Source organism: Eublepharis macularius, chromosome 6 (genome assembly GCF_028583425.1).
Source record: "Eublepharis macularius isolate TG4126 chromosome 6, MPM_Emac_v1.0, whole genome shotgun sequence".
NCBI classification, from domain to species: Eukaryota; Metazoa; Chordata; class Lepidosauria; order Squamata; family Eublepharidae; genus Eublepharis; species Eublepharis macularius.
In genome coordinates, this window is record NC_072795.1 from 50,803,816 (window position 1) to 51,092,173 (window position 288,358).

Consider the following 288,358-nt stretch of genomic DNA (forward strand, 5'->3'; position numbering starts at 1 on the left):
AGTGTATGTCTGGACAAATAGTAGCTCCCTTGGATCATTTTGTACTGGAAAAAAAACACAGAAAACACACCTCTCCATGCCATGCCACAGTCCTGGGCCGTTTCCACACAGAGAACAGAATCGTGGCACGATGACATCAGAAATTATATCAGGAAGACGCTCTCATTCCATAAGTTTAGCGCTATGCCAGGATGTGTGGAAACAGCCCTGATCAAAATTGTAGCCCCTGCACATGATTTTTCATGGGGAAAAGTGCTGGGAGCTCAGTTCATGGAATTCCCAGCCATCATATCTAGATCTGTTCTGAGAACCAGTCCAGTGTCATTTATAATACAAAGAGGGAGTGATGATCCCTAAGATTCTGTTCCCTACTGTTTACATTGCTAGGTTTTCCGCACCATTTCCTCCTTAGCAAGGAGGTAAGCTCATTCGTGCATCTTATTTCCACCAGTTCCATACTTAAACCCTCTAATTTCCAGATTAATATATTTATATCTGTGTACTCTAAATATAGTTCACGGATTTAAAAAATTGCTTTTCTCAATTTGATTGGTAGGTAAATCAAATATTTAGAGGCATATTTGAAAGGATTTAAATGAACCACAATCTAATCAGTAATGGATTTACAGAGGGAAAGAGGGAAGATGAAAGAAAAGTTTGATCTTTTTTTTCACTTTTTTCAGATGACTAATCTAAAGAATGCCTTGGGTATTGTGGAAAATTGACATTGCCTGTAGATGTTATACTTCTACAAAAGCACTATTGACACTATATATAAAAAAACTGAAGCATTATTCTGTGTGTGGTGAAAGAAAGGGAGGCTGAAAGACATGTATTTGTTTCAGCTTTTAGTTTCTTCTTTAACCATTTGCTCCCTGTAAGAATGTTAAACTGGAACAGAAAGCATTTTTTGAAACCGAGTAATCTTGCAGAAAGAAAAATATTTTAAAGAATCAGGCAAATGAAAAAGATGGAAGAATTATTTATGAAACAGTCTGCTCTAGGACAAACCAAAAGGAACTAACAACAGAACACCACTGGTTGTCACCTATAGTTCCCAGCTCAAATCCATCTGACATATCATCAGTGATCTACAGCCCATCCTGGAAAACGATGCCTCTCTCTCATATCTGCCTACTTTTTAAAATAAGTTCTCCAGGGGCAAGCAATCCTCATATACATTGGTTAAAAGATCCCTAGTAACCACTGTTTTACTAATTTCTCCAAATCATAGAGAGACTCATTCTGGTAACAAACTGAGAAGGCCCTCAGATTATGGGGGCACCCAAAGCAGGACCTCTGAAGATGATAGGAATGACTGGGTAGGTTCATATGGGAGAAGGCAATCCTTAAGTTGTTGGTTGTAAGCCATATAGGGCTTTAAAGTTCAATCCCAGCACCATGAATTGGGCCCAGAAGCATATTGGGAGCCAGAGCAGATGAAACAAGACTGCAGTGATCTGGTTCCTCTGATGCATTCCAGTTGGCATTCTTGCTGCAGCAGGCTATGCCAACTAAAGGCAGCCCCAAATAGAGTGCATTGCAGTAGTCTAATCTAGATAATACCTGGCCACGCACTAGAGTGGCAAGATATTTTCTGCCCAGAAGGGCTGCCGCTGGCTCACCAGCTAAAGATGGTGAAAGGTACCCCTGGCAATTGCTGCAACTTGTTTATCCAATAAGACCAGGTCCAGGAACATACCAAAGCTAAGAACCTACTCCTTTAGGCAAGTACAGTCTCATCTAGACAGGAGAGAACCCATTTGCTAGTTCATAATCATAACTTGCCTCCACTAGTAGTACCTCAGTCTTGTTGGGATTAAGTTTTAGCTTGTTCGCCTTTGTATGTGAAGTTAGGTGTATGTAAACTCATGGGTTTAAACAACATGCCTAACAGGTATGGGAGCAACTGGTTTCAGAACAAGGAAGCTCATGCAATCTATACTTCTGGCTAATAAACAGAATTAACTAAGCAGGGACTCCACCCATGAGACTAACTCAATTCACAAAAATATTAGGGAGGAAGCAGATTGTTCTGTTATAATGTATACAATAAATATACCACTCTGTCCTCTTCCTCTTAACTTGCTGTGTTGCATTACTTAAAGCACTTTTCTTCCAGTCTAGCTTTAGTATAGGTGGTGCGCCAATCTGGAAGAAAAATGCTGAGGAAAATGCAGTGCAGTAAGATGCAGGTTTTAACTTCTCTTCCAAAACACACCCTTTTTGATTAAAGATTGAATCCTGCTCCATACATGAACAGGAGGTCAAGCATCCTTAGTGTAAGACATTTAAAAAGAGCGTTTATGAATTTTTCCCCAGTTGAAACAGCAAGCAGTTGGATTTTGAGTTGTCTGGATTTCAATTCAACAAAGTCAGAGGAGAAAATGACTCAGTGCAACTCAAACAATGCATTCCTGTGCACAGCAGGTGCAGCACCAGAGAAAACTGAACAGCATCACTGTACTTGAATGAAACCAGAACCTGCTTCACATTTTCCTCTAAGCTCTAGCCAGATAGTAGTCCATTTTCAAAAGCTGGCAAAAAGTAGCCTGTCAGCCACATATGATAACCCATCAGAAGTTCAACAGAACTTTTTCTTTCTTTCTTTCTTTCTTTCTTTCTTTCTTTCTTTCTTTCTTTCTTTCTTTCTTTCTTTCTTTCTTTCTTTCTTTCTTTCTTTCTTTCTTAATGCCCAGGAAAACTATAGAAAGTAAAGCCTAATCACACAGTGTATGATAGATGTGATTAATTGTGCTATGGTAGTCAGTGGGACTTCAAGTAGGCACAGCTGGATGATATAAATTTTGAACACACTAAGCATTTCTGTTCTTTAATCTATAGCCACAACCCACAGAATAGAAGAACTGCTCTTGCCAAGGAAAGACAAGCAGTATTTGGGCAATGTGTGGGCTACTTTCTCCAAGCCCAGGCCCCTTTTATGAAAAGGTCTTCAATTCTTCTTCAGAAAGCAAAGCAGCGTGGCCAGGGAGCAATCCTAAGCAGATCTTCTCAGAATTAAGTCCAAAGTTATTCTATGGGGTTAATCTATTTAGGACTGCAACCTCACCCTTGTCTGGAAGCCGTAGCTTGGGTTTTTGACCAAAGTAGATTACAGTACAATAACATTTCACCAAGTGAAATGTTATAGGATGCCATTTAAGGGAGCAATCCTAAGTAACTCCTATTTTATTCAATGGAGCTTATTCCCAGGAAAGTGCTCTTAGGATTGCACTGTCACCTTCCTACACCTATGCATCATCAGGACTAGAGATGGGCACAGAACAGGAAAAAAACAAACCACTTGGTTTGAGGTTTGCTCATTTTGCCGAAACACGAACCACGAACTTCCAACCCTCACCCTATTCCTGAACCAGTTCAGGGTTCTGTCGCCTGGCAGCACCCCCTGTACCCACCTGCACGGCCCTATGGGAGACCACACACCTGCAAGTGGGTGTTGGGAGGCAGCCGGCCACCTCCCAACTTGGGGGGGGGGGTCTGGCTGCTGTGTGACATCATCCCCTGTGCCTGCCCTCACAGCCATACGGGTGCGTGCATGCAAAGGCGGGCTTAAGAACTGTGCAAGTGGGGAGACTGCAGACAGGAAAGCTACCTGTGCAGTTGTGAGTCAGCAGGCAGCCCCCAAAACCAACTCCACCCAGACACTGTCCCCAGCTGGAAAGGGGCTCAAAATAAAATGAAAGAGTGTGTGCACTGATGGTGTGCACAGCAGAGACATTTGAGCAACCCTGTGCAGATGTTAATCTGCACACCACAGGCATGAGCTCCATGGCACTGGCTGGAGAGGCGCTCCAAATAAAAGTGAAGGGCACTGGAGGAGTGTGCAGAAAAGAGGGCAGACTTCACTGCACCACACAAGTCCACACAGAGAGCAAACAGCCCCGTGCAGGTGTGAGTTAGCTCACCAGAGGCGCAAGCCCCCCCAAACACCACCCAGTCAGTGGCACAGGCTGTAGAGGCACTCCAAATTAAAATAAAGGGCACTGGAGGAGTGTGGAGAAAAGAAGAAAACTGCACTACACTACACAAGTGCACACACACACAGAGCCAGCCTACAGAAAAGTTAGGCTCTTTGGAGGGGGGGCACACAAAACAGAAGACAGACCCTCCAAAAAGCAGAGGAAGAAAGGAAAGCAAATAAAAGAAGGGCTCCTTGGGGAAGGGGGGGCCACAAACCCCCAGAAACCAAACCAGTAGATTGGAGCTCAAAAAAGCAGAGTGGGAGAAACAGAGAAAAAACAAATAAAACTCCCTTAGAATAGCAAGAACCCAGTCCACTCAAAGGCCTAGGACTAGGCTGGGAGGGGTGTGTGTGAAAAGCTAATATTGGAATGGGGTGGGGGAAGAAAGGGGGGAAAGCACCCTTTTCCAAGAACCTCCCCCAGTAAGAAAAGGAAGAGAAAGAAAAGAGGGTTTTTAGTGCCTTCCCAAGAAGCAAGAAGTGGCCACAGATCCTCTCCTAGCAAAACAGCCAGCCAAGCAACCAGCCAGCTCTCTACAACCCACTCAGAAAAATGAAACCAGGTCACATGGCTTTCCAGAAAAAGCCAAGATTAGAACAACACAGGAGCACTCTGGTTGGGAGAAAAAGGTGCCTAATATGGTTTTGGAGGAAGAGATTGGTGTTACCATGGCTGCTGAAGACCCATCTCCTCAGTTGCCTTAGAGCCCAAACAAACGAGACGAAATACCTAGATTCAACTCGTGTTCTCTTACCTCAAGGTTTGTCTGGAAGTGTAGGCATCCTTGCAGCTTAAAGTTTAGCATTTACAGAGCAGCAGGGAGGGAAGTGCAGGTGTCCTTGCAGCTTAAAGTTTAGCATTTACAGAGCAGCAGGGAGGGAAGTGTGGGCGTCCTTGCAGCTTACAGTCTCCCGGTGCAGCCAGGCGTCGCTCTGCAGGGCCAGGCCAGATGAGGGGAAGGGAAAATGCCGTGATGCACCTTTAGAGCGGGAGGAAAGGTGCCCCACACCTGCACTTCCCTCCCTGCTGCTCTGTAAATGCTAAACTTTAAGCTGCAAGGATGCCTACACTTCCTGACAAACCTTGAGGTAAGAGAACACGAGCTGAACCTAGATATTTCATCACATCTGTTTTGAGTCTTAGAGATACTTCCTAACCCTCCCCCCATTTCCCTGATTGGATTGGCCAGACATGGGAGCTCTCTACTTGCCAAGGACAGCTGTCAATCAAATGTGGAGGCCTCAGATTGGGGGCAACCTGAAGACTGCCACCATTGCCTGGGTGATGGAATGAATGTGTGTTGCTGCTAAAACCAGGAAAACGGAACGATAGGAAAGTTCATTTGTTCCTTTAAAATGTGGCTGCTTGGAACGCGTTTCTTTAAAAATGAGCCAGCTATTCCGAACAGAATTATGATCTGTGGTTCATTTTCTGCCCATCTCTAATCAGGACACACTGGGGCAAGAAACTTAGACCAAAGTATAATGTTGTAAAGTATAAAGCAGACACTAATCCAGAGTTGATTTCAACAGAAGTGCAAATTTTTCACTGGACTGAGACTCAAAGCTGGAGAGAGGTTTGTTTGTTTGTGTTTGTTTGTTTTTAAGAAATGACTAGAGAGTAAACAATCTTTCACTAAATAACTGTATTATGGAACAAGTTGCATTTGCAATAACTAGTATTTACCATAGCTTTCTCTTTGAGGTGAAATAAATGTCCTCCTGTATTCTTCTGCAAACTTCAGACTTTTTCCTTTGTCATGAATTTGCTCATTTATTCTTGCCTAAACATGCTTTTGTTTCAGCATTTAGAGCCCAGAAGGTATATAAATATTCAAAGACAGTGACATTTAAACATTCTACAATTTAGAGTTCTATATAAAATTAAAGGCGCTTAATAAAAAAAGCATTTATGAGGTATTCCAAACTGCCAGCATGTACTATCATTTCGATACTTTGCAAGCAAGTTTATTTATAGCTTCATAAACTGGGGTGTACATGGATGTTTTAGAAATGGCTGAAAGTATAGCTTTCAGGTACAATAAATTCGAAACGAGTTACCTGAACCACAGTTCAGTGTGACAGGAGGCATTTGACTGCAGGCGGGAAACAGGACACAAACACTAGGGTTTTAAAAGGCAACAACTTCATTTAAAAGGGCTATAACAAAGTATTTGATTAGTGGAGTCTCCACATTTGTTAGTAAGCTGGAGAACTCATTCCCTCTGTTTGCATTCCCTCCATGGAAATTATAAAGCCTCTGGGGACTGAACAGATTAAATACCTAGTAAGATGACTTAAGTAAAATTGTATAAAATTTGTAATTGCCATTGACATGTCAATTTAGACAACCAGTTTGAATTAGAACAATAAATAAACCTGAACCCAGGTAAGAAGTGATCAAAACCTGCTTCAAGCAGTTTTAATCAGGCACCCTTAAATTCTCAAAATCAGATCAGATCAGGATCAAAATCAGATCAAAATCAGGTCAAGCCAATCAGATCAGATCTGTCATGGCCCAGTCTGGGCTCAGTGAGAGCGAGGCCTCCACAGGAGGAGAGGGGCTTCGTGTAGCCAGCCAGGACTCCTCAGGAGAAGAGGAGTTCCATGTAGCTGGCCCTGACTCAGCAGAGACTGTAACCAGGAGCCGCAGCTGCTGGCTAATTGGAGCTTACAGCCAGCAGCTGAGACAGAGCCACCAGTACTCTCCAACCCCAGCACCGCAGGGGAAGCTCAGCCAGGGACTTCCACAGGGGAAGCCCAGCCAGGGCTTCCACCCCCCAGGCTCACCCATGCCTAAAGGACACCCCACAAACAAAGGCAGAAGCTGGAGCTGCAGGAGAGGTGGCACAATGCTCGTCTCCTGAACCGACGCCAGCTGCTGAAGAGCAATAATGAGTAGCAGTAGGATGGAAGCCCAGCAGCTGGCTGCAATCCACACCTTGCTATAAAAGCTGAGCTGAGGGAACTGCCAGGTGTGGAAGCAAAGTGTCAAACCACCTGCAACCATGCTGTGTACCGTGCTTGTGCCTTCCTCTGGATCTGATGCTGACCTTGGACTGGACCTGACCTGGCTCTTGGACTCTGGACTCACTCCTAGTGGTTACCTCGAGCTCTGACCACAGACTGGACTTGGCTTTTGTACCTTGGATGCCCCCTGGGCTTTTGTGTGAGGGCTTAGACTTGGGACTACCAGCTTGGGCAAACCCGGCCCATGACAATATCCCATATTCTATTTCTCTCCTTAACAAAGCCAGACTTGTAGTTATAACAAGCAAACAACTATGCCAGACATGCAGACCAAATCCAGTACACCCCTTTGAAATTTGGAAAAAGATCAGTCAATTAAACTGAAACATGATGCCTTTATCCTCCCCAGTCTCTTTCCCTTCCTCTGCAGCCCTGCGCCTCCCTCCAAAAACTGGCCCTGTATGCCTAGCAGATATGTACCACCACAGAGAAAAAAACAGCCCGCATAATAAGGACTCGTGCTTACCTAGAATCAAAAATATCTCCAAAGCCGGAGAGGATGCAAAGGTTGGAAGAGGAATGAGAAAATGGGAACACTCTGCAGTTGAGATGGTCCTGTCCAGAGGGAACTTTAGCAAGCTCTTCTGGTTGTAGGATGTGGCTGTCAAGCGTGCATCTGCTGGGTCACTTTCTCGTCTTTCTTGCCCTCCCCTTTCCTTCTCACATCTTGTTGAAATGCAACAGAAGCAGTTTTGGGGAGGTGCCAGAGGATATACAGAGCACTAACTTTCTCTCATTATTTCTAAATATCATAAATTCATTTTGTTCTTGTTTCTTGAGACTGTAATTATTATTTGTTTTGGTTTACTGCTGCTTTTTATTACTGCTGCTGCTTTTGTCACCACGTGATATGTTATTATATTATTTAACGTTAGTCCTTTAATATACTGCAATCCTTCTTGAAGCCCCCCCCCCTCCATTGTGAAAGAGTTCAGTTCAGTTCAGTTTATTCAAGGAAAATGTCCAGAAAGCCCATTGGCTGTTGGACTCACAAAATGTAGCTATTAGATCTCTGTTTTGCAAGGATACTATAAAACTACATTAACATATAAAATACTGAGCATTGTGAAAGAGAGGTGTCAAGTAATTATTAAAGTATTTACAGTGTTTTAGGCTTAAACCAGCTAAGACCATATTCCCTTTCAACTCTAATTGGATAAGCTGGGTAGATGAAACCTAGCCAAACCAGACACAAATCCATGATTTGAGGGCTATACCAAAAAAATCTGCTCTGACCCTGCCCTCCAATATGAGCCTACCTGTAACAAAGGAACCACCAGACTGCTAGCAAGCTTTTCAATAAATGATCATTGTGGAATTTAAAACATGTTGCAGATTTGATTGCACTGTTCAGAACCCAAATCTTCACTTAAAATTATTAGCAGACATTGCTTATAATAAAGTTGTATTATAGGCATAGAAATTTTATTCAGTTTCTGCATATTATGATAGTTAATATTTTTGCTTGGATTCATTAATATCTTTATGGGAAATGTTTGGAATTTTTGTATTTAGATAACTTTTACAATATTTACAAACACATTCCCTTGCATAACTTTGGGCTCTCCCTTCCAGCTTTCAGGCAGTTTGGAGAAAGCTTTCTTTATTCTGGAAGAAATTAAAAGGAAGCCTCTAGACAAAGGGAATGCTGTATTTTAAAATATGTATGGAACCTAAGAATTTCCCCATAGCGTTTCTCTTGTGCCATAGCTCCCATTAGGATTGGAGTAATTACAGCTAGGAAAAAAACATTAGTAGAAGAGCTGCAAATGTTCTCTGCTACCTTGAACTTGGCCTTCAAGCTTGGCTGTTCAGCTTCTTTTTCCATGGTACAGGCAAATTATAAGATTAATACCTTGGCTGTTGAGCTGAAAGAGAGCTTTGCACAGGCCAGGAGTATGAGAGCTATCCCAGGTTCTGAAACTCTTTCAAAGCATTTGCGTAGTTGGACACTTGAAATATAGCAAAAGAAGGTAGAGCTCTCTTTTCAGATGCCAAAGTGCTCTCTCTCTCTCCAATACGCTTGCCTTTAGAGATCAGTTTTCAGTTCTTCCTAGAAACAATATTATCTTGTGATAGGAGTGCCAGTATATAACTCCAACATTCAGAAATAACCTTATCAGTTGGGGATGTACTCTCAAAAGTCATCCTTCATATCAGTGATTCTGTCAAGATGTGGAAAGAACCAGGAAGACATCAATACAAAAATGAGAAACTTTTGCAATTTCATGAAATAGGCAGAAAAGGCCAATGAAATGTCTAATTTTCAGTAATGGTTCCAGTGATCTTATTTGTAGATTTGGCAATGGATTCAAACCAGTGTCTTAGCAATTCTAAAAATCTTATAGCTTAACATCTAGAATATGACTTACCTAGAGCCGGATGACCCAGTTACTAGACCAAAAGATTTACTAAAGTTAGAGGATTGCTAGAGTGTGTAATTGCTTACCCATTGGGAATTTAAGTGCATACGTCTAGCTCTAACTATCACTATAAATCCTCATAATTTTAGAAAATTACAATAATGAATTAAAACTTGTAAAATGGAACATTTCTCACCCTCTTCCTTGTAGTAACCTGTTATAATAAAGAATTCTGTTATAACTGCTGTTTATCAGCATGTTCTATAAAACTGTTTGCATTAGCAAGAAATTGTAGATGAGTCTTGTACAATACTGGGGCTGAAAGGAGGGATATGTTTTGGAATGATATTCACATGAACAGATGAAGCTGCCTTATAATGAGTCAGACCACTTGTCAATTGAGATCAGTATCATCTATTTTAACTGGGAGCATCTTTCAAGGGGTTGAACCAGATGCTTTTCCAATGAGGCTGGGCACTGCCCCAAGTATACTGAACAATATGGTGGGTGGTACCAAGAACAAGCCCAGAAGTGTTGCAGAAGTACTGTAATCCTGCAGAGAATGCTCTGTCCTTTTAGAGTGCCATGAATTTCCACAGTATGAATGAATGGGATAAATCAAAAGAGGAACGTCCACGAAAATTCACATCCAAGCAGAAGACGAGATACTATGTGAATTGAGAGAAGGTAAGCAGAGGATAAAATATAATGAACACAAATGTTCACTCAATCAATTGTATGACAAAAGCAACAGTATGACAAATTTCTCTTATAATTGAATGTGAAAGTTTCCAAGTAAATAAAGAATAGTACTTGAAAGACCTTCCTTCAGATATCAGATTACAACATGATTTCCATTTTTTCTGACCTTCTTGAAAATTCATAGGGTCATGCTGGTGTCCAAAACTGCAACACTGAATCTTGTCTGGACTGTATAACAACAACTTTTATTCTGTTATTTCAGTTTTATTTTAATTATTTTCTCCTCCCCTTGAAAACTGGTGTGGGGATGAGCAGGTATTTAAATAAATGGTGGGTAAACCTTTCTTTGAAACACAATTTGATGGCAAATTGTGAGCAGCATCCTCAAAGACTGGGGGGAAATGCTTGCTTTTTACTAAACATCTGAAATCGTTTTAATCTGTATTTTTGGAAGTTTTATGCATGTGTTCTCTTGCACTGCTTTCCCAACTGAAGAATACCACTGACTGCACAAGCACAGAAGCATTATAGACATTTGCAATGTAGCTGATATTAAATGATGTGCAATCTACCTGTGATGTGCCTGTGTAAAGCCAGTAAATTTTGGAAATGTGCAAGTAATGCATACCCTATTTAAGAATGGTTTTATGATTATTTTATGGCATGGCATGTTATTACAATTTTTAAAATTTCATTATGAGCTTATCTCATTTTTTGTAATGTTAGAAGTTATGAACAAGGAGGATTAAGAACATGAGAAGACAGATGTCTGTCTGCAGAGAGAGTTTCAGAGTTGAGGTGCCATCACTGAGAAGACCCTCTCCAAGGTTGCCACCCATCTAATCTCGGAAGGACATTAAGTAACTGTTAAATAAAAAAAATGGTATGAATGTGGCCTGAGTCTATAGTCTCTGTGGATTATGGAAGAATCAAAGTCCACAACAAAGCGTTCCCTCATGTCAGAAGAACACACATCCAGTGCTTTTAAACTTTGATATACAACACTGACAAATGTGAATCTTCACAGTGACATTTCCTCCTAATGCCTTATCTTTGCTATGCACGTGACACCCCAGCCTTCTTTCTATCAGTCCATTCACTTTGGGTAATGCTTTCCTATTTCTAGACAGCACATTAGTTAGTGATATACAGAGTTTTATATTTGTGTTTGGGAAATTTTAAAGCAACTGAACAGTAAATATTAGCTGCTAACTTTTAATAGACAACTGATAATTAGCTTCCTACATGTATTTTAACAGTGTACCGATCACATAAAATGGTATTTCTAAACAATTCAGTCAACAGTGTCAAAATTAAGAACTAAAAGCCAATGACTTTGAGATCAGCCATCCATGTGACTCAGTTTATGGCATTTCTGAAATGAACTGTGTCCAAAGATGGGCTCATCCCAGAAGCCCCACCGGGCAGAGGCCATGGGAGTTCTATCCCCATACTCACCATGGCAAGCCAAGGCACAGCAGAACCCCCAAAGGCCGGGCCATCAGAGGATAGGACACCAACAGCCACAAAGCCAGAAGGACCAGGCAGCCAGAAGGAGGAAGAGAGAACTGGCAGCATCAGTAGTGTCAAGGAAAGGAGGGGCCCACGGGAAGCAGAACCAGGACAGCTGTGGGAGGAGGCTTTATCCTCCATCCTGGGGTAACCAATCAAAGGCTAAAAGCAAAGCAGAAGGAGGGCCTACCTCTGAAAAGCCATGCCATGGGGAAGGGCAGGAAGTGGGAGAAGTCTGGGAAGAGGCAGAGTCAAAACCAGCACATAAAAGGCAGGTCTCACAACAGTCTGGGGAGGAAGAGTTGCACTCCAGGGCTGGGAGAACAGAAGTCCAGAGGGGAAAGGTGGTGCAACTCACTCCTCCTCCTATTCTGAGGCCCTGGGATGTCAGGACAAACCTCACATAATGGCGGATGCATGTGCAGTTCACCTGGTCAGGTAGGAGCATCACAAACTGAATGTACATTCAGATCAATAGTACCTGAAGTCCCATCTTACTTGGGGGTTTGCTGATAAATAATGCCACTGAGTCCAATGATGTTTACTACCAGGTAAATACACATGGGACTTAGGGTTGCCAGCCTCCAGGTGGTGGCTGGAGATCCCCCGGAATTATAATTGATCTCCAGATGACAGGGATCAGTTCCCCCGGAGAAAACGGCTGCCTTGGAAGGTGGACTTTATGGCAGTATAGCCAGCTGAAGTCCCTCCCTTCCCCAAACCGCACCGTCTCCAGGCTCCACCCTCTAAATCTCCAGGAATTTCCCAACCAGGAGCTGGCAACCCTTATAGGAGTGCAGACTTAGGGTATCAAGGAGGTAACCGGATGAGATTTGGATTTAAAGGGTACTGCTTCCAATAATATTAACTTATCAAGAAACTGATCACCAAAGCCAAAATTGTTTTGTATTAATTAAATAACTTCATTTATACCCTAACTTTGTCCCCAATGGGTACCCATAGTGACTTATATTGTTATCCTTTCCACCTCTACCACACAGAGTTGTTATGATTATAAACTGGATAAAGCTGCTTTGGGTCCCGGTTGGGAAGAAAGGTAGGGTGTAAATGAAGCAAATAAATAAATAAATGTCCAAACACTAACCAACTTTTCCTCTAAGAAGCATCACCTCAGTGTTGTATCACTGACAATGCAATCCTATGCAGAGTTACTCAATTCTAAGTTCATTAAACTCATTAGACTTAGACTGGAAAAACTCTGCATAGGATTGCATTATAAAGTTGCAGTCTTGTTTGAGTGTAAGCTTGATTGCTTCAATGGAATTTACTTCCAAGTAAACATCCATAAGACTGGGCTATAAATGTCAGGCTTCTGTGTGTATTTCAGTGATTTACTGTACTGGACAAAGAATACTTTCCTGGAGTAAGTCCATTGAGGAGACTTCAAAAGAATTCTGAGTAGACCCACTTTACAATATTAATCATTACACCTGAATCATCTCTAACAAACATGAAAGCAGGTAAAATATTTAAAACAAGGAATAAAATGGAACCAGAACACACACACAAAACTCAATTCAGTCAGGGTTTTTTTAGTAAACCAAATCTAAACTGAAAACTAAAATCTCAACGTTTTCTTGAATGCAAACTCAAAAGAAACAGTTACAAATAAATGCATATTCCTATAAACTAGGCTCTGTAATAACAGGGCAGGATTTGGAAACTGAAAACTACTTGTTTGCATTAGAATCAACTACCAGAAAAAAATGAGGCTTAATAAAGCAGGTTCCTTATTTTTCTGGCTTCTGTGAAGTTGAAAGCACTATTTTTTGTGAGTTAACAGTTACATCTGATGCTTCGTGCTGCTGTAGAGTTTATATGCAGATTCAGAACACTTACAGTCCCTACAGATGACTTTTACTGAAATATATATTGCCCATTCAATTAAACTATATTATTTTAAGTCTCTTTATTGCTCATCCCTGGCTCTAGTTCTAAAAAGCACACCTCTTATGCACAGCTGACATTTTCTCACAATTGTGCCATTTGCAGTAACAACACATTTGCCACGCATACATATTTTATTTCAAACAACCCTCTACATTGGTTCTAAAACAATCAAAACTATTTTAGGTTCATTTAGATTTTGAACTTCTCTAAATGTTTACAGTAAGAGCAGCAATACTTAAAGAACCCATAAAAAATAGAGAAAATATATACATGTAAGATAACAGTTATTGAAATGTCACAATACTACTGGCTTATGTTATGGAAAATCTAATCTACATAAACTGATGTCGTGATTAAGGTCAGAGCAACACTTAGGAGATGTGGATTCATGCCATCACTTGAAGCTTATTAGGAAAACCTTGGCCCAGTCACTCCTCAGTCTAACCTACCTTGCAAGGTTGTTGTGAGGATAAAATTCGGCAAGACTAAACCATGTTCTGGAAGTTAACTGTGTTACCTGAATGTCTACTGTAGTTTGTCCCCTGGCCTCTAGAGGTGTCCTTACAGCAGATAATAAATTCAACGTAAATAGAGAATGCTGTCAATGAGAGAAAGGGAAGCAAAGTTTACTTGGAAGGGAAAGCTGAAGTTAGGAACATACAGGATGCTGAAGGAGAAGCTGGGGAGGGGGGACACTCAGCTTGAAGAAGGGAAAAGCAGGAAGTTACCCAATGGAACTTGGAAACATGCAAAGAAACATGAGAAAAACCATGATTTTCAGAGAAAAGACAAATGTTTAAGAGGAAAGTCAAAAGGAAAGAAAGAAGAAAAACAAAACTCTTCTCAAAGAAAAACTTTTAATGGAAAAGCTTCCAGCTGGACAAACTTCCAATGGAAAAACTTCCAACAACAATTTCTTTGGTGTTACCTATATACCTTTTCAAATGTTGCTCCATGTAAATGTGGCTACTTAATATGGACACCTTGTACATGGCTCAATATGAGTTGAATCTCTTTACTTAATTCAGGTTATTATTCGTTTGAACCCAGTATAGTATGCAGAAGGAAAGTTGGGAAGACTTGGGAGGTCTTTTGATTTAAAACCACCCCCAAATTTTTATATTTTATTTTTACTTGCATTATTTATAGTCTGCCTTTCTAACTGAGACTTAAGGCAGATTGCACAATGTGAGTCAGTACAATCAATTTCAAATAAACAATGTAATTTCAATAAACAATGTAATAGGGTATATAAATGCAAATTTTCAAAAGATTTAAAACCAGCAGAAACTCAATACAGAGTTGAAGAAATGCTGTAACAGAGCATAAGCAATTTGAAGACTGATGTACAAAAAACATAGAAACTACCCTGTAGGATCATAATCAAAGTAACAGACAAACATAGCAGCAAATAGGGGTGTGCATTATGGAAAAAATGAGCCAAAAATACACAGAAAATGCTAGTTTGGATCATTAAAGAAGCTTCTAGAATGCTAAACCGAATCAAACTAAATTATAATGAGTTCCTCACACTAAAAAAATTGTGTGTTTTATTTCATATCTTCCAGCAGCACACAGGCACTGGGCTCTCCTGGCAAGACAGCAGCTTGTTTTCCTGAACAGCATCCATCAATCAGATCCCAAGGGGAGAGATTAATTAATTCTGTTGGCAGGAGAGGGAATGTGAGCAAACCATGTGAGTGCATCTCCCCACCCCATTGCTACCTGGGAAATGGCATTGTCTCCCTCCCTGCCAATCAGGTCCTCGCAAGGGGAGACCCCTCTCCTATAAACTTTGGAAATGTTTGGAAAGGGAACTTCAAGCATAGGATGCAATTTGAAAGACAATTCCCTGGGAGTAAGCACTATTGAATAACATGGGACTTACATCTGAGTACACGTTCATTATTGCTTCCATGGCCTTTTTCTTTTTCTCAATTAAATAATATGTGTACCTAATAGAAAAGAACAAGAGTCTAGTAGCACCTATAAAACTAACAAAATTTGTGATAGAGTATGAGCTTTCGTGAGCTACATCTCACTTCTTCAGATACAATTAGAATGTGAATCTATCTGTCCTCTTGGAGAGTGGAGTGATTACAGAAGCCAAATGACAGGACGCCTACGTCTTGATTCAGTCCAGGCGGATCCAATTCTGCAGTCTCTCTAATCTCCCTTTGAAATTCCTCTGTAGGATGACTGCTACTTTTAGGTCAGCAACTATGTATTTACTCTGCTCTTTGAAAAAATCTTGCCTGTTCCTACAGCAAAAGGAAAACTTATGGGAAAAACATAGGTCTGTTCGGGGGATTGGGGGGGGGGGTGGAATTCAGCCAACCATTCTACCTGCCTGCCTTCCTGCACTTGGGCAATGAAGAAGATTGGTAGCAAGAACACCCTGTTTTACAGCAGAAAGCTGAACATCAGAAAGAAGGATTTGGATTTGCCCTTCATTGTGGGAACAAAACTACAAAGCACAAGAAAAAATCTGTGGAAAGGAAACAGCAGAATACAAAGGTAGGAAGTTATTGCCACTATAGAAAAAGAAAACAATGAACATGAAGCAGGATTGTTTTTAGTGTTGCTTCACTGCACTGGTTGGAGCAATCTCATGCTTGGGAGCCCCACCGTCTGACATTCACCTTCTACGGATCTGGGGTGTGTGTGTGTTATTGTGCTTGACGAAAAACTCAGTGGATCAATGGTTTAGACTAGGGACTAATGGTTGATGCTGTTTTTGCTTAAGCACAAAAACAGCTACCCCAGAGCTTAGTTTTTCTCACCTCCCTTGAAAAGAATGGCATGTATTTGCACATGTGCAGCCAAAGTTCATGCATAGAACTGAAACTAATGAAGATGGAGGGGAGGGGAATGGATCAGTTCTGAGCCAGCACCAGTCCACCCTGGAACAAACTAGTAATGAAACATAATTATTTTGGAACTTCCAGAACTGAAACTGAAATGGGAACTTTCTTGGTCCACACCCCTAGTAGTAAAGTCTATAGTGCCTGCCTATCCCTTTACTGATACATCTCTTTGAGCCAAAACACACGTTAAGAAAAACCTAGGTTCAGCACGTGTTCTCTTACCTCAAGGTTTGCCGGGATCTGTAGGAGTCCTGGAAGCTTAAAGATCTGTAGGGGTCCTGGAAGCTTAAAGTCCTGGAAGCTTAAAGGATCTGTAAGCGTCCTGGAAGCTTAAAGGCGTCCTGGAAGCTTAAAGCTTAAAATACAGGCGCCTGTATTTCCCTTTCCCTTTTTGCTGCTCTGTAAATGCTAAACTTTAAGCTTCCAGGACGCCTACAGATCCCAGCAAACCTTGAGGTAAGAGAACACGTGCTGAACCTAGGTTTTTCTTAATGTGTGTTTTGGCTCTTTGAGACTCCTTCCTTACAGTACAGCTCTCCTATCTGACCAAAGAGCCCTCTTGAATAATTCAGTTTTGCTGTTTGGGGAAAGCCTGGAGAGTGGGAGTTTTCCTGACCTCTTTCAGGTAGGCCCTTCTATGAGGTGGGGGCCAGCACAGAATGCATGTGTGTGGGCAGCTGTTGATTTTGCCCTCGTGCAAGGTGGCACCTGCCAAAGGACAGATGAGTGGTGGAAGATAGAGAAGTGGTCCTGTAGATGTGATGGACCAAGGCCATGAAGAACTTTGTTTGTGATATCCAATCCTCTGAACTGAACTCGTAACTGATAGGTAGCCAATGGATTGACTGCAGAATGAGAGTAATATTCATGCTTCTCATAGCTCCCCAAAATATCCAAGCTGCAGCACTCTGCACCAACTGGAGTCTTTGAGTTAACTTAGAGGGGAAACCTATGTACCAAGTCTCAGTGTTATGACATGGATCCAGGTGGCCAGATTGACCATGTCAAGGTAGGGGGCCATCTTCCAGGCTAGAATGAGTTTGTGGAAAGCCGTTTTTACAGCTGCCTTAACTTGCTCTTCTAGCAGTAGCTCTGGATCCCATATAACTGCTAGGCTCTTAACTGCGTCTGCAAGTGTCAAACTCCATTAAAAGTGGGGAGTACAATATTCTGAAAGGTCTCTGCCTTGTCTCTGTTCAGTTTCAATCTGTTTGCTTTCAGCCATTTAACCAAAGCTGTCAGGCAGTGATCTAAGATCTCTACTGTATCCCAGTAGAGATCTAGATAGTGACATACAGAACTGGGTGTCATCTGCATATTGATGGTTTCCAGTTCCATAACTATGAAATGAGTTCTCCTAAGGACTTTACATAGAGATTGAATAACATAGGGGATAAGACTGCCCTGTGGGACCCTGCAAGATAATTCCCACTCTGGAAATAGCTAGTCTCCAGCAGGAACCGTCTGAGTCTGTTCTGTGAGAATTGATTTTAACTGGTCCAGAGCACATCTTTTGACTTTCAGATTTGAATGTATTAATGTTCATTCTGCCCTACAGGAAATTCACTAAATCACTTCTAGAAGTGATTTCCATTGTATAAACAATCATTCTTACGTGATACAGCAAACTGACTATGTTACATTCATGGAAACGGTGAAATTGAGTGTGGAATCAAGTAATAACTTTCTTAGAATCAGGAAAAACTCAGAATTTTTGGTCTTTCAAGAATTAGATTTCTAAAGTTCTGTAAAGAAAGAAGAAATGTTCTTTCAAACTGCATAGGTTCTCAAAATAATTCTGAGAGTTTCAAAATGCATCTCAAGAAGGTTGTTTCAGTAATTATTTCAGAAGGCAGGATATAGACTTTAATCCTTCTCCACTGGTCTAATTTGTATCACTTTTTATTAAATTAGATGACACTATTGAAAGCAGTCATGATGATATTTGAAAACGCCTCATGGGAGTTGGTTCCAGGAAAGTTCATTTTTAAAGAAAATGCAGAAGAAAAGCAAAAGAATTGATGTCACATCCAGGTTGTTCCAAAAGTGACATCGTTGCTGATGGCAATTTTTAAAATTTTTATTTCTTCCTGCTGGCTGCAGCACCAGTGGTGGACAACCGAAGCAGGGAATGGGAGATTCTCTGCTCCTGGCAGGAGGCTGACTACTAAGTTCTCTTAGCCATTTGACTTCTGACCCTTTGTCATTTAAGTTCTGCAACTGGTCTTCTTAGCATGCAGACTGGATTTTATGTTGGCGTATGGAATCCTAATTCTCTTCATGCCTTGACTTGGTTCACAGTTCTGAAACAGGCCTTTGAACCAATTTATAAGATGCAAGTATTCAGTGAAAAGCAGTCAAGGATTCTTCATACAGTCCCTGGTCACATGTTCATTTTGATAATGTCTTCAACATGGATTTTTGGAAGTTAATCAACCAAAACAATGCCAGACTTTCAGGAGCATGCATGTTTTATTGAGTTGTTCCAATAAACTAGTGGACTCCTCACCAGTTAAAAAAGGATGGATTGCATTTGGTTCAGGTTTTGATTATGATTTGGTTTCAGGGTCACTGCAGGATCCAGATTAGAATGAGTCAGGAGAAAAATCTAATATATGGATTTCTTTCAGAAATCAAAAATTGCTTGGTAAAGGGGTTAGAGTGGCTAGCAGTTGGCTGACTAGATGCAGGTTCCCCGGTGGCATCACAACCAATGGGGATCATAATCAGGAAGCAATTTTTGTATGATGTTCAACTGGTGACTCCAGATAGAACCTACATATGATGCAACTGCAATTATCTGTGAGCCTTTTTGTGGCTCAGAAAGTGAACTGCCCATTCTCACAGTGGATCTTGCAGGAATTGCTGCCTAGCATCTGGTTCAGGCCGTTAGCATTCTTTTTAAATAAGCTTTGCTGAGCCTGGGTGGAGGCTTTGTCCCTTTCCTGCCATATACTAAAATGGGATTGGACAGTGAGGACCCCATGCAAGAGAAATGGACATACTAACATTTTGGGTCAGAGCTCCATTGGCTATTTCTTTTCTTTTTCTTTTTACCATGAAAGATATATGCTGTTTGGGGGATTTTTGGCGTGAGTGCATTTGAACCTCTGCATTAAACTGGGATTTTCCACATTTCTACAGCAAGGGTATATTTTTCTTTCCACGCAGCAGATCTCAATAAAGTTGTGTCCGCAAATTAATTCTTTCACTTGTATCCTATATTCTTTCTTTGGTCTGGCAAAAGAAGTCTGATACATTCACTAAAAATGCAGTCAGTTGCTGCAGCTAATGAAATAAGCTGTCTTCCATGGGTGGGGGGGAATGACAGGTTTGGCACACTGCTGTGTCTTCTTTAATAAGAAAAAATATGACAGGTATGACTCAACCATCCACAGATCTTCACTGTTCACTTCTTCTCAGATATAAAAATCCTGCTGTATATGTAAAATGCTGACGATCAAAATAGCTCAGCATTTCTGTGTCAACGGGGAGTCCCAGGATTCCATGTACAGTGAGGCTTCCCCTTGTCAAGGCGCTGTTGTGCCTACAGAGATGAACAGATTTCTGTTTATTAGTTGCTGATTTGAGGCCCTTTAGAAAAAGAACATCTGGAGTCTGGGGAATTGAATCATCTTTTCTGATCAGCATTCTTGAACAACAGAAACTTCAGAAGAAGAGAGTGATCTGTTATCTGTTTCATGGCCCACTAATACAGAAACCAATGGTAACCAGAACTGCTTGCAGTAAATTGCCTGCTCTCTGTGCAGTGCTAAGAAGCAGGTTTCCTGATCTGAGTCCAGTGGCACTTTAGAGACCAACAAGATTTTCAGGTTATAAGCTTTTGAGAGTCAAAGAGCTCCCTTCTTCAGATAAAAAGCTGTCAAGTTCCCTGATCGCTTCTACTTACAAGGCTCCCTCTGCTGGTAAAAACAGCACTTTCTCAAGATTCAAGCCAATGTTTTTTGCACCTGACTTTTTCTTTTTTGGTCAAACTCTTTCAGTTTCTTTTAACAAGCCTACTATTTATCAGATGACTAAATATATTTAAACAGCCAGAAATATGTAATAGGATCAGGTTTTCTCTGGGTACTGGACAAATTAACAGAAAAAATAATGGACACAGCTGATCCAGGGCTCTGGGTCCACGGAAATGTACTTAAAAGAGAAGTGGACATTCTGCTGACATTGGGAAAATCTTGGAGTAATGAAAACTCCACATGTCATTTATGAATGATCAGCATCAATTGGGAATTTTAGTTAGCATTACCAAGGTTTAGGAATGGAATTTCCATTTCTGTAACAGTCCTAAGTAAGTAAGACAAGTCTTATCCTCGTATGGAGACCATAATTCAAGACAAGTTCCACAGTATGATCCTGGTCAAAAGTAAAACATGAATTGTGCATGTGATGAGCAGTGTACTGTCTAAGACACTGATCAGGAAACTCCTGACTTAAACCTTGCCTCAGATGTAAATTTGTTTGTGCCAATATCTCAGTAGCTGATATTTATGCAAAGGCCTATCTGTCAGTTTTAACCTCTCCCCATAACCTTAGGCTTCCCAACTGCCCAAGCCTAGAAGTGAATTCCCTACCCCAAACCCCAATCTCCTGCCCTTGAGAAATTGAGGAGTAGGAGAAAAAATGGCCTCCATGATGACACTCTAGGAATTAACCCTAGTATCTATGATGTTATCACTTGAGAACACCTGAGGAGTTGGATTATACCTTGGAAACATTTAATGGCATCAGTGCCATCACATATTAGTTCTTTGTGCATAAACCAGAAGTTATCCTTCACCAGGGATTGAGATAAACTGGAGTGCAGCTATGTAGACCACTTGATTCTCCTTACACCAGGTTGAGAGCCATTTGAAGGACAAAGGGTACAACTAAGAAGGATGTTGTCCTCCAAACACAGCAAAACCCTTAATGGTCAGTGGTCACTCTCAGCTCTGGTTCCAACCTTGAAACAAAATGTGGGGAATGTGGCAAATCAGGGACTTTTCTCCCACTGGTAGACCCCACTCTGCCTATCCCTCCCTTTTCGCCTAGCCAGGCACCTGAAGGGGCTGTCTCACTTTTCTGTCTCCAGGTAGTTGCTGCCACCACTGTCCCTGTATGGGTTTCCAGTTAGGCGGGACAGCCTCCTAACCTCCCTCTAGTTACATCCCTTTGTAAACTCTCTCTCTCTCCCCTCCTAGTGTACCCAAGCAGTTGGGGATCTATGTGGAACAGAGGGTCTTCATTCCTTCATTAATCAACAAAATTTATTTAAGATCATAACTCCACCCAGACAAGTATGCAGTGAACAGAAGACAATATATAACATAAGGGGGAGGGAAACAAAACTCCTAATATCTCTCCCTCCTTCTCTATACTCATGCCCTAGCTGGATGTTGTATAGGGCAGGCATGTTACTTTGTTACTGGGGTTTAACTGAGGGGTTTAACCCCTCAGAGCCATCCCTCTCTCTCCTTAGCCACCCACTGTCAATTTCTCAATTCCCCTCTACCAACTGACTCGCTCTCTCTCCAATCAAATTCCATTCCAGAACTGGCCCCTCCCTCCTGTAGCACCTAGAAAGTTAAATTTACCGACAGAATGGTGTTTCTTCACACCTCCCCCTCCTTAGATTCTGAGCCGGAGGGGTATCCTTATTCAGAAAGAACCCTGTAGCAGAATCCAAGTAGCCTGGAAGAAACCCAGCAATACATAACATTTGTAATGATCAGGAAGTTTCCTCAACTTGCAAAGTCTAACACCCCAAGTGTCCACGTTCTTTCTGGACAGAAAGTCTTCAATCACATTATGACATACAGCAATGTGTTCAGTTTTGAAGTTATATTCCTGGATCCTCCAGGACCACCTCTGCAACTTCAAATTGGTGTTCTTCATGGTCTGTAACCATTGCAAGGAGGAATGGTCAGTTAGGAGGGTGAACTCTTGTCCCCACAAATAAGGCCGAAGTTTGTCCAGAGCCCATACAATTGCCAGACATTCCTTCTGCACTGCGGACAGGTTCTTCTCTTGGGGAATAAGTTTCCTACTCAGGTAGGCCAAAGGATGTTTGGTTCCGTCCCAGTCCTGCATGAGAACAGCCCCAATCTCGTGGTCTGAAGCATCTGTGGCAACAATGAACCTTTTATCAAAATCAGGGGTTATGAGTACCGGCATAGAGACCAGAGCTGCCTTCAGCCGCTCAAAAGCCACCTGACAGCTAGGAGTCCAAGCCACCTTGTCTGGTGCTGGTTTCCTGGTGAGAGAGGTGAGTGGGTCTGCAATCGCTCTAAAATTTGGGACAAACCATCTGTAGTAGTTAACCAGTCCTAAGAAGGTTCCGACCTGCCTTTTAGTCTTTGGGGCCTCCCACTTTTGAATAGCCTCCACCTTGTCCTACATTGGGGTGATTCTCCCACTCCCCACCTTATGCCCAAGGTACACCACCTCTGGCATTCCAAATTGGTATTTGTTCAGCTTGATGGTGAGGCCTGCTCGTTGTATGGCCTCCAACACTCTAAATGTTCCAGGTGCAAGTCCATATCCTTCTAAAAATGGCAATGTCATCAATGTGAGCCACCGCCCAGTCTGCCATGCCCCTTAGCAAGTTGTCCTTTGGAGGGATGCTGGGGCATTTCTAAGGCCAAAGGGCATCACAACGAATTCGTACAGTTCATCTGGAGTAATGAAGACCGTTTTAGCCCTTGCCTCAGGCTCTAGTTCCATCTGCCAATAACCCTTGCACAAGTCCACCATATATATCACCCTGGAGGAACCTAGCATATTTAGCAGAGCATCTATCCTGGGCACAGGATAAGCATCTTGTTTTGTGATACTGTTTAACTTTCGATAGTCCACACAAACCTAATTGAGCCATCCAGTTTGGCTACTAGCACAACAGGAGCTGCCCATGGACTTACTAAGGGTTTTATAACTCCCATCGTCAGCATTTCTTGTACGTCCTTCCGAATATCTGCCAACACCTTACTGTTGACTCTGTAAGGGGGGCACCTGTCAGGTTCATGAGAGCCAGTGTCAATTCCATGCTTTGCCAGGTCTGTTCTCCCTGGTTCTTTCTTGAAAATGTCCTCAAATTTATGTAACACCGAAAGGATATTTTCCTTGTCATGCCTGGACATTCCCATAGACCACACTAGTTCTTCCCATTGTGCAGGCTCTGAGAAGTGTGCCAGAATGTCTAAGAGGTCATTGTCCAGCATCTAATTTTCTCCTTCCTTTCTAGTTACATGCAGCACCATGGGCCTCTCGAGGAATGGTTTCAGCATATTCACATGCACCACTTTAGTTTTGTTTCCAGACCTCTCCATAGCTACTGCATATGTAATATCGCCTAGTTTGTCCACAATTACATGGGGTTCCTCTCATGCAGCTTTCAACTTATTTGTATGAAGGGGCAGAAAAATCATCACCCTGTCCCCTATCTCAAAAGTTTGAGACCTCGCTGTTTTGTCATACCAACTGCTCTGCTTACTTTGAGCTTTGGTCAAGTTCTCTTTAACAACATGCACCATCCTCTTCAAATGTTCTCTGAAAGACAGAACATAGTCCACCACCGATTGCTTTGCCTTTGGGATTTTCTCCTCCCATCTTTCCTTGACCAGATCTTGAGGTCCCCTGACCTTTCTGCCAAACATAAGTTCAAAAGGGGGAAACCCTGTAGCTTCCTGCAGTACCTCCCTATATGCAAATAGCAATTGCAGTAGTTTTTCATCCCAGTCTTGGGCGTGAGTGTCCACAAAAGCTCTTAGCATCCCCTTCAATGTTCCATTAAACCTCTCAGTCAGTCCATTGGATTCACAATGGTAAGCTGTAGTTTTCAGGTGTTTCACTCCACAGCATTTCCACAAACACTCCATCAGTTCAGACAAAAAGTTGCACCCCATATCTGTCAGAATTTCTGCGGGAAATCCCAGTTGACAAAATCTCTTGATCAGGGTTTCGGCTACCACTGGAGCCTCAATGGAGGCTAGAGGCACTGCTTCTGGGTACCTCATTGCATGGCCCACTAAAGTCAGAATAAACCATTTGCCCCTCTGAGTAGACTTTGGGAACGGGCCCACTATGTCGATCCCTACCCGTTAGAATGCTTCTCCCATGATAGGAAGGGACTGTAAAGGAGCCCAGACTTTACACCTACTCTTGCCCACCTTTTGACGTGTTGGACATGACTTGCAGTAGTCCTCTCACATCTTGAGCCAGCTTTGGCCAGTAAAAGTTTAGCAAGAGTCTTCGCCTGGTGTTGTTAACTCCTAAGTGCCCTGCACAGGGTATGTCATGAGCCAACTCTAAGAGCTTGGGCCTGTATTTCTCTGGAACCACAAGCTGTCGAACTGCTTCCCAAGACCCTTTTCTATTAGGTGGTAACCAGAGCCTATATAATCGACCCTGCTTCCATACCACTTGCTCAGAAAGAACGTCTGAGCACTTCCTGGTTCCTTGCCCCATTGTGCAGTGGTTCCAGACTAGGGTCTCCTTGAACCTCTGACAGAAACATTTCTGGATACCCCGGACTTTCTACCATCTGTTCCTCTAGACCACCCCTAGTCCCACTGTTTCCAGGACCCTTGGCAAAAATTTGTCTGGTGTCCTCAGTTCTCTCAGTTGGGTTTTTAACTTTATTCAAAGGACCCCCTTCCAGTCTGGAAGACTCCACAGTTTCCAGCTGCTCTTGTGTGGAATGGCAGCCTTCTTCCCCTTTGAAACACTCTCTCTCAGGGCTGGAGACTGGCTGGTTCTCCCCCTCCTGGGAGACTACCCTCTCCTCAACCTCCTTAACCTGGGTCATTCCCTCCTCCCAGGTTGGTGGAAATGTGGTTTCTTTGAAGCTGCCTTCCTCCTCCCACCTCCCTCAGGTGGTTTGGCTGTGTGTTACTGCATTAATGGTATGCTGGCCAGTCAACAAATCTCGGCCCAATAACACTGGAACCACCTATTCCTTCATTACTCCCACCTCCATGAGACCTACTGACCATCACCATTTCACTGGTATCCGGGCCACAGGAATCATGGCACGCTGTCCCAGAACCCCCTGGATTCTGTATGCCATATCAGGGACAATATCAGTTTTCAACACCAGATCTGCCCTCACCAAAGTTACTGAGGAGCCAGTGTCAGCATGTCCCAAAACCAACCGGTCTTTCAATCTTACCGGTTCCACAAAATCCCTCCTATTTTCTGCTGGCTTCATTCAGGTAAAAAGGCACTCATGGCTTACCACTGCAACCTTCTCCTCTTTCCCCTTTTACGTAACTGGTATGTTTGAATGGTGTTCGGAGTTCTCGGCTTGCAACTGTGGGCAGGCTGACTTCAGGTGTCCAGCCTTCCCACAATTGTAACACCTGTGAACCTGGGGATGTTTCCAATTGGTCAAATCAGGGGACTTCCTACCCTCTGCCTTGGCAGGTGCCCCTTCCCTTTTTGGAGAAGGTTGTACTTTCCCACCCCTCTGGGAACCCCTCTCTTCCCGTCTCAAATGGGAAGTCCTCCAATCCAACCCCTCCCTGTTCAGCACCAGCTCGTCTGAGGCTTCTGCAATGGTTTTTGGCTTATTATCTTTTACTAGGCATTTTAACTCCTTGAGGAGTTTAAAGTAAAATTGATCTAAAACCAACAACTGAAACAAAACCTCACAATCTGGGCTTTTACCTCCTCTGCCCATCTCCTCTCCAACTCACTAAGCTCTACCCCAAATTCATAATACAATTTACATTGTTGTGGGGCCAAGCCCCAAAACTGCTTCCAAAAGTGGTCTGCCCCTAGTGGCTTTATATGCTGCAAAAGTTATCCCGCCATCCTCCATAGGCATACTGTGATAAATAGTTGCGAGTTCCCCAGTCAGGATACTACAGAGGTAAGACATATATTGAACTGACTGCAAAAAATATAGATCTATTCAAGAATAATTATGAGAAATTATGGACTCAAATAGAGCAGGATTTGATTAAATGGAATAGACTGAACTTGTCATGGTTGGGAAGAATTGCAGTAGTTAAGATGAATGTGTTGCCAAGAGTGATGTTTCTGTTACAGACAATACCAATCATTAGGGACTCTAAGCACTTTGACAAATGGCAGAGGAAAATATCGGAGTTTGTGTGGGCAGGCAGGAAGCCTCGAGTGAAAATGAAAGTATTACAGGATGCAAAGGAAAGAGGTGGAATGCAATTGCCCAATTTGAGACTTTATTACGATGCAATTTGTTTGGTATGGTTGAAAGATTGGATGAAGCTGAAAAATCGCAAACTGCTGGCCTTAGAGGGATATAAAAAACTATTTGGATGGCATGCATACTTATGGTATGACAAAGTAAAAGCAGATTCTATGTTTTTGCACCATTATATTCGGAGAAGCCTCTTCTTAACTTGGAAGAAGTACAAAGACTACCTGCAAGAAGGAATCCCCTCCTGGGTGGTTCCATATGAAGTAATAGATCCGAGAACGGTTGATAATGAACAACAGTGCTTAACGTACAAGGAGATAACGCGAATAGAACTTGCTAAAATAAGAATAAGGACGCAACAAGAGTTGTCTCCAAATTATGACTGGTTTCAATATAGACAAGTTAGAGATCTTTACTATTCGGATTGTGCGAAGGGAGGGATAAGAATGGAGAACTCAGATTTAGAGAAAGCAGTTCTACAAGATGAAAAAAAGGAAATCTCTAAGATATATAAAGTACTGTTAAAATGGTATACGGAAGATGAAGTAGTTAAAGTGCAAATGGTGAAGTGGGCTATAAATTTTAATAAAGAAATAACAATGGAGGCGTGGGAATATTTGTGGAAAAATACATTGAAGATTACGACATGTACCAGTATTAAAGAGAATCTCTACAAAATGATTTATCGTTGGTATTTGACACCAAAGAAAATTGCGCTAGGGAACTCGAATACATCTAATAAATGCTGGAAATGTAAAAAGCATGAGGGATCTCTGTATCACATGTGGTGGACTTGTGAGGTAGCTAGGCAGTACTGGGGGGCAATAATAAGAGTAATGAGTGAGATTTTACAATTTCAAGTTAATAAGAACCCAGAACTCCTGCTACTGAACTTGGGAATGGAAGATATTCCAGCACAACACAGGACATTGCTATTTTACATGACAGCAGCAGCTAGACTCTTATATGCGCAGAAATGGAAAGTACAAGAAGTGCCAACTATTGAGGACTGGATTTACAAATTGCTGTACATGGCGGAGATGGATAAAATGACAAGAAAATTGAGAGACCTTGACCCGGGACAGTTTAACACGGACTGGGAGAGGCTGAAACGATATCTGGTGAAAAAATGGGAGGTGGGAGGACTGTGGCAGTTTGATAATTACTGAAATATAACAAAAGGAGAGGGGAGTGACTATACCGGGGGGAGAGAGTAAAGTGGAAAAAATTCTAAGCAATTATTTTATTTGATTAGTATGAATAGTTGGGTATCAATAGTGTTACTATTATAAGGATTATAAGGATAGAATTTAATTAATTTTTTTAAGTAAGCAGATAACTGTACAATGGAGAATTAATATACATTAGCATACATAATATAGGTCTAATTGATAGACCTTTGTTGAATGTGTACATGAATTGTTTGTTGTGTAGTTTTACAATGGAGAAATTAGTTAATCAAAAAGGACAAGACATGTAAAAGAAAGTAAAGAGTAACACATAGAGTACAAGTCAAGTTGATTGATTTATAATAAATGTATGCAATGTTTATAGAAGTATGTGAAGTTATGCATAAAGAGGGACAAATTGTTTGTCCCATTTTGAAGTACTTAGAAAGAGTAAGATAGAGTACAGAATACCAAAATGATTATTATTACTATTATTGAAAAAGATAAGTTAAATTGTTATACTTTTACCCGTTTGGGAAGGAAATTAGAGATAGCACTATGTTACTATAGAAAAGCTTAGAAGAGTTTGAAAGTATATTATAATAAGTACAATAAGTTTGAAATGAGTAGAGGGAGAATAGACAAGGGGTTGGAAAACTGTTGGAAGTCTACAAAAGGGGGGGAAAGGGAGGGGGTTAGAATTGGAAAATTTAAGGGAATGTGATTGTAATAAATTTTATATGTGTCTAATCCAATAAAAAATTTTATATAAAAAAAAAAGAGGTAAGACATATAGTCTTCCTCTGCAACTCCCCACTGCTTGGCCGCCTTCTCAAAGTTGGAAAGGTATACAGAGGGGTCTTCTCCCTCCTTGTATGCCACGAAGTCCTTGGGGGTGACTTGTACTTTCTTGCTCTGGCCTGCTTTCAGTTGCAGAATTTCGAGCTCATGTTTCCGTTGCTCCTCCCGCTCCTGCCTGTGGGTCTCTGCCTCTCTTTCTTGCTCTTGCCTGTAAATCTTTGCTTGCCTCTGCTGGAGTTCCAGTTCATGTTCTCTCCGCTCCCTCTCGGCCTGAATACGCATCTGTTCCAGTTCCAGTTGCAGCTAGAAGTTCGCCTCTGGCTGGTTTAGGTGCACATCTGCAGATGCCTCTGCCTGCTGGTTCTGGTCTATCAGGAGGGCTTGCAAATCTGCCACGGTCATAATGTGACACTCCGGACTCCACTTTGTACATTCTTCCTGGAGCTGGGGTTTGTCATCTTTAGAATGTCTCATATTGTGGCAGGCTCCATTCTAACTAACGTAACCTTTCCTTCTTTTGGCGAACCTGAGAAAATAAAATAAAGCTTCTATCACTGTCTAGTGGGTACACCAAATGCCTGCACCATCAGACTTTCGGCTCAGTTTTCTTTTTTCCCCCTCTGTCTGTCCTTATCCCACCTCTGCCACCAAGATGTGGCAAATTGGGACCTTTCCTCCCACTGATAGACCTCGGTCTGCCTACTCCTCCCTTTTTGCCTAGCCAGGCACCTGAAGGGGCTGTCTCACTTTCCTGTCTCCGGGTAGTTGCTGCCACCACTGTCCCTGTATCCAGGTCAATGACCAGCAACAGCTTCCCAGGGTCTTAGACTGATATCTTGTAGATAACTTGGAACTTGATCCCTTTAACTGGCGATGCTGGGGACTGCTTGTTTGTTTGCTAAAAACCTTTCTGTGTTGCCTTTCTACCCAAATAGAAAGGTGGCAAGCATCAAAACATTAAAATATTTAAAGCATTAAAGCAACCTTTAAACAATTCAACAATTAAACAATTCAACAAGAATGTATAGATATGCAAACAATCATTGAACCTACATAACTTCCTATAATTTTCAGGAACTAGGTTTGTTTTGAAACATAAACCTTCCTCTCAGTTGTATGTTCTTATGGTAGTGAGAGTAGAGGCTTCAGGTTCTCTGCCCAAGAATTCGAAGATCATTGAAACAGGAGGTTTATGAAAATCACAAAAAAATTATGTATGTACAAGTTGATTTAAAGAACAGATCAGCACCCCAGGTCTCCCAACATTCAAATGAGTGAGGGCCAAGCTACAAGTGACGAATGACACTTGAACGGCAAGTGGATTGAGTGGAGGGCAAGTGAACAGGGAGAAGTATTTCTCCCTGTTCACTTGCCCTCCACTCAATCCACTTGCCGTTCAAGTGTCATTCGTCACTTGTAGCTTGGCCCTGAGAGACATAAATTAAAGCTGGTTATGGCTTCAGACTGTGATTTTAATTTCCTTTAATAATAAACAGGCTTTCATTAACCAGCTCCCAGGTTAGAGCTTTCACACACGAACAGGATTCCACCAGTACCAGCCTGCCCTTTCCCAAGAATCAATCTAAAGAGTATGAGGGTTGCTCATCTCATGAGACAGTCCTCACAACTCTGCCCTCTCCCAAAGATAGAGCTAAACCACTCTGCTGCAATATGAGGCAGAGCTGTACATGATACTGTCCACTCTCTCACTGATGCAGACACCAAAACTGACTGTTCTCTTCAGGCTGAGACAGCCTTGAACTAAAGGCCTCTCTACATATGACATCTTACCTAGGGACACTCAAGTGAATCTTATTTCATGTGTCCCCTCCTCCAACTTTCCATGCACTCACTCTGACAGTCACACTTCAATTTGCATTCCATATCAATTCCTCCTCAACTACTAGAAGTATCCCAGTTTCCCCCACTCATTCATTGAAAAGCAGATCTTGATACTTTCTCACACCTTAAAGAAATGCAGATTGGCAAGTCAGCCTACAGCACTTGTTCTCATAGCAAAAACAGAGCTGAATTTGCACTTTGCCCTCTGGAATTGCTTGCAGATGCAATCACACAAAGGGAGCTCCCATGAAAGCAGCATTCACATGCACCGAGCAAGAACAGCCTGAATTGAGGACTACACATACAATCCTGCACTTGAGCATCCCTAGGTACTTAGTAACGTATTTCTACCCTAACTGCTTCTGTGTTTCTGATGATTGGATGCTGGAGCAGCACTCCCATAAACTCTGGGATGAAACAGCTGAGTGGCTGTTTTACCTCTCAGGGGCAGGACAGCCTTCTGTCTGTGACAGGTGAAGTGTAAACAAATTTTTAAAAATGACTGTAGAGGTGACAAGTGAAATGAGGGATGAGGCAATGGCAGGACAGTAGAGGTAGGAGGTTGAAAGATTTATACAAGAGTTGGGCTTTGAATAGAGATTTGAAGGCAGAGAAGAAGAGAGAGATGGCACCACACAAGTGAGGAGCCAAATCATTATGTAACGAAAGAGGCTATTTCTCTTGCAATGAAGCAAGGCTGCATTCACAATATTTTTTCTGGAAATATCTTAAGTTACTACAGAGAATCTAGAAATGCCGTGTTAAATCTTTGCATTCCACTGGTTCCCAGTTTCCCTCCCATCCATTTTAAGCCCAAGTTTGACTTTTATATGTATGTATGTATGTATGTATGTATGTATGTATGTATGTATGTATGTATGTATGTATGTATGTATGTATGTATGTATGTATGTATGTATTAAAGTGGCATCCTGTCCAGTGTAGACCAGCAGAATATTTCTGATATCCTTGGTGAGAGGGGTGGTCCATGAGGCAATTGGTGACATTGTTGATGATGCGGGACTCTAATCTGGAGAACCGGGTTTGATTCCTCACTCCTCCACTTGAAGCCAGCTGGGTGACCTTGGGTCAGTCACAGCTCTCTCAGCCCCACACACCTCACAGGGTGTTTTGTTGTGGGGATAATAATGGCATAGTTTGTAAACCACTCTGAGTGGGTGTTAAGTCATCCTGAAGGGCGGTATATAAATCGACTGTTATTATTATTATTATTGTTTGGCCTGCATATCCTGGTTACACTGCTCTGCTGTTATATATTGTGTTATATATTGTGCTACATATTCTCTTCCCTCATAGCAGAACTTTTAACCTCCTTCTTAACCTCATTTTACTGACGTGCAAGGACGCTAATAAGAATAATATGTTTTTTATTTGGGAAGTTGCTGAAGTGTAATTGTGCTAATAAAAAACACAATTAAAAAGTGAAAAAATGATGGGATTGCTCACACTGCACAGAGAAAAAAATAAGTAATTAAGAGGGCTGATATGCCTGGAGGCAAGAGGACTAATTAAATGTACGGTTTCAGTAATCGTAATGGTTGGCAGGGAACATGAATTTAGGACCAGTTCAATAACATCTGCAGAAACCCTTGCAAACTATACCGGATGGGAACATGTTTAATGATAGAATCCTAAGTACACTTTCTAGAGCCAAATGGACAAATTTCTTTTTTTTTTTTGAAAAATTTTTATTGGGTTAGAATCCATTATTTCCACATTTACATTCAATTTTCCCCAATTTTTTCATCTCTAACCCCCTCCCTTTCCCCCCCCTTTTTGTTGACTTCCAACAGCTTTCCAACCCTTTGTCCCCTTTCCCTTACTTTTATTAGCTTCCTCTATCTAAAACAAATATATATTTTCCATTATTCTAAGCAGTACATCCTTAACTATTTTTAACATTATATGCCCAAACTGTAAGCCTTTGTTTCCATCTTAGATAAACAATTTATCCCAATTTTTCAATTTCAGGTATTTCTATATATCATAAACCATATAGATCATACATTCGTTTATATCAAACAATTTGACTTATTCTCTATATATATTACTCATTCTATCTTTTTATAATAGTTCTATATATCTCTCCTCACGTAGTCAATCAATTTGACCCATCTATATCTTCAGACATTCAGTTTGGTACAAAACTTGTCAGAAAAAAAAGAAAATATTGTTAGTTAATCGCTCCTTATATTTAGTCCTTATAATTAATTATTTTCTCTATGTTCTGTTTGTTAACCTATATATATCTATATATATGTCAATCTATTAATCTGACTGCTTATTAATTCACATTTATCTCTTCTCCCCCCGGTAAAGTCTCCCCCCTCTACTTCAATACTTCAGTAGTTCTCAAACTGCCACAGTTTTCCTCCCACCTCCCATTTCTTCTCCAGGTATTGTTTCAGCTTCTCCCAGTCTGTGTTGAACTGCCCTGAGTCCAGATCTCTCAATTTTCTTGTCATCTTGTCCATTTCAGCCATATACAGCAATTTGTAAGTCCAATCTTCAATAGTTGGCACTTCTTGTACTTTCCATTTTTGCGCATACAAAAGTCTAGCTGCTGCTGTCATATAAAATATCAACGTCCTGTGTTGGGCTGGAATTCCCTCCATTCCCAAGTTCAGTAGCAGGAGTTCTGGGTTCTTATTAATTTGAAATTGGCCGAATCCACATTACCTTCGCGCGTCCCGGTGTTGCGCTAAATGTCCGCGAAACACCCGGAAGTATAGAGTCTTTCAAGCGCGATTTCAGAAATCGCGCTTGAAAGACGCTATACTTCCGGGTGTTTCGCGGACATTTAGCGCCGCGCGGAGGTAATGTGGATTCGGCCATTGTAAAATTTCACTCATTTCTCTTATTATTTCACCCCAGTACTGCCTGGCTACCTCACACGACCACCACATATGATAGAGGGAGCCCTCATGCTTCTTACATTTCCAGCATTTATTAGAAGTATTCAAATTCCCTAGCGCAATCTTCTTTGGTGTCATGTACCAACGATAGATCATTTTATAAATGTTCTCTTTGATATTAATACATGTCGTTGTCTTCATTGTAGTTTTCCACAAGTATTCCCATGCCTCCATTGTTATTTCTTTATTAAAGTTTATAGCCCATTTCACCATTTGTGTTTTAACTATCTCATCCTCGGTATACCACTTCAACAGTACTTGGTATACCTTGGATATTCTTTTCTTATCTTCTTTAAGAAGGGTCTGCTCTAGTTCCGAATTCTCTATTCGTATACCTCCCTTTACAGAGTCCGAATTATATAAGTCTCTGATCTGTCTATACTGGAACCAATCGTAGTTAGGTGATAGTTCCTCTTGTGTCTTTATTCTAAGTTTGGATGCTTCAGTTTTAGTTATTTCTTTATACGTTAAACATTGTTGTTCATTATCAACAGCTCTCGGGTCTATCACCTCATATGGAACCACCCACAAAGGGGTTCCTTCTTGTAGATAAATTCTGTACTTCTTCCAGATTATGTATAAACTTCTCCGAACAAAGTGATGCAGGAACATCGAGTTGACCTTTACTTTGTCATGCCATAAATATGCATGCCATCCAAATATTTTTTTATATCCCTCTAGGGCTAATAGTTTCTTGTTCTTTAATGTCATCCATTCTTTCAACCAAACTAGGCAGATTGCATCATGATAAAGTCTCAGATTGGGCAGTTGCATTCCGCCTCTTTCCTTTGCATCTTGTAAAACTTTCACTTTCACTCGAGGCTTCTTGCCTGCCCAAACAAAATCTGATATTTTCCTCTGCCATTTTTCAAATTGTTTGGAGTCTCTGATGATTGGTATTGTCTGTAGCAAAAACATTACTCTTGGTAACACATTCATCTTAACTGCTGCAATCCTGCCCAACCATGACAAATTCAATCTATTCCATTTAATCAAGTCTCTCTCTATCTGAGTCCATAGTTTTTCATAATTGTTTTTGAATAGATCTATGTTCTTTGCAGTTAATTCGACTCCCAAATATTTCACTTTGCTTGTTACTTCACAATCCGTTGTTTCCATTAACAATTGTTGTTTCTGCTTAGTCATATTTTTGCATAATATCTTTGACTTCTTTTTGTTGATGAAGAAACCTGCCAAGTCTCCAAACTCCTTGATCTTATCTATCACTCTTGGCATGTTCTCCAATGGGTCCTCTACAATTAACATTATGTCATCCGCAAATGCTCTGACCTTGTATGAATAGTCCTTTATTTTTATTCCACGAATTTCATCATCTTGACGTATTTGTATCATCAGAATCTCCAATACTAAAATGAACAACAATGGAGATAACGGGCAACCTTGTCTTGTTCCTTTACTTATCGTCAATTTCTTGGTCAATTCATCATTCACCACAATTGCTGCAGTCTGGTCTCTATAAATTTCCTTAATTGCTCTGATGAACCTTTCTCCCAATTGTAGCTTTTCCATAGTGGCAAACATAAAGTCCCAGTTTAAATTGTCAAACGCTTTTTCAGCGTCAACAAAGAAGAAACCAACCTCTTTGTCACAACGCTTGTCATAATATTCAATAGCATTGATCACTGTCCTTAAGTTGTCTCTTATTTGTCTGTCTGGCAAAAAGCCTGCTTGTTCCTCCTCTATGACTTCCGAGAGCCACCCCTTCAATCTCTCCGCCAATATCTTCGCAAAAATTTTATAGTCATTGTTGAGTAGCGATATAGGTCTATAATTTTTCACATTAGTCAGGTCTTGGCCCTCTTTTGGGATCAATGATATATTCGCTTCACTCCAAGTTTCTGGAATCCTTTGATCCCTTAAAACCCCATTCATCACCTCTTTTAGGAATGGTGCCAGTTCATTAGCCATTGTCTTATAGAATTTAGCCGTAAGTCCATCTGGCCCTGGCGCCTTTCCTAGATTTGCAGATTGTATTGCCTTACTTATTTCCTCGTCAGTTACTTCACTATTCAACTTATTTCTCCAAGCTTCCGAGATTTCTGGAAGTTTGGTTTTCTCCAAATATGACGCTATTGATTCTTTGTTTACTTCTTTTTTATTATACAGCTTAGCGTAAAATTTATAAAAGGCTCTACTAATGGTAGCCTGCTCCAAATACGTTTTGTTATCTTCGCAAATTTTATTTATTATCTTCTTTTCCCTTTTCTTCTTCAATTGCCATGCCAGGTGCTTCCCAGGTTTATTAGCACCCTCAAACGCTTTTTGATTCAGTCTTTTGAGATTCCACTCCAAATCTTTATTGCTCATTGCTGTTAGCTGTTCTTGAAGTATTTTAATTTCCTGGTATACCTTCTTTTTCCCTGGTCTCTTTTTTAGCTGTATTTCTTTGGCTTTTATTTTCTCCTCAATCTCTTGTCTTTTCTCCTCTTTCTTCTTTCTTGCTCTACCATTTAAGTCCATTAGTATGCCCCTTACAACCGCCTTGTAAGCATCCCAAACTTTATTGGTTGGTACTTCTTTATTCACGTTGTATTGTATAAAAAACTTTGTCTCTCTTCTCAGTATTTCCATATTCTCTCTTTCCTGTAACAAGTCCTCATTTATTCTCCATGCTTTCCTTTTTCTCTTTTTTCCAAATTTCCACATAATTGGGTTGTGATCTGAGCCTACCATAGGCATTATTTCTACCTCCTTAGTCCATAATGCTAAGTCTTTTGAGGCCCAGATCATATCAATTCTTGATAATGTAGAATGCCTTGCAGAATAAAAAGTAAACTGTCTGCTTTTAGGATATTCTCTCCTCCATACATCTTCAAGAGTCTCTTGTTGAATCAACTCAAAAAAAAGCTTTAGTAATAGTCCTCTTTTCTTTTGTGCCGTTGTAGTCTTTTTGTCTAGTTCCAAGTCTGTCACTCCATTGAAGTCTCCAGCAAGAATTATCTGGTCGTATACAAGATCGTCTAAATGCTTCCTTAAATCCTCAAAGAAGCTTTCTTTTGCACCGTTAGGTGCATAAAGTCCGACTACCAACACTCTCTTTAAATTCCAAATACATTCCACTGCTACAAATCTAGCTTCCACATCTCTCATAACAAATTTTGGCTGTAGCTCCTCTTTTATGTACAACACCACTCCTCTTTTTTTCTTGTTGGAGGCCGCTACATATTCTTTGCCCAATTTTCCAGATTTTAAATATTTTACATCCTGCTTTCTGATATGGGTCTCTTGCAAACAAACAATGTCACATTTTTGTTTTAGTAGCCAGTGAAAAGTATTTTTCCTCTTATTCGGTGAGTTTAGTCCATTTACATTCCAAGATAATACTTTACACTCCATACTCATGATCTTGTTGGTAAGTCTTTTTCATTGTCCTTAATAAATCGCTCCATCTCTCGCTCAGATCTGATGCGTTTTTTGGCCCCTCCAAACTCAAAGGACAGTCCTTCCGGTAACTCCCATCTGTACCTGATTTTCATGTCCTTCAAAATCTGAATTAGCACTTTATATTTTTTCCGGTCCAGTAACACTGATCTGGGCAGTTCCTTCATTATAATAATCGTCTTGCCATCAATCTCCAATGGATCTTGAAACTGTTTTGTCACAATCCTCTCTTTCATATTTCGTGTTGTAAACTGCACAATCACATCTCTTGGTAGTTTCCTCTGGGTTGCTATTCTCGAATTCACACGGTATGCCACATCTAGGATAGCCACAACTTCCTCCTCCTCCTTCCCCAGGTACTCAGCCAACACCTCAGTCATCTGTTCTTGCGCTGACTTTCCTTCCACTTCTGGCAAGCCACGAAAACGTAGCTGCTTCTCCATATGTTTAGTTTCTGCAACTGACATTCTCCCCTTCACCAATCTCATCTCTGTTTGTTGCGTGTCTGCTAAATTCTCCATCGCGTCTTCTACTGTTTTAACTCTCTGCTGCGTTCCTTGTAATTCACTTCGTATTGTTTCCATACCTTTTTTCACTTCTGACAGCTCCGATTTTACTGTCTGTGTAACCTCTTTAACCTCTTTTATCAGCTCCAATTTCGTGTCCTTAAGTTCTTTAATCATATCTAAAAGTTTTTTGTCCAGGTTTTTATCCAGGTTTTCTATTGCCGATTGCCACTCTTTTTTTGACATCGTGGGGCTTGCTTTAGCTCGCTCCCACGAATCCGCTCTCTTCCTTAACTCCGTGGCGTAAAATTTAACGTTTTTCTATTTTAAATGTCCCGGTCTTCTTATAGAAATTAAATTTTAAAGAGTCCAAAATGTCGGGCGTCTTTTCTCTATGGTTTCTCTATGATTTTGTAATCCAAGATGGCCTACTTCCTCTTCCGCTGAAGCCGCGACCCTTCCCCTTTCAAAAATGGCGATTCCCTACTTCCTGCCCTCCAGCAAGGGCCGCTTCTCTCCAGCCACTCTATTGTTATTACGCACTTCCTGTCTCCCGTCTTCCCACAGCAGATCTCGCGATGGTGTCTTTTTCTCACAGCTCCAAAGCCACAGGTATTCAAAACAATAGTCCCATTTCTTTAATAACTTCTTTAAACTTAGTCTCTTTTTAAATTCGATTCCTGCCGAGTCTTCCCCTCCTTTTCACTAGTCTGTTGCAGTTTAAAAATCTACTTTTTTTCCTCTCTGTTTTTATCAATCTGTCCCGTCTCAGAAGATAATGATCTTTACCTTCTCTTCACTTTTCTCGGGTTGTAATCGCTGTTTCGATTTTAAGTTCTCCTCTCAGCTTCTTCCCCCAATCGATGCTTGGGTATGTAGGTCTTATGCCAGCCGAATTGGCCCCAAAACTGCCGCAGAGATTATAGCCGACCCGTCGCAAGGTGGGACCTCAAGGATCGGGGGGAGACTCGTTGTGTAGAGCCCCCCCTCGTCCGAGATCTAGCTCACCCTAGGGTCTTGAGCGTTCTTTGCCTGCTCCCCGCCTGAGAGCAGTCGGCCGCGGGCTATTTTCACCCTGCCGGCCGGTTAAAACGGCAGTCCGGTCAGCTCCGCAAGTGGAGCTGCGTTAGACCTCCATGGATCCCAAACAGGAAGTCCCCAAATGGACAAATTTCTGAAAAAAACTTGCTTAGAATCTTGCTCATGGCAACATATATTGTATGCTTGTTAGAGGGGAACAGAGCACTGTAGGTGCTATGTAGAACTATGATTTTAATTCTGCTTTTTACTGAATGTGGAAAACCACCTTAGTGTAATTTTTTTTCTCCATTACTAGCTGATATTCTTCACATTTTTATTCTTTATCAGTTATCTAACCAGCTTATTACCCCTCTTGTTGGGGATTGGGCACTTCTATATTTTTGTGCAAAACCCTGCACACTGTTTCCACTAAATAAATATAATGTAGTAATAATGGTGGAAAACAGAACATAAAATTGCCTTCTGAATTATATGCAGAAAGAATGGACATGGAAGCAATTTAATGGAAAAATAATAGAAAGGTAGAATTATATCTCACAAATATCCTAACTGGTATTCAGTTCATTTAATGTTAGAGTTGCCAGCCCACAGCTGGCAACCTCCAGGAGTATTTTGAAGCTGGGACTGGTGTGCCAACATCATGCCAGTATTCTGATGTCACTTCTGGCAAAAACTGGAAGTAACTTCATGGTATGTTCTAGGATTTGCAAAAATTCTATGATAAAACCAAAGAGTTCTTGCAAATCCTAGTCCCATGACATCATTTCTGGTTTTTTGCCAGAAGTGACAAGATGCTGGTGCAATGCTGGCATATACTTCCCCACTTGCCACCATTTTCTCCAGCTTGCCTTTCAGGTGCCAGAGGGCAATGTGGAAGTTTGCTGGAAAGTCTCCCAAAACCCATTTCTAAGTAAGTTTCCTAAACATAAAAAGAGATCTTTTTTCAAGAAGATTATGCAGAAAAGCCATATATTTTGCATTCACTCTCTCTCTCATACACACACACACAAACATAATAGTAATAATAATAATGTTTGATTTAAATTCAGGACAACTTAATGCCCACTCAGAGTGGTTTACAGTGTGTTATTATTATCCTCAAGACAGGTGGGTGGGGCTGAGAGAGCTCTGAGAGAGCTGTGACTGCTCCAAGGTCACCCAGCTGGCTTCAAGTGGAGGAGTGAGGAATCAAACCCCATTCTCCAGATCAGAGTCCCGCACTCTTAGCCACTACACACATGTGCAAGGTAGGATATCCCAAGTAAGGATCATCACAAATTTCAAAAACTGTCTGGTTTGATTTGAATATTTCACTTTCACTTTTTATTTCTTCAAAAGCAGTTGTATCTGCTTCAAAAGCAAACATGTGAGTCTTTATTTATGCACCAGTTCTCTTTCTTCACATTGATTTTTCCTACTAATATTAATAATTTTGTCATTTTGCATCAATTACATGTAAGTGGCACATAATGCATACACAGTATAAAACTGGTAATCAATGGCATGAAAATGGTGTGTGATTGGTATGATAGAAAAGATAGTGTCACCAACAACAGCAATGAAAATGAGAAGGGCCCATACTCTGACAGCTAATACAGTGTAAAAAAAAACTATGGAAAAAACAAACATTTATCAGGAAAAACACCTACCATGTGAGTCCTGACTGATTAAGCTATTTAAAAATAAATGGGTGGACTCCTGTTTTGCTACAGCTCCAGACAGTACTTTGAACTTCCATTGTTCTTGCTAACTGCAGAATTACATCACTGAAATGCACCAAGCCTAATTTTTGGATATCCAGGACTTTTATATATAAAAATAGGCCTTAAGAATTTTATTGGATTTTTTTGCGTTCTTGTGCAGGCAACATCCCCGCCACCCGCCCCACTCAAAGCAAGAAATTTATCTTGAGCTCAGAGCTGGAGTTGTATGGAAGACTGTTATATTGCTGGTATTTGGGGGAGTTTAGAACCATGTGGAATTCCAAAACACAGTTATAGTTTTGTACAAACTTACAACTGTTGAGGTTTTCTTTTCAACAGCATGTTAGGGAATACTTCCATATTACATCATGCATTGATGTATTTTAGAGGGGAATAATATGAAAATATATATTAAGATAGAATAATCTTTCTTATATATAAAAGGCAGGAAAAGTGTCTTATCAAAGTGAATGAATTGTATCAGCTGTACATCTATTTTGGCTGTTACGAATTTTCCATACTTAGGTGTTTTCTGTGCAAGAAACATCTTCCCTCTTCATAAAGTTAAACCTTTGATAAAAGCTTCTCAATGAGAGTAGGCAGGAACACAGTCGTACAATGGTCTGTCTTTACTTGTTACTACACCCTACTATTTCATCAGTTATCATCAGTTTTAGACTCATCTTAAAGATCACCATCCTCAGTGTGGTTTTCCCACCTCCATCAGGATATCATTTACAACTAGAAGTGGGCATGAACCAGGAAAAAAAAAGAACCCTGTCGTTCGTGGTTTGTCCTATTTCACGAACCAGGAACCAGGAGCTTACACGAACTTGCCCCAGTTCGCAAACCAGTTTGTGGTTTGTGGTGTTTAAATACCCTTTTCCATGCTGCTGCTAAGCGGCACTGAAAGGGGCATTTCACCCCCCACCGGCTTGGATGAGCTGCTTCTCGGGGAGATCTCCGAGAAGCAGCTGATCATGGGGTTCTAAATGCCCCTTTCTGTGCTGCTTCATAGCTGCAGGGAAAGGGGCATTCCAGCCAGCTTGGATCAGCTGCTTGGTGGGGAGAGCCCTGACAAGCAGCTGATCCGCTCTCACAGCAGTGAAGTGAATGGTAGGGCTGCTTGCACAGCCCCACCACCACTGGGTGCTCCATTCACCTGCTGTGAGAGCTGCCAGGGGATCCCCTGGCCGCTCTTGCAGTGGGTGAAGGGAACAGCGGGGCTGTGGGCTTAAGCCAGCAGCCCAGCCTCCAGGTGCTCCATTCACCTGCTGCATGAACAGCCAGGGGATCCCCTGGTCGCTCTCACAGTGGTTGAAGGGAACGGTGGGGCTTAAGCCCATAGCCCCACCACCACCGGTGCGCCATTTGGCCACTGCAGGAGCAGCCTGGGTTGCTCTCGCAGCAGTCTGGTTGCTCTCACAGCAGTCACAGGGAACGGTGGAGCTGCTAGCATAAGCCTGCTGCCCCACCGCTACCGGCGCTCCATTCGGCCACTGCAGTAGCAACCAGGAGTTCCCCTGGTCTCTCTCTCAGCGGTCGAAGGGAATGGTGGGGCTGCCGGCTTAAGCCCGCAGTTCCGCCACTGCTGGTGCTCCATTTGGCCACTGCAGGAGAAGCCAAAGGATCCCCTGGTTGCTCTTTCAGTGGTCGAAGGGAATGGTGGGGCTGCCAGCTTAAGTCCACAGCTCTGCCACTGCTGGTGCTCCATTCAGCTGCTGCAGTAGCAGCCAGGGGATCCCCTGGTCTTTCTCGCAGTGGTAAAAGGGAATGGCAGCACTACTGGCTTAAGCCCACAGCTCCGCTGTCGCCAGTGCTCAATTTGGCCACTGTCGCAGCAGTCAAAGGGAACAGCGCAGCTGCCAGCTTAAGCCTGCAGTCTTGTCATTGGAACATGGAATGGGCCCGGGGTTTAAGCCACTCCATTCGGCCACTGCAGTAGCAGCCAGGTGTTCTCCTAGTCTCTCTCACAGCAGTCGAAGGGAATTGTGGGGCTGTTGGCTTAAGCCCGCAGCTCTGCCGCCACTGGTGCTCCATTTGGTCACTCTCACAGTGGTCGAAGGGAACGGTGCGGCTGCCAGCTTAAGCCTGCAGCCCTGCCATTGAAGTGTGGAAAGGGCCCGGGTTTAATTGCCCCTTTCCATGCCACTGCACAGCGGCACAGAAGGAGCATTTAAACCCCGCCAGCATTGATCAACTGGCTGGCGTGGAAGTCCCCACCAAGCAGCTGATCTAGGGGTTTAAATGCCCCTTTCCATGCCGCTGCGCAGCAGCATGGAAAGAGGCATTTCACCCCTGCACAAACCAAACAAACTGGCAGAGCATTTCATGGAAGTTCGTGCAAACGGGGCTTCCACAAACTGCATGTTAGCAAAACCTGAACTGGCCTGATTCGTGACAAATTTTAGTTTGTTTTGTGGTTTGTGCACATCTCTATTTACAACTAGACACAAGAGTCAGGGCCATCAAGTTTTGAATGTTTTAAATCCATATTATTGTTCTCATTCAAGCACAATGATTCCAACTCATAGTTATAGATGCCCCTCCGAGTTCCAAATTCCACTCTCCTCCCATCTCCTCTTCCACCAACCCCAATTTACCTGCTCTGCTGTTGGGTAATGATGCAATGGCATTGATAGAGGAAGCAAATTTCTTGCAGCTGTCCTTCCACTTCTCTTTCTCACTCTTCCCCCACCCCACTTCCTTTCTCTCAAAAACATTCTGAGACTTGTAATGCCAGATCTCCTGAGAGTCATTCTTTGAACTACAATTTCTAAAATATACTTTAAAAAAAAAAGAGGCATCAGATGTATTCTAGAAATGTAGTTCTGAGAAAGCCTGTTAATGTCAAGAGTTTTGGAAATGCATTGGAATGCATTGGAAAGGAAGGAAATAGAGAAATAAAGAATGGGTGTCACTGAAGGATTTTTTGTCTTACTTGGTTGCCTACCACTGCCACTACATTGCTTCCTATGAACAGGAAGTTTCAGCTAGAGTGGATGGAGAATTCTTTTCTAGATCCAGTTTACCATGACAGCCATAGAAATTTCCTAGCTGGGAAGTTTTTCTCCCTGTGAAGATGGGCTTTCTGAGCTGCAGGCACTCATATTCCATGTCAAAGGAATATGAATTTCATCAGTATCTTTAGATTACTCAGCTATGAAGAGCAGCCAAGGAGAAGGAAGGGGCCTTGACTCTATAAGCAACCGTCACTAAAAGTTAAATATGAGAGCTGTAGGCAGCGGTGGGTCTACTTTCCTTGGTGCTACATTGCAGCTGTATACAAACTTCTAGTGGCTTACATTCTTCTTCCAAGACAATGGTTCTGGTGTGTGAGTGAAGTTTTCAAGAAAAGTTGACAGATAATAGTATAGAACTTATATGAGATCACAAACTAATTTTAATTTGTCATCCAGATCAACTTCCTGCACTGCTATTATATTATGAGAAATACTCAGTAGCCCCAATTTTGACATTCACTATAATAGAACTTCTTGCGTGAGTCAGACTTGGAAGAACTGATGGCAAATCAGTAACTGAACCCATCTCATTACAGGTTGGAGGCTAAAATCTTCCCATTAACTTGGCAACATCAGCAAGATTTATTGCACCACTTAGTACAACTGGGTTTCCCCCTCTATTCTGATAGAAAAGCTCAAATAAACTATGTCCACAGAGAAAGCTATTACTAAGGCCCAGTTCTCACAAACAGTAGATAGGGCGGTAAACTGGACTGTACCACTTCACACAGCAGGTGAGGCTGAAATAATGGTCTTTCATACAAAAGTAATCCATCCATGTACAGAAAAATTAATATGCTTTGGCAAAGGCTAAGCTTTGACTGGACCTTGAGTTTCCTATATGCAGAGCTTAATAAAAAAGACGGAGGTGCATACAAGCTCATAAACTCCCACCTGCACTCTGCAATCCAGATAGAGGTTTATTGTTCCATCTACAGTTAGTTCTAGGCCTCAGATAGACTTTTTAAAGGATTTTCACATTGTAGAGAATTTGCATGAGAGAAATTTCTGGATATTCCAGATATGTATTAAATGTTTAGTGTAATCTACTTTAAGAGCAATTCTATCAGATGATAGATCTTGCTTAATTATATTAATTTACCATATGGGTTCATCAACGCATCATATGTTATCATAGACTAGCATTAGGGTTTAATTAATTTGTTCCCTTTACTCCAACAAGAAAACCCAAACAGATTAGATCCAGGATAGCACCAAAACACCCAGAACAAAACAATAATGGAATGGAATTCGTTTGGAAACCCTGGATCCAAAACTGAAACAGAATTTTTTTCAGTACCCGCCTCTAATGACTGGTTCAATTCAAGAAATGTGTGAACAAAATTCAAGCCAAGAGATAAATAGGACTGGTCCCAAAGTCCTGGTTCCTTACTTCACCAGTTCCCAATCCTATGTGATGAATAAGATAAAAATTTCAAGAATAGGATAATCCCTTGGTTATCACATTGTTACCCCAGAACTCTAATCCTCTAGGCTGGACTAAACTCTAAATCTATAAGTATAAATATGTATTTTGATATATGTATGGAAGAATACAAATCAAGAACGGCAGTCAGGGGCAGGTAACACCCCATCTGGAAAGGAACAATTGTGCGATTCCATGTTTGGATAAGGTGCAAAAGCAGCATGTGTGAAGTTCTTAAACCTTTGTTGCATGTTTACCCTTTCCAAATCCCACTCCCTAGCTTCTGTTTGCTTTACATAGGGAAACAGCTGGTGCAAAGAACAGCTTGGGAAAGAGAATATGTAGACTGAGAAAAATGGTGCAGGAGAAAAGATTCTCAGCCTTAGTGCTGTTTTCCCCGCTGCATCTATTTTTTTAAACAGCACCATGGAAGAGCTTATCCTGAAAATATGTTTTGACCACAAGATATTCCTAAAAATATATGCAAGAATGTAGTTCTGCTTTTGGAGGCCCTGGATGAGTAGATCTTCTAATCTAATCAAGGTATTTATTCTGTTTGTTTAGTATAATATTATAAAGTGCCAGGGTGGGACATAAACAAGGACCCCTTTCAAGTTAGGCTTGCCACCCTCCCGGTCTGTGGAAGAGGAAATGCTGCTGCCCCTGGCTCCTCTCACCTTGTTGGTGGAGGTGAGGAAAGGCATGGGGGAAGAGCGTGTACACACTCCCTCATCATGCCAGCAATGAAGGAGCTGGGGGGCACGCAGAAGTCCAATTGAGTAAAAATCACCTTTAAAAAGATTTTTACTGAACTGGACTTCAGCATAGGGTTGCCAACCTCCAGGTAATGGCTGGAGATCTCCCGGAATTACAACTGATCTCCAGGCCACAGAGATCAGTTCACTTGGAGGAAATGGCTACTTTTGGGGGTGGACTCTATGGAATTATGCCATGCCAAGGTTCTTTCCCTCCCCAAACCCTACTTTCTCCATGTTTCACCCCCAGATCTCCAGGAATTTCCCAACTTGGAATTGGAACCCTACTTCAGCGAGACCCATAGGTCCCCCATCACACCAAAAAAAATTAGCACAACAGAGGAGACGCAAAATTGCCTCACTGTGGAAAATGAGTGTGACAGAGGATTCATGTGGCATACTGATGCTGAGTTGGTAAAAATTACCTCAAAATGATTTCTAGAGCAACCCGCTGTAATTTTTGGGTTGTACCTGGAAGTGACAAAGTGATGTTGCTAACATCACGTCTCTACCCAGCAGCCAGGCTTGGCCTGGCAGCCCTACCCACCAGCCATTGTATGGATTAGACTGATTACCTGCTCCCTGAGGTTGACGATTCAAGACATATTTATCCACTCTAACACCATGACAATCCTATATTACATTGCCACAAAGTCTTGCAACAAATTAAATGAATCAGATATGAGAGAAGAGGAGAAGAAAGAGCCAGTGTCAGAAAGGAGAGAGAGGAGAGATACAGAGGACAAAAAATTGAGGGATGAAGAACACAGGGTGGGCTACAATTTTGAGGTGAAAAGTGAGATCTTGGGTAGAAGAGAGGAAAAACAATTGGGCTGGAAGTTATGATTAGACATGGGCACAAACCAAAAAACCCCCGAACCATAGGGTTCGTGGTTCGTGGGTTTTCACGAACCATGAACTCCCACAAACTGGTGCAAGTTCACGAACCAGTTCGTGGGGTTTAAATGACCCTTTCCGGCTTGTCTTGTCACAAAATATCATTTCCTCAGGGTCAGGAAGTTTGTGTCTTCTAACCCTTGGATCACAAATAAAGTAGCTAGATTTTGTGCAGCTGTTAGAGCGTGCTGTAGTTCTGTATTAATCTAATGGATTGATTATATTTTTTATTTTAATATAATTTATGTAACACTAAATGCTGGTATTGCATTTATTTATGAGCTGGTCTTTGATTGTAATTATTCATTCTTTCATAAACATAAATAAAAGTAAACACATGGTATTTTTGGTCTATATAGAATTTATACTATTCACAACAGATTTATTCTAAACCTTTACCTAACAAACTTATTACATTTTGGTAAGTCTAAATATGTGAATTTGGGCATTTCTGCAATATCCCAGATACTGAGTTGAAAATGTTTCTGCTGTCAGAAGAATTTCCATCAGCATAGCATGACTTCCTTGCCTCCCACTTCTGCTGCAATCCCAAATACTCCATAACCAAATGATGATCTTGGGGAGGGGGTCTCATGATCATCATGATAGCATTTTGTGAGGCATTTTGAGGTACAGGAGGGGGATGATAAGAAAATTACACCCAACTGATAATTTCAGATAGGTAGCCATGTTAGTCTCTGTAGTAGAAGAGCAAGATTCAGGTCCAATAGCATCTTAAAGACCAACTAGATTTCCGGGGTATGAGTTTCAAGAGTCAGAACTCCCTTGTGACAAGGGAGTTCTGACTCTCGAAAGTTCATACCCTGGAAATCTGTTTGGTTTTTAAGGTGCTACCAGTTCTGAATCTTACTTCACTTGTAGAGGTCCTTTGCTTTACTTTGTGTGACCTACACAGCTCACTCACTTTGGCACAATCTTTGTCGAAGTTCTTCGTTGTCTCAAGTATCCATATTTTGCATTTGGATTTTCTTTTCACCTTGCTGAAACTGAAAAGTGGCCTTAGGAAAATCTCAGTGTTGGTCCGAGCAAAGTTAATTCAAGACAGAAAATTGGTGACTGAGACAAATGACACCTCCCACCCCTGTAAAATAAGAAATTCAATAGCCAGAAATTTACTGCCCTTAATGTCAGTTGATGAGCCAGTCTTGGGGCCAAAGTTTCTATGTAGTCATCAAGGTTCTGTTTAGATTTCACAATCTCATTTACTGATATCATCACTCATTTTTGTCTCTTATATCACTGTGTAATAATTCACTATTGGATAAGCCCATAGAATCTATCCCAGCCACGCTATTAGGTGACTTAGATGCAATCTCCATCAGTAAAAGATTAGTAGATCCCACGCAGAAGGAAAATTTGTACTAGGCACTACTTCTTTTGTTTTAAATTACGTCATCATGTTTGCTAATTTTATCAAAAACATCCTTTCAGTCATCTCTCCAATACTGAAAGTCCCTTCTGCCTGCTCCATTTGATCTGTCCATAGCCCATGATTTTCTCTACTTTAAAGGCCAATTAAAGGCCATGCACTAAATTCAAGCCATGAGGGCGGCGTTTTTCTCTCTTTTCCTCATGTTTGCCCAGGAGACACATGGGACGGGCAGTTAGAGAAAGATCCTACCTCCCTACAGCTCTTTTCTAGCTGCGAAAGTGTGCTGGGTGGAAAGTAGAGACAGACAAAATCCTTGCCTGCCTCCATGCACACACATAGGAGCTCTTTTCCCTTTCCCCAACCCATTTTAAAGATGAGTGCAGTCACGCATTAAGCTTGAGTTGACATGGAGACACTAAAGTGTGCTGCAGGCTTCTGTAAGCATTTATCCACATGTCCACCCATTCAGATATAAGGAATGAGAGTGGGAAGTCAGTGTTTTTTTAATATACAAAAAATGGACCTCACAAATGGGATGAAGAAATGCTTTCCTTTCCCTTGAAGTATCTCACTGTACTGATTGTTCGAATCATTGTTGCTACTGGAGTTGGGGTAGAGGAGGAAAGCATTCATAGATTGGAGCATGGGAAGGCAGCTATGGAGACAATTTAATTCCCCTCAGTCACAGATTCCAAATAAAATAAATCCTATCCTGTTTTACATGTGAATAAATATATGTGTATATCTCATGAAGCCTGGCCCTATGGTTTTATATTTTGTATGAATACATTAAAATAGTTATACATATTTAATCAACAGAACAATTGTTAAGAAATTTGAAATGTTTTAGTACATAAATAACGCACATGTTTCTCAGAAACATCTCTTCTGCTTAGAAGGGAATTTGTGAGGTGAACAGAACTTAATTGGCTGAAACTCTGGCCAGAAGCCTAAAACATTTGTCTCCTCAGTTTGTAGCTGTTTCTGACAAGAAAAGATCTTCTGAATGGTCCAGCCTAATTCAGGAAGGAAAAGGAAATGGTGAACAAGACAGCAATAATAGAGAAAGCAATGTGCCCCTTGACATGTTGCATTCCAAGCCTGACTTGCAATGAGGGAAATTGAATACCATCATATTTAGAATGAGCCTATTTTGTTACGATTTGCAAGAAAAGGCTGAACAAGTGAAGGAGAAATTAACAGTATTCATAGAATCACAGTAAATTAATCTATTTATAATAGAGGAGTAAAATAGGAGAAAGGAATGTGAACTTTTAAAAAAGAACGAGAGGAATACGGCCAAGGATTTTGGCTGATAAATACTAATTCACCTCAATCAACACTATGAGCAATGTCCTGTTTCTGTCACCCATCTTTGTATCTTTCTTGCTCTTTTTCTCTCTCTCTGGGAGGTCTTGATACTCTCATATGCATGATCATAACTAGAGATGGGCACGAACCTAAATACGGACCAAAAAAAATGCACAAACCAGGCCGGTTCGTGGAAGCTCATTTGCAAGAACTTCCACGAACTGGTCTACTGGTTCATTTGGTTCATATTAAAGGAGTCAGTTTAAATGGCCATTTCCCCGGGGAAATGGCCATTTAAACTTTTCCTGCCCTTTGCAAGTGGCAGCTTGCCAGCTGATAGTTGAAAGGGACCTGCTGCTTGCAAGCGGCAGGGCGCTTTAAACAGCCCAAAACCCAGCGCCTAGCCTCTATGCCCAGCCCTACACTTACCTTGCTGCTGAGGTGGTTGAGGCCACAGCCCAGCCGCCTTGCAGGCCCACAGCCTCCTCCTGCAAGGGGCGGAAGGCCATTTTCAGCCTCCTCCACTGCCCTGAGGGCCAACGCAGCGGCAGAGGAGGCCAGAAAAGGCCTTCCCACCCCTCAAATGGCCACTACAGCAGCCATTTGAGAGGCGGGGAGCCTCCTCCGTTGCAGCATGGGCCCGCAGGGCAGTGGAGGAGGCGAAAGCAGCCCTCCTGCCCCTCAAATGGCAGGGCCATTTGAGGGGTGCGAAGGCCATTTTCTGCCTCCTTCGCTGCCCTGTGGGCCCACGGCTGTCCTGATTCAGGTAGCAGCCAGGTCTGCAGAGTACTGCTGACAGATAATGAGAACCAGCTGGCAAGGCTAGGAATGAACAAAGTCTGTAAATCAAGGGAGTAGTCAAAGACAGGCCGGGTCGGAGGTCAGAAAAACTGTTTCAAGGAGCAAATGCAGGCAACACAGTAGCAGTTCAGAGAATTCATTGAAGCCACACTGAAAGGGCCCCTCCCTCCTTCAAGTCTCCTCCTCTGAAGCCCCTCCTTCCTCTGAGAAGGCAGGCCTGTTCAGAGCTTGGAGGCGTGCTGATTGACATCGAGTCTGTAAGTCTCTTCTGTGACTGATTCATCGACGTTGCTCTCAAGGGTCTGGAGATGTTGGAGTGGATAAGGAAGCTGGCTGCATCTGAGCTGATGGCTCTGGGTGGGAAGGGGAGCTTCTGGCTGGGATTCAGTGTCTTGACAGTTCAGCTGTGTTTGGCTGATGGGAGACAGGCTGCTCCTCAGGAGAAGCAAGGCTGTCAGAAAGCCTTGGCTGTTTCAGCTGCTCCTCTGAGGAATCATCAAGCTCTGGCTGTACTATGACAGCGGCGTCCGTTTGAGGGCTGGGGAGGCCATTTTCGGCTTCATCTGCTATTCTGCGGACCCGCGCAGCGGTGGAAGAGGCCAAAAACTGCCTTCCCGCCCCTCGCAGGAGGAGGCCATGGGCCCGCAGAGCGGCTCCACCACCTCAGCAGCAACGTATGTGTGGGGCTGGGGCTGGAGTTTGGGCCGTTTAAAGGGCCCTGCCGCTTGCAAGCAGCAGGTCCCTTTAAACTATCAGCTGGCAGACGGCGAGGGGGGAATCCCCCTGCCGCCTGCCAGTTGATAAAGGGCCCTGCCACTTGCAAAGGGCAGGAAAAGTTTAAATGGCCATTTCCCTGAGGAAATGTCCATTTAAACTGACCCCTTTAATATGAACCAAACAAACCAGTAGACCAGTTCGTGGAAGTACTTGCAAATGAGCTTCCACGAACCACTGGTTCACGAACCGGCCTGGTTTGTGCATTTTTTTGGTTCGTATTTAGGTTTGTGCCCATCTCTAGTTATGATGATGCATATGAGAGTATCAAGACCTCCCAGAGAGAGAAAAAGAGCAAGAAAGAGACAAAGATGGGTGACAGAAACAGGGCATTGCTTATAGTGTTGATTGAGGTGAATTTGTATTTATCAGCCAAAATCCTTGGCCGCATTCCTCTATTTTTTTTTTAAAGTTCACATTCCTTTCTCTTATTTTACTCCTCTATTATAAATAGATTAATTTATTGTCATTCTATGAATACTGTTAATTTTTCCTTCACTTGTTCAGCCTTTTCTTGCAAATCGTAACAAAATAGGCTCATTCTAAATATGATGGTATTCAATTTCCCTCATTGCAAGTCAGGCTTGGAATGCAACATATCAAGGGGCACATTGCTTTCTCCATTATTGCTGTCTTGTTCACCAGTCCATAGATTTTCCCACTGGCTCATACATATATTTTCTCTAAAGTTTTGCATCCATTTTATCATACATTTTTACTTGCTCTGATTCTGTATCATATTGCAATAATATTTTATATATTTTTCCTAATAGGTGTCTTGAATCTCCAATGATTAATTGTTTAAAAACCATTTTCTTTCTTAACCAGCCCCTTCTTTGACTATTTGTTGTTTGAATTTAGACACCATTTGATAACACAAAAACCATGCTTCATTATTGATTTGCCTTTTGAGTATCCAAGGACTATTGTATGCTTATGCAATATATACATGATATTGTATGTCATTACGATAATAATAAATTTCAAAAGGCTGCAGCATGCTGTCAGTGAGTCTAGTTCCTGCTTGTTCAGAGACATGTTCAGAGACATGTTCAGTTGAAATATATTGGCATTTTCCATCTATTTCCTTAACACAAATATACAGCATCCTTAACCATATATGCTGGGAAGCTTGACAAAGTTCTATTTTCACAGTGAATGTCTGAACCCATACTGTCAGTTTAGTAGTAGAAGCAACACAAATGATTTCTTTAAAAAATAACCACTATAATATTCTTTTAGAGCAATTGAGAATGGCTCCTTTTTGTGCCTCTGTGCGCCAAGTACCAACTTTGAAATGCACAGAGAGAAGGATTTTTCAGTTCTGGAAATAGGTTTGCCAAAGCCTCAGCAGGGGCCCCATTTTTTGACACCTCTTTATTTGGACCTGAGTTGGATGGTGTCAAGCCGGGCAAGTTATAACATTAATAAATAAAGGCAGACTGCTGGGTATTAACAGGAGACCTATTAAGCAAAAGCCCTGCATGGTGCCACAATGGTGATCATCATTTACAGAAATTCATTGTGGTTTTCAAGGTCTGTAGTACAGAGACACTGCAGCCGTACTTTACAGCAGAATCCCCTGATGAAATGAATCAACCATTTTCTGCAGTGCTTTCAGGTACATTATTCAGAATATATACCATGTACTGAATTGAATCGTTCTGACTGTATTCGTTCTTGGCAGGTTGTTTCATCTTTGTTCAAACAGGATAACCTGAATTAACTGCAGTTTTCCTTTATAATACATCATACAAGATCATGACATTTTGCCACATATTTCCAGTGTTCTCAAGGAAGTAACTTTGTTAGATCTCATATAATTGATGATGTCATAAGGGAAATTAGCAGCCAGCCCTGTTGAGTATCCTTTTTTCTAATCTACTGTGCAACAGAAAAAGTCTTCAAACCTCAAAGTCATAGATTTCTGCAAGAGTCAAAACCCATTTGTAAACATAACCCATAACAACATAGTCTAAATGGCTTCTTGCTAACAAGTTAAACTCACTGCTGGGAAAAAGAAACTGCTACTTAACACAAACATTTTTTATTATCCTAGAATTACACACCTGCCCTCAAGGTTCTTTTCATCCATCTTATCTCAAAGATACAAGCTGAAGAACTGAAGTATACACACATAACCTCTGCCACTGGTTAGTCCTTTACTGGCTGCTCAAAGGACACCAGTAACTGACATGGATGTAAATTTCAACCTAAGATCTAGAAAGTGAGTATTTTCTTTTTGGCAGGGAGTGGTGGTAGGACATCTGCAGGCATCCTTGGAAGAGATGCATTTTCTAGGCACATTTCAACCTGTTTTAGGCCTAGTTTTGGCAATGAAACTGCCTCGATTGTTCTGATTGACAAATTTCTCATGAAGAGCAACAGCCCTGTTGATTCTCTAGGACCTCTTGGCAATCTTAAATACCATTGACAATGGTACCCTAAAGTTCCAAAATGGGGGGGGGGTGGCGTTTAATATTGGTAATGGGCTGGAAAAAATAAATAAACTGAAGTTTAATCAAAATATGAAAGAGGAGCTGTTGGTCAAAAATGTTGTCAGTCAGGAGGACTTGAGGAGTCAGCATGTCCTTGATGGGGTGCATTTCCTCTGAAAAGGCAGTTTGAGGATGCTGCTAGTTCTGGATGAGCAGATGGAGGCACAGAACTTCTCTGCAGTATGTTGAATTTTCTACCAACTTTGGTTGATGTGACAGCTCAGTTTTGTAATGCACGCTACATAGGGCTGCCTCCAAAGATGACTTGGAAGTTTCAATTGGTGCAAAAAGTGGCATAAAGATTTCTGAATAGCACTACTGTTACAAACATGTCTCTTTAGAAACTGCACTGGCAACCTCCAGGGCCAATTCAAGTTGTTGTTCAACTTAAAAACCTCAAGCAGTTTGGGACCAGGTGCCTAAAAGAGCTCGAATGTTCCTGCCTATCATCTTCAGAGACCTTCACTTTCTTCTTCTGCTACCAGAGCTAAGGCAGACTGATGCAAGAAGTAGGACCTTCTGAATAGCAGCACCCATCTTGGCTCCTGGAATGCCTGGGAGGAAAGTGGGTATATAAATATAATTAAAGTAAGATAATAAATAAATAAAATTACTGTGCAATGTCCTCCACTCCGCTATCAGCTAGTCTTCCAGTACCAAGTCTTTTTTTTTCAGTGCCAGGTGATGATGTATTTATTCTCCTGGGTCTTTTGTTGATGACCCCCACCCACCCACCCAGTTAATTGTGGGATTGGATTTTACCACTGTCAAATATTTTCAGATATGAAACTAGGAATGGGGAGATTTGGGTCCTCTGTCATAAAGCTCACTACATGCTATACCAATTGCAGTACCAACAGAAGATGCTGGGGATTGAACCTGGGAACACCTCCATGCAAAACCAATGTGCTAACACTGAGCCATGGCTCCATCCCTTTCACTCTTTTGTAGCCTTCACGGGGTTGCCATGAAGATAAATTGGAGAAGTAAACCGTGTATACTGTCCTGAGCTCCTCAAAGGCAGGAATGGGGGAGAGATGTTGCAAAGAGAGGTTAGTTTAAAACAAGATTCATAGCACAATCCTAAGGAGGGGAAAAAAGCGCTTAGGGAACCAACTAGCCATAATGCTGACATATATTCCACTTATGTCAGCATAGGCCAGAGTTATACTGGCACAGTGCCTTGTCAGTCCGGGAGCTGGTTCTGCCCTGCTGTGACCATCCGCTAGTGGGCCACAGGTGGAAACCACCACACCAATGTGGGGGGAGCAGGGGTGTGCCAGGAGTTAGTTAGCTCCCCAAGCCACTCCAGCCTGAGAACACTCCCCAGCAGTGATGGAAAGGTATGCCATACAAAAAGAAGCATAGCTGTCTGTTCAAGCTGAATTCAGAAAAGGAAGAGGAACTAGAGATCATAACCGCAAATTTATGGTGGTTAATGGAGCAAACCAGAGAATTTCAGAAGAAAATCAGCCTGTGTTTTATAGATTACAGTAAAGCTTTCAACTGTGTGGATCATGAAAAGCTATGACAGTATTAAAAGAAATGGGTGTGCCACAAAATCTGATTGTTTTGATGGGTAATCTGTATTCCGGACAAGAGGCTACTGTTAGGACATAATATGTGGGGAAAGGATAGTTTCCAATTGGCAAAGGGGTCAAACAAGGATATATATTATTTCACTATCTATTCAAGCTATAGGCAGAACATATCATAAGGATAGTGGGATTAGATTTATACAAAGGTGGAGTGAAAATTGGTGGAAGGAACATTAACGATTTGAGATATGCAGAAAATGCATTACTGGCAGAAAACAGCGAAGACTTGAAATGACTACTGATGAAGGTTAAGGGAGAAAGTCCCCAAACAGGATTACAGTTGAACATCAAGAAAGCCAAAGTAATAACTATTAAAGAATTAAATAATTTTAAGAATGACAAGGAAGAAATTGAAATTGTTAAAAGATTTTCTGTTCCTTGGCTCAATCATCAACCAAAAGGGAGATTGCAACCAAGAAATCAGGAGATTGAAGCTTGGAATGGCAGCCATGAAGGAACTAGAAGAGATCCTTTGTAAGGAAGTGTTGCTGAGGACAAAGACCAAGATAATTCATATTATGGTATTCCCCATTACTGCGTATGGATGTGAAAGTTGGATAATGAAGAAAGCTGATGGGAAGAAATATGTTGCTGAAGGAGAGCTTTTCAGATGCCAAGGATGGCTGAAAAGGCAAACAAGTGGGTTCTAGATCAAGTCAAGCCTGAATTCTCCCTAGAAGCTAAAATGACAAAACTGAGGCTATTGCACTTTGGTCACATCATGAGAAGACCAGACTCACAGGAAAAGACAATAATTCTAGGAAAGGTGGAAGGCAGTAGGAAAAGAGGAAGACCCAAAATGGGATGGTTTGACTCATTAAAGGAAGCCACGACTTCCAGTTTGTAAGATCTGAGCAAGGCCATTAATGGTAGAACATTTCAGAGGTTGTTAATTCATAGGGTCACTGTAAGTTGGAAGCAACCTGACAGCACATAACACACACACAGCTCATAGGTGCCCGTGCAAAGGGAAAAGTCAACCACCACCCCATCTACACAACTCTGCCCAAATGGTCTGGAAGAGTACAGGATACCAACTGCAGCAACAACCAATCCCCTCCTGATGCTGCAGCAACCACACCCTTCCCCAGCACCCAATCACACACCCTCCCCTATATAACCTGCTAGAATGCCCTGGAAGCCACTAGGTTGGGCAAGCAGCACAAGGCTACCAGCACACTTTCTTGGCAGGACCCCCTTCATAGGTGGAAGACAAAGCTCAACTGTGGGTTGGGGTGGCTGTGAGCTGCCACACTATTCTCCCTTGAAAGGTGGCCAAGCAACCCTAGGATTCATTCCCTTGCAAGATCAGAGCCCAGTGCATCTGCAGCAGGAGCCATTCGATCTTTCACACTCACAGAGCACTTCCAGACTGAATGGATGGCAGCAGCATGTGCTTCAGAAAGGTCTCCTGGCACACACTCCCTCCACCTGACTATGGGGCTGTGGTCCCTCCCAGGGCACTACAGGCAAGGCCATGGCTGGTGCTGAAGCTGTGCTCTTTGCCATCACTGCCTATTTCTCTGTTCTGCTTCATGCAGGTGGCAATTCAACAGAGAAACATAGGTGCATGTTCATTACAGTTCCCATCACTCTGCTCAGACTGCGGTTCCAACTTGGCTCCTGGAGCATGCCACTCCTGGCAACTGTTTGGCCTGGAAGTCTGCCTCACTCACAAGCATGCAGCAATCAGGATGGCTCATCCTGTCTCCCCACGGCCCCTTAGAGCTGCTCTCATAGTCACAGGCGCCATGCCAGACAGGAAAAGTTGGCAAAAAGTCATCTCCAGGGCTTTTGTCCCCCTCTCTCTTCTCCCCATGTGGGATTGAACCAGGAAACCCAGCTGTGCTATCCCAGTGATTTTCCACTATGGAGCCATGTCTGTCTGTGGGAAAGGGGGGTGCCTGGCTCAGAGCAGAGTTTGTCTTTCGGCATATGTGCCACATTTTTGCTGCTGATCTCCCAAGGAAAGGGTGGGCATCCCTGGTGGACTGAGAAGGAGGCTTCTTGGGCCATGTGCTTCTGTTGGGGTGATGCTGTTGAGGGGCAGCGGCTGCATTGGCAGGGAATGATTGGTTGGATCTGTAGTGCCACTCACAGGGTTGTCATGAGCTACCTTTGTATGAATGGTAGATGTTGCTGGTGTGCTTGCTCTGGTGTGCTGGTGTGCTTGCTCTGCTGCCTGTGCATGGAGGTGGGCTGAGGTGTTATTTCTCCCTGCAGAATGCCCATAGGGAACAGACTAGCAGTGCCACAATTACACAGGTGCCCAGACACCTCTGCCCTGTTCTCTGGCAGCTCTCAGGATTTTATTGGATCTTGTTTTAAACTAGCCTCTCTTTGTAATATCTCCTCTCCTACCCTTGCTTCTCAGTTGTATATATAAATGGAGTGACCTAATCTATGTATTCTTCAAAACATCTGATGAAGAGAACTTAACTCATGAAAATTTATTCTAGAACAAATTTGTTAGTCTTTAAGGTGCCACTGGACTCCTATTTTATTTTGCTGCTACAGACTAATACAGCTGTCCATCTGGAATTAGGACCCAACCATTATTTTCCTTTCATATGACATTTCCCGACAGTATTCATGAATTGGTCTGAGGATATATGTTTTGCAAGCCACCCAGGAAAAAATATCCTTCTATGTTGTCAAATAAGTTATCCATAGCCTTCACTCATCAGTTAGCATATAATTTGCTATTCAGTAAACTGATCTGTAAAATTCCCACAATTATGTGTTCAGTGAACATGTAATTTTTCACTATTCAGTTTTATTCAACAGCTTGCTCTTTCCATATATGACATATCAATGCAAGAATAGTTGTCTCCAATATCTATTCCAAGTTTATGCATGTAATAAATGTCTAGCTTATTGACTATAGCATAAGAAACACAGAGTAAAATCCAGGGTAAGGGCAAAAAGAAGACCCAATGAATACTTTTGAATCTGTAGTAAATCTGCTATTCACTGCCTGCCTTTCTAATATGGCCCAATACAATTCCTTTTCAGAAACAAATTTTGCAGACTGTGTGCATCTTCACCATGCCCTGCTAACCACGGATTCCATTATGTGTTTAATAATTGACTATTCAATAGAGCATTGAAGCATTTGTGTCTGGAACTAATTCGCCTTTGTCTATGCATCAGCATGTTCAGGCAATGAATTATGGGCATGATCTTCTAAGGGCTGCAAGACTGTGAGCTGTATTCAATCCGAGTTTGTATAAACTGCATTTAGGCCAATGTGTGGCTTGGAGAGTAAGACATTAAAAGCAGTACATGTAAAATAATGGTATATTAATGCATGTGATTCATGTGGATCTTCAGCTAGTGAGTTAGTATATTATGAGCCCCTAAACAGCAACAGAATATCTACCAATGTGTTGCAGCAATTACGTGCCTTGGTATTATCAACCAAAAGCAAAGTCTGCAAGAGAATGCTGGCCGTACATATAAATCTCCATGCAAGTCCCTGTTGCCTCCTATAGATCTGTCTCAAGTTTATAGATTACAATTTATTAATATCTGGAGATGCTGCAGAATCAGCAAATGCAGTGATCATTATTACAGCTATACAATATTTGGCTTAAAATGATGCTGTATGCTAATTTCTTAACACTGGGTGCTGGTTCCAATCCAAACCACACTTTACTTCATCAAAGAGCCAAAGTAACTTCAGTGTTGCTTCATTCTCCATTTATGATAGGGAATCACGTCCATCAGTGAGCAGGCAATTTTTTGAATCTGGGTTGGGTGGGACAACTAACTGTACATAAATGTCCATTCTTTAACTCATTTGCAACGCACCCCGAGCAGGGTTACATCCTTCTAAGTTCATTGACTTAATGGACTGAGGATTAATACTGCTTAGAATTGAACTTTTGGGCCACATTTCTCCTCTAGCTATTCTTATAGCTATGGCAAGAATCAAGCTCTCCTTGAGCAAAGCATCCAGAGATCCATTGCCTCCCATCACTGATACCCCTGCAATGTCCAAGGAGGGAGCAAACAAGTATGCTGGTTTTAGAGATGCCATGTGGTGGTGGTAGATGAAAGTGCCTAGCTGGCTTATATGACCCCAGCTGGGGTTTTCAAAGCAAGAGACTAACAGAGGTGGTTTGCCATTGCCTGCCTCTGCAGTGGGACCTTGGTCTCTCTTGGTGGGCTCCCATCTAATTGCTAACCAAGGCTGACCCTGTTTAGCTTCTGAGATCTGATGAAACTGGGCTTGCCTGGGTTATCCAGTTCAGAGCTTAGAGATGCCATACTGCCCACTTTTTGATGCAGCATTTTCCTCTTCTTCCAAATTCCAAAGAACGGCTTTCTTTGACTTCTAGGGGACTGTGTACAAGGCTGCAATCAGGCTATGAAGGTAGGGGAAATGCAAAACACATTCCCCTCTATCAATAGTTGGATCACCAGAGTGTGCAGTAGGGGCAGGTTCATCTGCATCCTGATTGCAACCCCTGACTTCCTTCCTAGATGCTCATGGGAACCATTCTTTCTCACAGGAGAAAGTAGACATCTATGATGGAGATCTAATGGAGCCTGCAGGAGCAAAATCGAAGCAAAGAAACTGGAAAAAACAAACCCTACCAGGTCTCCCACTGCAGCCCCTTTACTCCTTTTCATAGTTCCAAATGACTCCACTGAATTTTGGCAGAAGGAAATAAATTACAACCCATCTCACCGGTGAGTGCTTAGATAAAGATAAAGGATACCTTTAGTGAGCTTCTTATGTACATTAATCTTCCCAAACTTGAAACCATAATCCTGTACTACCTAGACCTTTATCAGAATTATTTACTTTGTACCTTATAAATGGACAACCTTTGGATACTGAACCTGCTCATGTAAATTCTGGTCTCAATGGAGTGGATGTCACATATAAGACAAATTATCACCTTAAACCCAGCAGATGTGAAGGGCTGGTTTAAGCAGGGCGAAGACCAAATTCTTTCGCTTTTATTGAGTCCTTCCAAAAAAAGCTGAGACGTTTTAGAAAGGTGTCTATAATTTGCATATCGATTGGATATGGGGCAAGGGGATGAGCAGGATTTTTCACTGGCACTTCATTTTTGTTAGAACTAGAAAGCTGATTTCAAGGTTATTAAAAGATATCAGACATGGCACCATATTACATTCACCTGTGGCCAGTAATGGATGCTTCTGAGGAAAGCAATTACTCAATATATGTTCAGGTTCATTGTGGAATGCCAAATTTTGCATTTGGGGAAGAAAACGACTCTTGCATATATGCTCTGAAGCATGAGATGTGATTACCTTTATCATCACTTGCAAGGCCATAAATGTGGCAATAAAAGAACATAAAAGCATTCAGCCCCTTTAAACAATCCGCGCAGGGTATTTTTTTGCTTGCTTAATTACCTCTTCAAATTTTGAATGCAGAGATTAAGAATAAGCAGTTGATAATGCCTTTCATTACTAATCCTCCTTTTGATAGCTGGGATGCACTCTGAGACCTGCTGTCTTATTCTCCATTGAATCCAGCAATAAAGAGGCCCGTGGAATAGAAGCCATCCCTCATCCCACCCACACCTGCTTCTCATACATTCTTTACCTTTAGCAAGGAAGAGGGAAATGACTCAGTGCACTGTGAGTATGAAAAGGCACTGCAGATATGTCTGTCCTTTATGTCCAGCAATTCAGGCATCATTAGCGAGATTCAAGCGATCGGTATATATTGGAACTTATGAAAACCGGTGAGATCTCGATGCTTGTGTGATCTACTGCTGCTTCTTCTGAGCTGGAACAGAAGAATAATTTTGGTCCACTTTGCATGTTCATTTTAAGGAGAGCTGTGCATCAAAGGTTGTGGTTCATTAGAGAAGGAAGCACAATGCTTGTAAAACTAGTGAAGCAGGGAAAATCTCATGGGGTAGAGACCTGAGTGAGGTAATATAACAATATCCTTCCACTTTTAACAATAACTTTCTTTTTGCTCTTTTGGGTGAACAGCTACAAAGGAATTTAGGGCCCCTCCATCTTTAACACTTCTAAATAGAAGATGTTGTCACAGATACACCTTGTCCTGAAAGGCTGAGAAAATCTGTACTTCTTGAAATTTTTAAATGAAAAAAAAATCAATTAACCTCACTCTCTACCCGAGTCCAAATCTTTACTTTTATTTATTTGAACTCCACCTTATCCTTTGTTCAAGGCAGTTTACATAGCATATCAAATAAAGACAACATAATGAAGCAACAACTGCAATAAAACCAATCAAATACTCATCGTTACATATAATCAGCCCCCCCCCCCCAATAAAATGGCTCACCACTCTGTTTATATCAAAGGTTGTTTTAAAAAGATGATTAGACAGCCTATCTTATAGGGCTTCTATTTATCATATGTCTGGTGAGTGGGAGTCATCACTCACCTCTCTAGATTGGTTCATAATAGGTGAGTAGGTTCATAGAGGAAAGGGGTGTCTCTTCAGGAATGGTGGAGTAACCAATCTTAGGCCAGGAGTGACTAATTGGTTTGGCAGACCAATGTTCTATTTATTTATTTCAATATTTATATCCTGCTTTACTCCCGAGTGCTGACCCAAACCATATTATAATATTGTTCTCAACTCATCCTCTTTCTCCTCATAACAATTGTGTGAAATAGGTTAGGCTGAGAGAGAATGTCTGGCCCAAGAGCATGCAATGAGCTTTCATGGCAGACAGAGGTTTTGAACCTGGGTGTCCTACATCCGATTCGAACATTCTAGCCTCTACACCATGCTGTCTAGTGAAACCAGCATGTATTAACCTTTTGAGTTTATGACAATCTGTGTTAGTGAATCTTGACAACCCACCCCCTTTGTCTTCTCATTAGCAATTTCCACCCCCACCCCATGCTGTTCTTCTCACTCTTTGAATAATTGGGTCTACTGCTTAAAAATATCTAATATTTATTTAACAAGGAACCATTTATTTATTTGTCTTGCTTCACAGCTTTTTCTCAGCTGTACTTTAACACCAGGACAGGTTGCATTTTCAGTTTGATTCTGCTTCTGTTATGCTGGGTGACAAAGAGACTATATATTAAGGCCTTAATTATGTAGATTGTTCTATGTTTTTTGTAAATGGCATTTATTTTTAACAAAGCTAGGCATTTTTCATCTATTTGCAAATAACTGTCTATTGCCCTAAGGATTCCAAGGGGAGACAGAAGAAAAATAACAGAAAGTGCTTTCCGTTGAATACTTAGAAATGATAACATAAATACTGCAATAGGATGAAGTCTACTCAAATTTTATTCCATGAAAAGGATTTTTTTAACTGGAAAAAACTGTGTTCAGTAGCATTGAAATTCTGATTGCATGCTGTATTCATGAGATCAAATTAGTAATGAGTTAACAATGGCAAACCCCCAAAAATGCCATTTTAGATACAAAACCCTGTAAGCAATTAATGCTTCCTAAGTGTTCTCACTCCCCATTTGCTTTCAAAGTGCTGGTTTTCAGTGCAGTCCTAATCCGAGTTACACTCTTATAAACCCATTGATTTCAAGAGGCTTAGAAGAATTAAACTCTGTCTAATGTTCCACCTTTTAATTTTTACACTGCCATCCTAAGCAGAGTTACACCGTTCTAAGACCGATGAAGTCAATGGTTTTAGAAAGGTGTAACTTTGCTTTGGATGGCAATGTTAAAAGTGTAAAGGACTGTCTTCTCCAATAGAAGCCTACCCAGATTTTTAGGTCTGCTGGAGAAATTCTCTATATAAAACCTGAAGTTTGTCAGGTGATGATGCAAAAAAGAGCCTTCTCAGCAGTGGTACCAAAGTTGTGGAATCTTCCCTATGAGGCATATTTATCCTAATCCCTTTTGCTTTTCAGAAAATTAGTTTAAATAATTTTGGTATTGGGTGGGCTTTTGGTTTTAGCCACTGATTTTTTCCAGTGGTTCTACTGAGCTTGATCTTTGTGTACGTTTCTATATTACTGTATTGATTTATCTATATTATTGTACTTATATTGGGAAAAGACATGCCTGTTGAATTTCTGCCTGTCACCCCAACTCTGAAAGATATGATAATAAAGAGTCCAGTAGCACCTTTAAGACTAACCAACTTTATTGTAGCATAAGCTTTCGAGAGCCGCAGCTCTCTTTGTCAGATGCATGGAGAATATGAAGAAACTGGCCAGAGATAATATATAGGTGGTATGGGGAGAGGGGAGAGGATGCAAGAAATAAGGGTCATGTAAATGTAAATAAGTCACAGGAAGTCATGAAAGAGGTGGAATGCACAATCCAGGCTGGGTGTGACCCTTTCCCTCCATGGCAGAATCAGAATAGAATGCCCGAAGGCACTTACTTTTAGACATGGGCATGAACCAAAAAAGTTTAACGAATTTGCGGTTTGTGGTTCGGTGCTGATGACGATCCTGAAGTCACGAACCGCAACAGACATTTCCCGTTGCCGAACCGGTTCGTGGTTTGTGGTGCTCAGAACAGCCCCCGTTGCACTTAGAGAGCCCATATTCACAGGGAGTGTGTAGCAGGCTCTCTTCCAGCCAGCACCCAAATTTGGTCAAGATTGCAATAGGGATCTTGGAGTTATACCCTCTCCAATCCGAGGCCCCCAGGAAACTCCCACAAAAATCCAAGTTCAATTATACTCTCTCTGTCTCTCCCCAAAGGCTATCAAGTAGCAAGCAACAGCTCTCACACTCCACTGCTTGCTGAAAGTGAAAGCCAGCCTAGGAGCGCAGTGCTTTTTATAAGCTGAGGTCCCATAGAGCAATGCAGGAGGTCTGTGTTTGGCCGTCAGAGATACCTATCGGGGTTTGCAGGGATGAGATTGGAGTGCCCGTGGCTACAGAACCCCCCTCCCCCTCCCTCCCCCAGGTGTCTTCCCCCAACTTGTAACCGCTTTGCTGCTCCATGGTTGGAAGGAAGACCTGCCGATCAAGGTAAGCTGGGCTTCGATTCGGGTTTCCAGGGCAACAGAAGGAGTGCAGACAGAGTTCAGGCATTCCCCCGGCACCGTTTCCAGGGGAATTGATTGATGGCGCCTGACTGTATGGCTTCCCGAACCGCAGCCAAACGCACCGAACCAGGCTTCTTCCAAATGCCAGTTCATTTGCCGTGGACAATCACGAACTGCCGGATTGCAATCGCACTATCGCCAATTCTGTGGGTTTTTGAAGTTCGTAATGCGGTTCATGCCCATGTCTAGTTACTTTCGGTAATGAAATAACCATTCATAGTCTCTATTCAATCCAAGTCTGACTGAGTCAAATTTACATATGAATTCCAATTCAGCAGCTTCCTGTTGGATTTTGTTTTTGAAAGGTTTGAACTGTTGAACTATGGTGACCTTTAAGTCCTTGATGGAATGTCCTGGTAGATTGAAGTGTTCTCCCACTGGTTTCTGGATGTTGCCATTTTTAATGTCAGATTTGTGTCCATTTATTCTTTTGTGCAGAGGTTGGCTGGTTTGTCCAATGTACAGAGCAGATGGACATTGTTGGCACATGAGGGCATATATCATGTTGGAGCATGAGCAGCTGTAAGAGCCAGAGATTGTGTAATTGACGCCATTGGGTCCTGTAATCGTATTTTCTGGGTAGATATGATGGCAGAGTTGGCATCTGGGTCTGTTTTAGGGTCTGGTACCTGTGTTGGTGACTCTATTAGCTGGTTTATGGTTGTTAGTGAGAAGTCATTTAAGGTTGGGGGGCTGTCTGTAGGCAAGGAGAGGTCTTCCACCCAGGGCTTGTGAGAGACATGCATCATTTTCCAGGATGGGCTGCAGATCACCGATGATACGTTGGATGGGTTTGAGCTGGAAACTATAGGTAACAACCAGTAGTGTTCTGTTGTTAGTTCCTTTTGGTTTGACCTGGAGCAGGCTGTTTCTGCGTACTAGTCTGGCCGTGTCGACAAAATGTAACGGGAAGCTGCTGAATTGGAATTCATATGTAAATTTGACTCAGTCAGATTTGGATTGAATAGAGACTATGAATGGTTATCTCATTATTAAAAGTAACTGCCTTCAGGCATTCTATTCAGATTTTGCCATGGAGGGGAGGGGTTACACCCAGCCTGGATTGTGCATTCCACCTCTTTCATGACTTCTTGTAACTTATTTACATTTACATGACCCTTACTTCTTGCATCCTCCCCCGCCTCCCCTCACCACCTATATATCTCTGCCCAGTTTCTTCATATCCTCCATGTATCTGACAAAGAGAGCTGCGGCTCTCGAAAGCTTATGCTACAATAAAGTTGGTGAGTCTTAAAGGAGCAATTTTGCTACTAAAGACTAACACAGCTAACTCCGCTGGACCTTAAATGTATGGGAGTCCTGCCAGAAAAACAAGGGCAGCCCTAAGTTAGGTAATGGCTAACAGGGCTAATTTTTGGCAGAAATTCTCAGAAATTTTTCCTGCACCTCCAATTCAGTGCTTGGAGCACAATATCACAGGACATTGTTCCTTTAGCTGTGTGGACTGTGATATCCATTGATATGGAAAAGAGATGAACTGGACAAGAGCGTGGATGCTGCATGATATTTAGGGATCAGATGCACTGAAGGAGTACATCCAAGCAGGGCTAGGCCAAGACATTTTGTGTCCAAAGCAATCATATTGTGAAAGAGACCTGACAATTATTTTGACATGCCTAAACTCCAAAGAGAAGGGATGTGTATACATGTGACAAATGGAAAAAATGAGAGATGTTGTGGTCAGTGCCTTTAGCCTAATTTAGCCTCTAGCCTTTCAGACTTCTTCTGTGTCTACTTTATTGGCAAAACAATACTTCAGAGGCACAGGAATAATGAAGAGATGTAGTATGTGATAAATTGCTTCCAGAAAGTGGGAGAGAGACAGTCTCCTCACCTCATGGTACGGCTTGAAAAATAGTGAAGAGTGACATCAGGGGACATAAAATACATCTGTGCGAAGATGCCAAAGTGATACAGATGCCTGTGAATGGCCACAGCCCAAATTTGTGTATTTTCAGAGGTAGCTCCACTACTAAGGAAAAGGCAAAAAGCAGCCATGGTTTTATTCTCTTCCAGATGGACTCCAGAGACCCTGAGCTCTACCAGGGACGCTTGTCACAACACTATCTCAAGGTGCAACACACCTTCAAAGTATTAGTTATCAAAGCCTTAAATGGCTTGGGACCAGCGTATCTAAAGGACCAGCTACTTTCATACAGACTACCACTGTTTGTCAAGATAGTTATTTGAGGCCCAGCAGTGGCTGTGTCCCTCTATTGTGAGAGGCAAGAAAAAGAATGACAATATAAAGGATTTTTAAAATTTACTTAATACATTTTTATCCCACTCTTCCTCCAGGGAGCCCAGGGTGGTATACACTTCTGTATTCCTCCATTTTATCCTCATGAGGTAGATTAGGTTGAGAAAGAGTGATTGGCCAAAGTTCAGCCAGCAGAGTGGAGATTTGAACCTGGATCTCCCATATATTAGTCCTACAGTCTAACCACTACACATACTGGCTTTTCTTCAATTAGGACACCCTTGTTATGGAATGGCCTCTCTTTATCTATTCTCCAATGACAAATTTTAAGCTTTCGGTATATGGTGAAGACTCATTTTTTTATCCAAGTATTCTGATTTTGTATTTTTTATTTAAATATTGGTTCATTAAAAAGTTTACATTGAAATTATACATACTATCTGTATTATCTTAAGAATCTAAAGAAGACGCAATAGAAATGCTGACAACAACTATCAATGCAGTTACACCCTTCTAAGTCAATTGGCTCTGCTTACGATTACACTGTAGATCATAGAAGGTTTATATCTGTTAAATACTTAATATTTTCTAATCTTTTTTTAGAATAGTACAGTATAGCCCAAGTGCTGCCATGCCCCTACCTAGGCTTACCAGATTGCTCCCCATGGTAGGCAATCTTCTGGCCCTGACTTCCACTGCCACTCTTCACTCCAGCAGGAACAAAAATGGTGGAGCAGTGCGGGGGGAGCAACATCACGCAATACTATAATGTTGCCGCCAGTTGTACCTAGAAGTAACACCATGACACTTTAGGAATCCCACAAATTTGCAGTACTTTCACCATAGAGATTGGACATGTGGCTTCCAGAAACACCATGAACTGTCATTGCAACATTGTGCAAATCCCCCCCTCTTTTTGCTCCCATTAGAGGACAGTTGGCAGCCCTACCCCTACCATCAGGGGTCAGCCATTCTACAGTTTAGAAGCGGAGACAGAAACACTTTCCATTAGCCTGACTAGCCCAACTACCACCTGGCGTCCTATCAGCACTCTACAGGAGATGGTATCATCAGGGCCTCTAAATGGGGGAAGGCCTAAAAGAACAACTTTTCAGAGACTGTGGTCACCTTGAGGGCAAATGGAGCCCAGCAAGTCATTTAATCTTCTTTCATATGGTATGTTGGCTCTTAGTCATGTCAATCCAAAGGCAATATTTTTATGCATCCCATTGTGACTCTCAGTAGGAGAGAGAACAAGTCGTTTTTCAATGGCTTGCTTTGATTCATACATACTTCATATTAATTTGCTTTGGGGGTTTCATTTGAAAAAGACTGCTGAGATGAAAGTATGATTAAAAATACCCCCCCCCCCCGGTTTTCACTTGTGTCAAATCCATCCCAAAGCATGTGCATCTTAATTCTGGGTCCTCAGAAAGATAAGAACATCCTATCACTTTCCTTGAACATTGCATCCTGGCATAGTGGTAATGCAAAAAGCGGCAACTGTCTAACTGCTTTCCCACATCTCTTTTGTACAGGATGGTTCTTTTCAAGGGTTCATTTCACTGGTGATCTCTACAGAAATAATTAGCCTGAACATAAGTTAGCCAGTACTGTCAGATTTTGAATTAGCTACATACAGACAAGCCATTTAGTGACTGGCAATAAGTCACCAACTGAAAGGAATTGCAATCTGGCTCTCTGTTTCCTCAGGAGTCAGTTATTGTCTCATCTACTGCAGCTAAAACTTCAAGCTCTGCTGTAGTTGCCATCTGGCATGTGCGCAGGGATCTGGGCCTAAGTACAAAACAATAAAGATGGATGGGAGATGTGATGCTTTGTTCAGCCAATTGCCACTTTGTGTAGGATCTTGTATATTAAATGATGTAAAACAATATTTCAAGGTTACTCTGGGTATGCTTTATCACATCGTTCATCAAACTGTCATCTAGTCTGAATCCTTTCACAGCCAAATGGGAGTGCCCAGCTTAATCACACAAATAACTTAGTTTACTTGATAGGTTCTATTTCTTAAACAGAAGAGGCCAAATTTATACTTCCTCTAGAATATGTTTTAGAACTGTTTTTACAATATTATACAGATTAAGGCAATGAAAATAAACAGGGTAACATAATACAAAGATTACCGTAGGCATGATCCCTCTTGGTATAAAAGAAGAGCCACTACCATCCTCATCTGATGACAGGCAGTGATAGGGAACACTTGGGCGAGGGAAGGTAGATGGAAATGAGTAGGCCAGCCAGTATTCTCCATAGTAACCAGTCAGGCCTGCTATTATCAGGGAGAAAGAAACAAAAGATACAAAATTCTGTTCTGACATAAAACTCACTAGCTGGACTTGGGCTTGTCATCATTTTCCAGACTAACTTACAAAATGTTGCTGTGAGCAACACTGATAGCCCCATGTGTGCTTGAAGGAAGGGTGGGATGCAAGTATAATCCTTCCGGCAATATCAGCCCCTATCCAGAAATTTGGGGATATAGGCAACATAAGCAAGATGCCTTGGAAAGCATTTCCTTCCCATGTGCTATACACTAGGCAGAATACCAAGGACAGAGCAGGATGGTGGTAGAAAGGATAGAGGGGAAGACTAGAAGTCTTGAACAACCCTTCTGTCCAAAGTACATGTTTGCATATGTATAATATACATGATCTTATACAGTAATTACATCCAATATGTCATGTTGGCACACCCTTACAAAGTTGGATGGACCAATCGTGGTGTATATGATGCAACAGCAGAAGCGGCTGAGTTACTTGCAAGAATCAATGAGTTACCAGAATTCTTGGGCATCAAGCCCAATCCTGCAATGACATTTGCTGCATGTACTTTGGAACGACCAAATTGTACTAGTGCAGGAAGACCAATGTGCCAGCACTGAAGGACTTTGTCCTTCCAATAATCAATTACACTACTTGATGATCTCACAAAATTCTCTAAGCAGCAATGGATACAGATATCCCTCCAGTAGCAGTTAAATGCACTTTATTTTTCCTCATGTAGATGGTGGTGAAGACCTACCCTGCTAACTCAAGTATATGCTTCTTCTGAAGTATTGGATAATAATGCTATCCTAACCTTGCTTTGACTGCAGAACTAACTATTGTTCAACATTTTCAGCCCATAGGAACCTCTGCATACGTGAATAAAGTTGTCTTCTTTCAGGATATTACGTTTGTGTTCTCTTAGTTGGGCTCTCTGCACCAAATGTAACTGGTACAGGCAGCCGAAGAGGTATTTGCAGTGACTACTTTATGGCTTTGAAGCCAAATGGAGGTCTGGAGGTCTCTTCTGGAGGTCTCACACAAACACTAGTAGGCCTGATGTTCTTTGACAAATGAAACTGCAAAAGAGGTTAGGGGTGTTGGACAAGTATATGAGGTTAGAATCCCCACTCAGCCATGGAAGCTTGATGGGTAACCTTGAGCCAGTCACAAGCTCTTAGCTTAACCTACCTCCTAGAGTTGTTGTGAAGATAAAATGAAGATGAGAACAATGTAAACTGCTTTGGGTCCCCATCGGGGGAAAAGGCAGGGTATAAATGAAATAAAATTAAGATTAAAGTAGAAGATTATTTTAAGAAGAATTGGGTGAAAGAGAAGAAGCTGAGTTTTCTTCCAGTGGCATGTTATTTCCAATGTTCTATGTTATTGTCAGTATGACATTTATATGTATGTATTTTTCAGTGTTTCCCTCTCAATCGTTTTTAAATGCTGTTTACCCAGAAGTCTTTAAAGAGAATTAAAATGTTAAGAAAATTAATGTTCTGCTAGCATTAGCCTCCATACCAAAGAATTCACTTGCACTAAAGGGTCATTGCATTGGTTGTTTACACCCAGGCTTGGATGTAGTTGGAAAGCAGGTTTTCACTGCTTCTGCACAGCACTGGAGCGCTTTTGCATACCTCCTGATTTTCCCTCCACTCTCTGCATTTTTTCTAAAACCTGCTTGACTCATTTGGGGGGGGGGGAGTTCATACCAAAGCAGGGATGGCTGCCATGTGGATTGGACAGGATGGATCTTTTCTAAGCCCACCCATCAGCATTTCTCAGCCCCCCCCCCATGGTCACTTCCCCCTCACATTGGAGGGCTTTTTAAAAAAAAGTTATTTCAAGATCACTGTAGTGTTTACAACATCATAATGGTCTATGGCAAAAATGCTCTTAGCTTTCATATTTAAAAAGTATGCCTCTGGTCTATTTAGTTGCAGAGTTATAAGGGGAAACACCCTCCAGTCCCCCTTTTATGTCAGAGAAAATTAGGTTTACATTTTCTCCTAAGTAAAGGGGAAAAACAGGAGCCAGAGTTGTTCCCACATTGTGCATGATGTCATCTGGACGCTCTCCTTTACTGCAGAGGCTTCCTGCTGGCCATGCAGGAGAAAATTTCTATGTAAAAGCAGTCTCACTGATGTGCTCCCTGCGCCTGCATACAGGATCAAGCAAAAAGAAAATTCAATCTACACACATATCCAGCAAGGCTGATTGAATTGCAAGTTCCCAGCATGAAAGTTTTAGGCATATAAACATATTAAGTAGGGCAGGATCATCACACCTCAAAATAAAAGAGGAGGCACATCACTTATTGGAAGAGGAAACCTTAACATTATTTAAATTGTGTCATGAGATCCTTTGAAACAGACAGATTAACTATAGCAGCAGTCACTAAAGCAGGGGCACCAGAAACAGAGATTTGTGACACTTCCTTTAGCTGCAGATGCAAAACTCAGGAGTCTTGCTGTGGTCGTCAGGCCTGTCATCTCTCCTGCCCTTCCCTGCCCTGCCACCTGCTCTTGTACCAACAGGCCAAAGTCAAATCCAGAGAAAGGTGTTCAGTGCGCCGTCTCACTCTGCAGACTTTCTGTGGCCCATTTACTAAGAAAACCTTGGCTACCAGTGTCCATAGCACATTTTCTGAATGGCAGAGGTTTTTTTTTTAAAAAAAAAGTTTGGAGACTACCTGCCTGATCCACATTTTCCTTCTGGTTTATGAGATAGAGCTTGACGTTGTGTTGTAGCCTATTCTCTACCTCTGCTCAGTCATCTGTTTTTCCCCCTCGGCAGCTTTAGAAGATTATGCATAGTGTAACATACTTTATGCTGTGGTAGTGAAGCATCAGCCTTCTCACTTTGACTTCGCTGCTTCATTAACACTGAATGTGTTAATGTATTGATTTAATCCTAATACCAGCCAGGCAGCTGAACGATTCTCATTAATGCAAAATTAATATTTAGACTCTTGCTTGATGATATAACCTCATTTTAACTAAAACTGTTGTCATGTTAGTCCTTTGGAGAACAAGAGGTACCAAATGGATGAGACAGTACATCCATCTTGTTATGAACTGCCTCTAAACATATTAACCCATTTTATTTTTACTTTTCAGAGCTTGGTATAGCCTGGTTGCTAAAACTGAGTATGTCTATACACAGGTGCAGGGCTTTTTTTCAGCTGGAACGCGGTGGAACGGAGTTCCGGAACCTCCTGAAAATGGTCACATGGCTGGTGGCCCCATCCCCTGATCTCCAGACAGAGGGGAGTTTAGATTTCCTTCTGCGCCGCTTAGCAATCTAAACTCCCCTCTGTCTGGAGATCGGGGGCGGGGCCACCAACCATGTGACCATTTTCTCGGAGGGCAACCCACTGAGTTCCACCACCTCTTTCCCCAGAAAAAAATCCCTGTACAGGTGAGTTGGCTTTTCAAGCACCTGGAAAGCAAGTCACATTTCCCCGTCAAGACAAAGGTGGGAACTCATTTTGCCTGGAAGATTATGTACAGGGAGATCTAAAAGCTGCTCTTTGGATCTCTTTGGGAGAAACCTGATTTGGTCATGGGTAACAAAAATGCAGAGAGGTTATTACAGGCTGTCCTCATGTATTGTTTCTGCAGCCACTACTCATCATACACATCTTTGAAGAATCACCTGCCTTAGCCAGAGACCTTTCCTCTAGAGGAAAATTATCATATATTTCTCCTGTTTTGCCAATGCTCATGTCAGAGATATACATTGTGAAGGACCAGTGTAAGAAAAATAAATGTGTGTTAGCCAGGCCTGTTAAATATCTTGGCAGAATTTAGAAATTCATAGATAAATCCTTCAGCATTTCAATGAGTAACTCTCAATGAAACTCAAGAGAATGTTGAATGAGAAGGATTACAGTAAATGCCAAGTTTCTGGCAAGGGTGCAGATGTTAGATTTCCTCAGGAAAGGCTGTGTAATTGGCATATTATTGCTTGCCATTTTATTCTCCTTCCTATCTGTTGTCTTCTGAGTTCTCAAAACCACAAATAATGTAATAAATTATACAAAGCATTTTATAATGAGAAAGTCCTAATATTCTTATACACACGTATTTTTTCATTAATAACCTATTCAGCTCAAAGATAGTAAACAACTATACATAATGTAATAATTTTAGTAATACTTTAGATTTATATAACACTTTGTGTTCAAACCACTTTGCACAGATTACCTTTTGTAATCCTTACAAGAGTCCTGTAAAGTAGGCCAGTATAGTTATCTCCATTTCTAAGGCCACCTTGCAAGTTCTTATCAGACACAAGTTTTGAACTGTGCATCTTACAAATCAGTCAGCTCTCTTAACCACTGTGCTACTTATCTCTTATGATAATGTCAGCAAAAGATCTGGAAGACCCAAGTTCAATTTCTCACTCTGGTGGGTGATCCTGGGCCAGTCACACACAATCAGCCTAACCTATCTCACAAGGGTTGTAAGGATAAAATGGAGAAAGGGGAATAGTGCAAGCTGCTTTGGGTCCTGATGGAGGAGAAAAGGCAGGCTATAGATGCACAAATACATTAAGACTGCCTTCAGTCTTTAACCTTAGAGATCATCTTTTCCTATGGGAATCTCAATGTTTTTTGTCAAGCACAGGTCCTTGGGTCTATGCTGCATGAAATGAGGGCTTTGGAAGTGAGGAGCAGAGTCTTAACCAACACCCACTTCCAAAGTTACCTCCCCTAACCTGACCTCCTGAAGCCCAGAAATGTCCACATCCCTGAGATGAAGAGATCTTGTGGCGACAGGCTAATGATCAGTCAGGTAAAGTTGCTAGGGCATGTCATGTCAGCTGTGGCAATCAATCAACTCTAGAAGGCTTGCAAGTACCCAGATTCATCTCTCATTGGCCATTTTCAGTAATGGTCCAACCTTGTTTCAATAACTCAAAATGTGCAAAATGATGCTTAATTTTATTACATTTATACAGTGTATATGTACTTCATCGTGTAAATATAATTTTTATTACTCTGACTCCAGTGTATTTTCTCTTTTGGACTTAATGATGCTGAAAATCAAGCTAATGTCTGTCTAATGGGCTTCTTCAGCTTTCTATTTCCCACTCTTCCAACAGAAATGAACGTAACCCCTTTTTAGTGGGGAAAATTGTTTCCAAGTGACTCCTGACTCAGCTGGATGACCCAAGCAGTCTTTTTCAGAAGTATCAGAACACAGACAGAAGACTTTAGAAGGTAGGTGACCTTGTGAAACCAGCATTCCTTCGATTTCCCCCCAAATAAATTACCTATACAATCCAGTAACATGCAAGGGAAAAAAAAAACTATTTAGTGACACAAGGATCCCAAAATCAACGGAATTTACTGTAGAAATGCAGATCTTGCTCAAGGTCTAGAGAAGATTGCTAATTGTAGATTTTAATTTATTTTATATTTAGCAGTTTTATACGTTTAGCATGTTCCACTGAGGAGCCATGGACAATGTACATAATTCTCCTTTCTACTGTTTTACCATCATAACAACCCTCTGAGGGAGATTATGCCAACAAAAGTATGTTTCCCGCAACTGTAATGGCAAGTAGGAATTTTAACCTAGGTCTCCAAGTTGAAATATTGCATATTGTATCAATGTACTTATTTTATTAGTTATTTTAGGGCCATAGCCCATTCATTGGGCAAGTGCTACAAATCTCCATTACTACTCCCTTGACTCCTCAAGGTGGTTGAAGTGGGGGGTCAAGAGCAAAAATTCAATACTGGGGGACAAAAGCCTCATCTCCCAGGGCAACAGGAGCCACCACCACTCCCTCTTGGCTAACTTGACCAAGAAAAAAAGTCTCCGTCCCTACTGGGTGTTAAACAAGAAGTCAGCCCTGCAACATAGGAGTTCCACAAAATAATTACTCGGTACCTGTAGCCAAATTAGGCCAAGGTACTGGTTTTAGACTGAAGTCCCAAAACCCAAATAACACCACAGAAGTATAATGAATATTTATTACAAATAGTGCAGGAAATTACAATTATAAAAACTGTGCAAGAAAATAATAAAACTACATAACTATCCTAAAATACTGTACAGGCTTTCATTCCCTAACACAGATGTTACCTTGGCAAGACAAACCACAGAATCCAACAAAACTCCAAAGATCTAAAAACTCAAGATAGTTTGTCAGTACCCAGAATAGAATGAAGACCCTTGCTTGACCAATCAAGGGTGTTGCTAAGATATGTGACCACATCTCTCATGTTTGCATCAGAGCAACTTGTCCCTTCCAGTGTTCTTTGCACTAGTTAGATGGAGTGCATTAGAGAGCCTCTCACCCTAGTTTATGGCCTTGAAGCCCTCTTGATCCCATGATCTCACTCATACCTGTAATTCATTTTTTCTGTCTGAGAACTGCTAATTTCCTGCACAGCTAATTTCCAGATTTCTCTTCCTGTGGCCTGACTAATCCCAAAAGGCTGAACCAAGATTTAGAAAAGCCAAGAAATTGACTGAACAAGGCCAGTTTATTGACATCTCCTGTTCATATTACTTGTTTTTAATACAAGTTGAGTCTCCTTTCCCTGAAATAATTACCATGTGCTTGCACAATCAGCATTAATCATAGTAGATTTAAGAGGCTGGTAGCTGCTGTGTTCACATGATCACAGCTTGCTTATTTTAACCCCTTTCTTGATCTTTATTGTTGAAATTGACTTGAACCTTACTCTCCCCCCATGGGAATATAATTTACTCAAAGTAGTACACAGAATCACATTTAAACCTAGAAATCATATAAATATGACTTATTCATGCATGAAGAAATTCATGTTGTTGAATATGGAGTAAATGCAAGCAACTAGCCTTGCAATACACAACAATATGAAGAAAAGAGAGAGCTGCAAGATGGCTCAAGCACTACACTGCTTACAACAATGACAGGGCAAGAATATTCACATGCAAAATTTACAACTCTATTATTCTCACACTGCATTAAGAGAAGGGGGCTGGGCTCAAAGGATTGCCTAAGGCAAGAGTGGCCAACATGGTGCCTGTGGGAGCTATGGTGCCCACTGACACATTCCTGGTGCCCACCAAGTATTTTCAGAAAGCGGATAGAGCTAGGTAGGGCTTGTGCCCAGCAGGACGTCTGATTGGCCACTAGAAATCTGACTGGCTGAGCAGATTCTTTAAAAGTTACTTCAGCAGTACCTGCCACCACAGCATAGGGATCTTCATTGCATGATTGAAAGTGACCTTTAGATGGGTAGCTGTGTTGGTCTCTAATAGATGAGCAAGTCTAGTAGCACTTTAAAGACCAACAAAGAGTTTCTAGGATATAACCTTTCGAGACTCAAGCTTCCTTTGTCAGATATAAGTAGAAATGGAAGTCTGAGTTTTTTTTATCCCAGGTAGAAGATGGGAGGGGTATTGTAAAGAAGTAAGATAGGATATGGAGGTACAATATGAAATGAAATTAGCTTGGTTAGAGCAGGAGAAGAATGCTGAAAATTAGAATCTGTAGAGATGTAAGTATAATGAAAGTAAGCTGTGTATATACAAGAAAATACTTTTAAACAATATATTCATTTTTAAAGGTATCCCATTAAACAGAGCTTCAGCCAGAAATGTTGAGTTGTTATTAGAGTTATTCATGTCACTCACTGATGTTGTGTGGTTGGCTTCATCTCCTGCAGCAGGCATTTCGTAGTTGAGCCCACCACCCTGCCTCAGAATTCCAAAAGTGCCTGCAGGGTAGGGACCGCTAGCCTAATGACCTATTGAGTCCTTGGCAGAAGTAAGAGATGAACAACCCAATCTCTTAGCTTAAAATTACACCTGGTTGAAGTGTGATCACAAATTTTCAATAAAAATCCTGATAAATCAATAATTACCCCCCCCCAAAAAAATGGGGGAAACAGTTGTAGCAACTCACATTTTATCACTTTTTTGTGAGTTTTCTGTTGCACAATGATGGCTTGAATTAATCGTATCTGTGACCAAAATATAATAGGAACTGTAATAAGGTATTGTGAAAAATGACCAGTTCAGCTGGAAAGATCAAAAGTAGCCCTGGGATGAGAGGTCCTATAAATGGAAATGGACCGTATAGAAGGTTTGTTTAGTTGCCAACTGGGAAGGTAATATTTTTTGCAAGACGACATTAGACCACCCCTTTGCCCTGGTTTAATTGTGGATTAATGAATTTAAAATTGATGATCTGTCTCTTACAGTTCACCAGGGAAGGGGGAGGGAAGTTCATGAACAAAAGACGTTTGCCACACACATCCCATAGAAAGAAGTGAGTCAAATCCTGTTGATTTGAATACTCATAGGATGCAACATTGTTTCTCTAACTTGGCATTCTATCCTACCAGTAGATAAAAAGCTTTGCCTAGAAATAGCATAGAAAATGCAAAAATCTCTACCCACTTTTACTGAAGTGATAAAGCACCTGCCAGTGCCAAAAAATCTATTGTGATATTTCTCAGTAACCCACTTACCTGCAACTCTTAGTGCACTGTGGAACGAGCTACATTTTTTTCTTGTCATTGTGGCATGCTAATTTGTACAGAAGAAACAATCCTGATTATCTTCTGGAATAATGTACTTTAGTCTGAGGAGGAACATTTGGTGAAATAGGTCTCCTTTTAAATCTTTCACTCTGCCTGTAGGGTCTGGCACAAAATGCAGAAGTGGCCAACCTGTTTCCATTTCCCATTCTAAACCCTTTAAAACAGGAATAATAATAAACATGTCCTTAGGACATGTACAAAGTGCATTTTTGTCACCATGGATTAATCCCACCCCACGTTCACACCAATCAGATTACAGTTCGATAGAAACACATAGCCCTGGAAGCTAGCCATCAGCCCTGCAACATAAACAGAATCTGTTAAACCTCCATCCCCACCACCCGCATCCACTGTACAAAAATATTCTGAATCTTGATGTGGGTAGCCTCCTAGCACTTTCCAGTTCTTCAGGGAAGGGGTTAAGAAATGTTCCTAATCCAGAGAGTTTTGGGAAGGGATTAGGTTTAGTTTGAGTATTCTGCACTGTTGTGCGCATATGTATGTGTGTTTTAAATGCTATTGCATGTTAAAATTCCATTCGTTCAATGTTGCAGGTTGGACATTGTCAGCTGCCTCCGGCTGCTGAACAGTACTTGTGCTTGGCCTGCAAATCAATACTTTGCAGGTTCAAATCCCACTACTGCCATGAGTTCAGTAGGTGGCCACTCCTCTCACCCCAGGTGCATTGTGGAGATAACACTGACATTGTTCACTACTGTAAGTGGGCCACTAATCCGTCTAAAGGAGCGGTACATAAGCAGAGTTTTTAAGGTAGAAGAGCAAGTTAAGACATACTGTACATTAAATAAAAATTACCCCCCCCCATCGCCTGGAATTTCCCAACCTGGAGTTGGTAACTTAAGAACAGTGCTGCCTGACTGATCTTCGTTGTTACAGATCTGAACCATAGCTAGTAATTCTAAAGGGCCGCGCTTCCAGGCGCTTACGACTCGCTCTCCTTTCTTTAGAAGCTGCCCATTATCCACTCCGGCTCGCTTATGTTCGTTCTCTGGAGCCCTCGCTCCATCAACACCTTCCTCGCTTTCAGCGCTCGAGTCTGGCCTGGAAGCTCCTCCCACAAGAGGGCCGAGCCAGTCAAGCTGAGGCGACTGCTGGTCTCTGACGACCTTGGGTAAGGGCGGGAAACGGCTGTCTGGGAGTTCGTATTCTCCCTGCCGGTGTGGGCCGCCTACTTCATAGAAAGGGCGAGCGGGGGCATGGGGGAGCTCAAGCATCCGGGGGGGGGGGCAAGGATCGGAACGGCACAAGGGTGCTTGTTCTGGAGCGCGCGCGGCCCATGAGAAACGTGACCGCGCGTTCAAGTTTTACGCTTAGCTTTCCCCTCTGCGGCAGCTTCTGATTGCGCCTGCGCCTGCTAGCCGTTGCTGTACGTTGTGGTCTCCTAACCCCTGTATAGGTACAGCTCGCGAATAAACAAATACTGTCCTTGGGCGTATGTTTAATACGCTTTTGTTCTCCCCAGAGTAGCCACCGCTAGTGTAGATGCCCGCAAACTGTCCAGGACGCAGTGTGGGCAAGCAGTCCGCAGCAGGCTTTTTGAGCGTCTACACCTTTCCTTCGAAATTCTGGCGTTTGCAATTTTATATGCCCATGTTCGGTGTTGAGACGTGTTCCAGACGTCATGACATGAAATAAACGGATTATTTCAATTTATGTTGGCCTTTCTCTAAGGAGCTCAGGATGGCTAATAATGGTTCCTACCCTTTTTAACTTTGGACAAGAACTCTCTGCGGGAGGTTTCTGTTTTATTAAATGTTTATATTGCTCCTTAAGTGGAATTAAATCAACTATTGAGGCTGCTAACAATCTATAGCAAAGCAGAACAACAAAATGCCACAGCAATAAATAAAACTTAACAGCAGCAACCTCCAAATAATCAATGCTAGCAAAACCCTCAATAAATAGTACCAAAACCACAAACAAAACAGCCTACAGCCGAGAAAACAAAATAAAGTAACAGCTTGTCCTTCAGTAATGAATACAAAGGTTAGGGGGTAAAATCAATAAAAAATCCTTCTGGAATAAGGCAAGTTCTAGCACGTTTCAAAATGTGCTGGTAGAACATGGTGAACTTTCTGTTACAGGGAGTTCCATAAATTCGGGACCACCTCTGAAAGTGCCCTGCTCCTCATGCCTACTAACATAGGCATACAAAGTAAATGATTACCTCAATCATTCTCCATTTACAAATGGCCAGAATGCAAAAAGTAGTGTCAGAGAATGCAGTCACAATAATGGGACCTGACATGCAAGTTGTACAAGTTTTAATGTTGCCATCCATGGTGTGTTTATGAGATGTCCCTTGATAATGTCAAATAGCTTTAGAATCAGATGTTATCAATACGCTGATGACCCTCAACTATATATTATATTTTAAAAGCCTCAGGTTGCTGCCATCTCTGCTTTGGGACAGTGTTAAATTGCTGTAATCAAGTGGCTCAGGGAAAATAAGAGCTAAAATACACATTGTGTTTGTTTAGGAGTTGGTGCTAGGTTCACCTCTTTGAGCAGAGTCACACGTCAGCACCAAGAATGTCAGTTTAAAAGTCTGAGAAATTGATTTTGCTGGTGACAGGTGGCTTTGGTGAAGGAGAGGGCTTCTCCTCCCAGCCTTTCCTCTGAGCTTAAAGAACCTCCAGTGGGAAGTTATTTGCATAACTTTGTAGCTGCATGTGCAGTGTGATTGAGTCTAGACAAAACTGTAATGCTAATTGATAAGGGTCCCCATTAGAGGGATCTTGCCCAAGAAATTCAACTGGTTCACAGTTATGCAGTACGTTTGTTGTCTGGCGCTAGCAGGATCATATTAAACCTATTTTGAAGTTCCTACAATGGCTGCCTATCTGGATCTAAGTTAAGTTATTGGTGCTTACCTTTAAAACCTTTCACAACCTGGGACCACATACTGGAACAATCTTGTTTTTGAATGTTCTATTAAGTATTGTTTTTTGTTGTAGTAGTTACTGCCTTGGGTCCCAACTGTTTCAGGAGAAAGGTGAGCTTGGGATTTGATAGGCCTGTTTTGAATAAATCACAGTCAGATATGGGAGGAGACAGTCCTAGGCAGGGCCCAGGCTGTTTAGGGTTAGTACTAGCACTTTAAATTGGCCTTGGAAACAATTGCAGCAAAGTAATATGGACAATCCTGAGTACAGGAGTGGACCCTTGTTGCTAATATATTTGTATCTTTCCCCCACCACAGAGTAACTATAGTTTCACATTTGAGTTTATGTGGTATAGGCCCAGTTAAAGAATGTGGCAGCCATACAGACTTGAGCTCTAGCCCATGTTGATTTAGATGCAAATTGGTAATACATTTATTGAATGTATACATCATGCTTATTATAATACCCATATGGATGTCTGGACATGTTTGGATATCCAAAATTGGGACCTGCTGTGCTGATCAGTACTAATCCTCAGTCCAAAGCAGAAGCCAAAAGGAAGTTAGTTAGTGACATGCACTGTTTGGTTTGTTAATGCCTGAGTCCATCTGTAATATTAGCTCAATACTGCAGATGGGTATTGAAGCCGTTACTGATTACAAGCACTGGAATGCATTTAATTAGCTCAGGGTTCTTGCTGTTCCTATACTGATGCTTTGGTTTGTATACAAAGTAACAGAAATAAAGCATAGTATCTTTGATACAAATGTGTGTGAACTCTACAAATATCTAGTTTCTGATTTCATGTTTATGCCTGAAACACCAAACAAGGATTTTGAGTTCTAGTGTGATCATCTGCTATATGTTTAAGCAGGGATAGAATATGCAGAAGAGATCTGATATTGTTGAGATGATTCTGTACTTTTTTGAAGTCTTACCCAGTAGTTCTGGAAGGGTTCAAAAAGCGTGTGTGTCTCCACAGTGAGAATAGGACTGTGGGCTGGGGATGGTAGTCAGATACGTCATTACATCCAGAGGTCATCACAGTTCTCTCTAGAGACAAATATTTTACATACAGAAGATAAAGTACATTTGCATTTTGGATTTCCATGCAAAGAACAGGAATTTCTCTCATGAGCTTAATCCCCAGGTTCCCCAAACTCTTCTCGCTATTAATGTGATTCTATTTGTTATACACATATGTATCTTTAGAAGGTGACAAAATATTTAGCCTCTTCCAAGTTCAATAATGTATTAATAAAACCATATATTAATATCGCAGTTCTTTATGTAGCGAACAGTGAAACAAATAATGTTTGATAACATCTGCTTTCTTTTGTCCCCCAAACCAACCCATGCTGATGGCATATTCTTATACTTTATTACTTTAGGGCTGCCAACTCTTAAGTTGAGAAATTCCTGGAGATTTTGAGGGTGGAGTTTGGGGAAGGCAGGGTTTGTGAAGGAGAGGGACCTCCAGAGGGTATAAAGCCATAGAGTCTACCCTCCAAAGCAGCCATTTCTCTAGGGGAACTGATCTCTCATGTGGAAATTAATTCCAGGAGATCTCCAGGCAACATTAACCCCAAGGTATTTTGCAAATGTAAGCTATTGAAAGATTTTGACTGGTATCCCCTGTTGAATAAGCAATGTTGGCTATACTTACTGGTGCAAGAGCAGTTAGACTTGGCTTGCAAATGTATTAAAATCTATATTGTCTATTGTCTTGCCTTTCATTACAAAAGGCAGTAATGTTTCAGAAATATAAATAGAATTCAGCACAGTGGTTTAACATAGCACAGCTTGCCTTGTTTGAGAATGCTTATTGAATGTGTTGATAAAGGGATGGTTAACAGTGTTACTGTACAGGAAGAAAACAACACAAAATTTCCAACTGTCTTGCTTGGTTTGAAGTCCTCAGTATTTGTCTATCTTTGCCTCTGCTCCCTACTGTACCAGTACAAACAAATCTTAACATCATTGAACTTACTGGCTGTTGGTCAAGTGGATTCCATTTTTTTAAACGTTGGCTGTTGCTTGTCCTTGTAGCTTAGTAATTTTAAGTGACCCACTTTACTGTTTACTTTTTAAAAAAGTATTTTTACTGTCCCGTCCTTATGGATCATAATTCATTGTTGTAATTTTATTTCTAAACTAAAAATTGGTTTGCAATGCATTGCCTTAGGCTTCATGTTCCTGAGTTCTGTCTGCATTTTGGTTGGAATTTGAATAGGAAATTCAGCAAAAATCTCTCTGTTCTTCAGGCTTTATTGCTTAATTCTGCATGCTGAGCTCCAGCTGGACTGAAAATTTTAATAAGACAAGTGAACTTTGAAGGACCAAGATGTGCTAGCAGGAAGGGGGAAATGGTGCTGCCAAATGAGTGATATTCTTTCCATAAAAATGAAGTGACTGTCATACTAGCAAGCGTAGAATGGATGAAAGGTGGTTATTATTCTTGTGCCTAGAGATGTAAATTTTATGGCTTTTTACTCAGATAGGAGGGGTGTATTATAGGGAGGGGATCTCAGATTCAGCTAATGAGTTAGGAACCAGAGACCTCAACACTATGTTGTATTGGATTCCTTCTAACACTGCGTCTTTGTGAACTTGTATCTGTTTATCCTATGGCATTGTTTATGGAAATGTTCCTGATATTGACTCTACTAATTTCACACTGTATAATCTGCCTTGAGTCTCACTCTTTTTGGAAATGTTCCTGGTATTGACTGTACTAATCTCACACTCTGTAATTCGCCTTGAGTCTCAGTGAGAAAGATAGTCTATAAATGACATAAATAAAATAAAAATAAATTGCCTATATATTAAGTAAGTCTTCAGGGTCACACACAGCACTCCTATCACTACTGGAATAACCACTGTAGGTTTCTTCCAGAGGTGCTGAACTTCAAATCTTAAATCTTGATATTGAGTTATCTTTTCAATGTCTTTTTCTTCAGCTGTCACCGGGAAATGTCACCTTGCTCAGTTTGACCATCTTACTTTCAACTGCTGTAACATCCAGAGTATTATGTTGTAAATTCTTATCTGTTTAAATTTTGAAACTGCACAAAATCTGAACTTTCTCATTTTCTACAACTTTCTTCGGCTTATTTTATAGATGGTAGCTCTTACTTTTTGCATAAATTCCAGTGCAGCATTGCAACTACTTTATTATGGCAGCTATTATTAAGAGAGAAAGCTCATTTATTGAGCATGATAATACATAGTAATGGATTGTAATTTAATTAATTTAAATGATGCAAATCATTCTTTCTCTGAATTTATGCATTTATCTTTATGGATGACCATTTTTTATCTTTTTGGGGATATGGCCGTGAAATCTGCCTTTAGTCTCAGTGAGAAAGGTGGGCTATAAATAAATTACCCCTTGGTCTGGAAAATGGTGGTGAAGGGAGTGCTAAATTCTTCCCTTGCCTCCCCTTTCACTTTCTTCTGTTTTAGATGTCTTTGGTAAATGTGTTTCTAGAACACCACTGGGAGTGAGCATATTTTACTGCAGAATGATGAGGAAAGGGTCAAGAATCTCCTATCCTCTGTTATTTTTCTAATCAGAAATGCAGCCCTATAATGAGTTTTTACTACATTTTTTTTAAAAAAATCTTTTTTTTTTGCTTGTGTGTGTGTGTGTGTGTGTGTGTGTGTGTGTGTGCAAAAAGTAGTTTGCCTCAGATTAGTATTCTGTTACACTGAATACAAAGCATTATCTGTGACACGTTAATTTATCTAATGCAATACTGAGTGTTTTGTCCCCAGCATTACTTTAGACTGTATATATTAATGTGTCACAATCATTTCCTTCCTCTGCAGGTGTTCAGTTAGTACTGGCAGATCACAGTTCAGAGCTAGCTAATTTATGCTTTTCATGAGGAAGAAATTACAAATAATTATAATAGGAAACAAGCAATTTGCAGTTATGGTATAGAATGCTAATCAAAAACTTGCCAATGTAAAATGTGTGCAAACACCTTTTTTAAAAAACTGGCATCTCCCCCCTCCCCTCAGAAGTATTGAAAATGACAGTGACCAATTAAAAGCTGCTAGAAATTTGAGAAATTTTTGATCTGTTGCTTTTTATTGGCTTCTTTGTTCAAGATCAGGTCAAGATACTTCACGTGAAGCATTTTATTTTAAATGGTGATCAGACAGACAGTTTCCTCAGTTTTTAAAAGGAAGCTGTTAGCCTTTTTTGTAGTTTAGTTTACTAATTAATGTATTCTAGCAAACTAAAGTGCTTTGTGTTCTTTTAATTCACCGTTATGCTTGCCTAGTTTTACTAATTCAGAGATTCCTCCCACATAGGAGGTGGTATCCTTAGCTTCACTCATCTTCTTGCACTGTGGCACATCTGCATTATCTCCCACACCTACTGACAGGCTAAAAATGTGAAGACTCAGGGGTAGGGAGGGGGATAAGAAAAACTGAGGGGAAATTCATGGGTTGTTTTTTTCTCCTGATGGGTAATTTGTGTGTGTGTGAAGAAAACTTCTTATGAAATATTATCTCTTTAAGAATGGTAAAAGAAATTGGCTTTTAAGGAAAGATTTTAAGTCATTCCTGTAACAGTCCTTCATTCCCTCAAAATGATCTCTAATATCTGTAAGAATCTTCAATAATTGAAGTTTTTTCTACTCAAGGCTCTTTTATTTTTGTTTTCGGTGGTGGCGCTCACTGGTACTGAGTACCAGCACCTTGGGCGGGCTGTCCAAGTCCTGAGAAGGGAATTGGTGGAAATCAGTGCAACCTTATATACTGGCACCTTTTTAAAAAGCCAGAAAAGCTCTTGCACACTGTACAGTACAACTCTCAGAGCCTTTTTTTTTGCTTCAGAGTCCTCTGTCTTTTATAGCAGAGGTCTTCTGCAACCCATGTTGTGGAGCCCTGCCTGCGAACTTTGATAGAACTGCCATTATTTTGAGGCTTTTTGAAAGGATCTGCTTCATGGGTGCATAGATAGACAGGAAGGATGCCATTCCTCCTGTACCAGCTGACACATGCATTGAGAGGGCCAGCAAGACAAAGTCACACCATGCTAACAAGGTAGGGAGGATTCTTTTTAGCCCAGGGAGGCTTAGAGACCCTTTCTCTATAAAAGCTCTCCCTTGTCTTCTTTCTTTCCCCCCAGCTTGTACTACAGTGTTGATAGTTTTTACTTTTAACTTTTATTCTCCATCCTCATTTTTCCAACAAGCACAAACAAAAATATGCTCCCTTTCTGACACTGGGCACATTTGAAATTGTGGTTTGAATAAAACTAATGCTTTTAAATTTTATAAATATTGCAGATAGTATAACTCTGTGTTCATTAAGATATACATAATACATTTGTGTTCTTAAACTAGAAAAATAAGATTAGATCTGATGAGGAAATACTGCATGCATTTCATTTTTTTCTCCAAAGATCTTGGTTTAGTATGGCTTCAAGGTTTCCAGTATTTTTATGTCTCTCTATACTGCATGCAGGGCAGGATGCAAAGAAAAGGACCAGGGAGAAACCATGGCTGCCTCCTTGCCTGAGTTAGTGGTAAATTTAAAGATATTGTAGGCCTGGGCAATTCTGGGTTCCAGATCACCATTGCAACCTGAAGTTTACTCGTAGAACCAGCAATCCAGTGGTACTCAGTCTGTAAGCTCTGGTCCAGAGTTTAAGAGGAGGAAGAGGTGGCGTCAGCTCTTAAAAGGAACACCCTACAAAACTTATAGCATAGAGCTAATTTGTTTTTAGAATATGATCTCTGCTGCAGACAGCCCAATTGCTGCTGGCTCTCCTTTCCCTTTGTTGAGAACTTCTGCTTTCTCCTGCCCCAGCTGGAGGAAAGCTGAAGACAGGCATTTATTTGGCAGTGCACTGTTAGGGGGGCAAAGGTAAGAGACTTTCCCCCCTAAGAATGGGAGATGGGGCAGAGAGAGACATGGAACTCAGGCCTAAAGAAAAAGAAGTAAGTCTTTCGATATTCAAGCCAACTATCAGTAGTATTGGAATCATTCAGGGCACATAGAGTAGATTGTGAATAATTTTATATTCAGGTTTGGTGTACTAATTATATACAGAGGCTATGGTCAAGTTTTAATGAATCATTGAAATAGGGTTGCCAGCTCCAGGTTGGGAAATTCCTGGAGATGGGGGGGCATGGAGAGGGTGGAGTTTGGGGAGGAGAGGGACTTCAGCAAGGTATAATGCGATAGAGTCCACCTTCCAAAGCAGCCATTTTCTCCAGAGTAACTGATCGTCACCTAGAGATCAGTTGTAATTCTGGGAGATCTCCAGCCACCACCTGGAGGATGGCAACCCTACACTGAAATGGGGACTTCTTTTTGGAATCTGTTCACCACCCTCAAAGGACTCTATGCTCAAGTTGACAAGAGAATGATTCTTGGGTATTTTTCTTCCTTTGTTCTATTTACATAGCAGTTTAGTGGTAGCGGTTTGCTTGCCTTACAACGTTAGCTTAAACAAAAAAGTTTATGCTTTGGTACATGTTTTTTTGGGTGCCATAGGGCAAGGGCTGGCTTTAGCCCCTTCTAAAATGTGTCCAAGATTGCAGCCTGTCTATTTTGGCTCACAGAATGTAGTGGGGACCACAAAAAATCAGGCCTATTCCTTTCAACACCGTCTCAGCCTATCTTCTCTTTCTTGCAGCCTTAGATGCAATAACTAGATACAATAAAGCCTGTATTACATAACCTCTTATCTTGATCACAAAGCAACTGCTTTTCTTTCTCAATTCCTCTTCCTTTCAATTCTTTTATCAACCTACCTCTCTATACTCTGCTGCACCATTAATGTTAAATCTGTAATGAACTTTGAAATCCAAGATGTGTAATAGATGCAGTGGTCTCTTTCTGTATTTACTTTTGATATATAGGAGCATCGGTGTATTCAGATGCTACAAACAAATCACAGTTTGTGCATGATATTGACAAGCCTGAAATCCTTGGCCTCCGATGCGCACTTATTTCCTCTTTGCGGTTCCCTCACGTGCATAATGAAGACTTCCTCGTTTAGGGAGTCTTCATACTAACCACTTGATTGAAATCATGGTTTTCTACATAAAGGCTTATTGTTGTTGATTGTTATAGTCTTCATGTTTGCCACTCAGATGAAGGTTTCATTTTTAGAACAATAACTTCTCAGGCTAGTTTTACGGTTATTTCACAAAACTAATATTTGTTTGGTTATTTACCATTTGAAATAAATAATTATGAAATCAATGGTTGTTGTGGGTTTTCCGGGCTGTATTGCCGTGGTCTTGACGTTTCGCCAGCAGCTGTGGCTGGCATCTTCAGAGGTGCTACACCTCTGAAGATGCCAGCCACAGCTGCTGGCGAAACGTCAGGAACTACAATGCCAAGACCACGGCAATACAGCCCGGAAAACCCACAACAACCATCGATCGTCTTCGTCCTTCTGTGCAGCCCCACATTGGGACTGCGCAGGCGCAGGCCAGCCGCGGAAAAGATTTTTCTAGCTCTAAGAGATGTGAGGGGGACGTTCGGATCCACCGCGCATGCGCGCTGGTGTTCCCGCCAATTTTGAATGCATATATATCCGAACGTCCCCGGCATTCCCTCAGTTCCTTTTTCGCCGCCGTCGAAAAGGTTCTTATTGTCTAGCGTTCGTTTCAAGCGTCTCTTCGGAGTTTTGGATCGTTTCTTCTGCTGGTCGGTATTTTCCCCTTGACATCTGTCGGGAGATACCGTTCATTATGTCGCAGACATCTTTGTTTAAAAAGTGTCATAAATGCGGCACTAAGATGACCCATTCGGACGGCCATGAGCTCTGCCTCATCTGCCTGGGCGAGGGGCATGTTGTCGAGCGCTGCTCCATTTGTATGTCCTTCACTCCGAAGGCAAGGAGTGATCGGAAGGCCAGGCTCCGTGCCTTCTTGTGGGATGCCAACCTTCTCCCCCCCAAGCCGTCAGGCTCTTCGGGAGATAGGCCGCGCTCCGCCGCTCCGTCACCGGCGCCGTCTCGTAAGTCGCCAGAGCCGCTCCCCTCGGAACCGACGGGGCAACCCGTTCCGGAGGCCCGTCCTGATTCCGGTTCCGGGGATCGTCCTTCGAGCCGGAAGGCCAAGAAGCGTTCCGCGCCCAAGCCGAAGTCCTCCTCCAAGCCTTCGGTTCGGGAGGCTGTTTCGGAGCCCCCGTCCAAGAAGGCCAAGGCGAAGTCGAGGGCCAAGGGCCGTGCATTGTCCCCAGCTCCGACTGTGCTGCCTGGTTCTCCGGCCGAACCAGTCCTGATACCCGACGATGTGGTGAGTCTCCACACCCCGTCGCCTCCTTGCACGCCTCCTCCGTCGGTTCCCGAGGAGTTTATGCCGTTTCCGCCTTTCCCGGAACCGTTCCAATCTTTTGAGCGCTCCCTGCCGTCCGCCCCGGCGCCTTCAGAGGCCTCCGTTCCACTGCCGTCTACCTCGTCGGTTCCGATGCCTCTTCGCTGGCCTGCCCCGGTGCCTGCTCCTCTGCCCCCTTGCCAGCCGGTCGCGGGGGTTGGGAACATGACCTCCTGGCAGGATTTTGTGGCGTGGTTCCAGCAGTCGCTGCCCTTCCTGCAACATCCGTCGGTTCCGATGGTCTCCGTTCCGGCTCAGCCAGTCGGGCTCCCAGCACCCGCTCCTCCACCTCCGGGCTTACCTCTGCGACCGCCGGTTCCTGCAACTTATCCGTCGGCCCCGACCGCTCACCGGTCTTCGGTTCCGACGCAAACCTCGCCGGAGTTTTCGGATTCCGAGGATGATGAAGGTCTGGCGTCACCGTCGGAGTGCTCTTCAGACGCGGCCTCGGATCCTTCCCCGGATGACACCGTGGGTGGGCCCCGCTCATCGTCCCCGAATGACGATTACAGGCTATTCTCCGAACAAATGGTGCGGATGGCCGCCGCGCTGGAGATAGACGTCTCCTCCACGACCTCCAAGCCCAAGAGTAAGCTGCTGGAGGCGCTGTATTCCGGGTCCCCCGCGTCGGTGGCGTTTCCCCCTGTGGAGGATTTTGTTGATAACGCTCTCGCGCTCTGGCAGGCGCCGGCGTCCCTGTCCGCGACGGCAAAGAAGGTGGAACGGTACTACCGTTTAAAGCAAGATGATTGCCCGTACCTCTTCAATCACCCGAAACCCTCGTCGATCGTAGCTGAGGAGGGTCAGGCTCGGTTCCGTTCCGGTTCCTCGTCGGCCCCGGCGGACCGAGAAGGCAGGAAGCTGGATGGCGTGGGCAGGAAACTCTACTCATCCGCGTCTCTGGGATTCCGTATTGCCAACTTCCAGGCCATAATGGGATCCTATAATCTCTTCCTGTGGAAGAGGCTGTCTTCTTACCTCTCCGACCTCCCGGAGGATCGCCGCCACCTGGTTAAGGCCCTCCAAGCCGAGGCCGTGAAGCTGTCAAAACAGCAAATGACGGCTGGCAAGGACGCCGCCGACTCTGCAGCGCGAGCGATGGCAACTTCGGTGGTCCTGCGTCGGCACGCCTGGCTCCGGTCCACGGCCCTGCCTCCAGAGAAGAAGGCGAAGGTGGAGGACTTCCCGTTCGAGGGGCCCCAGCTCTTCTCGGAGAAGACGGATGAGTCCCTCTCCCTGATGAAGAAGAATCAGCAGACGGCCAAGTCCCTCGGGGTCGCCCCCTCAGCCCAGTCGTCGGGTCCGAGGTATCGCTATGGTCGGTTCCGATCCTACCAGACCCCTTACCAGCCTTACCAGCAGCGTCAAGGGCGCTTCTTCTCGGGCCAGTCCTACGGTCACCGATCCTACTCTGCCCAGCAGCGTCACCCTTCCAGGCGCTCCGGCCGGTCCAAGGGCAGGCAACAGCCCTCTTCGCCCAAGCCTTCGACCTCGGCGCAGAAGCCCTCGGTCTTCTGACTGCGCCTGAACGCTCCCCCGTTGGCCTCCGAGGGTGCTTCCTCTGCTGCCCAGTTTCTGGACAGGCTTCGACCTTTTTTGCCCTGTTGGCAACGTGTTACTTCTGACGCTTGGGTCCTGTCCATTGTGGCCCATGGTTACAAGTTAATGTTTACGGATGCACCCCCTCTCTCTCTCCCTCCCCGTTGTTCTCCATGTTGTGATGTTGTGTTACACAATAATGTTATGGAGTTGGTTACCAAAGGTGCTGTCCGGGTGGTCAATGTCTCTACTTCCCCATGGGGCTTTTACTCCAGATACTTCCTTGTGGATAAAAAGGGTGGAGGTTCCCGGCCCATCTTAGACCTTCGAGGCCTCAATGGTTATTTGAAGGCTGAGAAGTTTCGCATGCTGACCCTGGCGCGAGTCATGGAACTCCTGGAAGTGGGCGTCTGGCTGGCCATTCTAGACCTGAAGGATGCCTACTTCCACATTTCTATATTTGAGGGCCACAGGAAATACCTGCGGTTTGTGTATGGGAATTCTGTGTATGAATATACAGTGTTGCCCTTCGGACTAGCCTCTGCACCCAGAGTGTTCACAAAGTGCATGGCCACCGTAGTGGCATACCTGCGGTCCCAGGGTTGCTTTATCTACCCGTACCTGGATGACTGGCTCCTGGTGGGACCCTCGCCTGACTCTCTCCAGGCCCATATTGCCCTCACTTTGTCCGTGCTGGCTAGGCTGGGCTTGGTGGTTAATGGGGATAAGTCTATCCTGACCCCAGGCATGGCCATTAGGTTTATTGGGGTCCATTTCAATTCCCTGCTGGGTAGAGCCTACCTGCCCCCTGACCGGTTGGCCAGGCTTTCCGCTTTGGCCCGGCATTTTATGCATTGCCGGTATCAGACTGCCCTTTTGGTTCAGACTCTGTTGGGCCTTATGGCCTCCACCACAGGGGTGGTTTTCTTTGCGCGCCTGCGTATGAGGCCTCTGCAAAACTGGTTTGTCCGGAGGTACAACCCCCTCACCATGGGTCAGCACCAGAGGTTTTCCATCCCCAGGGTGGTGCTGCGCTCTCTGGCCTGGTGGACTGTCCCTGGAAACCTGTCTGAAGGTTGTCCTTTCGGCCCCTTCCTAGCCGAGGTCACGGTTTATACCGATGCCTCCAACTTGGGATGGGGAGGGCGCTGTGGACAGCTTTCGGCTCAGGGCATCTGGTCCCCATCTGAGGCATCCATGCATATCAACCTTCTTGAGCTTAGGGCGATCCGTTACTCCCTCGCTTCTTTTGCAGATGCCATTCGGAACAGGAGGGTTCAGGTCCTGTCGGACAATACCACGGCCTGCTACTACCTCAACAAGCAGGGGGGAACGGTCTCGCTCAAGCTCTGCAAGGAGGCAACGACTCTATGGAATTGGGCCATGGTCAACAACGTCCTTCCCAGAGCCGTGCACATTGCCGGGGATCTCAACACCTCGGCGGATGCGCTGAGCAGGGTGTTTCTGCCTCAGCACGAGTGGTCCCTAAACAGGGTTTACCTCGACCAGGTTTTCCGCACGTGGGGCACGCCGTTGGTCGACCTCTTCGCCACTGCCCGCAACAAACAGGCCCCGCTGTTCTGCTCCCGGGCCGGCATTGGCCGCCACTCCCTAGGGGATGCCTTCCAAATACCTTGGTCCCCAGGGCTCTTTTATGCCTTCCCGCCCTTTCCGCTCCTGTACAAGGTTCTTTCCAGGGTCAGGGCCTACCGAACCCGCTGTATCCTCGTTGCCCCTCGGTGGCCTCGCCAGGATTGGTTCCCCCTTTTGCTCTCCCTGTCCCAGGGGCGATGCCTCCCCCTGCCTCACGCCCCGGACCTCTTAACCAGGGACGGGGTGTGGCATCACGATGTGGCTGTACTGAATCTGGCTGCCTGGCTTCTGGGCAACCGGAAATGAACCTCTCTTCTGGGGTGCTTGGGGTGATCTTGAATGCCCGGAAACCGTCCACCAGGTTGTCCTACCAGAGGAAGTGGTCACGTTTTTCCCGGTGGTTGGCCCAAAAGGGGGTTTCTCCCTTTAGTTGCCCGCTCCCTGTCATCCTGGACTACCTCCTGGATCTCTGCTCCCAGGGCCTTGCGTTTTCCAGTATTAAGGTCCACATGGCTGCAATCTCTGCCTTCCATGAGCAGATTGATGGGAAGACAGTTTTTACTCACTGGCTTTCCAAGCAGTTCCTGAAGGGCCTGTTCAAGACCTTCCCTCCTAGGGCCCATCCCATTCCGCAATGGAGTCTCTCCCTGGTTCTCTCCCGGCTGATGCTCCAGCCCTTTGAGCCTCTATCTTCTTGTCCCCTACCTTTGCTCACTCAGAAGGTGGCTTTCCTGGTAGCAATCACGTCCTCTAGGCGTGTTGGGGAGCTGTCTGCCCTGCGGTGTGACCCTCCCTTCCTGCAGTTTTTCCCTGGTACTGTCATGCTCCACACTAGCATGGAGTTTCTGCCCAAGGTAGTCTCAAGGTTTCACCTACAGCAAAAGGTGTTCCTCCCTTCCTTTTTTCCAACACCTTCATCCCCAGGGGAACGAGCACTACACACATTGGATGTAAAGCGTGTTTTATTGTTTTATTTGCACCGCACCAAATGTTTCAGGAAGTCTCCTGCCCTGTTTGTGTGTTACTCTGGCCCTCGCAAGGGCTCACCTGCTTCTGCCCAGTCCATCTCTCGCTGGATTGTGTCTACGATTAAACTTTGCTATCAGCATGCTGGAGTCCAGTGTCCCTTGTTGGTTACCGCTCATTCCACTCGAGCGCAAGCTGCTTCTGCTGCCTTCCTACGAGGAGTGCCGCTCCGGGACGTCTGCCAAGCTGCGACATGGTCCACTGCAGACACTTTCATCAAGCACTATTCTGTGGATGTGCATGCACGACGTGACTCGGCTGTGGGCACAGCTGTCCTGCAGTCCTTGTTCAAGTAGACACTCACACCCGCCCCCATTGGTGAGATGCTAGTTACTCTCCCAATGTGGGGCTGCACAGAAGGACGAAGACGATAAACAGGGTTTCTCACCTGTAACTGTTGATCGTCGAGTCTCTTCTGTGCAGACACACATTCCCTCCCGCCTGCCCCGCTGTGAGTGCTTGGTTTCTTCCATTGTTTCTCCGGCGGCTCAGGTGAACTGAGGGAATGCCGGGGACGTTCGGATATATATGCATTCAAAATTGGCGGGAACACCAGCGCGCATGCGCGGTGGATCCGAACGTCCCCCTCACATCTCTTAGAGCTAGAAAAATCTTTTCCGCGGCTGGCCTGCGCCTGCGCAGTCCCAATGTGTGTCTGCACAGAAGAGACTCGACGATCAACAGTTACAGGTGAGAAACCCTGTTTTTCTCTGGCCGTGAAAGCCTTCGACAATACATCAATTATGAAATCATTGTTGAGAACTAGCTCCAGTTTAATAGGTTATTCATTATTTGGACAACTTTTCTGCTGTAATTTAGTGGAAGGAGAAAAAATAATAATTAACAACAACCATTTACATGTTTTGTTTAACTAAAGCGTAACATTATATAGCATACGTATTCTTGTATTTGTTTAAACATCCATGTTTACTGGCTAAAGTGGTTAAAAATATTATGTAGTTTTAGTACTTTGTTACATATTCTGTTATTGACTGTTTACTGACTAATGCTATTTTCTGTTATATATTCTGCTTTTGATATTTTTTCTACAGTTCAATGCTATTTTCCGTTTTATTAAAATAATTTTAAAAAAATATTCCCAAACTGGGTCTCTTTTACGGCTTGCTGCCATTATAAGTTTTCTCTTCAAGGGAGAGAATAATTTGACAAATCTCAGGCTGCATTCAAAAAGATCTCTAGACTTCTGGAGTATTCTACTAAAAAATTAGTTTCATTTGTACTGCTTGCTCGTACGTTCTTACACTTAGCTCTTAACATCTCCTCATCCAGATCTATTCTATCCCAAACAATCTTTTATTTATTGAACTTCTTGAAAGTTAGCACTTAAGAGGTAAGGGGTTGATTCTCTGTACATAGATTTGTAGAGGAGCAATAGGATTATGGTCTCTTCCTCAACTTTAAATGTTTATTTTAAAACATTTTTGCTGTTAAGAAGAGGCATAGTATCTCTGCAGACACCAGTTCACAGTTTTGAGAACTGCAAAACCAAGCATCTGTGATGGTATCTTCTAGATAGAAAAATTACCCAAAATAATCTTATAGAAACATCTGGGAGAGCATGGCATCAGGGCCCTAATGAATAATTAATGTAATTCATTTATAACAGTCTTTTAAACATTGCATGAATATACAGTTTTATACTACATAATTAAAAATTAAGCCTTATTTCATAATGAAAAACATTTGGGCTATAATATACCTTAAATAGAAAACTTTAGCTATTTTCCTCAAAATGCATTTTATCAAACAAAATCTGATTTAAATTAGAAAAAAAATATGATTGTAAAAAATCATGGATTTTTATCCACCGTATTATATTGGCCATAAAGAAGCAAGCTCCTGTTTGTTAAAAGCACCCAATTTCAGATTTATGTTGTGTAATCTGCTTTGAATCTCTGTGAGGGAGGGGGGAACAGATATCACTCTGAGGTTCTTGTTTTTGTGGCTACAAACTTAACATGTCTTTCCCACTGGAACTCATTTGTTTAGGCTCAGTTTGTTTACATTCATCTGAATCAAATTACAGGGTTTTATAGGGTTTTCTGTTACACAAACCAGTCAATGTGCATGATTCTTTTTTTTTTATAATTTTTTTTTATTTTTAATTACTAACACTACAAAAAAGGGAAAAAGGGAACAGGGGGAAAGGGAAAAAACAACATATAAAACACACACACTACATCTACAAGTATTGCATTCCCTTCATACTACAATTATTTAAAGTTAAACTTGCTAATATGCTATTAGATTGATAGATCTTATAAAATACGAACTTCAGTCAGGATCAGGTCTTCTCCCCCCCCCCCCCCCCCGCGTCTCGGTCGCAGCTCTCTCTGAGTAGCTACAGTAGCTACGCTCACTCCCTCCTCCCCATTCCCCCCTTCAGATTCTAAATCCTCTCCTTGCTGGAACTCTTGATGATTAAACACAAAGTCCCTCAGCTGTACTTCCGATGTTATCTTGTAGGCTTGGTCTTTATAACTGAACCAGATACCTTCTGGAAATAACCATTTGTATTTTATTTCACGCTTCCTCAGAAGAGCTGCAAACCTTTTATATTTGAATCTTCTTTTCCGAGCTAAAAATGGAATGTCCTTCAATATCTTAACCTTGTTACCCAGAAAGTCCAAGTCCACATTGTACGAATTATATAAGATGGTGTCCCGAGTCTTCTTAGATGAAAAATCGATAATAATCTCGCGAGGCAGCTGACGCTTCGTTGCATATTTTGAAGATGTCCAGCGGACTTCCAGAATATCGCTTTTTAACTCTTCTTTAGTTGCCTTTGCGGGTGACGCCAAAAGTTCCGACACCAAATCCTTTAAGTTTTCACTTTCCTCCTCCTTCACATTCTGAAGACGCAATACCGTCTGAGCACGATCCACTTGTAACCCTATCAATTGATTCTCCAATAGCTTTACTTCTTTGTTTGTTGCTTTCATGAGTACTGCATTTTCCCGAGCAGACTGCTCTGCCCCAGACGCTGCGTCTTTAATGGTTTTCACTTCGTTCTCAACTGAGCCAACCCTTTGACCGATTTCATTTAGCTTATCAACAAAGGGCTTCATAGCTTCAACGACCGACCGTTTAACCAACTCTTCAAGAGACTCTCCTTTCCCCTGCAAAGCAGCCGAAACAGATTTGCCCACAGCAGGGCTCTGCTTTTTCGTCGCCATCTTGGGGGGGGGGGAGTCTGCCAACTAAGTTCCAAAACTCAATGAAGGGGAAGATATCCGAACCTTCTTAGCTTCAACTCCAACCAATCCTTCGCATACGCTTGGAATGACAGAAGGGATTCGCTACTTACATGTTTTCACCTTAAATCTGCTTGTTGCCATTCTCCATGGCTTCAGAGGAGAACAACAAGACCAGGGAACCACAACTATGTATAAATTTTTGTTAATCAATTTTTGATGTGCAAAAGTGCAAAAGTGCCAATGTGAATAAATATAACAAAATAGTTACAATACAGATACAAAATACAAAATTACAGAGTCCATCCATGTATATCACATAAAATCCTGAATAAATATTCAAAGTCCGTAGAGCTCTTTCAACACATTTAAAGTGCAAGATGCCAGCAGTAATAGAAAAGCCAGTAGGTAGGGAGTAGTGCAAGATGTTATTTCTTTCACAGTCCAACAACTTGAATTAATACATCAAAAATCGCCGACGGAAGACTTCCGGTTTGGGATCCATGGAGGTCTAACGCAGCTCCAAGTGCTGAGCTGACTGGGCTGCCATTTTAATGGCCGGCGGGGCAAAATAAACTCGCGGCCAACTGTTCTCAGGCGGAGAACAGGCATAGAACGCTTAAGAACCTCAGGGCGCGTCGATCTCGGGCGAGGGGGGGTCCTGCGCAACGGACTCTCTCCCATCCCTTGAGGTCCCACCCGAAGACAGGTCGGCGAAAATCTCTGCGGCAGTCCTGGAGCCAATGCGGTTGGCATAAGACCTACATGCCCAAGCTTCAACAGGGGCAAGAAGAGCTGATGGGAATTTGAGATTGAAACAGCGATTACAACCCGCGAAAAGTGCTGGAGAAGGTAAAGATCACTATCTCTTGAAACGGGACAGATTACTTAAAGTAATGAAGCACTAAAGTAGACTTTTAAACTGCAACAGATTGATTATAAGGAGGGGAGGATCTGGCAAGAACTATATTAGAAAAAGGACTAAGTTAAATGGAGTTATTAAAGAAATTGGACTATTGTTTTACATACCTGTGGTCACAAGGAGATATCAGGTTGTGAGAAAGCTTTACCATCGCGAGAACTGCTGTGGGAAGTCGGGAAACAGGAAGTACGTAACAGTGATAGAGTTGCTGGAGAGAAGCGGCCCTTGCCGGATGACAGGAAGAAGGGAATCGCCATCTTTGAAAGGAGAAGAGCTGCGGCTTCAGCGGAAGAGGAAGTAAGCCATATTGGATTACAAAAACCATAGAGGAACCATAGAGAAAAGACGCCCGACATTTTGGACTCTTTAAACGACTTTTTTGCAAAAAGACCGGGACATTCAAAACAAAAGGACACTAAGCCAAGCGCCACGGAGTTAAGGAAGCGAGCGGACTCATGGGAGCGAGGTAAAGCAAGCCCCACGATGTCGAAAAAAGAGTGGCAAACGGCTATAGAGAACTTGGATAAAAAACTTTCAGAAGCGATTAAAGAACTCGAGGATATGAAACCTGAGCTGGTGAAAGAGGTTAAAGAGACAGTAAAGAATGAACTGGCAGAAGTGAAGAAGGGAATGGAAACAATACAAAATGACCTGCAGGCGACACAGCAAAGAGTCAACGTAGTGGAAAATGTGGTGGAGAACCTTGCAGACACGCAACAAACAGAGATGAGGGTGATGAGGGGAAGAATGGCAGTTGCGGAGAGCAAGCATATGGAGAAGCAGCTGAGGTTTCGCGGCTTGCCGGAGGTAGAAGGAAAGACGGCCCAAGAACAGATTACCGAGGTGTTAGCTGAATACCTGGGAAAGGAGGAGGAGGAAACTTTGGCTATCCTAGATGTGGTGTATCGAATAAATTCAAGATTTGCGACCCAGAGGAAATTACCAAGAGACATGATTGTGCAATTTACGACTAGAAATATAAGAGAAATGATTGTGAGTAAACAATTTCAAGAACCATTGGAGGTTGATGGCAAGACGGTTATTATTATGAAGGAGTTACCCAGATCGGTGTTGCTAGATCGGAAAAAATACAAAGTCCAGATTCTGAAGGACATGAAAATAAGGTACAGATGGGAATTACCGGAAGGAATGTCCTTTGAATTTGGAGGAGTGAAAAAGCGCATCAGATCTGAACTAGAAATGGAAAAGTTTTTGAGGGACAATGAAAAGGACTTACCAACAACAAGGTTATGAATATGAAGTGTAAAGTTTTATCTTGGAATGTAAATGGACTTAATTCACCGAATAAGAGAAAAAGTTTTTTTCCACTGGCTATTAAAACAAAAATGTGATATTGTGTGTTTGCAAGAGACTCATATTAGAAAGCAGGATGTAAAATATCTTAAACTGAACAAATTGGGCAATGACTTTGTAGCGGCCTCAAAAAAGAAAAAAAGGGGAGTGGTATTGTATATAAAAGAGGAGCTACAGCCAAAATTAGTGATGAGAGATGTGGAAGCCAGATTTTTAGCAGTGGAATGTACATGGAATTTAAAGAGAGTGTTGGTGATTGGAATTTATGCACCTAACGGAGCAAAAGAAAGCTTCTTTGAGGATTTGAGGAAGCAATTAGATGAACTTTCTTATGACCAGATAATTCTTGCAGGAGACTTCAATGGAGTTACAAATTTGGAACAGGACAAAAAATCAGCAACTGTACAAAAGAAAAGAAGATTACTACCAAAGACTTTTTTTGTATTAATGCAACAGGAAACTTTGGAAGATGTATGGAGAAGACAGAATCCCAAAGGCAGACAATATACGTTTTACTCTGCGAGACACTCTACGTTATCACGAATTGATATGATCTGGGCCTCAAAAGACGTAGCGCTTTGGACTAAGGATGTAGAAATAATGCCCATGGTAGGCTCAGATCATAATCCAATTATGTGGAAGTTTGGAAAAAGAACTAAAAGGAAAGGATGGAGAATAAATGAGGACTTGTTACAAGAGGGAGAAAATATGGAGATGTTGAGAAGGGAAACTAAGTTCTTCATACAACACAACATGAATAGAGAAGTACCAACCAATAAGGTATGGGATACCTATAAGGCAGTAATTAGGGGCATACTAATGGACTTAAATGGAAGAGCCAGGAAAAAAAGAGAGGAGAAGAGACAGGAGATTATGGAGAAAATAAAAGCCAAAGAAATACAACTAAAGAAAAGACCAGGGAAAAAGAAAATATACCAGGATATTAAAATCCTTCAAGAGCAGTTGACGGCAATGAATAATAAAGAACTGGAATGGAATCTTAAGAGAATGAACCAAAAGTCGTTTGAAAGTGCAAATAAACCTGGGAAATATTTGGCGTGGCAATTGAAGAAGAGAAAGGAGAAGAAGACAATAAATAAAATATGTGAGGATAATAAAGTATATCTGGAACAGACGGCTATTAGTAGAGCCTTTTACAAATTTTATGCTAAACTGTACAACAAAAAAGAAGTGAATAAAGACTCAACAGACTGTGAAGTAACAAGTAAGGTGAAATATTTGGGAATTGAACTGACTGCATAGAATATAGATCTATTCAAGAATAATTATGAGAAATTGTGGACTCAGATAGAGCAAGATTTGATTAAATGGAATAGATTGAATTTGTCATGGTTGGGAAGAATTGCAGTAGTTAAGATGAATGTGCTGCCAAGAGTGATGTTTTTGCTACAAACAATACCAATTATTCGGGACTCTAAGCAGTTTGAAAAATGGCAGAGGAAAATATCGGACTTTGTTTGGGCAGGCAAGAAGCCTCGAGTGAAAATGAAAGTTTTACAGGACGCAAAAGAGAGAGGTGGAATGCAACTGCCCAATCTAAGACTTTACTACGATGTAATCTGTTTGGTGTGGTTGAAAGACTGGATGACGTTGAAAAACCGCAAATTACTGGCCTTAGAGGGATATAACAAAATATTTGGATGGCATGCATATCTGTGGTATGACAAAGTAAAAGCAGACTCTATGTTTTTACACCATTACATTCGGAGAAGCCTCTTCACAATTTGGAAGAAGTATAGAGATTACCTACAGGAAGGAATTCCCTCCTGGGTGGTTCCTTATGAAGTAATAGATCCGAGAACTGTCGATAATGAACAACAGTGTTTAATGTATAAGGAGATAACATGAATAGAATTTTCTAAACTAAGAATAAAGACGAAAGATGAGTTGTCTCCAAGTTACGACTGGTTTCAATATAGACAGATTAGAGATCTTTATAACTCGGACTGTGTGAAAGGAGGGGTAAGAATGGAGAATTCGGAATTAGAGGAGGTAATTCTACAAGAGGATAAAAAGGAAATCTCTAAGACTTATAAAGTGTTGTTAAAATGGTATACAGAAGATGAGACAGTTAAAGTGCAAATGGTGAAGTGGGCTATAAACTTTAATAAAGAAATAACAATGGAGGCGTGGGAATACTTGTGGAAAAATACATTGAAGATCACGACATGCACTAATATTAAAGAGAACGTCTACAAAATGATTTATCGTTGGTATTTGACACCAAAGAAAATTGTGCTAGGGAATTTGAACATGTCTAATAAATGCTGGAAATGTAAAAAGCATGAAGGATCTTTGTACCACATGTGCTGGACCTGTGAGGTAGCTAGGCAGTACTGGGGGGAAATAATAAGAGTGATAAGTGAGATTTTACAATTTCAAGTTAATAAGAACCCAGAACTCCTGCTACTGAACTTGGGAATGGAGGATATTCCAGCACAACACAGGACATTGTTATTTTATATGACAGCTGCGGCTAGACTTTTGTATGCACAAAAGTGGAAAGTACAAGAAGTGCCAACTATCGAGGACTGTATTTATAAATTGCTGTACATGGTGGAAATGGACAAAATGACAAGGAAACTGAGAGACCTTGATCCAGGACAGTTCAACATGGATTGGGAAAAGTTGAAGCAATATTTGGTGAAAAAATGGGAGGTGGGAGGAGAACTGTGGCAGTTTGAAAATTACTGAAATACAACAAAAGAAGAGGGAAGTGACTTTTCCGAGGGGAGGAGAGTTAAATGAGAAATTCTAAGCAAATATTTTATCTGACTACTATATATAGTATTAAGTAAATAGAGGTGTTATTATAAGAATTATAAGGATAGAAACTAATTTTATTTCTGGCATATAATTGTATAATGGAGAAATTATATAACTAAAATAGAATGAATATAAGACAGAAGGAAGTAAAGAGTAACATATAGAGTACAAGTTAAATTGATTGACTTATAGCGAATGTATACAATGCTTATAGAAGTACCTAAAGTTATGTAGAATAAGGGACAAATTGTTTGTCCCATACTGACGAGACAAGAATGAATAAGATAGAATATAGAGTACAAAAATTAGACAAATGATTGTTATTATTAAAGAATATATGCCAGGAATGTAATATTTAGTTGATAAGTTAAGTGGGAAAGGGAATAGAGATAGCACTGTGTTATAATAGAGAAGCTTAGAAGAGAGTGAACGTATATGTTTAATAGAATAAAATAAGTTTGAAATGAGTAGGGGGAAAAATGGATAAGGTGTTGGAAAACTGTTGGAAGTCAACAAAAAGGGGGGAAAGGGAGGGGGTTAGAATTGGAATATTTAAAGGAAATTGATTGTAATGGATATTATAGTGATTTCTAATCCAATAAAAAAAATTTTTTTTAAAAAATCGCCGACGGAAGTATGCAGGCAATTTTTCATTAACCCGTTTCGTGAGTGAAAACTCACTTCATCCTGGGCATAAAACAGTTCGGACCGGACACACTGCAAGCATAAAAATATATTGTAACAAACAAATACTCATACACCATTCCATATTAAACAGTACTCAAAATCATCCTATGAGTATGATTTTGAGTACTGTTTAATATGGAATGGTGTATGAGTATTTGTTTGTCCGGTCCGAACTGTTTTATGCCCAGGATGAAGTGAGTTTTCACTCACAAAACGGGTTAATGAAAAATTGCCTGCATACTCCCGTTGGCGATTTTTGATGTATTAATTCAAGTTGTTGGACTGTGAAAGAAATAACATCTTGCACTACTCCCTACCTACTGGCTTTTCTATTACTGCTGGCATCTTGCACTTTAAATGTGTTGAAAGAGCTCTACGGACTTTGAATATTTATTCAGGATTTTATGTGATATACATGGATGGACTCTGTAATTTTGTATTTTGTATCTGTATTGTAACTATTTTGTTGTATTTATTCACATTGGCACTTTTGCACTTCAAAAATTGATTAACAAAAATTTATACATAGTTGTGATTCCCTGGTCTTGTTGTTCTCCTCTGGTTCCATATCAGGGTTGCCCGTTGTTCTCCTCCGTTCTCCATGGCTTGGCAGCACGCGATGTGCTGCGCAAGTCTGCCGGCCTCCGTAGGAGCAAACGGGCAATTTACCCCCTGCATCGACTTCAGGGGGCTCTTCCCGCGGCACTCCGGACCCTGACCCCCTCACTGGGAGTCCTGGGGGTTAACCCTCGCAGGTCAACCACCCGGTCAGGCTGCTCGGGCGCTTCCTCCCAGACCTGCGGAGAGGAGCGTCCGACATGGCTGGGAAAACGAAACCGAATCCCCAATGTGCATGATTCTTTACAGAGCATGAGAAGGCAAGTCTATGCCCCAAGGAGGCTACAATCTAAAAAGAAGAAAGAGAAGATGGAAGTGGGGAAAAACTGGAGTAGAGTATGTATTCATTCCAATGAAGTGTACACTCCCACCTTAACTGGCAATTTCATTTTAAATTTATAACAAACAAAGTTAAACCTTTGGTATCAGCGACTGAACACTTCTTTTTTTTCAAGGGAGGCAAATACATCCCAGGAGGTCTCCATGTATTTAATATGCAAATCATTCCACAACTTCTTAATGGAGTTTCAGTATAGATTCTCTAAGTAAACAAGAATTTAGATTATCTGCTTCGCTGTTTTCTGCGACACATCACAGGAACTTCAAAATGTATAGCTGGGATAGCTTTATGATTAGAACTGGGTCAGGGCTCTATTGAAGCCAAAGCATGGCTTCATGCTTTCAGACACAGGCTAAAGGTCTTCTCCACAAAGAACATGGTCTGCTTTGTGAGCTAAATCAAGACCAATACCACTTCCATTAAATGCAAGAAATAGATAAGAATGTATTTTGCCTTGGGTTAGTAAAGAATAATATACAGAGACTTGGGAAGAGCGAATCATTATCAACCATAATAATAATAATAACATTCAATTTATATACCGCCCTTCAGGATAGATTAATGCCCACTCAGAGTGGTTTACAAAGTATGTTGTTATTATCCCCACAACAAAACACCCTGTGAGGTGGGTGGGGCTGAGAGAGCTAGAAGCTGTGACTGACTCAAGGTCACCCAGCTGGCTTCAAGTGGAGGAGTGGGGAATCAAACCTGGTTCTCCACATTAGAGTCCCATGCTCTTAACCACTACACCAAACTGGCTCTCGTCAAGAAATGAATAAAAGATCTAGATTACTCTAGCTGTTGTATGTGCTCAGAGAGTATGCTCAACCCATTTCTTTGGCATTCTTCCATCTCCAAGAAACCCAGATTACATTAAACTTTTAAGTTCCTTGCTATTGCAGAGCATTTATGCTCACATGTCTGAATGCTGCTCCTTCAGCAGTTTTACATGGGAGATATCGTAATATACCCTGTTCAGATAGACTTTGCAAATGCGACATGGAAAAAGGTTGATTCTTTGCACCATATAATACCGGAATGCCCTCATTATAATTCTTATCGTGAACTGTGGATTACTCCTATCTTAAATAAAACACCCCTTATTGTACCAAAAGACAATATAGTCCCTTATTTGCTGGTGGATAGAAACCCAAGAATCATGCTGGCTTTTGCCAAGTATCCTTCATATTTTCCTTAACGAAATAAAGACTCTGTATCCACTGCTCAAGATAATTTGGATCAAAGGAGCTTGAAAGGAAGGGAAAAGAAGGAAGCAATGTACATGGGCTCAGTTTCTGTAGGGGAGGGAACTAAGGGGTTGTGTGAATGTTTTCAAGTTTTCCTGGGCTATGCCCCTTCCGGAAAACATTCGTACATGCACAAAACATTTTGTGTGCCATCTGAAGAAGATGAGGAAGAAGCAACTCTACACTTTATTCAGGAAGGTATTCCAGAGCTTTGGACCAACTGCAGTAAAAGCCTTATCTTTACAACCAACAAATGTTCTTACTTCTTCAAGTAGTGCCTAACCCACTGAATTTTGGTTTGCCAACAGGTGTGGAGAAAAATGCCCTGTCCTTGTAACAGAGGCTTAATATGTGGAAATGGTTGAAGCTTTTTGGTGCACTGAAATTAATATCACCTGATAAACAATATACCATTAATCCTCTATTAAAGGGACAAGACAGGGGGAAACTTCATTATAACTTAGAGGCAACATTAGACTTGTTTAATATGACAGAAAAACACATGCACAAAAATGGAACAGTACAACATTGCCTTCAATGGATGACTGGATTGTGAAAATGATGGAGTTAGCAGAGATGGCTAAACTTAAAGCTTTGATCAGAGATAAAACTTTGTCTACTTTTATGGTTAAATGGAAACCCCTTATTGACTTTCTGCATGAGACAAAAAAAATGAACTGATGATCTGTGGATTTGAAGATAAATTTGGGGAAAATAAATAGAAGGGGAGGCATTCATGAAAAGGTAAATTCTGAAGGTGTCAGAACTATGACTGTTTTGTTTGTAAAGATATAATAGATGTTGTCGAGAATAGAAAATGAAATATGTATTATTTTTGTTTTTTCTTTAATTTTTGTTCTTTCTCTTTTTCTATTTTTTCCCCTTTTTTCTCTGCCCTTTTTATTGGGCTTTTACTCTTATTAATAAAACAATAAAGTATTTTTAAAAAGAATATGACAGAGGAAAAAATGTATTTGGTACAGATACATCCTGGTATAGGAAGACCTGGTTCAGGGAGAATATGGGAAATCCCATGCTGGACCTTACATTTTCTTAAATTTAGTTGCTCTGGAAGCCTGGCCAATTCTCTTGAAATAAAGTAGCAGTTTCAGAGAACAAGATTAGATGGACAGTAAAAACGCCTTGACTAATTATACCACTGTGAACCCACTCCAATTTGGATTGGTCCTAGTCCGTTGAGTTCTCAGTATAGAGTGGTTAATTTAGCTCTATTTTTTCTTATGTTTGGAGAATTGTGAGGGCTTTTTGATGAGAAGATTAAACAAACACAACCAAGATTATGTCATAATATACAATTAAATTTGTGAATTGGAAGGCATATTTTTTTTAATCCAGCAAATGGCATAGTTAAGTTCATTTTACTACTGATTTTGTCAGGATGCACTTGACATAAACATGAAAACAGTTGAATAGTCTGATAAAATTAATTCACTTGCTTTTATAACTAACAATACATTTAGTTTGGTAATATATTTCTATTGAGAAATGGTTAGTCTAAACAAGCACCTTTTAAAAAATAAACAGTATTAGGTCTTTGTCCACATACATAAGGTTGCCAATCCCTCACCTCTTCTTTCCTGCTACTTGGAAAATTTTTTGAAAAATGCCGCAGGGCTGATGTTGCAACATCACTTCTGGGGAAAACCCAGAAGTGATATCACGCCTCTGTAGGAACTGCCATAGAGTTTCCAGTGATTACTAGAAGGGTGTGATGTCACTTTTCCCAGAAGTGATTCATGCTGTTGCTGCTGGCTGCCCCCCCCCCCAATCTCCCACTCATTTCCAGACTGGGCCCAGCACCCTTACTTATACAAAATTAATACCAGTTCCTCTTTCCCACTGCAGACCACTTATGGCCGCTCCCCAAATACTGACAGTCTACCAACCGTCCAATCCCCAGGTACAGTATTTTGAGAAACACAAAACCTGGCAGCAAGAAGAAGGGAGATAGTAACATTTTGTTCTGTGAACATTGCTGTGCTCAAAGTGTATAAGGCCCAACCTTATGAGTTCCATGAAAAAGCCCACAACCCCCCCCCCAGTCATATGCTCACAAGAAAAAAGACCACATGGAAAGAAGCCCACATTGAATGATACCATTTTTTATGAATTACAATTACAAATAACATTTTTTATTAATTACAGCTATGTTTATTGATTTCTCCCTTCCAAATACTTGCTAGAGTTAGCCCTGCTTAGCTTCATAGATTTATGAGGCCTTAACTACTTCTACTATTCAAGAAAGACCAGGAGATGGTGGCAGCAGCTGAGAGGACTGGGTAACGTGATTAACGTAAGAAGAACCCTGCTGGGTCAGACGAGTCTCCACAGTTGGGAGGGGCTTATCTTTTAGTTGAACACTGAGACCAGAGATGTAAAAAGATTAGCTTGGTGTGGCTTAGGACTTTTATTATCCAGGTGCTGAAGAAAGCAAGACTCTTCATGTAGGTAAGTTCACACATTTTCCTCTCGGTGAGGGGCAAAAATTAGATACTGGGAAGAACTCAATTTTGAAGTAGCATGGATTTAATTTAGTAAACTGTGGTTTTTCAAATTCTGTTTCTCATTTTAGGGTTGGGGGAAAACTAAAAAACAGTATGTCTGCAGAAAGATCTTCAAAGCAGCCAGGTATCTTTTTTGTACTTCTTTTGAGTAATGTGTTAACACCATGTGCTCCACATGGTTTGCTTAATATTATGTCTTTGCTGCAATAATTCCTTAGCCAATGAAGTATGTGATCATATGTCTGTGGTTTATTTTGGTGGATGGGAGTGATTTTGAAAAGAAAACAGTATAATCCCAGGGCCAATATTTTTTTATCTTTTTTTGCCTTTTTTCAGGCCATGCTTCCATTAAGAAAATAGCTGATGAATTTGCTACAGATCACATTTTTGTGGAGGAATTTACTTTTCTGAACTCAGTGTCAGCCAATGCTGTCATTATTTTAAAAACAGATTGTGATTTCACTATTTGTTTATGGATGGTAGGTTTTTATTTTTAAACTGTCTACCTATTTTTTTTAAAGAAAAGCAGTTCTTGCTGATGGCTGTCTTCCTATTTAGGTTGGGGTAGCAGCACCCAAAATGGTGGTAATAAACTGGATACTCCCAAGCCCCAGGGCCACAAATCTAAAGGAGGAAAGGCAACTCTTCAAAGCTTATGGGAAGCCATGAGACACAAACATCCTTAGACAGGTATAAATACTTGAATTTGGGGGGGGGGGGTTGTGGTGTTTTCACAGTTTTGTGTGGGTGTTATGTGTTAACAATTACATTTCTAAGGAATTCAGTTTCATTTTTCTCTCCTAACAGAGCACAGCTCTCTGCAAAGAACCTTAAACCAGAGCCGGCTACCGCAAGGCCCCAGTTTGGACCACCAATCTGAAAAGCCCACCTCCTCCGCCTGTAAATCTGTCTGCAAAGCCGTGGCGCAGCAACCCTAGCAACAGATGTGTAGACCAGGATCGTCAAACCCACCCAACCCACACGGTAAATCCAAAAGAACACACACCAAACTGGTTGTAAATGGAAACAGAGGGGGGCTGGTTACATACCACCCTGTAAGAAACAGAAAATGGAAATTACCAGTTCTGATCCTGCTTTTAAAACTTTGTGTGAGAACATGACAAGGCTAATCCATCTGACCTAATGGGTCAGATGGATGATCTGGTAAGACAAGCTGTGGAGATCATGCAGGCTGCAACAGGGTCCCTTTCCCCTGTATTTCTGTAATCTGAGAAATGACAAGAGTTTGGGGGTGGGGAGTGTCATACCCCTGTGTGCCAAATTGTATTCTCCTGGTTGTAATAAACAGTTACGTGACTTAAGCCAAAGTATGTGTGAGTGGGAGGAGGGCTTAAAGAAAGAGGCCCTAAACATTGAACTTGCCCTTATGTCCAACTTCTGGGTTACCTTATAGCTTTATTTTTTTTCTCATAGTGGAAACAATGGAGTTTCCCGGAAGCCAGAAGAACAATGAAGTTATGATTTATTTGAGGTTTGAATATCTCGCTTTTCGCACTATCCATGGAGTGGTGACTTGGAGATGCAGACAGAATTGCTCTATAAAGTGCCATTCGATTATAAAAACAAAAGATGGCAACATAATTCAGGAACCAACAGAACATTGTCACGACTCCTGTCCTCAAAAAGCAGCAGCTAACGCTGCCAGAAGCAAAATGAGGCAAGACATGAGAGCAGGAAGTGTTACTCCTCGCAATGTGATGGGAAATGTGTTGTTAGGGTTAAATAATGATATTTTAGCCCATATGCCCAGACAATCATCCCTTGAAAGAAGTCTTCGCTATCACAGAACAGGCAGAAATTTGCCTAACCCCAAAACCATAAATTTTGACATTCCTGAAAGGTATAGGCAACTGATACTTCACGATTCCAGTGTGGAAAATCCAGAATTCTGGTTTTAGGTGATAGAGATGCTTGAATTAAACAAAGACATCATCTATGGAGATGGCACCTTTGATGAAGTGCCAAATATGTTTTACCAACTGTACACATGGCATGCCAAGGTGGGTAATTCATATCCACCATGTATTTACATTTTACTTCCAAAAAAGAACACAGACACCTATATTTTATTTAAATTTATTTATTTTAGATTTGTATTCTGCCCTCCCCGCAAGCGGGCTCAGGGCAGATAACAACATATTAAAAATACAATTAAAAATTCATGTACGTTAAAAACAACACATTTAAAACAGGATGGTGGACAGCCTTTACAGGGAGGGTTAAGATTTATACACCCCTTTTTCCAGGCTGGCGGAGGCCCAGCCTCAGCCATACACCTGGCAGAACAACTCTGTCTTGCAGGCCTGATTTCAGCAGACAAAGCGTTCCACCAGGTGGGAGCCAGGACCAAAAAGGTCCTAGCTCAAGTCAAGGCTAGGCTGGCCTCCTTGGGGCCAGGGACCACCAACAGCTGTTTGTCCCATGATCGGAGTGTCCTCTGGGGAATATATGGGGAGAGACGGTCCCGTAGATAAGCTGGTCCCAGTCTGCACAGGGCCTTATAGGTCAATAGCAGAACCTTGAATCTGATCTGGTACTCCACTGGCAACCAATGCAACTCGTGTAAGAACGGTGTTATATGCACCTTATTTGGCACTCTCATAATAACACACGCCGCTGCATTTTGTACCAGCTTTAACCTCCGGGTCAGGCTCAAAGGCAGCCCCGCGTAGAGTGAGTTACAGTAATCTAGCCTAGAGATGACCGTTGCTTGGATCACTGTAGTTAAGTCATGGGTTGACAGGTAAGGGACAAGTTGCCTGGTCTGCCGCAGATGGAAAAAAGAGGACCTGACAACCGCTGTGACCTGTGCCTCCATTTTCAGGGAGGCATCCAAGATCACCCCCAGGCTCTTAACCCTTGGATCTGGCACTAACGGTGCCCCATCGAGGGCCGGGAGCCAGAGTCCCGAACCTAATCCCCTGTGGCTCAAGTACAGGACCTCCATCTTCGTCAGGTTCAGTTTCAGCCGACTCTGCCTCAACCAATTAGTCACGGCTGCAAAAGCATAATAGAATGTTTGAAATAATGAAACTATTGATTCCAGATCTGGCACCTCAAAAGGTTTTTGCCGATTTTGAGAAGGCTTGTATGAATGCAGTGAGGATTGGCTTTCCACACGCTGAAGTCAAAGGGTGTTATTTTCACCTGTGTCAGAGTCTCATTAGGAAAATCAACAGTATTGGCTTGGACTGAATATGAAATTAATACGAACATTAAAATTACACTGAACTCTCTTGCTGCATTAGCCTTGATGTGAGAACGGGTTTTTTTTCAAATATATATTTTTTATTTTATCTTATCAAAGTAAAAAACAGGGATACAAAAAGAAAGAAGGGGGGAAGGGAAAAGTTAATAAGGTCAAGAAGATTTTGCAACTTATCGCTACAAGAGTTCTTAGAATACAGAGTGCTCAAAAACTTAATCTTTTTCAATATTCACATAACAATAAAATTGCAACTGTTAAGCCCCATTACTATATACTACACATACTTAGTGCCTCCAATGTGAGAACGGTTTTGATGAGCTTGCTGCCACATTTCCAGATGAAAACAGCTACAATGAGGTGCTCACGTACTTCTTTCCGACATATATTGAGGGTGCAGCAGGTAGAGATCCTCAGTTTCCTATAAGAATGTAGAATCATCATGATGCAGCCCTGGAACGGTCGCCAAAAACTACAAACTGTTGTGAGGGATTTCTCAGTGCTCTTAATTCCCTATTCCACTGCAGTCATCCCAGTGTGTGGTCTGTATTTGATGGACTGCAGTGGGACCTGGCTTGGCACCAACTAACCCTGGCTAATGCACTGGCAGGTCGCTTAGAGGAGAAAAAGAGAAAATATGAGGCACTACATGACATGGTTGCCACTTCTGTGCAGCAGTATGAGCAGGTGGAAGATAAACTTTATTACATAAGGAGATTGGCTAATTTGCAATGAAAAATTGTATCTGAGTTATTATTATTGCTGTTGTTAAATAATTGTTGCTTTTATTATTAGGGTTAAGTTGTCTTTTGTCGTGGTCACTGGGTACACCATAATATATTTGTTAAAATGCAAGTAAAGGGAAATCGAGATAGGAAATCAACTTATTTTAATGTTGCTGCACCCAACAGCTTATATCCCAAAAGCTCTGTAATTCAATTTAAAATGGTGTAATTAATAAAAAATATTATTTCCATGTGGGCTTCTTTCCATGTGGGTTTTTTTATGTGTGGGTTTCTTTCTGTATGGGCTTTTTTCCGTTTGGGCTTTTTTCTTGTGAGCATTGATGACTGTGAGGGTTTTGTGGGTTTTTTTCCTGTGGGCTTTTTTCTGGTCACCCCTTACAAGATAATTGTTACAGTTAAAGATCATTATAAGCTGGAATATGAGAATTACTGTGTATATTCAGAATAATAAAACTGTAAAAGACATTCATTAGTTTAATAATGCTAATGATGTCCATGTTTTTTTAATGTGCTGGTATAATATGTGAATATAGTCTCATATTCAGAAAGACATTATTTTAAAATCCCTTGTATTTAAAAAAGATAATTTATCCTAATATTATATAGTTTTCATCTTTATCAAAAGCAGTTGGCTTTAAGTGTGTATAACTGGAATCAAAATTGTAACTGTAGGCCAGCATTCTGATTTATTTTTATTGTATTAATTAGTGGTGTTATATTGTGAGATACCCTGAATAGGTCTGGAGAGGCAGCATACAAATCTCCTAAACAAATTAGTAGTTATACAAAAGCTTTGATAATTGTATAACCTTTTCCCCAATTAGGGACATAAAAACATGTACAGTTTGTCTGCCCAGAGCTGGATGGCCCAAACTAGCCTGATCTCATCAGATCTCAGAAGCTAAGTAAGGTTAACACTAGTTAGTACTTGGATAGGAGACTACCAAAGAAGACCATGGGCAGTATGCAGAGACTGGAAATGGCAAATCATCTCAGTTAGTCTCTTGCTTTGAGTAGCACATAGTGCAATCTGGGGGTGGCAGAAGCACTCTGGAAGTCGACCAGGAGTTCCGCTGGCTTATCCCAGACTTATGCTGGCCCTCCCTAGGCGTAGCCCTCCCTATGCTGGTGCTGCAGCCTGGTGCTGCTCTACCTGAGCCCTTTGCCTGAGAAGGATCACTGGGGGCTGTGACAGCTGAGCGCAGGCGTAACCATGGCATAAGTCCCTGTGCTGGCGGGCCAGGGGGTGGGGCACAATTTAGTCAGCTCCCGAGGCCGTTTTGGTGCTTGGGAATGCCCCCAGCAGTGGCAGAAAGTTACACAAAGAAAACAATGACTTAGCCCATAGGTGCCCATTGTGTGCTAAAAAATCAACCTTCCCCTGTGTCCAACCCCACCCAAATGGCCTGGTGGAGCATAGGGTGCCAACTACCATGGGAACCAATCCACTTGCACCCGCACAGTGGCTGAGCCCCCTTGCCGGGCTCAATCAACTCCTCGGGCACCCTACACAACCTCCAGCTCAACCCTCCATGACCCAGGGTAAGTAATGAGGTGGCCAGAGGCTCTGCCTGAGAGCCCCCTACTCTTAAACTTAGAGTGGATGAGACAATATAGAGGACACCATCCAAGCAATTCTCTGAGCAACCCGCTACTCAGCCTCACTTCTGAGAAAGTGGCATGAGAAATGGTTATTGTGGCTCTGACTGCAGCGCGAACAACGTTTGTGGTTTAATGTGAAATCTGAACTGGCAGAAACATGGTAGCTAACTGTAGTTTGCTGCCACACAGTATGCTTTTAAATCACGGCTTTTCATTATGTCATGATAATATTTAAGAAGTTGCTATATGGAAGAAAGCTGGCTCCTTACAAATAGCTAGTGCTAATTTCTCAGGCATTTGGAGTTCTTAAGATACAGTCATGCTTGAGTTTTAGATGCTGTGTCCATGAACTACCAGCTAATGATATAAATTAGTGTTTGTGCTGGAAAAATATATTTACCAGCCTGCAAAAAATATTGAAAGAGTTCTAAAAGGAAAGTTGAACTTCGAGATATTCCAAATACTGAACTGTTTACCTGGAGGATGGTAAAATCCACAATCCATTTATTAATCCACAATTCACTTTATTTCCTCTGTTATTCCCTATGTTATTGACAGTCACTGGAGTACTTTGTAATGTAAAAATGTTGGATGTCAATCTATACATCAATGTGCTTTACCTTTAAATATCTACATAATATGTGTTAGTCTATGTTAGTGATTATGAAGTAAATGTTAGGGGACTTCGGGTCCTTAAGCTACTCAGTTTTTCATTTGAAGTAAAATACAAAAAAAAGCTGTGTGTGAAATACAATGGCTAGTTTCTACTTCTCCTTGACTTGAAAGGGATGCTCAATGACGGCAAAATCCCAGAGTATGTGTGTTCCAAGGCTTATCCTTGTAATCACAAACCTGTTGCCATTGTGAATTCCCCTTCTGTTTTCTTATTGGTGAACTTGCGTAGCCATAGTTGCAGCTGTGTTTTGCTCTCACGCTGTTTGCTTTCAAACCAGAGTCTGGTTTCAGTGTCTGGTTTGAAAGCAAACTATGATTAGCAGTAACTATGGTTATGCTTGTTCAGATGTCACATTCAACCCTAGGTGTTAATAATTAGAATAGGAAGAAGGAAGGAGTATATGAACGTGAGGGAAAAGATTGTGTGAGTCCGCAGGCGCTTAGCAATTGTTGAGCTTGATGTCTGAACTGTGCCTTTGTGTCATAACTTGTAATTGATAATGATTTTATATTTATTATAATCTGCCATAGATTTATATTTAGAATGCAGTCTGAAATAAAAACAAAGGAAAGAAAGGTCTGGACTTTGAAAGTATTGCACCGTACGTTTTGTATCATAGCATTTAGGGGTTTGTAGAATTCACGTACTTGCAGAGGGTTTTTTTTTTTTTGTCAATCATTATTCTCCTGAAGAAGAGCCTTTTACTAGAACTGTATTAAGACTTATTTTGGGGTGGTTGTTGCTGTTTTTACTAAGGACTGATCAGGTTTAATTTTTATTATCATAGCCACTATCCTCATTGTTACATGGTTTATCCACATAAACATTATAGGAATATGACCTGCTTGCCTTTGTGCAAGGCCTAGGTTGTTTAGCTGACTTATGGGTGAGGTGGTGCAGGAGGTGAGATGCTGGTTCCTGGTTCCCAAGGTTTTGTATTTTGGGCTCCCAGTGCCTCTTAAGCTTGCCATCCCCCTGCCCGGGGTGGGAAAATGGCCTGTCCAGGGCGGGGAACCCCCTGCCCCCACCTGCTGCCCCACCACCCTTACTCATCTGGCTGGTGGGGGATAAGCACAGGGATGGGGAGAAGTGCATTCATGTGCTTCCACGCTCCCCCTTCGCAGAGGAATCCTGGTGTACATTGAAACAGAGGAGAATGAAAACCATCCCTTTGGAGGCAGTTTTCACTCAGCTAGTCTTCAGTGCACACACGTGCACCATGACTCCTTCCTTCCTCATGTTGGAAAATGAGCACAATGGAGGAGGGAGGAGTTGCTCTTCCTCCTTTGTTGAGCTCATTTTCCAATGGGCTGAAGGAAGGTGTCACAGTGCGTACGTACATGCGCTAGCTGAAGATGAACTGAGTGAAAACTGCCTCCAAAGGGGTGATTTTCACTCACCTTTGTTTCAGCGTGCACCAAAATTCCTCTGCAAAGAGGGAACATGGGAAAGTGTGCACACAGATAGTTAGGGACCCCGCTGTCCTCCACCCCCCCAGACCCCACTTCGGCCCCTGGCCCTCCTGACAACTAGGGTTCCCAGGTCCCTATACTGTCCTGGTGGGAGGGGGAGACCAGGACTTACCCTGAGTAGAGTTCTCATGCATGCACACTCCTGGAAAGGCATAATGACATCACTTCTGGGAAATGAGGTCCTCACGCTGGCCATGGACATGTTTCCAAGCTTTGCATGGGGCTACGTCTTGCTCATTTGGGGCCAAAATTGGCCCTAGCGAAGCGCAGGAACACACGACCTGTGAGATTACGTCAGTTCAGTAAGTGATGTCATCATGCCCCACTGGAAGCACGCCTGGTGTGAGCTTTTCCAGGTTTCCTACCGGTGGCGGGTGATCACTGGGGCAACCAGACAAACCCATGGGAGATTACCCACCACTGGCGGGCAACTGGAAAGCCTACTGGCAACCTTAGTGCCGCTTATCAGGAGAAATCTACATTGCAAGAGGAGGTGTGGCAATCACCCCCAAAGTTCCCCCTGTCTCCAGGGCTCTGAACTAATCCTGGTGAATCTGTCCTGAAGAAAGCCTCAGAGACTGGTCAGCCAATCAGAGGCCTAGATGTACACTGAATGAGAGGGAGTGAGCCAGCTCTCTCTAAATAAGGAAAACTGATACTTCTTGTCATGTATGCGTGCTTGCAGTACATGCCATAAGTATGTTATATACAACCTAGTGATCCTCTGACACTAGGCAGAGTTCTGAGTACCATTCAGTGCTTGTTATTTGGAAGTTCAGTGTGTTATCTCTGCTTTGAAGTTAAACACTTTCATTTCTGCAGCTCACGGCCTTGAGACCAGATGTAGCCTGTCTGAAATGTATCTTCCCTGAAAACAAGGATGATTTCATTCCCAATTGCTATTATTGCTTATCATAGTCTAAACTCTGATGCTTTTTGTCTCTGGTGTTCACACCAGAATTCCAACGGGCTACTAACCTGTGGGTGGGACCTTAACCTACAACTAGCCTTGCTTTCTGTTAATATGTCACTTCTGCCAGTTCCACTGTTGGAGCACCTTGAACCTGATAGATAGCTAATAAAAGTTACTTCGACCAAACCAACTGTGTGATTGCTGTGGAGAACTTGGGGATTTACTTGCTAAGGACTGACACTCCTTCACCTCATATAGGTCATTTGGTGGCTCTAGATAAGACCATATGCTGAGTTAAGCTTTTATTTTGGACTTTTAATTAGAATTTTGTGTTCAGGACAGAGTAAGAATCTTGTTTTATTGACGTAAACAAGGACCATGCAAATCTAACTGTTCTGGTACTGGTTATGTGGCCAGGTTCTCTGAAAGTTTATCAGAGTGACCTGGTACTGAGTAGAAGCCATCTCACCTGTTAGCTGTATTAAAGAGGTTACAAAAAGAACCTTAAATACTGGGAAGCCCTATCTAGGAGGAAGCTTTTTTCTACCTCATCTTTTTGTGTGTGTGTATTAACTTAGGCTCAGGTTCAACCAATTCAAGTACCACGTTCTTAGGGCCCCAAATAAAAGCCCTTTAGGGAAAACAACGCTACATGCTACCATCCAGTAAATAAAAGCTTGTTTCTTCTTTTTTATGGATATTGTAGTGGCTGGGATTTAAACAGAAGGAAAGTAGAGGCTAGAGTGTAGGGGTAATTGGACAGCATTCAATATAGAGGGTCCTTCATCTCAGAGCTCCCCAACCCCAGCGGCATGCTGGCGACTCTGATTACTAGACTTGTCTCACTACTAACCATGACTTTGATCCACCCTATAGCACAAAACAGGTTAGAACAAAACAGTGTTGTGTATTGCTATTTTTAAGCATTCATAAAAGTGTAGAGGTTTGAAATATCTTCTTGCATATATCTTCATAGAAATGTCAAACATTCATTTATATTTGTGCAAACATAACTATATTTAAACCTTAAATTGCCATGTAATGTGTGATCATTGTGCGTTGTCTTATTCCAACCAGGCTGAAAGTTTGCAGGATTCTGTCAAAGGGCTGAGGGAAAACAGCCTGGAGCAGAGGGCAACCAGTTGCAGAATCTACCAGCCAGGAACTGGAAGCAGGTACCAGGCATCAGAAAGCAAATTACACTTTTTCAGCCAGCCAATCAGAGCCAAGCAATGAAGGCCCTGGGGGTGCTTCCATGACAGCAGTAATTAATCCAAATAAGCCCCAGGCAGAGCCTAATGATGCCAAAAATCTTGGTTCTCAAGTGAAGCAAGGGATTTAAAGGGGAAGTACTGAGACTTGAAGCTGTGTTTTTGTGTGCCCTTGAATATCTTCAAAGTATATCTTTTGTCTTCTCAAATGGAAAAAACCCCAGTATTATCTAATATTAGAACTGTTAAAAACCTAGTGTGTGCAGATTCAGACTCATTTCATGACAGGCTTGAGCAGCCAGTCTCATGAGTTAGAAACCCACTTTGAGTATCTCTCCGTAACAAGTAGCTGGCTCCCTATATGGATGAAGAAAGCTACAAAATACACCACTTCCAGCAAGGTATGGGTCCTTGGGTATTCAGGTGACTACCCAGCCATGATTTTATGAAGAAATTGCCTGATAAGGACTACAAATGCCCCAGAAGAAGTGGAATGTTGGGGCTGCTATTAAGTATTGCTGAAAGAGGGAGGAGAGAGAATCAGCCTGTTCAGTCCCCTGAGGTCTCAGCAGTGGAGATATGAGAAGGGGGGTGGGATTTCCAAATTCCTTGTGGGCCCGCAACCTTATTTATAGTAGAAATGCCAATATAAATTATCTGAATAAATAACACACAAACCCCACCCTTGACTCCGTACCTGATGTTTTCAGAAATTTGAACTCTCTAGGTAGATGAGCTCAAGGTAATTTTCAGTGGGGTAACTGTTATGGCCTCACAAAGGGGGCACTTTGCAGCATGCTCCTAACTGAAGCCAGCTGCTAATAAGAAACCTATGGAAAGTCTTTAAAATCAAATGATCTAATAATATAAAAATCATAATGCTTTTTGAAATATTAATTTATCAGACTTAATAAAATCTGGATGATAACACTCATACAGTTCATTATTCTTGCAAGGGTCATTCTTATTTCTTTGTCCAATGTACCTATACATTTCTTGCCCTTTATTTGCTAATTTTAAAGCACACCCAAGAGCTTAGAAATTAAAATGCAAGTGCAACAATATGTTGTTCTTTCTGTTGGAATAGGCGACTCAGCCTGCCTTTGGACACTGGGGGGTGCTGCATGTCTCTTTGAATATAATGTATAAGTCTAGCAATCTGCCACTGTCTTGTCTAAGGTGGGAACGCCTACTGACTCCTCCTCTTGCCTCTGTGCCTCTTGGGAGATTTCACACCTTCCCTCATGCTCTTCCAAGAAAAGATGTAAAGCCACCATGCTCCTCATGGAGCCCTTCTCTTTGTCCACAAACCTGCACCTACAACCTCGCAGCCTAGTTTCAGGCCGTGGTATTAGCCTAGAGAATGTAACTCTTTAGATAGGATCTTTCCCTTGTTATTACCAGAAGATATTGCTATGGAGAAATCTGCTACAATAAACTGTAAATTCTATCTTTCTATGAATTTTGTCTGAGGATTAATTAATGCACGTTTGTGAGGGTTTAAACGCTTCTGACTAAATCACTCTGCTATATGTTACTCTGCTAAGTTACTAAACTAAATATATAAAATACCATAAATCTCTAACACTTTCCCACTGCAGCCTCCTGTATAGCATGGCTATTTAGTCCACATGGGTCTCACAACTACAAAATAAATTTTTTGGGTCCGAAAGGAGAAGAGAATGCCAGTGACCTAACAAGAATGCTCCCTGATTGGCCAGAGTGAGAGGAGAACATTTCAAAATAACAAAAGAGAGGGGTAATCTGTTTGCAAAGAAGAGGCACTCTTGGTTACCTCGCTGAGCTGGGATTTGTAGTGGGAAATTCCACAGTTGAAATTAAATCACTTTTGACAGTGAACATTTTGGTGGGAAATGGTAATATAAGCTTTAGTTCTTTCTAAAACTTGAGTACTAAGGTGGCCAGGTCCTTTATACTAAAGTACTCTTCATTACCGAGAAGTCCTGATTAATAGTCTGAGGGTAAAATAAAGGGAGGCACTTCTTTCTATGGTTGCCATTGTTTCTAGTGAACATCATGAGATTATGTGGAATTATACCAAAGGCTGCCACTTCTCTGCTGGTTCTTAGCCTTTGTGTTGTTTATGGCAGAAAACCCATGTGACTTGCACCGAAGAAATAGTCTTAGTTACCAAGATAGTATAGAAGCCAAATTACATGTGTCAATGTCCTCATGTCCACCACAGGGACATGATCACCATTTAAAGTGCTTTAAAAATGCTGTGAGGGACTCATCCTGATCAGGCATGCAGTGTGACAGGCCGAGGCTCTCTTGTTCTTTCCCCCTGCCAGCATCTTTTCAACTGCTGAAACAGCCATGACAGGGCAGCATTTTGTCACTTAAAAAGGCGCAGTGGGGAAAACAAGAATGCCTTAGCCTGATGCGCTGCAAGCCCACTTTCATGCATTTTAAAATCACTTTAAAATGGTGGCACCATTCCCATTGCAGAAGAGGGAATGGCCTCACATCTAGTTCAACCCTCAGTTTTCAGTTCCTAGCAGTTTACTTTATTGTGTTGGTTCTTGACACTATTCATATTCATGCTAATATGTGAATCTTGTGCTGTGGCCTAGCCCAAATACTAAAGGTCCTGCTATTAGAGTAGAAACACATGTAAATGTGGTTGTGGCTAGGGTATTGCTTTGTAGAATGTCAGGAGTTGTGTAGGTGCATGTATTTATGTATGTATTTACTGAGTAGATTTTCATATTGTTTTAGTCAGAGAGCTGTCTTGTGTCTACATTGTCATGGTGGGCGTATTATCAGAGCCTATCAAAAGAATGAAGTATTTTCTGCTTGGATGCAGTAAACCTTACAGCTGTGTATCTTTCTCTGATCATGCTTTACTACACATCTTTCTTTAAAATACAAAGCCAGTTATAAAATGGTTGTCCTGAGGGTAAGTTCATTTCAAGGCCTGAATTTTACTAGACGTTTTCGTAATGGAAAGTCACACTCCATGTTTCAAATGAGCACTTTTGGCAGATGCATATATCTTCCGAATAAGATAACTGTACTGAAAAGAAACTAAACACAGGTTGTTCCCTTGATCACTAAGCAGTATAGCAGCACATCACTTTCAATGTACAAAGAACATTTAAAAGAGCAGTTGTTATTTTCAAATAAACCGTTAGACTGTAACCTTTCTTTAAAATAATTGTTGCATTAAAAAAATGTAGTAGGCGAAGTAGACTTCAATCAGACTTGCCATGTGGTAAGTGTCTGCACAACCAGTGTAAAATATTTCTCCGTGAATTAAGATTTTTGCTTCATCTTGAATAAAATAATCCATAGGATCTCATGTTCATGTTGTTTTGCCACACTTCTTTCTACCATAGGGGATTCCTGTGTGTATTTTCTCCGTGTTTTATTGTATTTTTAATGGGATAATGTATTTTAATGCAATTTTTATTGATTGATGTTACCCGCTTTGAGCCCACTTGTGAGGAGCGCGTGTTATAAATGTAATAAATTAATTAATTAAAAAAGAGCAGCTTGCAGAATGGGGATTTTTATTGGGGAAACAGCAGAGGAAGAAAGACATTTGTAATATTGTATGGCTCTGTGTGTGTGTGTGTGTGTGAGTGATATTGTAGTCTAGTAAAAAAACATTCACCGTTTCAAAAATTTAAAAATTATAGTTGCCAACTTTATAAGCCAGATACCATACATTTGCTTGAAGCTTCATCCATTGAAATGTGAGACAAGTCAGCTGCTTAGCCTATCATGCCTTTCCTTCCCCTCCCCTCCTCCCAGCTCTCCAGCAGTCCTCCAGGCACTTGAAATGCTGTTCATCACATAGTTTGGTTCTGTCTCTGTGGCTAAAATGTTAATGGTTCATCAACCATCATCCAAATCAAGGGATGACTCCTGTTAAAAATGAGTTGCCATCCAGGAATCTATACTGTTGCTGTTTGACCATTATTTTGAAATCTAGAGTGCTGAAATCCTACAGTTCTTTTTTCTTTCTTCTGTTCCTTATGCACGAGAGTGGGGAAGTATACTTTGCTGAACTGTGTTCCATTTTCTGCATGTTTTGTAGAGCAAAATTATTAATGGATCACTTGTTTTAATAAGGACAATTGTTAGAAAGCAAATTCAGTGAGGTTTCTTTCAGAGACTAAACAATATATTCAGCGTTTATAACTGTGGTGTTAGTAGGTTTATTTGTGATGAAAAAGTGTAAATTAGCTTACATTTAAATCTAAGCAAGGTTTGCTGATTTGATTTTGTTTCACTTGCCTTCAAGCCTGGTAGTGAGGATTTTTTCAGGACTTTCCTTAATGTCCCTTAATATACACTGTTTATTGTTAGAGATGCAGTAAATAAATGCTTTATCATGCATTCTTAATTAGGCAGTCATCAGTTTACAGCCTTTCAACCAGAATTTTCTCAACATGAGATAAAATGCACACATTTCTTTATTTGTTGAGTATTTTTGTTAGATTGCAATTGAAGCGACAGCTGCATTAGAAATAAAGCATTTGGGTTCCTTGGTCTATTTGCTCAGGTGCAGTTGGGCCTGATGACACATTGTTTTTCTTACAGGACAATTTTACCATGCACTTGAAAATTTGGCTCTGATTGGTGGTCCCCCCCCTTAACATTTAAGTACAACAATTTATCTCGTACTGTTACTTGCAGAATGTCATTCTTCTCAGGCTGAAATCTAGTGAAAATGGCATACTTTTTCCCTCTCATTCTTGAGTACTACTAAAGAAACTTTCTCAGGGGAAAAATAAATCGACCATCCTTGACCTTAAATACAGAAATTGTATTTTACCATCTCAAAATATCAGATATGTGTTTAAGGTTTCCCTAGTAATAGATTTCCCTTGAGAGCTCTAAGTTTTTATCCCTCTTTCTCTATGTTACTATATTATTCAATTTTCTGAAAAATAGCGTTTCATATTAAAAGGTTTGATGGATATCTCATTTGCATACATTGTCACACAAAGTACGTGCATTAGACATACACTACGTGTATTTCTTCCAAAATGACAACTATAACCAGTGTCAAAGTTCCAGTCTATCAAGCACTCATCACATGAATAAACAAGACTATGTCATAGGCCAGTAATCCCCAACATGGTGCCCATCAGCGCCATGGCATCCGCTGATGGATTTCCTGGAGTGTACTCACCTAGAGTATTTCTTCCATAAAGCAAATAGCCAGCCCTAACTTTCCTCTACTTCATTGGATTAGAAGGTGTTTTAGAAGAATCCAGGAGACGTCATATTTGTGTCTGCAGTGGGAATACAGAAACATCTGTCTCCATCACAGAAGGATCCTTGGCTTGCAATCTCCCAACTTTTCATGATATGCTCCAGTACCCTAGGGCAGCTATTTTGTGGCCACTCCCCATTCACAAAATTCTGAAAGCACCTGCAGACTCAACAAGATTGGAATGTCCTGTTAGATTCCTGGAAGTTGGCCTTTGAATTCACTTCATCTTTTGGTTTGGTAGCATGATAAAAGAGTAAATATGGGGCCAAAGTGCATCCCAACAGTGGCCGAAGTCAAACCCAGTGATTTTTACCATGTGTTAACCTTTAACATGACATTTCATTTAACGTTTAGTGTGACCACTTATGATAGTTAGCTACATTTGGTGAGTCTTCATCCCAGCAGCAGGCAGAGTACAGTTTCAGGGACACTGATAATGGGTTGTAGCTGAAGCATCTGGAATGTTTACGTAGACCCTGATTGTCATCACAAACTATCATAAGTCTGAAATAATGTCATAAATACTCTTTAAAGAAATGTAGAATGATTTTCTGGACTTTGGACCAAAATGCTTAGTAGGAGGCAGATTAAATGGGAGTTGAAATGGAAGCCAGTGCCATTTTGTTTCACCATATATACTGGCAACAGCTTTTGCAAACATAAATCATTGGCTGGTTTTGAAAACATTTATTGTGAACATCCTCAACCAGGACTGTAGGTAATGGAAATGTATGTAAATACATTTTTATGTAAATGCTCTACTAAATACAGAGTATAATTATAATTTGCTATATCAAAAATTTGATTTCTAAAAGCCCTTTTGTACAGCATTTGATATTGTATTTTATTGTGGCTTTTATTCTGTGCAGTAAACTACCTCTTCACACATTACGGAGTATACAGGCTGGGTCTGGGGTCTTCATCTTGTGCTAGATGTAACACAGTCACACATAACATCTGTTAGTTCACCACCCATCCCATGGATTTTAGTGAGGAAAGGACAATTGTCACTGGTTTTTTAAATAAATTAATCCTGATTTTATATGCTACCTGTTTTATATTGTGATATAATCCACTCTGAGCCTGCTCTACAGGGAGAGCGGAATATAAATATAATAAAATTAAAAATCAAATAAGTTTCAAGTTCTTCTTAGGTTCTACCTGCATGGTGCCCAATTATGATCATGATCAAACACATGTGAAGAATAACTTCACCCGCCCCCCGCCCACCATACTATTTTCCTAGACTGAAACAGGCCTGGAAGTGTACTCTTGGGGAAACCAACAAATGTAGCAGTGACTATATGAGTTTCCCCAAATAGCACCCCCTTGGGACTCAGATTGGGAGAATAGTACAAGGAGGAAGTAGATTCTCCGCTTGCACTGCGGTCCTGATCCCACTTGAGCACCACACATAAGGGGATTGAGGAGAACCTGCCACTCAAGGGCGATTGTGTTATGTATGGCACAGGGTGGGAAGGGAACCCCAGATTCTGTGTGTTGAAGTGTCCACTTCAAAATTAAATAAACTTGAAGAAATGTGTTATCCAGCTGCTGCTACTTTTTTTTTTAACTCTGACATCATTTGAAAGGTGTAATTCCCCCTTTAGTGCTAATGGCATGCCTTCTGTAGGCCTGTTGTAATGTTACAGTGATAGCCTCTTCTGAAAACGTAGATCTGTTATTTATAATTTTGAGGAAAAGATTGAGAAAGCTGTTTGCTGGATCAGCTATTTTAACTCTTATTTTTCCCTCTTCAGGTGAGTTGTGTTGTTGGTGATTGCTTGCCAAGATGAAGCATCTGACACCCCTCACCCTCCTTGCCTGTGGCTCCTTTAACCCCATCACAAACATGCACATGCGTTTATTTGAACTGGCAAGAGATCACTTTCATCAAGCAGGTCAGTGAAATCAGCATTGCTATGCTGGGATGAAGAACTGTTGGGAACTTTGAAATTTAGCTTCATTTTATTCTACTACAACACATTCCTTATTCTTGCTAATTAAGTTCAAGACTTAGATCAGATATTTCACAGCATGCTGAATAGAAATTTTGCACCTTTATCACCTCCTGTTGAGTTAAAGCACAAAATATGGAGATATAAAATAGAATGTTCACACCATTACAGTGAAGTTTTGTCAGCAGTTTAGGGGAATTGTTTCAGAGCAGAGGAAAGGAGCTTTTTAGTCTTTTTGAAAGTCCTATTTTCTCTTCCACACCATCCTACAGACACATATGTGTACATACATAGGCAGCAAAAGAAAACAGGAAAGATGCATGTGCCTTCTGTATACCCTTGTTGTGGAGAGGGTCATCAAGTAATAGCTGAGTTATGGTGAACCCTGCTGGGAATTTCCAGGCAAGAGACTAACAGAGGTAGTTCACCATTGCCTGCCTCTGCAACCCTGGTCTTTGTTGGCAGTCCCCCATCCAATTACTAACCAAGGTTGGTCCTGCTTAGCTTCAGAGATCTAACCAGATCAGGCTTGCCCAGGCTTATATCTCCTTCTCCTTTTCTCTTCCGTGCTGGTGGGCTTCTTTTATATATACTCTGCTTTTCTCCCTGTGGCAAGGCCCAAAGCAACTTTATCATTTTTCCCTCCTCCATTCTATCCTCACAACAATCCTGTGAGTTAAGTTAGGCTGAGAATGTCTAGTCATCCAGCAAGCTTTCATAGCAAAATGAAGATTTCAACCTGGGTCTCCCAGGTCTGAGTCTGATACTTTAACCACTATACCAACTGGTGCAGTGCTTGTGTTCAGGACACAGGTAGGAGCATGGGATGAGTGCACATATTTTCGCTTAATGTTCTGTTACACTGCCAGTGTGCACAGGAAATAGGAGGAGGGAACAGGGCTGTGTTGAGCCATACCTGAACCTCATGGGGTGCATGAATCAAGGCTATTCACTCTAGGGCTTTATTTTGCTACTGGTTTGTATATAATTTTGTTCATTCTAATCTTTTTTTCATTTTCGCTAACCTAAGCACAACATTTTATTCTCTCTCTATCTTTACCAAGGAACCTTGTCTGCTTGCATTAAGTGAATTTCTCTTTTTTTATTCACACCAATAGGCAAGTCTTATGAAGCCACATCCTAAATACAATAGATATGTCTATACTCAGTGAATTGCTATGAGAATAATGCACCCTTTTGTATTTTATTATTACTCATCTGAAATCTTATTTAACTTTTTATGACTTGTCATGCATGGTTAGGTTCCCCCCCTCATAACGTGATTCAATTCCTTGTTCTACAAGTACCTTTTAGTACTATGCTAATGGTGCCAAATACCTTATCTCAGTCTGCTAATGCTAATGCTCTCAGATGTTCATGATTGCTGCTATTTTGCACTGCTTCCTAGAATTTAAGCATGGTCAGAGATGATATATCTTCTCTTATTTTTCTTGTTGATTTAAAATTTTGCAATAACCTTCTAATAAATTTTCCATTAAGTCAGTATTTTTCTATAGAATGTTTCATTGTTCACAGTAAGATGAATTGGAGTGTAAGATAGGTAGATCTCAAGTAAAGGGAAAGATACAGAAGCAATAAGTTACTCACCTAGTGCCCAGTGTTATATACATATAAAATACACAACTATATCTTCTTTCTTGGCATTACTTATTTTAGTTCCCAGTAGTCCTGGAGGTAGACAATTAGACAAGGCTTTGCATTTTTGGCCTCTAGTGGATCTTAGGGTAATCTTCATACACTCATAAGTAGGTGATTTCTAGAGGAGGGGCTATTGGGAAGTAAATTATGTTTGCTAATATTATCAGTAACATCTGGCTGGCCACTGTTGGAAACAAAATTAATTTGCAATTTTCTCTGTTCTAATATATCTAATCAACTTCAGAAAGATAGGTATAGCTCCCAAATCATCATACCCCATATTTTTGTCACCTGGGTGCAGATCTCAGATTAGTTTAGCAGACACTCTCTAATAAATCTAGGAACCATGCATGTTTGCTTCAAATTCCCCTTCAGACCCTACCATATTAGTGACAAGTACTATAAGCTTATAGGGGTTGCTCTATTCTTTTCTTTTTCTTCTATCGTGAGACATCCACACAACATCCATGGAGTGTGCCTTATAAACTCATTATTTTGTCATCTATCTCTGGATGGAGAAAAGGAAACCTTGGAGATTAGTCTGTGCATCAATAATAATGTTCAGTTTCTTATCAGATTAAAAAAAAATCTCAAGATGCATTTGCATCCCAGTCTTACAAGTTTGTGCTTGCACACCAGTTATATGTGAATAGTGTTCCATCCTTGTTCATTCATTTCATCCTTGTACAGAGATTGTAACGGCAGCCCATCTTTATAATTTATTTGCTTGCAGAGCAACTTGTGGGGTAAGCTGTAAGACTCAGATGTGAAAGCATTCTACGTTTAAAAAAAACCCTAAAACTATGATTCCAGTGTTTTGGAAGGGAAGTGCAAGCACAGCAATATAATTCTTCATTGAGGTGTTTAAAAACTGCAGGTTGATGGCTTGTGGTTGTTGGATAGGAGGGGCTATCAGATCCCTGAGCAGACTTGATTAGAGAACAGGAAAGGGGAAGATTAGATGGGTGTGAATGAGATAACTCAGGAGCTCCTAGAAGACCTCTTGTGTCCAAAGTTTTTGTACATCTCCGGGGCGTGGGGCTGCTGGCTAGTCTTGCCTCATGACTCACATTCCAGTTTTCCAACTTCTGCTGAGTTGGGGTCCATTCAGCCTGGCCAGACAGTATTTTTGTGCTTAAAGCACACAAGGATAGGGGTTTATGATACAGCCATATTCATTTGGTGTGAGGGAGGGTTTGACTGCTAGTAAAAGTAGTTCATTATATTGTCCTGGATTTACTTCAGTTATTTAGTTAAGAACAGTATGATTTAGGAAAATTTTATCCAGGTCTTTCTCTCCGTTTTTTAAGTTTAAAAAATTATTATGAATACTTTGGCATATTTGCTGTCATTTTACCTTCTTTGGCAAAGGAGCAGTTTTGAGACTTGGAATACTACAAAACTATTAATGTTCAGTATATACTAATGTTTGTGTGTTGGAAATTACAACCAATCCTACACAGCATAGCTATTAGCTACACACTTCAGTTTCATATGAATGCATTTTTGGCCCATCAAAAACATGGAAATAGTCTTCCAGCATCTCATGTAGATAAAGGCATGTATGTGTGGGTCTGGCCAATGCCTGAGAACCCAGTATACGCTGCTGCTGTCAGCTTTTTGAAAAATGAAAAGATGCAAATATAAATCAGTGAACTAAAGAAAAGAACCCAGTACTTTATGCATAACAGCAGACTCAAAACAGTTCAAAGTTTGTTCTATCTTTGCTTTCTCTTCATGCCTTTTATTTTTTGCTTCTAAAAAAAGTAGTTGTTTAAAAATAGCTGTGGGTGGAAGAGCTTGGATGATGTTACTTGCACCCTTTAGTAACAGTCACTAACAAAAGAATAATCTGTTCTTTTCCATTGATGAGTAAACTACATGATAACTGTAATATACTAATTTAATTAAATATATTATGTATACAAGGTAATAAGTGAACTCCTGCTCCATTTACTTAAACCCTTTTTACACTGCCTTTGTAAACTGTTTTGGCTAGTGGTTGCTAGTGGTTTTTTGTGCCATTTCAGACACAACTGATTGGCTACCAGTTGCTCTGCTCATGGATTTTTTAAAAAACTTTTCAGACCTGTTTGTAGTGTGAGGTTGAGCCATTTTTAAAAAAAATGTTTTCCCTTTCTCAAGTTTCCAGTGTGTTTCCCATTCATTGCGGAGTACTTTTTAAAATTTCCATAGCTGTCCTGCTCTCTACAGGCTGGCTGGGTCTGGGCTTCTCTGGAGTTAGAACTAACTAAAGGAGACAACTCTGGAGTGAAGCTGCAAGCTTGGCTGGGTAGACTTGAGAGTGTTGACTGGAACTTGGAGCTGGGAGACAGGGAGTTGGAGCATAGAGCTTGAACCTAGTGAACTGGTTGATGCAGCAAGACAGCCGTCCAAATTTCAGCCTAAATAATCTAGATGCTAATCAAGCTCAGCTGCTCTTACTGGCAAGCGTTGAAGCTCTTGAGGCTCCACTGTGCTCTGGCCAGGATCCTGCAAGGAAATACCACTCTCAGCAGTGTGTTCTGGATTTGTAGGAAGGGGACAAATGACCAGTCTAGCATTTCATCCCATTTGTGCCACCTCAGCTTGGGCCTTCTTCTACTACCATTCCTGTTGAGTGGGGAAAGGTTCTGGGGGGCTACAAGCCCAGGATCAAACCCTGAAGTCTAACAGCTACCTCCAGTGTTGGTGGCACAGTCTCTCTTACAGGCTCTAGTAAGGTGGCTTCTGGTGCTGCTGGTTCGTCCTATGCAGGCACCTTTGCAGTGCTGGGCCTTCCCTGGTCCTGCCGATCCTCCTCAGTCACTGACCTGGACTCCTCAGTCTCCTCCCCTGAGGACTCTGAGTCAGAGTCACTAAGCCAGTCAGGCGGGGTTATGGCTATAGCGCTTCCAACAGCACTGCCTTTTCCTCCCCGCTCATTTTCAGCAATGGTTTTATTTAAACATGTGTAGCTTAGCACTGTAGCATAGTAGTTAGAGGTGTAGCAGGTTCTCTGAAGTTCTAGCTTTCATTTTTGTAAAAAGGAAGTCTCTAGCCTCTTCTCTTGCAGAGATATGCCTTTTCCCTTATATCTCCTCAAGGGAAGGTACCAGAGACTTACTTTTTAAAAAAAAATTAAAGCTAGGAACTCAGAGAATCTGCTATGTATAGCATTATAGCACTATATCGATATTTTTGTGCTGATTTTTTTAAAAAATGTAGATTCCAGGTGGTGCGGGAGGTGGGAATTAGCAACTTCCAGCAACAGAAAAAGTGGCACTGTTTGAAGTGGCCACAGCAAGTCACATATGGTTTGTAAACAAATACAAGTGTTGTTTGAAACCACCATCTGTATGAACCGGGACCCCCAACTCCTACCCCTGGGCGCTGATCACAGCCAACCCAGAGACTAGGCAGAAGGAAAGTTCCTGTTTTTTGTGAGTCTTTTCAGTCCCTGGGTTCTCTCTGAGGTTGTACCTATGTGCACCTCATTAATTCAGACACAGGCTTAAATAGAACTTCCATTTATTGATTACAGAGTGCTGCTGAGCATAAAGCACTTGGGTTCAGGCAAAGACACCAAACAAATATCCTGTCTATTGTTTAGCTATATTCTGCCTAATTAAAACTCATAAAGCTTGAAATCTATGCATCTCTGAATAGCTCTTAGTTTGTTGTTTCTCACCAGTCTTACTTAGCAGGTATGCCCTCTTCCATACCACGCAGCTCGGGCATGCTGAAGCACCTTGGAGCATGCAACCTGCAGCTTCTCTCTTACGTGATGGTGAAGGAAAGAGAGTTAGAGAAGGGAACCAGGTATGCTGGGAAGTCATCTTTTCAGGACTCCAGGCATCACCCTACCAACCAACAGCCAATCAAGGCCTACCTGTCTAATTAGCATTTACAGCCATGTGAAAACAGGGAAGTGAAGACAGGAGCTGTGAAAGCCAGCCTCCCAAGATCAGATCGCTAGGGAAAAAACTGGCTTACAGGTGTTAGAATCAGCAGAGGCCCAGCACATTTTTTGAGCCAGGTCAAAGCCTGGGCCAGTGAACACTTATACACTGAATGAAAGTCCAGCCATTTTTTGTAAACTTCTGGCCTTCATTCTGCAGTTCCTTGCACTGCCCCATATCACTTTACATGAACTCAGGATAGCAACAGAGAATAACGTGGTTAACACGGAAATGTGAAAGAGGCTATAGTTGGAAAAAAAATATTTACTACTTCATCCAGGTAGTTCAATATAACTATATTGTTGAAGTATTTTGAGTTTCACTATTGTGAGTTTCTCCAAGGAATATTACCTCTAATTTGTGAGTTTAAGTAAAATCATTAACATTTCTTTAAAATGAGGGTGTCTTATCTGCTACTTAAAAATATGCACATTCACATACCACCTGAGAACATATTAGAATACTGAATATTGCAATTAACTAATAAGGTTCTAGGAGCCTCTAAATGTATTCATTCTCCCTCAAAAAGGGGGGGTGGCTTTGAGGGGATGGTAGAATTATCAAGCTAAGGTTCTGTTTAAAAAAAGGATGGATGGATAAGTCAAAATGTGCCGTGTAATTGTAGTGACACAAATTCTGCAAAAAGCTTTCGAAAGAAAAAAAGTTCCAGTTAGAAAGGAGTTGGGCTAGGGCAATGAGAAGGAAGATGGGTAGAGCCAGACTTCTGTTCAGATCAGTAAAGAAAGGTTGTGAGATACAAGCTGTTAGGGAAACAGTGCGGGAAATGAATGCTAAAGTGGTAAGTCAAAGCAAAGATAACGTACTTCTGACTTTAATGTCAATAGCAAATCATGGAAAAATTGTGACTGCTGATAACACATATATAGAGAAAGATGTATTATCTTTCTCTTTTATAAATTACAGCGGGCTGGCTATCTGCAAGAAAATGGTGAATGGCCATCTGGTGAAAATGACTGGAGGCTGGTTCTGCGTAAATGTATCCTAAGGGACCAGCCCTCTCCTAGTGCACACCAAACCACCTGGGCGACTTCTTTGTGCCCCAGGCAGTGTTTGCTTGTCCTGTTGCTGTTTTATCATTAGACACTCAATGACATGATACAATTCAGAAGTACTCGGTGCAGAGTCACTTGTCCAGTTGTGTACTCTTTTTAAAGACCATTCTACTTGGAACATATATGTAGCCAGCTATCTACTGCTTGCCTGTAGAAATAAGGTCCTTTTCAGCAGCAAATTGCCATTTAATTCTCATTAACAGATCTTGAATGCATAGTTAAGGTCTGCAATATGTGGTAGAGATGGGAAGAGTAAATGCTGTTTAATACAATTTTTCTTTTTATTGTTGGGGATTACAACATATTTAAACCAACAGCTACATAACAGGAAAGGAAATGTCGGATCCCAGGTGCCAGGTTAGTGTCAGATTTAATTAATGTCACAGCAGTTGCTGGCATGAGTTTAACTTTGATTTTCCATTACAGAATGAGAGTTGGGAAAATTAAATACTGCACGATAAGATATTTTCATGTAATCTAGAGGAAAGGTTAGAGAGTAATCTGTGATAATTCTCTTTAAACCTGCAATAGTGCCATCTTCAAACCTCTGGAGCTTAGGGGATGCAGCAAGACATAAAAAATATACACTCATTATACTTTCTTTTTTACTCTTGGCATTAATCAAACAAATCCACATAATGTGAAGACAAACAGGAGCTATATATGTAAAATCTTGAGAACTGCCCAGCGGACTCCTTTACTTTGCCTTTACTGTGCACATAGGACATGATCCAGCAGGGGTCTGGGAAAGGCAAGACATAACTGCATGCTGGATCTGTACTAGTCACAGTCTGCACAATGAGCACTACTTGTTTGATGTTCTTAGCATTAAGCATTAGTCTGATCATTAGACTGAATCCCAAAGACTGTAACGTGACAGGAGCAGCATTTCTGTTGCATACTGGCCACTCTGGTTCTAGAAACCAGCATCTCAAGAGGAACATACTCTGTATAGGATGCAGTCCTTGCCTTCTCAGAGCCTCTGGAAATACAGGCTGGTGATTCCCCTAAGGACTACAGACTTCCTTCCTAATTAGGATGCCTCTCATTATGTTACTAATACCCTCCTCCCTTCCACAAAAGGGTGCTTGTACTGTGGAGTATCTGATGCAGGGAGGGAGTTCACAATCTGTAGAGTAGTTGAATCACCAGCCGGCAGTCACAGAGATTGGGGGAGGGGGCGGGGCTTGATAGCATCTTATATGTTGCATGTGTGCCTATGTGCTCAAATAGGCCAGGAATTTCTTCTTGAGAAGTACAGAGAATGCCCCTCTTAATGTACAGTCTTCTTGTTTATAAAGGTTTTTGATGACTTGAGTGTGAGAGGACAGCACACTTCTACTTTTTAAAACTATTAGTAATTTATTCATTTGTATGGCAGTTCTGTTGTTTTAATGGCTTCTGTTGATTCTAATGTCATTTGATTGCTTTCATTTTGATACACTGGAAGCTGCTTTGGCTGGAAAAAGCAACTGGGCTGAGAGCATAGCATGAAACGTTGGGAAATCAATCAGTCAGTCAATTGTTGCCTGGGGAATGTTTCCAAGTAGTGAAACTCTTGCGCAGAGCCAGTTTGGTGTAGTGGTTAAGAGTGTCGGGACTCTAATCTGGAGAACCTGCTTTGATTCCCCACTCCTCCACTTGAAGCTAGCTGGGTGACCTTGGGTCAATCACAGCTCTTCCAGAGCTCTCTCAGCCCCACTCACCTCACAGGGTGTTTGTTGTGGGGATAATAATAACATACTTTGTAAACTGCTGTGAGTGAATGTTAAGTTGCCCTGAAGGGCAGTATATAAATCGAATGTTGTTATTAAAGCAAATGTTATTATGTTCGGCCTTCTAATTTTGTTCTAGGCTTCCAGATTTTATTGTGGTGGTAAGGGTAGAAGCAACAGATAACTGGTTTTTACACTGCTGCAGTAAATTTGAAGGAGACCTTACTTTGAAAGCCACAACCTTTAGATTTTACACATCTCTTGCATTCAGGATAGTTAATTTTATTTTTAAAATGGATAAAGAATCAACATACAAAGTTCATGGATGTTTGTCTCTCAGCCACAGGCTGCTAGCGGGAATGTTATTTTTTAACTTTAATTTGAAGCCAGTATGACCTGCAGACATTGGTCAGCAATAAACATGATGCTATTTTATGGCCTCACTTCAGGTTTGCACTTTAATAGAATGTGCAGACCGTTCTAGTAGTGTAAGTCTGAAGTGACCCATAAATTTCTTCGGAGTACTGTAGAGTACCCATTGCTGGAACCTACTAAAATAGATTAGAAAAATAATATGTCATGGGTGCTTTATGCATGATTGTTCCTGCTTCCAAAATACATTAGATAATATTTTAAAGCTTCTTCTTGTCCTAAAATTCCAGTGAATTTGAAAGCAAACATTTGACTGTTAGGCCAAGAGAACATATAATGACACGGCTGCCTCATTATGAAAGGGCGAGGAGGGGAGCTCATGTTAGGCAGTGTAGGATTCCTTTCTGTGATTTTTTTTATCAGGTCCTGGCAGAATTGTCAATTTGTTAATAATAAAGGAGGCCATGTTCTCCAGTTTGAAAGATATGAGCAGGGCTGTTAATGATAGGATGCTCTGGGGGTCTTTCATTCATAGGATCACCATGTTGGAATCAACTTCGTGGTGTGCACGCATGCATGCACACACAACATCATATAATTTCAACTCTCTTAAAAGCTATTGTCCACCTTCAGCTTAAAAGACAGAACTAGATCAATAGAAGCTAGACAGATAATATGGATATCACACAACAAACAGTATGGGATTTAAACAAGATGCTTAGATTTCAAAGTCTTGATGATGGGAAGAGGTAAATTCCAGGAAGTCCACATTAGGAAGTGCCTAGCTGCTTATCAAACTTGAGCATTTTGTCAGTGGCTTTAAACCAGGAGTCTCATGGGCCATAATCTAGTGAGTTATCTCAGAAATAAATCATGCTGGCCAACACGGCATTAACAAACCATGCCTAGTCATCTGTTCTTGCCTTGCCAACAGAGCCTGCTGCACTCAAGTGGGACATGTCACTAAATTGCATTCCATCCTGATTCCATGGCCCTAGTCTGTTTCTGATATATTTAATATTTATCACTGAAAAACTCTCACAAGTGAAATTAAGCATATGGCTAAATTGAATGGTGGCAGATTTCTCTGTTTAAACCTAGCTGTGCCAGAATCCAACTAGCTTTTTCACTCAATATCACCTTATTCCTGGGTTTACTACAGCCCCCATCCCACATAGTTTTTCTCCATGTAGGTCCCATGATCCTCAGCATAACTCTTTGGACGCTCAGTGAAGACTCCCTACTTCCTTTCTCAACAGGGAAAAGCTGGTGGGATCCAACCCATATATTGCAAAGGCAGGTAGATGGTCTGATTCTTTATATCAAAAAGACAATGCTAATGAGAAGTGTAGAACCTCCCTTGCATTTATGGTTTAGCCTTCTGTATCCCCTTTTCTTTGAGGGTTATTTTACAAGCCAAGCTGATGTTTGGTATTGAAAATTAATATGAAAGTTCTGGTTGCTTTTTTCCTGTTGTACTAGAAAGCATCTGTGTAGCGTTCTTTACAGCTCTCCATTAAAATGTATATCTGAAGTCTGTTAATCATGAGAAACTTTAAAGCTCTCATTACTGAAATCTATTAACAATAGGTTAATGGTGGCGGTATTCATAACTTAGTGGTAGACCGCAGAGTACATACTTTACATGCTTAAAGTTTCAGGTTCATGCCTTGGCATCTCTTTTTAATATTATCTCATGTAGTAGGTCAATAAAATATTTCAGTTCCAGACCCTGGAGTGCTTCTGCCAATCAGGGAAGGCAACATTGGGCTAGATAGACAACAGACCTGACTCTGGGTTTTTTCCCCTTTAAAAAGAGGTGCCAACACTCATGATGTAATCCCCTCTCAGCCCAAGTCCCAAATGCTCAAGAGGAGCCTGTACCAGCACATGCCCCCTGAAAAAAGGCCCTGGTCTGATTCATGATGACCTAACCATACAATTCATTTCCTTTTGTTCTCCCCATCTATGTACCATCCTGTTGCCATTGACAAGACATTTGCTGGGAGTTTTATGCATGGAGTTTAATTCTCCGGCATGGGTCTGATTTGGATGAGAGAGAGCATCCTCCTTTTACCATTTCCTAACCTGAAACAGCCCTGGGGATCTCCTGTTTGCCCTGCTGAGGAAACTTATGTATAGGGTTGCCAGCCCCCAGGTGGGGACTGGACATCTCCTGGAATTACAACTGGTCTCCAGCTGACAGAGATCTGCTGCTTTAGAAGGTGGACTCTATTGCATTGTACCTCACCGAGCTCCCTCCCTTCCCCAAACCCCACCATCTACAGGCTCCACCTTCAAATCTCCAAGTGTGAGTTGGCAACCCTAATGGATAGGCTACATGTACGTTTACATATAACTAAGTGGCTCCCCAATGCTCTTCCAGGTCTTCCCCCTCTCCTTGTGGTCCTGATCAATATCAGCCCTGCACACACATGGAAATTAAGTTCCCCGCATGGAACTCCCAGTGCACGTCTGGTTGACAGGAACTGGGTGTGTGTGAGGACAATATAATATATAGTTAGCCTGTCGTCATATGGCAGCTCCAAATGTTCAACATAAGTAGTTCTCTAAGTCTGATGTTTTGTACCTTGATGTAGATAGTTGCTGCTATTGGTCCAAGAGAATATGTTGCTAGACTTTTTCAGTTTAGCATAAAGACATGTGAAACAGATGGAGCTAAATTTTGTCTTCCTGCAGCCTTACTTTGCTATTTGTACTTGAATACATGTTATGATTGTGAAAAGAAGAGCTTGTTAGCTTTTCCAAAACTTGGTTGAGAAGAGTTTATATCACTGATGATTTCACTATACATTTGAAAGATAATTTCATTAATATGGTCAATCATGTGGACAGAGATCTGGGTAACAGATAAGCTCAGTTAAAGATATTTTGCTATAGCATTCAGGTTTTGGTTTAAAGTACCTTTGTCAGCCATCTTCCTCCTAGACTGTACTGATTTACTTTACCTTGTGCTGATGTATAGAGTTGCAGAAAACATTACAGAAACATGCCATTGTTCCTTTAGCATGAGGATGAGACATAATAATCTTATTAAGTGGTATGCATCAGATGCTTAGAAATAAACGTTGGTCAATTAAAACATTCATCAGACTAGCTGTTTTAAAGTGGTTCTGTTACAGTTAATTGAACTAAAAATCCATTAACCTTATCTTCAGTCTGTCTGATTTTATGCTTTATAGATGAAAAATGTTTCTCTTTGCAGGAGGTTTTATGCTTATCCACTTTTCCTTTTAGTACTATCTAATGGAGTTAATGCTTCAATAATATAACTTGGAACAGTTTAATCATAGAGGAGAATGAACAGTACTTATTATTGTTTACGTAACTTGAAGTTTCTCATTTATCACAGTTACAAAGGATATATAAGATATTGATTTTTTCCCTACTAAGGAAAGTACCAGGTGACTGAAGGTATAATTTCACCTGTTAATGATAAATATGGAAAGCAAGGATTGGCTTCCGCAAAGCATCGGCTAGAAATGGCTCGGCTTGCTCTAGAGACATCGGAGTGGATCAGAGTGGACCCTTGGGAGAGTGAGCAGGAGCAATGGAGTGAGACTGTAAAGGTGCTAAGGTACTGATACGGCATTTTAGTTGTTATGTGTGAGACTCCAAAAAATGATAGAATAGATTGGAAAGGGATGTGTATTTTGAATATTTGACCTGGGGCTATGATTGAGATTTTGAAATGTGCAGGTGCAAACTCAAGAAAATTACACATGTTCTATATTACCTTACATTTTCCAAAGTCTGTTTTTTCCAGCTTGGATATCATTTTGTGACAAAGTCTGGAAAATGTAGAGTGAACAAACTATTGGAGATTGGCTGCAGAGGCCAGCAACATGGGTAAAGAACAAAGAGGTTTATTATATGGAAACTTGTTCTCTTGTCTACAAAATCAAGATTTTAGCCTATGATTTCATCCTGGTTTGGAATCTGTGTTCATAGGCAAGAGAACACAGCATAGTTTGTTGTTTTGTCTGAACTGAATGTTACAACCAACTGTAGTTTGTTGGGTATCAGGAACCTGTCAGCGACTGAACTGCTGAATCCCCTGAACAGGCAAAATTGTAGAACAGTAGGATGGCAAAAGAGTTCTTTTATCATTTATGGACCATTTTAGGTTAGTGTTAGGTTAGGCAAAATGTAAGATGTGCCTTACAAGCCCCAGGAACCAGGTATTGCTAAAGAAAGGAGGGAAGTAGAGGAAAGAAGATAACTCTTCCTTGTAATCTTCTTGGTCAAGACTGTGGAAATAAGGAATGTTATGTCCTGTTTAAAACACTAACATGCCAAAAGAGCGACCACAAGGGCTCAGTTAAACTGTTTCCTGTGCCACCTCTACATGAAGCAAGTTTTTCATGCACAGCAACTTGCAATATGGACTGGGTCATTTGGATTCACAGCATTGTGAACCTTCAGAGGGAAGATCCTTTGATCTCTGAGCACTCAGGTGAACAACATTTTTAACTACCAAATAGATTAACTTCAAAGATAAGTTCAGTCATCTATCCTTGTGATGCCATCCACCACCTTGCAAACGAAGGCTCCAGAGAAGTGCATTTCTGCTCATACCAACGGCTTTATAATAAATCATTGATCTCCCAAAATTTAAGTTATTCTATCTAAAAATACCTTCTGAACTGGGTTTTTCATCCCCAACTTTTTTGGTTGTAGGTGTACATGAGAAGAATCCCGCTAGATGACACCAGTAGTCCATCTAGTCCAGCATCCTGTTTTTCATAGTGGGCAACCATTTGCCCTGGAGGGCCAGTATAGAGGCCAAGGCCCTCCCCGATGTTATCTCCTAGCACTGTTCTTCAGAGGATTTATTTCTGTGGATGCGGTGGTTCCCTTTAGCTATCATGACTAGCAGATATTGATGTAACTATCCTTTTCAAGTCTTCTATTCTTTGATTACTCATTGAGTAATAAAGTTCTTTGTTTCATCTTGTCTGAATCTATTTCCCATCAACTTCATTGTGTGCTCTCATGTTTTAATACTGTGTGAGAAGGAGAAAAACTTCAGTTTCTCCACACTCTGCATAATTTTATGGTCCCCTATTATGTTCGCCTTTTATCTTTCTTCCAAAAAGCCCCAAAGTCTTTAGCCTTTCTTTAGAGAAAAGGTGCTCCATGGTGCCAGGATTATACTGCCAGCCCCTTAATCATTTTGGCCTACTGCCTTCTGCTCTTTTTCCAACTCTGAGATATTGTTTGTGAGATACAGCAGGAGCCAGAACTATACTCAGTATTCTAAATGAGGTCACACCATAGATCTCTAGAAGGACATCACAATATTTCCTATTTTCAGGCCCTTTCTTAATAATAATAAATCCAGCCACAACAGGTTGCTACACAGCCATACAACGCACAATGGCTTGGATCCAAAGGAAATTCCCACAGGTCCCCCCTCCCACTACAGCCACAAATGCCCCTGAAATGCTGCTTCTCGGGGACCCCAGGAACAGCATGAGAGGAGAGTCAAGAGGTCTGCCATGGGAGAGGGGAAATCAGCAAAAAATCAACCCCTCTTTTGTCTGTAAAAATCTTCCGCCTGTGTCTAAGCCAATATGCGGTATTGGTGACAAAACCTCACAACATATTAACAACCTAATTGTTGAGTTCCAGTGAAAGCTATGGCTCTTCGTTTCTTGTTCCTGTCTAGTCAGCCATGTTAGCAAAGTTCTCCTTTTTATCCTCCACTCCCCCTTTTTCCTGACACACACTGTTAACTTTTCTGTGATTTTCTGTTTCTCATGCCAAATCCCATGGTGCTTTCTGGGATGGTAACTCAAACAGTCTGAAGTCCCACCTTGGCTTTTTGTCATAAGGAAAATTTCTTTATCATTATCAAAAATGCTTTAGGATGGGTGTACAAATGTATTTCAAGTTTCTGTATTCCAGCAGGCCAAAACTCGAGGGGTGTGTCGAATCTCATTAGATCACAGACAAAGCATATGCCTCAAGGATGTTTTTCATCTGACATTTCAACAAAACAACTATGCAACTTTAAAGTATAACCCAGTATAACCCATGTAGTTATAAGGCAAGGAGGCTTTTATTTTTATATATATATACATATATACATACATACATACATACATATATATATATATATATATATTAAAGAGAAAAAGTATAATACATAATGAATATACATTTACAGTTAAGCCGTGTATCTGTTAAAGAGAAAAAACAATTACATCAAGGAAGTCAGTACAAACCATAAAACCCCAAATCCTTAAGTAAATGTAAGGTTTAAAACACGGTTAGGTTTATACACTAAAACCCCTCCCCTTTCAATGACAACCATACAAAAACAACAACACTATAACATTTTTTAAAAGACATGATTATACTTTGTCTTGGTATTTGCTATTACAGTACATTATAAATATTGACCATTTTTTCAATTAATTTATCAGTTTGAAAATTACAGCTTTTTTACACCATGGTAAATTAGGCAGCAATGCAGAGATGCTTTTATATCAGTATTATAAAAGGTGGTTGATTGACTTTGTTCCAGTAAAAGACTATGCACAGAAGAGCTGCTATAATTAAATCCAAAACAATCTTCAAATCTACCTCCTGATCTCTGTTTTTCAGATGGTCCAGGTAGGCTATCTGAGGATCCAGTGGAAGGATCCCTGATTAATCATAATATCTTCTTCCAGAAATATAATTGAGCAACAATAGAATATGTGCAAGATGTCTACATTAGAGCTCTGGCACCATTAACAAATATTTAATGCTCGGTTGTATATACAACTTAATGTATAAGGCATAAAGTATCATGGAAGTTAGGTAGCACATATAGTAAAAGCACAATGATGATTTGATTACGTAAGCATACTTTTCTTGGGTTATGAAATATCCCTGCCTGGGTCTAAGATGTCCCTTTCACTTTCTGCAATACTGTAAAACTGGCTTAATAAAGTCCAGTGTCAATTTCCAGTTCAAATTATGGTTGTCACCTGTGTGCAATGTCAGACTGTGTTCTGGCTGAAGAATCACACCAGACACTTGTTTGGGTTAGGAATGGCCACAACTTTATTGATTACAGCTAGATGGAGCATTGGCCTGGCATCTGGGCACGGATCCCCGTTGGCATCGGGGGGCCCCACTGCTGACCGATGCATCTCCTGCCAGCCTCCCGCTGGCACACATGGCACACATTGTTCCGTTGCCCTGCCTGGCGACTCTCGCTTCAGATCTGTCGGGGTGAGCAGTCCCGCAGGACCAGTTGAAGCCTGTTTATTTAATAACTGTGAAGCCAGCAATTACACATCCCTACATACAGACTAGAGTTAGCCTGCATTCTCCCCTAGATAAGTTGATCACTGCTGCATATAACAGGGTCCCTCTATGCTTCTGAGACTCGTTTAGCTAGCTGCTATGGTTGTGAGAGTGCCTAGAGACATTGAACAATGATTTTAAATCCATCCACATAATAACACCAAGTCTACTTTCAATGTTATTGTTTTAAGAGACAAGAGCAGTTTCAGCATGGTTGGCTAGAATCTTCACTTGAGGGAGAGTTTTTGTAAAATGAAAGTTTGCCTTCTCTTGGCTGATATAAACTAGGCCAATACAAGATAGCAGTACGTCCATTTTTAATTTTTTTAAAAAATTGAAAGCCCCATATGGAACATTCTAAGTTACGTAGTTGTTTAAATTAAATGTTAGGAAGTAAACATTACAATTTAAATCCTTCAAAATATTCCTAATAAAACACTGTGTTATTGAAGGTGGTTTCACAAAGCACTAATACTTTCCCTATTAATAGTGAGACATACAAAAGCCAGTCTTGATGGATATATTCTTAAACTTTGTCTCCTGTAGTAGGAATAAATCAAGCTTTTCTGAGGAGCTGATCTTGAAGGAGGTCAAACTCTAATATACTGGGGTGATGGAATGCTCTCTATCTGATCTGCCATTCTTCAGTTTTGACTGTGCTCTTCCATGATTGAAGACAGAAGGCATACAAGTGCAGTTAGACAAGGCAAACTGTGGGAGCTGATGGAAAAATATGAAGGGCCATATGAAAAGAAAAGAAATGTTGAGCAAGAATAGCAGAATTTCAAGTCTGTGATTTTTTTTGAAGGGTTAAAAAAAATGTAATGTCAGTGTCATTGAAAGAGAAGGAAAACCTTGTTGAACAAACACACATAAAGCATCAATGAAATCAAATAAAAAACTGCTTTGGAGTTAATTAAAAGCATAAAAGCCGTAAGCTCTAACCAACTGTATCTAGTAGGGTTGGATGAACGTAGGATAAGAGGGAATCACAGTAAACAGAGTCTGTCACGGTGGAGACATGGCAAACCATGTGCTCCAAATGCAAAAAGACCATTTCATTACTGTGAAAATGGTAAGCCTGTAATGTAGGGTTATTGCTATGTGATCCATAGGATAGATCTAAAAGAACACTTGGTCTTGTACATTCGCCACCCCTCTGTATTGTAATAGCAGGCCCTGTTACTGGGTAGTATCTGAGGTACAGCAAGTAGCTTGTGGGTCTAGGATTTTGTCAGTGGGAGCAGACCTTGCTGATTCGCAGGATGAAGGTCAAGACAGCTGTTTTTAGTAGGGCTATTAGTAGGGCTATCGCTCTCTAAGAGTTGAATCAACAACCTGCTGGGCTTTTGTCAGAAGTTGTAACGGTTCTCTGCTTTTTTATGATTCGTTTTTAAGTTTAATGAAATAGTAGAACCAATCTACTATTTCCAATCATGTAACAGTAGTATTTTAACTTGAACTTCTTCAGTTGGAAAGACAAACACAACCCCTAGAAATACATTTCAATAAATCAGGAAAATTACATTTTTCACATTTTAACTGAACAAACACAAAGTCAACCAAGTTCTCAACCTTAAGGAGCCAATAGGCATAGTCCTTATGCTAGGCTTACATAACATTGTTTCAAGATGTTGAATGCAAGGAACGACATGTTCACTGTTCTAGTTTACTAACCCAGCTTCCAGATGTGTCAGTTGCATTTCAGTATAAGAGTCTTATACTGCATTCTCTCTGAGTCTTTCTGCATGAGACATCTTACATGGGGATGCTCAAGTGTAGGGAGACACAATGTTAGCTGGGAAGTGTAGTTTAAATTCACCTCTTTAAATGAGGGTCGTTTAAAAGGCCAGATCTGGGAGATATCACTCCTCAGAGGGTTTGTTAATTTTATCTTCACCTCCCCAAAGGGGAGGTGAAATTGACAGAGCCATAGATGAAGACGTAGATGAAATTAAAAACGTCGGGGAGACGTAGATGAAATTAAAAAACCCTCTGAGGAGTGATCTCCGCCAGCTCTGTCTTTTTAAACTACCCTCATGTAGAGAGGTGAAATTGAGAGAGCCTTCAGCTCTGTCTTTTTAAGCTACACTTCCCAGCTAACATTGTGTCTCTTTGTTATGGGGTGGGTGGGGATGCTATGAAGAGCATGTCACTATTTATTCCATCTTTGAACTATTGGGAGGTATCATCATATCAAGCCAAATTATGTCTACCTTGCACATCTTATATAATGGCTGCCTATAGTGGACTAAATTTAATCCTTTGTTTCTGATATTTACAGCCTTGATTAGCACAAGTCCCTGCTTCTGTGGTCTTATCATGGGAACTATCCAGTTAATGACTCCATCTTCTGTTTGGGATATATGGGGATTCAAATCCTCCATGGTTCTTGAATATGCAATTAGAAGGCAAAGATTCAGTGCACTATCACACAGCTCAGTCTAAAGACAGAATTGTAGAGCGATGAGAAACATCACCAAGGAGGCCTTGCACAAATAGGTCAAGATAGACCAGGTAGTAAGTATCCTAGGGTTGCCAGGTCCTTATACCCTCCCAGTGGGGGTGGGGGGAACCTGGCACTTGCCTTGTGTCTGTCCTGTGCCCATCTTCGGCGCTTGCGTGATGTCACTTCCAGAAGTGACATCATTGTGCTGACTAAAGGAGCACTCCAACACTCCACGTGGGGCTGATTCGGCCTGAAGTAAGAGGTCACTCCTGCAGCTGGCGCAACAATGTCACTTCTGGAAGTGATGTCATCGTGCGCCCCAGGAGCATGTGCACCATGTGTATTCCCAGGTGTCTGCCACTGGCAAACGACCTTCGGGGGCTTGCAGGTCAGCAGGCAATAGGGCAAACCCTTGGGAGTTTGCCTGCCAGTGGCAGGCACCTGGGAACACTATTGTATCCTGACACACCTATAACAGTACCTGAATCAGGCTTGCTTATCTGTATGACTGGTTACAAACTTATGCTTTATTTGCTGTGCCATTTCTGTATCCAACAGAAGCCCGTTCGAAGGGGGCATCTTCAGCTGGCAGATGTTGGCAGTTGGTTTTGATGTGCTTCTCCCCCTTCTGTCTTTTTCCATTCTCTGTTTTAAAACGTTTGTCTTGGTTTACTTTTTTTTTTTGCGGCTTGGATCCAAAGAACTGTGCAGCTACTTTTGCATGCTTAAGGGAGTTTTCGACATATTATTTAAACAGCAGACCCCCTGCTGCAAGGCAAACCTCTTTTGAAACTAGAGAGTTTCAAAAGCAAAAGTATGATACGCTGTGGGTGTCTACTATTCAAAAGAAAAAAGGTCAACAAATCCTCTGGACAATCCTAAAGTAGGTCTTTGGATCACAGCCAATTCATCTTCTGCTTTCTGTTTTCTCTTATTTCCCTTTTAAAAATTAGTTTTCTTTTTTTTAAAGATTGCATTGCAGGTTGCTATGTAAATGCCTGAGGTTTTTATTACACATCATTGTTCTGGGTAAAGCTCAAGTGCAACAAAAGATACTGTTCGACCGACATTGTATATGCTAGAGTGTAAAAGGTAACGTGATAAAAAAGAAAATAACAGTCAATCGAAGATGCTCACATTAGGCAAGAATGCTAGCTACCATTGACACAAATCCTACAGTGTTCACAATTAATGTAACAGTTTCTTCAACCACGTAATTAAACCCTTGTGCGCAAAAGCCGATTGAGTTTTAGGAACTGAAAGTGCAAGATAATCACTTTGTGTGTCTTTGAGAGGCTTAACTTACACAGAGCTTTTTATTTTAACACAGGCATCATTATAAAGAATTACTTAAATCACACTGTATCAGGAGACTGCCTGGGAAAAACAATTGGCCCATAGAAAAAGCTGCTGGGGCATCACTGGCTTCATCGCTTACAGGTTTGTTCAGGCTGTAAGTAGCATTCCTTGTTTGATGTGATCAAAGTATACGACTTCATCAGAGAAACCACCCAGCTGAACTCAAAAGTTCATGCTTGGGATGGTTGGGCACATGGTCAGGTGTGAGGAAGGCTAAATGCCACCGGAGCTGCTGCTGCTGCTACTTGGTTTACAGTGGTTGTTGCTACATTTTCAGTACAGTCCTAAGCAGAATTACTCCAGTCTAAGCCCATTGACTTCAATGGGTTTAGACTGGAGTAACTTTTCTTATGATTGGTCTGCTAGATAAAAATATGGCCATGCTTTGTGTTTTAATTTCCTGGTTGTGTAATTTCTGATTAGCTCCGTTCTTTAGCCCTCTACTCTTTATTCCTAGCTATATATACAGACTGTCTCTGTCTTCCCTCTGTGTATTCTGAAATAGCTTTCAGCTCTTATTTATAATGCATAGGCAAGGCCCCAACAGATGTTTTCCAATCATCTGCAAGCAGTGACTGATTTCAGCTTATCTTTTAGGCTAGTATTAATCCCTCACATGCTGATGGCAGGTTTGCCTGATGCTAAAAATGTCTGCATATCAGTTGTATTATATTAGTATCTATTGTTACCCCATTTGTCCTTCCTATTTCACTAAGACTCTGCTTGAACATCTCACAGTCCTTATTATGCCAGATTACTAGAGGGTTATTGCTATGGATCAAGATGTAGTAGTAAAACAAGCACATTCTATGTAGCCAAGAGAAATCTAATCCTAGCTTTTATTTGTGTTATTTATAAACTCCTGGCAAAGGTAAGGCTTAAGAACAGATTTAGAAGAAGATTGTGTAAAGTTCTCCTGTAATAAAATCAAGATATTAACAGTCAGAAGTGGTTTTGAACGTGCACTGCCCTGAAACCAAAATGCTTGGAATGTAGCCAGCAGGTGTTGAAACCACCACACTGAAATGCAGTAGTTGGATCTAAAGAAACATAAGCAGAATGGATATACTTGCTAATGGTGAAGTGCTAGTAGACATCACACAGAATTTTAGGAAAGTTCGGAAGGAGATCTCATGCTTCCTTGGATTAAGTTTCAATTTTTCTTTCCCAATGCCCTAGCATATAGAATATAAACAATTTTCTGAAATGGATGTCACCTTCCATGTGTCAAAGATGACTATTAGATCAAATCCTTTGTCTCTCTTCATGTTAATGTTTACCATCTCAAAATATTATTTCCTTTTGTTTTATACATTGGTACCTGCCATTTCTTAAAGTGTCTGTTATTTGCTACTATATTTTGAAAGGCCTCTGAGATATTTCCAAAGTTTTCTACCAGTTTATTATTCTTTCAGCTTCTGTATGTCTTATTTTATCAATTCTTCACATCTTTGATAAGGGTTACCAAGTTCAGCATCACAGACACAATAGTCTTTTCTTTTTAAAAAAATATAAAAGAAACTTAATCTTTACTTCATATCGAACTCAACTTTAGCAGATCCCATTGTTGAGTTTAACTTGGTTTGGTAGTGCTTTGTCTCTTAATGAGGTCATGCTAGCTAGCAGTTAAATCTAGCTACTTCCTTTATGATGACGGTGGATTTTCAGTAACTTACACTGCCTAATCCTAAAACAGTTATACCTGTTTAAGCTTATTGGCTTCAGTGGGTTTAGACAAGTGTAACTCTGCTTAAAATTACATTTGTGTTTTCTGTAACAGTATTGTGGAGTATTATAGTCCCTTTCTCTCCACCTGTACTAATTTGATACACCAGTCAAAAGTTTACAAAAATAAAGCCTAAGGAACACAAGAAAAATTTAATAGTGTTATAGATGTGTAACTCTACAACAAACATCAGCATATCTACCCAAACAGGAGTCTCACTGCTGTATTTTGCACCAACTGGTGCTTCTGAGATGTCTTCAATGGCAGCCTCATGTAGAGTGAGTCACAGTAGTACAATTTGGAGGTCAACAAAAGACAAATTTAATTTATTTTTAAATAAGACACCCAAGTTAAGGATTTTTATTCAGGAAAGAGAAATAAGGAGTTTCTTGTTCCACATTCCATCTGGATGCTGTTGTTGTTAAGGACAGTATGTAAGGAGATCAGGACAGTATGTGCCCCTCTCCCCCGCCCTCAGCTGAATTAACATAGGAAGACTGTTGAGTATTGATGTGAATGCAAAAGGGAGAGAGATGTGTATTAAAAGTGAATGATTGAATATTTGTACGTTTGTATTTAGATGTGTGTTGCTCTGCAAAAGTATTAGGAAGGTTGTAAATGAGGATCCATGCATAATTTAAACTGGAATATGAATTCCCAAAACAATGCTTCATCTTTCCACTTCAGTGCTACATGTATACAATAAAAGTTCATGTTGGAAATTCAGTACTGATCATGAATTCGCTATGGTGTATTTACAAATTTAAAAAGATGTACTGCCATTTTGTACATTATAGGATACAAGTGAATAGAAGTTTATGTTCATCTATGGTCTTCAGTGCAGACCAGCTGCTCAGAACAGGATTTTCTTAGCTTTTAGGCTACTGAGCGGCAACCCCTCCCCCTGAACCGTTCTGAGGCAGTTTTTCCCATCAAAAACAGTCATGTAGTATAGAGAAGTTGCCCCCTTTCTCAACAGTTTGATTTTTGCTGCCGCAAAGGACAGATGTTTCTTTCTTCTAACTGCTTTGCTTTTGCTGGTTTGCTGTTATATAGTTAATAGTTTAATAGGAGTTAGTGTTTAAAGTTTGTTTTTTTACCATGATTAGTTTGATCTGCCACGGAATTAGTGAGTCGCATTGCCTTGTGCAGCTTTGATTTTTCCAGATTGATAAGTCTTCAACAGGTGTTATGACAGACAAGTTGGTGTTTAAAAAATGTGAGGAGTCCAGGACCAAAGTGGCTAAGACTGATGGCCATTCTCTATGCTTTGCATGCTTGAGCAAAAGCCATGTTGCTTTGGGATAGAACCATGTCTAGTGCCACAAGCCCAAAAGTAAAACAGTCTGACCTAGCAGAGCACTCGAACCCTCCAACAACTGAACCCTCCCTGGAGTTGATGCCAGCCTCAAATCTGATGTCTGCCGTAGTACTGTCAGGTCCCAAGGCTTCTCCTCAGAGCTGACATGAACCACACTCTTGGTCCCAAGAGATGCCAGCCTCAGTTTGATTGGCTGCCAACTGTGTAATACTGGAAGATGCTCCTCCCAGGTCTCGGAATGGGACTTCCAGATCTCCGGCTCCAACTGCCCCCATGGAGAGTTTGACAGAGCCTCCATCATTCAAGCACAGTCGAAGCAGGTGGAGAAGCCTCAACATCAGTCTCATCATCAGACTGGTCACTCAAACCCAATCACCAGTTCCGATGGTGGAGATGCAACTATCTCCTACAGTGAGCAGGAGATTGAGCTCTGCTTCTCCAGGATTGGAGAAAGAGGTACAGGTAGAAACTGCCCACCCTTGGGAGTCTCACTCATGCTGTTCCAGGCAGTCAAAACAGCCATGCCATCTGGCTCTGTGGTATCCCTACTACCCATCACCTAACTATGCACATAACTGGGGTGATTTCTACCCAACCTACTCACATGTGGCTCCGATTCCAACTCGGTTGGATCCAAACAAGAGATGCTTGTTCCCAGATCTGAGTTGTGTCCCCCATCCTTGTTCCAGTGCTTCAGGGAATGGATACGAGTCGGAATCGGAAGTGGAGCTGATCAGTTCCAAATGTAGCCCAAGCTTCACGTCTGATCCTTTACCTGAGGAAGCTGCAGGTGACTCTGAGTGGAATTCTCCAAACATCGATTACAAGCTGTATGTTGGACAGATGCTCAGCATAGAGTTCTCTGCTTTGCTGGAGAAGCCAAGTAGTATATATATTCTGACACACCTGATATAGTAGCTTTCCCTATGATTGAAGGATTTGTAGAAGGATTTGAGTCAAAAGTCTGCATTTATTCCAGCAACCACCAAGAAGATGGAAGCTCTTTACAATATGAAGCAAGATCGATGTCCATATCTGTTTGTTCATCCTCCTGCTTCATCTCTTATTGTGGAGGAATTACAGGCCAGACATCCACAAGGCAGTCTTTTCATTCCTACAGATAGGGAGGGAAAGCAATAGGATGCTGTAGGCAGGAAGATGTATTCTGTCTCTGTCCTCAGTGTCAAGATGGCTAACTTCTTGGCCATTATGAGTAGTTACCAGATTTTCCTCTGGCAGAAGATGTCTTCCTATATGGATTCCCTACTGGAGAACAAGAAGCCTCTAGCTAAGCTGATTCAGGATGAAGCAGTAATTCTCTTGAAGCAGCAGATTACTGCCAGTAGGCATGTCTTGGATGTCTTTGCTAGAGGCCTCAACACTTCTGTAGACTTACGTAGACACGCATTGAGTTTTGAGTTAGAGACTCAAAACAAAATAGAAGACATGCCCTTTGAGAGCACTTAATTATTTTCAGAAAAAAACAGATGAATACCTTTCAAAAAAGAAGGATCAGCAGACCACCAGATCTTACGGTATTCTGCTGCAGGCTCCACCTGTCTCAACATACAGATAACTTGTGAGGCGTGACTATCAGCCCAGACAAGACTACAGGGTTTGCAGATATCACCTATATCAGCCACAGTATCTATACCAGGCTCTGTATTCTGGCCAGTCGCAATCAAAAAGACGGCCCAAACCAACCCAGTCCTCTAAGGACCCTGCACAGGGTCATAAGGGCCAATTCTAACTAGACTCCCATATAGTTACTGCTTCTGTGTTATTTAACGACAGACTGTCACAGTTTGTTCATGCATGGCAATGTATTTCTACAGATATTTGGATTATTTCAATTATTAATGCTGGTTAGAGTTCCATACATTGCTTTCTACTTGCTTACTATCTCAATAATACACTCCCACAGTTACGGGAGGAAATTCTATCTTTGATAGCTAAAGGGGCCCTCCAAGAAGTGTCAGCATCAGACAGCTCCTTTGGGTTTTTCTCTCACTTCTTCCTAGTGGATAAGAAGGATGGGGGAAAGAGACCTATCTTATATGTGAGGACCCTAAATGACTACCTGAAAATCGCGAAGTCCAGGATGGTCACGCTTCCTTGGGTTATAAATAGGGTTTCTTGGGATGCCTGATGTGCCGTCCTTGATTTACAGGATGCTTACTTTCATTTTACTATACACCCAGACTATAGATGGCACCTCTGGGTTACTTTTTATGGGGTAGTATTCCAGTATATAGCCTTACCATTTGGCTTGGCTATAGAACCATGAGTTTTTACAAAATGGGTTGCAAGAGTAGTTGCTCACTACTACCTTGCTCACCTACCTTGATGATTGATTAATTACTGTGCAGTCTCTAGAGATTTTAAGAGAGCATATCATCCTTATATTGTCCATACGTGAAACTCTAGGGTTGTAGGTAAATGCAAGGAAATGTAATTTAACTGCTACCCACACCATACAATTTGTGGGGGCAATCTTAGATTCCAGGGCCAATAGAGCATTCTTGCCTAATTATAGGATTATCTAGCTTTGATACAGCACTTTCTACCAAACAGATTTCAGTCTGCAGAGTCTACGGACTCATGGCCTCCACCACAGTGGTAGTTCCATTTGTTTGCCTTAAGATGAGAACTTTGCAACTTTGGTTTCTTCAATGGTTTGACCCTATTTGCCAGTCTCCCCAGACCAGATACTCAGTCCCAAGGCAGATATTATGCTCTTTGTTGTGGTTAGAACCGAGTAATTTATCAAGAGGAGTTGCTTTTGGTATACCCTGTCATAAAGTGACCCTTACTACGGATGCTTCCCTAGAAGGGTGGGGAGCTCATTGTGATGCTGTTTCTATGAATGGTATTTGGTCAGAAGATGAGAAGGCAAATTAATTTATTTGAGTTACGAGCAGTTTATTATACATTTAGCTCTCTCGCAGATATAGTATCCTACAAGAGATTCCAGGTGTCGACAGACAACACAACTGCTGCATTCTGTATAAACAAGCAAGGTGGCACAGTTTCAAAGATACTCTGTGCAGAGGCTGTCTGCTTGTGGGAGTGGGCCATAGCCCACTCTCTGTGCCCTGTATATTGTAAGATCCCACAATGCCAGGGAAGATTGGCTTGGCAGGTTGGGAGAGGGAGAGGGAAAAGGGGGAGACCTCTCTAAACCACATAACCGTTTTCAGCAGGAAAAACCACCTCAGAGTGGTTTGGAGTGAAGGGTTGTCCCCTCAGTAGCCTAAAAGAAGAAAATCCTGTTCAGAGCAGCTGGCTTGTGCAAGCGCAGTCCCAGTGTGTGCCTGCACGATAACCTAGATGAACAACAGTTACAAGTAAGTGTTTTTTCTTGGTTGTAATGAAACCTGTAAATCTGCTAGTAAGACTAGGACTGATAGACAAGTGCTGAGTCTCTGCAGTTACACCCTAAAGTTAAAAAAAAATCTTCTGCTTCTCTTTGATGATGGCCCTTACTCAGTGTATACTTTTCACTGAAAGCAAACAGAACATTAAGATGCGTAAAGGGCAGGGAGGAAGATAATAGTTTGCCCTTTTCTAGACTACTATGTACAATTCTTGTGACCCTGCATCAAAAAAGGATATTGCTGGAGTGGGCAAGGTTCAACAAAGAGCAACTATTATTATTACTTGCTTGAAGAAACTCACATGAAAAAAGAGATTGAAAAGATTGGAACTGTTTACTTTAGAAAGGAGAAGAAACATGTTGAAAGCCTGTAGCAGGAAACTAATGGTTCATATACAGAAGACACTGAAGGCACAAGTAAACAGTGGGGTCTCTTATTTTTAGGGCATTTCTGTATGGTTTTTTTATGCATTCACTGGAAAATTGTTACTTTTTTGTGTACAGAAGACCAATGGTTTAACTCTTCTGTTATTGCATTTGCTTGGCACTCCCACTGCAGCTGCTTGCTGCTGGTCATATGTGATTCTTCTCCCACTTAGCATGTCCACTGCTATGGGGGAATAGGATGCAAACTAGTGTTAAGGCTCACTCTTGGCTAGTGACCGTGACAACACTTTTTACTGCCTTCACCATTTTGAGATCTACTAAACGTTTTTGACCTCCCTCCATTTAAAACAGGGGATACTCCCTGAAACTATTTCAGCCATCTTAACCGTCATTTAGTTCTATTTTTAAGGCAGGCACCAAAAAGGGTGCCTTTATATTTTGCATTACCTTTACCGTTTTATGGAGCTAAGGCTGTGTGATCTTCCTCATAACTGTTGGACCAAATGCCTCTCCCTCTTTTTGTTTTAGTTACTCCCTCCAGCATAAAGCTGTTTTTCCACATCTTCTCACCCACAGTGCAAGACCTAGGTATCTTCACAGTTGTTTTTGGTTCAGGATTTGGAGAAAGCTACACAAAGGATAGGCAGTTGGAGCATACATTCACTGATTGTTAACCAATTATTTTATATATACATTCACCTGACTGTTGTTACAACACCTTATTTTATTCATTCATTATTAAAATTTTTGCCTTTGAAAAGCAGTAATATGGAGAAGAGTGTTTTCTCATTCATGTTTGGATTCACAGTTAAATAGGTGATAAGTGTTGGCAGAGTTCAGGAAATAATCCAATCCATGCTTTGGAATTTGCTTTCAATGAATTTACTGCAACTGGATTTTTGCAGAAGACAATAACTGACTGCAGGCTATTAATGTAACAATGTGTGTTTTCTCTCACAGCAAAGAGAGAAAACAACAAAAGGTAGCTTTAACTGCAAGAGAAAACATTCAATAAACCCTAAACACTAGAGAATGCTCCACAGCACCCCCTAGGGCACACTTGGACTAAACTACAAGTTCATCATATAGGATTTAGAGGTTTTGAATACCTCTCCTGGTTAAATCTTGTAAGAACCAATAACTAGGTATGCCACAAAAATGTGAAGTCATTATGATCCTAAAATAATCACATAGTATATATGTGAGAAGGAAATAACGCAGACACATTCCCAGCTTGTTCTTGACATGTATTATTTCACTTTCTCTTCCAAAAATGTGCATTCCAGATGTGACACTATTATGAGTGGGAAGGTGGGTTTAAAACATGATTCCCCACACCAAGCAAACACATATGTGCACTTAAGTGATTCAGTTTAGGAAGGACCTCACAACCAGCTGCATTTGGTGTCTGGAAGTAAGCTGGTTGGCAGGTTGCTTTAATATTTGTCCTTTTTAATTAATTTTTCCTTACTTTTTTGTTGTTGAGATAAGCTAAACTGCAAATAAATAAGGTGGATGCTGTAATAAAAGAAAAAATGCAAGTGCCCTACCATAGTAACTTGTGATGTTCTTGCAGTTTTCCCAGAACTAAAACTTCTTTGTGGAGCTGATGTTCTGAAGACGTTTCAAATACCCAACCTGTGGAATGAAGAGCACATTCAAGAAATAGTGACAAAGTTTGGGCTGGTTTGTGTTAGTCGTGCTGGCAGTGATCCTTCTCAGTATATTTCTGAATCAGAGCTTTTATGTAGATACCAGCACAATATTCACTTGGTTAAAGAATGGATTCCAAATGAAATCAGTGCCACAAATATAAGGTGTGCCTTGCGCAAAGGGCAAAGTGTGAAATACCTGATTCCAGACTCTGTTATTTCATACATTAAGGAATATAATATATATATGGAAGAGAGTGAACGGAAAAATGAAGGGAACTTGCTACAGCCTCTGAAGCAGAACAGTGCTATGATCAACCTGCTCAATGAATGATGGTTCTATGCAACCAAATGAGTGGTTTCCCACTTCATGAAGTGGGTTGAGAAGGAAAGTCTATAAAGATAACTTAAAAAGCTGTGGTAATTTGTAAGCAATCCATTATACCAAAATCTGTAAACAGCAGTCCAAAGCCTTGAGTGGCTCAGCTCCTTCTTTATTATCTGTCATACCTAATATAATTTTACTCAGATAGTGGGAATGCCTGTCGAGAGCTACCCCAGATTGAAATAAAAAAGCAAGTCCCGGATCAGCTGGTGGCTCTAATTCTGGTGTTCACTTATACACAATGAGGCAACGAGAGATGTAGTGCTAGTTGCAATAAGTGGTAGTTTGCCATAATTGGGTTTATGCTTGTTGAACTGTGTTACAAATTTATCAGTTTTAAGTATGACTGTTGACAAAGAATTAAACTGTTGTGAACCTTGATCCTAGACACCTTTATTTGATAAGTAGGATTTACTTTGAAGTAAACTGTTAAGCACTGTCTTGTTATTGCCATTTTCCTTTGTCTGTATGAACTCAACATTTCAAGTAACATTTCAGTAAAGATTTTTAGACATTTGAATTATTGCAAGCCTTTCTCTATACAGTAATGTTAGATTGCTTTTAATGTGTCTGCTTTACTGTAAAAGTGTCAACTACTGCCATGGTGGTTTCTTCCCCATGTGTTCCCTTTTTGCCTGGGTGAGCACAGTTCCCCTTGCAAGTGAAGATGGAGGCAAAATAGGAATCGAGCAATTCTGTCCTATCTTTATCACCTGTTAAAATCTAACTTTCCTCTCCTGATAGTGGTCCTAATGCTTCTTCATTCTTTTTCCTGCTCCAGACATAACCAAAGAACCCTTTTTGTTGGGTTTAGCATCTCGCTAACATAAGCTCATATTCAGCTTTAGCCTTTCTAACATTCTCTGCAAGCACCGACAAGCTGTTTATATTCATCCTTGGTTATACAGCCCTCCTTCCATTTCTTAAATGTGTATATTTTATAATTTTCAAATATTTAGAAAGCTGTTTATGGAGCCACCATGACTTTTTTAGGCACCTCCCATTTTTCTTTCTTATTGGAATAGTTTGTGATTATGCCTTCAGTATCTCGCTTTTAAGAAACTCCCACCCATCTTGAACTCCCTTCTCCATGTATTTTTCTGCCCATTGGATTCTCCCCAGCATGACTTTGAGCTTGTTAAAATTAGCTGTTCTAGAATCCAACCTATATTTCGGATGAAGTTCAGCTTTCACCTTACCCAAGATCTTAAAACGCCAAAATTACATGGTCACTACTACCTAGAGTGCCACTACTTTCACCTCATCAACCTGTTCTTCCCTGTTGGTCAGAATCAAGTCCAAGATAGCAGAACCCTTGTTTCCTTCTCTACTTTCTGGAAGATGAAGTTGTCAGCAAGACAAGTCAGGAATTTATTAGACTGTATGTTTTTAGCAGAGAGTGACTTTCAGCAGATATAACTGTAATTGCAGGGGACAGCTCATGTTCTACTCCCCCACTGTCCTCTTTCACTTTCCAGCCCCTCCATAGCCTTTCTGCTTTTCCTGCTTCCTTCTCTCTTTCCCACCCACTTTTGTCTGCCCCCCCCTATCTTCACCTTCCTCTCTACCCCAACAGCCTGTCCCCTATGGCCCAATTGTATGGTGCTAGCTGAGCCAGGCCCAGTTGCATGCTGGGAACCTTCAAGGATTTGCAGGGGAAGTACTTTGCTTTTCCCTGTATCCTCTTCCTCACACTGTTTTCCTCTTTCTCTCCTCCTAGTAGCCTCTGTATCCTCACATTTCACTATGTTATTCTGACCTTCAAAACCACTAAACAATTTACTTTTTATCTGTCCCTCTTTCACCTATATTTCTTAATTTACTTTATTTATATACTGCCTTTTCCCCCAGTGGGGACCTAAACCAGCTTATATCATTGCCTTCCACATTATCCTCATACCAAACCTGACAGGTAGGTTAGGCTGAGTGTGTGTGACTGGATCAAAGTCACCAAGTGAGCTTCCACAGCAGAGTGGTGATTTGAACCTGGGTCTCTCAGATCCTACTCTCTCCCAGATCCTGCACTATGCTGGCTGGGTGGGGGGCTGCCCTTGAATAGTCGCAAGTAGCCAGTCCTGCAAGTGATGTGGTATCAAGTTGCCCAGTAGTTGCTTCTGATCCTGGCCCCAGTTCTCCCTCAAAGACAAAGCAGCCCTAGAAAGGGCCCCGTCCCCTCCATCTGCCATTTACTGATGAAACAAAGCCTGGAATACTGGCTAAACTGTTGTGGTTACTTAACGACAGCCATTGAGGGCATCTGGTTAAAGCCACAGATTTTTTTAACCCACCCACCCCCATGTATTTTTTTATATTAAGGTTTTTATGCAAACGGGGGACATATTCAAGTGTGTAGGAAGTTCTGTCTTGTCTGTTCATGGCTCCAATCTCCAGATTTAAGTATATAGAGATCAGGGCCACTTGGCTATTAATATATAAGATGCTCACCAGAATTCTCAAAACCACTTATATTCTAGGTGTGAAACACTTAATGTTTTATATAACTTGATAAGAAACTTCTTGCATGCTGTTTTATACATAATTTTTTTTCCAGAAATCAGCTTCTATTGACTTGTCTCTGTGCCTTTTGGGGACAATCAATCTAAAAAGTGTGATTTTCATAGTTTTAACAGTTTGATGTTTTAAACTTGCTGTGATTTATATGGTTTTCAATATGTTAACCATCTTGGGTACCAGTTGCCTGGGTGAAAGGCAAACTGATAAATGTTGTAAACAACTAAACATACATAATTGTGTTTTGTTTTGAGATGGGAGAGGGAATAGGAATAGCAAAGCAGCATGAAAGCAGTACAGAACAACTATGTAAAGCATTCCATAGTGTCCCTTTCTGGTCAGTTTTTGAATAGAACATTATATTGGAGTGGTGTAAAGAATAGGAGCCTAGGACTTTGATCAGGGATATGTGGATTCAATCCCCATTGATCCATAAGGGTCACTAGATGACCTTCATTCAGTGACTGTCAGCCTGACCTATTTCACGAGGATACACTTGAAAGGGGGCGAACTATGTTTGCTTCCATGTTCTCCTTAAAGAAAAGTCAGGATAAAAATGGGATATAAACATATATTTGGATAATAGTTGATCAGTGTGTGGACTTTCATTGGATCCACTGTTATAACATTGTTTGATAATGTATAAAAGTTTGATATTGAACTCTTACTCAGATACCATAATGAGGGGAATAAGAATATTCCAGCCTCTAAAAATTGATAAGTAAAATGCTGCTTCAGTTTAATTCAGAATATTTTTCTCACAGTATTGGGATTCCCAAGAGATTCTATTCTAATAAATCATTTAGTAAAGTTAAAAAATTCCAGAACTTCAATCTGTAAATCATGAGGAGACTGTCTTACAGATCAGCTTTGAGTTCCAGCATTTTGGAAAAGATAATGGCTTAGATCCTAACCTCTTTTTCTAGTTGCAGAAGGCACTTGTGCTCTTGTACAAGGATGGACATTTCCCTCCATCCTACTGCAGACTCTCATTTCATCCTCCATGCTGTTGCTGGCTGCCCCCATGCCTCCATGATCAGAATTTCAGGGGAGGTGACAGGATATGGTGGTAGGATGTTGTAAATTCCCTTCCTTGAACACTGCTGCAGTTAAAGAAGGCAACCTTTATTCAGAAGCATAACAGTTACAGACTTGGGCAAAGCTGTCAGTAGTAGGACATTTTGGAGCTTGTTGATTCATAGGGTTGCCGTAAGTCAGAAGCAACTTGATGCCACGTAACACACACACACACACTCAAAAACAGTTAATGCAGTTAATAACTCCACTCAATTAATTTAAAATTGAACTTATGGTACATGGGAAACTATTTGTTTTGCCACACGTTTGTTTGAAATTTCCCTGCTGTAAGTGATGGGAAGATTTTACAGTCTCAAGTGACTCCTTCCAAGCAACAGTGTATTGTTGTTGAATAATGCAGTACTGCACAGGTTTTTTTGCTTGCTTGCTTGTTCTGAAGTTAATGGGTTTCTGTGAAGTGCTGCTTACTTCTCAGTCTGAAAAGATTTCACGTTTTTTTTAGGTAAAAGTGTGTTCTGATTTCTAATACAATGAAAAGTTTGGGAGATAACTGGAATTGGGTGTTATGCTAATGCAAAGTTGGATGACTGACAGCTCATTCACCAGTTATTCTATTCACTCATCATCTCTTGTTCTATTCACAACATCTCTTGCCTACATCCATAACTCAGGGCTTATTCAGACATTCATCGTATAAGCATCACTCATAGAACAATTTCAGAAGGGACAGAACTTGCAAAATCTTCACATTATGTAATTCAGTTAGAAGACTAAAGACTAAAGCAGTGTGATGTGGTAGCTAAAAAGGCAAATGTGATTTGGGCTGTATCAACAGAAGTATAGTGTCCAGATCATGCGAAGTGATTGTATTGCTTTACTCTGCTCTGGTTAGACCTCACTTAAAGTATTGTGTTCAGTTTTGGGCACCACAATTTAAGTCCTATGATGAAAGGTTGAAGGAGCTGGGTATGTTTAGCCTGGAGAGGAGATGACTGAGAGGTGATATGATAACCATCTTCAAGTACTTGAAGAGCTGTCATATAAAGGATGGCGCAGAGTTGTTTTCCATTGCCCCAGAAGGTTGGACCAGAACCAATGGCTTGAAATTAAATCAAAAGAGTTTTCAGTTAAACATTAGGAAGAACTTCTTGACAGTTAGAGCGGTCCCTCAGTGGAAAAGGCTTCCTTGGGAGGTGGTGGGCTCTCCTTCTTTGGAGGTTTTTTTAAGCAGAGGCTATATGGCCATCTGATGGTGATTCTGTGAACCTTGGCAAATCATGAGAGGGAAGGCAGGAAGGGTTCCATCTATGCTTAGTTCTCATGGCCCCTTCTTACATGCCCAGGGTAATGCCAACTGCTACTTTGGGGTCAGGAAGCAATTTTCTCCAGGCCAGTTTGACTAGGGATCCTGGCAGTATTTTGCCATCTTCTGGGCATGGCCAAATGAAAGAAGGAGGAACCTTCAATGATACAAAGTAATACCAACAGGAGTAAACCACAAATGAAGATTCTTTTTGTAAAAAAATCTTCTGAAGAGATCGCTGTGGGACATGGCAGCCTGAGAACAATATGGTGTAATTAAAGTCATCCTTGGTTGTTGTGGGTTTTCCGGGCTGTATTGCCGTGGTCTTGGCATTGTAGTTCCTGACATTTCGCCAGCAGCTGTGGCTGGCATCTTCAGAGGTGTAGCACCAAAAGACAGAGATCTCTCAGTGTCACAGTGTGGAAAAGATGTTGGCAGGTCATTTGTATCTACTCAGGAGGGGTGGGGTTGAGCTGAGTCATCCTGTAAGAGTTTCCCAGGGTGTGGAATGCTACTGGCGGGAGGCTTCACTGTATCCTGAGGAGGTTCTTTTTCATATGGATTGGGGCTTGATGTGCTAATCTTCTCTGCAGGGCTATTGTCGAGTATAGAGTGTTTTGTTAGCCTGGTGTTTTTCAGAACTGGAAACCATGCTCTGTTCATTCTGAATGAAGATTCATTCTGAATGAAGATTAGCACATCAAGCCCCAATCCATATGCAAAAGAACCTCCTCAGGATACAGTGAAGCCTCCCGCCAGTAGCATTCCACACCCTGGGAAACTCTTACAGGATGACTCAGCTCAACCCCACCCCTCCTGAGTAGATACAAATGACCTGCCAACATCTTTTCCACACTGTGACACTGAGCGATCTCTGTCTTTTGGTGCTACACCTCTGAAGATTCCAGCCACAGCTGCTGGCGAAACGTCAGGAACTACAATGCCAAGACCACGGCAATACAGCCCGGAAAACCCACAACAACCATCGTTCTCCGGCCGTGAAAGCCTTCGACAAAGTCATCCTCCCTATGCTGCTGACTGATAAAATGCTCTTCTAATAGGGCTTTTATATTCCGGGTGCATATTCGGGACATATGTTCCAAAAGTCTGATTTTTAGCTGCCGGGTGGTACTTCCCACGTAAAATAATTTGCATTTACATATTATTAAATATACCTGCTCTGCAGATTGACATGTGGTAAACTGATCTAACCTAATCACCAGCCTACCCTGCCAGCCCTGAATGTCGGGCGGTCGGGTGGCGTCCTTCAGGCATTCCAGTCTACATTCGAACACCTAAAAGGATTGATATTAGTCATATGAATCTTAGTTGAATAAAAGAATAAGTAAACATGAGATAAGGAGTTACAGAAAAAGGGGACAGATTGGGAATAGATTAGGCTATAGGGTTGGAAAGCTGTTGGAAGTCTTGGAAAAGGGGGGGAGGGAAAGGGTGGGGGAAAGGATAATGAGATGCTATTTGAAAGTTGTATATTAATATTCTCACCTAATAAAAATTTTCTAAAAAAAAAAGATATTAGTCATATGAATTACAGAATGGTTATTAAGTGTCTGTGACTGTATACTGTTGGCAATTATACTATTTATATATGAGATTCACTCATATGGTGTAATATATTGCTGTTGATTAGTTTATTGTTGCCTTCATTTGTGGTTTACTCCTGTTGTTATTACTTTGTATCTTCTGGGCATGGAGCAAGGGTCACTGGGGGTGTGGGGAGGGGGAGATAGTTTTGAATTTTCTACATTGTACAGGGGGTTGAACTAGATGACCTTGGATAGCCCTTCCAACTCTATGATTCTATGACTCACAGATGCCCCAGAAGACTAGTGTTTGCCACCATAACCATCTCACATCACATAGTAGGACTGCTGGTAACAGTATTTGGAATCTGTCCATGTTTCAGAACTTGGAGACACCATCTTATTTCTAAGCAATAAAGAATGGGAAAAGTAATAGAGTTAAAATAGATATCCAGCTAATCAATGATTGAATGGAGGGTGAAAGATCTATGTCATTTAAATCAAGCCATCCTGCTGTTATTAGCAAACTAAAAGGTTAAGCTTTGTTGGAGGATTTAAAGGTAACACTTCAGTGGTAATCGGCTTAGAGGGACTAGCATAACTGCATGGTTGGAAGAACAGATAAAAGAAACCAGAGTTCAAACTCTGCTAAGCAAAAGGCACTGAGATTTAGTGTGCAGAATTAACACACTAGTTGAAGGCTTTGGTTTTGACTTGGAGACAAGCACGAGCAATGCCTGCAGATTTCAATGGTTACTGGAAAATGCTCAGCAATGACAATTTTGAGGAATACTTGAAAGCGTTGGGTAAGTTTTCCTTTTTTAAAAAAAAAATTAATAGGTTTTTTAGCTTTTAGTTTTATGAATCATTCTGTGCCATTAAACAAACTACAGTTTATGTGGCTGTGTGTGTCTGAAAAAGAAACTTTGGCAAAAAATTATTAATACATGTTCTACCTTTTAAAAAAATACAATCAGAAGTAAATGCATATTAGGTGGAAAGAAATTAAGACAAGAAATCTTATACATAAAACACTTCAGTGTCATTAATAGTTATTAATGTATCAAGTTCTTAGAATTATTATTACAGCACCATTAATATATATGTAATTTACAGAGTTAGATAAATCCTCAAAGCCTACAATATAAAGTTTGTAGGGGGAAGGGACCAGAACAAAGGTAACAGGGGATGTTTTATGTATTTACAGGGCTTTTTTTCTGCAGAAGAAGTAGGGGAACTCTCACCTGGAGCAACTCCCGGGAGGAGGTGGTACGCCTTGCAATACATGTGCACATGCTCAAAATGGCCAAGATTGGGCTGCTGCCGGGTGGAGTGTTCCCTCGCCTGACAAACATCTAATCCTGGCCGTTTGGGGCCTGACTCTGGCCATTTTGGACCCAATCCAAGCCATTTCGGGCCCAAATTGGGACCTAAATGGCTGAAAGGCGCCCAAAATGACCAGGATCAGGCTGCTGTTGCCAAGAGGGTCTCCCCAAAAACATAAACTATATACAATATCCAAAAGCATCTGTTTACTGTAAAATCACCCTTCTAACATATGTAAATCACTGCCACTTACACAAATTGTTTTTATCTATCACAGTGAACTCTAACCAATACACAGTCAACTATAAATAAATGAATGTAGAACTACATGTGGAAATGCATATATACAAATCAATACAGAACAATGTCTCTCTGTCTACATCCACCAGTAGTCCATTAAATGTCCTCAACTCCAAAGAGTGTTCCAACCTAATAGTAAACGTTCAAAATATAGCGGAAGATCTTCCTTCAGGTGGGAAAGATGTAATGAAAGTGCTGTTGTGCTGTGCAAATCCGTGTCCTTTCAACCACACACTTGAATATGCAAAGGGATCGCTTAGCCTCCACAAAGGTCGACGCGTTCCAAGTTGCAATCTCTCCCCTGAAGTAACACAGAGGACGCTGTTCCCAATTCGCCCGACAAAATGCTAGCAAATTTTGTTTCGTGTGGTAAAGCTTTCTCGGGGGCTTTGCTGTTATACAAATAAATACATCAACTTTTACAGGTGTACCTAATCATACATTATTCAAAGTCCAATAAAGCTATTTCAATATACTCACTGTTTCAATTCAGCAGCAGCCTGATCCTGGGCAAAGCTACAGAACAAAAAGGGCGCCCCCAGAGAAAAGGACGACTCGAAAGACAGGAATCCGGGGAACTACAACAATAAACTGTCAATAACAATTAATATATATATTTACATGTGCAAAGTGCTAAAGTGCAAGTGTATACAAAATCAATACAAAGTGCATAAATAGCTGGCATTTATGGGGTAGTCTGTCAATGAATAAATAATCACAGCAATACCATATATAGTCTCAACTGGTGGACAGAGAGTACGCAGAGGTGGGAGAAAAGCGTCCTGCTTGAGCTAGAAATGAGTCCATTAGTCCACAGATGGAATAGGACGTGCCCAAAGGCACCTCTAGCCGACGGGCTTCTGCTCGCAATTTTCCATTCCCGTTTCGGTGTTTCTTCTTCTTGGGCTAGTTTTAATGGAACTCTGCAAGCGTCTCTCCTCACACCACACTCAGTTAGAACCACAATGAAGTCTGGATGCGGGAACCTTCACCTCCCCAGCACTGGCCCAATCTGGGCGGTTTCAGCCCCAATCTCGGCCGTTTTGGTGCCATTTGGGGCATATTTAGGGCCCCAAATGGCCCAGATTGGGACTGAAATAGCCTGGCTCGAGCCAGTGCTGGGTGGGGGAACTTTCCCACACCCAATAGCGGCCCTATCCAGGCCCAAAATAGCCAAAATAGGCCATTTTAAAAATACCCATATGACACCAGTGACGGGTATTTTAAAGAGCTGCCGGAACACCGTTCTGGGGCGTTCCAGCTCAAAAAAAGCCCTGTGTATTTGACTGAAAAACTTCAGTCATATATATTTGTAGTATCAAATGTGACCTAGTGTGATATGGTGGTTAGAATGTTGGACTATGATCTGGAGACCCAGGTCAAATCCTCACTTTGTCATGGAAGTTTTCTCCAGCTTTGTCTATCTACACTTATTTTATTTGGAATGAATCTGGAGATGCAGTTAAATGGATTCAATCTGATGTAATTCAATTTTGTTACATCATTATATCAAACACTTATATGACTAAACAGGGGAATTGGTCACTTGATGGATGAGACCAACCACCATGGTTCCAATATTTACAGCTGAAAAACTGTTAATAGATACATAATTTGAGAAAGACTAAATTCAGAGGAAGAGGCGCTAACTATCATATTGCAAACTTACAGTGGTTACTGGAGCATCCCAGAGAGTTTCAGAAGAAAGTCATCCTAACCTACCTTGCAGGATTATTGTGAGGATAAAATGGAGAGGAAAAGAATGAAAGCTGTTTTGGGTCCCCGTTGGAGAAAAAAAGTGTGTGTATAAATGAAGGAAATGAATAAATGTTGCTTTTAATACATTGGTATGGTTGGTTGCACCTTGATCATTAGCACTGAATGTCAATTTTTTTCAAAAAGTTGTTCCTTCAGTTTTCAAAGCCTCTCCAGGCCTTATATGTATACTGGTTTACAAAATCCTTTATCTTATTTCTTTTTAAGATGTAAATGTTGCTGTGAGGAAAATAGCTAACCTGCTCAAACCTGACAAAGAGATCATTCAGGATGGAGATCATATGATCATCAAAACACTAAGCACTTTTAAAAACTACATCATGGATTTTGATGTAGGGAAAGAATTTGAAGAGGATTTAACTGGGGTGGATGATCGCAAATGCATGGTAAGAATTGGAACAGCTAACTGTTCCAGGACTTTAAAAAAGATTAGCATGCAAATCTTGTGTTGTAGTGGTCAGAGCCATTTTGATATGGCTTTTCTCAGAATCCTACTTGTGCATTTCATGCTATTTAGCAAGGGTAACAAATTCATTACATGTTTTACTTGCTGTAAAACTGTTAAGATGTCCTTCCAGAAGCTTGGTTTTGTATCTTCATTAAGTTAAGAGGTTTTTTTTCTTTTTTGTTTTCTGAAAATGGCTTCTCACCATTTTTGTCCACATGAATCATTGTTATAAAAAGCAGTTCTTCACTCCTCAAGCAGATTTACTCATTTCAATGGGGTAGCTTGCAGAGAGTTTGCAGTGCAAATTCAAGTTGCAATAGCAGACCTTCCTTCAGTAGGATTTTCTGCCTCTCTTGTCCACTTTTTCTTACTGATTGTGAATAGGCCAGTAGAGACTGCACACACGTTAAACAGCTATTTATAACAAGAACACACAAACATCATCCTTAAAAGAAACTGACGGAACCAAGAAATTATCCCTTGTGAGCTTTTAGCTTTTGACAAGGAAACAATATGATATGGCTCATAAGAAATAATGCCAATTAGCAGCACAGCCTTGCTAATACCAAGTTACGTCTCAGTCAGAATTTTGTCCTTTCCATTAGTCTAAGGGCAAGACGTTAAAGACTCTCCAAGGGAAGCGCTTGCTGCAGATTATTTTGGTGGGAAAGACAAAACCAAGCAGAAATTAAACAACAGGCTCTTACATTCTTAGGAACATTGGGCCCCTTTGGAGTCATCTGTGTCCTCCTGAAGCCTCAGGCAGTAAAATTTTAATTTTGATCTTATGACAACATGAAAATAGAGACATTTTGAAATACAGAAAAACAGCATCTGGTAACAATCAGGAAATTAAAAGACAAGCGGGGGACTTGCAAGGACTTGTGGTGACCATTCCATTTCCCCTTCTCCTCTATTTCCTCTTTCCCTTCCCTGAAACCCTCCCAAAGCATCTCTCCTTTTTCTGCTTCCTTCTCTCCTTCCCACCCACCAGGCAACCTACCTTTATCTACCCCCCCACCCGGCTTCAGTTTTCCTCCGTCCCAGGATAACTATGGCCCACTTGCATGATGGGAACCTGCAAGAAGTTACGGGGAGCATCTCACATTCCCCTGTATCCCTTTTGCCATACTATTTCCTCTTTCCCTACTCCTGGTAACCTCCATATCCTGACCTTTTCCTGCATCCTTGCCTTAGTTGAGGACATTACTGTTCACCATATTCATTATCACTACCACTAATTTCTCGTTACATGATTTCCCCATGAAGCACTTACCTAGGGAAGGTAAGGACTTCTCACATAGATGAAAAATGTTATATACTGGCCTTAAGGTAGCTGAATTATAACTACAACTAGGGCTGAAAACATTCTGGGCCCCTAGTCATTTAATATTGATGTCCAGGAAACTAAATATTTATTAACTTCTGTCCAGACCTGGTAACAGTATCTAAAAATATAAAGCCAGTTCAAGAGCCCTGAACATTTTTTCCCATGCCTGGCTTTGATGCCATAATAATTTCTTTTCATACTTGGCATAAACACATGGTGATGTTTGGTAACATAAAGCTGAAAGTTTTTGCTTCTTGTCCAATGAATTATTGGCTGTTATAGAAGTAATTTGCAAGCTCTTTTGCTATTAAGTGGTTACAATATTCAGCTGCTACTTTAAAAAAGTGTCAATGTCAGAATCTAGATTTACGATTCAAAAAACTGCCCTCCTGAGTGATCTGAAAATACCTCTGATCTGTAAGGTCTAGAGTCTCCTACTCTGCTTTATTAAAACAACTTCTGGGCCGTCATCACACGGGCATCTCTTCCGTTAAATTTACAGCATATAGCGTCCTACCTGTTATCGGCACAGTAAAGTTTCTTTGGGTCACCTAACGGCTCTTCGCGCCACCAGCTGTCCACACCGAAGCACTCTGTTCTGTTCTCTCTAACCGTGCAGAAGCAGCTCCTCTCCCTTTTTTTTATTATTCTGGCGTTTAATTCTGCTATAACGGAATAACAGCATATAAACATTCCGTTAGAGCAAAACATTACGACCCTTTTGTTTTTCCAACTTTGAAATTATATAAATAGCCCTTTGCCCGCAGAAAACTCCCTGTCTGACGTGATCCCCATCGCTGAAGACTCTGCCATGGCGATTGAGTCATTTTTACTTCAGCAGAAAGTTTGCATTGTGTTATGGTGTTATGGCGTTATAAGGACATAATAAAATTTAAAAAAGGGGAGTCGCAGGAAGAAATGGATTCTGGGATTGAAGGGAGGGCATAGGACGTTGCAAGGCGAAATACATCGATGTGAGGCATTCACACTGAGGCACAAAATAGCACGACTCTCAAGCACAAAGCAGAAGAGAGAAAATCGCTACAGTGTTGGAATAAGGTGGGTGTTTGCCGGGAAATAGCGCCATTTTAGCGCTAAATAAAAGCCCGTGTGACGACAGCCCTGGTTTTTTTTTTTTAAGGCACAGTTTGATGAGCAAAATGATCAACAACCTATTCTACATGTTTTATTGTGTTGGCACAATAGCACAGCCCTGTACCTACAACATTTTCCAGTTGGGTGTACTTGAAATTTCCAGAAAGGAAAACTGGAAAGACACTAAATCAGTCAGTTATTCTGAAATGTTGATTGCAGCATTGCCAAAATAGACATGAATGGAAAGTTATTGAGCAAAGAAAATTTCTGAAATGTCTTACTATGGAAGATGTGTCATATGTTTTTGTTGGGGGATGACAATCACATAGTTTTAGTGGGGCTTGCACAAGAATATCCCAACAGATTCTGCCAATAGGTTGCTTACATCTGGTACATTAAGCAGTATTACTCATTTTTTCATGCTTTTGTTTTCCATGTACCTGAGACCTCTTTCTGTTGCTGTACAAAGAAAGTTAGTAGCAGAAGGTCTTGGGATAATGTGAACACCTTGATGATCAAGCATAAAATGGCTTATTAGTACATTTTGTATAAACCACTTGACCATGAGGGCATGTGTGGGCAGGAACTAATTGGAGAACTACTTCTATTCATAAATAAGTGGCTCTGAGATGGATATTAAGTGTAATAAAAACCAGACTAAGGAGCCAGACAGTGATCACACACTGTCTTGTGATTCAGCCCTTCTTGGTGTTTATAAGCAATCTGTGCTGAAGATCCAACATTCATGCAGATTTCATCTCTCAGCTGTTCTCAAAAGAAATGATTAGACACTGCTTATTATATTTCTGATATATAAAATGCCTTAGAGACATTTGTTTGGACTGTATTAATTTATGTTCATTGCACATTTCTCACATACAAGGTTATACTTAGTGCACTGCAAAAGCAGCATGTAATGGATAGCCAAAATGCTCTAGCATTTGAGGAAAACTTTATGGTTAAACCATAGAGCTTTCCCAAAATGTTAATGCATCCCCAGCATTACTCAGCAACATGCTGATGTCATTTCTGGGTGCATGGAGAGTAATGTTAGCACATCAGCATGCTGACTCCCCCCTCCCTCGCTGCCCAGCTAATCAACAGCAGGAAGCTCCAGTTGGGGATGGAGGATGCTCTGCCCTGATTAGCACCTAGACTGTCAGGAACTCCTCCAACTGTGAGAAATTCTGCACGAGTGATCAGGTCTTACATGCTGCTAAGACAGTATGATATTATTTCTCCCTTTTCAGAACAGACCTATTGTCCCCACAAGTCTTAAAGGGTAACAAGATTTATTTAGCATAAATTGCATGGATTACACAAAGGCAACACAATAGCACCTAACAATAGAGAATTCACTGTAAGCACATGCAGCCCTGCCCAAAGGACATACTCCATGAGCCCAATCTCTCTCCTGAGATTTTACTTCAGGATCTTACTCATGCTGTGACACCCAACACAAAATATAGAGAGATCTTACCAAAAGTTGAGCTAGCTTGTAGAAATGAACAATAGACAGTTCATGTAGGAACCCACCTACCCTCCAGGGCTATATGCCATATAGCAGGTGTGATTGCTGATTGCATCTGATAACAAAGCTCAAGACAATGCATTCACCTGGATTGAATCAAGATCTAGACTTCTTGTCTCATTATCAATGCTGACTTCTCCACACTCACTACCCCTCTGCATACGCCATCCTATCCAATCATGCCTCTTATGGTCATTCACAGGCTATTGTCATTTGGCATCTGAAATCACTCTCCAAGATACAAGGGCAGGTAGGCTCACATTTTAGCTGTATCCAAAGAAGTGAGCTGTGACTCACGAAAGCTCATGCACTACCACAAATTTTGTTAGTCATATAGGTGCTACTGGACCCTTGCTCTTTTCTACTGCTATAGACTAATGGACTAACACAGCTACCCATCCCTGATCTATCTCCATGGAACAAATACATTCAACTTCGTGGCTTCTGTGCAGGCCCAAATTGGGTCTGCAGACACACAGGCCAGCCATGGAGAAGATTTCCAGAGTTTTCTAGAAGACTAGGAGCACCCCTCCTCCCTTTGGCACTTTCCCACCAAAGTCATCACATGAGCAGGAAGAGGGGCACTATTCCCTTAGTTCTCTTTTTGCCACTGCAGAGAGAGGATCTCCACTGCTGTTCTCTGCTTTTCCATCATCTCATCCTTGAGGCTGAGGATGATTTCTTTTAAAAGTTTTAAACCATTAATAGTCATTCTAGTGAAGAATACATTTAAAATTAGCCATGATATGATAGAAACTTTGAGGAGCAGCACTTCTGCCTGTGGAATGAGGGCATTGTGGGTTCTAACCTATGTTCCTTCATTCGTAGTGTTTCACAATGTTAATGTTTCCAGTGTCCTGGCTAGGATTCCGTACCAGGGGTGGTTTTCAGCCCTCATGTCTCACAACACTATCGGTTGTATTAGTCCTTCATCAAGAGAGTCCTGAAGTATCCTCACACGACCCACCCTTTGTGAGTTGGTAGAGGCTATCACACTCTCCCTTGAGTGCATGACTGTTCAATGCCCTTTACCTTACATGGGTCTCTCCACTAGAGTGCTGTTTTCTTCCTTGTACTGGATTCCTGTTTGTACTTTGGCAGGGATACTTTTAGGGAGCTCCCTTCTTTAGAAGCACATCTGGATGAATGACGAGATGCTAAGCATCTGTTGAGAAGGTGGTCCTCCATAGTCTCTTACTTTGAGAGCTTCACACCCACCTCCTTCAGTAAGTGAGCTTGCTACTCTCCCAATGTGGAACAAAGATGAAAAGAAGGTTGCACTTACCTGTAACTGTTGTTCATCGAGTGGTCTTCTGTGCAGGCACACATCCCTCCCTCCTGCCCCGCTGTGAACTCTGGAACCTTAATTTCTGGGAGGTCTCTGGCAGCAGCATGGGGAGAACTGAGGGAATAGCGCCCCTCCTCCTGATAATGTGATTATTTTGGTGGGAAAGTGCCAACAGGAGGAGGTATAAGCTTTCGAGAACCACAGTTCTCTTCGTCAGATGCATCTGACGAAGAGAACTGTGGTTCTCGAAAGCTTATGCTATAATAAAGTTGGTTAGTCTTAAAGGTGCTACTAGACTCTTTACTACTTTGCAACTATAGACTAACACAGCTAACTCCTCTGGATCTATGACCAAAGGGAGGAGGGGTGATCCTAGTCTTCTAGAAAGTTCTGGAAATATTCTCCGTGGCTACCCTGCACATGCATAGTGCTGATGTGTGCCTGCCCAGAAGACCACTCAATGAACAACAGTAACATGTAAGTGCAACCCTGTTTTATCCACTTACTAAATAGGAGCTAGGCTGATAGCTACTCTAACATTTTCTCTCAAAATCTGATTTGGGGGGGGGTTGCCATTTACACTTAAAAAAAACTAATTGTCTTACTACCAACTTATCAGTAGATTGATTAGTTGCTTAAAATAAGTATCATATAGATGGATATAGATATTTGTGTGTATGTGAGAGAGAGAGAGAGATTTTGAATATACTTAAGGTAACAGAGAGTTGATTCTACCACTTGGACAGTGGTAAGCATTTCTTGTGCAGGAGTAGTCTGTGATTTCCACAGATTTTTCCATCTTGATCTGCAGCCTCCATGATGTCCCACATTGTTCCCGAGAGTCTCTCTATCCTTGTGAACAGGAATTAGGCTGTGCAACGATCCATTTCAAACACACTTCTGCTCATAATTTGTAGGATCGGATCCATGGTCTTCTAATTACATTCCACAGACCAACTACACTGCTTTGAAAAAAAATGCCTCAAATATGAACTAAGGAAGGGTTGGAGATGGCTTATTTACTAGGGAATACTTTGGATTATTAATTTTTTAATTTGGGGATGAATTATTTTAATGAGTTAAAAGTTTTGAATTGCAATAAAAAGATGATTTGTAGCTATTGTGGTAACAACTAGATTGAAAATCCATTATCTACTTTGCCTGCTCAAATGGTGTTTTCAGTCTGTTAAGGGATGTGAGTACTCACTGATAAACACAGTTACTTAATACTATAGTACTGTGCAGCCACCTAAAACCCTGGCTCATACTCTTGATATTTCATAAGCAGTCCTGTTATACAAACTGTTCTGCCAGTCAAAAGGCATACTGTTTTCTAAACTAAGCTGACTAAGCCACTTACAGAAAGTGAGAGGTTGGAGCAGATCACAGTACATAACTAAAGAGCTTCCTTGAGTCACTCCATGTGTTGTGTTTTCCCTGGATCTGAGGTCTTTATGGTCTGAGCTCCAGGGGGACTGGCTGGATAAAAATCAAATAAATAAATGCAACTATATAAAAACAAACATAGCCACAGTCTTGTATACAGTGTCACTTTATTCAAGGAGAGGAATTAAGAATCACTAATCTGTTTTCAATCAAAAATCTTCCTGTCTGAGAGGAAGTTATTGAACACTTCAAAGAGCACAGGATACTGCTTCCGGGGGGGGGGGCAGAGTCCAGCATTAAAAGATGTTCCATAGATTACAGCTCCTACATGGAGATTCCAAAAAATCATTACCTTATGGCAGTGCATCAGGATGCTTTCAGACATGCTGAATAATGCACTTTCAACGCACTTTGAAACTGAATTTTACTATGTGAAATGGCAAAATCCACTTGCAAACAATAATTAAAGTGGATTGAAAGTGCATTATTAAGTGTGTGGGTGCTGGCCTGAATAACTCCAAGTGCATGAAGCTTTCAGGAACTTAGTGCTGGTATGGAGAGACCCTCCATGCATTGTTAATGTAGATTTGTTACAACTCAGTCAAGGGGTACCATCATTGTAGGATTCATGTATGAAATAGGATTCATAGTGGGCTGTTTTGTTTGAATCATACTTTAGTTGCCTAATGAGCAACTCTGCAGCCTCAAGCCCACTGGGCTGTGTCTGATTCATAACTACTGCTAGTGGAGATGTGCATGTTCATTACATTCTCTTCTGCTGTTGGAGTCCCTTTCATCCTCCAGAAAGTAGGGTTTAGAACCTGCTATGGAGGTTGGGGTGGTGGCAGAGGGGAGGGGAAAAGCAACAAGATGGCCCTTTGTACCTCTTTGTTAGTGGAGCTCCTAAGCAACAGCCACAATAAATTTTGGGCTGTTGGGCTTTGTCCATCTCCTACCCAGGGGTAGGAGCATATGTACCAAACAGCAGCACTCCGGACTAGTTTGCTCAGCACACAGTACATAGAGATGGTTCTCCCTCCAAGGGAGTGCTCCCAGTGTTTTTGGACAAACAGAGCCTCCATTCTCACTGAGAAAGGTAGGCTATAGTTAGAAATAATCACAGCTGCTGTCATGGTTCTATGTCAGGGTTTCACTATCTGTTAAAGTGTTTGAGACTCAAGTGGCTTTGAGGAGGAACCATATCATTCTTTATATTTTCTTTTTGCTCTTTTTCCCAACCTGCTTTTTATGAGGCTATGACCAAGTTAAGAAAGTGTGATTCCAAGAAGATGCCAACTAAGGGCGAAGCTACAAGTGACGAATGACACTTGAACGGCAAGTGTATTTCTCCCTGTTCACTTGCGCTCCACTCAATCCACTTGCCATTCAAGTGTCATTCGTCACTTGTAGCTTGGCCCTAACTGCTGCTGAGTTTCCCTCCAGCATTCCATCCCCTCTCTGAAAGGTGATTGGATGTAGGAATACCGCTCCCAAAGGCTATTGGGATGAAACAGCTGAGTGGCTGCTTTACCTTTCAGGGGAAGGGCAACCTCCTCTCCATCCCCCCTCCCCAAGTTTTTACACCCCATTAAAAGCCCTGGCATTTAAAATGGCCTTGCAGCATCCTCAGCCTGGGAGCTATAATTGAAAAGCATGGGCTCTGGTTGATGCCAGTTGGGCTACCTTAAGTGGAAGAATAGAGTAGGTGGCAGCCTATGGACTGTATGTTCATGGGGACATATGGGAAGAAACAGTCCTTGGGGTCATAAAGGGCTTGATAGGTCATAACGATTACCTTAAATTGGACTCAGAAACAAACTAGCAACTTATGTGGCTGTTTTAAGAAGAATAAAATATATTCCTATTGGCTAGCCCATTCCAGTACTTGGGCTGTAGTTTCTAGGTTGTCTCAATTTTCAGCCTAGACTTCAGCCTCAGATCATGAAATTCCTAGTTCAAGCCATTGGTCTCCTCATATGGCCTTGGTTTTACCAACAGCTATTTCCTAAAACTGGCAAGTTTTCTGGGATTAATATAGCCTCTTGTGGGTGAACTAAAAAGAAACATATCCAAAGTTATCCATTGCATGTGGTGTAACTCCATTAATTTAATAATACAATAAAATTGGTTAGTCTTAAAGGTGCTACTGGACTCTTTTTGATTTCGCTACTACAGACTAACACGGCTTACTCCTCTGGATCTTAATTTAAGTTTAACTCTGGGTTTATACAAATTGAAGACAGATAATTCAAAAACCATAACTATTGTTTTCTTCCTGGCTTTATTGTGAATGGCTTTTATGTATGTATTCATAATATAATACTATTTGTATCCAGACACTAATGCATACACAGGGTAAATCACTGTCCATTAGAAATAAATTAAATAATGATGTGCTAAACATCGATCCTTACCTTGCTCATACCAACTAAGCACTATAATAAGTCACTTTATTCTTTTCCAGGCGGCACTGTAAGCATTTCACATTTTAAAAGTTCTTCCATGGTTTTATCAGGAAAGGCAATTTATGCAAAGGATAAAGAATAAAGGAAAATGATGTTCAATGAAATAGTTAATTTGAAAGTATTCCATCAACTGTCCAATTTTATATTATACGTTTTCTTGTAATTAATTCTTTGATTAACCATTCAATGAGCTTTCTAGCCTCCCATACCTCTGGTCATTGATCCCTTATCAGTGGATGCAGCCTTGTTTTTCCATTTCTTTTCTCACTAGTTTCAAAAACAAGTAATCTTCAAAATTAAGTCTGACTCTATCTGGCAACCATGTGCCCTCATATCCCAAGCCTGGGAAATTCAATAAGCTGATACCTTATTAGCTGACAGTAACACTGTTCACAAAGTATTTTATTCCTTCTATATCTTAGCTTTTCTTTTTTGGCATAATATGGCTTCCTGGTAAAAACAGGTGGATAGCTTGCCATGTTTCCATGCTTTTTCAGGTGGGTGTGCTTAAGTTACACACATACAAAAAGGGTTCCCCCTTTATCCTGCATCCCCTTGCCCACGTGGCATATCTACTTTCCCAAATGTGTTCTGTTGGTGGAAGCTTTGATAAAGCTCATTGCCCTTCAGTATTTTGTTTTAGTGTTGTTACCTACCCTGACCTTTTGGGATGGAACAGACTATACGTACAACTGATAAAAAGAAACACACATGTTGAAAAATACATTCTCTGCCATCAGGCAGTGCTGTCAAATGGATTTTTGCCATAGGCATCAATGAAGAAGGGACCCGAAAAACTGTCTATTTGGGTACATATCACTGGCATTACTGTGGAGTTGCTAGAAACTTTCTTTGCATGTTTACCTTAAGCACTATGCTGTCAGTTTTCAGAACCTTTGGATTTGCCTCAGGCACATGATAAGGTTCAGGGAAATAGAAAAGAAATGAGCCATACTGTAAGGAAACAGAAAGCATGAAGGAACTGATTTTCCTACCAATTTGTTCAGCCATAGTGCAGTTGAGGTCATCATCTAATTTGCTTGCTGTATTCAGGAATACATGCAAGGGCAGTCACACTTGAACAATATTGGATGTAATCTTTCAGTTACCTTTGCTTTTCCACTGAATGGGATACTGAATTAAATTGCAAGGTTCCATGTATTTTGAAAGCAAACCCAAGTACTACTAAAAAACAACATGCATTCATATATGCCATGCAGGGGTTCCATTGAGACAATATTTAGGGGTTTTCCACATGGAGTTATTGTGTCCTTTCTGGCTCCTTCCTGCTCCACTGTATCCCCTGTCTTCATGTTCTCTGGTACCATTCATTTTCACCTTGCATGTTCCCTATTCTTTTCCTGGTTCTTTTGGGACCACTTTTACCCCGATCTTTTTCTAGCAATGAAACTTAAGTCACATTTGTTCAAATGTAAAATGTTTCCTGTGCTTTTGTTGGTTCCTCCCACTTTCCAATAACTGGACCATGGCTGTGGAACAACCCACCTTATCTCTCTTTCTCCCACCTCAGTAATGAGGAATTTTTATCCAGCGTGTCAGCAAATTTTCAAGCATTAAAAAACTCCTGATATTAATATATCCCTGTTGCTATAAGAAGGCAGAGGAGTGGTTACTGTTCTGTCCTGGTGCTTGTAGCAGTTGGTATTCTCCCCCCCCCCCATTTTTTGCCATGGCCATTTGCTCCCTTGCACTTTCAGAAGGCACAGGAGCACTCATTGCTCTTTCTGGCCACTCAGACTTCACTCTGCCTTTGTGCTTGGCTTGCTCGATGTGCTCTACTGCCTGCTCGCCCCCCTTCCTCCACAGAGATTTTTTTCCCCTTATGTAGGCAAGTCTTTGATTTAAAAAAAAATTGATATCCAATGCCCTTCCCCTCTTTACTATGTTTAGTTTTTGTGAGAATTTGATTTTTTATCAGTTGGAGAGCATTTATCACTTTCGATTCTGGTGAGGTCTGTTGCAGAGCAGCCCAACTGGCCTGCTTGATTGTTATGGTCTGCTAGAGACATTTGCATGACTATTTACTTTATTTATTTATAATCCAACTTTCTCCCCATTGGGAAACCAGAATGGCTAACATAATTCTCCTCTCATACACTTTTCCCCTCACAACAGCCCTATGAAGTAGGTTAGGTTGAAAAGGCCCAAGATCACCCAGCTAGCTTATTCGGCAGAGCGGAGATTCAAACCTGGTCCTCTCAGATCTTAGTCTGACATTATAACTACTGCACCACTCTGGCTCTCAACATTAAGTACCAGCCCCTTGAAAGCAATTAATTAACTTGAGATAGGAATTGATACCTCTCTGTTCGTCTGCTGTTTATCACCAGAAAAACTTTTAAAAACCAGTTTGCAGCTCCAAATGTCCAAATACTGAGATAAACATTTGAATTGAGGGTATTTCTCCACAGGGGCAATATGCGCATGCAAACCCCCCTCTTCTAGCACATGCACAAAAAGGGTTGGTGTTGTGACACCACCGATGATGACATCATCCTTGCTAAAAAATCCTGATTATTGAAGCCATGACTATAAGAAAGTAAACTGATGCAGCAACTGGAAAAATGCAGAGGGAGGGAAGACATGCAAAACCCCTGTGCTCAACTTGATTCCAATGCTAGCAATGCTAGCAAATTGTCTGCTAAGAAAAGCAGAAATGTCATGCATGCAAAAAAAGGGGGGGGGGGGCAAAAAGAATTGTGACACTTTAAAAATTGTGACACTCCACACACCCCGGTGTAACAGCTAATGTGGCTTGCTATGTAATTTCATCAAATTGCATGGAGAATTACTTTCCACTTTAGAAAACAAATGCCTTCCATAACATCTTTTTAAAATATTTATTAATTTATTAATAATAATTGTATAGCATGGAGTCAACATTACTAACTGCTCAATACAAAAACTGACAATAACAAAATAAGCAACATGTACAACCTACTGAATCCTTTCAGACTGTCATTGTTATTTAAGGAATTCTCAGATGTCATAAAAATCAGATCTCAAAAGTATGAATTTGCTGGAACTACTTCTTGTTCAGCAAGATCATCCACCACTGGGAGCCAAAATTCTTGGAAAGACCTTTGATATGTTTCCAAATATGGCATAGTTGTACTACTCATAATTCTGCTTTGAATGAAATCCTCCCACAAGCTATTATGCTACATTTGTAATGCCGGGCTCTCTTTCTCCTTCAATTTTTTTTTTTTTGCAATTGCGATTCTAGCAATGGCTAGGAGAGTTGTAATCAGGGCTCATTTCTAGGGGGAACATGTAGGAACGCAGTTCTGGTAGTTCCCCAAAGAGGTCACATGACAGGTGGCCCCACCCACCTGACTCTTGGCCATTTTGGGCCTTTTCCGGCCTGGATTGGCCCAAAATGGCCAGGATTGGGCCTAAAACAGCCAGGATTGGTCCCAAAATGGCCAGAATCGGGCCTCTGATGGGTGGTGGATCACTCTCCCGCTCAGCAGCAGCCCGATCCTGACCATTTTGGGCCCCTTTTCGGCCATTTTCAGCCCCTTTTTACCATTTTGGGCCCAATTTTGGCCCTGAATGGCCAGGATTGGGTCCAAAACAGCCAGGATAGGTGATGTCAGGGGGTGTGGCATATGCTAATGAGTTGTGCTAATGAGTTCCTCCAGCTCTATTTCTACAAAATGACCCCTGGTTGTAATTAATGCAGCTTTTATTTTGGAGCAATTCAACATCGGACAGTAAGATAGCAAAACTTTCAGGTAAGGCCAGCAAATTACATCCCATAATTTTCTTTATTTCCATTAACATTTGTCCCCAAAATAGTTGAATAATTGGGCAGTGCCATCAGCAATGTAGAAAATCACCCACCTGACCACAGTCCTTCCAACATTTAGGGCTATCAGATGGATGGATTCTATGAAGCCTGATTGAGGGTAAGTACCATCTGTTTAAAACCTTGTGCAAATTAAAACGTATGGTAAAAAAATTTTATTTGTAATTTGGAGCATTCATTATTTTTGGCCATTCAGTTTCTGGGATTCTGTGTTGGCAGTCCATTTGCCAAAGCACTTGACAATTAATCCTTTTTTCTATTAAGACACTCAGACTCTGTAAGGGGCTTCCCAAAAGTGTCAACCAGTTGAACAGACCTCATCAGATATATGTCAGCTGAAGATAAAGTGATCTTCTATGATCTGCCAACCAGCACCATAAGTGCTGGATAGCGTTCTGACTATACCTGCCAGTACAGCAGCTTCATAATAGAGCCCCAGGTCAGGCAAATCTAGCCTTCCCTCAGAAGCTGTTCTATACAGCTGGGAAAATTTCTTCTTGATTTTTTGTAAGCAGTATTGATTTAATTCCCTCTGCCATCTTGTCTCATTTTTGGGGATTGTAACTGGTAGAGCTCTAAATAAGAATAAGAAGTTCAGTAGCACAAAGCATTTAATAAGATTAATCCTATCTATTCACGACAGACTCATGGCATCCCATTTTTTCATCTGAGACTTAATGTCTTGGTGAATCTTGATGGTTGTTGTGGGTTTTCTGGGCTGTATTGCCGTGGTCTTGGCATTGTAGTTCCTGACCCACATCTTTTCCACACTGTGACACTGAGAGATCTCTGTCTTTTGGTGCTACACCTTTGAAGATGCCAGCCACAGCTGCTGGCGAAACGTCAGGAACTACAATGCCAAGACCACGGCAATACAGCCCGGAAAACCCACAACAACCATCGTTCTCCGGCCGTGAAAGCCTTCGACAATACATCTTGGTGAATCTGTTGGAAATTACAAGACACCAAGTCTTTCAAATTAGGAGGGCTATGAAGTCCCAGACAACGCCATTGTGTATCTCTCCAAGCAAATAGACCCTGTCTCCTGATCTGATCTTGTATCAGAAGAGGTATATGTATTGGGATTTTTTGAGGTTTACTTTCAGGAGTGAAGTTTGACCAGAGCCTGACCTATATTAGTGATAAAAATCACAAGATCATCTGCATATAGACTCACTATATGTATGGTATCTCCAATTTTTACTCCTATAATCTCAGGATCAGTATCTAGAATTTCTGCAAAAGGATCTATTGCCAAAGCAAAAATTAGTGATGATAATGGGTATCCTTGCTTTGTACCTCTTTCTAAAAGAATAGTTTGGGAGAGGTGTCTGCTTACTGAAATTCTAGCCATTGGATTGGAATATATCATTTGAATGGCCTTTTGAAATTTATCTCCAAATTTCATTAGTGCCAATAAATTTACTAGGTATGGAATTTCAGCACTATCGAATGCTTTTTCAAAATTGACAGTGAGGAGAATCACATATGTGCATTGTGGACAGAATGAGATGATATTAAGAACCTGTCTAATATTATCAGTTATTAACCGTTTAGGAATAAAACCTGTTTGATCTGTATTAATATAATGTGGGATTATAAATTGTAACCTGTTTGCAAGGATCTTTTAAAACAGTTTTGCATTGCAATTTAAAAGGGCTATAGGCCTATATGAGGATCTTTATTTTTTTTAGGGATTGTCACAAGGTTGGCTTCTCCCCACGATGGAGGCATTTTGCCTTGAATCAAATATAATTTCATGTTTTGGTAAGTGGCTCTATCAATACTTCAGCAAAGGACCTAAAATTTTTGGAGGGGAAACCATCAATCCTAAGAGCAGCATTTGGCTTCAATTGGTTAATTACTTATACCTCTTTTAGTGAGACTGGTTCTTCCAGGAGAGCTTGATGTTTCTCCATTAACAGCGCAATCCTATGGCCGGCCCCAACGCCGGTGCAGCTGCACATGCGGTGTGGCAGCGGCGCCAGGCCGGATCCTGTGCTCGCAAACTGTGGCCACAGCAGCGCCAGCAGCAGCGCAGAGATGCAAATTGGTAGAACCAGAAAGTGTTGTGGGTGGGTCTGATGCACGGCCGCCGCCGGGCGCAGCCAAAGGGCGCTGTTCCTGACAAGCGGCAGGAGGAGGGGCCAGGATAGGCGCGGCCAATGGGCAGCATGCGATCCTGGCCAGGCCCCAGAGCAGCAGGCAAATCACGCCCATGCCAGCAGACCACCCTGGCTCGTGCGTTGGGCGGGGCTCGCAGTTGGGAAGGAGAGGGGTGGGCATGGTCTGAGGAGCCTCTCCCTCGTTTGCCCAATGCAGCGCCAAGTCCGTGGCAGCTGCGTCCAGAGAGGTTGGCATGGGACTGCCAGGCGCCCTGCCATGAGGAATCCAGGGCAGCAGCCAGTCCCGGGAGTAGGGAACAGCCACCAAGTCACGCCGAAGGGGAGGGTTGGCCTGAGGCCGCCACCCAGAGGCAGACACAGCGGGCCTGCCCCAGTCCCCGTCCCAAGGCAAAGACCACAGACACCCATTGCACAGAAATCAGTCTTTATTATTATACCATCCCACCTCCCCCAGCAGACTTGAGGAAGGGGAGGCGTGCAGGAGAGGCAGGGTGTCGAGGGCTGGGCAGAGCCCATTTGGAAGGACAGGCAGCCAGGGGCCCGTCGACGGCCCGGGCGCTGCCTCGCCAGCCCCCTCCCCGCTCGCCCCCTGTGCCGTCCAGCGCCTGTGCGAGTGCCTGGTCAGAAGCAGCTGCCTCTCCACCCAGCCTTCCCGGCTGCGGCAACCAGGTCATGTGGCCAAGCCCCGCTTCGCTGTCCCCGCCCCCCCAGGACCCTTCCCCCTTGTCTCCAGCAGCTGTATAACACCTTTGTCTGCGGCCCCACCTGTCCAGCAGAACACCCCACCCCCGGAACGTGGCAGCGGGGCTCACCAGCGAGGCCGGCGGCCAGACCCCCTTGGCTGTCCACGGGCCCAGCCTCTTGCATGCAACTGGGCCCGAGGGAGGGGCGCCTCTGGGGCAGGTGGAGCTGCTGCAGCGGGCGGGGCCGGCGGGTCCAGGATGGTGACGAGCTGCCCAAGCAGGGCTTCGGCACGGGCTTGAGAGGCGCGGAGCCCCTCTCCCACCTCCAGTACCGCGGCCATGAACTCCCATGCGGCATGCACCTCTAGCCGCTCCCTCCTCCGGCGCGTGGAACCTCCTGCCCGGAATATGGCATCCGCCTGCCTCTACCCTAGTTTCTTTGCTGATGGGGCTAGGATTTGGGAGAGCGGACCGTTTCCCCTGCCATCTCCCGCCCCCCTGCAGCAGCACCCCTGGCAACCCTCTCCCTGGCTTATTATCAGGTGCCAGCTGCTCGCCCTACCAGGGACTGATCGCCCTCGATGGCTCCCCCCTCCTCGCTGACATGCCCTGCCCCAACCCTCTACCTGACATTACTGTGAGGGGAGGGGGGGCGGGGAGGCAGAACAGGGTCTGTCAGATACATTTGTGGCGATGTGGAGGTGGAGATATGTGACGGGAGTGTTGGGGGAGGGGCAGAGGACGAAGTCAGACTCGCAGAAACAGAAGGCAGTTGTTTGACAACTCGTTTTATTGCACTGGAACAAGGCTAGCAAGGGAGATGGAGCATTCTACACAGCCCTCCTTCCAGCTCGGCGGGGCGGGCCTGGGATGCAGGCCACGGCGCGAAAGTGCTTCCTGGGCTGCAGCCAACCGTCCGTCAGAGATGTTTGGGGAGGGCGGGACGCGGGGGAGCAGCCCTGCCCTGGACGTGCCTGTGGGGGGAAAAGACACGTGTGGGCTTTGCCTCGTTCCACCGGCGAGGCAAGCCCCACACTCCGCCATCCAGGAGGATGCATATAGTCGACGCCAGCAGCGACCAGCTGATGCATGACGGTCTGGCGAGGATGCGCTCAGCCTTGGCAAGCCTTTACCTTTAAGGGAGGGAATGAGCTGGTCATTACAAACACCTGGTCGCATGTGGTTTTCGGGGCGCCTGCCTCTGAGGCGGCTGGGGCGGCCATGGTTGCCCCCCACCCCTGCTAGGCCTCACCCAAAGCAGCAAGTGAGCGGGTGGGTTCAGGTGAATGGGCAGTTTGCACTAATCTGCGGAACAGCCCCCCCTCCCCTACCTCCTCCTCACCTGTCAGCGCTCTGTCGGTCATCACCAGGCGGGAGCGCCAGAGTCAGGGCACCTGCAAGGAAACAGGAGAGGCTGCAGTTAATTTGCCAAGTGTCATTCCCTTCTGCCTCGGAAGGGTTAATTTGTTTGTGCTTAGTTAGAAGCAACGAGCTTGCATGAGTCCAGTTAGATGTTGAGTCATTCTTTCTGTCAGGGTAGAAAGGGAGTTAGGCAGACATTTGCACTTCTTCCCTTTTACGGGAAGTTCCTCCACTTTTTCGCAAAGTCCCCCGAGTGCATTCTGTGCCTGCCACCGTGAATGCCCTCACCCCCCTTCGGTGTTGAAAGGGGCAATGCCACGCAGCACACGGACAGAGGGGCAGAGCCTCCAGCCAAGTGCACACTTACCTGGGGTTTGGGCGGCGCTGGCCGGATGTTTTGTAGGGCACGTTCGCAGATGATTGGGTGCAGAGAGGGGGGCTCGTCCATTCCGGGCGCGCATGCTGATTGGTCCCCGGGATAGTTCTCATCCTATGCTCCTTCAGGCCATGGGGGCGGGGCGGGGCGCTCAGAGAGAGGGTCGGTTTTTTGCCGTTCCATGGGCGCCTATGGGCTACGCCTTCTTTTTCCGTGGCGTAGCTTTTTTGCGCCGCTGTGGGCGTTCCTGCTTCTGGAGGGGCTTAGGGAGCGGACTAACTCCGGCCCCACCCTCCCCCCACGCCGGCGCAGGGCTCTACGCCACTCCTACGCTGCCGCCCGGGCGCCTGAGGCTTGCGCCAGTGCAAGCCCGCCGGCGGGCCAGCGCCGCGTCCCAGTGCGGGCGGAGGGCGACTTACGCGGGCGTAAAGCCCAGATACGCGGTCGCAAGCCTTAGTTCGGTTCCTATTCACTTTCCCCGCCCTTCTTAGGATTGGGCTGCCTTTCCCTAACCACTTTGTTTTTCAAAAAAGTGCTCTATGTTCCCTTGTTAGGTTTATTAGATGAATAAAGTTTTCTATAAAAATCTGCAAAATAAGCTCCTGTATCTACTGTGTTGTCTTAACCCCATATTATCCTTGATTGAAAATATTCTGTGGGCTGCTTTTTCTTTTTAATTTTCCATGACAGAATTTTTAATGTTTTTGGAATCTTTTGCCAGAATTGATGTTTCAAAAATAGGATTTTTTTTTTAATTACTGAAGTCTCCAAAGATTCTAAAACTTTACGTTCAGCCGATAAACATTTGTGTGTGTGTATGTTTTACTCCCAGTTTCCTTATACTTCTTTTATAGCTAGTTAATATTATGAGTGAGCTCTAAAGATTTGTTGTATCAAAATAGAAAAGAGTCCAGTAGCACCTTTAAGACTAACCAACTTTACTATAGCATAAGCTTTCAAGAATCACAGTTTTCTTTGTCAGATGCATGGAGGGTAAGAAGAAACTGATCAGATATATAGGTGGAGAGGGGAGGGAGAGTAGATGCAATCAGTAGCTTCTGATAATGGGATCAGTTTGCTTCTGATAATGAAATCAGTTACTTCTGATAATGAGATAACCATTGTATACAAGAATATACAATTCTTGTATATGTCTGGAAATGAGCCGCATAATAGGTATAATCACGTTCTGTTTTATGCAATTGACGCCTCAAATCAAACAGATTACATTTTATCAACAGATTGTAAAATTTAGAATACCTGTGCCCCTGCCTGCTATGCCTCCTATCAGGTCCGGATTTGTCCCATTTATAACCCATTATCATATTAAAATCACTGCCAATTATCAGATGCACCTCTTGGAATGCCTGCAGCATCACTAGTGTTTTGTCTATAAAGTTTCATTGATGTGAATTGGAAGTATAAATGGATGCAAAGGTTATGTCTTTGTCATCCAGTTTTCCTTTGAGAAATATAAATCTCCCATGTGGGTCACTAAGTTTCTCCTTAAAGGAGAATTACAGACTCTTACTGAACAAAACAACAACCCCCACACACTTTGGAGGAACTGTGGGCTTGATATTGATGAGAGTACCAGTTGGTTCTAAGTATTAGATAATTCCTCTCTCTCAAGCATTTCCTATAATAGAACTATCTGTGGTTTCAATTTCAATATAAAGGTTGTAATATGTTTTTACTTAATTCTATTATTGAGGCCCCTTACATTTATTAATTGAATCTTGTAGAAAATAGACATCTTATTTGGATATAGCAAACTCTTAGCTAGATCCACGATTGGCAGGCCCTATAAGAAAAAGGGGTTTACAAAGCTAATAAGCTAAATTAGTGACCTTAATTTTATCTAGATATTAAGAAATGGTAGTAAATTCCTTAAAACGATATACTGAGACTAAAATCCCAACCAAGCCCAATAACCTTTAAACACCCTATCACACACAACCTGGTAAAAATAGTAGAACAAAAAAAGAAAAATAATTAAAAACCAACAGTAGCAAGGAGATAAAACTTAGTTTAAAACCCAATATAATACTAAATTTCTCGGTCATGTCTAAAATCAAGGACCTTACCCAGACGATATCACTGCTCAACCCAGATCTCATTCAGATCCCCATCCAAATCCAAGAATACACAACCGTTATTCTGGAGTAATTTGTTACCCGGCTGTCATGTATGCCAGCATACCTCCCATTATTGTATTCTGCATTCTGTGCTGATCATTACTGTTTTGATAAAGTTGTATTCTGTTATATCATCTGAGAGTGTGTAAACTGCTAACATGAAATGCAAGAGAGCCAGTGGGGTCTCTCCGTTATCTGTTGAAAATATTTACTTTCACTTTTCTAGCAAGTGTCCTTGGAGGAGAGCTGCGAGAAGCGAATGATGTATCTTTTCCCAGAAACTCGGATAATTTTACTTTGTACTCTGTCTAGTCTAAACTAATTAGTTCCCATGTAACTTCTTTGGGTTTTCACACCAGAATGTCAATGGACCCAAAGGGCGGGAAGTTTCCCTATAATTAGTAATGCCTTTGTTTGAATTGTCACTTCTGCCAATTGCTACCTTTGTGTGAACACCTTGGACTGTATAGATCTCTAATAAAGTTACTTCAACTGGAACCCATGTGTGTTAACTGTGGAGGACTTGAAGGGACCTAACTGCCAGGGACTGACAGTAGCCCTTTTATAACTCCTCGATTATATCCCTATAGGTTACTAATGGGATTAGTTACTGAGATCTTTTGCTGGAAATTTATAAGATTGTCTTCTTGAACCTTTAATTCTTCTCGACCTTGTACTTCTAATGGATTTGGACCAAGAAACATTATCAATTGGTCCTTTGGTTCTTTTCTCTCAGATGCGCTAGACTGGTTGGCGAGTAAAGACTCGGAATGTAAGTTCATGTTGTTGGTTTTCAACAGTTTAATTTTTAGAGATTCCGATCTATTAGTTATCTGTAGTTCTTCACTTGGGAGGGCTGAAAAGAGGTCCAGTAGATTTTCTTCAAAGGAATTGTCCAGACAGGGTTCAGTCCCGCCTTTCTCGGTGCTAATGAATTATTTGTTCTCTTGTGTCTGCTGTTGGGCAACTTCAGTATTTACTGATTCCTTTTTAAGGAGAGTCATCAGCCCTCAAAGACCCAGATCCACCTTCTTGTGAGCAAGGGCTTATTCTGCCAGCCGGCCAAAGGCCCACCTTCAGGCCGGTGGCAGTCATTTGCCCCGCTGGAGGAGGAAGGCAGTGACTTAGCCTACCCTCCTTAGGGGGCTTAGCCATTGGGGGCGGAGTTAAGCAGCACTTGCTGATCCTCCGCCCCCATTAGGCATTCAGTTTTGCCTCAGCTCAGCCCACCCACCTCACCCAGTTTTCAGTGTGGGATTAGCCGGTTGCCATTTGCTTGGGGCCAGGCAGGAATTTTTTGCTCTCCGTCCTGATTGGCCTTTGGACGGGGTTTTTTTCACCTGCCTCGCACTGGAAGAAGGGTAGGGCATTTGGCCTGGTGGGCTGACTCAGTGTCACGGGTAGCAGGAGTATTAGTTAGGAAATAATATGGAGCGGGCCGGCGAGCACCCTTGGCACCTCCACAGTGGTGGGGAATTGGGGTCCACCAGATGGGGACAGCTGCCGTACAGTTCTCCCCGTGGTGGGATGCCCTGGGTGGGGAACCCAGGCATATGCTAGTCTTCCCCCGCTGCCGTTTGGCCGGTGGGGGAGCTTTGCTTGGGTGAACCACTTTGCCTGGCCAGGCCGGGTCCAGCCACTGGACTGTTGGCTTGGACCTGGGGCAGCGGGTTTCTCGCCCAGACAGGCAGGGCGGGGTCGGGAGCAACTCCAGAGCCTGTCCTGTACCGCTAGTTAGGCCCTTGCCGTAGTTGATGTTTGATTGTTGATTAACTTTAATAAAGCGGCCCAAGTTTATAACCCAAATGAACGTGTCTGTCTTCATTCCGATTAGTGGGGCAAATTGTTAGATCTTCAAACACCCGGGCAAGAAAAATTCCCTTAGTATGCAAAAATTCTCTCTGATGGAAACAGAATCCCTGGGATCCTCGGGCTGTCAAATGTAATAACCATTGTCTGTGTTTGATTTAAGGTGTCCGGAGGCTCTATAGAGAGTAGTTCATCAAAAGAAAAGTTGTCTTTGAAGAGTGCTCTTAAATGAGAAATGATTGTATATTTTGAATTCCATGGAATCACTTGACCTTTATAGTTGCAGGCATATATGCCTACCTTGCAGAACTATAATCCCAGCTGGTACTGCCCTTGTGATTTTCATGACCTTTTTTTGTTCCTATGTGTATTTCTAGAAGGAGGGTCGTGGTGGTTTAGGGCGGTTCTGTTGCTATAGTTTATGTACTGTTAGTGTTGTCTTCTTTTTAGAATTTTTTGTATCCTCTATGTTTGTTGTCTATAGCTTTTATGTTATTATTTATAGTTTAAATAAAGACTTACACCTGAGAAACTGCTTGTAGGATTAGATTGTTGGAAACTTATTAACTGAGTGCTTGAGATCAAGACCTTTTAATGTTTGTCCCAGCTGGTAAGACTTATTTCTCTATAATTTCACAAGAATAAACTACTGAAATGTCAATAAAAATGATGGGAACAATAGATGTCCAGAGACCAACTCTTTTCTGGAACAGGAAAAATCCTGTGAACAGGTGGCACCAGCAATTGACATTTGGACAGAGCATGCCTGGCCAGAAAGGGTTGAGTTGCTGAGGTGAAAATTGGAAAGAGTCAGTCCAGCAAATAAATCAGATGCCACCCTTCCAAGTTGGCAGTAGTGCGTTATCAACATGAGAACCTGACATGCCCACTATGGTTAGGTGAGGCTCATACCTGGGAATGGGATAAAAATGGTGGTGCTTCTTACATCCAGAAGGATGTAAAGGATACTGGCAAGTATTTTTAATGAAGCATTGCATTAGTTGAAAAATAGGTCATTTAAGGAAGAATCTAGTAAACTATTTCACTAGTGGAGAGTGAACATTGACCAATTCCAGGATGTGGACTTGGCTTTTGAATATGAATATTAGCAGGAAATCGCTTTAGAAATCTGCCAGGCTGGATGCATGCTAAATTAAGTGGCACTGTGCAACTGAGTAGAAGAATGGTACGTTAATGTGGAACCAGGTTAGCATGCTTACTGGCTACACTGCGAAATCAAGATGCTTTGGGGAACATTTGTAAGATGAAAAATAAGGAGGCAGATGGAAGTTTTCTAGATGGAGCAAAACCAATAACAGGTTTTTGATAGAAGACCGCTGAAGTCTGGATGGAGCAAGATAAAAGCTGCCAAAGAGGATGGCTCTGCTCTTCATTGGAAAGAAATACTCATTTGTTCGACATTTTTCATTCAGAAGTAAAATACTGAAACAGTCACATGGATCAGGCTTGTGAGTAGGCCATTAGATACATTATCAATAAACTGTGGAATTCTCAGTATATAAATATTTCAAAAGCTGCTGAATGTAGGTCATAAACATTTTCTGATAAAGCAGTTCTTTTGATGAATTTTTCAATAAGTTGCAGGCATCAATATTCTTGACCTTATGTCAATACAGCTTTACCACCCTAGCCTAGTTAAACTGCACCAAGGAGAATTCAAATGGTTTAGATAACAGATTTGTTTTTGTTTTTACTAATTGCTGCCATTTAATAAATCGGCTTTGAAGGGAATATCATCATCAAGTGCTATAATTTGTACTTATTTTGAATTCTCCTTTGCATGGAGTTGTTGCTTTCACCCATCCTTAAGCTGATGGCAATTTATACTAAACTAGCAGAAATCCTGATGAGACAATCTTAGGTTTTTAATAGTGTAATAATGATGCATAGCTTTCTAAACCTACAGAAAACTTTTAACAGAAGACTTTATAGATTTCATTAAATTACTATTCTTGTTATGGGAGTACAAAAGGACGTAAGACAAGTCGCTGCCATGCAGAACACAAAAAAATAGGGAAGGGTTTGTTTCCGCTATATTAAATAGAATGTTCATCGTAAGTGTTGTGACATAAATCTCAGTGGTGTGTCATTGTCCGAGCGCCTACATTATAAACACGTTGCATTTCATTTATATTGTAAACACTGATTTTCCTTTACAAGAAATGGATATCCCAGGAAATTGGAGAGCATTGATAGCTTACTAATAAAGCATGCATACCTGCTAAAGTACTCCAGACTGAACTAGATGAACAAATGGTATATTTCAGTATTTTTCACATGTTCATATATCCATTTACCCCAGATTTCATTGGCTAGACACTATGGATGATTTTCCATATTAATACATAATAGTAGTATCACAGTGTGTTAAAGCTAGAAGGGACCTTCAATGTCATCTAACCCAGCTCTCTATTCAGTGTAGGAACTCTATAGCATCCTGGACAGTTGGACCAGCCTATACAGATATTTTTGCAAATCACCATTCTACTCTCCTGTTGAACAGCAGTGCTAAAGATGTTCTTATTAAGACGACTGCAATGTGCTCTATATGGGGCTGCCCTTGAGAAGGATTTGGAAACTTCAGTTGTTGCAGAATCCTGCAGCCAGAGTGTTGACTGGAATGGGTCAGAAGGACCATATCAGGCTAATATTGGCCTATCTACCCTGGCTCCCAATTTGTTTCCAGGCACAATTCAAAGTGCTGTTATTGACCTTCAAAACCCTATATGGTTTGAGACCAACATGCCTGCAGGACTACCGACTCAATTATGAAACTACCTGACCAGTGTGCTCATGTTCTGAGGCCCTGCTTTGTGTGCCTCTGCTTTCTGAGATTAGGCAGGTTACAACCTGGGAGAGGGCATTCTTGGTCACGGCACTAAAACTTTGGAACTGTCTCCTCAGGGAGATACACTTGTCCTCTTCTGTTGCCATCTTCTTTGGGCAAATGAAGACTTTTTTATTTCATTTGGCGTTCCCTCAAGTTATCCTTCCTTTGTACCCAGGGTTTTAATTATTTTAAATATTTCAATTGTTTGTATGCATTTGCATGTTTTTAGCTCTGGTTTTAATTGTTTTAATGATGTGTTGCTATTGTTATTGTTCTAGTTGGTTTTAATCATTTTTAAATGTGCTTTACCTTGGTGGCTCTTATGAGGGCAGAAAAGGTAGAATATAAATTGTGTTCAATAAATAATATCAGCACTGTGATTAATGATCAACAATGCACTTTTAAATAAGATACAAACCTTATTTAATAAATATATATGGGGAAATTTAAAAACCTAGTATTTGGAGTTGTGTGCTGCATCGGACATGGGAGAATGGTGGATCATGGGTCCCTAACATTATAAGATATTATGGCACATTGAAGTTGAAGGCACTTACATATTGGTTCAGGAGGGATCAAACAAAAGTAGTTTGGGAATAGATCAGCTTGGACAAAGTTGTGCTTAAACGACTGGATATGGAAGGATAAAGACATCATCCTGATCCTGGAACCAATGTCATTCAAACAACTCTAGCTTAAAGGAGGGATCAATATCTGGAGAAACTGGGATCACAATCCTTCTCCATGCATGCCAGTCATAAGATATAAGGAATTTGTAGATGCTTTCAGAACTAGTAATTTCAAGGTTTGGATGAATCTCAGCTTTATTAAAGGCCATGCAATTAAGACACTCTGATTTACAAGAAAGTGGGGAAAATGAACTCTCCTTGGTTCAATATTTTCTGCAAATTAAACAAAATCAGATTCATAATTTCCCATTAAGCAATTATGAATGGCTGTTAGACCAACCAGATAAGCAGAAAAGATTGGTAACTACTTTATATACATTATTAGCAAATTTGGAAGCCAAAATACAGTATAATTACAAAAGCAGATGGGAGAGAGATATCTCTTTGAATATCCCAGAAGATCTGTCAATCAGTTTACACAAGTGGGTCACAAAGATCAGTTAACACTGCAACTGGAGAGAATTTTGTACAGATAGTATCTTACTTCAGCACGCACTGGCCTTGCAATAAGTATACAGGCTACTTTCTACACATCTGGTGGCAGTGCCCTGTTGTGAGAAAATATTAGTCTGAGATGTTTAGGATACTGACAAAAACTTTAGACTAGAATGTTAGCCTACAATGGCTTTGTTGAATATATTTCCTGAGGAGATGGAGTACAGAACTGTTATGTAGAGATACCTATTTACCTACAGCAGTAAGAACAGTAGTGGCACAAGCCAGAAACAGGTAAAGTTGCCAGAGACAGAGGTATGGATCTGAAATATTATGCTTGTGGCAAAAAAATCTGCATTTAGGAGACTATGGAAAGGAGAAAGATTTTTGCATTAGAAGTTTATGGAAAACTGGAAGCCCTTTTACTGATTACTGGAATAAGATTAAACTAAATAAACATGCAAAAAAGGAAATCTTGAAAAGGTTAATAGTAGAATGGTTCCTGAATCTCCTATTTAAGGAGGTTACATGGTTGTATAGCTATTTGAGAAGAGGGGCGAAGGAGGAGGTGGAATCATGTTGATTATAAACTGATAATTTACTAGTGTGTTTAATGTATATATTTATAAATCAAACCCTTGCCATTTAGACTTTGTTCAGACCCCTGCCCTGACTCCCCTTCCTTACATACCTCTTCCCTACAAACTTAAGGTAATGCCTGCTGTGTGTTTCAAGGTTAAGCCGACACATGCTTTGGACTGAAAGAAAGCAATCTTCTCCATTTTTTGAGAAGTAATGACCATCTTTTCTACAGGTGTCAATGGGGAATACTGAAGTACAGGGAATACTGAAGTACTACAGCCAGTTTGGTGTAGTTGTTAAGAGCAATGGGACTAATCTGGAGAGCCGGGTTTGATTCCCCACTCCTCCACTTGAAGCCAGCTGTGTGACCTTTTGCCAGTCACAGTTCTCTGGAGTTCTCTCAGCCACGCTCACCTCACAGGGTGTTTTGTTGTGGGGATAATAACAACATACTTTGTAGACCGCTCTGAGTGGGCATTAAGTTGTCGTGAAGGGCAGTATATAAATCGAATTTTATATGGGAGGGGCATTTCCAAATCTTACAACACAGCATGTTGGAACAGTGTCTAGATAAATGTATGAACAAGAGCTTAATTTCAAATATTCATTTTCTCATATTGTCAGATGCAGATGTGATTTATTACTAATCATATGGGAAGTTCTAGCTGGTAGTACTGGTAGCATCCTCTTGTCTATAAGGCAAAAAAGTTTCTACAGCTGTTTCCAGTATTACCTGGTTACACAGAACAACCAAGAAGTCAGGGGCACTGTATACCCTGACCGTATACCGGAGTCATAAGAACATAAGAACATAAGCAAAGCCATGTTGGATCAGGCCAGTGGCCCATCCAGTCCAACATTCTGTCACACACAGTGGCTAGAAATCCAGTGCCATCTAAAGGACTGTCAGTGAGGCCAGGACACCAGAAGCCCTCCCACTGCCTTCCTTCCAGCACCAAGACAACAGAGCACCACCTCCCCACAAAGAGAATACCATCTATCTCCTGTGGCTAATAGCCACTGATGGACCTCTGCTCCATATATTTGTCCAGTCCCCTCTTGAAGCTGGCAATGCTTGTAGCTGCCACCACCTCCTGTGGCAACGAATTCCATGTGTTTATCACCCTTTGTGTAAAGTAGTATTTTCTTCTATCTGTTCTAACCCGACTGCTCAATAATTTCATAGAGTGCCCACGAGTTCTTGTATTGTGAGAAAGGGAGAAAAACACATCTTTCTCGACCTTCTCTAACCCGTGCATTATCTTGTAAACCTCTATCATGTCTCCCCTCAGTCGTCTTTTCTCCAGGCTAAAGAGCCCCAAGCGCCTCAATCTTTCCTCATAGGGAAAGTGTTCCAACCCTTTAATCATTTTAGTTGCCCTTCTCTGTACTTTTTCCAGTGCTATGATATCTTTTTTAAGGTGTGGCGACCAGAACTGTACACAGTACTCCAAATGAGGCCTCACCATCGATTTATACAGAGGCATTATGATACCGGCTGATTTGTTTTCAATCCCTTTCCTAATAACCCCTAGCATAGCATTAGCTTTTTTTATGGCAGTCGCACACTGTGCTGACGTTTTTAGTGAGTTATCTATCATGACTCCAAGATCTCTCTCTTGGTCAGTCTCCGCCAGTTCAGACCCCATCAACTTGTATTTATATTTTGGATTTTTGGTTCCAATGTGCATTACTTTGCACTTGGCTACATTGAACCTCATTTGCCACATGGATGCCCACTCTTCTAGCCTCGACAGATCCCTTTGGAGTGCCTCACAATCCTCTCTGGCTTTCACCACCCTGAACAATTTCGTGTCATCTGCAAATTTAGCCACTTCACTGCTTAATCCCAATTCCAAATCATTAATAAACAAGTTAAAAAGCATTGGACCCAATACCGACCCCTGTGGCACCCCACTGCTCACCACCCTCCACTGTGAGAAGTGCCCGTTTATGCTCACTCTCTGTTTCCTATTAATTAGCCAGTTTTCGATCCACAAGAGGACTTGGCCCTTTATCCCATAGCTACTGAGCTTACTTAGGAGCCTTTGATGAGGAACTTTGTCAAAAGCTTTCTGGAAGTCAAGATAAACAATATCTATCGGGTCTCCCTTGTCCACTTGTTTGTTCACTCCCTCAAAGAACTCTAACAGATTGGTGAGACAAGATCTTCCCTTACAGAACCCATGCTGAGTTTTCCTCATCAGCTTTTGGTCATCAATGTGCCCACTAATTTTATTTTTGATAATAGTTTCCACCAACTTACCCGGTATTGACGTCAGGCTGACTGGCCTGTAATTTCCCGGATCTCCCCTGGAACCTTTTTTAAAGATGGGGACAACATTAGCTACCTTCCAGTCCTCAGGAACAGATGCAGAGTTTAATGACAGATTACATATTTTTGTGAGGAGATCTACAAGTTCACACTTGAGTTCTTTCAGAACTCTTGGATGTATGCCATCTGGGCCCGGTGATTTATCAGTTTTTAAATTATCTAGCAGTCGCATAACCTCCTCTCTCGTCACCTCAATGTGACTCAGGTCTTTCAAAACCCCTCCCAAAGTCAGTGCTTCCGGAGTGGGCATGCACTTCTTATCTTCCACAGTGAAGACAGAAGCAAAGAATGCATTCAGCTTCTCGGCCATTTCCCTATCACCCTTTAGTAATCCTTTTACGCCTTGGTCATCCAAGGGCCCCACGGCCTCCCTAGCTGGTTTCCTACTTCTAATATATTTAAAGAATTGTTTATTGTTTTTCTTTATGTTCTTTGCAATATGCTCCTCATATTCCCTTTTTGCCTGTCTGATCACAGACTTGCACTTTTTTTGCCACAGCTTATGCTCCTTTTTATCAACCTCACTCCGACTAGTTTTCCACTGCCTAAAAGAATCCTTTTTACCTTTTACAGCTTCTATTACATTGCTTGTTAACCATGCTGGCCTTTTCCTAAACCTATTTGTGCCTTTCCTAACCAGCGGTATATATTTAATTTGAGCTTCCAGGATTGTAGTTTTAAATAGTCTCCAAGATTCCCCAAGTGTTTTGACCTTTTTTACTTTCCCTTTCAGTTTCTTCTTCACGTACCCCCTCATCTCAGAAAAGTTACCCCTTTTGAAGTTAAACATGGCTGTGTTGGTCTTATTTGGCAATTTCCTATTTATACATATGTTGTACTCAATAACATTATGGTCACTGTTCCCAAGTGGTGCAATCACATTTACATCTCTCACCAGGTCTTCAGCATTACTGAGGACCAAATCCAGGATCACCTCTCCCCTAGTAGGTTCTGTAACCATCTGTTCCATAGCACAGTCATTGAGACAGTCTAGAAACTCACTTTCTCTCCCCCGATTCGAACACCCATTGGCCCAGTCAATGTGTGGGTAGTTAAAATCACCCATTACAACACAGTTTTTTTGTTTAGCAGCCATCTTTAATCCTGTCATCATTTTATAATCCTCCTCTATTTTCTGATCTGGAGGGCGATAACAAACTCCCACAGTTAAGTTTCCATTTGGGCCCGTAATTTCAACCCATAGCATTTCCAGAAGCGAATCTAATTCAGTTACCTTCTCAATCTTACTGGAATGTATACCTTCTCTGACATATAGAGCCACCCCACCACCAACCCTTCCCTCCCTATCCTTCCGATATAATTTATATCCAGGAATCACCGTGTCCCACTGATTTTCCTCATCCCACCAAGTTTCTGATATGCCCACAATGTCTATGGATTCGCCCAACACTAAACATTCCAGCTCCCCAATTTTACCTCGGACACTTCTAGCATTTGTATATAAACACCTGTAACTTCCCCGGCACACTTTGCCTCGAGACGTAGTTAGGTCATCTGCACTGTTTGTCTCCATCTCAGTTGACAACTCTAATCTATCTCCCTGTAGAAGTGTTATACCTAGCCCTTCATCTCTCTGAGATGAACCATCCTGAACCAGAGACACTTTATCTCTTGTCGGCTTTCCCCTAGCATTTAGTTTAAAAACTGCTCTGCCACCTTTTTGATTTTAAGTGCCAGCAGCCGGGTTCCTTCTCGGGACAAGTGGAGACCATCTCTCTTGTACAGCTCCCGCTTGTCCCAAAAAGAATCCCAGTGCCTAACAAACTTGAACCCTTCCTCCCTACACCATCGTCTCATCCACGCATTGAGACTCCTGATCTGCGTTTGTCTCTCTGGCCCTGCGCGTGGAACAGGTAGCACTTCTGAGAAGGCTACCTTGGAGGTCCTGGCCTTGAGTCTCCTGCCTAACAGCCTAAATTTTTGTTCCAAGACCTCACGACTGCATTTCCCAACATCGTTGGTTCCAACATGGACCACGACCGCTGACTCTTCCCCAGCACTATCTACCAGCCTATCTATAACACGCGTAATGTCCGCTACCTTCGCACCAGGCAGGCAAGTCACCATACGGTCAGAACGCGGTTGTGCCACCCAGCTATCTACTTGTCTAAGGATCGAATCACCAACTACCAAGAGCCTCCCTCCCGCCCCACCCAGGGATGGTTCCTTGATGCGAAAGGAAACCTGCTCACCAACTGAAGAAGAGGTCCCTTCTGAGGGCATGTTCCCCTTATCCTCAATACGGTGCCCTGATTCCACAAGATCCTCATTCTCCTTGACAACAAGAACGCTGCCATTTTTAGAGTGGGACACATCTGTCCTGTCCCTGAGAATCTTGTCCTCGTGCCTATCTAACTGTCTCCGCTTCTCCAGGTCAGCCACCTTGGCCTCAAGGGTACGTACTCGTTCCCTGAGAACCAGGAGCTCCTTGCAGCGAGCACACATCCAGGACTTCTGACCAGAAGGCAGATAGTCATACATGTGACACTCAGTGCAATACACTGGAAAGCCCCCAACCCCCTGCTGGCATTCTGACTTCATTATTCTGTTTTAGGAATAACACACTAAGAGGAAAGAAAATGGCTATGATCCCCCGGCTAAGAGCCACAGGCCAAGAGCCCTTTAGCTCTCGCCCTTCGGCTCGCGCCCCTGCCCAGCAGTTGCCTTTTCAATGCAAAAGGTCACTTCCTGCTAAGCACAGGAGGTGAGCACAAAGGGGGGGTGTGGCTTGTACTCCAGCAACCCCCAGTAGCCTTACAAACACACTCACCCTCAAACACAATCAAGCCCAAACACACTCAGCCTCAAAACTACACTCAAATCAACACAAAACTACACACAAAAAGCCCCAAAGCTAGAGAGGACCACCCTTAGCTTCTCAGCTTAACCCACCACAGCCAAGAAAGGCAAAAAGCCCTTACCTCCTCTAGCAGCTGCAGACCATGTGCTCCTGAGCCCAGGTGACTCTGCTCAACATAACCATCAACATAAAGTTGATGGTTAGAACTGCAGTTGTGGTGGTTTGTGTCATGTATAGTCTCTCACTGATACTCAAGATGGATTACATAGTGTGAGATTAGTACAGTCAATATCAAGGACATTTCAAGAGACAATGCCATAGGAAAATAAATGCAAGTTTACAAAGACATAACATTAACAAAAATCCAATAGAGTTGAAGAAATGCTGAAATAGAGCATAAGCAATTCTTGGACTGACATTAGACAACATAGAACTACCCAGTAGGATCATACTTAAAGCAACAGGATAGGAGCATAGGAGCACAAACCTAAAGCAATAGATAGGGTGTAAGGTGACATAGTGGGGACGTCTATGGTCCCTATCTTGTTAGTGAAGCATCTCTTTGAGACCACCTCCCAACAATACAGCCCTCCTATCTGAGTAAAAAAGCCCTCTAGAATAATTCAATTTTGCATTGTTTGCAGAAAGCCAGGAGAGTGGGGGCTCTCCTGACCTCCTCAGGCAGGCCATTCCATAGGGCGGAGGCCACCACAGAAAATGCACATGTACAGGCAGCTATTGATTTTGGCCATATGCAGGAAGGCACCTGCATGATGTCCAGATGAGTGAAGCTGCCATGGAGGAAGATAGGGAGAGAGGTAACTGATAGGTAGCCAATGGAGTAAATACAGGATGGGAGTGATATTCATGATCCTGCTCATCCCTGATAACAGCTGAGCCACAGCATTTTGCACCAACTTGAGTCTCCCAGTTAACTTAGGGCCAAGCTACACATGACGAATGACACTTGAACGGCAAGTGGATTGAGTGGAGGGCAAGTGAACAGGGAGAAATACACTTGCCGTTCAAGTGTCATTCGTCATGTGTAGCTTGGCCCTGAGACAGGAGACCTATGTATAGTGCTTTACAATAGTCTCATCTTGATGTTACCATAGCATGGATCTATGCTATGATTGTCCATGTCAAGGTAGGCAGCCATCTTCCAGGCTAGAGTGAGGTTGTAGAAAGCATTTTTTTTAGCTGCCTTAACTTGGTTTTCTAGTGGTGGTGCTGGATCCAGTATAACCCCTAGGCTCTTAACTGAGTCTGCAAGGGTCAGACAAACACGATTGAAAGTGGGGAGTACAATGTCCTTCAAGATGTCTTATGCAAATTTATGTTTTGGTGCTTCAGTTTGGCTTCCAGTATGTTATATGTCAGATCTAAAGAAAGCAGTCCTTGTCCAGAGTCAGTGTTGGGACAACGCTGTGGGATAAGCATATCAGGAAAGGTAAACTAGCTAAATGTGTTCTGAGAGCCTTCAGAGACCATACCATAAACCAGCATCTTGACAGCAACAGCAAGTGCTGATGGATATTCACACTCAGATTGTATTTCAGTCACAAGTCATTTTGTTTTCTAAATGGCATCATCTAAAGTAAGCTTAAAGTCTGGAAATCAGGAGACTTGTACAATTTTCAAGACAGGTGTTATCTCCAGGGTGAACACATGCTGCCTTCTAGGGAATTCTTTGAGCCTGCTGTGATACAGCCATTCCTGCCAGTTCTCTTGGGCAATTTTTTAGTCCCTTCTGCTGTTGGCACTGAATGCCATAGGAAACACTTATAATAATTTAAAGAAGCATATTTATTTTTTAAGAGAAAGGCGAGCAGTAGGGAAGATTTAGTATGTTTCATGCCCAATTGGAAGTGGAACCAGCAGTATTAGTACTAGAAGCTATGATGCTAAATTACATTTTAAAGAAACTGTGCATCTCCCAGCTAGGAGTCACTAAGCAAAATGTTCTAGTTATGCAAAGAATAATGAAGTTTCTTGGGGATGGGGTGGCTGAAGTGTTTATTCTCCCAGCATAAATCCCAGCAGGATTCTTTCTGATCATAGTTCTTAATATGTGGGTTGCTAAAGAAGAAAAGACTGCTGAGCATAACCATTCTAAGATTTCAAAGTATCTAAATTAGTGTAATGCCCTTGAGTAATGCTACAGCTTGCATTGCTTACTAGGACTCTTTTGCACATCACAGGAAGAGGTACATGAGGAAAAACCCAAGGCAGAGTGCCTACTTGCACGTAGTGATTCTCCCTGCAAATTTCCCCCCAAGGCTATTTACCCTCATTTAGGGGTGAAAAACAAATAATAATAACAACAACATTTGATTTATATACCACCCTTCAGGATAACTTAACACCCACTCGGAGCTGTTTATAAAGTATGTTATTATTATCCTCATGACAATCAACCTGTGTGGTGGGTGGGGCTAAGAGAGTTCTAAGAGAGCTGTGATTGACCCAAGCAGAGGAGTGGGGAATCAAACCCAGTTCTTCAGATTAGAGTCCTGCTGCTTGTAACCACTTCACCTAATTGGCTCTCATGGTGATATGAGAGGCAAGCATCCTCTTAAAACATTTTTTTGCTTATGATTTTTAAATCACAGTGCTGCTGTCTGTTCAGTGTTATGGTCTGTTTTAAGGTGTAGCCCTATTTTATTGTTTTGGAGTTGATTTTATTATTGTTGGTTTTGTAGATATTAATGTTTTTGTTAGCTTAGAAATATTTTAAATTGAAAGATGGAATATGAATATTTTATATCAATTAACAAAAACCTCATAATAATCTTGCCATGTATGAAAATGAACATCAGAATTAGGGTGCTTTATCATAAAAGTCAGTCATGGACACAGGGTTAGAAGTTATGATTCTATGGTACTTTTAAAAATAAATCCACATGAGAGGCATTTGAGTTGGTTGGCAGGGCTGGAGGTTAAAACCTTCATTTGCTGTGCAAGCAAATGTTATCTCAAAGAGCCTTGGAAATCCTGTATGATGGCATGCAGAACAAAATAGGTAATCCTAGAGGGAAATGATGCATGAATCTGGAAGCCCAGGTCAGCTCCACACCTTTTAACAGTCTGAACTGCCTGAAGTCTCTTCAGTTCTATGCCTACAAATAGAAAATAGCCGGTATGAGGATAACTGAGATCACAAGGCTGCATCCACATACTCCTGACATTGTGCTATCAACGTCCTATGGCAATTGTTCTCAAACTTATCTACATGGGGAAATCCAGTGACAGATGATTGCTACAGCACAATGGTTGTGCAGTGTCCCGCAGCATGTGGGTGCATGAGCTGAGAAATAAGTACATGGTTCAGTTTTCACTGCATCTGAAAAAGGGACTAAAACATTGGGTTGCCTTCCAGAATTGTTTTAAGATAATATGGGTTAAATCCTTTGAACACTTCGGGAAATCACTATAGAAACTATATGATGCTGCACATTGGCCGTCGTCACACGGGCTTTTATTTAGCGCTAAAATGGCACTATTTCCCGGCAAACACCCACCTTATTCCAACACTGTAGCGATTTTCTCTCTTTTGCTTTGTGCTTGATAGTTGCGCTATTTTGTGCCTCAGTGTGAATGCCTCACATCGATGTATTTCACCTCGCAACGTCCTATGCCCTCCCTTCAATCCCAGAATCCATTTCTTCCTGTGACTCCCCTTTTTTAAATTTTATTATGTCCTTATAACGCCATAACGACATAACACAATGCAAACTTTCTGCTGAAGTAAAAATGACTCTATTGCCATGGCAGAGTCTTCAGCGATGGGGATCATGTCAGACAGGGAGTTTTCTGCGGGCAAAGGGCTATTTATATAATTTCAAAGTTGGAAAAACAAAAGGGTCATAATGTTTTGCTCTAACGGAATGTTTATATGCTGTTATTCCGTTATAGCGGAATTAAACGCCAGAATAATTAAAAAAAGGGGGAGGAGCTGCTTCTGCGCAGTTAGAGAGAACAGAACAGAGTGCTTCTGTGTGGACAGCTGGTGGTGCAAAGAGCCGTTAGGTGACCCAAAGAAACGTTACTGTGCCGATAACAGGTAGGACGCTATATGCTGTAAATTTAACGGAAGAGATGCCCGTGTGACGACGGCCATTGTGACTGACTGATCGATTGATTCCCAAACTTTTCCCCCCAATCTGGACCCAAAGTGGCTTACATCATTATCCTCACCCCATTTTATCCTTACAATAACCTGTGAGATAGGTTAGGCTGAGAACATGTGGTTGGCCCAAGGTCACCCAGTGAGTTCCTCCCATATCCTAGTCTGATGCTGTAATCACTACACCTCACTGGCTGTAAAATATTATTTTTATAAAAATATAGTAAAATGGTAGTGCAACAGAACATTCATGCCATCAAAGACTTAACGAGAACTACTCAGTGCCTAATGAAATGCATCTGGCCTAGGCACTCTTGTTCCCTTGTTATCTCCTTAAGGTCGAACATCCTGGAAAACAGTCTTAATTGATTTAAAAGTTGGGAGGGAGGAAGAAAGGAGTGATGAGACTTCTGGAAAGTTCCCAGAAACAGGAGATCCCAGAAACAGGAGATTCTATTGGCCATCTGGTAAAGCAGGCCAAATCCTGTAAGTGAGCATAGATCAGTCGATTTTCTCTATCACTTATCTGCTATCACCTATCATCCAACTTGGTTAACCTAACTTACAGGCTCTCTATCGAGCTTTACACGTCATCTCTCATTGGGTCAGTCCATGTGCCTATGCTACTCCTCAGGTATCTGTTGTATACTCAGGATCAGGAATGAACTGCTGTCTAAGCTCCAGGTACTGAAAGCTTTATTTAGACAGCTAGCTTTGTTGTTTTAATGCTATATGATCTGTACTGGTATTTTAACAGCTTTATTCTTTCTGTTATTCAATAGAGATTTCAATATTTCTATAGCAGTGGTGTTATTTGTAAGTGAGACCATCTTGAAACCCAGGAAAGGTTTTTCTGGTGGCTTTGCCAGGTTTTGAAAAAGGCCTTTCAGGGTTCCAGGTACTGGAACCATGACAACATTGCTTCCAGAGAGTTTAGGCTCTCCAGACATCATTGCTTCCAGAGAGTTTCGGCTTTTCATGTTGCACGCAACATGAAAAGTGCTGCATCTTGGACATAATCTTTTGTTCTGAGCCTTTAAGGGAAGGTCTTCTTTCATAGTTGGAGATTCAGCCTGCACCATGAACTGACCACTATCTGATGAAGTCAAGGGTGAATATGGCCCTGGTATCCAACAAAATGGGGGGGGGCAAGCTAAAATGGTCCACCCACAAAGGCTCATGGATCCTTCTGGACTTCTAAATGCACTGGGGGATTTTAGAATTCCAAACTCAGGCCCTATTGAGGCTGTGTTGGAAACATGGAATCTGTAGCTCCTTGAAGCTATTTACAAGATTGCTCCTCTGCTAGCCCTTCCATTCCTTGCAGACAAAACCACCTCTGTAGTTCGCCACAGAACTGGGTAAACTAAAGAGGACTGGAAGTTGTCTGGAAAGACGCTAGCGGAAAACTTGTGCTGAATTTGATAGGGCATGCTACAGAGTCCATTGGAAGACTTATGAAGCAGTGATGATAGCAGCAAAGAAACGTTTCTTTTCTGCAGCCATTGCATCGGCTAATTCACATCCATCCCAACAGTTTAAGGTATCTCAATATCTTTTGATAAATGAGAACCTTTGCTGGTTCAAGAACAGACAATTTGCTGTAACACATTTACAAAGCTTTTTGCTGATAAAATAAAATATATTCTGATCTGGATGCCACCTGTAATATAAGTGAGCCAGAAGTAATGTTTAACACACCAATCCTTTTCTGAATAATCTTAACCCAGTCACAGTGATGGATACTGACCGAATTCTAGCATCTGTGATGACCACTACTTGTATTCTGGATCCTTGCCCATCCTGGCTACTAAAATCTTGTAAAGACCACATAAAGGAGTCCTTGATGTCTATCATAAATTGGTCACCAACTAAAGGCATCTTCTCTCAGCCTGTCAAAAAGGTGGTCATCTGTCAACTACTTAAAATACCATCCTTAGACAAATATGATGTAGCCTATTATCACCCAGTCTCTAATCTACCATTTCTGAGCAAAATGGTTGAGAATAAAATAACTGACCAATTCCAGGCTTTCCTGGACAAGTCTAGAGCTTTAGACCCTTTTCAGACCAGGCCAGGCTATGGGACAGAGACAGCTCTGGTGGCTCCAGCTGATGACCTCCACCTCAGTGTAGACAAAGTCCATGCTTTATTGTCTCGGATCTATCCGCAGCATTTGACACATGTTATCCTGCTGAGGCATTTGGCGGTAGGAGTAGGTATCAGGGGATACCAAGTGCCTTGGACTGGTTTAAATTATTCCTCATAAGATGGACTCAAAGGGTTGGTATTGGAAACCAATTATCCTCAGTGTGGAAATTATCATCTGGGGCTCCACATGATGCAGTCTTATCCCATGTTATTCAACCTCTATGTAAAGCCTTTAAGAAAACTCAATGCCATCAATATGCAGATGACACCCAGCTCTATAGCTTGTTATCTAAATCCCCTGGTGATGCACTAGAGGTGCTAAGTCACTGCATGACAGCTGTTGTCAAGTGGCTAAAAGCAAATAAATTGAAATTGAACTCAGACAAGACAGGAGTGATGTTGGCTGGAAAAGAGATCTTGAAGGACAGTGTGCTTCCAACCTTTGATGGAATTCAGTTGACCCTGACTGACTCATTTAAGAGCCTAGAGGTTATACTAGATCCACTGCTGCTGCTAGAGAAGCAAGTAAATGCAGCTGCAAAAAAGGACTTCTCACAACTAGCCTGGAAGATGGTCTGCTACCTTGACACAGCTGATCCGGTCACTTTGATCCATGGCACAGTAACATCAAGACTAGACTACTGTATTTTATTTATTTATTTATTTCAAATTTCTTTTCCGCCCTCCCCATGAGCGGGCTTAGGGCAGATAACATATTAAAATACAATAAAAATTCATCTACATTAAAACATCAGTATATTTCTATTAATACACATTTAAAACAGGATGGTGGACAGCCTTCACAGGGAGGGTTAAGATTTTATACACCCCTCTTTTCAGGCCGGTGGCCCAGCCTCAGCCATATGCCTGGCGGAACAACTGTCTTGCAGGCCCGGCAGAAGGATAGTAGGTCCTGCCAGGCCCTGATCTCAGCAGACAGAGCATTCTACCAGGTGGGAGCCAGGACCAACAAGGCCCTGGCTGTAGTCGAGGCTAGGTGGGGACCACAAGGGACCACCAACAGCTGTTTGTCCCCTGATCGGATTGTCCTCCGGGGAATATATGGGGAGAGATGGTCCCATAGTGTAATGCGTTCTATACAGGTCTACCGCAGGTCTGACCCAGAAACTCCAGCTGGTGCAGAACACTGCAGCTCATTTATTCTCAGGAGCTAGACAGAGCATGCATATTATTTCCCTTTTGCAGTCACTCCATCGGCATCCCATCAGTTACCAGGTCACATTCAAAACCCTTCATGGCCTTGGCCCCTCATATCTGTGCAACTGCATCTCCCACTATTTACCGCCATGGCAGCTTTGGTCGCCTGGACAGGGCCTTCTGCAAATACCACCCTGAAGTGGGTCAAAAACAACAGCTGCCTGCACACATGATTTCTCTGTGGTAGCCCCCACTTTATGGAATGGCCTGCCTGAGGTGGTCAGGAAAGTTCCCGCTCTCCTGGCTTTCTGGAAACTATGCAAAACTGAATTGTTCAGGAGGGCTTTCTACCCAGATTACAGGACTGTGTCATAAGAAGGAGCTCAGAGAGATGCATTCATAGGGATGGGGAACTATATGCTTCTCTGCTGGATACTGTCTGCTGATATAGACATGTGCCTTCTAGGGAGTTTCCATGTTGCTGAACATGCCATGTAAATTCATTATGCTTTTTTCCAGAAAGATTTCATTTTTATGCTTGTTTTTCAAACTTTCTGCTATCATACCCTACTGTATCTCTTTCACTTAATGGCCTGTTGTTCATGACTGTTCTTAGCTCAGTGAATGTCTTAGCTGTTGAGTATATTGTTTTTCACCTGCATTGTGTAATCCACTTTGCATCTCAGTGAGCAAGGTGGACTATAAATTATTATTATTATTATTATTATTATTATTATTATTATTATTATTATTATTATTATTATTATTATATACTTTTAGAATAATAATAATACTTGTAGAAGTACTTCTGTGCAACCATCTACAGACAGCTGTGTTTCTGTATATTAAGCAGGTAGGTATGCTATTATAAATTTGTTCTTAGTATAATATGAGATCATTAGGCTAGAGTTGTTATTCTAATACCCACAGCCATGAAGTTAGCCAATCATTCTATTTCAGCACCTAACCTCTCACTGGATTATTGTGAGGGTAAATGCCACCCTGAGCTACATGGGCAAGATAAATATGGCAACATAGAAGAATGAAACAAAGAGGATTAGAAATCTGAATTGCATGACATTCATATAGTGTAGCAGCCATTGGGAAGCTAGTGTTTTCTAGGAACCAGCATATAATGATTTTTATAAGGTAGGATGGTTCCTATGTAATCTTATATGTGCATTACAACACATACATTTTGAAGCCAGTGTAGTGTAGTTGTTAGAGTGCTGGAATGGGCCCTGGGAGTCCCAAGTTAAAATCCCTGCTTTCCTAGAGCCAATCATTCTCTCAGCCCAATGTATCTCATAGCACTGGAGAGAGCCATTCCAGATATGTCCCCTATGCATAGGAAAGAAAGGTGGAAGGAAAAAATGTAATAAACCATGCATATAACAGAGATGTTAATAAAAAATAAAAATGGTTGCTTTACCTGTGTCAAAAGGTACCAAAGAAAAGGTGAGGCTCCAAGAACAGAGATGCTAAAAGCTGTCAATAGAATGCAACTACTAGGTATACAAGAGAGCTTTGGAAGTTGGAAAAGTGTAAACCAGAGAACACAAGGAACATAGTGTCAAACACTGCTGCTTTCCTTAATGTCCATGGCATTTGTGCAGGAATCCTGTGCAAACGCTACTGATTTCTCAGCCACAGGACTTCGTATCCTTGCACCCATTGCACTTGGTATGCTTTGTTCTCTTCAAACTGCCTAGAAAAGTGAGCACAGTAATATATATACATATTCACTAACTCCACTCAAACGAGTGCGCATTCATGCTTCTAAAGGATGACAAAATGGATTACTGGAAATTGTAGATTATGAGAATGCTAGGTTAACAAGTCCCTTGCCTCCTGTCTTTCTAAAGCCATGCTAAATCACTTAAAGATTGGTGAGGGAAAGAGCCATAAAAATCATTGCATTTTCCCAAGGTCAGTCAGCTCCTCCAGACAAAGGCTAGAAATGCTGAGTAGGGGCTCCCCCTTCTGGTGAAAAGGCTCTCATGCCTTGTCAGCTGAATCCACGTCAGCCAGAAGCCACTCAAGTGCTTGAGGTGAGTTCCTTCTTATTGTTCATTTGGACATTAAGCAGGCACAAGCTATAGGCCAGCCTCATACTGGTTTAACAACTTAATGCCACTGATTTCTGTAAAATTAGCTCTGATTAGCACTGGCTGGGTGGACTATACATAGTCCATAATTTGTGCGCAAAGCTAGCCTTTTCTCTGCATGCCAACGAATTATCCCTACACACAAAAGCCAAACTGTACTCACAGTATAGTTCATTGTTCAATAGCTTTTTATTCTCTTTTTCTTCCTGTGGCTACATGTTGTTTATGAGCCACTTATTTTAACTCAAACTGCATTTACTGGGTGAAAAATTGATAAGCTTAGGGAAGGCAAACATGAAGGTTTATTAGTTATTCTTTCAATCATTTTATCCCATCTCTTGACATAAAATCCCACTGAAGTGGCTTGCAACAGAATAAAATCTCCATTGTGAAATTCGATTTTATTTTTAAATGCAACAAAAGAGTAATCAGAGGACAAAGTAATCACAAAATAAAATAACAATAGACGACATCATAAAATATTCAACAGAAAAATTTCTCTTAGCTACAGGCCTGCTTTCAACATCTCTGCACTGGGGTGGCATCATAACTCAACAGTATATATTTTGTATGCAGAATATCCATATTCAGTATCCTGATTTGTTAGCTAAAAGGATCTTAGGAGACAGGGAAAAACTTCTGTGTGAGTTCCTGGAAATCTAGCGCCATACTGGACAAGTTGGACCAATGGTATGACTCAGTATAGGGCAAGCTATGAATTAATTAATGGTGCAATCTTAAACAGAATTACACTGCAATGAAATCAACTGCACTGCTAGAGAATCTGCCAAAATAAAAAAATCCAGTCTGCAATAATTTCTGTTGTTTGGATAACAGAAAGTGAGCTGCTGATTGCTGTGGTGCTCTCAGGCATATCTGTAAGTAATCATGAATTCTTAATGCAAACGTTCCAGGAAAAAAATAATACAGGAATAAAAGATGATGCACTCATCTTACATGTAAATAGGGTTTAAAATAGACACTGAGGCAGTACACAAGTTGCAAAGAGGAGTACCTGTCAGAGTTTTCAAAATAAACATCTTAACTCTTCATACCTTCCTCCTTTGCTGCAAGATAAATGTGCTGGAATTTGAATCCCATCATAATTTATTAAGATATAATAAAATGTAGAGTTTCTTTATGAATATGACTTGCTTCTCTTGGGTATATTCCATTTCTTTCAAAAATATCCAGTACTTCTCCCAAAGATCTCTGAATAAATAGCATTGATAGAGTTCCCAGGCCACTTCCCCTCAACACATGTCACAACAATAGACTTTTGTCGGCAGTATCTTCATTTAGATTTCTTTTAGAGGGTGAGATAGGAAAGTTTGTTTTCAAAATGTGAAGTGTAAGTTTTAACAAGGATGGTTGTTAATCTCTTTTATCTTTAGACTGAGTGTCAAACTGAGTTCATTGGAGATCCCTGATTGAATCTTCTGGTGTCTACATTGAAAAGCATCCAAAAGTGGCCATTTAGATCAAGGCTGTAGAGATGGGGGAAAGGGGAGTTTCCTTTGTGCCACTTCCACAAAAGTAATCCCCCCCACCTCGCTGCTAGTTTCATGAGTATGGAGGAAAGTCTGGCACCTGAATTGCACCTGTATTTTTCTCCTGCTGTATCTGATGTATATTATGTGAGAGACTGCAACAAAGTGAAAGAAAAATGGAAAGACAGATTGCAATAAGGGGAAAACAAATGAGAAAGGGATTATTGTTCCCTGCCAAGCACCACGGCATAATCCAAATTGTTCCCTTCCACAGGAGCTATTTTTACCTAATGGAAACTTCAAGACATCTTATCATGGATTCCACACATAGTATGTAGTTTGACTCTGTGTTTCTTATTTCTGGAGAGAGCTAATTTGGAAAGATGCAAAGAGTATTTTCCTTATTACCATCCACCCAGACACTTTTGCTAATGACTCGTTTTCTATGCTTGCTTCTTTCCTTCCTGTCCAGGCTGCCTGTTTACCAGATTATGAATGGTGAGTTTTGTTGAAGGATTAATTGTTTGTAACATACACATAAGCTGAAAAGAGCTGCCATGAGAAATGCTGAAAAACAGCTCAGTATTTTGTTTCCTGTGCATGATAAATGGAGGATAAAATTTGGGGTGTGTGTAATGTGGCAGGGATGGGATATAAATGATTTTCCATTTCATGTCAATGACATTAAAAATTGTATCTCCATATCTGGCTGCTTAATGAAGTACTGAGTTGAATGTTTGTCCAGCAAGGTTGACCTGTAAATAGGGTTGCAGGTTCCTTCACTCCCCTGGTGGGAGTTTGGGACGCTGGCTCTTACCTAGCTCTGTCCCTGTGTTTTCCTCTCATGCGTGTGCTCCTGGCTAGTGTGATGACATCACTTCCAGAAAGCGACTTCATCAGGTGGATCAAAGGGTGGCCTGGGAGCATTCCTGTGCGAGGCATGATTTGGCCTGAAACGGGCCCGCTACAGGGTGCAGATTGGGCCCCTGCGGTGTGCCTTCCCCACAGGCCAGGTAAGTGGGGGCAGGTGGAAGGCAGGAGCAGGGGATCCCCCTCCCCAGGTGGGGGAATGGCACCCCTATCTTTAAAACTAGTGGCTTCCCAACTGCAATCTCTGTTAATCTCTCTCTCAGGCCTCTTCTGGCCTGCCAGGTGCTTGACAGGCATTCTTAATGTTGTCTTAGGCCAACATCAAAACCTTTGCAACCCACACAAAACAGTGGTGTGTGCTTAGTTAGCATGCAAGATAATATCTGCACTGGCTACAGATCTCTAGTATGGAAAGTAAGCGTACATAGCTGCTTTGCACAGGTTGCATCACAGTTTAAGGAGATGCTGAGCCCATTCAAAGTTGCATGTGGATGACCCTTACTTTCCTAGTATCACATTTGAACTGGGCCAAATCATAACTGAACTGGATCAAAGACACTCATAATGCAAACTTTTACAATTTATACTAATTTATTTATTTATTTTTAATTTAATCTATTTGTAGTCCACCTTTCTCAAGGCAGATTCAAGGCAGATTATACAGCACAAGCGAAAAGACAATATATTCATAATCAACAGCTAGGACATTCACTGAGCAAAGTACAATAATGAATAACAGTTAGGACATTCAGAGAAACAGATATAATAGAGTAGGGTAGCAGAAATTTTAAAAAAGTATAAAACCAAGCACATAGATGAAATCTCTCTGAAATAAAGCTCAACTAATTTCCATGGCATGTTTAACAGCATGGAAACGCCCTGGGAGGCTCCTATCTACATCAGCAGACAGTACCCAGTACTGTAACATTTAGTCCTATCCCTATGGAATGCAGTTTCTCTGAGCTATTTCTTATGACACAGTCCTGTAATCTGGGTAGAAATCCCTCCTGAATAATTCAGTTGTGCATAGTTTGTGGAAGGCCAGAAGAGTGGGAGCTTTCCTGACACCTCAGGCAGACCATTCCATAAGGTGGGGGCTACTACCAAGAAAGCATGTGTACGGGCAGTTATTGATTTTGCACAACTGCAGGGTGGTATCTGCAGAAGGCCCTTACCAGATGAGTGAAGCTACCATGGCAGAACATAGTGGGGGAGGCAGTCATACAGATATGAGGCCCTGAAGGATTGTGAATGTGATAGTCATATTGAAGATAGTTAATACTGTTGCCCTAACAAGCCAACAGATATTTGAGTCCATCTGCTCTCTCCTATTCTGAATTTAATGGTCAGTTGCCCAAGTCATGCTTCACTGTTGCTTAATTTATTCTGGGTGGTCTCTCTAATAACCTGAAGTCTTCTGTCATGCGTTATGCTAATAAGTTTAAAGAGAGTCAGTGTGGCATAATGGCTAGAGTGAAAGACCAGGATCTGGATGACTCAGGTTCGATCCCCTACTCTGCCATGGAAGCTGGGTGAGCCGGTTACATACTCTCAGCAAAACCTTCCTTACATGGCTGTTGTGAGGAAAAAATGGAGAAGAGGAGAATGATGTAAGCTGCTTTGGGTCCCCATTTGAGAGAAAGGTGGAGTAAAAATAGGGTTGCCAATTCCAAGTTGGGAAACACCTGGAGATTTGGGGGTGGAGCCCAGGGAGGGCAGGATTTGGAAAGGGGAGGGAACTCAGCAGGGTAACATGCCATAGTATTCGCCCTCTAAAGCTGCCATTTTTTCCAGGGGAAGTGATATCTGATGATCAGTTATAATTCCAGGAGATTTCCGAGCCCCACCTGGAGGTTGTCAAACCTAGGTGTAAAATTAAGTAAAAATAGAATTAATAAAAGTTAGCAGAAATTGTTGCCCTATCTCAGTTCAGCTTCCTTGGCACTTTTTTGAGTTCAGAAAAAGTTAAGATACTGGGTTTGTTTCTTTAGCCTATTTTGAATTTCTCATTGTGCAGAAAATAAGCTATGGTGTATGATAGCATCCAGTTAGAAGTTGGGCTGCATTTGTAACTTGGCTGGTAAAAGCCAAATGGAACCATTTGAGTTCCTCATTAGCTAGGTAGTCAAATAACATCATGTGAGCAAGGGTGCTGTAGAGTTACAAATCTCTTCCCATTAGACTCAGATCTATATAGAAAAATCCAAATTCTGCCTCCATAACAGCCATTAATGTTTTTGCACCCAGCTAAGTTATATATTTATTTATTTATACTCCGCTTTGTTCTCCCTATTGAGAACCCAAAGTGACTTACAACATAGTTCTTCCTTCCTCCCTTCTCTCACAAGAACAACCATAATAATAATAATATTCGATTTATATCCTGCCTTTCAGGACAACTTAATGCCAGACTCAGGGCCAAGCTACACATGACGAATGACACTTGAACGGCAAGTGTATTTCTCCCTGTTCACTTGCCCTCCACTCAATCCACTTGCCGTTCAAGTGTCATTCGTCATGTGTAGCTTGGCCCTCAGAGTGGTTTACAAAGTGTGTTGTTATTATCCTCAACAATCACCCTCTGAGGAAAATGGGGCTGAAAGAGCTTCAAGAAGCTATGTCTGACCCAAGGTCACCCAGCTGGCTTCAAGCGGAGAGTGGAGAATTAAACTTGGTTCTCCAGATTAGAGTCCTGCCACTCTTAACCAAACTGGCTCTAGTAGGTTAGACAGAAAGGGAATGACTGGCCCACAGTCACTCAATGAACTTCTGTGGCAGAGTAAGGATTTGGACACAGCTTGGGCTGCTACTGATTTTATTTGTGCGGTTGCCCTGATACGACAGGGGACAGAGAAGGAGGGAGGCCTCTGAGGTAAAAGACTCTCTGGACTCTATTACCCTCACACTCTGGCCTGTACTTTCCTTCTGTTTGAACCCCAGTTGGCACAATATCCATAAATATCCCAGCTGCCACAATATCCATAAAAGGAGGACACAAGCTTTTATTTAATGGATGGTAGGATGCATTGTGTTCCCTAAAGAGCTTTTATTTGTATCCCTAACAATGTGATGTTTGATAGTGAGATGGTTAGAAACTAGAGCTGCTATTCTCCCGGTAGGGTTGGGGAATCCCCTGCTCCCAGCCTCTGCCCCCTGCTGCCACTCACCTAGCTGGCGGGGGGGGGGGGAAAGGACCTGGGGAATATGAACTGGAGGCAAAAAATACTCCTGCGCCAGTGCACAGTAGATGCGCTCCCCATAGGAATGATGACATCACTTCCAGGAGTGATGCTATCGCACCGTGCTGGGAGCATGTGCACACTTTGTGCGCATGCAAGGAATCTCAAAATGTGAGTGCCAGGTTCCCCCCCCCACTCCTGCCAGGAGGGTGAGGGGACCTGTCAACTGTATTAGAAACCCCTCTCCCACAACTATTTTGAAAGTTTTTGTTGGAATAAATAGTAAGAACAAATGTACAACTGGATCACAACTGGATCACACAACACTCCCCAGAGATTGTTTCTCCCCAACTAGGTGTTAATTTGTTGAACATGAGCCTATAGTGACACCATAGATGCTGAGGGAAGAAATTAAAGCTTTCCTCCAGATAGGGCTCCCCAGCATTTAATGTTCCTTTGTAACCTCTTTACCACAGCAGACAGGCTAACAGGCTTCTACCCAAGAACTAGGCCACTCTTTTAAACTTTCAAAGAACCTGTCTAAGTAACAATACCTGAAAATTTAGATTTTCAATGGGCCTCAAAACTGACCTCAAAATCCTAGCCCAAAAGCCCAAAATAAAAACCTAACAGTGAATGCCCTTATCCAAGGTTGCAATATCCTTGTCCAAGGGAAAATGTATCACTTCTCTCCTTTTTAAGCTGAGGTGACACACACATCCTATCTAGTGAAGTTTCAGGGACTCTGATTTGCTGGCCAATCTTTGGGGGCCTGTATGAGGGCAGAACCTCCTGGATTCATTCAGAGACCTGGAAGATAGGTGGAACTTTGGGATTGATTTCTATACCTTCTCCTTTGGAAAGGATCTTGATTTTGCCATAAAAAGTGGGGAAAACATGTTTATTTTTATTTATTTGTGTGTTTTAGTTTTTATACCACTTCTCTTTAGTTAAGATCTTGAAGCAGTTCACAATAATTACAACAGTTAAAACCAATACAAATATATAATATTTAATAAATCACAATAAAACAACAGCCTAAAACAATTATTTCTGAGCCCAGTTCACAACGCCAGTTATTACCTATCTGTGACCCACAAAATTTAGGGGTTGTCTTTCCCTATATGGTCCTGCAGAACCAGTTATACTTGAATCTACTTCTTGGTGTTCTATCTTTAAGAGTAGAGTGAGAACAGCTGAATCTGTTACTTAAAGGCCCTAGAATTGTAGCACAGATAGACCCCAGGGCATTAGGAGAGTCTTTATGCCTTGCAGAAGGCAAGTGAAGACATGCTTTTAATTAAGTTGATTATTGGGAACTGAAGAGAATTTATATAAGAGTATGTTTGTGATTTTTGGTAGAATATGATCTTTTAAGATGCCTTGTATTGTTTTATTGAGTATTGATGTCAACTACCTTCCCCCCATTTTTAGGGTGCAAAGGAAGTTTCAAATAAGGAAACAAACGTAACCATAGTTAATCACTCTACATTCATAGAGAGTAGGAGGGTGGGGTTGGTGCTGAAATTGTAATATTGATGTACAGCTTGAACAACAGGCCACTTAAGTCTGTGTGCTTGGATCTTAACCAAGTTAATCACAATAAAGACATGGAACCTAGATCACCTTAGAAATCCTCAGCAATTACTCAGTTTTAAAAGTTTTATGGGTCATATTATATAAACATAAATTGTGTAAGTAAATGTAAGCGGGCTTTTAATTGTTAATTAACTGACAACTGAAGTAATTTTTAATGTGACAGTAATTATTTTTACAGTGATTTATTTATTACTTTATCTATTGCGTTTAAGAATGTTAATGCAACCTGTCTTGGATCCCTTTGTTGGGGGGAAAGGAATACAAGCAATGTAATAAATAAATATATTTATTTAAACAAGTGTCTACTAACATTAACTTTTTGATACCTTAAAATGCTAAAAACAAAACGGGGGAGGAGGGCCCCTTTTGACGATGCTGGAAATTCTGGGACCTGTGTGGACAAAAGCAACATGCAACAGAATCTTCAATGAGGAGAAGAATCAGATGACATCGTATAAATGCCAGTAACATCCAATCCAATGTGACCTTAAAGAGATAGCAACTCATGTGACCTGCCACCTCTTTTTGGGAGCAGTTATGCCTATGATCCTTCATTAAATATTGAGTTCTGTTTCTTAGAGGAAATTGAATTTATTTGAGTTGAGCAGATGAAACCATCGTATGCTGATTTATTTTATGCCTCTTATCAGACCTGTGTGACGTGGGATGGAGACAAACTTCTTTGTGTACAGAAAGGAGAAAAAGAAGACCGTGGCTGGACTCAGTGGATTGAAGGAGATGAAATGCACTTGGTAAGGACATACTGCCTTTTCAATATAACTCCCTTCTGTCTCCCACCTTCTTTTATTTGTTCATGCAGCTAAATGCAATAATCCCCAGCTTGCTTGCATATTACATTGGCTAACTCTGGAGTAATTAAATTCTGGAGTTGTGTTTGATTTACATTTATTTATTTAAAGTAAGCACACACCCGTCTTTCTTCCCATAATTGGGACCCAAGGCAATAATTTCATGCAGCGTCATTAGTTTTACGTGCCCCTTTCAGAAATAATAGTTGTCTAAATTCAGAACATCTTTATATTAATTGTCCATTTCCCTGCATATTGATTTGATCTACTTACACAAGAGAAAGCCTGTAATAGAAGTGCCCTTGATGCATGCTGTGATGTCAACAGTGTGTTAATGGAGGACATTTTTGCATGTCAAACTATAAGCTAGAAGTGGGAAGAATCGTTATTCTTTTCTTTTTTAAGACTACAGTTATTTATAGCTCAGGAAATGAAAGTGAGCAATTCAGTTTTGAAAGTGTCATTTTTTTCTAACCATTATTTCTGACTTTCCTGGATACTAGCACCTAATAAAGTTTATTACTGCTTCTTTTCCAAGTAGTTTATAGTGCTGATGAAAACCGTTTCCCCACAAGAAGCTACAAAACTATCTCTGAGAACTTACTGCCTTCTAAATGCATTTTGCCCATTGTTTAGGATGCTAACTTTGTAAACATCCCAAGGAGTGACTATAGGTACTGGAACTGAAGAAACAAATGCTTGATATTCTCTTATTACTGGTGGTAGTAATGGGAAGAGAACCAAAGTAGAATAGTGTATTAAACTTGAGTTTGAATTGCGCTCCACCATTTTGGGCAACTTTCCACCCATATGTAAAATGGCTAACCAATCCTAAGGATATTTCCAGGAAATAGGTCCTACTGATTTCACTGATATTTGCTTTTAAGAAAGTAAATTTAAGATCTCAATAATATACTACTATATAAATTAATAATGGTGCTAGTGCAATAATCGAACAGGTAAAATAAACCCACATGGGAAGTCAATTTTTTTTTTTGCTGCTTAATACTATGGTACTATGGTAAATTTGTATGGTAGCCATTTGGCAAATAGTCAGTTATGTATTCTCTTCATTTGAAAGCTCATTTGAAAGCTCACCTGAAATCCTTTCATGGAATCTGTAGTTAGTTTTGGAAACGCCAAGAACCTTTTTCCTCTTGATGTTTGTGGCACAACTGGTTTGCTTAAGGCTTTTACTGTGTCTGTGGTTTTGAGTGCCCAAATGATTTATGGCAGACAGAAAATACTAAATCTGCATCCAAGCAAAGGACTAAGTAAATAAGTTCTTCTAGTTCTATAACTGTTTGGTTCTGGCCTTCAATTTGATTGACTGATTGATCTACAAAATTTACGAGTTGCTTCTCAAGGATTTCAAAGTAATGTGCAACATAATAAAACATCCAACATGTCCACCCTAATCTAACAAAAGAATGAAATGACCAGATATGGATCTTTACCTTCAGATATCTTTTCAGTACTTAAAACCAAGCACCACTTGAATAAAAAATGAACATAAGCACAACCAAGTCCTAAAAGCTTGCACAAAAGCCATAGAAAACAAAATGTTGTTCACCACTCAGTGGAAAAACTGCAAGTACAGGGTCAATTTAACCTCTCAATGGAAGGCATTCCAGACTTCGAGGGTTGACTCAGAGAAGGCCAAGCTATGTATGGAGATCAACCTGGTAAGATGGCATCTTAATATCAGGGTATTGCCAACTAATCTCATCTAATTGGGATATTCCCTGAAAAAGAGCAGAATCAGCCCGTTAAAGATTTTGTGGATGTAAGTCAGAACTCAAAACACTGTGTAAAGGAACATGGAACCAGTGTAGTTGATTTAGTATTGGTACAATATTCTCACCAGCTCATACAAACGAGTAGGTTGGAAATTATGTGGGTCACTGTCCAACACAATCACTATTTTCTTTTGTCTTTTTTGTTTACAATTTATTTTAAGATCAGGGAAGAGGGGCTAAAATGGAAAGATGGTCATGGAGAAAGACAAGGAGAAAGTGTGAAGAAAGAGAGAAAGCAAAAAGAGTCCAATTAAAAAGATGATTCTTCAGCAGTATGTTCCTCCAGGAAACATGGCACGCTGCAAGTCTAAGAGACTGGACAAATCAGATCTTGTAGTATAAACATATTTAAATATCTGGAGCCATACTTTTGTTTTGAGTATAAAACCTAAGAGTAGAAATAAGCATGAACTGAAATACAAACCAAAATTCATGATGAACCAGGCCAGATTGTGGTTTGTGAACCAGTGCTTTGTCAGATTCCATTTCTTTAGGCTGGAGCTTTAGGCTGGTTCATTTGGTTAGTTTTTCAGTTCATCATTGCAGACAGCCTGGTGCCGATCAATCAGTTTCCTAGGCAACAGAGGATGGACTTCCTGCAGACCTTCTGCTAACCCAGAAGTGACCTTCTGCTGACCTGGAAGTGACCTTCTGCTGACCCGGAAGTGGTGATTTACTGGCCCAGACATGATATTTTCACAAACCAAAACAAACCGATTTGTGAACCGGGGCAGGTTTGTGAAGGTTCGTGGTTCGTAGTTCATGAAACGTGACAAACCACATGGTTCTTTTTTTCTGGTTCGCGCCCATCTCTACCTAAGAGACTGCTTATCTGAGGCAAAAAAGAAAATGAAAACAAAAGAGATGTTGACATTCTCTCCTTACTGAAGTTTCATCGCGACCCACAGCTTTATCTGAGAGAAGGAATTTACCTATCGAGGCAGAAATTGCCTCCTCTGTAAGAGGGCAACTTCAATAAGAGCTCATATAGGTAAAAAGTCAGAAAAATCCCTTAACAGCAATCATATATTAAAAACTAGAAACCACTGTGTCACATATGGTCACCCAAAAGATTTTCATTTCATTTATGCTTAGTAAGAATGACATAATCAACCTTATCTGTTTCTGAAATCTTCATTCCTTTCTCTTCCAAACATACTTGCCAGTTTTCTGTTATTAATATATTTTAGTATCTATGATCTTTCTATTTTGGTATCTTTCTAAGAGTCTTTTGATATGCAGGGAAACTAGTTACCATAAAATTATTTTATGATGCTTCAATAATTATTTTATTATCCTATTTAACTTTAGACAATATTCCAAATGTTAATTAATTAGTCCTTTTACGTCTATGAAGTGATCTGCCATAAGCTTTAGAGGCTTATTCACAATTGTTTCCAGGCAGCTCATTTTCCAAGTCAGCATTTTCTACTTAATTAACATACTTTTATTAAGTTAACTCCCTGGTCTTATGTGAACTCCACTGCAGGTTTGATATCTCCACTGTTATCATACCTGATCATTCTTCAACCGCTTCTGAATTGTGTTGCCCTTTTCTCTTCAATAGATGGCCTCTTCTATATTTTTCCCATTGTTAGATCATACATCCCTGCGGCACAGACTTCTCAAACAGATCTATTGACATGAAAAAGGAGCAAAATGAGTCCCAGTATTTCTTCATTTGTTGAATGACTTCCATATAATCTGACCTGTGTTTTTTTTTCCTCCCTGCACTGGTACCTTTTGAATCTGAAATGGTCTTTTTTCCTGTTCCAGTTCTATTCAGATCACTTACCCCCTTCAGGTCACTCACCCCAGGAATCTATTTCCTCACACAGATTAATCTTTCTGAGAAGCAATATCAAAAGCTCTCCTTTGGACTGAACAAATTATGTTCATAGCATCCAGGTCATTTATTTCTTAAAATGTATTGTTAACTTTGTCCAAAAGTTTCTCTTTTAGAAATGCAAGTTTGATCTTTTTTTTAAATCAAACATCTCAAGTCGTTTCTTGTCCCAAAACTATTCCATCTATTGACTATTGTAGTTGAAGGTCTATAGGATTTTTAATGTCTTCAAAATAAGGGGTGTGTGTGTTTAATTTAAAGAATTTTAGAATTTAGTTGCCAGACATAAATCTTCTCAGTAGAATGAATTGTATCTCGATAGGTAGGAGTGACGAGGGGTATGCACTGAAAAAAATTTCCAGTTCAGTTTTGGGTGCAGGGGTTCCAAACCATTTATGTACCATTATTTTTTTTCTGGATTGGGCATTACTGGTTCAGATCTAATCCACCCACCCGCCCCGTCCCATTATCATGAGTTTTGGCCCTGTTCTTTGCAATGTGGGCATCCAGATTGTTTGGAGCAACTGTTTTTGTACCTAATGGCACCAAAATCTTAACTGCACCAAAATCACACAGAACATAGCCCTTCCTATAAAACAATGATCCACCAAGTTTTTCTCAGTTACACTACACACACACCAACAATGCACCCTGAAGAAGATGAGTGTCGGTTGCCAGGTGCACACTGTGGCGGGAAACTGGCTAGTAAAGGGATAGCAGGGTAATGGTGGTATTAAAAACAATCTTGCTTTATATTAATTTTTTTCATTTTTCCATAAGGCCAATAAATTATTGCCTTTACATCCTGCTGTTGCTTGTTGGCACTATATTTCCATGTGCTTGCAGTTTTGTCTGCACTATGAAGTGTGTTTTCACATTAATCTTCATCACCCAAGTGCAGGTAGGCAGGCAGGCAGGATGATTGTTTGAACACCCCTCATGCCGCCTAAACAGACCTGTGTTTTTTCCATAAGTTCTCCTTTTGCTGTGGTAGACGAAGCAAATGACTTGCAGGACTGGGGTGGGGGGAGCAACCCTCAATGGGTCTACTTAGATGTAGACCATCCAAGTACCCTGATGGGTGTGGGGGAGACAGATTATTGCCTGGATAGCACTACAAAACAAACCAAGATGCATCTCCCGTAACAAGTCTATTCAAATGTACGTCTTTTGTTATTCAATAGTGCTTGCTCGCAGAGAAGTGTCTTTAGAATTGCAGTCTAGGATTGAAGTCTGCACATTCCCCCTTCCAAACATTTCCAAAGCTGATAGGCAGGGAGTGGTCTCCCCTTGTGAGGAATCAATTGGCTGGGAGATAATGCCTTTGCCCAAGCAATGATGGGGAAAAAAAGAAGCACTCATGCTCACTGCACACATTCCTGCTTCCCGCCAACAGAGTTAATTCATAATGTAAGTGCTCTCTCCTCTTGGGATCTGATTTGGGAATGCTGTTAAGGAAAACAAGATGCTGCCTTGCAGGCCCAGTGCCTGCCTGCTGCTGCCAGCACTGCGAGGTAAGAACCAAAATGAAACCAAACACGCAAACTTTTTGGTGGGAGGGTGTTGTTTGGTTTCCCAGATTTGGTTCACAGTTGCATAAGCTGCTTTGAAGAAATGAAACAGCGATTTCTGAGTGTATTTTTGGCTCGTTTGTTTTGCTTTGAACATCCCTAAGGAGTGACATTTAATACTAACTTCAAATGTTCTATTTTGTATTGGGGTATTGGGGATTCCAGTATGTATTCCAGTTAGTCTACTGGAATACAAAAAAGAGACTGTTTAAATATAAACTCCAGTGTGAGAATGTGCATGCATGAAACAGTGCTGCATGCACTGTACTGTGCTGTTTAAGTAAGTGAAAAGTGATCTGGCAAATAGATTTTAACTTTTTCATGGACAGCCAAACTGATTAACAGAGCCCAACAAACCATCTGTGAACCAAATGGCTGGTCTCTGAGCAGCCCTAATGTCAACTTAATTTTTTTTAATAAACTGTAGCTCATCATGAATGCAGCCTCTTTGTGACCTTACAAAAGGTCTGGATCCAGCTTCTGCATATTTTAAAATGATACGTGACAAATTTGACACATGACACACTCATAAAGTTGTGGACCTATTTTGTACTCCATTATCCCTTAATTTTGATTTTGTTCTTAACATATTTCCATGCCCTTAAAGAGGCTTCCCTGAGGTGTTGTGGTGGTTCCGAAAAAAAGTGGCTCAAAAACTAAAATAACACAACAAGATTATGGAGGGAAGAGAAAGGGAAGAGGGTTTCGTTCATTTTAGTTTATGATAGGACTATGGTAGAACAAAGTGCTTCAGGGATATAACTGAATTATATTCAAATCTACATACTTGGGGCTAACATGCTATAGTAGTAAAATACTGTGTAATACCAAGGTTTGCATCTTTCAAACCGCAAGTAGAAAACACTCTCAGTTGTGAGTCTTTATTTCCATTCCCTTCCTCCAGCAATGCCCTTTGACTCCTGGAAAGCTGGTGCTGGGGTTCGAGACGTCTGGGGGAGAAAATGCAATGTGGCATAGGGGCTGCGATAGGAAAGGAGGATTGGGTAAAATCACCCAAAACCTCTCTCTTTCAATAGCAGACCAAGCTTTCCATTCATCAATAAAGAGGAGGAGAGAAAGATCTACAGCTGCAAGTGTCATATCTCTTATAGTTCATGGGATCTGCATCCATATATACATCTTCTGTTAAAATTAAATTACACCTAAAGGGGGTGGGGGAAGGACCGCATGTAATCTATTGTCTTTATTATCAAATGTGTATGCTGTAAAAAGTCAATCATTGCTTACGAAAAGCTATGGATGTGCTCTCACTGTAATAATTTAATTATTTCAACTATATTTGATTTTTCAGCAGACACCAGGACTTCTGCATGAAGAATACCTAATATTTGAAAATGTAGTATTTATGATTTGAATTTTTCTTTTCCAGGAAATAAGAGCTTGTGGTGTCAAGTGTAAACAAGTCTTTAAGAAGGTGCAATGAGAAACCTCTCTTGTCTGTTTCTGCCACTAAGATCAAGAGGACTGGATTAGGATGGATAGATTTGCTGCCAAACCTACAATTGCTGTTAGTGCACAAATATCTTCTATTAAAACCTACAAAAGAGGCCAAAGAAAGCATCTACCCACAGGCGACTGGAGCTGCAGTATGGCTGGCTTTTGTAGCAGATTTATTATGTTTTAGGGAGGGGGGAAAGAAATCTACATGAACATAATTGTTTATAGAAACTCAGAATAAAGTCCATGAAATATGAACTGTGTGCAAATGCATTTTAAAAAAATGTAAGTGTAACAGACTTTTTAAAAATAAGCTTGTCGTGAGGCAGGATATGTCATTTGAAATCTAAATGTAAGCATATAGCACAGTTACACTGTTACAAGCAAAAGAGAAAAAAAAACTCTGTTCAATCACCTGTCATTCATGTTCTAAAGGACCTACAAGTTTAAGTTTTAACACGCAGCAGAGGTGTGTGTATATGTGATGCACTCATAACTCTAAGGGAATGTTTGAACAGCTCATAGGCAATTTGAATAGAATGCCAAGATCTGGAATACTGAAACAGAAATAGTATTATTGAATGGGGGATAAATACCCACCTGTTATCTGAATAATATTGTCAAGCACATAAATAGTAAATGTAAGTATTCCAAATGCCCACAACATTTGTGCCATATGCATACTCAAGAGAAAAGCTTAGGAACAATTATTAAAAAGCATCTGAGAAAGCCTAAACTGTATAACCTATCCTGGTATAATTCTGCATGAGGAATTCCTCTGGCAAGGTTTCTAAGCATCTTGTGGAGCCAGTAATCATAGAATCACAGGGTTGGAAGGTACCTCTACGGTCATCTAGTCCAACCCCCTGTAAAATGCAGGGAATTCTCAAATACCCCTCCCCTCCCCATACACACGGTGACCATGCCCAGAAGATGGCAAAAATCCATCAGGATCCCTAGCCAAACTGACCTGGGGAAAATTGCTACCTGACCCCAAAGTGCAATAGGCCTTACCCTGAGCATGTAAGAAGAGGCCATGAGAACTAAGCACTGATATAACCTTTCCTGCCCTCCCTCTCATGTTCTGCCTAGGTTCACAGAATAAGCATTGCTGTCAGATGGCCATCTAGCCTCTGCTTTAAAACCTCCAAAAAAGGAGAGTATACCACCTCCCAAGGAAGCCTGTTCCACTGAGGGACCACTGTAACAGTCAGGAAGTTCTTCCTAATGTTTAGCTGAAAACTCCTTTGATTTAATTTCAGTCCATTGGTTCTGGTCCAACTTTCTGGGGCAATGGAAAACAACTCTACACCATCCTCTATATGACAGCCCTTCAAGTACATGAAGATGGTTATCATACCACCTCTCAGTCATCTCCTCTCCAAGCTAAACATATCAAGCTCCTTCAACCTTTTCTTATAGGATGTGGTCTTCAGACCCTTCACCATCTTCAATGCCCTCCTCTGGACATGTTGAAGCTTGTCTATATCCTTCTGAAAATGTGGTGCCCCAAACTGAACACAATACTCTAGGTGAGGTCTAACCAGAGCAGAGTAGAGTGGTACCATCACTTCACGTGATCTGGACATTATGCTTCTGTTGATACAGCCCAAAATCACATTTGCCTTTTTAGCTACCGCATCACACTGCTGACTCATGTTCAGTGTCTGGTCGAGTCCAAACAGACCTTGGTCCTGCAAAACCAGGAGGCTGGAGTCTTAGTAGGGATCTGAGGAAAATATGCAGAAAGGTCAGGGAGAAAGTAAAAGGAATTTGCTGCACCACGCAGTGCACCAGCAACTGTAGCAAGGGAGTCAAAATTTGGGTACGCACATGTGGAACATCTCAATAACCATTCATTAATTGGGAACTATTGCAGTTCCAGATAGGAGAATAATTTAGAGCCAAAATACATGATATAACCGACTAGGATTGCCAGGTCCCCTTACCCTCCTGGCGGGAGTGTAGGGACCCAGCGCTTACCTTTTTGGTGATCCCAGAACACTTCTGACTTGGAAGTGATGTCATTGCCTTTTCCAAGAAGTGATGTCATCGAGCATGGCTGAGGAGTGGACACGCACTTCACAGCAGGCTGATTTGGGCCCCAAATGGACCCAATTAGGTCAGAGCCCACCTTTCCAACTGGATGAGAGTGTGGCAGAGACATTTGTACACTGCAGATAACTGCTGCTGGAGCTTAGGCATGTTTGGCCTAAAAAATGAAATTACATAATTTAATATTAAGGCCCTTGAGCCATTCTCTAGGCCTGCTATATTAATTCTCCCTAAGAAGCACTGTCTAATATGTATAGCTGTCTGTACTGATATAAACACTGAAGCAACACTGAAATCCATATAGAGGGAAACAGAATAAAGTTTTTAAAGGGAGATTACAAACATATGGGCTGGGGGATTCGCAAATCTCAAGGAGTCAAAGTAGTATAAAGTGCTCAATATCATTATTAGAAGCCCACTAAACAGCCAATTATCCCAGACATCTAAATATTATGCAAGTTACTCAACTTAAGAGGGGAGGCAAGGGGTCCAACAGACAGAATGCAAGAAAACTATCGCTACCAGTTTCTCGAAAGTCAATGCATGGTTTTGACATGATTACTTAGGAAGTAGATTCTGTATAGCATGATAACATCCACATGGTTCAACATATGGAGAGAGATTACATCCTGAATAGAGCAAACCCAAAGAAAACTCTTTTCCCACAACTTAAAGTTGCTGGATTGCCATTTGAGAAAAACAATCCCTCAAATATATTGGGATGCAGTTTCATTTAACTGGGAGTATATATAAACTGGAAGATGGTAGATTGAATTATTGTTATAAAGGTTATAAAAGAAGAACTAAAGGAGCAGTTTACAACAACTGTGCCAAGCCATTAAAAATATAATGTGCAAGTCACTGGACTATATCCTACTACTCTGCTCAGCAGAATCATAGACTCATTGAGCTGGAAGGGATCTCCAGGGTCATCTAGCCCAACCCCCTGCACAATGCAGGAAATTCACAAGTACTTCCCCTCCCCACACCCCCAGAAGAACCACTTAAGTTGGAGGAAGGCTTCAAACTTTGTTGAGCAGAGAGGTATAACATAGGCCGCTATTTAAACAGTTTATTAAGATATATCCACATTTATTTAGAATGGAAATGCCAAGAGGCTGCACAGTTCAACTGATAATTATATCTAATTAAAAATTCAGCACATGTAATTTTGATGCTGATTCACTGTCACCACGTTAACACTCGAAATCCAGTTGGCATTATAAGTAAGAGAGAAAACTGCTCAGTCTAAGAATCCAAAGTGATGGTTTGTAGGTAAAAAGGGCAGAAAAATAAGATTCAACCTGGACTAGATTTTTTATTAACAGAAGAGGAGGTATGATTTGTGCCAATTTCCCCTTCCTGCTGCAGACCCTCCATTTGCCCCTCATGTCATTCTTGAGGGTTCCCTGTTCCCAAAAGCAGCATTGGGGTGGGGGCGGGGGCCAATGATCTGAAATGGGAGGCAGGGAGGCAGTAAAGTCCTGTTCCACTGATAGAAATGCCTTCTGTTCCAACCCAGTTATATCTTTTGCCCTAATAATAAAATGGCTGTCCTTTCCTAACCACTAAGTCATCAAAATGGATTTCTTCCTCTATGGAATGTAGAAATTTCTGTATATACTAAACCCAGATATGCAAAACTTGCAACACTTGGCCTCATGATGGAAGGAGGAGGCAGAAAAACAGGCATAAAAGAACTGCAGTTGTGCATTTCTATCACACTACCATGGACAGGGTTGCCAGGTGTCCAGTTTTCCCAAACGATCTTTTTCTGGGACTGTCAGGGGAAATGCTGTAAAAATAACATAGAAATGTCTGGTATTTTTGAGCATGTGGAAGGAGGGGCAGCTGGCTGCTGGCATCCACGAGCTGGCAGCACCAGCAGGCCTTCCTGCAGCTGGCTCTGCCTCCTCCCCCTCTCTTCCAGGCAGCCCAGCCTCCAAGTCCCGAGGGAGTGGCCAACCAGCCTCCCCAGCCTCCTGCACTGCGTCCCTCTCCTCCCCCTCCCCCTGCTTCCAGCCCGCCCAAGGAAGCAGCAGTCCTGCTTACCTGCCTGAGTGCCAGAGGAGCAACCAGCTAGCCCAGCTCCCTCCTACATGCCGCCTGCCTGGGAAGCAGCAGGCCTATTCACCCCTCCGGCCTCCTGAGTGCCGTGGATGTAGCCAGCAGTGGCATCACTCTTGAAGTGATTCCATTGCCCTGGGCTTGGGAGCACTTGCTTCACTCGCTCGCAAGGAACTCCGCGGTCTGGTTTTGTTTTTTTGATTCAATCCTGCAGCCTTAACCATGGAATAATGAAAGCAGCATGAAGGCAAAGCATCTTCAATCTTCAGAGTGGCCATGAGGGATTAGTTATGCAATCTAGTCCTATATGCCATATAAACTCCACAAACCTGTTTTCTTCTGGTTGCTGGGCTCAAAGATGGAGAGGTCAGATTGTGAGCACAAGAGATAAAGGAAAGCAACACATGATTAAAAAGAGATGTTTCCTGTGGCAGGATGCCACAACATAGTAGGTCTGCTTCCCCTCCTCAGCTAGGAACCAACAAAAGGTACATAAGGTATCCCTGATTCTTGTGCTTGCCTGCATGAGGTATAAGGCTCTTAGAGTCAGGAACTGAAACAACCATCAACTCTGGCTGGTATAACTGACTGTCAAAGAGGTGGAGCCGGCTGGAGATGCCGAAATGATATAGGAGAGTGAGATTTTCAAAAGGTGCCCAGGAAAATTAAGCTGTCTCTGACTTTCTTATATGAAAGGGGGACAGAGAGGCAAGTAGCAGCCAGAGCACCAGTTTTACTGCAAGCCTAAGGAAAAACAGCTAGGAGAACACAGCAGTGTGAATTAGTAGTAGTCTATCCAAGGTAATGGAAGCCACGTCTTCCAGTTTGCAGGATCTGAGTAGGTTTGTTAGAGATAGAACATTTTGGAGGTCTCTCATTTATAGGGTCGCTATAGGTCGGAAACAACTTGATGGCACATAACACACACACACACATCCAAAGTAATGACTATCTAAGGTGACTACTGGAATCAACTTGTTTTATGAAGCGAAGGAAACCCAGGACCAAAGAAAAAATTTGTTGAGAGTTCCATTTATCCTTTTTCTCTACCCATTTATTGTCTCTTCTTTTGTTCCCCCTTTCTGCTCCTTATCATTAAACACAAGAATTTTCCATCCCTTATGATAACCCTACTTACCTTAATTAACAGTAATTCCAATAGGCTCATCTAAAGAATCAGGCTTACAGTGCAATCCTAAGGAAAATTACTCCAGTCTAAGCCCATTGATTTCAATGGGCTTAGACTAGTGTAACTCTTCTTAGGATTGCACTGTTAGGATTGGTTGTTGTAGTGCAACAACTCCTGTACTGAAGCTAATAGAAATATTATCATGTACTTCAGCCCAGCCAGAATTTTCAGGTACACGAATGACTTTGATAATAACCCCTAAGGATGATGAGCCTATTTATTAATTCAATATGTTGCTATGCCAGCTTTTCATATTATAACTGCTGAACTGATCATTCACTCACCTCATTAAGGATTCCTTAAAAAAAATAACTGCTGTTACAGATACCAAAAAAGAACTTAGGCATGTTCAGAACAATGTGTATTGATATATATATATATATTTAAATTTCACCTCTTATTACTTGTTTGTTGACCTTTACTGATGCTGCCATTTCAGCTCTTTAATGAAATATACAAGACAGTTCATGGCCAGACCTGCCATTGGGCCCCTATTCACCCCACCTCCTCCCATCCTCCAGAGGACCTGACTTACATCCTGAAATGGAGGCAGGAGGCACCCAATGCCCCAGGAAGCAGCAGTCTAGCACTGCAGCCCTGGGCCCCTGCATACAGCCCTGGGCCCCTGCATACAGCTCTGAAGATGCCTGCCACTGGAACCACAAGCAGCTGGCCACTCCACTGCTCAGCATCAGGCCAGGAACAACAGTGCCATGTCCGGCTGGGATGCTGGGATGTTCCTGCTCACAGGAACGCTCAAAGGACAAGCAGCAAACCCACCCCTAAACCCCCAAGCCTCTGCACAAGCAGCAGGTGCCATTTGGAGGTCAAGGACTAGGGTAGAGTTAGTTGAGGGCCAGGAGCAGAGGCCAGGATGCAAGCCTTGGGGGACGGGGTTCAGGTGATAAGGAGGCTTCCCAAACCAGGCCAGAGAGAAGAAACAGGAATGTTGGTCCTCAGACAAAGGGCCATCCTCTGGGAACAAGGAAGAGCGCCAAGGGTAATATAACCCACGTCTTAGTAATATTACCTCAACATCTGAGGCCTGAAGGAAATCCTTACTAAAACGAGGGCCATGGAAAACCAGGAGTCCACTCTGATCCAGGAGGAGTCTCACTATAAACACACATACAAATTAATATGATGACATTTGGATTGTAAGCCCTGACATGCCATGCAAATTCAGTCACACAAAACTTTTTTATGATCAAGCAGCTGAAGGAGGAGGATAATACTGATAAACATTTCCTTCGTATTCCTTGTCATTGTGACAGCTCAGTACACAATTACATACAATACTCTCTCACTGTTTAGGAGATGCATATTTAACTAGCCCTCTGAGGAACCGTTTCATTTTAAGAAGTACCAAGTAGTACTCATTACCAATTCAAAATATTATTTGGATTAATTCTAAACATCCTACAGTCCTGATATACAGAGTTTGGCTCATTTAGAGACGCTACCTAATTCCAAAACAGAGCACTGGTCCATCTAGTTCAGTACGGTTTAGTTCTCTTCAGGGTCTTAGAACTAGACCGGTCATTCTCAGGTCCTGGTATCTGGGACCATGTTTGTTATGTACTGGCTTAGCTTCTGTCTGAGCCAAGGCTCCTGAAGTCCTCATTGCTATTGGCTGCTTTCCTGCTGGCTGCATCCAATCCGCGCAGTACAATAAAGTCCAATCACAGCACTGTAAATAAGTTACTTTGTATATAGTTAATGCAAACTAAAGATTCTATCTTCATGTGCCTATTGGTTGTTGGTTGACATGGGGGCATGGTTTCTGTGTATATATTTGGCTCCTGCTGAGCGTGTGTTGTCGGTCTGCTTCCAGTCCTCAATAAAGATGTTTCCTTGAGCTGAAATCTCCATACTTAATGTTAACTGGAGTTGCTAGAGACTGAACCTGGGAACTTCTGATTAAAAGCACGTGCTCTATCACTAACCCATAGCCTCTCCTCAAAGATGCAAAAGCCAATGAATCTCAGCTATTTCTAATAAACCTGTAGAAGAGGGAATGCTGATAGAATTATCTCACTTCTGCCAAAATTTCCTCTGCTGATAAACAGCTACATACCTATTAAAGGTGCAGAATTCATCATGTTCTCCTTTGCCTCTAGTCATTGTCACCTGCATAGTAGTCTTAAGATGTTTAAAATTTGTTTAGTAGGACCAATAAGTACTACAGAAGATTAAAACCAATAATTTAACTAATGGTCTTCTTGGGGGTTGAAGGAGGGGGGCATTTCATATTTTTTGCTTCTAATTCCCTCTTACGCCTCATTCACAAATACTTCTATGGATGCATATAAGTAGTTCAATTAGCAACTAGCCAAGTAAATCCAATTGTTGGAGTCTTATTATTACTGTAATCAGGCACACAGATTCTCCCCTTGGGGACATTTGACACAAGGGTAAGATTAGTGTTGTCGTTAATAATAGTAAATGGCTTATCTAAAACGTAAGTACCGAATCAGTTGTGAAGAAAAGAGAGGTTTGCCGGTTTTATGTATCTAGATGTTTAGTGTATCATTTCCCAATCTGTTTTATGTGTGGTTATTTTTGCAAACTTTAATAAAACTTGAACATTTTTAAAAAGCATAAAAGCTGCAGTTTTAAAAAAACACTCAGAAGCAGGTCAATCTGCCTCAATGCCCAGCAAAGCTGCTACATAAGCAGCAAACTGTGATGGGATCCTGAGGTGACAGTGCCGATGATGCGAATTCTGACTGCAAGTAGATGACTCCACTTTTGAAGGTCCCTCTACATAAAAGCCTGTCCTTGAGGCGAAAACAAAAGAAACAAACAAGTAGCAAATCAGGAAAAAATACAATCATATGATATTATCAAAGAAATTAAAAATCTAAATTACAGAAATATGATGTAAGCAGATCCAGAGGAGTTAGCCGTGTTAATGTAGCTGCAAAATAGTAAAGAGTCCAGTAGCACCTTTAAGACTAACCAATTATATAGTAGCATAAGCTTTCGAGAACCACAGTTCATCTTCGTTCTTCTGTGCCTCCACACATGGGGACTGCGCAGGCGCAGGCCAGCCGCCGGAGAATTTTCTAGAGCTTCCATGGCTCCGAAGGGGCCGTCTGTCGCGCGCCTCAGCGACCGTTTTCCCGCCCAAACGGTCACGTGATCCTCCAGCGACCAACGGCCCCTTCCCTCAGTTCTCTTCTTGCCGCCGCTTGGAGAGAACGTGAGCTTCGTTGCTCTGTGCTTTTGTGCTTCGTGCTTTATTCTGACTGATTGCTTGGCTTTTGACTTCGGACTTCGTGACCTCGACTATTCTTCGGATCTCGTTTTGGACTTTGTTGTGGACTCGGTAATTTGACTCGGACTGTTTTGACCTTCATTTCGCGTGCCCCTGAAGATGGCCTCTAAGGCTCTCTTCAAGCATTGCCTGCAATGCCACACAAAAATGGCCAAGACCGATGGCCATGAACTGTGCCTGTTCTGTTTGGGGGAGACCCATAATGTGACGGCCTGTAAGATTTGCCAGGGCTTCACCAGCAAGGCCCGGCAGGAGCGCAAGGCCCGACTAAACTCCTCCCTGTGGCAGAAGGTCATGTCCGGAGGTGCTCCATTGCCCTCCTCCAAGGCCGGCCCAAGCCCCTCTGCCGAACGGCATTCAAGAGCTGGCTCAGTGGCCTCCGCGAGGTCGGGGTCGAAACCGCGTCCCCCGAGTGCCTCGGCGTCGAGAGCGGCCTCCCCAGCGCAGGGTCCGGCGCGGCCGCCCCGCAGCGCGTCATCCACCAGGTCGGATCCGAGACCGACATCGGAACCGAGGATCCTGGTGCCGAGTCCCCGGTCGGAACCGACGACCGGTTCGATCCCTATAAAATCGAAGAGGTCGAAACCGAGGTCCCCTTCGAAGGCGAGGAGCGCGTCGGTTCCGAGGTCTTCTTCGGAACCGGCAAAGAAGAAGAAGAAGACCAAGCATCACCAGTCGCCGCGTCCCGCTCCTCAAGAGGAGGTCATCGTGCTTCCTCACACGCCTTCCCCTCATCTGGGCTCCCCGGAGCCAGAAGACATCTCCGTGCCGGTGCCGGATCCGATGGCCTTCGAGACGGTGCCCGCGGAATTCTCGTCGGGGCCGGAGCCGAGCCCGCGCCGTCGGAGCCGACCATCGCTTCCCCTTCGGTCGCCGAGGCTGGAACCGAGCCCGTCTCCTCGTCGGAGCCGTCCGTCGCCTGTCCGTCCGTCTCCACCTCCGGTCGGTCGTGAGCGGCATGGTTCCGGGGACAGTGTCCGATCGGTCCGGTCCACTGCGTCCCGGCATCGACAGGCTTCCTACCTCCCCTCGCCATACCGTTGCCAGTGGGAAGGGGCACCTGCAGGCTTCTCCGTGTCGGAACCGAGGCCTTCGACATCGAGGTCGGCGTGGGCTCCCCCTCCGCTCCAGGTTCCGGAATCCCAGCTCGGTTCCGATGAGGAGGATGTGGAGAGCTTTGGCGGCTACCAGTCGGAATCCTGGTCCGAACCATCGCCAGCTGAGGAGCTAGTGCCATCTGCGGACTCCCCATTCGAGGACCTCCGCATCTACGCCGACCAGATGGCAAGAATGGCCAAGGCTCTCGAGATGGACATCTCTTCAGCAGCCCCGAAGACCAAGGACAAGCTCCTCAAACGTATTTACGGGGATAATCCGGCGTACGTTGGGTTTCCAATGCTCGAGGGTATTGAGGAAATCGTGGAGAAGGTATGGCAGGTGCCCTGTGATCAGCCTCCAACATCCAAGAGGATTGAGCAGCTCTACAAGATCAAGCAGGGTACCTGGCCGGCACTGGTGAAACACCCTCCACCTTCCTCCTTGGTCACGGAGGAATTCAACCCCCGACGGTCGGGTCACTCCTCGGTGCCTGCCGATAAAGAGGGCAAGAAGCTGGATGCCATGGGCAGGCGCCAGTACATCGTCGCTTCGCTGGGTCTGAGGATTGCCAACTACCAGACCATCATGGCAGGGTACCAGCTGTACCTCTGGGAGAAGTTGGCATCCTATACCCGGGACCTTCCACCGGAGCAGAAGGCTGTGGTGTCCCTGCTGCAAACAGAGGCTGTCCGGCTGTCTAAGCAGCAGATGAATGCCGGGAGCCACGCTGCTGACACTGCTGCTCGGGGGATGGCTTCGGCGGTGGTCCTCAGGCGCCACTCCTGGTTGCGGTCTACGGCCCTGTCCCAGGAGGTGCGTTCCAGGGTGGAGAGCATGCCCTTTGAAGGGGACTCGCTGTTCTCCAAATCGACCGACGAGACCCTGAAAAAGAAAAAAGAGGACAGGCAGACGGCGCGGTCCTTGGGTCTGGCTCCAGCGGACAAGCCCTCCTCCAGGCCACGGTACGCTCCCCGGTCCGGCCCTTACCACTACCAAGGCAGATACCACCATCAGCGGCCGGGCTACCAACCGTATCCTGCCTACCAGCAGCGGCCATACCCTCCCGCACAACAGCAGAGGAGGCGTCGGCCCTTCAAGCCTCGCCCGTCACAACAACCGGCCCAGCAGAAAGATCAGCAGGGCGCCAGGAGTCAGTACTGACGGGTCACGCCAGCCGTATCCCCGAACTTTTCGGACAGACTTAGTCCACTCCTCTCTGAGTGGGAGTCAATAACATCTGACTCATGGGTCTTAACTATTGTTGAATTGGGATACGGGCTGGAGTTTGTTGAGCTGCCCAGATGCAGTTCACCCCTGACAGCTGTCAATAACACTATGGCCGAGCTGGATGCGGAAATCGTGTCGCTCTTGGCCAAGGGTGCTGTGGAAGAATTGCCCTATGAGGACTCTGTAAAGGGTTTCTTCTCTAGGTTCTTCCTGGTCCCTAAGAAGGATGGGGGCTTACGTCCCATTTTAGATCTGAGGGGCCTTAATGCCTTCCTCATGGTGACCAAATTCAAAATGGTTACGTTGGCGGCTGTGATCGCCTTGCTGAAACAGGGAGATTGGTTTGCGGTTCTTGACTTAAAAGACGCATACTTTCACGTGGGCATACGGGAGGAGCACAGGAAATACCTGAGCTTTGTTTACCGGCAAAGGGTTTTCCGGTATAAGGTGCTCCCCTTTGGCCTGTCCACTGCCCCACGAGTGTTCACTAAATGTGTGGCCCCTGTGGTTTCCTTCCTACGGGAAGAAGGCTGTACCATCTTTCCGTACCTCGATGACTGGCTCATCGTGGCTGAATCGGAGTCTAGGCTGGTGCAGGACATTGGCTTGGTACTTAGCACTTGCCAACGCCTGGGGCTCCTGGTGAACTTGGAGAAATCCAAGCTGGTGCCCAACTGCAAGGTGTCCTACATTGGTGCACTGTTAGACTCTGTGGAGGGTAAGGCCCTGCTCCCCTTGGAGAGGGCTCGGTCCCTAAGGGGTCTAGTGTCCATGTTCAAGAGGAACCGGTTCCAGTCTGTGCGCACTATCCAGTGCTTACTAGGGCATATGGCAGCGGCCACCTCTGTGGTGCCTTTCGCTAGGCTGCGTATGCGCCCTCTCCAGAACTGGTTTGTGCGGAGGTACGATGCTCTGCTGCACCCTCCGTCCCTCAAATTCACTATCCCGAGGGTCATCCTCTCCTCCTTGGCCTGGTGGCTGTCTGATGACAACTTGTTTAGAGGGACCCCCTTTGGGTATCAGCACCATGACGTCACGGTTACCACTGATGCCTCTCTGTTGGGATGGGGGGCTTACTGTGGTGATGTGTCTGTGCAAGATGTCTGGTCTGACAGGGAAAGGACCCTCCATATCAATGTGCTTGAACTAAGGGCCATTCGTTTTGCACTTGTGTCTCTTACAGCACTGCTGAGAAATCGTCAGGTCTTGGTGCAGACGGACAACACGACTGCCATGTACTACGTGAATCAGCAGGGGGGCACAGTGTCCATGGCCCTGTGCCGGGAAGCCACACTCACTTGGCAGTGGGCTATCAAGAACGGCGTGTCGCTCCGTGCTATACACGTGGCTGGGTCAGACAATGCCCGGGCAGATGCCCTCAGCAGGGCCCCTTTACTAGACCACGAGTGGGAACTGAACGGAGAGTGCGTTGGGCCGATCTTCCGGATGTGGGGACATCCGGTGATAGACGTGTTCGCCACTGCGGCGACCACCAAGGCCCACACGTTCTGTTCCAGGGCAGGGAGCGACCCCCTCTCTATTGGGGATGCCTTCCAGTTTACGTGGACGCAGGGCTTGCACTACATGTTTCCTCCGTTCCCCTTGATTCCCAGGGTCCTGTGCAAGATAGAGGAGGACGGGACGGACTGCATCCTAGTGGCCCCCTTCTGGCCACGACAGGTTTGGTTCCCGAAGCTCCTGCGGATGTCCCAACGGACATATGTGAGTCTGCCCCCTCGGCAAGACCTTCTCTTAAACGGGAGCCTAGTCCACCACGATCCCAGGAAGCTGCACCTAACGGCTTGGCGGATCGTTCCTCCCCGATAGGCTTTACTGACGAGGTACAGAGGGTCCTCCTGAATGCTCGTCGGCCATCCACTAGGCGCGCTTATGCGGCCAAGTGGCGCAGGTTTGAGCTCTGGGCACTTGCAAGAGGAGTGGTGCCCGAAAGCAGTCCCTTGGGGGTTGTGTTCGAGTATTTGTGCCACTTGCGTGGCCTGGGTTTGAAGGTGTCCTCCCTCAAGGTCCACCTGGCAGCGATATCAGCTGCTCACACCCGAGTTGAGGGTGCTACGGTGTTTTCTCACCCACAATCCCGCCAGTTCCTTAAGGGCATGTACAATCTTTACCCACCTGTGTTGGCGCCAGTGCCTCAGTGGTCGCTGTCCTTGGTGCTCTCACGTCTCATGTTGCCTCCGTTTGAACCTATGGCTACATGCCCCTTGGATATGCTGTCCTACAAGGTAGCATTCTTGGTGGCCGTCACATCGGCCAGAAGGGTCAGTGAGCTGTCTGCACTGCGGTCTGACCCTCCCTTTCTTGTGTTTCATCCCAACAAGGTGGTCCTGCGTCCCTGCCTCGGGTTCCTGCCCAAGGTGGTGTCCGCCTTCCACCTCTCGCAGGATATCTCACTGCCTGCATTCTTTCCTCAACCTTCCTCTAAGGGGGAAAAGGCCCTTCATTCCCTAGACTTGAAGAGGGCCCTAGCCTATTACCTGGATAGGACGAAGGAATTCCGCTCCTGTCCTCACCTGTTTGTATGTTTTGGGGCCAAGGATAAGGGTAACAGGGCTTCCTCACAGACCCTGTCTAGGTGGATTGTGACGGCCATTAGCAAGGCCTATTCCCTGGCAGGGGTGGCTTGCCCGCTTCATGTCAGAGCCCACTCCACGCGGTCCCAAGCATCCTCTTCGGCACTCCTCAGGGGGGTGCCCCTGATTAACATTTGTAAAGCGGCCACATGGTCCTCTGCAGACACCTTTGTCAGGATGTATCTGTGGCCAAGGCTGTCTTACACTCCCTTTTTTCCTGAGGGAGTTTAGGAATGACTTTCTTGGCGTACCTGCTGGGTACCCTTGAGTGAAAGTGTGTATATATGTACCTGGGGGTGTGTATATATGTAAATATTGAGTATTTATGTGTCCTTACACAGTATTTTTACATAGATGTATATATGCATATCTATTTATTGTTGTTCTTGTTTGTTCAATAAAATTGTGTTGGACTTCACCCCCGCCTTCCTTATTGTGTGAAGCTTGGTACACTCCCATGTGTGGAGGCACAGAAGAACGAAGATGAAAACAGGGTTAACATACCTGTAACTTATGTTCATCGAGTTCTTCTGTGCTGACACACAACCCTCCCTCCTACCCCGCTGTGAACTCCAATGCACGATAATGTGTTGGCTGTAACGGAAATTGGTGTTTTTAAGGTGTTATGGCTGAAGTGTGTTGGTCAAGCGGCGGCAAGGGAGAACTGAGGGAAGGGGCCGTTGGTCGCTGGAGGATCACGTGACCGTTTGGGCGGGAAAACGGTCGCTGAGGCGCGCGACAGACGGCCCCTTCGGAGCCATGGAAGCTCTAGAAAATTCTCCGGCGGCTGGCCTGCGCCTGCGCAGTCCCCATGTGTGTCAGCACAGAAGAACTCGATGAACATAAGTTACAGGTATGTTAACCCTGTTTTCTCTTCTTCAGATGCATGGATATAAGCAAAAATGGCAATAGTTAAAAAAATATCAGCTTCTGTATCAGCTGCAATCATAAAAACAGTTTTCCTCAGTGATAGGACTTTTCTGAAGGATGGCAAAAAGATCGCCTCCTCCTGAAAATTATTCCAAAGGGTTGAAACCCTAACTGAAAAAGCCTGAGGTAGGGCTGAAACAGAAATGGCCAGGGGTGGAAGTAATGTCACTTCCCTACTGGTACTCTTACCAGCCATGGCCCCCTCACTCAGGCTCTGCCCTCATGGCATGTCCTGCTGTAGTTCTTGCTTCCCTGCCCTCAGATTTGTTGCTGCCAAATCACAGCCTGCGGAGGAGTTGGAGAGCTGCAGTTGCTTCACAGAGCTCTTCCCTGGTTCAAGCCCTTCAGAGAGCAACCCAGACCTTGTTGCCATGAAAGGCTTTGTTGAGCTGTGCAAGGAAGGACGAGGGGGGAGGGCAGGGGAGAGAAAGGCTGGACAGTGCTTAGGCAGCTTGCTTCCTCCTTAAATCCAACTCACAAGCACCAGCAAAAATGGAGGATACACTTGGCAAAGGTGACAATGCCTCCTGCCCCATGAAATCTTACAATTTTTACAACATAAAAACTTTTGACAACTGGCTAGGGCAGATTAACTTGTTCTGCCTCTCTGATACTAGCTTTGCAAGAATTAAATGCTGTCAGTCCTCCTTTTTCTGAACACAAAATGTTTCCACCTCAGCCACCTTCCAGAATGTTAAAATAAGGGCGCCTAGCAAGCTGCAACATGCTCCTGCTCCCTTTGGCCTCTCACAAGAGTTCGGAGAAGCCACCATGTGGGCTCCTGTCTTTGGCTGCCACCTGCATCAGCAGAGCTTCGACACCCAGCCAGGGGACAGGTGAGGCTGCTAGGAACAGGCAAGGCAAATGCCTCATCCACTCTCCAGCTTGCTGCCACACACTTAATTGTAGTGGCATTTCAAAGGTGAGGGCCACAGGAATATTCCCAATTGTGGCAACAGGATATTGTTACATATGGGTACTTTCTTCACCATCACTCAAAACACCAGCTTACTTTCTAGCTCACTTTCACTTTCAGATAAAACTGTCCTAATAGATGGCATAATAAGCAAAGATGGTGGGGGTTGTACTTCGTACTTTTGTTTTGTTTTGTACTTTCAGGGAGTTGTTTTTTAAAGAATAACATTCATAAATGGGACCTACCTAGGGTTCCCCATTGCCCGCCATTGGCAGGCAAACTCCCAGGGGTTTGCCCCATTGCCCGCTGATTGCCAGCGATCGGCAGGAGGTGGCAAGCCCCCTGGAGAATGCCCACCACTGGCAGGCACTCCAGGAACACTGTCAGCCTTTTTAGCTCTACATCTTTTTAAAGATAACATGGGGCAACTTTCAAGATAGTCTAAATAAAGACATTGATTAAATGATGTTATCAAAGCATGAGTCAATTTAGAAACTTAAAATAACCAGAATAATACAGAATAATGAATAATACAGAATAATACAACACTCCCAATGTCTTGCTTATCCTAGAAAATAGAAGAGAGAACAAAGAAAGAGGACTCTTTGAACTCAACTTTGTACAGCAGACTAAATAATAAAAAGGATATGGCACAAGGATGTAGTCATAAAATAATGATGACAGAGAAAAAGTCCTTTTGTGCAAGTCCAATTAATGATTTCTTATAACCTTATCAGATTCATTTCAATGTCAGTTTAGACACAAAAACATTCTTATTCACTGACATCAGAATTAGAAATCCTTTTTATAATCAGGAATGAATAATCTAATTCATACCTTCTCAGTCATTTAAGAATGATGATGACTTCTACAGACTAAAGCCAAAACTGACCAAAAATAAAGTCATCAACGTGGCTGTCTTCTTACCACTTACATTAACCAACTCTCTCTCCTTCTTTGCTTTATAACACAATGCACAAGATATTATTCATTTACCAAGGCCTTCATGGGCCAAGGACAGCAGAAAATGAATGGAACACTCAATAAACAAAACAGGGGAAAGTAGCTGTTCAAATGGGAAGAAAAGGCTGAAAAAGAAAAGAGAGGCTTAACATGTCAATGAAATGATGTTGGCTGCACATGTTCTAGTGATTAGTCTAACTGAAGTTCTGCAAATCATGACATAAGAGTTTAAACTTTCAGCAGCTCAGTGGATAGAGCTCTTGCTACTCTCTTAGAAGATTATAAAATCAATCGGCATGGAACAGAGGATGGCCCCTTTAATCTTCCTCAGTTTTGCTGTAAGCTGGTTTTTGGGATTTGGCCAAATTTGGCCCATTGAATTTCGAAAAGAAATTTTTTAATTGCATTATAACACTTATACTGAGCTTCTGGGAATCAACATACTTAAGAGGAGATCTTTTGATGGACATACAGCCTGCTTATTAAAAAGAGGGCGGGAAAGACAGCTAATGCAGAAATACTACTCATTTAATTTACTCTATTCTATTTCTCTCTATATAATGAATTATTTGTACTATCTGATATTTTCAGACCAGCTCAACAGATGGAATATGTATAACCAACATCATTTGGGGCATGGGGGTACACGCTATTTCCCTTTTTTCTCTATTTTTACCTTCTCCAATTTGAATCAAGGCAGCAAGTTGCATTTGAGAATTAAAACTACAGGATAGCCTGAAGAGCTGTATCAGGTGATTGATATGAATAGCATCTGATGGATCCATGTTGATTATAATGAAGATTATCTCCATTTAGGGAAATGGTTGCATATGAGGACCCTGGATCCTGGGATCTTCTCATGATCATATTGGATGGCTTGGATGTCACTATCTTTGAGTCACAGTGCCATCCTAAACAGAGTTACACTCTTTATGTAGAATCGCCAGATGGTCTCTGCAAAAATACGGGACACAGGGGAAGGGGGGGCAGTACTCATACAAGGAATGATCTTTGTGAGCGCGCAAATCATGTGCATGCTTCCCAGCATGATGACATAACTTCTGTTTTTTTCCAAAAAATTTTTTATTGGATTAGAAATAAATCACTATAATATTCATTACAATCAATTTCCTTTAACTATTCCAGTTCTAACCCCCTCCCTTTCCCCCCCTTTTGTTGACTTCCAACAGTTTTCCAACCCCTTATCCACTTTTTCCCCTCTACTCATTTCAAACTTATTTTATTCTATTAAACATATGCTTTCACTCTCTTCTAAGCTTATCTATTATATCACAGTGCTATCTCTATTCCCTTTCCCACTTAACTTATCAACTAAGTATTACATTCCTGGCTTATATTCTTTAATAATAACAATCATTTATCTAATTTTTGTACTCTATAATCTATCTTATTCATTCTAGTCTCGTCAATATGGGACAAACAATTTGTCCCTTATTCTACATAACTTTAAGTACTTCTATAAACATTGTATACATTCAATATAAGTCAATCAATTTGACTTGTACTCTATATGTTGCTCTTTACTTCCTTCTATCTTATATTCATTCTATTTTGATTATATAATTTCTCCATTATACAATTGTCTGCCGGAAATAATCAATCAATTTGACCCATACTCTACATATTTCTAAGTACTTCTGTAAACTCAATATACATTTGGCATAAGTCAATCAATTTAACTCATATTCTGTATGTTACTATATATTTCTTTCCGCCTTTCTTATATTCCTTCTGTTTTAGTTATATAATTTCTCCATTATACAATTATCTGCAAGAAATAAAATTAGTTAATTTCTATCCTTATAATTCTTATAATAACACCTCTATTACTTAATACTATATATAGTAGTCAAATAAAATAGTTGCTTAGAATTTCTCATTTAACTTTCCTCCCCCCGGTAAAGTCACTTCCCTCTTCTTTTGTTGTATTTCAGTAATTTTCAAACTGCCACAGTTCTCCTCCCACTTCCCATTCTTTCACCAAATATTGCTTCAACTTTTCCCAATCCATGTTGAACTGTCCTGGATCAAGGTCTCTCAGTTTCCTTGTCATTTTGTCCATTTCCGCCATGTACAGCAATTTGTAAATCCAGTCCTCAATAGTTGGCAGTTCTTGTACTTTCCACTTTTGCGCATACAAAAGTCTAGCCGCTGCTGTCATGTAAAATAACAATGTCCTGTATTGTGCTGGAATATCCTCCATTCCCAAGTTCAGTAGCAGGAGTTCTGGGTTCTTATTAACTTGAAATTGTAAAATCTCACTTATCACTTTTATTATTTCCCCCCAGTACTGCCTAGCTACCTCACAGGTCCACCACATGTGGTACAAAGATCCTTCATGCTTTTTACATTTCCAGCATTTATTAGACATGTTCAGATTCCCTAGCACAATTTTCTTTGGTGTTAAATACCAACGATAAATCATTTTGTAAACGTTCTCTTTAATATTAGTGCATGTCGTGATCTTCATCTTGTTTTTCCACAAGTATTCCCACGCCTCCATTGTTATTTCTTTATTAAAATTTATAGCCCACTTCACCATTTGCACTTTAACTGTCTCATCTTCTGTGTACCATTTTAACAACACTTTATAAGTCTTAGAGATTTCCTTTTTATCCTCTTGTAGAATTACCTCCTCTAATTCCGAATTCTCCATTCTTACCCCTCCTTTCGCACAGTCCAAGTTATAAAGGTCTCTGATCTGTCTATATTGAAACCAATCGTAGCTTGGAGACAACTCATTAAGCGTCTTTATTCTTATTTTAGAAAATTCTATTCGTGTTATCTCCTTGTACGTTAAGCACTGTTGTTCATTATCGACAGTTCTCGGGTCTATTACTTCGTAAGGAACCACCCAGGAGGGAATTCCTTCCTGTAGGTAATCTCTATACTTCTTCCAAGTTGTGAAGAGGCTTCTCCGAATGTAATGGTGTAAAAACATAGAGTCTGCTTTTACTTTGTCATACCACAGATATGCATGCCATCCAAATATTTTTTTATATCCCTCTAAGGCCAGTAATTTGCGGGTTTTCAGCGTCATCCAATCTTTCAACCACACCAGACAGATTGCATCGTAGTAAAGTCTTAAATTGGGTAGCTGCATTCCACCTCTCTCTTTTGCGTCCTGTAATACTTTCATTTTCACTCGAGGCTTCTTGCCTGCCCAAACAAAGTCCGATATTTTCCTCCGCCATTTTTCAAACTGCTTAGAGTCCCGAATAATTGGTATTGTTTGTAACAAAAACATCACTCTTGGCAGCACATTCATCTTAACTACTGCAATTCTTCCCAACCATGACAAATTCAATCTATTCCATTTAATCAAATCTTGCTCTATCTGAGTCCACAATTTCTCATAATTATTCTTGAATAGATCTATATTCTTTGCAGTCAGTTCAATTCCCAAATATTTCACCTTACTTGTTACTTCACAGTCTGTTATTTCCGTTAATAACTGTTGTTTTTGTTTGGTCATATTTTTACATAATATCTTTGACTTCTTTTTGTTTACATAAAATCCTGCCAGATCTCCAAAATCCTTAATTTTCTCTATTACCTTTGGCATGTTCTCAATTGGATCTTCCACAATTAACATTATATCATCCGCAAATGCTCTGACCTTATAGGAAAAGTCTTTTATTTTTATTCCACGGATTGCATTATCTTCTCGAATCTGTATCATCAATATTTCCAAGACCAAAATAAACAACAGTGGAGACAACGGGCAACCTTGTCTTGTACCTTTACCTATAATCAGTTTCTTAGTCACCTCGTCATTCACCACAATTGCTGCACTCTGGTCTCTGTAGATTTCTTTCACTGCTCTTATGAATCTTTCCCCCATTTGTAGCTGTTCCATAGTGGCAAACATAAAGTCCCAGTTCAAATTATCAAATGCTTTTTCAGCGTCCACAAAGAAGAAACCAACCTCCTTGTCGCAACGCTTATCATAGTATTCAATAGCATTTATAACTGTCCTTAAATTGTCTTTAATTTGTCTGTTTGGTAAAAAACCAGCTTGTTCCTCCTCAATAACTTCGGATAGCCATCCCTTTACTCTTTCCGCCAATATCTTCGCAAAAATTTTATAGTCATTATTGAGTAACGAAATAGGTCTATAATTTTTAACGTTAGTCAAATCTTGTCCTTCTTTGGGGATCAATGATATGTTAGCTTCACTCCAGGTATCTGGCATCCTTTGATCCCTCAAAACACCATTGATCACTTCTTTTAGGAATGGCACCAGTTCATTGACCATTACCTTGTAAAATTTGGCTGTAAGTCCATCAGGTCCTGGCGCCTTTCCCAGATTTGTTGACTGTATTGCCTTCCTTATCTCTTCCTCCGTTACTTCACTATTCAGTTTATCTCTCCATCCTTCCGAAATTACTGGGAGCTTCATTTTACCCAAATATGTCGCTATTGAGTCTTTATTCACTTCTTTTTTGTTGTACAGTTTAGCATAAAATTTATAAAAGGCTCTACTAATAGCCGTCTGTTCCAGATATACTTTATTATCCTCACATATTTTATTTACTGTCTTCTTCTCCTTTCTCTTCTTCAATTGCCACGCCATATATTTCCCAGGTTTATTTGCACCTTCAAACGACTTTTGGTTCATTCTCTTAAGATTCAGTTCTTTATTATTCATTGCTGTCAACTGCTCTTGAAGGATTTTAATGTCCTGGTATATTTTCTTTTTCCCTGGTCTTTTCTTTAATTGTATTTCTTTGGCTTTTATTTTCTCCATAATCTCCTGTCTCTTCTCCTCTCTTTTTTTCCTGGCTCTTCCATTTAAGTCCATTAGTATGCCTCTAATTACTGCCTTATAGGTATCCCATACCTTATTGGTTGGTACTTCTCTATTCATGTTGTGTTGTATGAAGAACTTAGTTTCCCTTCTCAACATCTCCATGTTTTCTCCCTCTTGTAACAAGTCCTCATTTATTCTCCATCCTTTCCTTTTAGTTCTTTTTCCAAACTTCCACATAATTGGATTATGATCTGAGCCTACCATAGGCATTATTTCCACATCCTTAGTCCAGAGCGCTAAGTCTTTTGAGGCCCAGATCATATCAATTCGTGACAACGTAGAGTGTCTCGTGGAGAAAAACGTATATTGTCTACCTTTGGGATTCTGTCTTTTCCATACATCTTCCAAAGTTTCCTGTTGCGTTAATGCAAAAAAAGTCTTTGGTAATAATCCTCTTTTCTTTTGTACAGTTGCTGATTTTTTATCCTGTTCCAAGTTTGTAACTCCATTGAAGTTTCCTGCAAGAATTATCTGGTCATAAGAAAGTTCATCTAATTGCTTCCTCAAATCCTCAAAGAAGCTTTCTTTTGCTCCGTTAGGTGCATAAATTCCAATCACCAACACTCTCTTTAAATTCCATGTTCATTCCACTGCTAAAAATCTGGCTTCCACATCTCTCATCACTAGTTTTGGCTGTAGCTCCTCTTTTATGTACAATACCACTCCCCTTTTTTTCTTTTTTGAGGCCGCTACAAAATCATTGCCCAATTTGTTCAATTTAAGATATTTTACATCCTGCTTTCTAATATGAGTCTCTTGCAAACATACAATATCACATTTTTGTTTTAATAGCCAGTGGAAAATACTTTTTCTCTTATTCAGTGAATTAAGTCCATTTACATTCTAAGATAGAACTTTACACTCCATATTCATAACCTTGTTGTTGGTAAGTCCTTTTCATTGTCCCTCAAAAACTTTTCCATTTCTAGTTCAGATCTGATGCGCTTTTTCACTCCTCCAAATTCAAAGGACATTCCTTCCGGTAATTCCCATCTGTACCTTATTTTCATGTCCTTCAGAATCTGGACTAAGGCTTTGTATTTTTTCCGATCTAGCAACACCGATCTGGGTAGCTCCTTCATAATAATAATCGTCTTGCCATCAACCTCCAATGGGTCTTGAAATTGTTTACTCACAATCATTTCTCTTATGTTTCTAGTCGTAAATTGCACAATCACGTCTCTTGGTAGTTTCCTCTGGGTTGCAAATCTTGAATTTACTCGATACACCACATCTAGGATAGCCACAGTTTCCTCCTCCTCCTTTCCCAGGTATTCAGCTAACACCTCGGTAATATGTTCTTGGGCCGTCTTTCCTTCTACCTCCGGCAAGCCGCGAAACCTCAGCTGCTTCTCCATATGCTTGCTCTCCGCAACTGCCATTCTTCCCCTCATCACCCTCATCTCTGTTCGTTGCGTGTCTGCAAGGTTCTCCACCGCATTTTCCACTACATTGACTCTTTGCTGTGTCGCCTGCAGGTCATTTTGTATTGTTTCCATTCCCTTCTTCACTTCTGCCAGTTCATTCTTTACTGTCTCTTTAACCTTTTTCACCAGCTCAGGTTTCATATCCTTGAGTTCTTTGATCGCTTCTGAAAGTTTTTTATCCAAGTTCTCTATAGCCGTTTGCCACTCTTTTTTCGACATCGTGGGGCTTGCTTTACCTCGCTCCTGTCAGAACTGTGGCTAGATAATGTCCTTACTCCAGACTACCTTCTGCAATCAGACAAAAGCCCGTTGTTTTCAAAAGTTTACTGGAAAAAGAATGCATTATAGTCCACGAGCCTGAATACAATATTCAGGATGGTACATGTGAATTGTTGCCAATGACAGGCAAAGCATGAGGTACAAAGTAACAGATCCCAGCAGGCCCAACCTCCCCCCATAGTTCTCAAAACAATCTCTTTGAAGCTCGGAAAGCGTGCCGGAGGTGGGGCGGGGGGCGTCGGGGGGAGCGGCGCAGCCGCGACCCCCGGGGGCCCCCGGCCCGCCGGTGGCGGGGCGGGGGGCGTCGGGGGGAGCGGCGCAGCCGTGACCCCCGGGGGCCCCCGGCCCGCCGGTGGCGGGGCGGGGGGCTTCGGGGGGAGCGGCGCAGCCGCGACCCCCGGGGGCCTGGCTGTCTTCGTCTTCGTCTTCGTCTTCGCCGCCCGCCGCCCGCCGCCCGCCGCCCGCCGCCCGCCGCCCGCCGCCAGATGGGGATGGGGATGGGGATGGGGATGGGGATGTTTATTTTTGGCAACCTCTTCATGCAAAACTTAAAACTTTTGTGGTACAATGTTGTAATGTTATAAAAAGGTAAAAATTCCATAAAATTGTAATTTTACTAACAATCCAACTCAAATAAGTATATATATAATTCAAAAAGTATTGCTTCTATAATCATATTAGGCATAAATATTAAACATAACTTTTAATCATTAAATAAAAAGTATTAAATTCTCAGTAGTTTTATCTTAAATCTTGAGCAGCTTGAAACCTTCAAGTGAGAACTGAAAACACATTTCTCTGTTTTAGAGAAACTATTTGTCAGTACAAAATAAACAGGATGGATGTTTTTGTTGCACTCTCCCAACCAGGAGACAGACTTGTCCTAAGAGTTTAATGGCTTCTTTCATTAACAAACGCTAGTCTTTTTCATTAAGTGAGGTATCAAAATATAAATGATTATTTAAATAAAACATAGAAAAATAGAACAGATGAACACAAGAATTAAGTTTCCTAACATTTTTTAATGAAATCTAACTCAATCAGATTAACGATGAAATGCATTCAAGTTACCGTAGCACATATTACAAGGATAAGATTCCTGCCTAGATCTTCATGAGATTTCTTTTGGCCAAAACCCTGATCTGCTATTTGGATTACCATTTTTATATATTATCTTATGCGGAAATCCAAGATCTTTTCATATGATAACTTAGATAAATATCAAACCAATCATAATTTAATTCTTTTTTACTATTTCCAATCATGTGACTTTCTACCTAGCCAAAAGTACCACTATGCCCAGCTGCAAGGTAAGAGATATGGATAGTAAAAATGACAGGAAAGGTTACATGACCAGGTCATCCTTGGTCTCTGCTAACAATTACAGAACATGTATCTGATACTGTTCACTATTTTTAATTGGCTGTCAAAGATAAAGAAGCACCAGTTATACACCGTACTAGAAAAAGAACTACAGTGAAGTTCATACAGCGTTATTTAGAATGCATATGTTTCACTAAGTATGTGTTCTAAACCATAATCAGCAGTCTACTGGTTTGAATCCCACTACTGACATGAGCTCAGTAGGTGGCCTTGGGTCAGCCACTCCTCTCAGCCCCAGCTCCATTGTGGGGATAAGAATAACACTAACTTGTTCACTGCTCTGGGTGAGGCACTAATATGTGTAGAAGAGCGGTATATAAGCACAGTTATTATTATTATTTATATTTCCATGACACCATCCCTTGAACTGTGAAATTAAATATTTTGATAAATATGAAAGTGATACAAAATATAAATGCATTGCATAATGTGTGAGTGTACATATACAAACTTTAAAAATTGTATTGGATAATACCGCAAAGCATGATTACTGAGAAAGCTGCTTTCACTGCTTTCAGTGTGGACAGCTGCTTGTAGATCAAAACAACCTGACGAGCTGTCTTCATGCAGAGTACACTTGATTCTCTTGGCTTTCAATTCTGCTTTCGTTCAGCGTGGGTAAATCAATGTGTCAGCAGTAAACATTTGTATCACTCCTCTCTGAATGACCTTTTAAATTTTACTGCCTATTGTGTCAAAGCAATTAAAATTAACAATACAGTTACTAAGCTGCTAAGATCAATTAATGGCTCTTAGGCTTTATCTATTGATCTAGTGACATCTTCAAAACCCACTGGTGACAGACTATACATACTTCTCTTCTATCCACAATATATACACAAGGATTGATTACATATTCTTATCTTCTAAATTACATATTTAAATGACATATTCTTATCTCCTAAATTAATTAGTCAAACTCTTACATCAAGGATTGGTGACAAGTTGTGGACAGACTATGCTTGGACAGAATGTACACTGAGAATAAATGACATCAAACAAATTGGAAACTAAATAAATCACTTTTATTTAACAAATAAATTTCTTCTGAAGTCTCTTTAGAAATTAAACAATAGAAACAAACTATGTGGCATTCCTCAAATCCACGTGTAGGATGCTATGGAAGTGGTACTTAGAGGGAAATTAATCTCCGTTGTCTCCTGTCATGAAGAGCAAAAAGAAAACATTAGAAATGAAATGATATCTAGAATAAGAAAACTAGAAGATGAACACAAAAAAGGCCACCCAATCTATAAACTTGCTTGCATGAAAATTAGAGGAAAAAACCTCCTCACATTCTATACAAGCTATTAAAGGCACCCAGGAAAAACTCAAACTAATTCTGTAAAATTAGCCGATGTATTTGCTGAATACTACCAAACCATTTGTACATCAGACAATCCTGACACTAATCATATTTTAAATTATTTATCATTTGGAAAAAATTTGGAAAAAAACTCACAAGAACATAAACAATATCTGGACCAACCAGTCACAACAGAAGATGTTACAGTTACTATCAAATCCTTGAAAAAAATAACAAAGCTTCAGACAGGGATGGATTCCCTGCCAAATTTTTACAAAAAAATACATTCACCTACTTTCAACTCCACTAACTGCCACATGCAACTCTGTTATGTTAGGAGGTAGCATCCCTCTATCTTGGTCAGAGGCTGAAATAGTAGTTACTCCAAAAAAGGACAACCATATTACAAATACTAAATCTTCTCAACCAATACCCTTACTGAATCAAGACCAAAAGATCTTTACAAGCATATTTGCCAAAACATCGTCTAAATTTAAATAACCAACTACATTCACCTTGACCAGACAATACACGTAACACTTTAACTATAATTAATTTCTGTGAAGCATACAAAACCCCTGCATTACTTCTGGCCTTTGATATAGAGAAGGCATTTGATTAAGTGGAAATACCATATCTAAAACTTTTACTTCAAAAAATGGGTTTTGGCGACCAATTCTAAAATGCCATTAATGCTCTTTATCTTTCTCCAAAAGCTACAGTTAGGACTAACAATGTACATTCAATAGATATCCATATAGCAAGGGGAACTAGACAAGGCTGTCCCCTTTCCCCATTTCTGTTTGCCATAACTATAGACAGGGCCAATACTACCATTAGACCAACTAGGCAGCCGCCTTGGGCACAGACCTCAAGAGGGGCATAGTTTTATACAGATTACTTTCTTGAAAAAAATGCAACTGAGAAAACCTATTGAGCACCCCCTAAATGGTCCTGTCCACAGACATCAAGCAGCTCAAAAGCTCACCGTAAATTTTATTTATTTATTTATTTATTTATTTATTTATTTATTTATTTATTTATTTATTTATTTATTTGATGTATACCCTGCCCTCCTCACAGATGGGCTAAGGGTGGCTAACAACATTAAAAAATACATTAAACTCACAGAAACATAAAATCAATAATATTTTTTTAAAAATAATTAAAATAGTCCAGGAGCAGGCTATTTAAACAAATATTGGGAGTCCGTATACAGGCATGGCAGATGGCTGAGGGCAGCTCCGGAAGAAATGGTGGTCTTAGATGGAAGAAGAAGGACACTCGCTGGCACTCAGCCAAAGGCCCAGCAGAACATCTCCGTTTTACAAGCCCTGCAAAACTGTAACAGGTCCCACAGGGCCCAGATCTCCAGCGGGAGAGCATTCCACCAGGCCAGGGCCAGGGCAGAAAAAGCCCTCGCCCTGGTTGAGGCCAGATGGATGTCCTTTGGGCCAGGGACCACCAGGAGTTGCTTGTCTGCAGAGCACAACACCCTGCAGGGGACGTAATGAAAGAGGCGGTCCCGCAGGTATGGAGGTCCCAGTCCATGAAGGGCTTTAAATACCAAGGTTAACACCTTGAACCAGATCTGGAACTCCACTGGAAGCCAGTGCAGCTGGCACAGCACATGATGAATGTGCGCTTGGATGGGCTTTCCGGTAAGGATGCGTGCCGCTGCATTCTGGATCAACTGTAACTTCCGGGTCAGACCCAAGGGCAGTCCAGGATAGAGTGAGTTGCAGTAGTCTAGCCTGGAGGTGACCGTTGCATGGAATACTGTGGCCAGGTCCTGTGGTGAAAGATAGGGCACCAGTTGCCTGCCCTGTTGAAGATGAAAAAAGGCAGACCTGGCAACAGTCATGACCTGGGCCTTCATTGAAAGTGTAGCATCCAAGGTCACACCCAGACTCCTCACCATCAGGGAAGGTTTCAATTGTACCCCATCAACAGCTGGGAGCCGGTTCCCAGCTCGATTGCCCCATGATCCAGACACAGAACCTCTGTCTTCAGGGGATTCAATTTCAGGTGACTCTGATGTAACCATACCGTCACAGCCTCAAGACCCTTGACCAAGGAATCCAAAGCAAGATCGGACTGGCCATCTGTAATGATTCCAAGTAAATGTGTGCATGTATCTTTAAATGCTTGATGAGATAGGTGAAGAGTGGGGGGTGAAGGAGATGGATGAGTGAGTGATGTGTGTCAGGCTATGGCATTCCAGACTTGATAGTCTGTTTCACTCCCTTCTGCAAGAAGACGAGGTCTTTTGATTTCAAAAGGTTTATTGTGAAAGACAGCATTCAAGCCCAGACGTGCATATTCCAGGATTAGAGATCCTGGCCGAGCAAAGCGTTGCTAGGAATGAATCATAGAGCAAAGGTTGTTACATTTCACACTCCCGGAGCCCAGCCTCCCCCCCGAGTTCATACAGCAAAACTTCTCAGAGGTGCGCTGAGCTGGCCAAGGTCAAAACAACAGATAAGACAGGATCCTTTCCCATGGAATCGGCTCCTTGCAGGTGTTGCCTGGAGGGAAAGAAGTCTAAACACTACACGATTAAATATGGCATTACTTAGGTTAAAACAGTTTCTGACAATATGATTGGTTGAGGACTGAGAGGGTGGGTGGAGTGAATGCAGTTTGAGACGGAGAGTAGAGAGAAAATTTTTAGTCAGAAGAAAGCAGGCTAGCTGTGTGCTGCCTGAATATGTTGAAGTGTTTATGAGAGAAATATAACCTGTGTGGAACCTGAACTGAGCATGTTTGTGAAAGGACACTCAGTCAGGGAAAGAGAGGCCAGCTGTGTGAATGAGAGTAATTGAAGTAACTTTAAGAACCGAGAACTACGTTTATGAAACCGATACGCTTCTCGAATAAATAAAAGCTTATTTTTGTTTTGCTATAGCAAAACAGTGTAGCTGCCATTGTTATATCCCATTCCTATCTTCAGGGCCACATAGAACCACGAAGGATGCTTAGGAACGTTACCAAAGGGAAAATTTAAATAATATATCTTGGAATAAAATATTCCGGGTGGCAGCAGACTACCCAGAGGGTTAAGGGATAGATTAAAAGAAAAATCTACCCTAAAGAAAGTAAAGGTCATAACACCATCCATCAGCAGATAGAGCTGAGTGTCATCCGCATACCAGTGACAACCTAGCCCAAAGCTGCGGGCTAACGGGGCAAGGGGGCACATATAGATGTTAAATAGCATCGGGGAAAGAATCGCCCCCTGAGGGATGCCACATACCAAAGAATGGTAAGCAGACATCTGTTCCCTGAGTGCCACCCTCTGTCCTAGATTGTGAAGGAAGGAGTTCAGCCATTGCAGGGCTGTTCCACGAATCCCCACATCAGCAAGGCAATGAGTCAGAAGATTATGATTGACCATGTCAAATGCTGCTGTAAGATCTAAAAGTATCAGCAGTGCCGACCCACTCCGGTCCAGGTGTCGCCGCAGATCATCTGTGAGGGCAACCAGAGCCGTCTCTGTACCATGGCCGGGCCTGAAGCTGGACTGGAATGGATCCAGGATAGAGGCATCACCCAGGTATACCTGCAGCTGTTTCGCCACCGCCCTCTCAATTACTCAAAGTTATCTCAGAAGACTCAGTCAACTTGAGAGGAACAATCCTTAGTGAAACTACTCCTTTTTAGCTCTCCAGAGAGCCAGCTAAAAAGAAGAAAGCAAACAAATTAAGTAACTGCAGACAAAAGTATCTCCTTTTCAAGTACAACACAATTCTCTCTCTCTCATTGTCTCACAGCAAACATGAGAAGGGGGTGGGAGTAGAAGACACTCTGCTGTGCCAGCCAGGAAAAAGGTGGGGAAATAGCTTCCAATGCTACAAAAAGAAACTTTTCAGCAACTTGAGGAAGCCAAGCAAGAAGTGAGAAGGAAAACAAAAGGGAAAAGTTGGGAAACTGCCTCCAGAGCTAAGAAAAAAACCCACTTCATAGAGCAAACTGTATCCCAGCAACACCAAGAGAAGAGGCAGAGTGGAAAACACTAAAATCTTCACAGCTATTCTGCTGTGTCTGGAAAGAAATGGGCAGAAAGTCAGCTTCATGGCTGCAATAAAAGGGAGGAAAGTAGGGAAATTCTGCTGTAGCAATGCGCATAGCATACTTGCTGCAGAGGAACAAGTGCAGGGAAAAATACCTCCGCACTAGAACCTACAACAATATAGCCAAGCTTTTAAGGTTTCCTCAAAATCTGAAAATCCTTTAAAGAGTTATGATGACCTCGTCCAATCCTTAAGGCCACTTTTGGTAGGTGCTCGAGAGGGAAAACTGGTCAAGACCAATTTGTCATCTAAACCTTGGTTTGATCAAAGCTGTATTTGTGCTAAAAATGCTTTAATCTATGCCTTTAAGCTAGCACTGAGAGCTGATGAAAAGACCAGACAAGATGCATATTGTTCTCTTTCATTTTTAAAAAAGAAATATAAATCACTGGTTGCCCACTGTAAGAAAGAACATACCAGAAAACTGTGGGCCAATATAATTGAAGCAGCTACGAGCAAAAACTCAGTGGTGTTCTGGAAACTAGTGTCAAACCGCGCCTCCACAGCCGCCTCCCCCTTGGCTTCCTCTATCCCCCCAGATAAATGGACTTCTTTTTTCCAAAAAATGTATGATGATCCTATTCAACCCCCTCCTGCCCTAACAATAGAAAATCTGGCCAAATGCCCCCCAGTTCATGCCGAAGAGGTAAAAACTTATATTAGCCAGTTAAAGAATGCAAAAGCCCCTGGGCTTGATGGAATATCTCCAGAATTACTAAAAACAAATAAGGACTGGTGGGAAACTTTCCTAGCCTCCCTATTTACTTATATTGATGAAACCGGCTACATCCCCAATGATTGGGGAATGGCTATAGTAGTCCCCTTCCATAAGAAGGGAAAGAAGGAGGATCCATCCAATTACAGACCAATCAGCTTACTAAGCATTGTAAGCAAGTTGTCTACAAAACATCTGCTGAAGAAATTTTTAGACTGGCTAGAACAGGAGGATGTAATTGCTGATGAGCAAGCTGGGTTTAGAGCCGGCAGGTCAACAATAGATCACTGCCTAGTAATGCAACACCTTGTAGAGAAATACGCTACAGGAGACCAAGCATCACTTTACCGGGCATTTGTTGATTTAAAAGCAGCTTTTGACACAGTCTCTAGAAATAGACTTTGGAGGAAACTGCAGGCCTCCTCTATTGATAGGCGACTGCTGTCCCTTTTGGGGGCTATGCACAAGCAAACTGCCCTGAGTAAGGTGCAGCCGAATTGGGCATTTGACTGACCCCATTCAAACTTACAGGCAGGTGTGCCTTCTAGCCCCCTTTCTGTTTATCTTCTACATCAACAATTTGGTAAACCTTTTGAATGCCCCTGGATTGCATCCTCCCAAATTAGCAAATAGGCACATTCACGTACTGCTCTATGCAGATGATGCTGTATTACTTTCTAGGACCCCCATAGGGCTGAAACGAGCCCTAAAAAAATCCTCCCAATTCTGTGATACTGAACACCTTCTAACTAATTACCAAAAAACTAAGATCCTGGCTTTTGGTAAAAATCCAAAGATCAGACGATGGGAGCTTCAGGGACATCAGTTAGAACAACTTACCAGCTTCAAATATTTGGGTGTAGTTTTGCAAGCCTCAGGTACCAAAACAACACATAGCAGCTTCATTGCTGATGTGGGAGAAAAAACAGCACACGGTATACTGAAATTCTATCGATCACAAGGGGGGCAGTATGTACCGGCTGCACTCAGATTGTTTAAAGCCAAACCATTGGCCCAATTAGTATACGGATCATTCTTGGGGCTGCCATCCTCCTCTTTCTCTCAACTTGAGAGAGTGCAGTCCAAATTCCTTAGAGCTCTATTACAAGTGCCCAAATGCATGCCTAACTCATGGGTTAGACTGGAAACAGGAATGTTAAGGGTAGAGGCCAGAATCACCATCCTTTCAATTTTCAAATGGCTGTCAGGACGTCTAAACCCGCAAGGTCTGCTCCCTCTGTTATTCCAAGACAATCTAATTGGCAAAAGGCGACTCTGAAATCCCTGGGAAAATTGGGTCTTTCCCCTCAAAGTTTGCTAGTCATGGGGTTAGACCCAGCAAAATCACTCATTAAGCAGAGAGTGACAGACATTGAAAGACAAACATTTTCTTAGAGCACCAGGTTTTATTTCTTCAGATACTACTAAATATATTGCCGCTCCTGCAGCCTATTTTTACTTTCTTGAATCCAGTAACTCCAGAAGGGCATTTGCTTTAGCTAGAAGTTCAACTCTACCCTCTGCCATTCTGGAAGGAAAGTTTAAAGCTGTCCATTACTCTCTTAGGCTTTGCTCCTATCCCCTAAGAGAAATTGACTCAATGGAGCACATCTTCTTCAACTGCCCAAGTCATAGTAAAATTAGAGCGGAAACCATCAGTCCATTAGTAGAAAGATTCCCTGGAAGTTCAAATAAAATCAAACTTGATTATCTTTTGTCTGATCGGAATCACCAGACACCATGCCAAGTAGCAAGATTCTGTGCCCAGGTCTACAAGCAACGTAAATCACATAAGGCAGCTTAAACAACTAATTTATAATGATCTTATTTTTTTACTCTTATATTTATTCATCATTCTTCCCCGGTATCCAGTCTCCACTGTTTTTAAACTGATTTGCAAATGGTTTTATATGTACTGGTCGCAGACTGTAATAATAAACTTGACTTGACTACCTCTGCACTAAGAACAGCAGAAATACCTGAACCTACTTCATGGGGTGAAATATCCTAGCTACCACCAGAAGAAGCTGAGAAATGGAGAAAAGCGGAGGGTGTGGTGTCGGTGTTGAAGAGAATGATAGCACATTGAAAGAGCTCCATCTCTCCCATGCCTGAAGTTTAAAATTTATGTTGAAAAGGTAAAGTAAAAATATTTACCCTTCCAACGTAAAGAAACGCTAAGAGATCCAAAAGGCAGATTCATATTTATTAAAGGCACTATAGAAAACCAAACTTACACATTTGGCTCAATTTATGCCCCAAACCAAGACAGCCTAATGAAATTCTAAAACAAAGTTCACATGTATCACTTAGTATAATTTGCTCTAAACCATATTTTCATGACAAACCCACAGAAACAGCAGCAACATAATCTAAGAGTATAATGGAGAGCAACAAATAGAAACAGAAGGATTAAAATATTCTGCTCACTAGGCTGGAGGCAAGTTCTGACGACAACAGGGCCAACAACAAAGATTCTCAGGTCAAACTCCATGGTCAAGTAACAGATTCCAAAATCAAAGACTGTGACCCACCAAGGCTCAGGCAGCCAGAACCGAAGAGCTCACCAATAGCCATGTCCAGAATACCACAATTGTGACTAGCTAATCCCATGCTAGCGGCGGCCTTATAAAGGGAGTTTCTCCTACAGGTGAGGCTGGGTTCGTTAAGCTTCTTTCTCCAAGCTGGCTCATCTCTGCTACTCAGGAGGAGTACTGCTACTCAGGAGGAGTACTGGCTATCCTGACATTTCCTCATCAGGGGGAAGGCCGTGGGCTGCCAGGCATGCGCTCCTGTGCTTGGTCCATGCCTCTGCCCTTACCCTCAGCCTTCGCTGCTCCTGGGGTTCTTTGGGAGACAGTGGCAGTTCTGGCAGCAGGCAGGTCCATGCTAAGGCCGCCTGGCTTGATGACACTGTGGTTGTCAACCCTCCTGGAGATCCCCACAAATTACAACTGATCTCCAAATGACAGGTTTTAACATTCTCCGAGACATGGGGGCTTCTTAGGCTGGCCACAATGGTGGTATTGGCACCAGCACATGTGCTTGGTGTCAGGCCACAATCCTTGGCTGCGAATGTGGCCTGTCTCCAAGCACCCAGTATTAGACATGGCTTTGAATAAGGAAGTGGTGAAAATATAAGCCCCCTGAAACCCCAAGTTGGCAACTACTGTAAGGAGGTGCTTCAGACACCCAGTTGCCAATACCCAATACCACCATTGTCTCCAATTTAGGTAAAATAGGACATATGGAGTTCAGCTGAAATGGAAGGAGATCTCCAGGTACGGCAATCATAATATGGAGGGTCCTCAGTGGGGTATAATTTGTAACTCTCGGAGTTCTCTAGGTGGGTTGGCATCAATTGTCAGGTAGTACCTATGTGGGGTATAATTCCACATAGGCCAGCCTAAGAACCCCCCATGTCTCGGAGAATGTTAAAACCTGCACCCCAATCCAAAAATATACACAGAAATAGCTGTTTCAGATCATTACCTTGTTCATCTGGAATGTAATACAAATTCAAGATTCTTGTAATAAGGAAAACCCTCCCCAAAAATGTTTTTTCTTCAAGTTCTGTTGCTTACCAGCCATGTTTTCTCTCCATTATTTCCTGGAAATGGCATTTCTCTCTTATATTAAAGCCTTGGGAGGGAGGAGCAAAGAGCACTCGCAGCCAATTCAAGTTTCAGACAACTGTCATTCTCCTTCGCCCCTTCCTGTGGGCTGGTGATCCCCCCCCCCCCCGTAAAGTAGAAAAGCCTTGGCTTGCTCTGGTACCTGTAGAATTCAAACTCCCCTTTGGCACAGCCTGCAACCCTGAGACCCTTGCATGCACTGCTTGGTGAGCTGAACTATGGTTTGCTCTGGCTGAGATATGCTTTGCAGAAGCTGAGGTATGCTTTTCAGAAGGTTGATTCATTGCAGAGAGCTGGACACTTAGCAACAGCTCTGGGGCTTGCAAATTACTTGCCTGCACTGGATTAGGTCTGCAACTGCTTAGATCTTTGCAAACTGTCTGCTTTTCTTCTACGGTGGTTTCCCTCCTCTGCCTCCTCAGATCATTGCAAGAGAGGAGCCAGGTGCCCAGCATTTTTACCCTGTTTCTCCCAGGCAGTCCAAGAAAATACTGGACTATTGATAGATTTAGGGTTGCCAGGCCCTCTCAACCTCCCTGTGGGGGGATTGGGGCCTGGCACTTACCTTGGGGGAGAGGATGGTGTGCACACGCAAAGTGCACACGCCCCCACAAGCGTGATGATGTCACTTTGGGAATGACGTCATTGCGCATCCCCTGGGAGCACGCCCACACTCCGCAGGGGCTCAAAACAGGCCCAGTCCGTGTCGAAACTGGCCCGTTTTGAGGCGCTGCTGAGCGCTGGAGTGTTCCTATGCTCCACAGTGCCCAAAAACGGGCCCATTTTGCTACAAATTTGGCCTGTTTTGAGGTGCTGCAGAGCTCAAGAGTGCTCCCACGCTCCGCCGTGGCCCTGGTCTGGGCCAAAACAGGCCTGATCCTGGTGGCTGCTGAACATGGGAGTGTGCAGCGCCGCGGGGGAGCGCACACAGAAGGTGCGTGCCCCCCCTGCTGATTAGGTAAGTGGGGCGGGGTGTGGGGAGCAGGGGTGGGGGATCCCCCCCCCACCGGAGGTCTGGCATCCCTAGATAGATTTGATAGCCCAGCACCCATCAGTCAATATTGTGTAGCAGCAGTTTCCCACTATAAAAGCATTATAAAAGCAATGGACACTCTGACCAAGTCACAGAAGCATGATGGCTTGCTTTTGAGAACTCTGTTCCTCTCCTTCATTGCAATAAAGTTTTCATGTCATTCTGCCTACTCCAGCCTCTGTGTGGTGATTGGCAAACAGACAGAGGGGCCAACTTTGGCACAGCACTATCCATCTGACAATTGGACACCTGGAAACTCTACTTCTAAGTCGATTTAGTCAGTGGGCTTAGAAGGGGGTAACTCTATTTAGAATTGCACTGCAAATTTCTCATCTGTGAAATGGAAATGAATGGCTTCATCTTCCAGATGAGCTAGTGATTGTTAAGCTTCTTGAGCATTAGACATAGTACAGAAATGGTTATGACTTTTTGGGCATAGGGGTTAAATCTCCCTCCGTACTGATCTTTCAGTCCTGTTCAGTTGCAAGAGTTACATTATCTGATATATTGTGCCCTCTGCTTATAGACGTAGTCCTTCTGTGACATTTTCATGAAGTGAATTAGCAATCTCCACGCAATGCTAGATTGATGAACAACTTCATTCTCTGTTTGAATGCAAATCAGGATCCACTCCTATGATTTTATTTTGTCATTAATAAACAGTGTACCTTAGCACTCAGCTTAGTGAATCAGGAATTTAGAATCCCTGGTTGTTTACCACCCCCCTTCCCCCTCAATTGTTACATCTCTGGTGTGAAATATAAGGCACTGAAACATCACTTATGCAAACCATTGTTGCCCACAAGCTCAGTGCAGCTGGGTTTCACTTTACAACTGTTCCCATCTACAATAATCCAATTTCTCCTGATTGCACTTGTAGAAAGTTGTTCTGTAGCAGTTAGTCAGGTTAAGCAAGCATCAAATGCAGTTTAAGTGGGCCCTAATGATGAGGGTAATGTGAACAACAGATGATTTTCCAAAACAAATCAATTTCTTCAAAGCTCGTGCTATCTCTTACGCGGGGCAGAAAATCAATTTGTCTGGCCATGTTATTTTCCACTTCAGCTTTCCCTTCCCCCTTGTCAGGCTTCACTCTTCAATCTCTTACTAATACTTCCTGACATAATTTATTCTTTCCATAAAGCTCTTATGCCTAGATTATAGATCCCTCTGGAACAATGCTTAACAATTCTCAGTGAGTTTCCCCTTCCTTTTTCACGTGCTTCTTAATGGCATAAGGCTCTCACTACACAATTGACCTAGAAAACACCTAAAAATGTTGGGCTTCCCTAAAGTCCTTTTGAACCCTGTCATAATTTACCAGAATAAAACAAAAAATCCAGCGGCACCTTAGACTAACAACATTTATTTTATTATGAGCGTATTCAGCTATTGCCAGACTATTCTCTATTGGCTATATGAAAATGGTCAGGGAAGGCATAAATATTTGTGGCTAAAGCCAAATCTGTGGGGTTTTTGAAAGAGACACAGGTTAATGTGGTGGGTGGGAAGAGGAAATGGCTGAGGCAAGACTAGGTCCAGGATGTGCAGCGTGTGTATCTTTGTGTAAATTTAAATGTGTTTATTTATTATTATTTTTATTTAATTCAATTTATATTCCACCCTCCCTGCATCAGCAGGCTCAGGGCAGATTACAACCGGTATAATAATTTAAAATACAAATAGCTTTAAAACCAATAAAACCATATAAATGTTTTAAAAACATACAGCAGCATTCTCCACAAACCACCACCCAACCATCTCCAAAGGTATTTAACAAGGCTGGGCGATAAATGCTTCCAGTAGGGGGGCACATTCTCCTCTAGTCACCTGGTGGTGAGGCCCAGCCAGCATCAACCATATGCCTGGCAGAACAGCTCCATCTTGCAGGCCCAGTGGAAGGATAGCAAATCTGGCCGGGCCCTGGTCTCTTTAGACAGAGCGTTCCACCAGGCTGGATGGATTGAAAAGGCCCTGGCTCTGGTCAACACTAGGTGGGCCTCCCTGGGGCCAGGAACCATTAACAGCTGTTTGTCACTAGATCGAAGCTTCCTCCGGGCTCATATAGGGAGAGGCAGTCCCGCAGATACGCCAGTCCCAGTCCACATAGGGCTTTGTAGGTTAATATGAAGACCTTGAACCTGATAGGTACTCCACCGGTAACCAGTGCAGCTGGTGCAGTACCGGTGTTATGTGTGCATTAGAAGGCACTCTGGTTATGACACGCGCTGCGGCATTTTGGACCAGTTGTAACCACCGGATCAAGTTCAAAGGGAGCCCTGTATAGAGTGTGTTACAGTAGTCTAGCCTAGAGGTGATCATTGTCTGGACCACTGTAATTAAGTCACAGGTCGAAAGATAGGGGTGAGCTGTCTGGTCTATTGGAGATGGAAGAACAACGACCTGGAAACCACCATGACCTGGGCCTCCATTTTCAAGGAGGCATCCAGGATCACCCCTGCCCCCGGGCTCCTAACCCTTGGAGTCAGTGTAAGCACCGCCCCATCGAGTGTCGAAAACTGAGGCCCTGAATCCACGCTCCCACGACTCAAGTGCAGGATCTCCATCTTTGAGGGGTTTAACTTCAGCCAACTCTGCCTCAACCATCCGGCCACGGCTTCAAAAGCATGCTCTAGGACATCGGGGGCCGATTCAGGCTGGCCATCCATCAACAGATATAGCTGGGTGTCATCAGCATCCTGATGACACCCAAGCTCGAAACTTTGCACCAGCTGGGTGAGGGGGCGCATGTAGATGTTAAACAATAACGAGGAGAGTATTGCCTCCTGCGGATGCCACACACTAGTGGATGGCAGGATGACAACTTCTCCCCTAGCACCACCCTCTGTCCCTGACCATGGAGAAAGGAGACAAGCCATTGTAGCGCCGTCCCTTGTATCCCCACGTCGGTGAGGTGGTGGGTCATCATACACATAATATATCTGTCTATATGGTGACTGAGTTAAATAAGTGACTCAAAAGGCAAAAGATTTATGCAATCAGAAGAGAAACCCGAGTGCATATGGCAGTCCCTTTATTTGAATATGATGAAATATGGAAACCAATATGAAATATGGAAACCAATTTTAGATGTTTTAAATGCCAAAGAAGTAATTCCCCCAATGCAACAAAGTTTAAATGTTTATTTATTGTAATTCTTGGGTTTTAATAGTTTGCCAAGAGTGGTTTTGATAATATCTTTTATTGTTTAGTTTTAATCCCTTTCTTGTTTGTGTTATACAGTTTTATCATTTCTTGTATTCAGGGCTCATTTCGAGGGGGAACACACAGGAACACAGTTCTGGCAATTCCCCCAAAAGGTCACATGTCAGGCGGCCCCACCCACCTGACTCTCGGCCGTTTTGGGCCCATTTCGGCCTGGATTGGGGCCGAAACAGCCTGGATCAGGCCTCTGACGGGTGGTGGATCACTCTTCCGCTCATCAGTGGCCCGATCCTGACCATTTTGGGCTCCTTTTCAGCTATTTTCAGCTCCTTTTTGCCATTTTGGGTCCAATTTCGGCCCTGAATGACCAGGATTGGGTCCAAAACAGCCAGAATAGGTGATGTCAGGGGGTGCAGCATATGCAAATCAGTTATACTAATGACACACTTCCGGTGATGGCAAGAGGTGTGACATATGCTAATGAGTTATGCTAATGAGTTCCTCCAGCTCTTTTTCTATGAAATGACCCCTGCTTGTATTACATTTGGATTAATATTTAATTTTTTTTTAAGTGACTCGAAAGACACATCTGTGACAGTGCTGCAGATAAGGAAAGTAATTCAGGAGACCTCCACTTCGTGGGTCATCACAGCTATCTGTACAGCCAACAAGAAACAGTGCTTGAGGAAGAGACTTTGAACATTAATCTCTCTTTTTTTATTCCACTCTTCTTCCAAGAAGCTCAAGGTAGTTTACACGTTCTTCCCCTCCTCCATTTATCCTCACAACACCTCTATGAAGTAGTTGAGGCTCAGAAAAAGTGATTGTGAGCCATACGGAGGTTTTAGATCGTTGAAACAAAAAGCCAGAGACGAAAGTCACCCAGCCTGATAGAGAGTTCTAGAGAACCCAGAAGCTTGGCTGTGTCTTGTGTTGTTTTGGTTGGTCTTAATAAAAGATAGCAAGTTGGAACCTGCCAGCTTTTTCACTCAATAACACACAAATTCCTTACTATAGCCCCCACCCCACATGGATTTTGTCTATGCAATTCCCACAATCCCAAACATAACCTTTTTTTGGCAGTCAGAGGAAATCTCTCCTTCCTTTTTCAATAGCTGAAAAGGATGGCTTTTCTTTGTGAACTGTATGAGGATTTGAACCTGCATCTTCCAGCTCCTAATCCTACATGCTAAACATTATACCACACCATCCTGTGTGTGTGATCTGTAGACACTGCAAAGTTATAGATATTGGCAAGTGTAATGTTTTACATTTAATGTATTTTATTTGGATTTTATTTCGCTTGCTAATTTGGGGTTTTTTAAAAATCGTTACTGTGAGTTTATATGCAGGCCTCTGAGAAAAGGAAGGAGGCTGGATGGGTGAGTGGAGTGCAATCTGACTGGCTGGTAGCTATACCCTGTGGACAGAGTGAACTGTAGTTTTTAGTTGGTGCTGAGGGAAAGGTTTTCTTTTCAGCTTTGTATATCTCAGAGAGTGAGAGTTCATTCTAGTTGAGGCAGGCAAACTGTGGAGCCTGAAGAGAGTCTGCGTCTGTGAGTTTCTGAAAGAAAGTTAACCAGCCAGGAGATTCTGGTTAAGCCAGTTCATGGATGTCTCAGAAAAAAAGATTCAGGCTAAATCAGGCAAACTGTGTTGAAGCCTGAGTGCCTAATTCTGTCTAAGTCAGGCAACTGTGTGTGCACCTGGGGCAGTTTGCATATATCTGAGAGATTATTCTGTCTAGGGCAGACAAGCTATGTGAAAAGGCCTAAGTGAATCTATGGCCGTTTCCACACTGCCTTAAAATAGTGGCAGGCTCCTGGAACGCTGGCAGCTTCTTCACGCGACATGAGCTGGAAAAACACCCCGCATCTCTTTTAAAGAAAACATTGCACGAAGAAGCAGCCAGCGTTTCGGGAGCCTGCCGCTTTTTTAAGGTAGTATGGAAATGGCCTATATCTGGCCCTTTTCGCACTTATGGTTTAAACCGCCATTTATGAGCATTCGCCATGATCGCACTGGCTTCGGCATTGCACCTGTTCATTTCACACTGTCCACTGCAATTTCGATTTGGTGTCTGTGCTTCATTTCAAAACCTCAGTGCAATTTTGGGCTTTTGGGGCCTTGCAATTCACGTCACACTTCTTTTAAAAAAAATGAGCATGCGTAGTAACATTGCAATGTTGGAACCCCCCCTTTTTGGTGATTGGGCTGTCCCCTGCCCACTGGAGAGGCAATTGGTGGCAGAGTTCTGGGGGAAAACATGTACCACTCATTTTTTTTAATCAAGCCAGGAAAGGGTTAAAATGCTTCCAATTCGTCTCCTCCCAGGAAGCAGAGGCTTGTTTCCAAAGGGCTGTGCAAAATGCTTGGGTTTCCCCCCCCCCCCTCTGTGGCAAAGTCTGAAACATGCCTGGGAAGGAGGGAAAAGCAGCCATTTAATCCTTTCCTGGCTTTTAAAGCCAGGAAGAAAGTGCAGTAACATTACAACGTTGCAACCCATTCTTGTCTTTAAAAAAAAAAAGAATGTGTGTGCATACCCTAAGGGAGGAAAGGGAAAGCAGCTATTTAACACTTTCCTTGCTTTTAAAGCTAGCAGGGAATTAGCAGCAAGCTTAGATATCATTCCTGGATTTTGAAAAAAAATAAAAGAGCATGCATACCAGGAGGAAGGAAACCAACGAAGAAGCAGCCTTATGACCCTCACCTCCCTTTACTAAAAAAAAATGGTGGACAAGGAGTTCAGAGAGCTGAGGAGGGTGGGAGTGGTTAATTCTGCACAAACCAATCAGCTCCCAGGGAGAAGGAGAGGGGGGGAGAGAAGCAAAAAGGGGACAAAAGTGTTCACATTAGCAAAATGCGGGCCAGCTGCCAGTCGGCAGCGAACTTAAAAAAACAACAGGGTATGTCCGCAGGGGGAAAAATTGGGGATACAGCGGACAAAAAGCGGGACTGCATCCCATGACTGCTTTTAAGTGTGAAAACCTTGCAAACATGGGATGTGGAACAGGTACAAACACGCTCTAAAAACCGAGTGCGAAAAGTACCTCGAATGGTCAGAGAGTATTTCTGTTAGTGAAGACCTGTGTAGAAAATTATTCTGTGTAACTGAATGAATATATCTATAAGAAGATATACTTGTTTTTGAAACCACCAAACTTAAGAACTATTCTGAACCAATATGCTTATCAAAACTCTGCAATAGCACACTTATTTTCTTATAAATAAATTCTACTTTTGCTTAAGCAAGAAAGATGACCATTCTGTCATCTGTACCATCTGTACCGAGCCTTTCTATATTACCAGTTAAACTAAGGAGATGTAAAGCAAATCCTTTGGTGGCAGCAAAAACTTTTGAGAAAGTCAGAGAGGCAGCAATATGAAGGTCACACAAACACAAAAGGGAAAGTGTTCTCAAGGTAAAAGCTTGGGTAAAGTAGAGAACAACTGAAGCTCTGTGCAAGTGGGAAAAAATAGTGTTGGTTGTAACCAAAGCCCTCCTGAAGTATAAGTTTAAGATTAAGTAAGGAGGTGCTTGATTAAAAGTCCAAAGACAAAGGTTTTAAAAGGTTTAAAAACAAATAAAAACAGCATATCATTACAGCATGTGTCCAGTGGCTTCTTACCTGTGATTCTGAATGAACCAGACTACTGAAACCAACAGCAGCCTGATGGAGGAACATCATATTGTATGTGTTTTTGTTTAAATTTTGTTTTGTTTGTCTAAGTTGTATTTTCGCATCTTGTATGCCACTCTGACTCCTCAGATGGGGATAAAAACCAGGTCATAAATGCCTAAATAAATAAATAAAACATGGGTGCAAGAGAGTGTAATAAGAGGAAAGAGAGGGAGGAATCTGGTTGAAGCAATGGAAGAAACAGGCAACACAAAATGCTATTATATGGCCTATTTAGTAAGTGATTTGAGCCCCACTGTGCTTGAGAAATAGTATTCTTTACACATGCAGATGATCTGGATTCACAATAATTAACTAAGTCAGTTTTGCCTGGTATTCAGAAAAGATAATGACACCTGAAATTCTAGGGAATATAAGTCATAGACCAGAGTAATTACTCTTGACATTAAAGGAGATACCATTGAATGGCCAGATCGCAGTAATAGGACAGATTATTGAAACCTCTGTGGAGAATGACTGTTAACTAGACAAGGGGCCGTCTAATGAAAGATCAATGTTTTGAAGCATTGATCTGTACCTGTCTCTAAGAAGAAGAGAAGAATTTCTCCCCCATGTTCCTGGGGCTCAAGACAAAGGAAGAAACATTTCCTAAAGGAAGAGTCAGATCCATTTAAGCTGTCAGACCAGATAGACAGATTGCATCTTGAAGAGATACAGTGCATCTCCTAGAAGGATAATTCTCAGGTTTTTAAATTATTAACAATAATTCTTTTTTCTTTTTTCCTGAAGCTGTCATCCAAAACTAGCATTCTTGGCTCTCCAGAGAGGATCCCGAGTTATGTTTTAACTTTTGTAAATGTTCACATTTTTTTTCTTTTGCAGCCAGCTTGATATGAAAGAAACTTGTTTAGTCTGTAAAATCAAAGGAGACTAATGTGATTTATTTCCAGTCAGCATTTGACTGATTGGCTTGAAGAGAATGTTAACACTGTCTGTGACTGAAACAAAATATGAATCACTGTGAGTGAAAGCCCATGTTCTGCCTGTGGCAAGATCCTTAAATCACACAGGATGTAGATGGGGGAAAGATACAAATCTGGCACCCTTCTCAAATGAGATATATTTTTGTCCCCCTTGGAGAAACTAAAGATTTAAATTTAAATTTCCTTCATGACCATAGATAATTCAGCCTCCCCACAGTAAAGAAATTGGCCACCGCTGCTTAAAGTTGCTTCTTTAAAGTCCCTTGCTGTGTTCACAGTCTTTAATAACTAAAGCAAGATTTTTTAACCAGAAAATTTCATGTTCTAAAAATGAACTCCGATGCTTTTAATTTAAATGATAAAGAAGTCCCAAATTAAAACACTTTTTTTGCAGAAGGTGTGTCAAAACCATTTTGTAGGTGGGCTGCTGGACCCCTGATCCTGGGGCAGACACAGCATTTGGTCTTCAGCTAATTTCAAATCTAGAATTGGAGATGACTTAATTTTTGTTCCTGGTACCACTTCATATTTCCCTGGGGAAAGGCAAAGAGGTTTTGGTTCTGAAAAAGATTTATGACAGAGTTCAAAGCTTAAGAGCAGTTGTTGCTAATTTTTTATATCTCGTAACTACTACAGCGTTAGGTACTCTTAGGGAATCATCACATGGTGTCCATATCACAGAGGTGTCTGGTTTATTTATTGTCTATATGACCCCCTCTCCCTTTTTACCATACTCTTTCTGTAACTGGTATCCTTTTTTCTCCCTGGTATGGTCATTAATTCCCAGAGAAGTAAAAAATTTTGATAGGCAACAGACAGCAAACCTTTCCCATAATCCCACATGTTCATATATCCTATGTTAGTGAAAGGAAAGTAATCTGCACTTCCTCAGACATTTAATGGATATAGTGGAGTGATTCTGCAGATGGAAGGATTTCTACCTGTGATGAATGACTTTTTCTCCTCCCCCAGAAGGATGCCCAGCATGCCCGCCACAGACACGGCAGAAACCAATGAAAGAGACGCCTGCCAGCAATAGCCGAGCACACTAACTGGTCAGTTCAAAAGTTCATTATTAATGATTTATGAATCAGAATATAGTTACAAAGGCATTTCTTGGTATTAATGATGATTTATTGTTAGTAAGATGATAATTTCTGAAGCAGAATTTGCCTTAATATTAACCATTGTCCCCCACTCCAACACACACACACACGCTTCCTGTGAATGAAGTGTACAGGAATAATGAATTCAATCTTGACATAAGGAGTGTAAGTACAACAATATTCTTTATTGATGAACAGAATGGAACAATAGAACAGTGTATGAGTGCTTTGAAGAACCTCAACAATAACCTTCCAAAACAGCATCACCTTAGACCTGTGATCAGCCAAGATCATAACTATGCTGAATTCTTTAGCAACTATCCATAATTTTTAAAAGGAAGGATAGCACAGCCAATGAAAACAATCAGTCAAACATGGGGAAACAGCTAACCAGTCAAAGGTCAAGCATGTTCTCAAGGTATGAGTCACTGGTGGGTTGTGGGGGGGTAACTGATTAAGTGATACAGCGCATGCACAAATTGAACACAATAGAGCTCAACAGAGCAACAACTTATGCATGTGTACACACACAAACAGAAATGGAGGGAAATGCTTCATCAATGAAGGTAGGACACACAAACTGGGAAGGTTCACATAAAAACCTATAGTGTAGAGCAATGATCACAAATGTACTAAGATCAAAGTTGCCTCAGAGATGAGGAAAACACCAATCAATTCTGTTTGTCTTGAAGGTGCACAGACTTTACTTCTTACTCTCTTCACAGATACTTAAATTCTTATATTTACAGGCTTTTGTTCCCATGTCTTCCCCAAACATTCTAGTATACTTGCCTTTAGTATTCTCTGTCGCTTTGGGGTTTAAGAATGCTGGTACCCACTTTCTAGTACCCCATACCCCTTCTCTTCAAACATTGGTGCTTTCCCTCATGCTTGCAAGTGGCAGGAAAAGTTTATATAGCCATTTCCCTGGGGAAACTGCCCTTTTAATACGACCCAAATGAACCAGTAGACCAGTTTGTGGAAGTTCATGGAAATGAGCTTCCACAAACCACTGGTTCATGAACCACAAACCGGCCTGGTTCATGCATTTTTTGGGGTCGTAATTTGATTCGTGTCCATCTCTAATCCAGATAGGGCCAAATCCTACACGTGTAGGTTTGACTGCACTATTGCAATCAACCCATATTTTATGAACCTTAGTTGTCTCTTAAATATGTTGAATGGGCTCCATTCAGATGTGTGGAGGACCAGTGTAATTGGATGTGATGTCAGAATGTCAGATGGGCAGGGACTTTTTTGTTCTTCCTCATATTCTGTTATGTGTAGGGCTGAATACTGTCAGATGGCCCTAGCAAAACATAACTGCAACTAAGGTTTGGAATTGTAACCTGGAGAAACCTTTTTCAGCCCATGAGATTGAATGCCATCAGGCTGAATTGCTCTCAACTAAGTAGATACTAAATAGTGCTCTTTGAAATGACTCCCTGGTAAATACTGATTTTACCTTAGAGATTTCTATGTTGAATTACCTCCGAAATTTTTCAACCCCTATTTTCACCTGACCTTTGCCTTCTAAAATAAATAAAATGTATTGTTACTTTTGAACTTTAAAAACACCTCTGGTGCCATTTCTGCTGTTTAAGGACAAAGAAGAGGGAAAGAGGAGATGTCATAACATCACTTCCCGGAAGCACACTTGTGCAAAGTGCGCATGTGAAGAGGAACAGTAAGGTGAGTGCCAGGTGTCCCCCCCCCCATGGGAAGGTAAGGGGAACTGGCAACTCTATTCCCAACGTATCCACTTGTCTTCTGTCATATTCCTCATTTCCCCCCAATGTTTACACCTGTCGCTTAAACATAACTCCTGGTCCAAACTGGAGTAACTCTGGTTGATTTTTGGCTGTTTTTGTGCTATTGTTAGTTTAGATAAGGAATATGCTATTTGTCTGTGCCTTGATTTAGTATTCCTAATGTTTGCTTAGCATTTCTTTCTTCCCTAGTATTGTAACAAATCCCTCAATAAACTCCATATTTTCTTTTAAAACCATTAAATCTGGTCTCTGACATCCTTTTTTCCTACTGAACACACTATTTACAGTCACCTCTTTAGGTTTCCCTTTCCTGCGCAAACATGCAAGCTAATTCCCCATGTCAGTTCTACATTTGTTAAGGTGTTTATGGAGGCACATTTTATTTGCATCAACCATAGGTCAATGCAAATCCTTAAAAGCAAAAGCCAGTTGCCAAGCTGCATGTGAAAGGAGGTCAGAAGAGGAGAATGAGTGAGAACGCCTGAGGTTAATTCCCAAAAGTAGTAAGGAAGACCCTGCTTGGTGAACAAAAAAAGCCTGTTCTAAAGCCTTTTAAAAGTTAACCAAATTATTGCGACATAAGCATAGCAAGCTGGACTTTACTTCAGAGGAATTTATCCCTGGTGCTTAGATCATTCATGATGGATGTTCCCCGATCAGATTAACAATGACGATGTCAGACTGTTTAAAACAAAACAAAATCACTGATCTAACATGGGGGGAAATGTCCAGGCATGATAATTTATCATTAGTAGGACTGACTGTATGAGTCTCTGTGTTGCTGGCACAGGACAGCATGAGGCACAGGCCAGAGCTTCAGATGGTTAAGCCTATGACTCCTGAATTTTTGAGAGACAGACTAGGAGCTTGATCAAAAAGAGTCCAGTAGCACCTTTAAGACTAACCAATTTTATTGTAGCATAAGCTTTCGAGAATCAAGTTCTCTTCGTCAGATGCCTGGAAACACAATATATGTAGGCTGCATTAAATCATTGCATGTGGTAGCTTTCTTTGCATGGAACACTGTGTACTGCCTATCTGACACTTTGGGTGAAGGGTACCACAGAAAACTGAAATAATCGCATCACACCTGAGCCTTAAGAAATGTTTAAATTGCCACGTAGTAACTTAACCTTTACTCACGAGGCATGGCAAAGGTGAGGTTGAGTTCAAAAGAAGATAGCGGTTCAATCCTACAAAGGAACAGAGCACTTTCCAATCTGATTGCAGACATAAAAGGGACCCAAGATCATTTAGAGCACTTCTTTGCTGTCCTCTGCACATTTTGCACCTTGATACTGTGAACACTGATTGCAGCATTTATGATGATATTCAAGGTGAAGCCAGTGGCCACTTGCCTTGTAGTTTTGACCTTCATTCCAATAAAGCAATTGCATTATGTTCTTTTCAAAAGCATGTCTTAAAAAACTAGCCTGTGTTTCTGTAGCAGCACGAAGAGAATAACATACTCTGACATTTCACAGCTGAAAATAGATCCTACTAGTGATAGCCATATTTGCAAAAAAATCCTTGAGAGCCCCACCTTCCACTATTACACATTACTAAAGACTCTGCTCCATCCATCAAATATTACACTTACGTATGTTTGTGTAGTCTGTCTTGTACTTATTAAAGTCTGTACTGATCCTAGAAAAAAGACAATTTCCTGCACTATATTGTCAATGGTGGATAGCCAGCTGCTTCTGTCTGTGTCCCAGACAGGCCTCAGGGGTGTGCACAAGGTTCCCCACTTTGAGATTTAACTTTTAGAGTCCTGAGAAGGGAGGAGGTGAAGACTGACAAAACGTTGGCAAAAGGCAAAAATTAGGACAAGACAGAGAGTAATTTAGTAGGATCAGAAACTGGAAAATAGGGGCTGTACTTGGTAAACTGGGCTAATTGTATGGAATTGTGGAGAGAAGGGGAGGCATTTCAAGGCTTGGTGATGGCAGCTAGTCTGTGTTCAAAGCAGATCCTGGGTACAGATAAGAGAAGACAGTGACCAGGAAAGCAAAACATATAAATAAAATGGACAAGGAATTCAAGAGAGGTGGCAGACTTAAGGAAAAGATTCATAGAGAGGGCGGGACAAGCAAAAATAAAACCCATAAACTCTAGTCAGGGAGGAGATGATAGAGTGTTCTTATTGTATTTATTCTGTAGCAACCAATCTCGAGGTTTCAGGAAGTGAACTTAACACCTTCTTCATTCACAAAATGAAGGAGAGGAAAGAGATTGTTGCACCATACCTTGCATGCATTTGTCATTGTGTATATGAGCAGTCTCTCAGTCAAGTAGAACTACACTAAGTAGTTTTTTCCATTTGTGCATTGCTGGATCCAGCCCTGTAAAAGCAAGCTGTGATCCTCATTGCTGCATGATATAGTGCTCTCCCAAGGCCATAGGGCCTTGGCTGTTCTCCAACAAGGCTTACTCCCCCTCCCCAATGCCTGTCCTGCTCATTCCTAAGTAGAAACTATTATTATTTCAGGGGTTTACAAAACAATGTCTCTGCTGATCCTCTTCGGATGCCATCATACATAACGGCCTTGCCATCAAAATAATTTAAGCTGCCAGGCCAGGGAGATGGTGGTAAGGCATTAAATTTATAAACTACTTACAGTAACACACACACAATTACTGCGAGAGACATCTGTAATATCTGAACAAAAGATTCATACAAATGTCAAAAGTATCAGTATACTTGTACAATAATTTCCCTGCAAGATTTTTTTTAAATGGCACCTTTCTGTTAATTGTTTAGCAAAATCCATTCACTAAAATGTTTCTAGAACAGAGGAGAACTGGTAATAAATGGCCTTATGGCCTTTCCATTGGTCAGGCATGAGGAAATTTAGTTAAATTATGCTTGTCATAGGAGTACCAGAATGAAGGAAAAACTCATATTGCCTTTTACGGGATCTTTCAGTTTAAAAGCCATTCCTCAGTCCTGTAGTTCAATTCCTGAATAATGTAACCTTTAGCTGATGAAGATAGAAACTGGCAGCAACAATTAGGAAACTTTGCTACAGAATAAATAGAATTAGAATAATAGATTATAGATACGAAGGTCTGATTTATGTAAAGAACATAGGCAGTACCTTAAAGCTTGATGTATTTATTTGGGCTTTTAAATGATGGTACCAGATACTAATCTGGGGGCTAACTGATCAAGGAATTGGATGCTGCACTTTAAATAAATGAAAATGAAGTGTTCACAGGGATCTCTTTGACAATCTCACTCTACAGTGTATGGTTTCAAGGCAATTCACATCATGCCATTAATGCCTGGTGTTTCCTATTTTATATATATATTTAAAATCCAAAGCCACCGTTCAATAAAGTGACATACAAAGGAGCCCATGAAAGAAGCAAGTCGTACCTTACCAAGTCTTGTAAGGAACAACCTAGGCTTTTAAGGAACAATGTACTGAACCTTTGTCAGTACCAAGATTTCCATAATAGCAGCAAGGAGACCCAGGCCTCTAGGAAAAGGATAGATGTGATCTGGCCAGAGAGGAAAGACTCTTCCAGAAAGCCTTAGCGCTCAATTAACTCATTTAAACTAAGTTTGGTCAAAGCCGGTGTGGTGTGGTGTAGTGATTAGAATGCTGGACTAGGATCTGAGAGACTCAAGTTCCGTTCCCTACTCTGCCATGGAAACTTACTCATATAATCTCAGTCTTACCTAGTTGACAGGGTTGCTGTGAGGATCAAATGGAGGAAAGAGGAACATTGAAAGCCAAGAGGAAAACTATGTAAGCTGTGATGGTTCTCCATCGGGGAGAAAGGTGAGGCATAAATTGAACAAATGCTCAAACAACCATAAAAAGATTCAAGGGTTGCTGTTAGAAGTGCCTGACAGAAATGAAATTCCACATCCACATCCTTGAACTAGGTATAGAGATGGGCAAAGATGGTTTGGAGTCAGAAACAAAATGAAGCAGGTTCACTTGATCAAAATACAGCTAATACAAAGCTGGAGTTTCCTGGGAGCAATGCCCTGCTGCTGCTCTCTCCAGGCTGAATAGCTGTGCAGACATGTGATACGTGGACTCGTCATCAGGGCTGCTGCCAGGAACCTCCTCTTACCTTAACTAACTTTGATGGACAAATCTCGCTTCCTCCCTCTCCCTGCCTGTTATCCCCAGAAGCTGCATTCTAATAACTCTTCCTTCTCTCAAATGACATCCAATTTCATTTGAGTTTTGTGTCTGTTTCCTCCCAAAAGTAATACATGACAATTATGTTTGAAGTCAGCAAGAGAGGGATTAATGGCAATGGGGGATAGATAGTAAGAAATTGACTGGAAACATAGAGCCATTGATCAGATGAGTTAGCTGCCTGTGGTGGCAGGAAGCCAGCCATTTTATTTTTAAAAGATTGATTTCAAAATGGATTTTAATGCCTTTTCTCTTAAAGGGAGCTCAGGTGCTCAGGAAAATATGCCGGGCTGGCAGAACTTAAAGCTAAGGTTTGTCCAGGGAGCAGTCGCCTCCTTTGTCTGCTTGGTTTTATCGGCTGCCAGGGCTAACTTTATTTGTTCTCTGCCAATGCTTTTTCCACAAGTTACCAGGTTCCTTGGGGCCAGTTTACACATTGTTCCAGCAGGAAGGAACTACTAGGAAAGGCAGTTGTTGGGCTGTCACTGGGTATCACACAGAAAAACACTAGATTGTTCCCCTGAATCACAGGAAATTTCTACACAGGTGCCACTTCTTCTTTTTTTTTTTTAATAAATTTTTATTGGATGGGTCATTATACAAATATAAAAACATACACAGTTAACTTTCCATCATATTGTAATACCCCCCACCCTTTCCCCCCCTTTTCCGTTGACTTCCGACAGTTTTCCATTCCCTTTATTACCTCTTAAATAAAACCTTAACCAAGCTAAACTATATATAAAATAATAATACCTATCTAATGATAAATACCATTATCTAACATTCCATATCTTTTAGTACTATCTACCAATAATATCCAATAACCTACAATATAATATGTCCCCTATATTAATAGCTATATACTACATTCTAAGAATGGGTCGTATTAATATATTTTATACCGTTGCATATCTTTAGATAGCACTATTACATATATCTATCATATCTATAATGTTCAAAATTATTAATATCCTTTATATTGTTATCTAATTCATAACGTTATAACCTAGTAAATTATAACATATTATACCTACATATATCAATAAAATGGTATATTATCACAGACTAGATTTTTACCTCTAATATAATATGATTACTACCTCTATAATAATTCAAAGTAACAGAACACTATCCTCTCCTCAGAAAGTATCCAAAGACCACACCTTCCCTTTAATGTCCCACTTTTTTTCTATATAATTCTTAAATTTCTCCCAACTTGTTACATACTCTTCCATATCTTCCTCTCGAAGTTTCCTCGTTAGTTTATCCATTTCAGCCAAGCTCAATGTTTTTAAAATCCAATCTTCCACCGACGGTATCTCTTTTGTCTTCCACAGCTGTGCATAAATTATCCTAGCCTCCGTAGTCATATAAAATACCATTATCCTGCCCATTTTGACAAAGTCTTCTAGGTTCATACATAACAGTAACAATTCTGGGTTTCTAACAACTTTTTTCTTCAATATATCTGACATAGCGTCTACTATTTCCCTCCAGAAATGCTTAGCTTTTTCACACGTCCACCACATGTGATAAAAGGAACCCTCATGCTTTCCACATTTCCAACATTTATCTGACATCTGACTATTTCCATTGGCTAGCTTTTTTGGCATGAGATACCATCTATAAATCATTTTATACACATTTTCTCTTGTCGTGGTACATGTTGATATCTTTATAGTATTTTTCCACAATTTCTCCCAAGCTTCCATCAATATATCTTTATTACAATTTATTGCCCACTTTACCATTTGAACTTTAACTATCTCATCTTCTGTAAACCATTTCAACAAAATCTTATACACTTTAGATATCAATTCCACCCCCCCTTGCAGTAGACATTGTTCCAATTCTGAATTTTCCACTCTAAACCCTACTTTCCTCTGATCAGTGTCATACAAATCCTTTATCTGCATATATTGAAACCACCCATATCGAAATGGCAATTCATCATTATTTTTAATATTGTATAAATTCTGATCCACTCTAAGAATGTTCTGATATGTCATCCACTCCAGGGTCAGGGACAGAGGGTGGCACTCGGGGGAGATCTATCGCCCCATCACCCTTTGGTGTGCGGGGTTCCCCAAGGGGCGATACTCTCCCCGATGTTATTTAACATCTATATGCGCCCCCTCACCCAGTTGGTGCGGAGGTTTGGGCTGGGTTGTCATCAATACGCGGATGACACCCAACTTTTTCTGTTGATGGACGGCCGGCCAGACACGGCCCCAGACAATCTGACCAGAGCTTTGGAGGCTGTGATGGCATGGTTGAAACAGAGCAGGCTGAAATTGAACCCAGTGAAGACGGAGGTCCTGCAGCTGGGACGGGGGCTGCCAGATGTTGGGATCCAGCTCCCTGCCCTGGATGGGACACCACCAGCAACTTTGCCAGTGGTAAAGAGTCTGGGTGTGCTCCTGGATGCCTCCCTATCGATGGAGGCCCAGGTCACGCCGGTTGCCAAGTCTGCATTTTTCCTTTTTTTTTTTAAATAAAATTTTATTGGTGAGTGGAAAAAAAGAAAAGAATTTTCAAATTTAACACATATAATCCCATTTCCCCCCCTCTATCCCCCACCCTTTTCCTCCCCCCTCCCTATTGACTTCCAACAGCTTTCCAACCATTAACCCTTCTTATTGCTTGAATCTATTTCATTTACATTTTCCCACCCTCTATAAATCATAATATCTCTTACTCTAAGCACATTCTGATTCTTTTACATAGACTCTATCAAACATACTATCCATATGATATATATCATGTCAATAAAGCATAACCATATAGCTTAGTATATAGCAAGGATCACAGTATCTCTTACTTTAAACATGTTCTATTTCTTTTAAACATATACTCCGTCTAATATACTATCAATATAGTATATATTATAAAACATATATTGTATGCTATGCCACCAATGTAACACAGCAACCTGATATTGTATTAAATCTGATCCATTAACCCATCATTTTATATTGTATATAACATACCTATGATATATAGTAGTAATAATATACATATATAGTAATAATATATCTATTTAACCATTCTCATTATCCTATATATTCTATGTAAAATTCCCCTAAATATTATGCTAGCTTAGATTGTAATTACATTCCCCCTAAATGGTAAGATCCCTTCTCTCTCCCCTTTCCAACATTATTCTTTAAAAATTCTCAAACTGCCACAGTTCTCCTTTTACATCCCATTTTTTTCCCAAAAATTGTTTCAATTTCCCCCAATCAACAATATATTGCCCTAGGTCAAGATCTTTGAGTTTCCTTGTCATTTTGTCCATTTCCGCCATGTACAGCAATTTATAAATCTAGTCTTCTACAGTTGGTATTTCTTGTGTCTTCCATTTCTGTGCATACAAAAGTCTTGCCGCTACAGTCATGTAAAATAACAATGTTCTATGCTGCATTGGAACAGTCTCCATTCCCAAGTTCAGTAGCAACAATTCTGGGTTCTTATTTATTTGTATTTGTAAAATCTCATTAATTACTTCGATTATTTCTCCCCGGTACTGCTTAGCTACTTCACATGTCCACCACATATGATATAGTGATCCTTCATGTTTTTTGCATTTCCAGCATTTGTCTGACATATTAGTATTTCCTAGCGCAATTTTCTTTGGTGTTAAATACCATCTGTAAATCATTTTGTACACATTCTCTTTAATGTTCGTACAAGTTGAAATCTTCACTGTGTTTTTCCATAGGTACTCCCATGCCTCCATTGTTATTTCCTTATGAAAGTTTATTGCCCACTTCACCATCTGGACTTTTACTATTTCGTCCACCGTAAACCATTTTAGAAGTAATTTATAGATTTTAGATATTTCCTTCTTGCCTTCTTGTAGTATCACTTCCTCTAGTTCCGAATTTTCCAGTCTTATACCTCCTCTCAGGCAGTCCGCATTATAAAGATCTCTGATCTGTCTGTACTGAAACCATCCATAACAAGGAGACAATTCTTCTTCTGTCTTTATTCTCAGCTTTGAATATTGTATTTGTGTGATCTCCTTGTATGTTAAGCATTGCTGTTCATTATCCACAGTTCTCGGATCTATTACTTCGTACGGAACCACCCGTGAAGGAATTCCATCTTCCATATACACCTTGTATTTCTTCCAGATCGTGAAGAGGCTTCTCCGAATATAGTGATGCAAAAACATAGAGTCCGCGTTTACTTTATCATACCACATGTATGCATGCCATCCAAATATTTTTTTGTGTCCCTCCAGGGCCAGCAACTTGCGGTTTTTTAACACTATCCAATCTTTCAGCCATACAAGACATACTGCCTCATGATACAGTCTTATGTTAGGCAGTTGCAAGCCGCCTCTTTCCTTCGCATCTTGCAAGACCTTCATTTTCACTCGTGGTTTCTTGCCTGCCCACACAAAGTCTGAGATTTTCCTTTGCCATTTATCAAATTGTTTGGAGTCACGGATAATTGGAATAGTTTGCAACAAGAACATCACACGTGGTAAGACATTCATTTTTACTGCTGCTATTCTTCCCAGCCATGATAAATTCAGTTTGTTCCATTTTATTAAGTCTCTCTCTATTTGTATCCACAGTTTCTCATAGTTATTTTTGAACAAGTCTATATTTTTCGCAGTCAGTTTGATACCAAGGTATTTTACTTTATTAGTTACCTCACAGTCTGTTATCTCCGTTAGCTCTTGCTGCTTCTGTTTAGTCATATTCTTACATAAAATCTTTGACTTCTTTTTATTCACATAAAATCCAGCCAAATCTCCGAACAGTTTTATTTTCTCTATTACTTTTGGCATATTTTCAATTGGATCCTCTACTATTAACATTATATCATCCGCAAAAGCTCTGACCTTGTAGGAAAACTTTTTTATTTTCATACCTCGAATTGTATCATCCTCACGTATTTGAATCATCAGTATTTCCAAAACCAAAATAAACAACAATGGAGACAAAGGGCAACCCTGCCTAGTTCCTTTGCTGATTTTCAGTTTTTTAGTCAAGTCCTCATTCACTATAATTGCTGCACTTTGGTCTCTATAAATTTCCTTAACCGCTTGTATGAACTTTTCTCCCATTTGCAACTTTTCCATGGTAGCAAACATAAAGTCCCAGTTCAAATTGTCAAATGCTTTTTCCGCGTCTACGAAGAAAAAACCAACCTCTCTATCACAGTGCTTGTCATAATATTCAATAGCGTTTATTACTGTCCTCAGATTGTCTTTAATTTGTCTGTTAGGTAGGAATCCCGCCTGCTCTTCAGCAATGAATTCCAACATCCATCCTTTCAACCTCTCTGCCAACACCTTTGCAAATATTTTATAGTCATTATTCAACAGCGAGATTGGTCTATAATTTTTAACATTGGTCAAATCTTGACCTTCCTTCGGAATCAGCGATATGTTGGCTTCATTCCATGAATCAGGAGTCCTTTGATCTTGCATCACTCCATTCATTGCCTCTTTCAGGAAAGGCGCCAGTTCATTAGCCATCACTTTGTAGAACTTTGCCGTTAGTCCATCTGGTCCTGGCGCCTTTCCTATTTTCGTTGATTGTATAGCTTCCTTTATTTCTTCTTCCGTCACTTCCTTATTTAATTTCTCTTTCCATTTTTCAGAAATTGTCGGGATTTTCACCTTCTCTAAATATTCCGCTATTGACTCTTTAGTCACTTCTTTTTTTTGATACAATTTTGCATAAAACTTGAAAAAGGCTCTACTAATGGCCGCTTGGTCCATAAACACCTTGTCATCTTCTAAAATTTTACTTATAGTTTTTTTCTCCTTCCTTTTTTTTAATTGCCACGCCAAATATTTCCCGGGCTTATTTGCACCTTCAAACGACCTCTGATTCATCCTCTTTAAATTCCACTCTAGTTCTTTATTGTCCATTGCCGTCAATTGCTCCTGCAGAATTTTAATATCCTGGTATATTTTCTTTTCCCCCGGTCTTTTCTTAAGTTGTACCTCTTTGGCTTTTATTTTATCCAAAATTTCAGATCTCTTTCCCTCCTTTTTCCTCCTACTTCTTGCATTCAAGTCCATTAGTATGCCTCTTATCACCGCCTTATATGTATCCCATACTTTATTAGTCAGCACTTCTTTGTTCAAATTATATTGTATAAAAAATTTGGTCTCCCTTCGCAGCAAAGCGATATTTTCTTCTATTTGTAACAAGTCCTCATTTATTCTCCATCCTTTTCTTTTATTGTTTTTCCGAAACCTCCACATAATTGGATTGTGATCTGAGCCTACCTTTGGCATTATCTCCACATCTCTAGTCCATAGTGCCAGTTCTTTAGAGGCCCAGATCATGTCTATTCTTGATAGTGTGAAATGCCTTGCAGAGTAAAATGTATATTGTCTGTTTTTAGGGTATTGTCTCCTCCACACGGCTTCTAAGCTTTCTTGTTCCTTAAGCATAAAAAACGCCTTTGGCAGTAGTCCTCTTTTTTTGTGAGCGACTTTAGACTGCTTGTCTTCCTCCAAGTTTGTAACTCCATTGAAGTCACCCGCCAAAATTACGTGATCATAGGACAGTTCATCTAGTTGTTTCTCTAAGTCCTTAAAAAAAATTTTCTTTTGCACCATTGGGTGCGTAAATCCCAATCATCAATATCTTCTTAGAATTCCAAATAATTTCCACTGCTAGATATCTGGCTTCTGCATCTTTTAAAACTAATCTGGGCTGCAATTCATCTTTTATATACAGTACAACTCCCCTCTTTTTCTTTTTAGAGGCAGCAACAAATTCTTTTCCCAATTTAACAAATTTCAAATATTTTTCATCTTGCTTTCTAATATGTGTCTCTTGCAGACAGACTATATTGCATTTTTGTTTTGATAGCCAGTGGAAAGTAGCCTTACGTTTACAAGGTGAATTTAGTCCATTAACATTCCAAGATATAACTTTACATTCCATGATCACTTTCTTGTACTTTTTGGTAAGTCCTTTTCATTTTCCCCAATAAAAGTCTCCATCTCGTGACCAGATCTGATGCTCTTTCTTACTCCACCAAACTCAAATGCCAGTCCTTCTGGTATTTCCCATCTATATCTAATTTTCAGTTCCTTTAGCATCTGTACCAGTTCTCTGTATTTCTTCCGCTCGAATAGCACCGATCTGGGCAGCTCTTTCATAATTCTCACCACTTTTCCATTGACTTCTAATGGATCCTGAAACTGTTTGCTCACAATTAATTCTCTTGTGTTTCTAGTCGTAAATTGCACAATCATGTCCCTTGGAAGTTTCCTCTGGGCTGCAAATCTGGAATTGATTCTGTACGCCATGTCCAAAAAAGCTGCAATTTCTTCCTCTTCTTTCCCCAGGTAGTCTGCCAAGATTTCTGTAATCTGGTTTTGGGCTGATTTTCCCTGTACTTCTGGGATTGCACGAAATCTTAGTTGCTTTTCCATCTGTTTACATTCCACAACAGCCATTCTGTCTCTCATTCCTCTCATTTCAGTCTGTTGCGCATCTGCTAAAGTTTCTACCATTTCCTCTACTACGTTAACTCTCTGCTGTGTAACTTGTAAGTCATTTTGTATTTTATCCATACCTTTTGTCAGTTCTGCCATTTCCGATTTAAGTGTCTCTTTAAAATCTTTTAGTTCTTTCGCCATCTCTTGCATCATGTCCTTAAGCTCTTTATTCCCCTCTGAAACTTTTTTGTCCAGGTTCTCCATTGTAGTTTGCCACTCTTTCTTCAACATGGTGGGGCTGGCTCTGCTTCGCTCCCACGAGTCTGCCCTTTTCCTTAGATCCGTGGCGCTTTTTTAATGCTCTCTATTATTTTTAAAAGTCCAATTCTAGTTTGTTTTTGTCAAACACTATTTTAACGTGTCCAAGATGTCGGGCGTTTTTTCTCTATGGTTTTATACTGAAGCACTTGCCCTTCCCTTCTTCAAAGATGGCCTACTTCTTTTTCATTGAAGTCACTGCTTGCCCTGTTCCAAAATGGCATCGCCCTACTTCCGGCATTTGAGGAAAGGGCCCTTCTCTCGACTCACTTTGTAGTTCTGACGTACTTCCTGTTCCCCTACGTTGCACAGCAGTTCTTGCTTAAGCTTTCTCACAGTCCATTATCTCTTCTCCACCACAGGTATGTAAACAATAATCCAATTTCCCCGCTAGCTTCTCTTTACAAAGTTACTTTTTCAAATTTTTTCTTGCTGGAATCTTCCCCCTTACGTAACTAGTCTGTTGCAGTTCTTAAATCCACTTTAGCCACTTATTTCTTTTTGTAATCTGTCCCGTACTGAGAGATAGCGATCTTTACCTTCTTAAACGTTTTTCTTGGGTTGTAGTCACTGCTTCTGTAATCCAATCAAATCCAATCCCTTTGCTGTTTTACTGAGGCTTGGGCATGTAGGTCTTATGCCAGAATTTGACTCCAGAGCCACTGCAGAGATCTTAGCAACCTTTCTTCGTGTGGGACCTCAAGGGTGGGTGGGAGTTCATTGTGTAGAACCCCCCCCACCCGAGATCAACACGCCCTCAGGTCCTCGAGCATTCTCGCCTGTTCTCCGCCTGAGAACAGGTGGCTGCAGGCAACTTGCGCCCCTCCAGCCTTCCAAACAGTGGCATGGACAGCTCAGCACTTAGAGCTGCGTTACACCTCCATGGATCCCAAACCAGAAGTCTCACCAAGTCTGCATTTTTCCATCTTCATCAGATCAGGCAACTTGCCCCCTACCTGACGCCCCAGGACCTGGCTACAGTGATCCATGCAACGGTCACCTCCAGGCTAGATTACTGTAACTCACTCTACACTGGGCTACCCCTGGGCCTGATCCGGAAACTACAACTGGTCCAGAATGCGGCGGCGCGGGTCCTGACTGGTATACCTTACCAGTCACACATCACACCTGTCCTGCGCCAGCTGCACTGGCTTCCGGTTGAATTCCGAATCAGGTTCAAAGTGTTGGTTCTTACTAGGGGTGTGCAAAGGCACCCTGATTCGTGTTTTCCGAATCTGCTAAACCTGAATTGAGAAGCCAATTCGGGTTTAGCAGAAACCTGAATCGCCCAGCCGATTTGGGTTTACCGATTCGGATTGATTCGGGTTGATTTGGGTTTTTTTTTCAATGGGAAAAGCCTCCCCAGTCTTCTCTGACGCCTGGGGGAGGCATTTTCCCACTGAATCACCCCAAGTTTGGTGGGGGCCTTCCTCTAACTCCCCTCTAACAACCCCCCAAGTTTCAGAACGATTGGACTTTGGGGGGCCATATTATGGCCCCCCAAACCAGGTCCCCCATCCTCTCCTAAAAAAAAGCCATAGCTTTAGGTTGCTGCTGCTGATCTTCATTCATTTTTTCCTATGGGGAAAAAATGAAGAGGCAGGCTTCCTTTGCCAGGGGTGGCATTTCGCATGCAAAATGCCCCCCCAACCCTCAGGGACCCTTCTCCCACCTTTCCTCCCACCCCCCACCAAGGCTCAGCCTGCTCCCACTTGGGGGGGCATTTCATGGCCTCCCCAAGTAGGTGCTCTTTTCTCTACTACAGCTGGGGGAGGCTTGTCTTTCCAGGGGTGGCATTTTGCATGCAAAATGCCCCCCTACCCTCAGGGGCTCTTCTCCCACCTTTCCTCCCACCCCCCTCCAAGGCTCAGCCTGCTCCCACTTGGGGGGGCCATTTCATGGCCTCCCCAAGTAGGTGCTCTCAGCCCCCAAAGTCCACCCCTTACAGCCCCACACAAACCCAATTCCCCCCCAGCTGCCACACACAGACCCAAATCCCCACATTAGCCCCTCACAGACCCAAATCCACCCCCAGCAGCCCCACACCCATAACCCCAGGAACAGGCTGGCAAAGGCCAGCCCTCTCCCTTTGTTCCCTATGCTGGGAACTTCTAAACTCTCTTTCCCAGGGCAATTCTGCACAGCCCAGGGGTGCCACAATGGTGGGCACACTTCTGAGTGCCAGCTGGTCCCTGTGAAAGAGCACCTGAACCACAGACACCCTCCCTCAAATTCCCCCACCACCTACAGAGATGGCTGGCCAGCCAGCCCCATTGTTCCCTATGATGGGAACCAACTGCACAACAAAGAATAAAACACGAACAACACAAAATAAAGTTTTTAAAAAATTATTTTCTCCCTTTCAAAGTACAAGTAGGCAAAGCATTATGACACATTACACCAGCAGTCCCCCACGCAGAAAAATAACACAACTCACTTAACATCAGAGAATCACAAAAGCACAATTCCTGTCAAAAACACTTTATTTCTTGAACAGCTTTAGGTTACACAGCAGGGGGGAGGGGCACACCAAAGGGCATTCCAGCATTCCACCTCACAAAAATAACATAACTCACTTAACATCAGAGAATCACAAAAGCACAATTCCTGTCAAAAACACTTTATTTCTTGATTGAACTGCTTTAGGTTACACAGTAGGAGGGCACAACAGGGCATGATAGCAGTGTACTACACAAAATAATACAACCCACTTCACCGTTTTTGACAGCAATTGTGTTTGGGTGATTCTCTGATGTGAAGTGAGTTGTGTTACTTTTGTGTAGTACACTGCTTTCATGCCCTGTTGTGCCTTCCTACTGTGTAATCTAAAGCAGTTAAAGAAATAAAGTGCTTTTGACAGCATTTTTTGGGTGATTCTTTAATGTGAAGTGAGTTGTGTTATTTTTGTGTAAGATACTGCTGCCATGCCCTTTGGTGTGCCCCCCTTCTGTGTTACCTAAAGCTGTTCAAGAAATAAAGTGTTTTTGACAGGAATTGTGCTTTTGTGATTCTCTGATGTTAAGTGAGTTTCGTTATTTTTGTGAGGTGGAATGCTGCCATGCCCTTTGGTGTGCCCCCTGCTGTGTAACCTAGTGGGAGCAGGCTGAGCCTTGGAGGAGGTGGGAGAAGGGCCCCTGAGGGTAGGGGGGCATTTTGCATGCAAAATGCCACCCCTGGAAAGACAAGCTTCCCCCAGCTGTAGTAGAGAAAAGAGCACCTACTTGGGGAGGCCATGAAATGGCCCCCCCAAGTGGGAGCAGGCTGAGCCTTGGTGGGGGGTGGGAGGAAAGGTGGGAGAAGGGTCCCTGAGGGTTGGGGGGGCATTTTGCATGCGAAATGCCACCCCTGGCAAAGGAAGCCTGCCTCTTCATTTTTTCCCCATAGGAAAAAATGAATGAAGATCAGCAGCAGCAACCTAAAGCTATGGCTTTTTTAGGAGAGGATAGGGGGACCTGGTTTGGGGGGCCATAACATGGCCCCCCAAGGTCTAATCGGTCTGAAACTTGGGGGGTTGTTAGAGGGGAGTTAGAAGAAGGTCCCCACCAATTTTGGCTTGATTCGGTGGGAAAATGCCTCCCCCAGGCGTCCGGGAAGACGGAGGCATTTTCCCATTGAAAAACCCGAATCAACCCGAATCAACCTGAATCGATTCAGGTTATGGTGATTCGGAAAACCTGAATTGATTCGGGTTTCACCGAATCGATTCGGGTTTCTCCGAATCACCCGAATCGGGGTGATTCGGGTTTTTTCAGGTTTTCCAAAACCCGAACTGCACACCCCTAGTTCTTACCTTTAAAGCCCTGAGCAGGTTAGGACCGGCATATCTTCGGGACCACCTCTCCCTGTACGTTCCCCGGAGATCGCTTCGATCAGCGAATAAATATTTACTTGTGGTCCCAGGCCCTAAGAAAGCCTGCCTCGCTTCAACCAGGGCCATGGCCCTTTCAGTCCTGGCCCCAGCCTGGTGGAATGCTCTGTCAATGGAAACCCGGGCCCAGCGGGACATATTATCGTTCCGCCGGGCCTGTAAGGCAGAGCTGTTCCGCCAGGCGTTCGGTGATTGAAGGGGGCGGTGCCATGTCGGCCTCCCACCTTTGGGATGGGGGAGGGTTCTCCCCACCACTGCACTTTGTTAATTTGTTTTATTGTTTGTATATTGATTTTAGTTCTTGTTTTTATCGATTTTAACTGTTCACCGCCCAGAGCCCCTGGGGATGGGCTGTATATAAATTGAAATATAAATAAATAAATAAATAAAGCCTGCCTGCTCCTCCCCTACAAACTCCACCAGCCAGGCCTTCAGCCTTTCAGCCAATATTTTCGCAAAAATCTTGTAGTCTTTGTTTGTTAAAGATATTGGTCTATAATTTTTTACATTGGTTAAATCTTGTGTTTCTTTTGGTATTAATGTAATATTAGCTTCATTCCACGTTTCCGGCAGATCATCACCTTTTAAGATTGCATTCATCACTTTTTGCAGCAACTCTTTCAGATCTTCTGCCATTACTTTATAAAATTTAGCTGTAAGGCCATCTGGTCCTGGCGCCTTTCCCATCTTTGTAGCTTGTATCGCTTCCACAATTTCTAATGTTGTTATTTCAGCATTTAATTTATCTCTCAATTTCTTGGGTACCGTTGGTAAAATCAACTTTTGAAAATAATCCTCTATTGAATTCTTATCAATTAGTTTCTTCTGATACAACTTTGCATAATATTTTAAAAAAGCCCTCTCTATTGAATTTTGATCAAACCATTCTTTCCCGTCTTCCACAATCTTACTAATTATTTGTTTCTCTCTTTTCTTCTTTAACTGCCACGCTAAATATTTCCCTGGTTTGTTAGCTCCTTCAAGTAATTTTTGTCTCAGCCTTTTCAACTCCCATTCCACTTCCTTATTTTCCATTGCTCTTATTTTTTCCTGCAATATTTTAATTTCCTGTTGTATTTTCTTTTTACCCCGTCTTTTCTTTAATTGCTGCTCTTTAAATTTGATTTTTTCTTGAATTTCTTTCAACCTCGACTCTTTGTTTTTCTTAATTTGGCATTTAAGTCCATAAGAACTCCCCAAATCACAGCTTTATATGCATCCCATACTTTATAAATTACCGCTCCTTGATCCACATTGTACTGTATAAAGCTTTTAGTCTCTTTCTTAAGAACATCCACATTAACACAACTACTTAACAAATCCTCATTTATTCTCCATCTCCTTTTTTTCCCTTTCGTTCCAAATTTCCAGAACACAGGATTATGGTCTGAACTAATTTTTGGCAAGATAGCCATTTCTTTTGTACATACAGCAAGCTCTTTTGATACCCAAATCATGTCAATTCTTGAAAAAGATTGATGTCTTGCTGAAAAAAAAGTATATTGCTTATCACCCGGATTCTGTTTCCTCCATACATCCTCTGAACCTTCCTGTCTTTGAAATTCAAAAAAGGATTTTGGGAGCTTACCTCCTTTGTTTCTTATCAACTTCGTTGTTTTATCAACTTGTGGATCTACCACTCCATTAAAATCCCCTGTCACAATCACTTAATCATATGTCATCTGTCCAAGTCGATCCTTAATTTCATCAAAAAATTGTTCTTTCACCACGTTTGGCGCATATATTCCCACAATCAGGGCTTTTTTGGCATTACAATCAAATTCCACAGCCAAATATCTCCCCTCCTTATCATTAAAAATCAATTTCGGTTGCAATTCTTCTTTAATATATAACACAATCCCTCTTTTCTTTTGCTTAGTTGTTGCCACAAATTGCTTCCCTATTTTTTTATTTTGTAAATATTTTATATCCTGTTCTCTTATATGGGTTTCTTGTAGACAAATCACATTACATTTTTGTTTGGCCAACCAATGAAATATTGCTTTTCTCTTTGAAGGTGAATTAAAGTCCATTTACATTCCATGATATTAATTTGTATTCCATAATTACAGTCTGGTTGATTTTGGTAAGTCCTTTTCAAATTCTGTCAAAAACACATCCATTGCATGTCTTGATTTGATGACTCGCCTCACAGATTGAAACTCAAAACTCAACCCTTCTGGAATTTCCCATCTGTATCTTATGTTCATTGTTTTTAATTTTTGAGTCAGGTCTCTGTATTTTTTTCGGTCTTGCAAGACCGATCTCGGTAACTCCTTCATAATTTGAACACGCTTCCCTTCAAATACCAATGGGGATTCATAATGCTTTCTGATAATCTCCTCCGTCATTCTCTTGGTAGTTAACTGGACAATAACATCTCTTGGCAAGTTTTTTTGCTCTGCATACATGGAATTAACTCGGTAGGCAATGTCTAGGTTGGCAGCCACTTATTCCTGCTCTTTACTTAAAAATTCCACAATTATTTCAGTGACTTGTTTCAATGCAGATCCCGCCATTACCTCTGGAATACCTCGAAAACGAAGCTGTTTTTCCATAGCTCTGCATTCCATTACAACAACTCTATCACTCACTCCCGCTGCCTCTGCTCTTATACTTTCCGTTTTCTCCTCCACCTCTTGCTCTTTTTGTTTTGTAGTTTGGAGCTCTGTTCTTATTTCATCAATACTCTTTGCCAATTCTGCAACCTCTGATTAATCTCTTTAACTAAATTCAATTGCAAGTCTTTCACTTGCTTCTGTAATTCCTGGACCATTTCTTGTGTTTTTTGTATAGTCTCATTTGTTTCCTTATTGCCTTCTGTCATTTTTTTGTCTAAACTTTCAATCGCTGCCTGCCACTCTTTGTCCTTTTTCCTTGCCATTGGACTTGCCTTGGGACCCCACGAATCGGCTCTCTTTCTCAGCTCCGTCTTTTCTATTTTATTTTACTTAATTAGTTAAGTCCAATAATATAAATGGGAAAGAGGAAAAATAATTTAATCTTTTGCAAACCTTCAAAATATTGGGCCTTTTTTCTCAATGGTACTCTATGATTGCCCTCAATTTTTCCCTTGTCCAAAATGGCGTACTCCGTTTCTTCTTTAAAATATCAGGTACACTTTCTCTCTACTGAAGCCTTCTGAAGCCTTCTGCCCTTTCCACACTCAAAATGGCTAACTTCCACTTCCTCTTCTGGTCTCTTGTTCGGCTTTGTTTTTCTTCCTCTGTTCCTGCCATCTTCCTGCCCTTCTAGCCACCACTCACTTGTATTACAGGCAATTACAGGCAGTTCACTTCTCATGATATTTCAGCCTCTTCCCAGCCTCTTCCCAGCCTCTCCCTCTTGCGTCATTATCTCCCAAACCACAGGTATGCAAAACAAAAGTTCTTTTTGCTCTTTTTAATCTCTTTAAGTCATTAAAATCACTTTCTTCACTCCCCACCACTTTTTAATGCCTTTTGCTTTAGGAATTTATCTCTTTACTTTAAAACGTTGGTGCCACTTCTTCTTAAAGTTAACTGCCCGATGTTAGCATGGAGAGTATTTGGGAAAAGGTATTTCTTAATATTGCTTCCTCTCCAGTGAAGGCATCACTACAATCAAACACTTCGCTGTCACTTCTGCACTGCTCAGGGCTACACAGTAACTACCTCCAACTTCAATTTACAATCTCACATATTTTTACTTCTTTTCCACACAGTGAAAATGTTCAGGTTATTAGTGGGATTTCTTCTTGCTTGACTGATTCAAGGTATTATCCATCTTTGGTCTGTGGCTTTCTTACAATACAATCCTATGCAGAAAGAAAGTGATAGGCTTAAATTGGAGTAACTCTCCATAGGATTGTGCTGTTTGTTATTCAGGTATGCTGGTCATTTTATCAGCTTCCCACTTCTTGTTTGCTTCATCACCAGAAAGATGTTTCCTTCCATTCTGTCAACACCTTCCTTTTGTGGCAACTCCTTTTGGGTTTCTTGGACCTTTAAAGATTTGGGTTTAAAGGCTGTGGGTGGAGCATCCACATGGATGCTGCCCCCATAACCAACATGGGGAAGTGGCAGGGCTCTACCTTCAAAACGGTGGCATTTACCTCCGTATTTCCTCTCCCCTTTTTAGACCTCTAACAGGCTTTTTTCTTTTCACAGTGCAGGTTTTTAATGCTGATACTAGTAATTAGGGAAGCAAAAACAAGGCACTTGCAGACCTAGACTAGATACTGCAAGCAACTAACTCCTAGTTATTATACAGAAAATTGAGGGGCATGAAGAACGTTCTCCAGCCAGGGAAGATTAATACTTTATTTTGTAGGTTGTCAATCAGTGAAGTCATAGTGGTCTGCTGGATCAATGAACTGATAACTAAAATTATATGTTAGGAGCAGTATGATAGCTGTGAATTCATTTACAAAACCTTAGTTGACACTTCTGTTTGCAAAATTGTTGCTACTATCCTATTTCTTCTTGTTATCCCATTTCTGCATGAAAAGAGTATGTGTGTTGTAGGTGTATGCACTGAGAAAAAAATTCAGTATAATTTCAGATCCAGGCTTCAGGGAGGAATTATAGGGAAGTTATTTATAAGTATAAGAAGAACTGAGATAGTTCTTCCACGCCAGCTTGGTGTAGTGGTTTGATTCCTCACTCCTCCACTTGAAGCCAGCTGGGTGACCTTGGGTCAGTCACAGCTTCTAGCTCTCTCAGCCCCACCCACCTCATAGGGTGTTTTGTTGTGAGGATAATAATGACATACTTTGTAAACCACTCTGAGTGGGTGTTAAGTCATCCTGAAGGGCAGTATATAAATCGGATGTTATTATTATTATTTATAGGGGATAGTATACTTGAAATAATATTGCCTTAACAAGAAGACCTTCACTGACAAAGTTTGCAGAGGCTGCAGGGTCTGTCCAACTTAGGCTGACTTTTTAAACTAGTGGAGGCGTTATAGCCCATCTTATTACTGCCCATTAAGCTTGTATATCTCTTCATAGAGCTTGATGTTCACTGCTGTTCAACATAGGAGGCTCCACAGCTGTCTGTTAAAGCCTATACTCCTTTTAGTTGTTGTTGTTGTTGTTTATTCTGTTAGTATATATTTTTATGGTTGGTGGAATACAGTGTAATTGCACCATTCCTAATTATACCTGTGCCTGAGGAGATACAAAAGAGCCAATGTTAGTTGTTGAATAAATACACGTACAGGGAATTTCTGAAAATGAGCTCATTTAGCGGAGGGTGGGATTACCTCCAAGGAAACTAGTTGCAAAACTAGCAATTAAACAAAATTACATATTTGATATGAATGAAGAAAATCCCTGTTTGAAAATATGTAATGTACTTGTGAGGGAAATAATCACAAAGAGAGAGCAAGAAGGGGACTCTAGGGGAGTCTCTTAGTCCAAACCTTTTTACTAAAGCCAAATGTACCATCCCAAAAGCATCCTTGCCAGAAATTTTTGAACTTCATCCAGCCTATTATTTAAAACCTCTCAGTTTTCACTGGCATCATATCATTTCCCAGCTGATCTAACAGGATATTTTTTCCAAAATAACCTGAACTGCAATTCTATACCTTTTCATACAAATAAATAGTTATGTAGCTCATTAATCTTCTTTCTATTAAGTGTACTCATTCCCTCTACCCTTTTCTTACATCTCATTTACTAAAAATTCTGCATCTTATCTAGTATTTTATGGTATTTCGACCAGTTCTCCACGTGCAGCAAGCTAACTAATGCCTCTGTAAATTCCCATATCTTGACAAGGCCACATTTGACAATGCAGTCAGTTACCAATAGTCCCCTATACTTAGGGTTCCCAGGTCCCTGTACCCTCCCAGCAGGAGGAGACCCAGGACTTACCTGTAGTAGACTCCTTGTGTGTGTGCTTTGCAAACATGCCCTCCCAGTGAGGCATGATGATGTCACTTCCAACCACAGGCATGCTTCCGCGCTTTGTGTGGGCTCAATTCAACCCATTTGGGGCCAAAATTGACCCCAGCAAAGTGCGAGACATGCCCACAGCCGGTGCAATGATGTTGCTTTGGAAAGTGACATTGTTGCGCCCTGCTGGGAGCACTCTCAGTGCTCACATTCCTGGATTGCTTGTTGGTAAACATTATTGGGTACCATTTCTGCCACAATTCTTCTCTCAGCTTTATAGCATTGTATAATTTTATTTTATTTTATTTTATTTTTTAAGATATACTGCCTCTGATACAAATATAGCAAGGGAGCCCTCGTCTAGCCCCTTAACAGAGTAGCCCCTTATCTGTCCTCACTTTCTACCACAGCAGTGCCCCTTCCATATTTTGTGAACTTTTTTTGTAAGTTTATTGCATTTAGTTTAAAACTGCCTGTGTGGGGCCTTAATTTCTGCCATATGGGTGCTTTGCTGCTGCCAGAGGAGATGCTTCCCTGTCAGTTCTCCTGGACTTCTTGGTACTGTTAATACTGCTGATGTTCTTAATTATTGTTACACTTTTTGTTTGTATTATAAACTGCTTTGTGCATTATTTAATAGAAAAATGAGATACAAGTCTTCTAAAATAATAAAATAAATTGCTAGAATGTCTTATAGAAATTTCCATATAATATTCTGTGTTTATGCAGCAGCCCCTAAGTTTATTGTTCATGGATTTTCCCCATTTACTTATAAATTGTTTGGAGGTCTAATTTTAAAATCAAAAGGAGAATGTGTCTGAGGGGACCTGAATCCTCCTGCTCCCCACCTTACTTCCTTGAAGTAAGGTGCCTTAACTCCATTGTTCCTCAGATTAGTTCCAATACTAGTAGTGAGCTAGGCTAGGAGAAAGGTGCCTGAGGTAATATCATGCAATTCTTTTGATATTAAAATTAGACCCAGCAACCCACTTATATATGAACATGGCAGAGATATGACAACATCACATTTAGCTTAGCCCTCAGTAGGTATTCCTTTGTGGTCAAAATACAAGCCTCAGCTTGTATGTTTTCCATGTACTGAGCAATGTATTTTTTACAAAAAGGGCCAAGCTTTTCCTTGAGACTCTGACTGGTGTAAGTAACTGCAATTCAGCTTTATGCTGAAGGCATCATTCTAATATCTCACTTAGTGTAAATGAATTCAAAAGTTACCTAGAGGTTTAATAGGTTTTCCTGCCTCTTACCTTATTTCACAATTTCCTGAATGAAGATACACATATTGCTTTTAGTATTTTACAATTTGTCTTTGGAGACCTTCTGACAAGTGTCTACATCTTATCATAAAGATTTTTTTCTCCAGTTATGTTTGCAGCTGCAGGCAGGAAGAAAATAACATTACGTTTGGAGACCTGTGATAGCAAGACATCACTTCTCCAAGAAAATCAGAAGCTGACCTCAGCATTATCTCTATCTTCAAGGAAACAATACGTCTTCCTGTTACTGACAAAGCAGATACTTCCAAAATTGTGTTGGATAGTGCAATTCTAGTAATAAAAAAGGCTATGTGGCTAGGAAGCACCTGAACATGCAACATCATGCCATTTGTCCTGATGCCCTGCATACGGAGCTATGCATAAAATCAGGGCTTTTTTGTACTCTGGTACTGAGTAATGGCAATGGTAATTCTTTTCTTTTTTATAATAAAGATTTTTATTGGGTAGGTTAACATACATATTCCATACTACATAATATAACTGTAATTACCCTTATATATTACCCCTTTTCTTCGAAGGCTCTCCCAAATCCTGATCAGGAAATTGCTGCAACTGTACTAGCACCTTTTTTTTTTAAACACAAGGAGCACTTCATAATACACTTGACATAAAAAAATATGAGTCCTAATAGTAAACGTTGACCTCCTGCCGCCCCACTACAACTCCAAATTCACATCAAGCTCATGTATGGCGTAACACAGTTTGGCACAGTTTGTATGTATACACAGATGTATACATACAAGGTAGTGATGAAGAGTGCTTTCAAGTCATAGCTGACTTCTGGTGACCCCTGCTGCGGTTTTCATGGCAAGAGACTAACAGAGGTGGTTTGCCATTGCCTGTCTCTGCAACCCTCATCTTTGTTGGAGGTTTCCCATTAGGGTTGCCAGTCCTCCATTAGGAAGCATACAACAAAAACCGGAGGACGCCACAGAAATGAACAATAATTATATAATAATTTATAATAAAGTGCAAAAGTGCAATAGTGTATAAACAAGGTACAAAAATTCTGTGGATACAATAAATACAATAAATACAATACAGAGGTCTGTCGCCGAGGTAAATTATTTACAACCATACAATGATGGGCTCAACTGGAGGTGGAGAGTGCGGTAAAGGAAGGGTTGGAGAGAACCAGTCCATATGTTCATAAATGGAATAAAAAGGACCGCGCTAGCCGACGGGCTAAAGCTTCCATTTACAATTCCCGTTTCGGATCTTCTTCTTCCAGGGCTAGTCTTATCCGTAACCAACTCTCCTCGCACCCCCGCCAGTGTAGAGCAAAAAGTGAATCGACAGATTTTCCGGGGGCTTCCCTTTTGGCTCTTGTTGTAGTCCTCCATTAGGGGCAGGAGATCCCCCGCTCCCACCCTTCCCTGCTTACCTGGCTGGCAGGGGAGGCACAGGCCACCTGGGGACATGCTCCTGGGCGGTGCAGCATGCTCCGCAGGCCTGATCCAGCCCAATTTGTGCCCGGATCGGCCTGCTGCAGAGTGCGGAAGCGCTCCCTCACTTCACAGCAACCCAACTTGTGCCAAATCAGCCTGAATCTGGCCTGATTTGGGCCCCCAACAGAACATGGGAGCACTCCCAGGAGTGACTGCAGTCCATGTGATGACACCACTTCCCGGGAGTGATGTCATCATGTGGATCCGGGAGCGTGTACACAACAGACAACTGGGCAGGTAGGTGCCGGGTCCCCCACCTCCCACCCAGGAGGACAGGGGGACCTGGCAACCCTGTCTCCCATTCAATTACTAACCAAGGCTGACCATGCTAAGCGGCCAAGATAACAACAACAACAACAACAACAACATCTGATTTATATACCGCCCTTCAGGACAACTTAATGCCCACTCAGAGCAGTTTACAACGTATGTTATTATTATCCCCACAACAAAACACCTTGTGAGGTGGGTGGGGCTGAGAGAGCTCCAGGAACTGTGACTAGCCCAAGGTCACCCAGCTGGCTTCAAGTGGAGGAGTGGGGAATGAAACCCGACTCTCCAGATTAGAGACCCATGCTCTTAACCACTACACCAAACTGGATCTGAAGTGATTGGGCTTGCCTGAGGTATCAAGGTCAGGGTATACATACAAGGTAACAGTATCTATATATCTGGGGAATTCACCAGATATGCTGAAAAATACGACTTGGTAAATCAAACCAAAAGAAAAAGAAGAAAAACTTCCAGAAATATCCTGAATGACTGAATATGCGTGGAATGTTAACAACAGTTAAACATCAGTTAAAGGGGAGAAATGCATAAGGGAAAGAGCGGGAAATTAGCCAGTTTCAACCCCAAGAAGCTTAGAAAATTCCACAGGAAAAGATGTTGACAGGTAAGGTAGAATTTCTAAAAAGTTATCTTCCTTATGAGCCCGCCAGGTTGTAAATAATAATTCAGAGGTTTGAGAGGTCAGAATGAACAATTGAACTCACATACACTAAATTTATGCCTTGTGTTTTGGTAGCAGCAATCCTATCATCAAAGGCAGCCACAAGCTTCAGTCTTCTACTTGTGCTGCCCTCTTTTAGGATTATTTATATGGTAACAGCTAGATTTGGGGCTTTCTCATTGATAGAGTTGCCTGTAGAGTTGCTTACCTAGTTGGGTGTGAAAGGGATCTTCAGTGGCTCCCTTCAGGAGGGCCTGCAAGATATTTCAGAGGGCAATTAATGTAAGGAAAACTGTTCAGGCTGATTTGGCTGTAGTTTTAATCTGCAGGTTTGTTTGTTTTTTGCAGTTGCTTTTAATCCATGTGCGTATGTTTTAGTTCTTATTTTAATTTATTTTGGATTTTAATTTTTGTTTTAAATTTGCGTGTTTC

At 41.8% G+C, this 288,358-nt stretch overlaps 1 protein-coding gene and 1 long non-coding RNA gene across 9 annotated transcripts; one reads left to right on the top strand and one right to left on the bottom strand.

The window, feature by feature from the left end:
* The first annotated feature begins 77,583 nt into the window (after positions 1–77,583).
* RBP1 (retinol binding protein 1) lies at positions 77,584–217,134 on the top strand. Of its 8 annotated transcripts, XM_054984227.1 has the most exons (7): positions 77,584–77,629; positions 122,425–122,565; positions 134,797–134,980; positions 142,485–142,594; positions 161,366–161,544; positions 210,072–210,173; positions 216,837–217,134. In XM_054984227.1, exons 2-7 carry the CDS (start codon positions 122,457–122,459, stop codon positions 216,888–216,890), a joined length of 738 nt encoding a protein of 245 aa, XP_054840202.1. In that variant the 5' UTR covers positions 77,584–77,629; positions 122,425–122,456; the 3' UTR covers positions 216,891–217,134. The 8 variants fall into 8 exon arrangements, with proteins under 8 accessions (XP_054840202.1, XP_054840203.1, XP_054840205.1 ...); XM_054984228.1 differs by lacking the exon at positions 161,366–161,544; XM_054984225.1 differs by lacking the exons at positions 161,366–161,544; positions 210,072–210,173; positions 216,837–217,134 and adding exons at positions 115,283–115,380; positions 150,900–151,838 and having other exon boundaries at positions 77,588–77,629.
* On the bottom strand, positions 178,272–179,284 carry LOC129332919 (uncharacterized). Its single transcript, XR_008597355.1, has 3 exons — positions 179,072–179,284; positions 178,685–178,736; positions 178,272–178,316 (listed from the first exon to the last, which is right to left on the bottom strand). It is a non-coding gene; the product is annotated as an uncharacterized LOC129332919 (long non-coding RNA).
* Positions 217,135–288,358: the final 71,224 nt, after the last annotated feature.

Bases quoted from the DNA above. Each gene is read 5' to 3' on its own strand.
- RBP1 (XM_054984223.1), top strand. From the start codon at position 122,457: ATGAAGCATCTGACACCCCTCACCCTCCTTGCCTGTGGCTCCTTTAAC. The intron at 134,981-142,484 runs GTACTGATACGG...ATTTTAACACAG, and splicing joins GAGACTGTAAAGGTGCTAAG to GCATCATTATAAAGAATTAC. The intron at 142,595-150,899 runs GTTTGTTCAGGC...ATGTTCTTGCAG, and splicing joins ACTGGCTTCATCGCTTACAG to TTTTCCCAGAACTAAAACTT.